Below are 288,358 nucleotides of genomic sequence, written 5' to 3'. Positions count from 1 at the left end.
CTCTTGCACAACTTTCTCCTCATGACACATTTCAGTCCCTAGCAAGTTTATCTGAATGGACCTCCTCTGGAAGCTGTGCTCAGTTTTGCAAGAAGCCAGCCATAGATAGGCCAGGAAAGACTGACTGTGGTAGAAACAGAGATTTTGGGCATCACTTTGGGGTGTATCTATGGAGCTGCTATGTGTGTCAAGCATTGAGAAGACTGCTCCTTGACAGGCTTAGGGTTGCTGAGGAAGTGATGCTTTCAGGTATGGCCCAAAGGCAAAGGACTTATACACATCAAGTTTCACAGCTGTGTTCTCAGGACAATGTAGATGCAGGTTAGAAATACTGTTGGTGAATTAGCTTTTTCATCACACTGCTACATAATATCTTAGATTCTCTTAAATTTGCGTACTGACTAGGATTTGGGAGGAGAGCCATGGGACACTTGTGGAATAAACTGTGATTGATGGGGATGCTTTAACCATCTGAAGACAAATAAGCAGTGTGAAAGCAGTGTATGTCAGTACCCTGCTAACAGATGTAGGTACTATTTTAATGCTGGCCTTCATGTAGCTGCATGGTATAAATTCTGCTCCTTTTTTCTTTCATGTGTGTAGATCAGTCAAGCACTTACCAGGTTAAAGAAGCAAAATCAGGGTTTATAGAGAGGGCAACCACACTGACAAACATTATATTCACCTGCCCAGTAAAACACAAAGAACAAACTGGGAGATTGGGAGGTAATTCTATGAGTCTTCTGTCTGTAAGAAATACTCAGTGTTTTTCAGAATTTCAAATTCAAGACAGAGTCAATCTGGCAACAATGAGTAAGTGCCATTAGGAGGCTTCTCACCATCTCATGATGGTTTTGTGATACCTACTTTAACCAGAAAAAGTTAAGAGGAACAGATGTGTTAAAAGTGTCCGAAGTGTACGCTTGGAAAGCATAGCCTGAAGTCAAGCAGGAGGTCCTTTTTCCCCATTTTCCCTTTCTTCTGTAAATTTTCTGTTTCTGCTGAAATTAAGTCCTTTGTGTGCTTGTGTGTCCGAGGGCTCCTGTCCAACCCTAACTTTGTAGGAACGAGGTGAAAAGGATAAATTTAGGGCCAAAACGTTTTCCTGCCAACCTCTGATAAAGCATTCCAGCCATCTATTCCAGTTTCCTTCTAATTTTACTTCTATTTCTCTTTTACTAGTTTCTTTCTTTCATCTTTTGTTTCTACATTTGTCTCCACTTTCAGTTACTTTTTACTCTTCAATCTCCAGATGTCAGCTTTTCTCCCTGTACATGGATTATTCCTCCTCTATAGCTGTAGCCTTTAAAAATACAGTTTTCACTAGTCACAGCTTTTATGGTCATATTTTCTAAACCCCTGAGTCTCTGAAGGTCATACATGCAGTTCAGGCTTTCTAATGAGATTAAGTTAGTTTCTTTAATATTTCATCAATGAAGGTGTGTCTGCAAAATTACTCAGTGGTTAATCTGGACATGCTCTTTGGTGAGTTTACACAGCTCATGTTGTCTCCATAGAAGTTAAATATGTTAAAATTTCTGATTTCACTGTAATGCTGCTGATTTTGAAGGTAAGTTTTTGCTGGTGCAAGTACACAATATTTTTCCGATGCCATAAAAACTTAGACTGTTATCCATCAGATCATTATAAATTCAGTTTGGCTCCTATGTTAGGTGGTCAACTACAAAATTATGATTCTTAAAGCCTCTTTTTGGCTGCAGGATCGTTAAGATCTGTGAGCCCATTTGCTTTCCACATTTAGCTTCTGCAGAAAATAAAAATTCCTATTTTCTGCTATCTTTGTATCTCTCAGCATAGTCCATACAGTGCAGAGTGTTCCTCTGCAATGTGCTCTTCTGAGGGTCAAATCCCTAAATAGACAAAGATATACCTAACAGAGCAAGCTATGTACTGGCCACTGATGCTCCTCATTTATAATACTTTTAAAGATGCACTGAGTCAGAAATAGGGGAATGATGATCCTTTAGCCCCAGAGATCAAGACTGAATATCCAGGTTACGTATTCAAATCTTGGATCTATTTTCCAGATGGGAAACTAACTGGATAAAGTAGCTACTGGGTTTGGAACTGAACCGAGATCTTCCTCCTGAGGAGCCTTGGGGACAGTGCTAAAGAACTGTGCTCTCTCCCATTGTCCCTTGATCTTCACCTTACTTCTTCCCCCTTTTACTAAATAACAGGTAGTCCAAAACTGATCAGCGACATGAGGAAAAACTAAGAATATCAAAGAACTGTCATAATGTGTTTGAAACCTCTGTGAGTTCATAAAGGTGAATATTACGGTGTCTTCATTCCTCAACATGTATAGGCCTAGCTGCCATACCATGCAATTGTCTGGATTTTCAACTTGTATTAATCATCACTATTCTGTTGAAAATGCTGAAGTTGTGATAAATTTTCTCCAGCTGATAATTTGCATGAATGGGTGAGTTGTATTAATGCTTTTAAAAACAATAATTAAGACATCTGTGTCAAAAAAAAAGTCATCATTCACTTTTAATGGAGTGATGAGGGTGTCTTCTAAATATACAGCTTCAAATGCCAAACATTAAACCGGGACGTTAAAGTATTATCAAGGTCCCCAAAAATTAAACTGGATAAGAATGGCTTGTTTTGTTTGGAGTTTTTTGTTACCATAATTTTATTTTTTTTTTCCATGCTCTGCAGCGAGGCAAAGCATCTTAGTACCCAGTATTGGAGACAATAAAGCAGGTATTGCTGAATATGAGGTTTATTTTAATCTCAAAGTATCTGTTATTTCTGTCCCTCAGTTTGCTGTTTGTGTACTATAAAGATATTTCACAGAATTTCAAGGGGATTTATTGTGATTTCTCCTAAAATATTAGGTAGCCAACTAAATTATTTATTCTTTTATGTAAACTAAACTTGATCCTCCTGCCTGACTTCTGAGTAAATTCACTCAGTCTTTTTCAATTTGCTAATTGTAAGACAAAGACAGAGGATATCCAAAGATACACTGGTCATTCGAGCTGTATAGCTGACTTCTGCACAGATAACTGAAGATGCGGGTTTTTGTTCAAAATTCTGCTTCTGAAAGAAATAAGGCCTGGCTCCTAGAAATCAATTTGTATTCTTTTTGTTGTTGTTTTCCCTGCTTTTTCTTTTAATATTCAGAGCAATGTCTGCATGCAGGACTGAGCGATGCAGTATATAGAATTCTGCTTGTAAAATTCCTTACATTTTCTTTTCTATCTCTGAATATGTCTCCAAACACTTTTCCTTGCATTACCAAGTTGTTTCAGGGAGTCTTGCTATTTTAGGTCCTTTCCCTTCAGTGATCTTCCTGTCTTTTCTGCTCTTATTTGGGTGTTCTCAGCTGTTTCTGACGTTGTACTTCCTTGAGGTTTGAAATAAACTTGAACCCAAGCATTTTTCCTCTGCCAGCGATATCCCTTTCTTGGGAAGCATTTACAGTGTGTGCAGCACAGCCTGTGTTTAGACATCACTCCTCTGCTGTTACTTAGCTAGTGTTTCAGAAAAAGTCTGCTTTCCATTGCTTGAGCCTGTTGTTCCGATTATGTATGGCTGTGGTAACACTGAAGTAATACATGCAGACCTGGCCTTGTATTTTGTGTTGCACTGGCAGCTCAAGCTGTCGCTGTTCTCTAACTTCCCTTTCCTCCATACACTTACCTACCATTTCAGACAGTAGGACTGTATGCAGCCATGTAGTAATTACTTTGCTGTGTGCAAACCTTTCATGGAATGTGTCCTGCTAGGCCTCCAGTCTTTCTTTTGATCTTTCCTCTAGGTTAGCAGCAGTTACATCTGTTTCTTCTCTTATCCCAGATGTGCTTTTGTGATGGACCTATTGGAAGCTTTATCCTAATTGTCTCTGCCAGCTATGATGATACATGGTCTAACAGATAACATCTTTTTCTGTATGTTGGCAACATTTTCTAAATAAATCACAAGAAATTTAATGAACTGCATACTCAGCTAGCTCTGGTCTTTGTTACTTTTTGAAAGATATTCTGTACTGTTGGTTTCCTCTTGGGGAAATACAGCTAAACAATCAAAACACAGACATTTAACAGTAAAAATACAGATTTTCTGACCAAAAGAGATGTATTAAATGTCCCCAAATTCTGGTGTCACTACATGAAATAGTAACATCCTGACATGTCTACTAGCCTGAAGTATTTGAATGATAAAATTTTCTGTTCAGTACCCTTTGTAAGAACCTCCAGACTGGAAAACATCCATTTAATGTAGGGTTTTGTCATAATGGCATATTAATGCTTCTAGGTGCCTCTTTGCCCCTGCTTTTATTTCTAAACTTTCTGTTGATGTTTTGTTTTAATGAGTATTTTGTCACTTGTCTGCCTGAACTGCACCTGGTAGGAAGGCTATCTTTGCTGCTAGTTCTCCACAGAGAAAAGTCAATTTCCCAATACCTTTCAATGTACATCAGCCCCTGTGGCATTTTTTATAATCTGTTATTTAAGATTGCTGGATCATGTCATGGTCGCTTTGCCAGTTTCTGTCGTACGTCAGTGAGTGACTGGTAACTGAGCTCTTGTTAACTGAGTTCAGCCGATAAAATCTGAGCCTGCTCCTGTGTTCTTGCTCATACATGTACTTGAATTACCACCCCTTCTCCAAATTTTCACACTAAACTAGAAGTGATGGGCAGGATGTTCAGAAGATGCACAGGAATCAACTTTCTAATCCTCTTCAGCCTGCTACATTTCAGCTTTATTCCTTTGTAAAGTAGGAGTAACAATTTCTGTACTCCTGGGACATTTGCTTGTTAACTTGCTGAGATCCGCACATTGTTACATCAAGGCCAGGGTATTTTTTAAGTTTCTTTTACTAGATAGGAGATTTTCCCTTGAGGCATTCTAACATCATTGACTGAAATTTAGTGCAGTCACTTTTCCCCCCACCATATTACCCACTGATACAAATGATGAGTGATTACAAAAAGGAGAGGAAAAGTTGTGGGAAGGAGAGTAGGTTCCTACTGAAATAGGCAGGGTGGCAATAAGAATTTGCCAAATTAAAAAGTTGTTGTAATATTTCTGGAACAAACCACACAATGAAGTCATCTGATATCTGATTGCCTTTACTTGATGTTAGTGTACTGCCCTAAATAAACTGTTGGGACTTTTCCCAGAATCATGTCTCAAACATTTGGCTCATTAGACATAAAAAGGCTCTGGAGTCTTTCCCTGCATTTTTGGCTCATTTACTCTTTTTGCCTTCAGTGCAACACAGAGTAAGACCTTTTTGCAGGCCATTAATATTTTGAAAGAGAACCATGTAGAAAAGCTATCAAAATGTTTGCATTTTCACCACAGTACATTGGTGGAGTTTTTTTTAATGTTGTTTTTATTTTAACCAAAAATGTGTATAATTGTAATTACTGGAGTTTTAATACTAAAAACGTTGAAGTTCAGTTGCACAGATATTCAGTTTCTCATTGCTTTCCTTAATTAGTCACAAGGTCTTTGGGAATTCTCAGAATTTTCATTAAAATCTGTGGGTTTTGGCTAATAGCTTTGGAGTATTTACTCTGGCGCAGGAAAATCTTCATTGTGATAATTGTTGCCATCATCAAGAGAGCTACGCAGATATCTTTTATGTTTCTTACATGTCTCATTTGACTTCAGAAACTATTTTATGGAGGAGTAGGTTCAGGCTGGTAGTTCATATATGCATATATATATTTTCTACCACTTTATCCTCTCCTTGTACATAAGGGATCCCATTGCAGTGATTTTGTTGTGCCAAAACAAAGCTTTAGACACTGTGGTGTAAAGAGATCAAGTTGCTCAGCTCAGGGTGTGGGAATATGGAAGGATTATGCTCTTAATTGCCTCTCATTCTGACCTAGTACTGTTTTTCTTTTTGTCAAATCATTTACATTAGCTTTTCAGCAGAGATATTATTTTTCATACCATGAGGAAGCTGGAATTTTCCCTTTTCCATTTCAACTGCAATACTAGAAATAACTCATAAATTTACTTGTTTCAAGTTAGAACCTTGGTTGAAATTTGAAAAAACAGGTTTCCAAGTTCTGTGAATGCAGATAGCGTGTAGAATATGTGACATAGTTAAGAGGGGAGTTCAGAGACTATCAAGGCTTACTTAATGTCATCTCTTAAATAAGAGACAATCTAAGTGAGCCTTGACAGACTCTAAACTAGACAGATTCTAAAGCTAAGGCATGAAATAGTTTTTAATACCCAGTAACTATGAATGTTAAGCAAGCAACGGATTTCTCTTTTGTAATTTTTTAAAAAAAAATTTGTGTAAGTTAAATGACAATGATCAGTATGCTGTAATCACAGAAACATCATCATGTGGTTCACATAGTTGGAAAAAATAATGCAGAAAAAAACCCAAATAAATTCCTGCATTACACAAAATGAGGTTGCAGTTTCCTTCTGTTACTCATATTAGTTGCTGAATTTCCTCCATAAATAAAGTCTCTAACAGTTATTATTGTTTTGAAGTCTTTTATTCCAATATTTGATATTTAAAATTCCAGGTGGTCTCATTCTTTTTCAAAAATCTAACATGTTTTTTAACTAATTGAGGTTATTCTAATACTCAACTTCCTAATGTAAGTATTCATAAATTCAAGATTTCATAACAGTCCTTCATATTTCTTTAAAATCAGGTGTTTTCATGGAAGTTAGTAGGAGCTTTTTCCTAAAATATTTTAGGAAAGTCAGTATGAAAGATACACAAACAAACTTAAATATGTAAATTTTTTTTTTCTGAAATAATTTCTGAAAATATTTCTAGGTATTTGTCATATTGTATCTATATAAAATTCTTTCAGAAAGTTGCACACAGGCATATACAATACACAAAGAAAAGAAAAAAGATTAATTCAAGTAGTACATAAATGTCCCAATCTTGTACCGTAGTGGTACGTAGTGGTCAGGAGGAGCTGTTTCTGTCACCTGCTACTGTGGTACATGAGCTTGCTCAATGCCTCTAAGGGGGTTGATCAGCACCTTTCTATATTAGACCCCCTAAATTTAATTCTGGACTAATAACCTTTTGCTTAATTGAACAGTTGCTTACTTAATTTTTCAGTTATGACCAAAGGGGCTTATCAGACTATTTGTGGCACTGGCAGTGGTTTCAGGGTTGCTGGTTTTATAAGAGAAATAAAATAAATAAATGAATAAACAAGCAAACAAAATAAAACTGTTATTTTCTTATCTTGATGCACAGACTCCATGCCATGCTCATTGTAAGCACATAAAAAAATTGGTGTTCTGAAGAACTTGGGGGCAGCAGTAGGAAATGAAGCTTCTTAAAATCTTGTTTGTTTCGCTGGCAGAGATTAACTTAGTGCCCAAATACCTATTCCAGTCATTTACAATTTTGTGAGAATTTTGCAGAACCATCTGTGTTGCTATATGGTCTTACTCTAAGTGATTGGAGTGTGGGCTTCTGATTTCCATAGAGGTGTACCCACAGAATTCTCAAGGGACATTAGCACCCACTGTGCTGCCTTATGTATATTTGTATTTAGTAAACTTCCTGGTCCATACAGATGCCTGGTTTTTTAGAAAAAAAATGACAGGTACCCAGCTTCAGTGGGAATTTCCCTGAATTTAACAGTGCAGCTTTCAGCCTCACAGGTTACAAAGCCACTTCCATGGCTGGTAATCAAACCTCGTGAAACATCATTTGGAAATACAGCTTGTACATTGTAGGGTTCTGAATGCCAGTGCTCAGCTTTCAGAATATTATGACTGTGTGTTGTTTTTGCTGGTTTGTCAGTAATTTCTGACACTTGCATATTCCCAAGAGCATTTTTTCTGGTAGCTTTATTATCTAAATGAGATTATTATTAAAAATTGAACAAACATTGTTTGGCTTCCCTTTGAATAAAAGAACAGCTCTCTTGAGACAGTTATTAAACTTTACTCCAGGCATTGTATTTCAAATATCAGGAAATCTGTCAGTTATGAGAAACAAACAAACAAGGAAAACAACAACAAAAACCCAAGCGAAAGCCCACAAATACTTTTGATTGATTTAGAATGTGCAGGGGCAAATGAAGACACAAAAAAATCTTCTGCCACAGGTTAGATACAGACTGCCTGGGCGTCCAGATTTCCCACCTAGAGTGAGGCTGGACACATCTGTTCATGAACTTACTGTCCTAGATCCTCAACTTCCTTATCATGAGAGGCAGACATTTCATTTTATAAAGAAAGATTTTCCTTGGGTAGCTTATTTATTTACAAAAGACTGTTAACCTACAGGACACCCAGTTCTGCCAGCTGTGTGCCTGAAGCCATATGGGGTTTGTCGTGTCGTGTAGCACCTCTGCCTTACTCTCTTGGATCACATACAGGGCCTGACTTTCTTCTCCTCTTCGAGTCCAAGCCCATGGCATAAGGGAGAAATTAGTTGTCAGTCAGATAGCCATGTTTCTTTTTCTCCTGCATCTGAAGATTGCTCTTGAGTTGTGTTGAGCTGCTGAGATGAATTTAGCTAATAAGGTAAAGGGGAATCATAAACCAAAACCCTAAACTCAGGTGACCTTGCTGACATATACGTGTGTTTAATAAGGTTTCCTATGTAGAGCCTCTCCACTAAATTTTGATTCTGACCTTTCATAATTGAGATTTTACACTGGGACTATGCTTGTTATTTCTTAACCATTCCTGTTTTCAGCCAACTGCTATTCTTCAGGTTACTGAGGTTCATTTTATCCTGTAGAATCTAATTCTATTACTCTGTAACTAAATTTGTGTTGGTCAGTGCTAAAGGACAGTTTGTTTTTCTCTATCCCCTGTTAATCTTTGCATGTTACCCTCCAAAATATTGTCAGTGACCTCAAAAATGCAGTGTAGAATACAATCACTATCATATGCACAGACCATGTGCAATGAATATTAAAAGAATCACAATAAAGATTATATTCTGCCATGAATCTGTGGGGTCTACATATGTAATGCTAGGATAAAAAGTTACTATATCTGCATAAAAATGTTGCTTTAAAATGCAGAACGTGGCCATTTTCCAAAGTGAGCATTGTAATATTTAATATTTGTAATACTGAGTGCACTATTGGAATGCTATTATATGTGATAATATTTTAATATTGGCCATGCTCAAAGACCTGACAATTTGCAATTAGATAACTTATCTGAGTTGCTTCAATATTGTCATCGCTTCCCTACTCTTGCTACAGGGAGAACATGGAATAATTAAAAAAATGCTGTAAAATTGCCTCTGGCATTATTATTCAGTAAGACTATAATTGTTTTGTCATTATAACACACGTTTTGTGACTGAATAACTAAATGACTAAAAGTATAGCTCTTGGTGATTAATTCTGTGGTCCAGATTCATGTAATTTGATGATACCATACAAGACTTTGAGTCTTTCTAGAGTTTGAGTGCAAAGGATCCAGGGTGATGCTGCAGTAGAGAGACATCTAAAATAAGTATTTTGACAGCTTGTCAGTATTTTGACAGCAAGACTACTCCAGGCAGGATAGAACTCAAAATAGTGGGAGGAGACTTAATAAGAAATTGTTCATGTTAAAATTAGTTCAAAAGATGGAAGTTGCTGAAAGAAGGAGAAAAAAGCCCAGAACAACAACAAAATAAGTGCTAGAGGGAGAGGAGAAAGATTAAGAAATCTGAAAACTTGTTTCCAAAATTAGTCATGATAGTAATGCTATATGAGAGACTTAAATAAGCCCTATAAACATCTCTTTAATACAAACAAAATTCTTGCCTTTGCAAGACTGATAGTATTTCATTGATATATGGAAGTATTTTTGTAAGGAATTAAGAATTATTGATTCATGGAGCTAAAGAGAACTGGGAAGATCTAGGCAGAATAAGAATAGGTCTATTCTGACATGGTAACCTAGGAGTTGTCTGTGAGGTCTGGGCTTGCATTTACAGACATACCCGAAGTTCCTGCAACTTTTCAGGCTGCATTTAAAGTGAATTATTTACGCAATATCTACACAGTGCTTTTGTATCACAATAGTGCTTCTAGCACTAACAAAGAGCCTGGCTACAGAGGAGCCCTGACTAAGTTGGTAAGAAAAGCAAGATTCACCCCAATTATCATCAATAGCATCTGCTAAGGTGGCCCTGAGATGCAAGAAAGGGAAGAAAAGGGATTTGCCTATATGCAAAAGTGGGAAAAGTTTTTACCATGTTAAAAGGAAAAATCATAAACCTCCCTGCTGATTGTGTTGAAGGTAAACCAAACATTGGCCATTCCTCATTTAACAGATTGTGTAGACACCCCTTCCTAAATATGAGTGTCCTCTTGCTTCCAGACTGCTAATAGTGAAATATTTCCCAGCTGTTGCATGGGCTCCAGGTTTCAAATGCATGCCTGGCAGAATGTGTAGGTGTGTGTAGCTACATAGATCTGTCACTTTTATGTGGAGGAGGATGAGCCATTGAACTTCAGTGTCTGAGTGTATAAATCCATATCCTAGCTCTCCATCTTGTTCATGCACAAACACAGATGCATGGTGTGTATCATGCAGGCTGAACTACAGAAACCAGTGTTTGCTTCTAAATCAGACTTCCACATGGCAGAACAGTACCACGGAAGTACCACAGAACCTTACAGTAGTATTTTCTACCCTGTTTTAAAACAAGTGTGCTGTTGCATTCTTTTTTTTCTGCTAGGATCAAAGTAGTGCATTAGCCAGAGGCTGAAATACCCCTTGGGAAAAATCTATGGGAAAGGGTTTGGGCACATTTCTTCTCCATATTTTCTTACAGTCATACAAAGTAGGAGAAATTTCCAGTTCTTAATTGACATAGGAATGTATTTGAAAATAAATTTTAGTTGACTCATGACTCAAATTATTGTTGTAAATAATTGGATTGTTTCACATATCTCATCAGCTTTTGTGAATGTGATATGCCAGTTACTAGCTAACACTGAATTATGTGTTATTTTGTGGAGTTGCTTTGTTTGGTTGCCTTTTTTTTTAATAATGGCCAATGGCATGGAATAAGTAAAAAGAACAAAATTTTCCAATTGGGTCCTTTGCCATCATTATTTCATTTTTCCACATTGTCCTTCTTTAGAGAATTTTTAACCTTTCTTTTCATAAAATAAGACAGAAGGGATTGCAGGAATACATTGTGACTCTTGTTTTATTGGAAGCTTGGTAATATCTAAACAAGACTTAGATATTAGATATCAAGTATTATGCTTTAATTTTTTTTAGAAAAAGAACACAAAATTAAGTTTTCCATTAACAAAACTTCCATATTAAAAAGATATTACAGCGTTGCAGCAAATAATTTATTTTGCTTGTCATTAGGAACTTTGTGAAGTTAGTGGTGAAGTCAGTAATCTCAATACCTGCCTTAATAGTCCATAAAAGCTCTAAGATCCCACCATTTAAACAGATAAACCTTACATGAAATAGATCAGACATGAAGCTGAACCCTCTGCAGGTTCCTGGTACACACAGTGGCTGTATTGTGAGAAGTCTGACTCATAAAGGGTGCCTTACATAAAGCATATTATATAAAGTAGCTCTTCACCCAATGGCATTCATTCAGGACTTCAGAAAGTTCTGGAAATCTCCCGAAGTTCGGATGTGTCACTGTGTTTGAGTCTGCCTGTGCATGTAAACATGAGATTTCATAAGCGCATATGCACTGATCAAGCTCCTAGAGCTGTTGAAGAAGCAGTCAGTAAGGAAAGAGGAGCCTGCCTGTTGGAAAATCTGGCAAATACTGGCTTTTGCCAAAAATATCAGTGCAGCTTTAGTATCTGCACAGAGCAAGTAAGAATTTAGCCTGTGCATGAAAGATTTTTTTGTAGTGAGCTGTCTGAAATATGAAACAGAAGTCTTCCTCTGTATGCTAGTACAAAACAGTTAATCATTCTGTATATGATGATTAATAGTTATTAATTTTTTTATTATTTTTTTTTTAATTGCCAATGTGCTGAAATGTGCAATAGGAATTCTATTCCAGCCTGCGAGCACATCTTGTTCAGCTCAGCTTTGCTTTACAGCTCACAGGCTCTCAGCCCATTAATCACAAGGTGACACTCCTAAGTGGTAAACCTGATGATACATATTAATATTTATGGGTTTGCTATAGTGTACTCTTGTGTTTGCTGTACTGGGAAAGAGCAGTTCTGTCTGTCAGTATGAGCTAACACCTCTTTAAAGCTGTAAACTGACAAGCAGCACACTGGCATTTTTTCTAATTATTTTACCAAGCTGATGGCAACTAATCAAACTGAACTGCCTAGTGATTGCGCTAGTTGATCTCAGTACTTCTTTGGGGTTTTAGGAGTTTTCTTTCTCACCATATATAGTGTAAAGAATATAAAATATAGATGTGGAATATAGTGTACTTGTATGCAGATAGGTTTATACAGAACAACTGTAAGGTCAGCCCCAAATGTTCCTGCTTTCAGATACTCTTTTATTTAATCAAAACAGACATTTTCAGTGGAAGATACTGGGTCATTTGGAAATTAGGCCAAAACCCTGTTTATTCAGGAATATGAATAAATATACATATCCAGAGTGTGTGTGTGTGTGTTGTTATTATTTATTATTATTATTAGTAGTAGTAGTAGTAGTAGTAGTAGTAGTATATATTTTCAGTGTCATAGTACTTTTCAATATAATATTTCAGTGTAGTAATACTTTGCTTATAGTTAGATGTCAATCCTGCCAGCATTTTGATGAGAAATCTCTCCAAGTGTGCATGATGTAAACTACTTTGAAATACAGGGTATTTTTCTGTGTTTGGTTTGGGTATCTTTTAAAGAAATTTTACATTTTAGGAAATGACCTGATTATCTATGGTTCTCTGCTATTTCTATGGAAAAATGAACTGTTAGATATTAAAGACTTCTCACATCAAAAGTTACTACACCGTTTGACCTTGAAAAGCAGCAGTTTTTTTCAGTGGTCTGAGGATCTCCCACTCCCCTCATACACACAGATCTTGAGACTCAATCTGTAAGTCACATGGATAGAGTGAGCCACTTGTGTAAAATTTCTACTTTGAGAGTACTGCCTCAGCTCATGTTGGGTGTTCATGAGTTTAGAGATTTTTGGTAACTGTTAAACTTTTCTAAAGCTAGCATTACATAAAGAAATCCCTGTGATCTTTCTTAGCCAATCTGACATGTTGCTTCTCTAGCTGAAAAACTGATCCAGTGTGCTGAAAACAGATTCCAGGCTGTACATTCTGTCAAGGCTACTTTTCTTTAGGCAGGTCTCCCAATTCTTTGTCAAGTTTTAAGAAATCCCCCATATAGTGCAGTAGATAATAATGGATCTACTGATGTTAATTTGTGCAAATGCTAAAAGGTGAATTGGAATAATCTCTATTGCTAACATCTAATCACTGGTGAATTATAGATTTAGAGAAAATCTGCCACCATACCAGAAAGGCCTACTTGAAATTATCTATGTGTGTATATGCATTTATCTATCTATATGTGTACAGTTATAAATAAAATAATATATATTCAAATATGCATGTATACACGGAGAGGTGCGCGCGTTTATATAGCTGCATCTCAGGTCATGTTTTGGCCGTGTTCCGTCACCTTTCTCTCTGAACCATTAATTAGTGATTCAGTCTGTTATATCAAAACCAAAATAATGGATGTTTTTCATTAATCAAAAATACTATAGATTTGACGATGGCGTTCCTTTCTAAGTTGTGTGATCATACACGCTAAGTGTTTGTGGAAAACTGCATCATGTTCCCTTAGGGTGCATACATATATTTATACACAAATCCTTTTTCTGAACCTATTCTTGTGTGTTGACTCAATTATCTCTGGTTAAATGTGGCACTGCATGTCAGTTGTGATATTCAGGAAGAATAAGTTTCTGTGACAGCTATTTTACGTGTCAAGCACACTGCTCAGTTCTATATGAAAAAAAATAAGAAAGTGCTGCAACAGCACCAGCAGGGTGATTGGGTCTTCTTGATGCACTCACTTCTGCCACCTTGGTTTTTATCATAGTGCAGTACACAGAAAGATTAGGCCTGTGCTGTGTATGGTGTTTGCCCTTGATGAATCCAGTCATTTGAGCTTTCACAAAGAGCAAGCCTCTCTGAAACCAGAGTGGATTTGTAAAGTATTTACTAATCTTTAAAACCCAGCATAATAGGCATGCTTAAATAGACACCAGAAACAAACATTTCTCTAAGGAACAACACAATACTTAGTAAGTGTTCACAAGTTTACTATTTGTTGGTGCTGCTGCTGCTTTCAGGGGAACTGAAAATGAGCAATATTTTTTCTTCCAAGATTTGTTGGAGGACTAGAAGAACCCTGTTTATCATTTGTTTCAGGGGTTGTCCTAATTTTATTACAGACCAGTAATAAAATAATTTCTCTTTACTTCCAGTGGAACCCCAAATAAAAAGCCTCTTGACAGGAATACAATGTTTTTAACACTTGTGCTCCAGATGTAAAGGCAGTGGTTATTTCACTCTGTGGCAATAGAGAGTTATGTTGCTTTTCAGCTACACCATAGTGGTGAGTGACCAGCCCATTTCATGGTCCCCCAGTAATGCACAAACCATCTAGCAAACTGATAACAAAGTTCGTGCATTATGTTTGCAGCAAGGTCTCTCCTCTGGAGGCTAGCAGGGACATTGAGGGAGTGGGAACTATCCTAGCTGTGCTGAATTTGCACAGTTGTCCACATGGATGATGCAGTAAATGCCTTGCCCAAGATCAAGCTACACATCAGAGTCAAGTCTGGAAATACCATTGAGGAACACTGGTTCTTTGTCCCATCATTACAAACTGCTACATACAAGTTACATTAATCCATAGAAATGAAAATTAATTCAGCTAATAGTACATTGTGTGAAAAAAGGTAAAATACTGCTGTTCCTTTGATGAGTGGTAAGGAACACGATGTTCTGAATAGAGTGTTCAGTCCAGCAGCAAAAAAACAGCCTTTTAGCAGTATAATTAAACACACTTGATAGAGTGGATACTGTCTTTCTAAAGATATCCCTTTATTTGTAGATTAAAAAATAGTAATTGAGACTATAATGCACCGCCACAAATAGGAGACCAGCAGCCAAATTCCACAGAAAGGCATAGACCACGTTGTCTAAAAGCCCTGGAGAGGGTCAGACATTGACCTACATTCAGGTGTATCTTCTGGAAGAAGCGCAGAGAAGGGCTGGGAAACACTTCTGGAAATCTCGTGTGCCTTTCACCTCACTTTATCGATGTTATTGCCACAGCAGTTCTATTGACAAGGTAATTGTCATTTTGATATGCTTTTTTTGTTAAAGTATTTTAGTTTACTTTTCAGCTTTGAGGTCTAATTGGCCTATGATCAAGACTTCTGGCAAAGCACATCTTGGAAGGGTTGTAGTGCAGAGAGTCACAGGACCAGTTGCAAAAGAGAGCAAATAGGAGGATGCAGGCCAGGAATAGAACATTACATATGCAGGCACCCAGCATATCACTCTTCTTCACTTTTCCCTTCTTTCACTCCTGTGTGTTTTTCTTTTTGACTTTGAGTGTATGCTGCATGTGGCTTTCTGTAAGCTGTAAGCCTCATCCTTAGGAGAGATATGATCACAGCATCTCCTTAGGGTAGGGTAGATTTGGAGAGACAAGAAGGGCTCTTCTTCTTGCAGGTTACATGAGGTCCTGCCTGGAGAGTCAGATTTAAGCAGAGACTGTGATTTTCTTTCTTCTCACTGCTGGCTGAACTCTTTACTGAGATGGGCATTAACTATCTCAGTGAGTAATTTTGGTATATGGCAACGCTTGCACTTAAAAAGTCAGTGTCATCCAAACATGCAGGTTGAACACCACTAACAGTGTTTCTACACAGGGGTGGTTTTGTCTGAGTAGCCCACTCAGGGCTTGCTTTTTTGCAGCAATGGTTCTGCAGTATTAAGGCAAGCCTTAGAAAAATCAAGTGGACCATTGTTCACTACTTCAAACACAGCATGAAGGCCCTCCATCTCCAGGTTCTCCTTTATAGTGTTATGCTACTGTTCTCTGTGTTTTGGTAGTGACATATTTAGGTGTACAAAATGTCTTCATTACTGACAGCCCCAGGAGAGGTAGATACCTGCTTCCGCACTAGACTGTTCTGGTCTGTGTAGTGTGTGAACTGCAGGGGCAGGAGGAGATTATGAAATTACTCCAGGATCACTGTGGCTGCCCTAGAAGATAGAGCACAGCAGTACAGAGTGTCTAAGAGATTTTTTCAAAAGAAAGTGTTTGTGTCTTGATAGGATATGCCTATCTCTTTTTCCTGTTTTTCCAACTACAAAACTAGGCTCAGAATTTGATTTGGCATCCACTGAGCCAGTGTAATACAGCGGCATACAAACCTAGGCAAAGAACAGATCTATCACTTTATCTGACTGATCTCTCTGCTTATGCACAGTGACAAATTCTCACCTCTCCATATAGATCAGCAAGCTCTGTAACCAGTCAGTCACACATAAGTTGTGACAGCACATCACAAGCTTGACGATTTGGAAGCCCAGAGTACAAGGTAAAACATTCCATTTTTTTTTGCATGAAAACAGCAACCTTTTCCATTCCAATACTTTATACCTAACCCCCTTAATTCCCCCAAAGCATTCTTTCTCAAGAAGACATCATACTTCTATATCTCCCAGTAGACAGAAGCCAAACAAGGAAATAATGAAAACAAACCTTTCAAAATATATATTTTCTGTAATGTTTATTTGTTTTTCTGTAACATATTTTTGTTCTCTCAGATCAGGACTGTTTAAAAAATGAATTCTTTCTTACTATATGTACTTTATGATACAAATGTAAAAACCACAATCTTGAGATAAAGATGATAGGTAGTCATGAGAAGAATAGTACAGATATGATACCATCACCTGTCTTTGACATGGAAATGCACAGTTTGGTTAGAAGCTAGTGACATGGATAAGAGATATTTTTAAAGTTGCTTTAGAGGTTACGTTGGTTATCTGTAGAATTTGAATTACTAAAATATTTGGACATGCCAGAAAACCCATCCAAATTAAAGGCAATAGCTCTTATTTAGAGGCAGTTGACCAGAAGCTCTAGAACCAAGGTATTTCAAAGAGCTGTTGAAGAACATACGAATTCTTTATGTTTTGATGTTGAATGAAGCCATTAGTAACCATAGAAATTGGGTTATAGAGTTGAAATATATAGAACTTCAGTTAAAATAAATAAGTGTAAGAAGTAAGTGGATTTTCAAGTATTTTTATTGTTGGCAATAGCTATGGGGCACGAACGAAGTGCACTTATTATCTCTAACATGAGCCTATTGAAAATACTGAAAACCAGTTTTGTCAGTGTTATGGTCTCTTCTGAAAATCTTAGTTAAAATAGATCAGTTGTCAGTTCAAAAACCTGAGAGGAGATGTATAAAAAGACAAATTAATAAATAAGGTTATAAAATTTTAAAAGTTTAACTTCCATGTTAGACTTATTCTGTATTCTGTCATGTGATGTGAATCTAATGGACATCTGCCCATGGCATTGCAGCATGGGACTATAAAATAAAGAGTGTTAATGACATTGCATTTCATATGATAGTTCTCAGACTTTCACTAGTCCCTGTACCTAAATAATGTTCAGATTTTTTTTATGGATCATTATTCAGTCCTAGCCTTAAACTTTTCATTTAAAGTTATATTTAAATGAATAGCATCTTTGGAGCAGCTGAAGGCTGTTGAGCGTGAACTTACAGACCAGACACTAATCTGGACACATCGGTCTTGAGACTGCCCTTGTGAGGGCTTATCTGAAGATTTTTTTTATATTTTTACAGTTTGTATATAATTACCTGGGCTCAGCTAGTTTCTAACAGTGTCACCCACTTTGTGAAAATGCTGTTTCATTGTTGGTGGAGATCACAGGCTCCAAGTTGGACATGAAACAACTCTATCTGCTCAAGAGGCAGTTGCTGCTTTCTGAAGTGCCAGCATGCAGGATTTCAGAAAATGGCACTGTGCTGTAGCAGCCTGTGCAGTGAGTGACTCATAAAAGAGCACATCACAGTCTTGGTCACTGAGAAGCCAGGCAGACCTTTGGCATTAGAAAATTCAGGTTCAAATAGCAACTTTGAAACTGTCCAATGTTGTAATTCTGCAGGGTGTATTGTTCTGGATCCCTGGTTTGTGAGGCCTGAAATGACATTGGTTGTAATGATGGTCTGGGCTATCAGTGAAGCAAGGAGAGCATACACTTGCAATGGTTTACTTTCTTCAAGAGAGGGTAAAGCCTCAAAGATTTCATATTTTTAGTGAACATAATAGATGGAAATGCCTAGTCCATCAACATACTTTGGTATATACCTAATTCTGGACTCTTGATAGAAGTGAAATAAACTTTTTAATTGATATTAGATAGGATATAAACTCAGGAATTATTACTGATCTTTCTGTTATGAGAAAAAATATGCTTTTACAGCACTGTAAATTCTGAAGTGATATGGCCGTGTTCAAAATGTCCATATACCAGGAGTTCCAAGAGGCAGAACATAAGGGTTTACTCTGACGGCAGTCAAATTTAAACTGTAGGGTTTCCAGAATGCAAGCTGTCTATGATTTCTCTTCCCTCCATAACAGTTTTAATACATAACTTTCAATTTTACTTTTTTTTCAGTTGGGGTGGCAAGGCATTGGTCTTTTATAGGACTTGAAGAACCCCAGGGACATTCAATTCAGCCACTAGTGAGGGTAGCAGTTAAAAGTAAATAAGCAAGTTCCTGCATCCAGAGGTGTTACAGGGTTCATGAATATTTATACAATTATCCATCCTGTTCTCCTCCATTCATAAGGATGACCTGCTTTGAAAAGGTGGAGGAATAAAATGAGTCCAAAGTGAAGAAAAAGGTACAGGACTTTGAATATTTCTTCCTACAGCAAAGAAACCATCTTTTGAGGAGAGACCTAGGGATGGACGTTCATTGCATGCCAGTGCCTTCAGAAAACATGGGGCAGCATGGGAGAGAATACAGGGACTCCTAATGACCATGCAGTTTCTTCCTTTCAAAGGTGCCATGATATTTTTGGTGTAGTTTACAGTGGAAGCCATTTTTCATAAACACTTATTTAATTAAATAAGCATAATCTCTTGAGAACTTGCATAGCAGGTTCTCAGGAACTCCATTTTAATCTTAACTACCTATTACTCAGCGTGTTTCCTTGTCCAAGATTATTTTTGCTTTCCCTTCCTACAAGCATGCTATAATGAAGGACTTGAAAAAGCAGTTGTATATTAATACTGTGTAGCTTTGGTTGTTGATACCCACATGCCCTGATCTTGTCCCATTTTGTGGGGTAAAGTAGACACAATTCAGTAAAAGCAACATTCAGAATCATAAAGCTGAGTCAAAAGTACATCTTGTTCTTTTGTATCACAACAGTAAGGTAAACAAAATTGCATTTTAGTCTGCAAGTGTTTCCTTCCAAACGACTGAGGTGATTCCATGTGGTAATTTTTCTTCAAGTTACTCCTTAGTTTCAAAAGCTAAGCATGTATTCCAAGTGTTCCTATCTTCAGGTGTTCATTGGTTAAAACCCCTTCTTTAACTGCTTCACCTTTAACTGTTGAAGGATATTGTAAGGTATTTTAAGTTCCTACATTTCACACTATGGGCTTTTTGATTCACTGGGATTTTTGCAGCTTCTTTTGCTTACCTTTGCAACTTCTGCATCTATTCTTTAGGGAGAGGGAAAATGCTGTCACAGTGCTCTCTCTTGCACTGAAGGCAGCACAAAGACTGAGAAACACAAGAGTTGCTTCAGCACTTCCAAGATTTCTGTAGCAGATGGATTATTTACTGTGTGCTGTGTTTGTGACTCACAGCTACCCAACCAGTGTTCAGGAAAGAAGGGCACCAGTTCTGCCTGGCGTCCAGGCTCAGCTGTGCCAAAGAAAGCAAGGTATGATAACAAATACTAGAGTCTGCAGTAGTGTTCTGGTCAGGAGTAGTTGCTCCAGAATTGTCCAGAAAGTCTCACTTCTCAGGGAGGTGTCTGGGCAAGATCTGAATGTTGAAGAGCCTGAAATTTGGAGGAAGGAGGCAGTGTTCCTGTTGCCAGGGATCTTGTAAGTCATTGTGCAAATCTGTGAGAACATTTATTCTGCAAGGATTTAGTTAAAACTGGTGACTACCTTCTGTAAGAGCAGGTACACAATCAAACAGTCATTGGATATGTGCTAGGCAGAACATAAACTGTTTATAAAAGACTTCTTTTTCCATTCAGTGTGAAATGCCTCTTGTCCTTGATCCCTTGCTAAAGTATCCAGTTCTTCTTAAGCTTTTTCAGGGAACAGAAAGCTTTACATAGGAGAATATCTTCAGTTCCCTTTCATTTGAATAAGTCAATGAATAGTTGGTAATATAAATCCCTAAGTATAAATAAATAAATAAATCAGGTTACTAGTGTGCTTAGAAATACTTTATGGTTTGTATTAGGGGAGGGGAAGTCAAGGTGCTACATTCTTCTTTTTAATTTCATTAATCTCATTTCATTTCATTCCACTGAAATGAGAGATGGAAGTGGATTTGCAAATGGATGCAGCTGAAAGTCTGATTTATATATGTGCTCCTAAAACATGAATTAGGAAATTATCCCAAATTTCTTTTTCTGCATTAAGGAAATTAGTTTATACTGGCATAAGGTACAAGGGAATCAGGTCTTCTGTCTTTATTCTTCTGTAGTCATGCATTTGTTAAATTAAGTTTTGATGACCTTTAATGAGATAGGACCTCTCTTTAGCTCCTTTCTGTCTTGCAGATAAGTAAAAATAATTTGTGAAAAAAGTAACAGGACCACAACTTCAGGAAATCATGTAGAGCTGAAATGCTTTCCAAGATGAAATAATGAAATTCACACAATCATACCCAACCAATGAACTGATCTGTAGAAGCCTTTAAGTGCATTAAATCGTGCCAGGAGCTGGGGTATGCTGATGGAGATAAACTTTCCATCATTCATAGGTAAAAGAAGAGGTCAGCTTAAACCCATATTAAGATAGTGCTGCCTGATAGTGCGCCATTTTTATGTCCAGAAATACTGATAGCTCATTTGTATGCATTACAGGAGGCCATCAGAAAAGTTCCGTGTTCTTTTATCATCTCAGTGATGCTGTGCGTCAGGAAAGCATTGTTCAGTTTGCTGTTAAAGCAGGAGGTCAGACAAGATGACTCCAGAGCTCCCTTTGGGCTTGAACAGTTCTGTGGTTCTGCCAGCTCTGTAACTAAGGCTGAGATTTGTGAAATTCTGGATGCTTTTACATTGCCCTAAAGAATTAGGACTGTACTGTAAGGAAGGAGGATATCAAGCATGTCAGACTCTCTTCTCTGATCCTGCATGACATATCCTGCTTTCCTAAGTGTAGTGCAGTTTAGTTGCTGCCTGCATAACTTACTTTTAAACAATTTGCTGTAATTCAACCAATGAAATATGGCTTCAAAAGATTAAGTCCTTCTGATTGATTGTCATGTATCATGCAGGCACAGGGAAGGAGGCTTGGATGTGATATGGGGAAATGATGTACTATGAAAATGTACTGTGTACTATGTAGGTACAGTGTCATTTGCAGGTGTATGGGTATCTCTTTAAAAATCTTCCTTCTGCACCAGTAAATGCCTGTAATGAAGACAGTGCTTCCAGATATGTATCGCAAGTTCATATATTGTTCTAGCAAGATGAGACAGAGAGTAAGGATTTTGTATATAGTTGTAGTCAAAATCTGCATTCAGCTTCCCAAATCATTTGCCAAAGTCTAGATACTTCTGAAACTGAGAGTGAGTTTAAATGCAGTATAAACACATTTAAAGAAATACTATAATTTTATTTGGGCCTGGAAATACGCTACTTCTATTAACAACCTAAGCCTATTATTATGCTAGATACATAAAATGTGGTCATGCTTGGAGTAAGCATGACCAACTCAAACTACTAAAAATTTGCCATTAACTTCTTAAATGTCACTATTTTAGGAGGTAAGTGAAGACCTCCAAATACCATTTTGGCCATGTGGTAATTTGACAGCGCAGTAATATATCAGTTACCAGCTTCAATCTAGAAATCCTTTATATGAGAAATCATTTTGATATGCAGAATTGTAAAACTAAACATTTCTTCTGAAAATCATATGTATTCTTAAGAACAGTCCATACATTCTCTCCATCAAGCTCACTGATTATGCTTGTAGCATAAAAGACTATATGGGTCAGACTATATTCTGTATAGTGATTTTTGTTTTGTCATGTCCTGTATGCATCTAAACATTTTAATTTTTTTCTGCTGTTGGTCTTCTTGTTCTTGAGTGTTCAGGGTAGTAGTCACAGTTTCACCTAGGTGACGTAATTTTGAATCCTTCCTCTCCAGAAATCTTTAGTAAATGTGAGGACCTGCTGCTACCTGAGATTTAACTTCTTTGAAAATTGCATTCAAATATCTTTAAGAAATAAATGTCAGGCCATTATTCCTTTCACAGAGTCCTTATCTGATTGAAACTTGTAGATAAGTTCCCTTTTTGTTAAAGAATGAATTAAAGCAGATAATTCCAGAAGAAACAGAAAGTAGTGGAAAAACTAACCTGCCTGTTCCAATGATTCAAAGTACTTAAGCAACAAGAGATTGGGTGACATTTTCCCCAGACAGTTTGGGTTAAATGGTGTTAAAAAAACCAAAAAAACTTGTCTGTAGTTGCTCATTATGTTACCATGTTTAAAGAAAAAAAAAAAAAATTCATCTAATGCTCTGAGGAACAGACGTATTGAGAAAAGCTGAAGCTGGGAATATTATGTAGGACTACAACAAAATCAGGTTGAACCTTCCTTTCTTTCCCAGTTCCCCTTTTCCTCATTTCTTTGACTGTTTGATTTCCTGATGTGCTGAAGATAGAACATGGTCTGCCTCCTGTGCAAGTCTGAAATCAGAGCTGGCATGTGGTTTCTTTCAGCCTGTCAAAGAGGCAGTATGCTATATTCTATTCAACAATGATGCTCAATACAGCATATGACTAGCTGTCTTCTTTTTACATACACTGTAATAGAGACCTTTGTCCCTTGTGATTCACCAGGTTTTATTCCACTGTAAAAAGACTCATGCTCAGGAGCTGCTTCAGGAGGAACTTAACTAGTCAAAGGGAGTGCAGAGAGAAGGTAAAACTCTGTTACTAAACAAAACCACCAAACAACAGCAGCAACAAAATACAGTACCCCATACAAACAAACAAAAACCACACAGAAACAGATGAAAATTTATATTTATTTCATCATTACTTCAAAAATACTGAGCAGATGTTTCTTACAAAATTAGAGGTCTGGAGCTAATAACTGGAGACATAACTATGAAAGCCATTGTGACCAAGAAGGCAGTATTTTGTTCAGTAACTGTGCTTTTAATTCTTGAGAATTTTTACTGTTTATAGTACCACAAAACTGAACCAGGGCTTGGACTATTTTTTTATTTTTTTTAAGTAACTGTAAACAAGAGCCAGTAATGCCATGTTAGCTGCTTCTGAATACGGATTTGACGTGGCAGCTTCTCTGTGTCAGAAAGAAAGAAGGAATTAGTATCTATAAGCCTACCAGGAAGACATAAATCAAACCAACAGTGCTGAATACACAGTTTAGGCGCTTAAATATATATATTTAGGCCTGAAAGTCCTGTCAGTTACTGTATTTGTATTGCCAAGATTTAGCTAGACTCCACTGAAATCATGTATTGTATTGCTACTAAGTGTCATCTATCTTCTGCCTATATGTCATTTTAACCTAGATTTCTGAGGAAAGCATTTTGGAAAAATTAAAGCATGGAGTTAACCAATTCTACACTGTATCTCTGAGCCATTAAGCTTCATATAGATTAGTTAGAAAACATTGTGCCAAGGTCTTTATCATTTTCCATGCCAAAATCTCCCTGGAAGCACAGGATAGGTTTCCTGATCTCTGCAGAATGATAAGGCTTAGCTGGCCAGTGGAACATTTTCTCCTCCTTACAGTGCATACGTTGCAAATATAAATGGTTAAGAAGCTGGTGATGTTGCTGTTGATCCATAACATGCACAAGTCAATCAATTGTTCTGCAGATAGCTAAGATAAACATGCAGTCCAGCCAAACTCCAATTTACACTCAAATAGTCTGAATATGGATTTAATTAGGAATATTAATAAATGTTTGTTCACTTGCGCAGTGAAAAGAAGAAGAGCCTTGGGGTGGCTAAAAGCACATTCAGAAAAGGCATAGGGACTAAAACAAACCCATTACTTGTCTAAACACAATGCTCCAATAAGCAGAAAATGCAAATGAATGTGATGAAACAACAATGGATGAAAAGTTTTCTCTTGGTTGTTTATTAGTTATTCTATGGAGATGTGAAAATGCAGGAGAGTGTATTTTGCATATACTTACATGTTTACATGCAAGGCAGAGGTTTTTATATATATATATCTATATATTTATATATATAGATATATATAGATATAAATATAAAGGAAAAATGGTGGGAATGCTGTAGATAGTGGATGAGAGGCTGTGAAAAGAGAAAAAATACAGGATTATTAAAATCAGTGTTGTTTGCTCAATAGCTGTGTTAAAACGTGCTGTTTTATGAATTGGTGAATAACATTTGCACAAGCTTAAAAGAAATAACACATTAGAGTGCAGCTTTTGGGAAATTTTGAAATTCTTACCACATTTTAGGGTTCATTTCTTTGTATAATCATCTGAAGTGAATTTCAGATTATCTCTCTACAGGAATTTATAAAAACATCCAGCTCTCCCCTGCCTATTCATCTTGTTATTTATGTGGGTTTCATGCAAAGATAGGAATTATACTGCGATGATTGTATAAATTTTTCACAGAAAAAAATTAATACAATGCATAACTGTGTTTTATACTGGATATTTTTGTTACTACTGCTGGCTCACATTGACACTAAATGTTTGGGGTTTTCTAAGTTTAGCCTTAAAAATGCATGTCCAAGAGTTTAGGTATTTTATTATAATTTACAAGCTTTAGGGTTAATTTCTTTCACTCAGGAAGCTTAATGTTCATCTTTTTGTGACTAGATAATGTCTCCATCAAGCAGTAGAAATTATTCAGCTGACAGAAAGCACCGCAGAGGAATGAGATGTTTGCATTGCAATATTGAATATAATGTTGCCCAAGAAGGTGGGAGAGGGGAAAAAAAGAGTTGCATGATTTTATTAGGTGTGTCATGTTAAATAAAGCCTTCTAGACAATGTCAGCATAAGTAATAACTTGACCTAAGTTTTGATGGTTTGGTTTTTCCTACAGAAACTGAAACTTCTTATCAGTTTATACTTCTCAGTATAAATCAGTGGTTAAAGACTGAACATCAGCCCACATTCCTGTGTATGTATGTGTGTGTGTGTGTGTACATTAATACAGAAAAAGCCAAGGTATCTACTTTATTCAGATATTTCCTGGTGGCACAGTGATAATGATCAGGGTTAGCTGGCCTGTACATTAAATTAGAGTCTCTGCAAAATTACCCACTGTAATAAGCAGAAAAATACGAATTCGTTTTGAAGTAAGATAAAGCAGGAAAAAAATTAGTAACAAAAAAAGGAGTTCACAAAACTTATAAATATTTAGGGTATTTTTAAACTGAAAGGCTTTTTTTTTCTCCTTCCTTTATTTTTTTTCTTTGAAAGTAGTACTTGGCCTTGAATTTAGCTTTTGCCCACCACCTTGTTTCTAAGAGTCTAAAATGTTTTAAGGAATCTGTGATAATTTTAAATTACTAAAGATTCCTGCAAGTCTATAATTTCAGCTACTTCTGTGGTAATTATGTAATCAAATAGTTGTCATATAATTGGGGTCAAAATGTATAATCCAAGGCCCATGTAAGATTTGCTGAATTTAATTAAAACAGTTAGAAGGTTAGGAATGATACTTTAAAGGAGTGCTTTGATAGAGAATTTAAGCTACACTTGTACATTTCTGTACTTAGCTGTACTGTTAAGCAATTTTAGATTTTATGATTATCAAGAAAAAAAAATCTATGCTGACACCAAAAAGAAGGGCAGGCAAAAATACAATGTAATTTCAAAGCTGCATCTTGATTCTTTTATGGATTGTATAGAACTACTAAATGCAAAAAACTTTTTTTTTTTTTCCCTCCCACAAAATTTTTTCTAGGAGCAAACCTTAGGAAATACCTGGTATTTCAGGTCCCTAGTTTTTACTAAATTAAACCATTTGACAACCTTAAACTTGAAAGTGCTAAACTGCTAAAATAATACACAGTGGAGCATGCACACAATTTTTATATAATGCCTAAATCACTCTTGCTTACAGGAATGCAGAAATTTATATTACTTCCTGGTGTGAGAATAGAAGCTATCCATAGAAACTGTTGCATTTGATAACTGGCTCTGAACTCCTAGCAGATCTATGTACTTTTTTTTTTTTTTTTTTTTATAATGCAAGAACAATTTTTGCAGTTCACAGAATGCAAAAGTTAAAAAGGTGTCTTGTACAACTGCCCTCAAATCCCTAATGGCATGCTTGTTGCATTTATAAAAGTCAGCTATAATGGGTGAGGTTGTCAGATTTGTACCAGACAACGATTCTCCTTCCCACTTCACTCAGATGTGTTTGGTTATCTTGATTTCTCTTTGGGTTATGGTTTAGGTTTTTTCCCCACTCCCCCATTTTGTCCAGGTCATCTAAAATTTCAGCTACCTGTTAAAATATCCTGAAAGCTAGGGAACTGCAGGTTGTTGGTATTTCATGTACAATAGAAACGTATTTTATGCACGAGGACTGAAAGCAGTTTTTTTGGCTGATCTGCTGTAGAAGATACCTGTTTAGGTGTCTGCTAATAAAAGGCTCTCAGAAGTTTCTGAACTAGCAATTGTCATTTTGGCTGTTTAAACTTCTGTAGCTGCACTGCATGTGGGGAATTGGAAAACAATTCATGATGTTTCCGTAGCAAAAACCACTAATGCTTTTGATAAATGTCAATAGGCTCCATTGTCCTCCCATCTCTGCCCCTACAAACATGTTTCAAAATTCAGTCTGCAGTTATTGAATGATACTGAATATGTATGACACGGTGGAATGCAAAATTATATACAACTCAGCACAGAGAGCATTTTTTGAAAAACAAATGAATCAGATAAAAACTGCTTCATTTCTGTGTGTGACTGCAACATTAATTTACATTAATTTTACAGAAATTAAAGTCAATGTGATATCTGGTGATACAGGAAAAAGACAAGATGAATGTATCTATAAACAGAACTATGACTTGTTCTCCCCAGAAGATCCAGTTAGAACATAACAGATTTCTTATTAACATAATAAGTAACCTGTAGCTTCCAATCTTATGCTCATCATTTAAAACAAAACCAAAAAGAGGCAAATTAGAAGTGTTCTGCTGTTTAACGTCCTGGGATTTTTTTAATACAAAATACTACTTCGAGTCATCAAGCAAAACATTTCTAAATCTCCAGTGTTCTGGGATTCACACTGTGGATCCAAACAATGAAATTTATTAGTCTCAGCATTGTGTATTCACAACTGAAAAATTCAGAAAAAAAGGCAAATGTTGCTCCATACATGCAAGCCGTCATACTCTGGACCCTGCAAAGGTGCTCTTCAGTGAGTGTTTGCAGGGAAGGTGAGGTGGTCGTCAGAGACATTTAAAAAATTATTACAGCTGGTATGCTGCAAAAGTGGAACTGTGTTCATAAATAATCTAGCCTACATATACATTGGAACTCACAAGTAACCTAACAAATTACGCAAGATTTTTATTAATACTTTCTATACCACTTTAAAAAAAAATTACAAACAACATTTTTAATCTTGCAATTCTCAAATGTGAAGTCATAGAAGCAAACCTGGCCAGTCTCTCAGCTGGGGCGATTTAGTAGCTCCGTTAAGGTCAGTGTAATATTACATGTACTACAAGTAAATATCTGAGGTGTGGAGTTTTACTTGGCGTGGATTTCGCAGGTCAGGCACAGGTGGGGTACACACAGCTGGGTGGTGGCAGGCCTCACTGCCACCAGCAGGTGTTGGAAGGTACTCCACAAGTAAGGAATGCTTACAAGCAGGACAGTGAACACCTGAGAAGGCCAACACCAGCCCTCACTTGAAGAATGCACATGTAAGAGAATACACAGGTACATAAACACCTCATACCCAATGTTAGCTCATAGATTTGCATTATCCAATTAATATGGTCTTTTTTTCCTAACATACTACAGTCTTTTAATATTACAGTGCAAGCACAACAAGACTTAAAAAAGGGCCTTTTTGAAAATGTTCCTGATGTTTCCTGCCAGTGGTGTGCTTGTCATTTGAGAAGTATTAATTAGTCTCAAACTGATGCTAGAGTGGGGTAGGAAACTCAGCTCTGCAAAAACTACTTAATGTGGATCTAAGTTTGATATCCACAGATCCTGCATAATTTTTTTGCTTTCTTTCTATGGTGTTGTGGGTTATTTAGCCAATATTCAGACACATATAGCCAGTTCTTAATGATTTATTCTGTTATGACCAGATATGTAAATGAGTGTATGGTAATGTTTTATAAGCATTTAAATTACAAGCAAGTCAAGTAACTTCCACTGATGGAACCTGATTGTCACTGGCATGCTTCTGTATCAATATAAAGTGTTTAAGCTACTGTAGTAAACCATGTCAAGTCAACCTCGTTGGACATTTATGAAGCTATTAATTAATAATAGATGATCTCTCTTTCCATGGTTTTAGCCTTCTGCAAGAGTAATTGTGGAAAATAAATTTTAAGTTAGTTTAATTAGTTTCAAGTTGCAGCCAGACAGATTAATAAATTAATAAGATGTACTAGAACGGGCAAATCAATAATCACACTGAGCTGTAGTCTTAGAGCAGCCAAGTCTTTGTTGGCTTGAACACAGGTACTAGTGTTATTACTTGGATGGAGACAGTCTTCCCATTGGATAGATTCAGTGGGTGGTATATGCTTTGTGTTAAAATAGCTGCAAACATCGTGGCAATTTCTGGGTGCTGAAGTATAGGAGAAAGAGCGTCCCACAACTTCGGGTCAGAGAGACTGCAAAACAAAACAAAAGAAACAAAAAACCCCACCAAAACAAAATCATCTTCCACCATGAAAAGTCAACAAGAATCAAAAAATACCTTTGTTGATACTTTGATACAAGTGCCTTTGTATATGGGAAGACATAAACTTTAGACTAAGCTCAACCTTGTTATAACTGGACTTGACCTATTTTCAATTAATTAGACTGTAAATAAAGGAATTATATCCAGATTATTTTTTACATTCTGTTTTGTAAATTTCACATCTAGGATTGTGTAAATACCCATGACACCATACAGCTGATAGTGATTCAGTGGTTCATCATACAGCTGATAGCTTCATCTAGCTGTTGTAATAAATTTGTGAGTAGATTAAAATGGGCATATTCCATTCTACTTGATACCAAGTCTGTGAAAAAATAATTCTGACTGAACCTTACCATTGTACCTTTCTAATTAGAGCCTGATTTCCCTTTAAATTTATTTTTAAGGGTTTGCCCCAGAATTTTCCTTGCTTGTAACATCAGGAGAAAGGCATGGAGTGGATTTTTTTGTTGTCATAGTATTAAGATAGAATGTGTGAATGATCCACACTTTTCTTAAGGCTTATGGTTCATGGTAGTTTATTAGACAATTAACAGAAACATTATAGCCTGAAGAAATCAGAGACGTTTTCTGAAATAACTGTGATGTATTATTAATTAAGTAACTGGATATGCCTGGGCTTGTCTCCAAATTCTGAGAGTGCTCAAGGAAAGAGGGATAGTGTCAGTGTTGGAATTGAAAAGCTGGGACCCACCACAAAAGCATTTTGGTCACTCAGAAAGCTTGGTTTTAAAGCAGGAAATTGGAGCAAATGGAAAACTGTAAACTGCATTTTCTACATATAGTATAATAAGTCTTTTAGTATAAGTCACCTAGTAACTTGTGGGGGTCAGACAGAACCACCAGACAATGATTAGAAACAGTGCTGATAAACACTGAATTGGGAGCCAAAACTGTTTGTCTGAGTGGGCAAATCTAGTTGTAGTACTATTAAGTATATTTATTGAAGTGAAATTAAACCCAAGCAGAGTTTGGTTTCATTATGAGGTTTTAAACCTCAAGTCTGAGGGAGTAAAATAACAAAGGCAAATAAGGCAAATGAACTTTGCTTTATGTTTTTTACAAGGAGAAAATACTTGGATCAGAACAAAAGTCCCGAAGAAAGAGAGAGCTAGGAAAACCTTCTCCTGTGGCAAATGGTGTTTGCTGGAGGGCAAACTAGCCAAATGGACTTCTGCTGTACTTAGTCTTTGCTGCAAGAAGCATTTCAATATTAGTTCAAGGGACCATAACCCTAAGTGGGACAGAACAGCCATTGGATGAGTAGTCTTCATTGCAAGAGGGCAGATTTTGTCTTTTCTTGGAAGAAACAGGACAGACAATTAAATTTTGTTACATTCATAAAGGTGATTTACCCAAGTCCTGAGCTATTCTAAAGCTGATATATCTGACAATTTTCATTAGACTCTCATTACAAATTTCATTTAGACTAAATGAAAGGTATCTAAAGAGACCTTAAATTTAAGCCACAGAGGTTAGCCCGGTTGTTTGAAGCATGGTACTGATTAACACCAAGGCTGCAGGATTGATCCCTGCATGGGTCAGTCACTGAAGAACTGGACTTGATGTTCCCTGTGGATTCCTTCCAGCTCAGATTTCCATAGGGTAGAAAAATAGCTTCCCACCACATCTGAAACAACTTCAGCAATCCTGTGCAGTCAGCAGGCAGTAACTAAAGCCAGGTACCTGGCCAGTCATGATAGAAGTCGTCTTCTTCTATGACTTGTCAGTTCAGTTGGCAGTTTCAAGATTCTCTACATGGGTTTGGGTGTCTGTTCCCCACTTTAGAACAGATACATTTTTATGATGCTTGCCAGATCTAGAGAAATGAGGCCACATGTTTTTATTTGCAGTTTTGGGATTTTTTGAATCTAAGCAGGTATTCCCATAAAACAATGTCATTCCAAGTTCTTTCCACTTTCTCCAAACTTTGCAGTCTGTATACCACAACTTCCAGCTGCGCAGAAAAGTTTGTCATGCTGAGCCAAAGTGGTAGTTACCTGAGAACTGTGTTGTGAACAGTTCACCATATAAACAGTTTCAAGAACATTTTTAATATGAAGTTTCCTATGGCAGTGTCCAAATTGTTGATGTGCAAAGTTTGAAAAATGACCACATGCCTTAGAAGTATGTACTTTGAGAGGCAACCATGTAGAACTTCATACTGCAGTTTGAAAAATTGAAATTTCTTGAAATTTCTGCACTATTTGTTAACTCTAGACATAAGTGTCTTCCATGGTGTTATCTGATCCTTAGACTTGAATGCAAAAATACATCTTCATTGTTTTGTATGATACTTAGACCATAGAGTAAAGTTCATTAACACATTTCTTGAACGTTAATACCATGACCAAAAGATTTCAGGTTGGATATTACTTACTCTTTGTTAAGAGTTGGTGTTTTATTTACTGATGTGACCTAAGGCATTATAGGAATTATCTTAGAAACATTGTTTTCAGTGTTAAGGGAATAATACCATTGTGACTTACTGCACTTCTGACTTTGTCTTGAGTTTTTGTCATGTTGAAATACCAAGGTCTAATTGAGACAATAACTAAAATGTATGTGCAAATACCTGATCTTCTTTATTTATGAAAAAAGCTTTGCTGCAGTAAACATTGAATGCAAAATCTTCTCAGATCAGGAGAGGTATATTAGTAGTCCCATTATGGTGTTTTCATCATCTTCCCCACTTAGGTCAGTCAGTTCAAGGATGGTTCTCATAACATCCGGGTTTTGGATTCAATCCCCATGTGGGCCGTCCACTTAAGAATTGGACTTGGTCCTTGTGGTCCCCTTTGAGCTCAGAATCTTCTGTGATCCTTTCTGGCCCCTTTAGAAAATATAAAGGTTTGCATGCTTAGGAAGAACAGAAGAAAAGAATGTTTATTTTTCCCCCATGGTTCTTTGAAAGCCATTTCTAGTGAAAAAATCTGGGCTGTGTACTATTTTTTATCTGTAAAATGTAACAGAAAGTACTTTCTGCTTATAAACTGTAGTGCCATACTACATAGTTGTAATCCCCCAGTGTAAAGATAATTCAATCATTAGGCGTAAAAATCTTAGAAACATAGAAATCACCAAACCTAAGTAAGGACCAACAGCACACTTTTTTCTGATGGACTTGTTGATCTTAACCCAAGTCATTGCATCCCTGCATTCCCAGTCAGGCAATTGGCAATTAGGTCCTCTGGCCAAATGATGGGGAGAATGGTTCAGAACTTAAAACAGCAAAACTGCACTGTGGAAGTTTGGTTTCCTCTTGGTAATTAGTCATGTCTTATGTAAGTGGTTGGATTTCGGTAGCTTAAAAATGGACATCTTTTTATACTTCATGTAGTTGTTGCTAACTGGAATGACACAAAGTTGCACAATTTAAAAATAGATACTAGACTACTGAGACGTCTGGTCTGTTTCTTTTACATAACGACTAGATTTTTTCACAGAATAGTCTAGACGGTGGCAAGAATGAAATGAGGCAGCAGCCCACACGCAATTTGGGGAGCAAATGCTTAAAACAGGTTTCTGAGTTCTTCTCCCACCCAGAGATTTGGATGTGGAATAGAGAAAAAATTCAGAAGCATCTTGAGTCTATGTGCAGGGTAGGATAGGGACAAAAGATAGCAAGTGATCAATTATGTTATTCTGACCTTGGATAGTAAGAGCACACTTTTGTGGCCTCAAGATGGATCAGAGAGAAAAGGAAACACAGAGAGGGCTGTCAGTATGTCCCCAGAGGGCAGTTCTGGAGAAGTGACAGCAGTTTGTCGTGAAAACCCTGATAGGGAAGGATGTTCTCATAGACACTGAAAAAGGGTTCATAGAATTCGTGAAAAGAGGAGGGAAATGGCCAGCCTGGGTGAAAGCAATCTGTAAGCAGCACAGTATTGCCTCTTATCAAAGCTGAATCATTTCCAGCCCAGCAGGAAAGAAAGAAATTTGGAGTCTGATAGACGAGACAAAGAACTGTCCAACAGACAGGTAATTGTAGTCATTGCCTTTCTGGAAAGGACAGACTGCAGGATCATCAGAATATGTGTTTTAGACAGAAGAAGAAGACTAGCAAGTTCCGGGGAGGGAGGGGGTCCTGCATTTTAAAAAAACCCACACAATAGCATTTCAGTGATGGAAAAAAGAATTGAGCTAACCCCAAAGATTTTGAGTTGAAAGAGAGAAGAGTATGCAGATTGCTCAGGTGTTGATTTGCCTTCTTTTTCTGCAAGATGAAGTAGGTATATATACTATGTTGGACCAGCAGTAAGTATTTTTAGACACACTTATGTAATGCAGCTTTTGAATGGACTGTCTGCTGAATATCAAAATATTCCTCAATACTTCACTGCACTATTCTTATGACCAAAGCTTTTGAAGAAGTAAGGCTGTAACTTCCCAGAAGAAATTCCACACAACTGAAAATTATTCAGTGTGTGACAGCAATGAACGGTGATGTAAGAAAGGAGACTTGCAAAAACCAGTCAGTTACCTTTTCATAGTGGAGACATTTAGGCCATCTCCAGGCTGCACAGACCAGTCCTGGCTTGGAGCTCCACAAAAGCTCAGCTTAAGCGCAAGTTGCACATCTGTGGGGAGATCTGGTTTGCCTCCACCTCTTGACAGAAAGCTCCTGATAACTCCTGAGAATGTATTCTTATGAGAGAAACATTTCCCTGAAATAATTTGGGATTTTTTAAGTTAATTTTAAGTGTTTGATAAGTATCATTAAAAACACAAGTAGAAAATAAACAGGCAGTTATCAGTGGAAAAACTGGATCAATCTAGAATACAGCATTGGGTTTATTTCATCTTAGGGTTTTGGGATTCCATGTAAGACAAAGTGATACGTTGCTGGCAGGGACATACAGTTATGGACTGAATCGAATCATTTTTCTGGGGGAGTTCCTCCAGCATCAGTTTCTCTGCTAACTTTACTGAATATTTCTGTTAATGACTATGGCATGATTATTAGGGATGTACTTACACAGCAAAAGTGAGAAGCTTTATTAATCTGGAAAATGTTTGGGACCTACTTTAGGCAAAACAGACATGGCCATAATAAGAATAAAAATGGTGTGGAATTCTGTAATACAGATTTTATAGTCTGTAATTGAGGATATAATGACTGAATTTCTGTAACACAGGAACTTAGCTGTGGAAAATGACAAAAAGCAGGATCAACATAAAGTGGTAAATTGTCTGATCTCAGTATTTCCACTGTGGGTTTGGGGAGTCTTTTGATTGGTTTTTTCATTTGTTTATTTTGGAGTCTTTTTATTGACTCTTTATTTTGTTTGTTTGGTTTTTTTTTTAGTTCTCAGGTGAGATTCCTGCAGCAAATCAAATAGCTTCACAGGATTGCCTGGTGCCACTAACGCAGGTGTCCCCCAGCTGCAAGAGTACAACTTCCTAGCTCTCTAGTATTTCTGTATTTATGTAACTTTCCTGTAATCTTTGAGATAGACATTTAATGACGCTGTTGCTGACAGAGAAGCCCCAAGCACACACATTGGTGAGGGATTGATTTGTGCCTGCATGTAAAATACTACAAAAATATATGTGATGGAATATCATGAACTCCACTGGTTCATGAATTTCTCCCTACAGAGAGAGAAGAAACTCTGCCTTATTGAGTGATGAAGACTAGGCTGACAAGGGAAGAGTGTGTTTCCTCAGGGCAGTGGTGGGCCAAAGTGGAAAGTCAGCTTGGATGGTCAGTCCCATGAATGATTCTTTACAACTCTGAATAGAACCTTCAGACTTTGAATGTTTTCCTTCCAATTTCATTAAGGGTCAGAATCTAAACAATATTTGTTCTTCAGATGTAGTTTTCTTTCATTTTATTACTAGTAATGGTATTATTGTTTACCAAAAGCCCCGAGATAGAGTATTTGAAACAATTTTTTGCTGCTTGTCTATTTGATTTGGACAAAGAGCCAAAAAAAAACACAAACCGACAAACCAAACCAAACAAACAAATCTAGCCTAAATCTACAGCAAGCTCAGTGCATAAAAAAATCTGTAGTTATCAGTGATGTACTTTGAATCTACCTTTTCCTTCCGTATTTTTGTTCTGTTTATTTGAAACAAGATTTATATGAAAAAAAAAAAAAATCCAGTCATTTTCCTAGCACACTCATTCTTTCAAATCTCTGTTGGTCTACTGGGTTTTGTGTTTTGAAGAGGATAACTGAGATCAGAAGTGGAAGAAGCAGCCAGCAGCAGGCTTTATTAATGTAATTTTAACTAATGAATTTCTCTATTAATCTTACATTTTAGGTGGTAGCTTTGTCACTTTTATGTGTTTCACATAGCAGCTGAAATGCAGAGCCCCTGTGAGTCTGATCTGACAACCTTCACCACAAAGGCAGAGCTTCTGTTTGACAATGGGACTTAATGATCACAGCAAGCAGGATTGAAATTTTAGTGGTGTGCTTCTGTGTGATTATGACAGTGTTGACACTAAATCAAATTCAATTAGCAAGGGCTTGTTAATGAGTTATAATGCTTTGCAAAGCAGAAAGGACAAAGCATTTTGCCGTCTCCAGCCAGCAGACTAGTTATTCCCAATGTTAATGGAGCAATAGCTTAAGGAACCACTGCTGGATTTTTTTCTCTAGATTTATGTTAAAGAACACTTTGCTAATGAATCTCTGAACAAACATGTTGTGTATTACTGGAATGAGGGTGACAGGAGAGAAAATACAAGCATTTTTGTCCTCAAGTGCTCTCAAAGTGGTTTATAAAACCACTTTGCAGCACAGAGAGCAGTGGAAGCTGCAGCAGCAGATGACAGCATGCTGAGCAAAGTATCGTGTTGGGTAGTATGTCCTGTGAGCCCCCAGACCTAGTGGCCCTGTCCCTCGTGCTGAGCTGGTGGGTGTTGCACATCCTAGGAGCGTGCAGTTGGCAGCTGCCCGTGTTCCTGGGCTGGCAATGGATGCATGGCTGCCCATGCAGCAGAGAACTGGGGTAGCCTGAGGGCTGAGGGTGCTGCCGTGGAGCCTTGTGGCCAGGAGCCTTGGCCAAGCTGCAGCACTCATCCTCTGCTAGGACTGGGCTCTGTCCAGTGAGCACTTAAACACAGCAGCTCCCCTTATGAAGCACCCACCAGGGCGAGGTGGAAGGTGTGTGATGTGTGCCTCTGGAAGTTGTGTTCCATTTAGGGGTTGCTTTGTAAACCTCTCTGTCCACGTGAGGTCTTCTGGGGGAAGAGCATGTTAAAATCTACTTCATAATGCATGAATGAGGTGGCCCCCATTTAAATTGCAGAATAAAAATAACAGTAATAATTTTCCCTTTAAGGTAGGCTGACAAGTCCAGCAGTAATTCTCTAGCAAATTATATATGTGTCAACCAAATTGAATTGTTCCCTTATAGTCTTCTACCAAGATATCAATATTAACTTACTGTGATAATTTAATGTTTTAAAATACTTGTATTCCTAGTGGATTTGGCAGCTCTCATTTGTTTTCACAAACACACTTTACATAAATGTGTACGTATAAAATCAGTGTTATATCTTGATATCATAGGACTCCAATTTCAACTGATGATAGCTTTGTAAAACTTGAACAATTTGGACCAATTTTTTTCCCCTAAACTCAAAATTTCCTGATCAGTAAGTGCTCCTGGAAAACTTTAGTAAAGAATTTCACTTACAGAATTGTTTGAGAATAGCTCATCATATTGTCCAACCTGAACTCATGACCAAAACTAAACTGTGTTACTGCTAACCCCAGTAAACAAGCTCTTCAGATTTTCTCTGGTTTGTCCCTGAGCACAGATACACCTGTCATGTTAGGAAGTGTGTGTAACACATTGTTTATGGCAGCTTAGAAGGGGTTCCGAAGTAAAGCTGGAACCAAATCCAGTAACTTACACTTTCAGTCTTCTACGCTGTTTTCTTCTAAGTCAGAGCTGATCAAGGTATTCATGCCCCCATGCTGCAATTCACCACATCCTGACTGGCTCTGTAAGAACTATGCTGTACACCAAGTTGTCCAAACCACAAGACATACTAACATAACTGGGGCAAGAGGGGGAAATGCTCTTTAACCCTTAGCATCAACTTTTGGAGTGAGCTACAGTGCACTAGGGCAGCCATACCCTAAGTGCTGTGTAAGGGTGCCACATTCCTAGAAGGACATCAGACTCCTTGAGCATGTCCAGACAAGAGTGACTGAGACAGTGAAAGACTCCGATGCTCAGACACATGAGGAGGGGCTGAGGTCACTTCTTTTGTTCCCCTTGGAGAAGGATGCTGAGGGGTGACCCCATCAACATGCATGTCTCCTTAGGGCAGGTAAAAGCCATGCACTGGTCTTCTTGCTCTGGGGTCCAGCAACAGGACACAAGGCAAAGGGATGAAACGGAGTCAGGGGAAGTTCAGATGGGACGTGAATGAATGGTTCTTCACTGGGACCATGGTCAGTCACTGGAACAGGGCACCAAGACTGCCAGAGTTCATGGAGCCTCTGAACAACTCTAAGCTGTATGATTAGTTTCATACAGTCCTTCCAGAAGGAGGCTGTTGGACTTGATTGATCCTTACAGGTCCCTCCCAACTTGAGACATTCTGTAAAACACTGTTGGTTTGATAAGAGTTCCGTGATTCACAGACATATCCTTCCCTTATCATGGAGGTCATTGCCCAAGGGCAATGTGTTTTGCACATGTGCTGTAGAGACAACTTCTTCATGGCTAGTAGATGGCTAGTTGCTTGGAATTTTTGGTCAGCAGTTGGTGTTGCCTGCCTGAGATCTGAGAGAGACTCAAAACATTTACTTCTTTTGTTGTAGCTGAGTGTCATTCTTCCCTGGTAGTGAGCTTTTCTGTAGCTTTTGATGATCAGGAAATGTCAAACATCTTAAAATTGACACATATTTTAGGTTTCATCAAAACTGTTTTAATAAACAGCTGACAAATCAGCATCTTAGAAGATAAGCCACCTGACTGAGGAAACTTCTGAAGAAGTTTACTTTGTTTACTTTAATCTTCCTATTCCTCAGCTGCTGCTTTCTTAAATTGGCATATGCTCATCTAATTTACATACTGTAAAAATAAGTATATTCATAATTTTAAATATTAGAACACCAGTAAATATTAAAAAAAAAAAAAAAGAGACTAATGAGAAAATTAAGAATTCTCTTTTTAGAGCAGTATCATGTAGTATGTATAGTAAAAAAGACTCCAGGCCAAACATTGAACAACTAGCAGAAAACAAGCTATTGATTCATTGTTTTTCAATGAACACCACTCACCCTGTGTATTATGTGAGGTAGAGTTCTGTGGAGAACAATAACTGAGTCCTGTAATTCACAGCTGTATCATAATGCATGCACACCAGAGGTGAAAACTGTTTCTGGTATTTCCTCTCTTCAGGTAGCTTGAACCTTCCTTCTTCTTGTGTGCAATGAGTATTTTGTAGCATCAATGATGACACTATCAGACCATGAGATGGTTCAATGTGGTCCAAATGTTAAGTCAGGAACACTTTGAAAATACAGTAGTTTGCTTCATCAGTGAATCAGATGATATTCTGCATTTTCCATTAATGACAACTGCAGAGATTGGATTCCATCTCTGTTTTTTTGTGTTCATGGTTGCCTTTGGGAGAACCACTTCATCAGCCTCTGATCTTGGTTATGGTGGTAAGCCTGAAGTAATTCAATTCAAAACAAAGGAGCTGAATTTCATTTATATGACCACAACAGACCAAACCTGTCTCTGAAAGTGCAGTGTAAGAGCTAGAGGAGATATAAATATTATTTATTGTTTTATCAAAAATGCAATTTTTTACTGTCCTCACACAATTTCTCTAATTGTTTTTAAGTTTTAACATTTATTTATTTCCTATACCTTCTACAAGATGGTGGAACAAATAGCATTGGAGGAGAAGGGAGTATTTTCCTTCCTGTTGTAAGAGTTTTTCAAAGTTAAGATGATCTTTCAAATGTCATCTGTTTCACTGAGAGAATTGTTTGTGGTATGTGGAATTGCTGCACTGAAAACAATTAAATCATAGCATCCTGCTATCCTTGAACACTCTGCATTGGAGCCCAAGTTCTGCATTTTATTTTCATGTAGTGATTACTTCAGACTTGGTGGAAAGGTGCATTGAAACCTGGGATTGTGATCTGCGTACAGTGGAGTTTCATCTGTGGAAGGGCCTGCAACAAGTCCCACAGTATTCCTATAGGAGTAAAATATGTCTAGTTGATAAATAACACTTAAAATGATGTAATCATTCAACTGGCAAAGCATTCCATGTCTTGGCTTTCTGTTTCCAGATCTAGCTAAATCACTGTCCTAATGGAGATAAAAAGCCCAGAGAATAAATTAATTAAATCATTAATTATGGGCCCTTTTTAGCCACTTTGTTTAGAACAGAGCAACAGGTATGTACAAAGTAGATGGTCCTGCAGAAAGTTTCAATTGCAGTAGAAAGACTTTGAGTGAGTCTAAAGCTGTAACAAGGTGAGAGAAGGCAGAAAGAAGGTGCAGCAATTAATGTGATTGCAAGCATACCCATTGTTAAGAGATAGGATAACTTTTATTTATGTATCTACCTCACCTATTTGTAGATGAGATGCCCTCAAAGCAATTAATTTATTAAATTGTTGTGCTCGGTCACTATGTCAGTTCAAAATAAAGTAGGTTCAATGTTTGAATATTTTATTTTGTTTGTATTACCTGAAAGTACCTCAGCTCCTCCTTTGGTAAGCACATTGGAGCCATTTATAGAGCTAAGGGAATTAGAGAGAATTTTTCTCACTGTTAAATCCTCTTACATTGAAGGTTTAAGTTAGTAGTAGTGCTTAACCTGATCTTAGGTAGGCAGAAGTATGAATAACAGTAGCAAAGGAATTTTTATTTTCTTACACAGAGCTGAAGGTGAACTGGGGTTTTGTACCTGTCATCCTTTTTCTGTATCTGCTTTGCTTCTATTTACCTAAAATGCTAATAACAAACAGACACTTATTGTGAAACAAATTAAAAGTAAAAGATTTGTTCACAATGAGGCAGAATTGACAAACTATCTGAGAGAGCGTTGTTTCTTACTTAAGTGAAAGTACTTCTGAAGTTTTCTTTATTATTTATTAATCCCTGAGGAAAATCACTAACTCATATTTGGTCCATATTCCAAAATAGAATTTTAACTTGTTAACTTCACTGTTAAGTATTTTCAGATGTTAATCTGACCTGCTTTTCTGTGGAAGAAAGGTTGCATGTCTAAATAAAGGCTTTGGTATGTGACCACTGCAAGTGGGGAGCTGTGGAGGTATTTAAAATTCATTGGTCAATAGATTTGTTTTATTAGTACTGCGGATGACAGGTGCTTGAGTTTTGCTTTTTTATGGTTGAATCCACACAAGGCTGCAAGTGGGAAGGGGATGCTTCCCACTTCCCACTGAGACTGCGTGCCTGAATTCCAATGTAACATGGTATCTGGGGGGAAGATAGGGCAGGAGACTCTCTCCAGGAAATTGAAATTAAAGCAATCTACTGAGGTGTAGTAAAAATAGGTAGGTAAATTACAACTGGATCATGGTTGTCAGAGGAAAGATGCAACAGCAGATCTCCCAGGCTCTGGTTTGCATAACAATTGGGCTAGGCCTGTGGGGTGGGCCAGATTAGACTTTTCCTCTCAGTTATCAAGCTCTGTCATGTTCTTTAGACATTTCAAATGTTACTCTGTATTCAAAATCTGTACTGGAATGACAAGAGAGATTTTAGGCGCTGCCTGTTCTACAGTTTTCTCATCCACTTGTTTAGTTGACATTGGGAAGACCACTGTGACTCCAGTGCCACTTACAGGTCTATGAAAACCTGATACATCAGATCCCTGGACACATAGCAAAAAAATTGCCAAAAGAGATTGGGAGTGCTCCTAGAACAAGGGATGAATCTAGAGTGTCCTCTCCTTCCTGTACAGGAGATCCCTGTTAGGAAAGAGATGTTTAGATGAACATGATTATCAAATTCATATTTACTGAGCTTTCTGAGTGTTCCTAGCTAGAAAAAAAAAACAAGTTAAGCAGTATCTTGAGGTGCATTAAATTAAAACTAAACCTGAGCTGAGGAAGTCAAATGTGATGAAATGTGGGATGGCAGCTTGACCCCATTTGTCTACTACTGTAGGCATGACTGAGCCCACCCTCTGGTGAGTGTTCAGTGCCATCATGTCTCTGGGAGTTATTAAAATTTATCACCTATTAAATATTAATTGTACAAATACTATGAATCCTCAAAGTTCACTCTGTCTTAGAGAGTGGGTCTGGGTGTATTTTTTCTACACAGTGACAGGAAGCCCTGGATGTTGTGAACTCTTAAAGTTAAATGTGTTGCTCACTGAGTGGTTCTTAAATCTTTTTTTCTTAAGACACTGAAAATGTGGTAAGAACTGTTCCAAAGTCAGCTATATGGATCTCTATGAAATGCAGAGTCTGAATTTTTTTACATTTTTACATTTTTTTTACATTTACAGTTTTTGAATGATACAAGTGAGAAGTACCTTTAACCAATATTTGATAGGTTAAAATATCACCAGGAATCTGTAATATACTACATCATTATCATCCTTTTCCCCTACTGCTTTCTTAAACCTTTTCCTTTTTTGGATAACTTTTTATTTATGTATTTATCTCACCTATTTGTAGATGAGAAGCCATCAAAGCAATTAATTTATTGAATTGTTGTGCTTGGTCACTATGTCAGTTCAAAATAAAGTAGGTTCAATGTTTGAATATTTTATTTTGTTTGTATTACCTGAGAGTACCTCAGTGAATTTCTAAAATAAACAGGTGATGATCTGTTTCACATGTGAAACTGTTGTTCAGAGAGAGAAATGTGTACCTGAGGGTCCATAGATCAGGCAGATAAAGATCCTTTTTGCATCCCACTACCCTTTCATATGAATTAATAGAAACAGGCCTTCTTTTCATTATATTTTAATAAAAACTTCTCAGAACTTGGCCAGTAGACATTAAATGAATATATAAGAGTATACCCAATATGTAAGTTTAAAGAATCAAGCCTGCCACCTAGTTTTATTTTACATATTCATTCTGCATGCAAGGCAGCATAAGTCACAACCATGTGAAGAAATAATCATTGGATTATTGACCAATAATCATGGGCTGCTAGAACTGGATTTGTGGTCACAAGGATATATAGACAAATCACTGTGTATTTACACTTTTATATTTACAAATGTACCCTGTGTAAGGGAGTGGGCGTGTGCAAGTGGAAATCCAGCACTTGTATCGTTGGGAATGGCTTCTGCATCATTGGGGTTCAATGTACAGCTCGTGACTCCTGATAGCAGCTCACCAACAAGAGTATGATTAGTTGTCATGGCTTGTAGGCTTTGTAGTATGATAATCTTTGACAGTACATCTAACTGTTACGAGAAATAAAAATGCATGTGTCCTTGTACAGCTGGCACTCTACCATTTAGTTGAATGACTTCTGCTTTTAACATTTAATTAGCCGTTTATCTGTGATGGGCACAAGATGATTTTTTTTTTTTTTTTTTTTTTAGATATGTGATTTGGCTTTGTTGCAGAAGGAAATAAATAAAAAATCGCCTATGATTGAAAAGCTGAGTCTACAAACGTGTTTTTTTTAATTAGCCATAGGACATAACATCACATTGAAAAAAAATCCAAATTTTATGTTTTAGCTTTTTAAGTACTCATTGGGATGTATTTTTTTACAAAAAATCAGATTATGCCCACAAAGCCAGAGTCTTCCTCCAGCTATGCACTGTGAGCTTTAATGAGGTCTCTGCTCATTGTAGACCTTGGGACAAACTGGTAGAAAAGCAACCATCTAGTGAGGACTGAGGAGACGTAGAAAAGGCTATTCTAGTTGTCACTGCTGTTGCTGAATTTCAGAATTCCAGAGTTTATTTTTCTCACTGCTCAAATGCAAGACATTTTGTTAGCAAATGCTACAGCTATGATTTTTAAAGAAAAAACAAAATTTTTTCCCAGAGATAAGAGGAGAATTCCTCATATAGGACTAGCCACATTTCACCTGCCTGAGCGAAAAATGTCACATTCTACAACTGATACTTAAAATTCTTTTGTTAAAAACTGCACTGACAGTCAAGCCTGCAGTTGCTATCAGGAAAAATGTGAGAGCTAGATATTGAGTGGCTAATTCCATTAACTGGAGGACCGTTTCTTGATCTCTGTGTGTCACCTACATAGGTATTGAGAACTTAATGCCAAGGGCTGGACACAACAAGGTGAGAGAGGGTGTGGGACACATGACATGACTGTAATAAAAGATGTCACCAGGCCTTGAAAAGCTCCTGTTTTAAAGGCACTATCCAGGTGATAGTATACGCTACAAAAAGGATTCATTGGGACACTATGGGTGTTTTGTTTTTACACAGCTAAAAGTGCCAAACAAACTCAGTTTTTTTACTTTAAACTAAGAGCATCTAGGGTGGTAAGTATTATGAGAAAAAGTGCATGCGGAGCTTTACAATGGTGTCTTTAGTGAGCTTTTGCAGAGAAGAGCAAAACTTAAGGAAGTTTTATATATGAACTCTGGCAAGTGTAGCCAATGCTACTAAGGTTTGTTGTGAGCAGATTAAGGGTGGCAGGAGCTACCCAGTAGCAAAGGAAGGCATGCTAAATAGTAGAGTATCTACAGATTGCTTCTTATTATGGCACAGGTTTATGGCTGGAAGGGAGGATAAGGCAGCTCACCGTTAATGTTTAGAAGAAAATTCTCCTCATTGCACCCTCCTGTCATGAAATAGCTAAACAATAGACAATAAAGATGGTTGCATTTTGCTCTCTGAGTGATTCTTATATCCACTGTTGCACAGTCTAAACCAGTCAGTTAAAATTCAGCTATTCCAGCGAAGTTCAGGTCTCTTACATTGGGCTTGGCTTAAAAACAGTGACCTAAATATGGGCCTCTTGTATTTGCAAAATCAGAACTGCTCCTTTGATACCCAGTCTGAAAGCAATAATCAGTTACTGCACTGGGGAAACAAGATTTTGTCACTGGTAAGCAGAATTTCAATGGCACAATGATTAAAACCAGCTTCAGTTTCACGCTGTAGTTACAGAGTAAATATTTACATCCTGTGAAGAAGCAATTATTATTTTCATTGGAAGAAAATATAAGGAAGAAAATGTACTTAAAATATATGGGCATGCTATATTTATATGAAATATGTGGGGATGATATCATTTATCCATGAATGAATATCATAGCTGAGAGCCAAGTTCATAACAGGAAAATACTGTAAGGCAGGTATGCCATGCAGAGAAGAGAAAAAAGAAAATTACTCTCTAAAAAGCCTTGATGTGACTAGGATTTGTGTTTATACTTGACTAGTGCTTAAGGTTGCCTAAAACACTGTAGGGAATGGCATCAATATACTGTCTGAAAGGATCTCATAATGATCACCTTGAATGTGACTACAGCAGCAAGAGAATAGACATTGTCAAAGACTGAACATAAATGAAGGTGGTATTTTGTAATTTAACAGAGAACATTTGATCAGTGCAGTCCTGTAAGGTTATCTAAAACTCTCAAAGTATAAAGCTAGTCAAGAATATATTTTGTTGTCATTATCATTTTATTCGCATTTGCTATATTTCTGTCTGTGGAGTACTTGCACTCGGAAGAAAATTTTCAGATGCATAAGGTTGTTCAGCCATGCTCACTTGTAACATCTGTTTGACTTCCTTCTCCCCTTTGGTTTTGCACTGGGATAAATAAATACCATTTATTAACTGCAATTAGTATTTCCATGTGGTGTGGTCACTGGACTAGATTTTTCTTTGCAACGTATTCTTAAAGATACCTATGCATTTATAATACATTTAAACAATAAAATCAGAGCACAGCTTTGGCTCTGAATATTAAAGCTGAAAGGAAATTAAATGGGTTGGGAAGGGCTTTCCCTTGAAAAGCCATGCAGACTATGACCAATGACTGCATTGTGTCTCAGGTGAATTCACAGAATCACAGAGTGCTTGGGGTTGGAAGGAATCCTAAAGATCACCTAGTTGCAGCCCCTCTCTGCCACAGGCAGGGACATCTTCCACCCGACCAGGAGTCTCAACTCCCCGTCCAGCCTGGCCTCAAACACTTCCAGGGATGGGGCATTCACAACTGGAATGGCAACCTTTTATAGCAGGCACTGGTACTACATAATTTTCATGTCATACATACATGCTATAATGTGATGTTTCAATATCTTTACTGAAATACATATTTTTGTCTGCTTGCTACAGAAATACATCTGCTCTAGCTCTTTGAGAAGCAACTAAGACAGAATTTTATTGTTAAGATAACATCGAATATGAATATCTGCATTTATTCCTAAATAGGATTTTAATAGCAACTTGCAATTTTTGCAAAGATCCCATTTTTCTCAGAACTCTTTTGGTATAAAGAGCATAAAATATATTTGTAGATTATATCAAACTAGATTAAATTGTTTACCAGAGTAAATTGTTTGAGTCTTCTCTTGAATCATTTCTTGATCCTTTCTGTTTAACTCAAAGAAAGTCTCTAGTAGTTAGAACTCATTTCCTTAGGACTGAAATCTCACAGACCATGGGTATTTTGTTTTTTAAATAGTAGGGTCTTTCTAGCTCATTTTTGTGTGGATTATGGGTCATAATTTTTTTAATATTGTTCTTCATCATATTTATCCCCTGCTGTGGATTTTGCAGCATTTCTTCCTCATCTACATGATTATTCTTCAAAACTCTTAAATTTCTTTTCTCAAGAATATTTCTCCATGAAATATCTGTTTTACTCGAAACAAGATTTGATAAAAAAATCACAGAAAGCTAAATTTTTACTTGATCATTCAGATAGCATTTCAAAGCAACTTAAAATAGACTGCTTATGTTAGGAGAAGCATCCACTGTCAATGAAGCTTTGTAAGAGGTTCTTCGAAAAAAATAGTTTGAAAAGACATTTTACATGTTTCCTCTGCTGTTCAGCTGTGTTGAACTTTCTGACTTTTTCAAAGTTTCTGAGCAGAGTGGCTAAACACCACCAGGAGGGCTTTTCTTGCCATTTGTTTAGCTAGAGGGTAAATTAAAATATATATATATATAGTTAATATAATTTATATTTCACTTGAGCCTTAAGACAAAATCAATAAACTGCAGTCCATTTTCAGGTCGTCGTTAGCATGATCTTTTCAGTCTCTCCCTGTACTGTATACAGTGATGATTTTAATTACCATTTTTCCCCTTTTGCTCTTTCAGATCAATCTACTTTCCTTTGGGCCAGGTTCTGCTGATGAATATTTTGGAATCTGTGCAGTTACTATTCTGTATAACTATACTGCAGGATTTTTTGGCTTAGTTTGCTTTGGTTTTTATCATGAAGATAACATTGTTGCTTTTGCTGTTTTTGCAACAAAATGTCAAAGCAAAGCAAAGGAGATTATATTTCAATACCTGATGGAGAACAATAAAACATACCCACTCATGTAGGTTCTACTGAGGAATCTCATTACTATTACTTTTTCCATATTCCCTGCAAATCAAGTGTTGTCACTGGTCACCCCATCTTTGGGAAGATAGTTTATTTGTAAAGTCTGTCTTTAAGTGTGGAGATTGAAATAAGCCATGAAGGACCAGTTAAGTAGATGACTCTGCATGATACTACAGAAAACATTCATGCTAGGTACATTTTATTGTTAGCTATACATGCATATTTCTAAAACCTTGACTTGCCAGCTTTGTGTAACATCAGTCCCTGTCACACAATGCCATCTCAGATAACTGAAGAGCATCTCTGTGGACTTATTCCCTCAGGGTCAGTGTTCTATATTGGTCCAATGCTAGGTTTCCATGGTAAACATTGGGCACATATTCCTTTTGAAAATGCTGTTCATTTACACTCCATCTAAGTACCCTGGTGTTGGGCAGACCACATCAGCACAATATTTTTTTAAATGCTATTAGTATTTCCCTTTGCTCTGTTGTTTTGTCTAAGAAAGCTAAAATATTTGTGCAGTGCTGTTTCTCCTGTTTTTGTCTTGGTCGCTGCTCCCCAACAAACTTGTATCACAGTTCTGCTTTAAAATAAAAAGTAAATTAGCTGGGGTGTAGCTGTTTCTTGGCACTGGATGCATACATTTATCATACAGTATACCATATTGAGTGGTGAATTTGCCTCATCCCCTTACAATATCAATGAACAGTTCTCCTGGTTCTGGCCAGGACAGGATTATGTTTTGCAGTAGCCAGGAGAGGGCATGGCTTGGACATAGAGTTTATGCTGAACCACTTCATAGCATTTCCAGGGGCTGGGGAAAGGGTCTCCCTGGTAGAAGAGACTTCTTCCAGACAAATAAATGTGGCAGAGAGCCATCCTCTATTGTCTATTGTTGGGTAGGGGGATTCGTGTGAAAAGTTACTTTTCTTGTACCCTCTGTCACTGGTACTGTTGCAGCTACTGTTTTCTTATCTCATTGCTCTCTCCAATACATTGCTCTTACCTCAACCCATAGTCCTTAGCTTTTGTGCCTCCAATTCCTTGCTCTGGTGCACTCAGGGTGGAGGGGAGGGGAGAAGAGGAGCAGCATGTGGTTTTGGTGGGTTTAGTACATTGGAGAACACCGTTTCAAAAGCACAAGTTATTGTCCAAATGCACTATGTGTTTATTTCAAAATGCTGGAACAAAAGCATAACTGTTCAGCTACATAGAAATGAAAGATTAACCTATGAATATAATTATTATTTTGTTGCCAGTTTGTGCAAACAGTCCTTAAGCTGTGAGTTATTTCAGTTCATCCTATTATACAGGACTGATAAATTTCAGCAAAGAGAATACATAATTCAAGTAGAAGTACATTATTTTAGTGTGACACCATAACCTTCAAACAAACTTGTTTCACCTTTTTTCATGAGTTGAAAAAAATTACAAAATTACAAAAATTACAGTATGTAAGCTTGATGTTCTGCCTAATAGAGAATTGTACACTTAGGTTGTCCAGACATAAGGTGTATCTGTTGATGCAGAATAAAGGTATATCAGAAGCTGAAATTTTTCATGTGTAATGTTTCTAATTTATGAAAGTTACCTACATTGGACACTAGTTGAATCACCTCTTTAAAGCTGCCTGTCTACGTATGTCAAGGATGATAAACTGCCTACAGATGTGCACATATGGCATTCATCCATTTGTGTGTGCAAGGAACTTTCGATGCTCAGAAACCAGCATTATACCTTGGATCGGTGAATTTTGCATTGGAGTCTCTGCCCAGTGGATGAAAAATGCATACAGTCAGATGATATAAAGCCAGGAGGAGTGGGTGATACACCTGAAGGCTGTGCTGCCATTCAGCAGGACCTCGATAGGTTGGGAAATTGCCTGGGGAGAAATCCAATATGCTTAAACTAGGGCAAGTCAGGATAAACAAGGGCAAGTGCTGCACCTGGGGAGCAGCAACCCCAAGTACCAGTACAGATCAGGGGCTGACCTATTATAGAGCAGCTCATCAGAAAAAGACCAGGGAGTTTTGATGGATGACAAGTTGATGATGAGCCAGCAGTGTGCCTTGCAGCCAGGAGGGTGCAAGATAGTGGTATCTTGGGGTGCACTGGGGAAGAGTGTGGCCAGCAGGTCTAGGGAGGTCTCCTCCCTCAGAGTGTGGCCAGCAGGTCCTCCCCCTCAGCCACATCTGTGTGCCACATAGTGAGGCCACATCTGGACTACTCCACATCTGGAGTCCAGTTCTGGTCTCCTCAGTAGCTAGGGAGACAAGGAGACAAGGAGCTATTGGACAGGGTCCAGTGGAGGGCTACAAAGATGATGAGGGGTCTAGAGCACCTCTCCTATGAGGAGACACTGCAGCAGCTGTTCCTGTTTTGCATAGAGAATTATAAAATGTTGAGGGGTTGGAAAGGACCTTAAAGATAAAGTAGTCCAAATTCCTTCTGCCATGGGCAGCCACACCTCCCACTAGAAGTAGAACTTTAGAAACCAGAGAAGAGAAAACAGTAGTGAGAAACTTACCTTAAACAAAGAGTGTCCAGGCTTGCACATCATTGGTATCTGATTGCCTAATGTCAGCTTCCAGCTATATTGCCTGAAGTGACACTGTATAAACTGTTAGCACCTTTGTATTGCTCAAATGAAGCTTGGGCTTGATGTGTGACTCAGGAGTTTAAACACATCTTGAATCCTTCTCAAGGTAGAGGGACAACGCAATAAAACTGCAAAGATGCGCACTGGTGGACTGACATCAGCCACTAATGATCAAAATGATCATCAATACTTTTCAGCACTGTTACTCAGTGCTGTGGGAGGGATGTATTTTAAGAAACAAAGATACTAACCTGGGATTTACTACTCCTGAACAGTGCGTTTTAAAAAGATTAACTTGCTCCAGAAACAGAAAACACATTTTTTTAAATTGTGGTTGTATAAATTATTTCATAGTTATATCAATATTTACATGGACAATTGATTTACTCAGCAGGCTAAATCTAGAGAAAATTTACCTTCGGTTCACTGCAGATAAAAAAAGAACAGCATAGATATAGGTAACGTATGAAGCTATGTAAACTTTCTACAGTCTTGAGAGGTACCTATTTGTCTTCTGAATTTCCATTTCTCTTTCTTGTAGTAAATTCTTCACTGTAATTTTTTAGTTTGTTTATAATACCATTAATTTGGAGCCTCTGTAATGAAAACTTTGGACTGAAATTCATGTACTCAAATTTTATGGTCACTTTAGTGCAAAAGGAATGTTTAGTTTGAAATGTTTTAAGCCTTTATACTTTTGCTGGATTTGTAAGTTCCATACAAGTGAGAGGGGGTTAACTATGTTCTGCTTATTTTTGTGTTTCAGCAGGTTGATTGTTAAATTTCAAATAGTTATGGCCACTCAGGTAAGGAGTTTGTACTTTCTGTGTCTCCAAAGACTAACCACAAGACAGTGCAGCCAGAAATAAAGGTTTTTTTTCTAGATAAAAATGCTGTTCATGGAATAAAAAAGAATCTGCTGGATTCTCAGGTGCTGTGATTTCATGACATACAATTAGAAGAAATGGAAACAAAAGTCCTCTGGCAATGAAAAAGAGGGAATTTTTAATGCAGGATTTGAGGGCTTTTCTATAGTACCATAAAACCATTCTAACAGGTATATAAAGTACTAAATCTAAATATTACAAACATCCTACAACTAGTCCCCTCTCCTACATTCAATTGGATGGGACACAGCTTGGAACATTATACTATTTCTGACAATTTCCTGTTCATTTATAGTTCACAAATCTGTTGTCTTTCTGAAGTCATCCTCTGGGCTAAAATAAATAGAAATGCCAGTAACAGATCTAAGGAGTTATCTTTCTGGTCAGGACCTGTACTCATATGTACCATAGGTTTGAAGCCACAAATAAGATTTTTCCATTAATCCCACAGAAGGATTTCTCACGGTTCTTGCTACTTGCTGTGCTAAGCTTCCTAGTGAGCCATGGCCAGCAGAGGAGAGATAGAGCTCACACAGAGCTGTAGCACCTGATAAGCTTGCCTGTAAATCATAAAGTTCATAGAAGCCTCTGTTAATGGAGTGCATCTTAAAGAAAAAGCTGAACCTATGGCTTCACGTAGAGATTAATGGCAATGTAATCCAGAAGGATTAAATAGAAAAGTATGCTTGAATAAGATATTTTCTCAGGAGAAAAGTGTATTTTATCCCTAAAATAAAACCTAGCCCGTCCTCAACCAACTACCACCTTTCTACTCTCCAGGGATCTTATCCCTCTTAACTTCATTCTGAATACTCATGTTAGAAAGAGCACAGTCTCTTTAGCTTTCTGACTCCCTGTTTAATGACAACAGTAACAATTTGGACTGCTTTTCTAGTATCTCTGAATGAGCTGGTTCATTGCTAGCCTCAAAATAGCTAAACTTAGCAACATCCTTTTACTAAAAAAAAAAAAAAAAGGACATTCCCTAAATGCTCAAGACTAAAGCATTGTCTGAACTCTGATTGCAGCTTCTTCTCTTTCAGCGTATGGACTGCAGGTAGGAGTGACTCAGGCACATGATTCCTCTGTATCCTCACTGACTGACTTATTAAAGGCACTCTGCACTCAAGGGCAGCCCGTCGTAATAGATTTGGTACTTGCATTTTCTGAACTGTAATTTCCTTACAGAAAATACGAGTAAACTACTGTTCCTGCGCCTGGTGGTTTTGGTCATGTGAAACCTCTCATATCCTGTAAAATTCCCAAGTCCTGGAGTAGAAGAAAGCTTTTTCAGCTCCAGAATTTAGACACTTCAGTTCTGACTGAGATAGAAATCCCATTTTAGACTTTGCTGAGGCATTTTAAGCAGTTAACGAAAGAGATGTGCCTTCAAATCCCTTAGGCAACAAGAAATACTTAGTCTGCCACAGTCATTAACTGATCTGTTGGGCAAAAGAAAGTGTCAGCATCTCCATTTCCTTGCTGATTCTTCATCCGTAAACAGTTTGTCCTTAAGAGAGAATAATTGTTTATGGTTGCAGAACGGGTTTCTTATAGTAAACAAACACATAGTAAACAATAACCCTGGAGTAGAAAAGATCACATTTTGTTCATTTAATTAAAGTCTAGTACTGCTAATAATATGGTTTTGATTATGTAGCAGGGAAAGTAGTCTAAACTGCAAACTCTTTAGATCTCAATACTCTCCTGTCTGTAATAGGTTTGCTATTCTGCAATACAAATGCCTTTATCAGAAGAAACAGGCATGTCTTACATTACATCAACACTTCAGAAACTCTGGACACACTCAGAATTGAAGTGTGATTACATGACAGTTTCATGAGTCAGGATATTTTTCTTGAATATGTCACTAACTACTTGCCAGTACATTGTAACTTCAATGCATGTACCCTGCTAGGAGTGAGAGTGGAGGCCTGTAGGAAAAGATAATTATGCTCATAATAACTGTTCTCAAGTAGTTGTTTCATGAGCTCAGTGTCTGTGATCCTACTGAGAATATATTTAGGTGCATTACTTATGCAAAGGACTTGGATGCTGTGTCTTCACAGATAATCCGAGTTTGCTCAAGTAAATGTACCACTCTGAACCAGGATCATCTGTTTTTCCTACACAGAATGGAGATGTGTATTTGCTGTTGGGTGATTTTTACACCTGGGATGATATAAGATAAAATTTAGTAAGTTCAAATTAGTCAAAGTTAAATGAATAGGTTATAATTCCTAGAATATTATCTCACATGACCATCTTGCTTAGAAAAATTAGCTTGTCTGACACTGAGCTACAGAATCACTTAGGTTTTGAAATACCTCTGAGGTCATTGAGTCCAGCAGCACTTCAAATGATCACCACCTTGTCAAGCGGACCACAGCACTAAGTGCCACATAAAGCCATTTCTTGAACATTCCCAGGGATGGTGACTCCACACACTCCCAGGAGAGTCTGTTCTAATGTTTAACAGCCCTTTGCATAAAGAAATTCCTCCAGATGTCCAGCCTGAGTGCACCTTATCCTCTCCTTATCCACACCTGACTACAATGTCCTGTCAGGTAGGGGCAGACACAAAGCTCCGGCTCCCTGTCTTGCCCCCTCTATAGCTGTCTTCTCTGATGTTGAGTCTGTTAGGTGGCATCCAGGACATAACGTCATAAGGACAAATGGTGCTACAAAAACAGAAGTTGTGGGGAATTAGGAAATTATATCAGTCAAGAACTGTGACACGGGCCATCTAAAACTCCTTTTTTTGTTTCTTTTCAGTGATCTAATTGTATTTCAGCAGAATATTAAATGTATCAGTGAAAATATACAGTGTACTGCATAGTACATACTGTTGCGACTTCAATCTGTCTTTTATGTCTCCTTGTGGGGGTATTTCTCAGAGATAATAGAAATTCTTTCTGCAGAAAAGATAATTTTGAAATTTGCCCAGTGAAGACTTGTTCTCTCATAGCTAGTTAAAGATAATTTGGATTTGACAAAAGGAAGAGAAAATTGTACATAGTTGTATATTAACTGTTAGCTTCATTCACATGTGAGGAAACCCTTTAGTAAAGAGCCTGCTGTTACATGTAATAGCCCTGACTACTTTTTGGGAAAAGAGCATGAGTCACTTGAAGAAAGGAGGTTCATGTTTTCTCCTAGATGTGTTGTTTAAAGACTGAACTGTGTAAAACAGGATTGACATTGTACAATTACTTGCATCTTACACTGTGCTAACTCAACTTTGCTTTTCATTCCTAGGTATTTAAAAGATTGTTTTTTCACATCAGACTTCACTGTCTGCCAATTAAAGCTTTAAATCTATGATGTGGAGAGAGACAGAATGTTTCATCTAGACATATTGAAAATATCTTGTTTGAATTACTTTTCTTACCTTTTTTAATGTTTGTGATTTTTACAGATAAAACAATCATCATGAGATTTTTAATCATGTTTTTTCAGCATTCTTCTATGAAGCAAAACATTTTGGTTTGAATGCCAGATTTGCTTAGTAATGCTTGCTAAGACATTGTGAGGAAAACCTCCAAATACTGCAGAATTTTGTTTATTTTCCTTTGTGGCTCTAACAACTAAAGCTACAATGAGTAAGATGTTAGCAAAAGCTGCACTTATGGCATATATCCCTGTCTTGTTTCCCCCACCCACTACCTTGGTAGGTAGTTCTCAATGGAACCAATATTACAGTTTTGCTCAGATTTCCTGAGTCACATCATCAGAAGTAATTAGCATCCAAGGGAGCATGAGGTAGGGTTGGTTAATAATTGAGTGTAGAACCACTTGAACTGAAAATACTAATGCTATCTGTAGTTATTCAATCTATATTAGTAAGGACTGTCTCTTGTTCAGTAATTTGAGTTAGGGTAATTTTCTTCCTCTGTGTATTTATGGGAAATGGCTGCACTTTTGAGGTGCAGAAAATCATAGGAATTACATTATGCATGACACCGATGCAAAGGGGTAGATGATAACACACTTACTTTCCCCATAAATAGCATTTGTGGGGAGAAGAAAAATGAGTAGAAAGGTGATTATAGGCAGACCTGAGCATACAGTACCGTTAAGACATTTTTAATAGCAATTCCATTTTTGACATCTGTAACATAACTGTACTTCCACTTTTAAGAATGCAGCGGACAGTATTGTAGTATGTAACGTTGGTAAATATGATTTCTCTGCTGTACCATTCATTTAACTTCTTAAAGCAAATGAAGTTTCTCTGTCTCAGAGTGGAAAATCTTTCACAGAGCAGGAAATCTTTCACTTCCAAATAGATATGTCTTGTCTGTATACATACCAGAATAAAAAATTCCAATAAATATTTTTTTTGGTACTTTTTTTCTTTTTTTTAAACTGGATTCTTAGATTTCATCAGCTAATCGACCTCACTAGGAAGTTATATCTTGTATTGTTTCCAAGAACAATTGATATAAACAGTGAAAAGGGATTATATTTCATGGCCTAGGAATCAGAATCCTTTTGCTTTCCACTTTTATGTTTTATGATGACTAACACTGCTAGTCAACTATACTTTATTAGCTTTGGTTATTTTGAGGGCGTTTTTGAATCTAAGAGGTAGATTATAGAAGTTTGTATTTCACTTCTCTAAATTCATTGGCAGCTCCTGGAAGGGGAAGCCAGGAAAGTGTACTAACATAATGAGGCAGTAGTGTGACATCGATAAAAAGTTACAGTAACACTGCTGTTCTCCTAGCGGTCTCTTCTCTTCTTACAGCTTGTTCTCATTTCTTTTAAAGTGTCTGGATGAAAGGCTTCTGACAAGGATGTATTATTTCGCTAGCATGGCAGGAAGCTGTTATTTGTGATTCATTTGATATTACTCCTTTCCTTCATTCCGTAGCTAGTGATAGGCTTTATCAGCTGATGAAACGGAGGCTCTTACTGAGGCGTCTCACCATGTCTTGTGAAAGTGTTCTGATACATTGCTTCTAGTACACATTTGCCTAATTACCTAAATGTCCCTGAACTTCCATGTGGCTCAAACATTTTGCACTTCTTGTTCTGCATCACTTTGGCCACAGAGAAGCCACAGAGCTTTGCCTTGGATGTGGCTGCTAGGTATGGGCTTACAAACAGGTTATTCTTTGCCCTGTGGCAATAACAAAACAAATAAACAAAAAAACACCCAGTTTGTTTTATACAGGTAGGATGACAAAGCTGTGTTCCATTTAACCTTAAAGAAGTTACAGCTGTGCTCATTAAAGTTTTGTCAGAAAAAAATGTCAGGTACTTTGGGCAAAGGGGCAATCACATCGCTGTAAGCAAATGCTTACATTTGGTGTATCTAATGATGGCATAAAAATAGCTCTTTCACTGCTTCCCCTATATTCTAATGTCACTAGTACAGTTCTATGAGTTAGTTGCTGTTGAGAAGGTAATTAGACAAATCTTCAAAATTAAATGCATCCCAAGAAATGTTGCCCAAGTCACCTAAGATACTGTTTTTTCTTCTCCAGCATTTGTGTGTTGACAGTTCACAAACCCAGACCCAACGGCAAATCACTGGACTGCCCATACCCTACATCTAAGCACACAGAGGTTTACTGATCCCACTTTAAGTGTCTTAAGGCACAGGTGACTGAGTACCGAATTCTTAGGATTCTCTATTCTTTGGGTTCTTTTTTTTTTGTTCTGACCCTAATGTATTTCAGTGTGGATGTCTGTCTTTTTTATGTCACTAGTCTGAATAAAGCTGTCATACTGATGGTAGTTTCTCTCCATTTCATGCCTTCCTGGAGGACTTTGAAGGACAAGGCCACAAGCTTGAAGATTCTTTTGAGCACAATAACTAAAATAGCAGCACATTGAGTGGCTCCTGATCACTCACCTGTCTTCTGCCTGCTACAATCATCTTTAGTTAACAATTATTTTTTTCCACTGTTTTTAAATTTGTTAAATTATGCATTTATTATTCACATGCTGAGCTTGGAAACAAGGCTGTGGTAATATTTAGAAAAGTGACTTAAAAGCACTCACTCTTTCTATCAAAAGCACAATATGTGTCTTCAGGAGTGCAGAGGAGAAGTGCTAGCAGAGGTATTACAGCAAAGCTCTGGACTTCTTGTTTTAGAAGGGTTTGATGTTCTTTTGTGTATTATTAATGAGCGTGAGATTCATGATTAGGAACCCAGCAGTGATGCTTTCTTTTTGACTGACCTTATAACATGGCAGGCAGTGTTCTTGTTTGTGAAAACTGCCTGAGTTTTACCTAAGACACAAGAACTCCATTCTCCTCCCAGCTAGATGGAGCACAAATTCATTAGGTTCAGGGTGCCCACTGAAATATTTGTGATGTGTTTGTCATTTCACATCTCCATTTCCAGTGTTTGGGCTTGGCAGACTGAAGGGACATGATATGAGTGCAGTTCGGAAGCAGCATTGCTGCCCATCAAATATCATTTGCTAATGCATATAATGAAGAGGTCCCAGAGAGAATTTATTGTTTCCTTACAGTAAAGTGGAAATACAGAGGTCTCACACTGAATTATGCATACTGATTATCGTCACTGACAGATAAATGTCTCACTTTATTAGGTTTCCAACAAGGCATTTTGGTTACAGCGAGTCTAGAGCTTAAATTTGAGCAGTATGTGGTTACAGCAGTATATAGGAATAAAACCAAGAGGTTTCATACTTTGGTTAAAGTATAAATGAGTAAGGCTTGCATTTAGATACTCTTGAAAAAGCTTCCATTTAATGTAATTTATTTAATTACCTAACTTGTATAAATCCTTCCAGTTTGGCTTTTATTTTCAATGTGTGGTTACTACTCTTCTTGACAGATCAGTAACTATAGAAAAATATTCAGGTTGCTGATCTTTCTGGTTTATAACAAAATATAGAATGCCATTTACCCTTGTTTAAAGAAAATAAAATAAAAACACCACCTTAGATTTATCTCTGCTTCTCTTGTGAGATGTGCTTTGTAAAGCACAGCTTTTTCTAACAGGTCAGACCAAAATGCTTAGGAGACAGTGGTCCTGTTGCTGCAGAAAGCTGAAATTTATCATCAACACACAAAAGAGCTATATAAAAATAATTTCCCTTAACGTTCAAAATTTGGGGGATGTAGTTATTTATCCTGTGCAGGCAAATAAATATACTTCTACATGTCATTCATACGGCAATGTAACCATGGCTTTCATATTCAGACTATCAAGCAGAAATTGTGTAATATACATCAGTGCTTTCAACGTGGAAGGAGCTACCAAAGTATTCCTTCTCAGAAGGTGACTCACAATTTAAAAATTTACTGGCTTCTTAAATCATAGAATAAAAATATCAACAAATTGGGCAACCATTGAAGGTTGGAGCAAAGCATACTGGCTTCTAGGACTAAACTGACCTACAGAAATAATAGTTTCCCAGACAACAGACCATTACAAAAAATTTCCTCCAATATTGTCATCCAGTAGTAAGATACTGACACTCACAATGTGTGACACACAAGGTTTGAAATAATGAAAACAGCAACAATTTTTCTGGAAAGTCAGTGGTTTCCTACAGCAAAAGTTTGGTAGCCTGATTAGGTCATGTGTGAACATCTGGACTGTAGGAGTCTAAAATACCTGATTCACTCCTGAACGTATTTAGCTGTGAATTTCTCTTTATATGTGTCAGGGACACGTGTCATCCTTTTTTAGGGAAGAGAGTTTTTTATCAAGAGTGGTCAGTCTCTTTGGGAGGTAAAACAAAAAGTAAGTGGTGAGACGAAGAGTCAGTCAAAACAAGTCACATAGATCTTGCAAGTTTAAAAGGGGAAGTATAATATAAGACCACCCTATTATTAGCTCACCATTTCCAGTGCAGTTCGAAGATACCATTTAGTACATGTCCATAATTTCTTTTCCGTTTTTCCCATGGATGATACTCTGGTCCCTAGTTCTTAACACTCATTCAGTGTTTTTCAAAGACCTAAAAAGTTCATATCAACAGAGGAAGCCTGTCACCTCAATGTTATAAGGTTGTCCAAAGATACTTATTTTCTGTACATAGAGGTATGTCCTTTCTTATAATTTCTGAAGTCTTTAAACTTAAAATATACTGCACAGTGGACTAATAGACCTTTAGAGCATGCTCTTTTTCTTTCATGGCTTCCCTTTACGCAATCTGCTGGGATCACTTTTCACCAGAAAAAATAGAATAAAAAAGAGCTGACAGAAAATCCTGCTGCCAGTTTCTTGTGTTGATCCTTTTGCTGTGACTGGAGAATATGCCATCCATATTCTATCATAAATAGCAGCTCTGATTAAAGCACCAGCATTCTTCATAAGTTTCTATTGATTTTTCTTTAAACTAGAAAGCAACATCACCATTTTTATATCTTTAGCTTGCAACTGGAATAGAACTTGATTCACATTGTTGAAATGTCCCTAGGGCAGCAGAGACTTAGATTTACAGATCACAAGGATTTCAGGATACAGTAAGTCTTTTCTTTCTGTTCTGTATCTGCAAAGGAGGAAGGCCAGCATCGGAAAGGGCACTTGCAAGGTTGATCAGAGCTTGCATGGCTGAAGGATATACAAAGCAAAAGACAGAGTGAGGTTCATCTGATCACATTTCCCAAGGACAATACCTACTTCCTAAAATAAATGAACAGAAGCACCTTCTTCGTGATTGTATGGAGCCACAATCTAGAAGCTGCTGCTCAGTTTTCTACAGTTCTTGAAGTTAAGACCAGGGGAAATATCATAGGCAGCCTTCAGAAGGAGAATCATACAATTACTTACAGCCTTTTTATAACACTCTATTTTTCAACTATTGTGTGAATATCAGGATAAATGAAAAGAGGAACTGACCCACAATCAGTATAATTAATATCATTTGGCTCAGCTTCACTGACCTTGGCAACCCTGTATCAGTCCATACCAAATGAGGTTCTGAACCTTGCCTGTGCACAGATAAACGTAATTTATTATTTTTTTTTTTCCTTTCTCTCAATCCCCAGACAGCTGGATGATAAAACTACAGCAGAAGAAAAAGAGTTCTGTCTATGGGTGTGGCATGGTAAAGGAATGGTACACCCCAACTTTGTGCTCCCACTGACACTCTGCATGTGCCACCGACTCTCCCCTCTCTCCTGTTGCAGGATGGAGAGGAGACTTGAAGGCACAAAGGATCACAGGCTGAGATAAGAACAATTTAATGGAAACAGCAAGGAGATAAGAAAATGAGCAGTAAGGCAACAATAATAACAACAAGGTGTAAAAGACAGGCAAACAATTCACACATGGTTGCTCAGAATGCACTTTACCCAACCACTTTCAGCCTCAGAACCAGAGTTACAGGACCACTCCCTCTACCCCATTTACCTGACTGGAAGGAACACATTCTCCCAGAAGAGGCTTCCTTACTGCTGCCCTGGCAATGACTTGAAGTGGTATAGAACAACTTCTGGACCCTAGCCATGGCCCAACCTGGCTACTGCAAATAATGAACCCTGTCCTGATATTATTGGGTATTATCCAGCCCTTATCCTGTACCATCAATATCATACCTTGATCCTATACCTTCAAACTATGTACATATATATAGACATACATACACAAGGACAGTTTCCATAGTCAATATCTGTCCCTCCAAGATATCTGTTGAGTTCATTGTGTGGGTTCTGTCTGTCCTAGATGTCTTGCAGGGCAGGAGGGCTGCTGTGCTGTCAGATGGTTGCAGACTGCATCATGAGCTCATGACCAGTGTATCTGGAGCAGTCCAGACTCACTGTCCATGGTAGTTATGGCATTCAGCTACTAATAATACACAAGAAAACATTACAGACTGCTCTCACCTAAAAATCAGATCCCCTTCATGTACACATCGTGTTTCCCCGTCCAGCTGCATTATGCAGCAAGTGCACCAAGGTCATTGAGCAAAAACAGTCCCACAGATGGGTTTGCTTTTGCTTAAAGCAGGACTAATCCAAACTCTGTTCCCTAACACATTTATCAAATGGACCACATAGGGACTTCATCCCTTATCTGATCTGTGAAGGTTTTGATGGGGCAGGGCCTGCTCAACTCAACTGGTGGAGCCTCTAGTGGTAACTAACCCTGTGGCCTTCACTAAATGAAGGTCCCAGTGTGTGAAGGTACCCCCACTCCTTGCTTTCAGTGTGGTTTTTAGCAGTCCATTATATTTTTCAACTTTCCCAGGGCTGGTGTGTGATAAGGAATATGATACACCCATTCAATACTGTGTCTTTTCCTTAAATCTAATCTAAACCTCCTCTGACTTAGCTTCATGCTGTGTCCTTGAGTCCTCTCAAGCCTTTCCTGGCCACAAGAGTGAAGAGATCAGTGCCTGACTCTCCACTTCATTCGCAAGGATTTTGAAGGCAGCAATGAGGTCTCCGTCCAGTCTTCTCCAGGCTGAACAAACCAAGGCACCTCAGCCATTCCTCATGCAGCTTCCCCTCAAGGCCCTTCACCATCCTTGTGCTCTTCTTTGGATGCTTTCTAACAGCTTAATGCCCAAAACTGCACACAATGTTTAGAGTGGGGCTGCCTCAGTGCAGAGCAGAGCAGGATAAGATCAATTTACTGGAAAGAGCAATGCAATATTAATAACAAAGTGTACAACATAGGCAAAGGATTCACATGTGATTGCTTGGAAACAGCATTTCCCAGCTCCATGCTCCAGCTTAGAGCCAGCATTGCCTGGCTGCTCCTTCTGCCACATTTACTCAAACAGAAGTCCCTTCTTCCCAGACAAAATCCCTGTCTTCCTGCCCCCAAAAACTACATGAGGTGGTAGAGGATAACCTCCATGTCCTCCCCATGGCCTCTCTTGTCTATTGAAAAAAATAACAATATAGCCAGAACCAAAACAGGGTGCATCTTGGGTCTGCTCTTAACAAGAGCAAGGTTGCTGGGTGGGAGTGAATTCCACTGTACCTCCATCCTGCTCTGCATATTTATCATCTTTAAAGTGATGTCCAGGTTTTCTTTGCTTTAGCTAAATAATTTTTACTTCAGCTATCAACCAACCAGATTTTATCTGCAAGAATCTGAAGGACTTCCTGAGCTATAGAATTGCACAGGGTGGCTTCAGCAGACCATGTTGTGGAATGTTTGTAGTTTTTACCAAAAAAATGTAATACCCAATCAGTTTTTGAATTTTAATCTATTTGTCTTTCAGGAGAATGCTATTTGTACTTTGATAATCAGTTTCTGTGCAAAAATTTCTATAGTTTATTTTCTTTCCAAATTACTGGGATAAATTGTTTACATTCCTCATTTCCATAGTTCATTCTGTGATTGTGGGTGGTTATAAGATGCTATTAACTGCTCAGCAAATTAGACTGATGAGAGAATTAAGTCATTTAGGAATAAGGCTATATTACAAAGTGTTCAGTGATGTCATATTCCTTCCTTTCTTAATGTGGTAGTTTAAAACACAGCAGGAAAATTAAACCCACTCAAGCTATTCCCTTTTCCCTACCCTCTCCTGACAGTGGAGGAAACCCTAGGGAAGATTTTAAACTGGAGTCACACTTTAGTGAAAAATCACAATAACCACAAAAATATTAATAAAAGAGCATAGAAAAGAGGGAGTGTTTCATACAAAATGGATGTTCATCACTGAACAAACAAAAACACTGCCCAACGTGGTTTTCCCAGGCAAAGGCAAAATTTATGATTGGTCCTGTGCTGGGCCGCATGGGTTTTGGGAAAACAAAGACAATATATTGTCAGGGAGTCACAGCTTACCTTCCCTCTCCCCACACAAAAACCCTGGAAGAACAGGATAAAGACAAAACCAGGTGGGACCTGAGAGGGCTCTGAAGCAGGTCAGGGCACCGTTCTCCTGGGCCTGACCGGGAGCAGGAGTGGAGCACCCAGAAGTCCTGGCTGCAGCGGCTGCAGCTTCGGCCCCTTGCAGTGGGCTGTGCTCCGCTCCACACTGCTGCTGCTCTCCTCCTTTTGTGTGTTTTAGCACCAAAGCAGAAAAGATGCAGCCCAGAGAAATGGGGGAAAGACTGCCAGTGGCAGAGGGGGCTGGCTGTGCCAGGCTGATCCCGAAACTTGCATACCTCTCTTCCCTTTAGCCCAGTGGCAACCCTGCTGCTGCTGGCCCTGGCTCCCTCCTGAAGCAATAGCCCCACCACCATATGGCTGGTACAGAATTAAACCAGAAACTCCACCCTATTTCTCTACAACCCCTTGCCTCAAAAATGCTTACCATATCAAAAAAGAAATCTTTCCTGTTGAACACAATCGGACAATATTTTGTCATGAATGTGCAAATATTTCTATGTTCATTGCAGGAAGGCTGGAACTGGATGACCTCTGAAGATCCCTTCCAACCCAAACTATTCTGGTTCTATGATCTCTTTGTGTTCAAACAGTTAAAAAGAACTCCAGGTGTGTGGTGATGCCTTTTATTGAGATTCAGGCTGTTAAGCCAGCTCATAGGACAGCTTCATGGTCAAAAGGGAGCTTATAAGGCATGGATTTCAGAGCTTGCTGTAACCTGTGCTGTAGATGAGTGGAGTATTCATTTTGTGTTTGTCTGGCTTTTGAAATTATTTTTCAACATAGGGGTTTTTTTTCAGCTGAGAGTCAGTGAGGTACATTTCTAGATATACAAACTGAAGATTATGTTGTATCATTATATTTCTGTAAGAGTTAAAATACTTGCATTTTTTCCTGGATCTCAGGTCTCATTTCAAAAAGTAAATATTGCACAGACTTCTGCATCCAAGTTCTGCCTGCTCTGTGTTAGGATCCAATTTTTATGGGGTGCCTCTGCCTGCATTAAGGTGCAAACAAGACCATACACCAAAATCAATAGTACAGATTTTATTTAATTGTAAATGTGAGGTGGAGACAGAAATATGAATAGGAGGCAGAGGGGGAAGACAAAGACACCATGGCATTCCTCTGGCATCCTGCTTGTTCTTCTTCACAGTGGTTCACTCAGTGCCAGGGGTCCCAAAGGATTCTTCTGGAGGTACCACTCTTTCCCAGGCCCATATCCTCTCTATCCGTGAGGCACAGATGCTGTTCCTGTAACTTAGAATGGCATGTGTGTAAGTAGCTGTTTCCTTTCTCACAGTTTGCCATGGTGGGAGTTTTTCTCTGGATAGGTTACCCAGATTTGCCTCACCAGGCCTAGCATCTTCCTGTTGTTGCCACCTGTACTCTTGCCACAGTCTGCACAGTGGAATTTTTCCAAAGTGCCAATTCCAAACCTTCACCTCCATTTAGGTCTGGTATTAATGCCTCCCTGTTTGCCACCTGTGCTTTTCTTAAGTTCCTGTTGTAGTGGCTTATTTTAGGAGAACTTCCTTCTTTGACAGTGTTTGAGGCAGTTCATTGTGCTCTTGAAGTCCTTACAGCCTAATCCCTGCAGGGGCAGAGCACATCCAGCAGGACATACCATGGGATTTATTAGGCTACTAGTCAATGATAGTTCTTGATTTGAATGCTGGTGTGTCTGGAGTCATTGCTCACTACCAGTTTGATACTAAATCATGCATCAGAAGGATACGCAGTATTTGGCAGCAATCTATTGATTTTTTTCTGACTCATGCAGAACTAATTTGCAGTTACACAAATTACAGAGGGAAAAGAGGGGGAAAAAACCCACTTAAATATTGTTCATTTCTTTTGGCCATTTCTTTGATCCATGTTTTTTATCTGAGAGGAAAGCGGTGTGTCTAATGGGAAACTCTAATATTTTATGAAACAGTTAGACTTAAAGATCTTCTTAGGCAATCAGTACTTCAGCAGAATGAAACACTGTTGCAACAGAAGGAAAATTATACACCAATTATTTACCCAGTCAGGAAAAATTATGCTCCATAACATCAAAGGGCTTCAATTAATGAAATAATAGAGAGTGAACTGCTTTTTAACAAGACAGGAAATGTTTATTCATCAAAATGCCACAGACCAAGAGTTTGAGACTGTGTTTAAGTTTATAAACCCAGAGCAACACATGTATATGACTATATGTGACTGGTTTTAGGAAGAGACAAGAAAAAATAGCTGTGTAATGCTTATGCAAATTTAAATAAGTTGTTTACTCATCCTTATTATACTTCAAATAATGTTTTCTGTATTATCGGGAAAATATTTTTTCAGCCTGACTATTCCCAGCTCATGTGTTTGTTTTCTGTACTTCTCCCAATCTCCAATAATTCTGCTTACTTTCATAAAACTCAGAACTCTCCCATAGCATTTCCTCTTGCATTGGTTTCTCTGAAAATTCCTCAACTGTTTTATCTAAACCAAGCAAGCATTCAAAGCAAAGGTGGCTGAGATGGCAATTTTGAACTTTTTTTTTTCCCAGTAATATGTATGATTAACAGTCTTCTTCATGTATCAGGCTAACTGAATCTTGAAAGTTAAGTGCTCTCTGCTTTGTCTTTGGCATGAATTCCAAGGAAATTAATATGCAGGGGTTGCATGACAGAACTGTTTGAATCTGAATTATCCCTTATTCCAACAGCTTCTTTATGCAAAAGTTTAGGGCATGAGAAAATGGATTAAAAAGTAAAGGTTACCTGGAAGTGAAGTAACAATGGTGCAGGAAAGCTGGAAATATGTAATGGGGAGGTGAGAGGACTTTCTCACAGGAAGTCCACAAATACTCATAAGGGAAAAGTGAATTAGTAGGAGGCAATGCATATAATGTATTAGCTATCTTGTAGGAATGCTCTCTTCTTATGCACTGTTTTGCTTTGTTTTATTTTCAACAGAAATCCTGTGTAAATCTTGTTTTGTGTTCAGCTGCACCACATTTGGTGCATAACAGCCTCTGCATGCCTTTGCAAGGGTAACTTATGAAACAGGATGCAATTCTAGCCATTATGGAAGCCTAAGGGGAAAAATATAGTAGTTCTAGGCTCTGAGCAGCTCTGTTAGAGATTCATACTGAGAGCTTAACCCTAAGTTCCCCTTTTCTGTACAACCTAAGGGCAACTGGGATTCAATTAATATTCCTTTAATGTAATGGATATTCAACAGGGGCAATTCAGACAGGTCTGTCACATGCCATCTAAAAACACTGGAAGCAAATTTAGTTTTTAGCCCTGGCTGAAAGTAGGCAAGATGTAGGTGACATTTCACAACATGGGGATTTTATCTGTAATAATTTGGCATCTTACATCTGCCACTCTAATCCTCCATATCTTATATATATATTTATCCGAAACAAAAACTGATGACAAAGGAAAACTGAGATTTATTCAGAATTTCCAGAGGAAAAAAAAAATTAAAATCACTGGACTGAAATAGGAAATGCATACATTAATAGGGTATCAAAAGAAAATATTGTTTTATTACTTAGCGCCTCCAGCACTCTTCTTCCTTTCTTTAATGAAATGGAACAGTCTGTGCCTTATTACTTCTTCCATTTAATCTTGTTAATGCAGTCTGTTAAGGCTCCGCTTTTGCAACAGCACAGGTGTAACTGTGAATAACTAGGCTAGTAGGAAGACTACTGTTCTGCTCCTGGAAGTCTTATTTACAACAAAATGTGTGATATTCAAACCAAAATAAAACCTGATGCAACTGGTGAGTTGAAATATTTTTATTCTTCACCTCCTTAATATGGGATTTTACAGTGAAAAATAAAGAGGGAGATATTAACCATGTTGTACAAGTCTACCCTTGAGACAACTGTACTTGGAGTTTTACTAAGATTAATTCTTCCTACTATCTTTAAAAGATGGCAGATTAAATTGGTAAGTAGACAGCTGGTAAGTACAACATTTTTTCGAACAGCAACAGATGCAAATCCAAGAATATCTCCAGCTGATTTAAATGCTTTTCAAAAGATGGAGCAAAGATTTAAATAGGAATGTGCAAAAGTGAAAATCCATAGTGATAATTAAAAATATGAAGAAATATGAAGAAGTTTAGAAAGTTTTAAGAAGGCAACATCAAAATGGTTTCTGTGTCATTTCAGGTTGAAATCACTATTATTTGTTTTTCATTGCCTGTGTCTCTCATAATTCTGCCTTGTAGGAGTTATGTTGTGTCTAAAGGTAAGGAATTGCAAGAAAAGTGGTCCAAGAAAGTAGGTTGGAAACTGTTCCTTTGACTGTGAATGCAACCACACAAAGTCCCAGATAATGCAAGTTAGACCCTCATTTTGGTGCAGTGGTATAATCTAACAGTGCAAGTCTTCACTTCCCTTGAAGATTTTGCATGAGGTAGACTTCTGGGTTTGAGTGTTACTGAAAGTATAAGAATTTGTGAACATTCAGATTAATCTAGGCAGGTAAAGAGGGGAGGAGATTAGGGGTGAAAAGATAGTCAGTGTGCTGCTGCTGCAGACCAGTAGCAGAGAGCTGGAGAGGAAGGTGCTGCTACAGACAGAGCTAAGAATAGCCACTACATCCTCCTTCCTCTAGGAGATGAATTAAATTTTAAGTTCATTTCCATCCCACCCCAGCAAGCAGTAACACTTGGCTGGGTGTGAGGAGAGATAAGGTTGTATGTGATCCCACAGCCTGGAAAACAGGTCTTCACAGCATGTTCCTGCAGCATCTCCCTGTGTTGCTCAGCTTTGTAACTGTACAGCAGAGATCTGTGCATATCTAATGAAAAGAATTAACTTTAAAGTCCTGACTACTGTGTGACCATTTCAGCCAGCTTCGACAGGCCAAATTGACTGTAAATATTCATCATGGATTCTGCATTCTTCCTTTGCAGAGTTCATTAGTCCATTTATTCAGAAGGGTAAAGAATGCAGCCATGGATTGTTGTCTTCAGGAAGCAATACATCAGAAATACCTGGGGCGCTCTAAGTAGCTTTCTGAATAAGGAGAAGGAGGGAAAATAATATGACCTGCTAAATGACTGATATATTATTAAGTATTTTAAGTGTAACATCCAAAAATTATGACAAACTGTTTGGCAGAGTAAATATGAAGTGTAATTTTCATTGAAAATAATTTTGCATATGCAATGTATTTTCTATATAGGCTGCTGTTGTGCAGTTTCTGAGTGCACTTTCACTGTTTAAGAGTGTTGCATGGAAAACATGGTCCCCAGTACTCAGTCATCCTGACCAGCTTATATAAACATTAGCTAAAGCTGCTAGAGATTATTTGCAGAACATTGGATCTGATGAGGTCAAGTATAGGATAGCCGGGATTGTATAATATTTGAGATTAGCATAATAATCTCCTTAGGGAAAGTGTGCAGTATCAGCAGAACCATTGCTTGAGTCTTTGAGGGAAGAAGAAACTCTAGAGTAATAATTCAGCATATATTATATCCTTAAATCTTTCCCTATGAATAGGGCAAGTTTCTGAGCTCTTTAGGGGACTCAGGATAAGGCCTTGATCGTTTAGTTAAATAACTGATTTAACTCACATGTAGAGCCCAAATCATTAGTTTGGCAACACGTTTTTGTTGTGCAACAACTTGTGTTACAGTAGTACTATCCTTTGAAGTTACACACATGATTTCCCTGAATTTGACTTACTAGGGAAAAGAGTTCATAGCTTAATACAGAGAAGTCAACACTGAGAGGCAATGAAAATGCTTCTGTACAGATTTACAGAGTGCTAGGTGAGCCATCAGCATTTACTGATCCTTGGATGCTTTCTGACCTCTGTGAGCACAGACTTTAGGGGATCATGTTTTGAGCCACAGCTTCTGACAAGGCACCCGAGTTCAGTCTTTGGGATCTGGACAACGGGCTGTACTTTGTGTTAGTCAGCACTTCCCAACAGATGATACAGGCAGTTCTGCCTCTCTTCTGCTGTCTTCCTTCCCTGTGAACCGTTCCAAAACATCTGAGAAAGCCCTGAACACTTGTGCTTGTTACGCACTTCAGCCACTCTGCTTTGTCCAAATTAAAGAAACAAGCTTCTAGGTAGCGATTTGTGTGCCTTTGTCAGATTCGTAATCTCTTAGGGTTTCACTGAGTGCTGTGCTGACATTCTTGGCAACAAAGCTGTACAGTATTTTTTCTGGAGTCCAGGAAATTGCATCACCACTGCTGTCTTGTAATAACCCAGTGAAAATCTGGGTTTTCTGTTAATTTACAAATTATTTTAATTAACTGAAATAATCAGGTTTGCAGAAAATAAAAAATACTTGTGATCCAAAATATGTCATTATCTCACAACATTATATCACTACTCTTAAAATGGTTACCCTTTTTTTACCTCACAACTGCCTTTGCTTCACAGAGAAACATCCAGCCTTGCAGATCTTACAGCTTTTCTAGTTGACCATCACAATGAAATTCAGCTTGGAGTAGTTATCCTTAACCTGTTTTAAACTTGAAGTCCTTTGCTCCTATCTAAGCTGTGATAAAAAGTTAGACATCCAAAAGCATTTCTTTCAAAAGTAACATATCCCTTCTTTAAAAAAGAATGTATCACATGCTTCAGTAAAAGGTATTAAATCTATCTGAAAATCTCATCTTATCTGTAACTCTGGTCCATCACAAATATAACAACTTTTAGTTTCATAAAATTTTAAATAACAGTGCTAGATCCAGTGTAGTTCCACTTAGGAAAGGAAAGAAACAGTGTTTGAACAAAACATTTCTCTTGCTTCAGTGCTTATTAACACTTTAGGTTGTTATACTGTGCTCATAATAATTTCACCTTCTCTGCTGAATATAAAGGCAAGTAATCTGTGTATATCATTCTTTCCAGACTTGTTCCAAAATTACTGTGCAGCAATAAGATACCAAAAAAAGCAATAATATGAGCAGTTTTAAATGCCTTTAGCTGTAGAGCAGCCATGATCATTTGAACTCATATTCATCTATTTCAAACCATTTGCCAATCTTCGGTAAACATTAATATGGCCATGGAACTCAAGAGGACATCTTCCAAAATATGTATTTACAGTGCAGATATAAGCATATTTCTTCATATGCACAAAGGCTAATATACAGCACATAATTTTAAAACTTTTCATCTCTCTACAGACATTTTCACACTTATTTCTAAGGTTTGATCTTCTGTTTTAATAGACTTTTACTGCCCACAATAAGGATGCACAGAGAAACTGCATAAATACTTGCTATTTAAAAAACTTCAGGTTTTAAAATAGTCTTTTCCAATAGTCTTTAGAATAGGCATGTGATAAAAGGCGGAGTTGATCTATAAGCAGAGCTGCTATACAATTCAGCATGCTTTGTTTTGGTTTGAGTTTTGTTTTGGGGTTTTTTTGTTCATTTTTTTCCCCCACTGGAAAATCATGAAAGAGGAAGGGGGAAAAGAAAACATATTACCAAATAAACTTCCAGGTGGCATTGGTTATAAGCTAAAAGAACTTCAGCTAAGAGTGTGAGACAGTGAAAGAAATCAGACATGACAATTACATGCATTTATTGAAAAAAAATTCTTTTTTTTCACTAATGTACCCTATTACTATTTTCAGCAATGATCTATCAGATTTCTCAATATCTAAATTCTAGGGCTATTGCTTACCTTGATACTCTTGACATGTTTTTGTATATCATGTACAGATGAAATCTAATATATGTGCCCAGTGAAACAGAGAAATACAAGAGCTGCTGCTTCTTGAGATTTGTATATCTGTGCTCATGAGCTGTAGGGGTGGCTTATTTGAGAACCATCAGCTTTGCAGAGAATCTTTGTTGCTGTAACAAATCCAAGCACCAGACCCACAGTCAGAGTTTAACGTGTCTCTGTTCAAAAGTGCTATGATTTTATGAAAACATTACTTTTCTGGGTGAACTGCACCGTATCAGTTTACTCTCATGGCTCATTTGGGGTGTGATTGATAGCTAATGTATCTACAGACATCAGTTAACATTACCTGGAATTAATTAACTTGCTGAGCTATTACTAACTCTGTAGGTCTCACTGCATGAGGTATGACAGAGGCTGTAAACAGAAGTGTCCTCAGCCGTATATTTCCAGATTATTAAATGCAGAGCACCTGAAGCCTTGCTGAGAAGCTAGAGAACATCTATTTCAGTAGCAAAGCGGATGCCAAGATCTTATTGGCAGCTTACCTTACCGTGGAAACTTCTACTGACAGTAACATGCAAGGAAAAAAAGCATTTCCTCCTCAAAGAGGTCAGGATAAAAAAGGCAGAGTTGGCAAGTAGATAAAAATGCTGAATGTACTTAATTTGAAATCAGTTAGGAACAGAAACATGAAAGTGAACTAGGCCAATCTACCAGCAGTTTTCAAGGCAACTAAAGGATGATGGGAATTCTTGAAAGGTGAAGCAACCGGTTTTTTCACTATGAGTTCTCTGATTAGCCTTGATGCTTCCAAGTGCACTCCTTGCTGGATCATTAGAGACAACACTTCCTTTTCAAGGTTTATGCCTGACATGCTTTATTACCATCTTTTGATCGAGAGCTAAAAACTGAAAGCTCAAGTCTTTTTTCCCTCCTTAAACTTTGGTTTAGCTATAGGTCTGTGAGATTATAATCCTGTCTTTCCCAGGTGAAGTTCTCCAGATATTAAACTGATTATGTATAAAAAATGAGCTTTGTTTTTCTCAGTTAGGCATCATATGCATGTGAGTGACAATCCCCCCAAGTGCACATGAGATACATTAAGCTGCCTTGTTGACTCTTACCTTACTTTCCAGAGGAATTCAGACAGTTAACTCTCTCCCGTTCAGATTCATTCCTAATCTCACCCATATAACTACTTTCAAAACCTGATTGTTTTCCTGTCTTTAGGATAATTAATTTTGTGCCCCTGTGTTAATGTGCTATTGGTGGAGAAAAAAAAAAAAAGGCAGCTCAATATACTTCCCATTTTTCTTGGGGCGCATTTGAGCAAATGTCTTGTTTGAAGATGTTTCTAATTACCTATTTGTTAATGTATAAGTGCTCATTTCAAATATGTGAGACAATTTTGGATTTGCTTCTTTGATAGAACTCCACTCTACTTTCTGTTGTCAGGAGAGAATGAATTAGATTCCAGGTGGAATCCCATCATGTGTGGATTATAATTACTAGTCATGTAGAATTAATTAATTTCCATTGTGGCATTACAATTTGTAGACTGTCCCATTAAACTGGAGGCAGTTTCCTGTCCTAAAGAACTTTCAACTTAAGTATAAAATAAGAGCTGAATACTGCAGAGACATTACCCTGTGGTACTGAGTAAAGGCACTACAGCTGGTTTTAGGGAGCAATCACTAAGCAGTATATATCCAAACATTAAAAATGTTTTCTTAGACATCAGGGTAATAGTGGGTTTGCAGGCTTTTTTTGAGTGGTACATCTCAGTGTGCTTACTGAAAAATTGGACAAGAGGGCTCAGGTTGAGGCTCACCTCAAAAGAGGCAGGAGGCATTTTTCTTGCTCATAATGTCAGAGTGAAAATGGGTGAGAAGGCAAGTAGAAAGACTTTCGAAGTGTAGCTAAGTAGTTTTGCTCTAATTCCTTCCTCATGTTTACAGAATTGGGAGAAAGTAAGTTCTGTTCCTGTGCTGATGAATGTTACAATTGTGGCAGCTCCATCATTGTTCATTCAATTTTTGCCTCAATATTTAGGAAGTGGCACTTGGTCAATGCATTTTATTTTTTCAAGGAGTTCTGAAGAAAGCTGCTTATTTTATAATAGCTGTAAATAGAATCAAATATACAGCTCCCTGAACTGTTTGGTGGTTTATTAGGTGGAGTAAGAAAAACAACATAAGATCACAGGTGGACAAATAAAAACAGAATGTGCAAAAACTGTAGTACCCTGTGTCAACTAATAATACCAAGGCTGTGCATTCAGTCCCGTTACAGACCACTCATTTGAGAGTTGAACTTGATTATTCTGGTGGGTCCCTTTCAACTCAGAATATTCTGCAGTCTGTGACCTGTGATTCTATCTGCAAAAGAAACATGGTACACTCAATGTTGATTACAGTATTTCAAGACCCTTCTGGGAAAACAATGTCTTCTTTTTTATCTGGCCTGTACAAGGAAGATTTGTATTAGAGATCCTGAAGTTGTTCTGATGTTTTGTGAAAAAAATGTCTGGGGGACAGTAGAAAAAAACACTTTTCCAAATTTATTCAAATGCTTTCTGTGTCCTAAGGATGTTTCTCTGTGAGTTCTCTTAAGGAGAAATGGTAGCAATTTCCTAGACAAACCTGCATTTACTAATTTACAGAATGGAAATTTTTGAATAAAGGTTTGAATTAGCTGAAGAATCACAAGTCTAAAATATTTATTACGTAGCCATTGAAACCCAAAGCCTTAGCATTTAGGGACTTGATCCACAAATACCATGAATGTAGAGCTTATAATTGAAATTCATGCATGAAAATATTGTTTACTTACAGTAAAAAGTACTGTGCTAAATGCAATCAGTGTCACAGGATCAGTTCTCTCTGTGTTAAAAATGGTATACGCAAGTCACATTAAAGGTACCTTGATATTTTTGTTGTCCTTTTTTTTCTCTGTCTTGTCTTTTCTGCAGATTTCTTTCCATTCTCATTGTAGTTCCTGCCTCTGACATTGGCATATGTCTTTGAAACATAAAACAGCACATGGTCCCAGAGCTGAGACTTTCTCCATCCACATGACTCTCAAGCAGAGACCTGTGAACAGTTACTCAAAGTAGCCTTACAAAAAGCATGTGCCTGGAGGCACATGTTTAAATGTTTTTACTATCCCAGTGGGCATAAGGCATAGGAATTTTTGAGCAGGATCAACCTGGAAAAATTTCCAAAGAACCACAGGTGCTTCTCTGTTAAGGAGTCCCCTCTGTGCAACATGGATTAGGAGCAGTTTTAAAACTGGTTTGCTTGCCTGAGTAATGCCTAAAGTTATGCTAGATCAGAAAGAGTGTGTCAGGAAAATGAGCTCACAGTGGGGACCTAAAGTCTCTTCAGCCATCCATGTAAGTTCCTCTTGCCTGGGTCCCTTGGGATATGCTGTCCCAAGGGAATAGTTAATTGACTTTCCAAAGTAGAGGGCCTGCTAGTGTTCACCCCGTGCAGTTTACCCTGTAAGCCTCTACACCAAATAGGAGTATAAAGGAGTAGGGTATGAAATGCGCCTTTCAGTGAGAAGTGTGGTGGTGGCTCGCTGGGACATGGTTTTGGTTGTTTAACTATGAGGTAGTGGGGAGAAGGAAACTTCTGGCTTCTGCTAAAAGAGACAAATGATGATCCTAAGTAGAAGAAATGGGGCGTAATCCAGGCTATATTATTATATTTTCACAGTATCCACTGTGCAAGCATATTTAGTGCTTACAATTTTGACTGCTTTTTGCAATGTGCAGTCATTTTTAAGCATAGGTTTTTTCCGTTTTTTTTAATCTTTTCAACAGCCCACAAGTTTGAAATAGGATGCTCTTTTTAGGATTAGCATCTGGACAATAATCTCGTTTCCCTGTCTCAATCGATTTTAGAGTTAAATGTGTCTTGTTGAAGTGCTAACGGTTACCTATCCTTGTGCATAGGCTAGCTCTACTAAAAAAATACTTTTCTACTCAAGGATTTGATGGGTGACTTGAGTGGCAGAGTTGCAACTGGAGTTGCTGCTGTTACTACCCTGGGCATGGAGAAACAACATCTGCCAGGAGTACTTTCCAAATGTGATGCTGCTTCCAAGTAAGAGAAGAATAGCAGGGAGGCATGCGTCCTACACAGAAGAACAAATGAAAGGGAGAGAAAATAAGTTTAACATTTCTTCTCAGTTTATTCAAGCAAAATAAAGGCACAGTTCTTCCTTACAGGTCTAAGTATGTGCTCTTACAGCATCATCAAAGGGAACACACAGGATTCAAAATAATTGAGAGAATCAAACAGCTCTGTTAGGAAAAAATAAAAAATATGGACAATAATGAAATGTGTTTTCCTTCTCAGAATCAGACCACCACTATGTTTGTAAAAGGATCTGAAGCACATCCATATTTAAACACTTTCAGATTGTACCTGACTTTCCCAGTACACAGGCACTGGCTACCCAAACTCCATCTGTGGGCCTTGCCTGCCAATGATCCAGTGTTAAAACAAATCATATGAAGAGACAGGAAGATTAAGCAAGCATTTACCAGCCTGTCTCTGGCAGTTGTATTAGTATCTTCATGTCTTGAACGTAATTTGAAGAAAGTGAAAACTTCATCATCTCTACTCTGCTTTAAAAAGGGCATCAAAATACACTACATATTTCTACCTCAGAAAAATGGAAAGTCACAAATATTCAAAGTATGTAAGAAAGGACAATCCAGATTATTGTTTAGGACTCCTAATGGCAGTCATTAGCAATTAAAAAAGGAATATGAGAAAAAACTTACTAATTGTAAGATATTTTAAAATGTTGAAAAGTTTTGGGGGATGTAACAGAAACTACATAATGTGAAGTATTTAAAATTTGCCAAACCAAGGTATTCAGAAACAGACATACAATACAAAATATTTTTATTTTGTTGGGGTTCAACTGGTTATCTGCTCTCTATTTATAAAGGTCTCCTTTTGAGAAAAAAAAAGAAATTAAATACAATTATATACCCAAAATATCTGTCTCATTTTCTTTTTCAGCACAAATTGAAGTGATACCATGCAAAATTTGTGGTGATAAATCCTCTGGAATACACTATGGAGTCATCACATGTGAAGGCTGCAAGGTATGAGATTTTAATACAGCACAGTCATCATCATTTGCATTAGCCTCAGGCACCTGTGTACAATGATATACTCTTACAAGCTTTCAAGCAAGTGGTTCCAAAGGCTGCAAAGCCTGCTGCTGATAAAGATGCTCTTCATGCCCAATTTTCTTAGTTGCATTCCATTTTATCAAATAGTCTTTAGAGCTACCTCCTTGTTTGAAACATGAATTAATTACCTCTGATGCAGTGTAAGTGCTGACACCAACAGAGGCTGGCAACTGTAAGCCACACCTGTTCTACCTTAAATCAGCTTTGAAAGAGGTGGATTTCTTATCTTGTTTCCTATACAACCGGTGTAGCATTACAGTTGGCATGTTACTTCTGGTCAGCCTTTTTTAAGAGCTTACAGGTGTGAATTTGGTCCTTTTTTATCTCCTTCTGCACAATCTGCAGACCAAATTGTAATCTCCAAAAGAAAGAATTCCTCTACATTATAAGCAGTGTAAAAGGGTCCTTTGTCATCTTCTTCATAGGCTTTAGTGCTGGGGCAATTGCTGGGAACTGTAGGTTAAAGAAAAAGGGCAGATGGGGGAGATGTATAGACTTGCTGCTTAGACATATCAACATATTATCTCAGGCATTAGTTCAAATGGCACAAACCAAACCCAAGCAAAGAGAAGAAAGGCTTCAATTTTCAATTTTAAAAATTGTCTGTGATTTTATTTTCTAAGGAATTACATTATTATTCATGACAAATCAGAATCTCATACTGCACGTTGGTATTTCAGTTTTAATTATAAATGGGAAATTGCAAAGATTGCAAAGGAGAGGCGGCATCTCTGATTTCTTGTATGTGGAAATACACAAACTGTCGTGCTTGAAAATGGGTGCCTATTTGAAGAGTGAAATCATAAGTCTGTACCTAATGCTTTACAAAGTATTAGAACAGCTGAAAAATCTGAAAATTTGGATGCACTCATTTGCAAAAGAAGTATTTTAATGCTAGTTTAATTGAGAACCAATATAGTGGTAAAGACCAGGGGGGTTTTCAGGAGCATTAACAATTGTAAGCAGAACAATTTGCAGTGTGTCTTTGTCTTAATGTGGCACTGGACTAGAAATAACCATCTTCTTATGACAACCACATGAAACAGGATTAAACTAATTGATCTGATACTTCCAGAACTGGCACAAAAGCTATGGAAGAAAACTACTTTAAGCAGGAAAAAAACTATCTTCTCTCAGTACTCAGAGCCCACAGACTGTCTAGGGGTATAGTCTTCCCTAGAAGTAATTAGGGTTAATGCTGGCTCTTGTGTGTGCCTCAAGAGGAGATGACACCACTGTGCTCTGTGAGTAGACTGCTTATTGAGATAAAGAGATTCTCTTCCACTTATAACAGTTTTAACCCTGTTGGGTTTGTGCCAGTTTTGCTGTATCAGATCAATTAGTCTAATCTTGTTTTGTGAGCCTGTGTGAAAAAAAGGTGTCGGTTTTTCACATCATTTCCACTGGGAGGCATCTCAGTCTGTCAGAGCTCCCTGTTAAGTTCTGGCAGTGCAGCTCTGCTATCCATTTAAGCATTTCAAGTTTCCCAGCATTTAAATAGCTATTCACTCGGCCTGCACGCTGGTAATTTCTGGCTCTTTTTGTCTCAGTTTTTTGGAAACCTACAATGATTAAGAATGGAGGCCATGCATGGAAGACAGAGGTTAGAATCACTCCACAAGCATGCACACGTTGAGCCAGGCACCAAGCAGCCACAGCATTTCAGGATATGCAATCCAAGATTTACAATGCCAGTGGCAGTGCTACAAACTTCAAGGAATAGAAAATCCTTTAACTCAGTGTGCCTACATTAGCTATGCTGCTGAAAATCCAAATTCTAAGTGCTAAAGGATCGTCCGAAACATTACTGTTGGTTTGTATGCATGCCTGCCTTATGCTGAACATGCATATGCCATGGACCTGCTGGACCCACGGAGTCTGCAGCTCTGACACTATTCTTATGGAAAGAGTGAGAAGACTTAAAGATGAGTTTATATCACATCTATCTCTGCAGCTCCTTCTTCACTAGGAAGCCTTTTATTCTTTCTCGTGCCTGCCCCCAAAACAAAGTACTCTGTACCACTGTTTTATCACAGATTAGAAAGTAGTTCATTCTGTGATTTCCTTTCTCAGACTGGCTGTTGCTGGTGGGTGAAGTGATTTGTTCAAGAAAGACTTGTTGTCCATGTTGGAAGTACTGGGAAATCAGCATTTCACTCTTTAGCTCCTCAGTAATGAAATGCATCTTCCTTCCACATAAATGGAATTATTCTGATGTAGAATAATGTATCCAAATCTATATAAAGATACCATAAAAATAAAATTAATGGATTATCTCTACTTTATAAGACAACACTTAGATTTTATGTGGGAGAATGAGAACATAAAATTCTCCTCCAAAAAATTAATTACCTGCTGTAAATCAATTTTCTTATGTAACCCTTGATACATAATATGGTCCTTTTTTCCTAAGGAGGGTAAAGATGAAACAAATTCCTCTGAGATGAGATCAACCTTAAAGAGAACAAAAAGTACTGCAGGAGAAGGCATTGTCAATGCAAAATGATTGTGCGTGTTTTTTTAACATTACTGAATTAATTTGATCTCTGAAATCCATAGATGCTGCTAAAATCTAAAAACAGAAAACAGAAAACCCTTCACAAGTCAAAACCAAGACTGGCTATAACGTTCACCAGAGGCATCTGCAATTAGCATCCATCTAGTCTTAAATTAAAGGCACCTCTACTATATCTGGGAAGTTTTGCTCAGCTAAGATCAGTTAAGCTTCCACCAGTAGTTTTCAGAGAGTTCCCCCCAAAGGGCACTTATTTTCTTAAAAGTACAAATCGTAAACTTTAATTTCTATTTTGGATAAACTGTAATCACTGATAGAACAAGCTCGAGCCAGTTCCAGTGGGTCTCTATGCTTGACTTTCTGAACTAGCACTGCCGGTGTCCTTGGTGGAAAGCCATGCCTGTCACTGTCATGGACACGCCACACCACCCTCATTCATCTGGCCAGGACCTGAGCAAGAATTTGTGTATAAACTGTAGCAAGTGAATGGAGGCCTGTAGTACTGTTACCATGTGACTTTGTCCATTGCTCAGTATTAGCATCCAGCAGCCTATGCAGAGATACACTAGTTTTTCCTGATAAATGAAATCAGCTGTTGCTTTCTGGCTTCATTCCAGGGTGTTTGAAAGGCATAAGCATTTTGGTGTCACTTCTGGTGACTGGTGTAACTGCAGTAATGGTATTTCTGCTGTTTCACTACTCATAGCCTCCTGCAGTCACCAGGCTATCCATCAGCTTTCCCACCACAACCTGCAGCTTCTTGCATTTAAAGTTGCCAGACTGGTTAGGGACCTTCTCTGTTTTTTTTTTCTCTCTGGACTTGCAGATGCTCTTGACTTTTTTTTCTTATTATTTATTTATTTATATATTTAATATCAATCTATTTCTTTTTGTTTCTCTTCACCCCGTTTTCATTCCTCTTGTCACCTCAGCTGCTTCACGTCACTTCTACCATAACAGTGCCCATTGGTGCCACTCTTGGCACCACCTCATAGCAGCTGGAAGCTCATAAGGACTCCAGTGTATGTACTTCCCCTCTAGCCCTCAGATCTCTAGACAAACAGCCTGTGGAAAATGCCATTGCATTCTCATGGTAGTATCTAAAGGTGTTGCTTTCTCCTTTGTGTATTGGCTTTACTTGATACAGTCATTATATCCTAGTGCTTTTGTGAAGACTGAATTTTAATTACTTCACTCCTGAATCATATGCCTCTCCAGATCAGATCAACATTTGCCAAGTTGAAGTCTTGCTGAACAGCAGACTTCAGCTTCTCATGCTATGTGTACACAGTAACAGTTACCACTCTCTTCATTAAAGGGAGAAATGTCAAAACAAGTACTTTGAAGTCATCTCTTACAAACGCTGACAAGTTTTTCCTCTATTAGGATCAAGTATTAGACAATACAGGGTCATTACTCCAAAATAAAAATGCATTCTGTAATGTTATTTAGGTTTTAACAAAGTAGAATTATATTCTTTACAGAATACACAGAATACCTTATTATAATTAAATGTTCTTTACTACAATACTATCATACCTGCAGAGCTGGAGCATAAGTAGCAGTGCACTAAATGAGAGTTTTCTGCAATTGTTTGCATGCTTCTGTCTGTGTGTGTGTCCACATGCGTGCACACGCACATAAATATGCTTGTGGTAACACTTGGTCTTTCCTGCTCTCTTGCCCCAAGGGATTTTTTCGGAGGAGTCAGCAGAATAATGCATCCTATTCCTGTCCAAGACAGAGAAACTGTTTAATTGACAGAACCAACAGAAATCGTTGCCAACACTGCCGACTGCAGAAATGTCTTGCCCTGGGAATGTCTCGAGATGGTAAGGAGTCAAATTCCTGCTTCACATCTAAGCCCTTTGAAATTTTTCCTCACTGCTGACTTACTTAAACTCCCTGTAGATTTCTGCAAAGAGAGAGAGGAGAAGCTCTGTGCTTTGTAATGCGTACACTGTGAGGCGATCTTTGCCATCCGGTTAACAAAGAAGGCTATTTTCATGGGGAGGGGTGGGGATAAATCACAAAATGGAGACCAGTATTAGTTTAGAACAGAAAGAATACGTTATTCTAATCAAAAGCACAGAGTACTGAAAGGTCACCTCTGGAGAGGTGGGTTTATATTAAACATTACATTAAACATCAGCATTTACCTTAACATTTAATATCGGTGTGTGAAAGCATCCATTTTCCTGAGATCTCTAAAGGTCTGGTAGTAAGGAGGTGCAACCCAACAGAAATTTACACCTTGATAGCGTTGTGTTTCTGATTGTATTATTCAGAGCTCGGCCAAATATAGTGCATTGGAAGAAACCCCATTTCTTTTACTTGCATGCTGCCTCCTGTCCCTGTCTGGGTCTATAGAAGAACTTCTCCTAATTTAGCACTGAAAATGCTAAAACTCTCCACAATCTATGTCATCTCAGGATCCTGTGGTCCTTGTAGAGCTCTGGTCCACCTTCCAGACTGTGGTGTGATCAGCCAAGTTCAGCAGGCTGAGAGCATGCATCACACCAAAACTGCAGACCATGGGAGGGTTGGGCAAGGCTGCCCACAGCAGACGTGCCCTAGGCACCACTCCTTGTGCAGGGAGTTTCCAGCTCAAAAACAGGTTTTATATAATAAGAAAGTATTAGAAGAAAATGTTCTGATTTTTAAAAGCAGTTTATATTAATTTCATTTTTCTGGAAGCAGTTTTCTCTCCTAAAAGGTTTACACAAAATGTGTATTTTGAAATTAAGTTATCAATGGAGAAGTTACTTAAAGAGCTATTTATTTATTTAGACAGTCCACAGGCTATAAACTTGTATAAAATTTGGGCCATAATAGGTCTTCTTCTACCTCAGTGTGTCTTATGTGCCACTGAAATTGCTTACCACTCTCTCCAATCTGGGAGAGGCCTTGCAATCTGGCCTTTAATCCATGAATTCTTTTTGGTCCTAGCATCCAGTTTACTTGACACCTTAGCTCCTTCATGGTGATTAAAGAAGTAACATTTCAGCAATTTAACAGCACATGCTTTCCTCCTGAAAGTAGTATCTTCCAATGATATAAGGTATCACAGGAGCGTTTTAATTTGACTGACAGTGTCATCTTCCCAACCAGTAATTCAGAGACCAGTGCAGAGAGGCAAAATGAGTGATTCTTCCAACAGTATCACTTTGTTTTCTCATAGTTTATGTAAGGGTCTTTATGATTGCTTAGGATTAAGAATATTAAGAGCACTTGCAATTCTACAATTGACTATGTGAATTTTTTTACAGAAAACTTTAGTTTGATTTTTACCTCTCAGCCATGTAATAAATTCATTTTTATCATGAAGAGGCAGGATGCTAATTGACAGCAGCTGGAGAATCCAATTAATGAATATATAATGAGGATAAACAGTGGATATTTGGTTTTATTACTGAGGCCCTAAATTTGAAGAAAGTACATAGTTGCATTATTTAAAATACAGTCACTGTATATTGTTCATAAGGGTATGCAGCATACCATGCACTGATTCCAGGGGCAGGCTGGGCATTACTGAGTTCGTGAGTTTGTGTGAAGTAGCTTGTAGCCTGAGTGTAAGGCTGCAACTAAAATGAGGTTGTCAATAAGAAAAAAACCCTCTTGGTGTAAAAAAAAAAAAAAAAAAAAAGAAAATAAAGCAGATGCCACCTTGTTGTTCTGGCACTGTATTTTCATATTATGCTCTATTTTTTCTGTTCTTTTTCTTGATGGAAGAATTTCATATTTATCCACACACAGGTTCAAACCCTTCTCAAGGGCTAAATGAGAGTCCCTTGCTAATAAATATGATTCTGAATTGATCCAAATTTCAGATGGACTGGAAATACACAGTATAGAAAATACACCGTATTTTAACAGGTAGAGTTAAAGTCCCTACCTGTTCTGATGAACTCTGCTGAATGTATCTCCCATTCATTTTAGAGCACAATCAACAACTACCCCTGCTCTAAGATGCCAAGATCTAGCCCACTAGAAGACCAGAATTTGTACAAAGATAAGGTTGGACGGTGATAATCAGCTGTGATCTACTGTATATACAGGCTGTGGATTTATTCCTAGTTCCCCAGCAATCAGCCTGTCACCTTCGAACATTGCAATCTCGGTGTAATGAGCCCTATTTCTGGGGAAAATGGTTTGCCCTCTTATATTTTCCTCCCTTTCTTAACAGAAGGAGTGCATGGATTTGTGCATGCAGATTATTAAAATGGAGATTGCATAAATCCCTAAGACTTTGCTCAGTGGAAAAGATGACATTCATTTGTGCTGTTTACCTTCAAATTTGTTATTTTCCTCTAGGTTCTAACCTCTAAGATTACTTTTGTTAAAATAGGAAGATAACACCCCATTGATAGGATGTGATAATAATGCTTTAGGGCTTGTTTTCACCCAGAATACTAATCTTGTTACTGTACTGTGTAAAGGTTTGTGTGAAGTTAGTAAATGGATATGAAATTACAGACTGTACGTTTCATACAGCTCTGGGTTGTTGTTCAGTGAACACAGAGTTATAAAAGAATGCATGGTCTTTTTAGCATTCAGAGTTGGAAGTGAATTGCTTGACTGAGGCCCTCCTGTCAAATAGGAGTCATTGTTGTCACCTGGAAAATTCAAGTACGCAGTATTTTTTCTTTTATGAGATGTATGTGATGTAAAGCTTTGCATCCTTTCTCATTTCCACAGAAAAAATATGTTTCCACAGCAAAATTAACCCTGAAAGTTAATATCAAAAGAGTGGTGGGGTTGAGGGGGAATCGAAAAAAAATTAAAGACAACGGTGTGCATTGTGATTTGCTTTTCAGCTGTGAAATTTGGAAGAATGTCCAAAAAGCAGAGGGATAGCTTGTATGCTGAAGTGCAGAAGCACCAGCAGCGACTGCAGGAACAGCGGCAGCAGCAGAGTGGTGAGGCAGAAGCCCTCGCCAGGGTTTACAGCAGCAGCATCAGCAATGGCTTGAACAATCTGAATAACGAAACTGGCAGCACCTACTCAAACGGGCACGTCATCGATCTGCCGAAGTCTGAGGGCTATTATAACGTGGATTCTGCCCAGCCCTCCCCAGACCAGTCGGGGTTAGACATGACTGGAATCAAACAGATAAAGCAGGAACCTATCTATGACCTCACCTCTGTACCAAACTTGTTTACCTATAGCTCTTTCAACAACGGGCAATTAGCTCCAGGGATATCCATGAGTGAAATCGGTAAGGAAAATCCTTATTCCTGTAGTGCAATGTGTATATATAAGCTGTGCTCCAGTACTGTCTTCATTAAAATGTCATGCAGGCATTCCATACACAGGTACACAATAGTTACATGTTCACATGTGTGTGTGTGTGCACACACATGCAGAGAGTAAAGGAAAGAAAATCAGTCTGGAACTAATTGACATAATATTAAGGCAGCTCTGTTCTTACTAAAAATTATGCAGTTCTTTACCCAGCAGTTCCTTTCTGTTTATTAAATAGGAGTATCAAAGCAGGTGATGAATCAATCATAACCAAGTGATAATTAGGAAGGGGCTTGTTTCAAATGAGCTCATTACTGGCAGGGTTAAATGATCTCTTCAGCCAACCATCCATATTCTTGTCAACACCCAGCATCCTCATAGCAGCTAATTCTAGGGTACTTACTATGAAAAAGTACCAGTTCATACCTTGGCTGCACAGATGTCAATGCCAGAGCAAGCTCACTAAATTCATAAAGTGCACAAATGCTGAATGTATTTCTCTGGATATCCCTGATTCTCTGCCTGAAGGCCTTGGAGAGCCTGTCCCATGCATTTGTCTTTGAGAAATGAGAGAGACCTCTCTGTGAGGTGAGACTGTTTGAAACACAATGACAAACAGTGATTTTTGGCTAAGGAGGATTTCTGTTCATCTAGTGCTTGTAGTTGTATTTCACCAAAGCCACTGGAAGTACTGCTTATTTACAAAGAAATAACATGAGCAAAGACTGGCATCCTAATTAGGTACCTGAAGAAGTGAAATATGCTGAATCAGTTGTGGCTGAGAACTTAATCAAAGGGTAACACTTTGTTAATGGAATTTAATTAAAAAGAAAGAAGAAGGAAAAAATGTAATCTTCGAGAGCACTCCTAACAAACTAATTCATTTGAAATAATGAAAAAAACTGGTAGTTCTGGCCTGACTTTGCTGTCTCATGTACATGGATGTACACTGAGATGTAAATGTGTGTGCTCAGACCTGCTGAGGACCCTGGAGATGTGGCCTCCACTCAATTTAGATTGCAGTAGTGGGATATATAGTAGTTACTGTCTGATAAAGAAATGAAGTTGCAGCTAAAATCGATGGGATGTTTTCTGCCCATATGTGCTCATGTGTAGGGGGATCCATAACATATTTTGTGCTTCAGTTGCAAATTATACAGGATAAAGTTAAACTTTTCTGCCACTCTGTTTATTAGGACATGTTTTATTATCATAATTGTCCTAAGCCACTGTCCAGTAAAACTATGCACCCACTGTGTAGGATTAGAGATGAACATTTGATCCAAATTCCCTCTCAGCTGTCATGGCCAAATGAATATTACTCATATTGCGCATGTGTGTGCATACCTCAGTCCTGCAGCAGTGGATCACACTACTGCAGACCAGCTGAGAGGCAGTTTGAGCAGTCCTAAAGAGCTGTTTCCCTGCAGACCCAGCACCAAAGGGAAGTGTTTCCTCAGAGGAGGTGCAGAAGTGGAGGAGTTCTGATAGTCCACGAGTTCGGCTTTGTGCTCAGTTACAGAAATGAGTGCAAAGACAGAATCTAGCCATGGGACTGTATCCTTATTGGCTGGAGAATCCCCCTGAAGCCAATGGGACCTTTTGACTTCAGAGAATCAAAGTTTTATCTTTTTAATTTAAATCAATTTAAGTTTTACATCTTGCAGATTCACTTAGAAATAATGTGCCATTCTTAGTTTTTCACCCATTTTTTTTCTCTCCGAGCTCTAAACCATCCAGCCCTAAATCCACCCCATATTTCCAAGTTTTTCATCCTCTTCTGAAGCACACAAAGCAGGAAAAAGCCCAGAGCAGAGGGAGTGCTGCATAGGAAATGGCCTGTCTCTGAGCTGACAGAAAAATTCAGAGGCTCTGGGATTTGCCTCTCTTCTTTTTGAAATTGAAACTAGGGCTCCTAAATTGCTACGATTTTACACAAGTACTGCCTTCTGTCATTTGTGGCACCTACAGCAGAGGGGTAAGGGTGACAGTGAGAGATAATGTGGTGTAGCAAATCAGATGACACAACTGGAAGAGGTGCACCATAAAATATTTGGATTAGTGCACAGGCAAATGATGTTTTCAGTGTTTAAAAAGAAGTAGAAAATGCCTCTTAATGCTGCAGCGGATTGTTGGACCATCTGTAAAGTTGCAGTCTTGCAATCCTTGGGTGTACCGATTTCATATTGTAGTCTCCTTAAATCTCTCTGCAGAATTGCCTCTCACTCCAGTGACATTTAGGAATAAACTCAGCTTATGCTAAATAGACATTACTGCTTTTAACTGTTAGATGAAATCATATGGAATATATAGAAGATAGAAAAGCTATACTACATTGATCCTTGTGGCTGATAGAAATTTCTTTGTACCAACATGTCTAGTGATCTGGTGAACCACTAAGTATCCCAGATCATGATAGGTCTTTTATGCACTGAATATTTTCTACCAGACAGAAACTTCCAGTCTTAGCTTTCTTCAGGCCCTCGCATTCTTCAAATAAATATATTTCTATAAGCACAACCTCAGCTGCCACTTGACTGAGTGCAACCATCTTATTTTTTTTTTCCTCATGAATGAATGTGTGGGAACTTCTTTCATCCTTGAGTTCCTAGAAGTTACTGTAAGCTCTCCAAGGAGCAGACTTCTTCACAAGCACTGAGAACAAAAGTTGTCTGTGCAATTTCTGCATTAAATGTCAACCAAAATCTAATTCACTTACTCCTTTGGTGTTAATGCTTTGCTTGTTTCAAACTCATTTCTCTCCTGGGGAGGGCATTTTTTATTAAGATATAGTTGACTGTACACTTCCAAGTCTGAATCTCATTTTCTCTTTCTTGTTTTTCTAATCTTTTCAATCCTGTCACATTATGTCTCAGTCTTCATTGATGCTTTGTGACTTCTTTCAGTTTAGAATTGTCTCTTAACATAATTAGCGTGCTATGAACCTTCCCGTTCAGATTATTATGAAAATGTTAAATGCTTGTAAAACAAGTCCTAATAATGGTCCCTGCTGCACCTGACTGAAATACTTGCTGCAATTGCATATATTACATTTAGTATTTATATTTGGCTTACTATCTAACAGTAAGTTTTCTGTAAAATCCAAGTAAAAAGTCTTCCTTTCACTGTCAGTTTGATTCAGTTATAAAAATAATATTTTCTAAGATACTCTATGACATAATTTACATGCTCTTCTTCACATGTTAATTTTCTAGTTCCACCAAAAAGTAATCTAAATGGTTAGAGCTACTTTGATCTTTAACAGTTCTATGCTTTAATTTGAATGTGAAAGTGTTCTTTTTCACGAACATACATTCATCTACAGAAGACTTTGTAGTGGAAATGGAAATTGTTCAACTTAACTGTTTTGAAATGCAAAATTTTTTACACAGCAACTGTTTTGACACATAGTATTAGAATGGAACAGCAAGGAAAATATAGCTTATCTTGTATTGCATGCTTACTGGTATTTATATACTGTGCCAGCAAGTAGGAGCAGGAGAAATACATGCTGACAGATCAAAGTTATACAGGGCTCTGTCACACGTACTTAGTATTATTGTATTTTTCCAAATTAGTTAAGTAGACCAATTATCTGCCCATTATCTGATCTCTGTGAGAAGCAGGATAGGCAATACCTCCTATGAAAGAGAGGGTTAACTATAACAAAAAGCATTTTCAGATACAGTCACAAATTTCTCATGTAGCTGTCAGAATTTACGATGAAGAGAAGTTGTACAAAATCAGGTAGTTCCCCATTAGGCGCACCCCTCATCAATATTCCACTTCCTGTTACCAAAAAAAAAAACTCAAAGCATAAAGACGCCACTCCAAAGCCCATGAATACACATACAGGAGCAGAACCTCAACTTGTCATCAAATGCATTTCCAATCCAGACCCCTTTTCTTTAAAGGGGAGTATTTTTGTCCTAAAGTCAAAGCATCTTGTTGGACACTTGATACAGATTTGAGTGGACAGAGCACAAAGTAGGTGAGGTGCAGTGACCAGATGAGTTAGGCAGGCTCTGTCACTGCCTGTCATGGGTGGCATGATTCAGTATGTTCCACCAGCCAGTGATGCTGCCAGCATGGGAGACAGCCATATCCCAAGGGCTCATGCTGCCAGGGACTTGGCAGCATGATCCTATTTCTCCATGACCACTGTGCCATCTACACATCTGGGAAGGCAGAAATTATGCTGTGGGATCTCAAACCATGGGGTGAAATCTGCTTGCCTTGTCAAAAGCAAAAATTTGGTCATTTGCAGAATGGCTTTCTCCTCACACAGCACATCACCAGAGGTCAGCTGGTAGGTGGGAAATTCTGAAGTGAAAAGGGAGCTCCAGTTCCCGATGGCAGTGCTTGCTCCCAAGTGTGGGTTTAAATTAGGAGTCAGAAAAGGCTTATTTTTAGACTTGGTGAAATTAAAAGACTATCTTGTTTAAATATATGTGCATAATATTATCTGCCACTGACCTGAACACTGCATTTTTATCACTAAATAGGTGGCCCCAGTCTTGGTCTGTAAAAGTTAATGGAGAGGCTTCCCTGCCTTAACTGCAGTTGGGATTGGCAGCCTATGATTTCTTAAGGACAAAATAAAATTACTAGCTAACACTGTTGTGGAGAAAACAGATTGGTTAAGCATTCACTGCAAGTCAAGCTAAAGGGTGCCCAGTAGCTGTGTATATGTGGGTAGTTAGTAAGACCCCTCTAGAGTGTACAGGACATCACACAGTCCAGCCTCTATAATTACAGATGAAAGTGTTGTTTACATATATTTGCATGACATTTCTTCATCAGGCCTGTACGAAAGTACCCAGTGGCTTGGAGAATGGCTTACATTCCTACCAGAATTAAAGAAAGGCGAGCTTAAGTTTGACCTTCCCTTTCCCCAGTCCTTCTAAGCCTGTCTTGCTACATATATCTTAGGGTGGGCAGTAATTCCCTAGGACAGATGCCTGATGTGGATTGGAGGAGGCATCACCTGTCTTATATTGTACAGGCACAGCTCTGTTGACTTGGACACAGACTGAAAGTTCATAGTAAAGGAAAACCCTAATTTTTTTTTAAACTTACTCAGGATAGGTATGTAAAAGAAAAGTCCTCTAGGTGACCACAAATTATATTCTGTGCATTTGTAATTTAGTCATAATTTAGCTGGGTTCATACATTCATCTGAGGACCATAATGAACAAATTTGTATTCTGTAAAGTAACTTGATTTCCACTGCTACAAAATTGTACAAGCAGGAGTTATTTCACTCTCTTCCCTTGAAGGGAGATCATCACCTGTAAATATTCTGAAGCCTGTGCTGAAGATCTGTTTGAATTCCAGTCCCACACCTTTCTTCTTTCAGCAGAAATCTTCTCATTAACTTTAGAAGAATTTAGTTTATTCCTCTATGTCTATACTTGTCACAGATATCCACAAAACTTAATGTTGGATATGCAATATATAAATATATATCAGCATCAGACCGATACCTTAAAAAGTCCACTGTGCTTTGGTTTTGAAAGCACTTCTTGATGTGATAAGCACTTCTCTTTGCAAAAGCACTTCTCCAAAGTGATAAGCAATTCTCATTCCTTAACACCCTTCTCTTTATCTCCAGGGTTTGTTCCCTGTGCCAGATCGAGTGCTAACAGACAGCTTTCTGAACATATATTGGTCAACTAGATGCTATTTAAAGGGACACTCCAAACCACCTTCAGAATGAAGTGAGCTCACTAATTAAAGCCCATACCTAAGGTGACAATAGCATCTGTGTTTATGTTCCCTTTACAAAGCCACCACCCACCCTGCAGTGAAACAGAAATTATGTTTTTGTAGTCCTGAATAATGTTCTTCTTCTTCTTCTTTTTCTAGGCCATGGTTTAATATTCCTTCTACCAACATGACAGTCAGAATTTTACAGGGCTGCTGTCTACACCCTGGCAGCTGTATTTAAGAGAAGCAATGTTGCCATCTAGTGATCATTTAAAATACGCAATGTGAATTTTACACACATGCCGTCAGGGCACTCTATCTTAACATCATTACCTATTTAAAGATGACAATCAGAATACATTTATATTTCAATTCTATTCTCATTTCCGTTCACATGACAACACTTAGCACTTCAGCTTGTTTTACAAATGAGCTAAAAATATGCATAGAATGGTATGAAAAACAACCTTATCTATAGCTTACATTTTTAAGCATCATAATATAGTTCTTTAAAGAGATCAAATTTCTAATCCTTTAAATTTATATAAAGTTAATCCTTTTCTCCAAAGACGAAAACTTTTTCTTCAGTGACCAAACTTGGCAAAATATGTTCATTCTACTGAGAGTTCAAAAAAAGCCGTTAGAAATCAACCATTTGTAGCAGTCAAAATATGTAAAACACCAGATCATACATCCCATACATTACCATATATCATGGCAGTCTTTTCAGGAATAACATTGTGCTGTGAATATTGTCAGATTACAAATCACACAGAAAGATCAATGTAAATCCAATGGTGTGATAAGTACTGAGGCACACTGTTGCTGACAGTTGTAAGAATAGATTTTTGGCTGGTTCCCTGTCACATGCTTTGGAGCAGCAGTGTCAATAGCAGAAGAAATTACTTTCTGCAAGTAATGCTCAAAAAAGAAGACTGGAGCAGGTGCCAGAGTACAGAGGGCCTGGGATGTGTGAAAGAACCAGGGTTGTGACTCACACACAGCCCACAAAGAGGCAAACTGCAGACAAGAATTGAGAGGACAAGGAAGTGATGCTTTAGGAATCACTGTAGTACATGGAAGTGGCATGCTATCTGCCAAAATTGCTGTGGTTTGAAATAGTGGTTACTTGTTGCTTTTGTCCTCATCTGCATAACCCCTCTGTGGATTTAATGTCAACTTTGCCATCAATGTCTGGTGTTTCTGGGCAGTCAGCCCCAACAATTACAAAGTAATTGTACTTTGTGTGAGGTTAACCTGGGGTCCCTGTTAAATTTCTTTGTCATCCTGGATGGCAATGGTTGATCATTCCTTAATCCTAAATCACAAGGAAGGCATCAGAAGTTTGGGGCTACAATTTTTTTCTTTCCCAGTGCACATGCTGCATCCTAAGTTTGCTTTTCCAAGGCTACAGTCCAGTTTTGCACACTGTGTGTTTTCTGTCTGCTGGCTTTCATCACTCACTTCATGCATTTCACTACTTTCCACTTTATTCCTGAGAATAAGGTAATTCTGCTTGTTTTGCATTTTGTGATGCTGTTTCCAGCTTCGTAGGTAATGATGTCTTTCATCAGTACATTCAGCTTTTGATATTTTATTTCACAGAACAGCAGCAATTCCTTTATACAAGAGTGAAAAGATATGAGAAAGAATTCAAGTGAAATGCATGAGAGAGGAACATAGACGTGCACAGTGGAAAAATTCAATGTGACAAGACATAGGGCTCAGAGACAAATGCTGAAACTGATTATCAGAACGCAGATTTTATAGTACCATAATCTTCAAGGAATGAAAGTCACATGTAAATGGGAATAGTTAATACAAGATATTAAGGCATGGAGCCCTGTCTTGTGTTCCTTTTTGACTGCATGGATGGCTTTTCTTTTGATCAGTGAAGATTCTGTCATTGCTTATGATAACCAAGTTATTCCGCTTTCTGACACTGTACACTAAAATCACTTTCATCCAACTCATTTGCCACACTACGGGAAAACAGAACCATTGTAGAATGCTTTGTCATTACTTTTTAACATGTTTCTATAGATAGATTAAAATCTTTATAGAAAGCTAATTTGAAGACTGACAGTGAAACAAGTGCTAATAGATATGTTAACTTCTCCCAGCTTTTTGCAGGCTATGACAGGGCAAACCCTCACAAACACGGTTTAAACCAGTAATATTCTAATTATTCCATATATATTTCTCGGTTTAATAGACAGCAATGTTCACTTCAGGTAACATATACTTAATGGTAAAAAATGAAACCACTTTCTTGTTTCAGAACTGTCTCATTTTAATATAAAGGTCTATCCAACCTATGTTGGAAGAAGCTAAGAAACAGCTCATCTCAATAAATTTGTGGTAATTACGGTGCCTTTAGAGTCCATTTGAACTCTAGCTATTTCCTTGGTTTGTGCTTTTGCTGCCAGTTAAATGATTTCTAATTTTTGCCAAATTGGCTGAGTCCTAGGAGAAGTATTACTAAGTAGAGACCATTAAGCATTTAAAAAAAGTCCTCTAGGATCTAACAGAATTTCTGGGTCCATCTTCCTTAAGATAAGGACTTCATTCCATTGTGTTGTCATTTTCCATTGTATTCTTTTTAATATTAAATTATTAGCATTTTTTAGAAAGACAAAGAAAGCACTGATGTATTTTGAAGGAGAGAGAGGCAGTAGAGAATTCACACACATAACAGTTACTCTCTGTGCACTCTGCTCATGATGTTAAGCACTCAGTAACTTAAACGTAAGGAAAGGTTGTTCCTGAATTAAATTCTAGCACTTTTAGTCTCATATGAATGTTTTTATGTTTCATAATAACTTCCTAGGCCTCATATGGTGTAGTGTTACAAATGTATTAAGCAAATAGGGTTATGAAATCAGCTTGTTTTCTAAAGCGAAATACTTTTTGCACTTTGGTGTTGAGAATGCCAGAGACAGATGAAAAATGGAACAAGCTTTTTGCAACCAGTTTCAGGAAAAAATGTTCCTGTTCTTCTGCCAAAAAAAAAAAAAAAAAAAAAAAAAAAAAAAAAAGGCAGGCTTTTCATCCAGTTCATGTTCATGTAAAAAAATTGAGACCTATTATTCATGATTTGAAGAAACCATTGAGCTATTTTTACTTTATTAGCTGTGTCACTGTCTCTACAACTGTCAAAGAACTTAAGAATAATCTCAATTCAGTGAATTCAGTGATTCAGTTTTCAAAAATTTTCATTTTGTAGTCATAATACCCTTGAATTAGCATACAAAAAAGTGTTGATCCAATGCTATCTTGCCAAGTTTTTAGGTCTTAGAACAGAGATTTTATTTAGAATGCCTGTCTGGAGTTTTGTTATGCATGCTTACAGCAGCCAGCCAAAACTGTGATGTTACTGCAGCATTAATTCAAAGTGGATCCCTGCAAGAGCTCAACTTAGGATATAAGCTGAGATAAGCTCTTAGCTACCCAACTGGATCCTAAGGGTAAGTGGCAAATTAAAGATTCATTATTCATTTTAATTGAAGAAGATTATCAGTGTTTTAGGAGCCATACTTCAAAGTTTTCCAGTTCCCTGTGCAAAAGAAGGGAATGCTGAGAAAATCTAGAGTCTCTCCTGGGAAAAGAGAGACAAATGAAAGAACTAAGGAGCCTGTAGGAAACAAATGCTACTGTGGATAATTTCCACTTAGCAGGCCAAATTCACAGCTGGTGAATGTTGTGTGCACTCTGTGGATTACATCCATCCCCACCAGCATTGTACTTGACCTCAAGTTGGAGATTTTCCTCACTATTGTAGCTGGACATCTCTGGATATTGCAAGGAAGTGCCTGAAAAAGGCAGGACTGATTTATCAGCTGACACTAGACCCCTGTGGGTCAGTGGTATGCTGATTTTGATTGCTATCTAGGTTGCAATGTTCAGTTTTTTTGTACGTACCCATATTTAAGCAATTCCTACTCTACTGATGCAATAAATGTTTGAGCAATTGTAGTCTTTGGAGAGTGCCTTTGTGAGGTAACTCTTGAAATCTAAAATAGGAAAGTACAGGGAGAAGAAAGGGAGGAGGGAAGAGCAAACAAAACTGGGAACAGAAAGGGTCATTCTGCAAGCGGTGAGCTGATGTCGCCCTGAAAACTCAGCTTCTGAGCTTGCTAACATAGTTTTCTAAAGACTTTCCCAGGACAGTAACTGTAAACATAGATATGTGTACATTCTTTCTGTTACACGTCTTGTGATGGGCATCTCTCATGGCCAGTGCAGTGGGAAAGTGTTATCCTGACCATCCAATCCCTGGCTGTGGTCAGAAGCCTATAAATCCTGGAGGGAAAAATAAACTCTCTCTTCTCTTCACCACACCTCGACCTGTGTCCGTGTGATCTATTCATCTTCAGCGGCAACAAGCTGTAGTCCCAAGTTTATGTGCTGCTGCTTTTCTCTTGCAACATATGCTTTTGTCCTGTTTTGTTGATAAAATAGGGCTTTCTGTCTCCCCAGTCCTTCTGTCAGGGCTGTGCAATGACTCTTTAGCTACTCTCCAGCTCCAGTGAAATGATGCAGCAGTCTCAGACACTTGAGTTCCTACAAGTTTTGGAGGAGTGACTACTCAGTAGGCAAAGGAGATAGACAACATTAGGGAAAGGCAGAAGCCACAAGCCAGTCCCACGTTCACCCCCGAAGGCAGTGGCTGATGACCAGTCAGGCAGAGCACACTGGTCCCTTGTTCACACACATGATGCCCTGTTACCCACCCAGACGCTGGGGATGGAAGGTCAGGCGGGGGTGGCAAGTGGTATTTGATGCATTAAAAAATGGATTTTTTATGCAAAAAAATGGGGATCCAAGTTTGTCACACCAACTTTTCTGTATAGCTTCCTTCGCTGGGCACAGTCCTCACAGAATCAAGTCTCTTGGTCCTGTCTTCTGTTTTAGGTAGGCCAGGACAAATGTAAAAACATTTCTTTTCCTGAAACAGCATTGGTATCTCATGGTCCTCTTCAGCTTGTACAGATGTACAATTTTCATCTTCATCTGGACATCTACTACACATTAAATTTTCAAATTTTTTTAACTGCTGCATTGCAAATTCCAATTAAACTATCTACCCATTGGTCTGGCACCTCTCAAGGCCTCACTAGGCCTTGCTGCAGGTAGGGCAGCATGCCCTGTGCTGCGTGGAGCAGGGACCAGCCTGACCTCTCAGGTTGTGCTCTATAGCAGTGCCAACAAACACCATCTGGATTTCCTTGTCCTCTAAGAACATATGAGTCTCTACAGCTAGAATAGCAGGCCATTATAGAAAACCAGTCAGAGACATGCAGAACAGTGATAAAATACAAGTGGACTTCCCATGATGTATTTTGTTTGAGCATTTCTGGTTTTTGAAACCATTGGTTACAATTATTGACAGTGTCCTTGACTGAATATCTTGTTTCTGGTTTATCACTCTGGAAGAAAGTACTTCTTTCCAGATTTGATTTTTTTTTTTTTTTTTAATTAAGCAGAGCATTTGTAGAATAAGTGTCTGCTTTTCAAGAAAAGAATTCAAGGTATAATACTAATACTAAGATACTAATACTAAGAAAATACTATTTTTCTAATAATACAGTACTAAGAAATTCTAAAAAATACTAAGAAAATATTCATTTTCCAATAATCCAATACTATGGAAACCTCAAATTTAGAATCAAGCTGCCTAACGCAAATGCCTCCACATCCTAGTGTATATCAGAGTTTGGATACTGGGAACATTATTTTCTGTGGGCCATGTTTCCCAGACAGAGTCAATCTGCCAGGATATGCTGTGATTTTCATGTATCAAGTGATCAAGATAGGAGATTTAGCCCTAATGTAATAAACCCAGTATGCAGGCAAAAGGGGAGGGGTAAAGCACCTAGTCTACATTTGTGTTTATGTACAGTGGCAGATAGATAAGCTTTACAAATCCTGCAATTTACAGGCTGGTGGTGTACTGTCATCCAGGCTCAGGAATTCTTTCCATTAGAATTACTAATTTTCATTCTATAGTGGGAGCACTTGGTCCTTAGAAAATAAAATATTGCAGACTGAGTCTCACACCCATGTGTCCAGAATCATCTCTTTTCATACAGCAAACCTGTTGTAACTTAACACAGAATGGGAGCTGACAATATTTCATGTAGAAATGCAGTTTACATTGAAGTCACAAGAATAGAGTTATCTTTTGTAGTCCTTGGAGTCCATCCAAACAGGATTTCTAGCTGTGTCCATGAGGTTACCGAGTGGTAAGGGACCCTTGAAATCTATGGCCCAAGATTTTTGAAAGTAAAATCAACCCAAAGTCAAGACTTGATATGAAGTAATTGTTGTCCTCTAGCCTGGAGAAGAGGAGGAATATAGCTATTAGATTATCACCCCTGCAAGGTACCTCCACGGGCTTTAGGATTCTGCATCAAGGCAGTGTCTCTCTTCTTGTTGTGCATAGATTTTCTCTTGCTTTCCCCATTGCCCATTACTTTCTATTCTATTAAAAGAAATAATCTGTTGAACTTGGTCTTCAGTGTATTTCAGAGCTTCCAGGTCTCACTAAAATTCATATATTTTGGGTACAGGACTGTACCTGTGATAGGACAGGTTTACATCAGTTGTCATGGATGTTGTTGCCAGTGGTTTAGGAATGTCATTGTTGGGATTTGCCAAGATGTGTACTGACTCCTTAGCAAAACAATGCTAAAATCTGAAAAGGTAAGGTGGAAAAAAAGAAATGCCGCGGTCTGTGAAACCCTTTGAGAGTGACATTCCTTGCCTGTGTTGGATCTTCTGTTGCTGGATCATCTGAGAAGCCAAGACAGGTGTATACTTCTTTTACTTTTTGCATCATGTCAGCTCTGCCACCCACTCATAGGCTGCATTTGCATAAAGCCCCTTCCAGGCACTCCTGCACGGAATGTAAGCAAGCAGCCTCCTTTGCTGAATGAGCAGTTCCATCTCCTCAGAGACCCAGTGTACCCTTTCCATCACACACTCAGCCTTGCCTAGCCTGCGGCACAAGAGTTTCAAGTCTGTCTTGCACCTGATTCCTTTTTGGATGTCAGCATTCAGAGCTGCTGCTTGCTGCGATTGCCCCAGGCCTTTGCACATCTAAATTGGTTTTAATGTCAGCCCAACATAAGCATAAGTATGTAAGGAAAAGATGCATGGGGTAAAACACAGGCTCCCTAGAAAGCCCTGGAGAGTTTCTCAGCTCTTCATTCCTCAGGTAAATACATAAATGCTAGGAAAAGGAGGGGAGCTGAGGAGCTTTGCAGTAGTGTCAAACTGCTAATCAAATATATTTTGAAGTCAGTGAAATCTAAAGGTCTTGTTTCAGATTGTTGACATCAGGTCACCTTATCTGATTAGAAATCTGTGTATGCAGTAATATGAAATTATCTGAGATGCTTATGGTAAGAGAGATGCTCATTTATCTTCAAGATTTTTATTGTAAAATGCAACAGCTTACCATCAAAGGTTAAGATTGCCATCTAACCTTCCATAAAAGAACAGTGTAGATCACTCTATTAATATCCATTCTTGGTTATCTTTAGGTTGGGTCAGTATCAGGAAGCGTAAAGATAGTGTTGATCTGTAAAAGGATACCTGCACAAATTCAATTAGGCAGGTTTTATTTTTCCTACACAAACCTGCAACTTTTTTATCTTCAGCACCTTTCTACTAAGTCTCAGCTTATTAACTGTGAGAGTAGCACAGGCATCTGTCCTTCAAATAGCTAGCAGTATTTACAGGGAACATATACTTCTACATTATTTTTTTCAGCTTCCCTCCTTGCTGATGTTTTTAAGTTCAGTCAGTATTTGGCTAAAGAAGCAGACTTATTTTGGGACTCCAGGCTCCAAATCTCTACACTCTATGCAAACTGTTGAGGATCTGAACAAGTGAACAATGGTTTACCTTGTTCTATTTCCCATGCTCAGGTTTGGCTAATGCATTGTCAGTGTCCTTTTCCCTTTTTTGACAAATGTATTCTGCGCAATGCTGGTTCAGCTGCAAGTTCTTCAGTTCACTTCTGCGGCTTCAACTTTGTTCCTTTGTTTGGCTTAAGCAAAGTTTTCATGCTGAAGCAATGAGCTTCATTAGACATGTAGGTCCCTAAGTTGAAAAATAGGAAATCATCTGTTTTCTGTAATATGTTATATCACAACATTTCAGCTCCTAAGTTAATTAATTCATGTTGGAAGTTTTTGTGAAATTTTTTTCAATCCACTCAAGCGGCTTTAAGGGCAAAGGTCTGCTTTCAAGTACTCGTCTAAGAATTTTCTCATAGTTTTAGTGGGTTTCCAGGGTAACATTGCATTCTTCCTTTTCTGCTTGCATCCTGCATTCCATGTTGTGAAGTAGTTTCTAAGGCTGCAATTTCAGGACAACTTTAAGGTAGCTTAGTGCTGTGTGGGAGATTTATGTCCTCCATCTCTCCTTCTAAACTCCAGGATACTAGTTCTAGCTTTCACCCCTTGATAAAAGAGGCTCCATGTTCTTGCTCATCAAATTCAATCAGAAAATTATCCAGATTAAAGCTTGAGAAAAAAGAGACCTGTTTTCTCTTCTTTAATAAGTTGTGACAAAGTAATGCAAATGTTCATGGCAAGTTCAAGTAGTCAGTCAATTTCTGAGACACCTGGTAGCTCTGAAACACGCTGACCACTGAGTTCAGCAGATTAGTTCTTTCAGGAGAACTAGAAAGAAATGGGCATTGAGGAAAGAAAGCAAACATCTACACACAGCATGGATGTGGACAGGGAGATACTGCCTTTCAGCAGAGATTGCATCCCAAAGCCTGAAGAGGTACCCTGCTGGGGTGATACCAGCAGTGTTCCTTCTCTTCTCTCTTCTCTCTTCTCCAGGCTAGAAGAGTCTACCAGTTACTGCATAGGTTTGGGGCAGACAAAAGCAATTGGGTAAAAAGAGCCTCAAAGCAAAAATTATTTAAACAAACCAAATCACTTTCAGAATAAAGATTCTGTAGAGTTACACAGAAATCATTGTTATTTTCTTCTGCAGAGACACTGTTTATCGTTTGGCTTTGGATTGAATACTGAAACATTTTTCAATAATCAACTGCAGAATTAAAAACAAATGAGAAAGGTAGCATTGAAAAGAAAAGACTGATTTTCTTAAATGCACATTTTCCAACATCTTCAATGTTTTCAGCACTTTGCTGTTGCTGTTCACTGTTTTCATGCAATCTATTTTTTATTCTCCTTTTCACAGACCGAATTGCACAGAATATCATTAAATCTCATTTGGAGACATGTCAGTATACAATGGAGGAATTACATCAGCTAGCATGGCAGACCCACACATATGAAGAAATAAAGGTTTACCAGAGCAAGGTACAATCCTTTAATATGCTTTTTCTTCTGCTTGAAATTGTTAACAGAGTAGTTTATTTGACAGGAGTACACTGATGAGTTTCCTATAGGGCAAAATACACTTTTCAGTACCTTTGGGGAACTGGTTGCTGAAAGCAAAGCAGTGACACTTCATAAAATAAAGCAGCAGTTTTCCAGCATATTGTGCTGTTTGCTATTGTTAAAGCTTAGGTATGGTCATGGAATCCAGTTTTCTGTGCTTGTTATTACAGATCTTAACCTCATGCACAAACTCAGTTAACTCCAGTTTAATTGTGATTGGATCCTCTGTTGTGAGGAGTTTAAAAACATAAGACAACCTTGTTTCCTTATCATTTTGAAAACATATCTGCTTTTTCTGTGAATAACAAACACCTGTCTCTTACGGGAGCAGAGGATAACGAACCAAAAGTACTCCTTAAATTGAAGCTCTTCAATATTGGGTGGAAAAAATTATCTCATTACACTACGTTTTTGTTCTGCTCCTGTGATTCTCAGGTCAAGTTCAGTCTTTTTTCCACTGGCACCTCTTCAGATGTGGTCCAGTCATCTTTGAAATCTGAGGGGCTGTGCAGTATTAACAGGAACAAAAACACACCCAGCTTGCAGTGAAACCAATAGCATCCATTTTCATTTACACACATGCATGTGCAAGGAATTGCACAGAATGTCATTAAATTATTATCAGGAAGTCAACATTTTAATGTAACCTGTGTTAAGATACTTCAATTATATATTTCAACTTTCAAGCTAGAAAAATACTCTGTTGAATAAATCAATAGCATTGTGCCACTTCTTGCCCAAGAGTGCTGTGGAATACGTGCCTTTTTCATTCCACTATTAGTCTGTCCTGCACAAAAAGCCAACATTAGAATCACATTATAACACTGGGAAGTGCATTCTGCTCCTTTGAAAAGGCAATACCAGAGTTCAGATGAGTGGGGCAGCATCTTGTGAAAGCAGCCTTCTAATGAGAAGTGTTGGGTGCCTAGAGAAAAAGAGATGCTGCTAGCTCTGCCTGGGTATGGGGATGGAGTGTGGGGAGTCCTGCTGTCTGCAAGGCCCCCTGAAGAACTTAATGCACTGTTTACTCACCACTTTGCTCTTGCACGTGTGCTTTCCTGGAAGACGAGAGAAGCTCTGTGGCAGCAGTGTGCCATTCAGATCACCCATGCTATCCAGTACGTGGTGGAGTTTGCAAAGCGCATAACAGGCTTCATGGAGCTCTGCCAGAATGACCAAATTCTCCTTCTTAAGTCAGGTGGGTAAACACCAGAAGCTTGAGACTGAGTCCCTAGAAATGTGCCCTCCTGTCTTTTCCTGATTGCAAATCATTTTGATTTTGAGGGAGCCCTAATTTCTGTCTGTTGCATTAAGTACATTAACCTTGCTGTATTTTTTCACATTAATGATGTTACTGACTTCTGATCCTCTCCCCTCTACAGTCAGTTGTGGTTATTAACTACACACACACACACACACACACACACACACATTCACACACATACACAACCATCGCAAAAACTGCAGCCTCCAACCTGACATGTGGTGGAAGGAGCCTGCAAATTGAGCTGGTCGAATCAGTCATCTGCCACCCTGTAAAATGTCATTAATGAAACCCTGTAAAACTTGTCATTAATGAGACAAAGGCAGGCTCACTGGGACCTGCCTCTGTGGTCATCCTTAATCTTTTTAATGAGACTACAGAAATACTCTACAGCCAATGCACAGGAGGGAAAATTCCTGCTGGTGCCAGTTGTTTTTGGAATAAATGAGAGCAGATTATGGCAGTGTGCTCCAACCATGCTCTCTCTGCATGCCAGGTTTGCATGTGTGTGCATAAGGGCAAGGGGAAAATGCTTTCCTTTCTTATCAAGGGGCTCAGTAATTCCTGTCCTCCGAAAGAATCCTGACAAGATTTATCATGACTGTGCAGTAACACTGCCCAGGAGGACAAAATGGCATGACTAAGTGAACCACAAGAACCACGACTGGTAATTAACTGCATTTACCCTGTCATATCAGTTTCTTGCTCCCTCCATGTGTAAAAGGTAGGATGCTGTGTGAGGCAGCTTGTTAAAACTTAAGTGCTTCTCTTTGGAGAGAGATCTCTTCACTAAGGCTGAAAGCCTGTGTGATTCAGCTATCCATACACAGAAGTCACAGACTGTTCTGGGTTGGAAGGGACCCACAGGGACCACAGCCCAGTTTTTCAGTGACTGCCCCAAACCCACAACCCTGGTGTTATTACCACCATACTCCAACCGACTGAGCTAACCTCAGTGGCAGAACCAGAATCACAGACTGTTCTAAGGTAGAAGGGGTCCAACAAAAATCAAGTCCAGCTCTTAAGTGGCCTGTGGGGGAATCAAATCCGCAACCTTGGCCTTAAGAGAACCATGATTGTGTCCTGGTGAGGGATTGGGCCCTGGTGATGGGCACAGCTGCAAAGGGAAGTGATACAGAGACTCAGGAAACACACAGGCAACCTCCTAGAGAAAGGGAGTTATAGCACAAAAACTATTTGTTTAACCTCATACTAATTTTGAAAATGCTGCGGATACTAGTGCACCCCTAGGAAACTTCATTTGACTGGCAAGGTTAACAGCACAACTGCACCTTCAGGAAAAGATTTATTTCACTCTGCTGGAAAATATTGTTAAGCTATAGCATATAAGAATTTGTCAGGTTTTATTTTCTCTTTTACTGTTAATGCTGACCAGGAGTTTGAAAATGAGGACTTTTCTCTCAAAAGCGTATCTGCAGAATAAACCTCAGATTCTGAGTTCATCCTACAGGAGATCTAGCTTTAGTTAAGAGATGTTAAAATTTTTCCTTCCACTTTTCCAACTGCAGTTGGAAATTTTGCAGTTAGGAGATAAAATGCAAAGATAAGGATTAAAAAGGAAGTGTTTTTTTCTCTATTCAACAACCAGTAAAAAAGAAAAATAGAAACAAACAAAAAGTAAAACCTATTTTAGGTGTGCTCTTGGCAGTTCTTTAGCTTATACTTTCTTTCTAAAAATGATTTGTGATGTTCTCCCTCTCCAGTCAAATTAAGCTGGGATTTTTATATGCCTTGAATGAAGCTGGTTTTTGTTTTTTAAAAAAAAGGTTTAACTATTAAAAAGGAGTTTTAATAAATGCCTATTTTTCAGGATAAAGTATTTCAAACTGAAATTATTTGCCCATTATCTAAATTCAGATCTAGTCCAGGCTGCTAATTCTCTGCAGAGTGAAAAAGTCAATCTGTAGAAAAGTGGTTAAACTGGAGCAGAAATGATCCCATTCTCTACCCAAAGCACACAGAAATATTTTTTCTTGCATTCATAGATGTGTAATGTAGATGTCTTCAAAGAGTGTCTGTCCCTTCTGATGTTTTTAATGGCTGATGGCTTTGTAAATATCTTCTTGAGCTTTCCTGTGCTCTGATGTTTGGCAATAATACCTGGTACCTTTGCTCTTTTTTCTGTCTGCTAGGTTGCTTGGAAGTGGTTTTGGTGAGAATGTGCCGTGCCTTCAACCCACTTAACAATACTGTTCTGTTTGAAGGAAAGTATGGAGGGATGCAAATGTTTAAAGCTTTGGGTATGTTGCTCTTCTTTTTTCCAACCAATTGCATTGAGCCATATAGCAAGAAATTTGTCTTTATGAGAATAGTGACCCACAGTGGAAATCTCCAGTAAATGTTGAATCCTCAAGTCTCCAAATGTCTAGTTTGGAATAGAAAAAGAAAAAAAAAGGTGATTCCATCAGCTTCTAGCAATGATAGCTGTTTTTCTCTAATAAAAAGAGAGAAGCAAGAGGGTTTTTTCAAATAGATTTTTTGCCTTCTGAAGTTTTGATGAACCATGAGTTTATGGCAGGAGCCAAGCTATTTGTCTTTACTGTTCAGTTACAGTTGATGTAAGAAATCCCTCCCACTAATTGTGTCCTGCAGAAGGCAATTTTAGCCCCAGCAGTGAGAAGACTAAATTAATGAACAAATTGCTGAAAATACTGTTTTGCCTAAAACTTTTAAGTAAGCTCATTTAGATTCATGTACTGAAAAAATTATTCTGTTTCTCAACATGATATTGAGTGCTACCTGAAATGTTAATAGTGAAATGTTTGTGTTTTGTGCATCCATCAGACTGATATTATCAGAAATTTATTCAGGACCAAACTCAAAGAGAGATATTACCTTCAAATGTATATATTTATCATAATTTTTTTTCTTAGTGTGTATCATAAACATGCTACTTCTTTATAAGTTTAAAGCCTTTATGAATGTGTATTAATTAATTTATTTTTATCTTTATGATGCTTTTGCAAATTTTCATACACATTTGTACTTAGTAAAATTATGTATAAATGTTATTTAGGGTTGGTCCTTCCTCCTCCTTAAGTTCAATATCTGTTTAGAAACAGATATTACCTCATTGGGAAAGAATATTCTCTGTTAAGATGTCTGTGCAATTTTTGTACTTCACCCTCATTCTTGATAATTTTTTTCACTTCCGTGAACATCTTAGTGCCATTTTTGGGTTACATGAAATTTTAATAGTTAATGAAAAGCAGTTGCTTTATTAGTACAGAAATTTAGGAACAACTTTTTCTTACACCAAAACAATCCCTGCAGTTTGAAGAGCTGATTTCTAACATTGGTTCTCTTTTGTCTGCAGGTTCTGATGATCTGGTAAATGAAGCATTTGACTTTGCAAAGAATTTGTGTTCCTTACAGCTGACTGAGGAGGAGATTGCCTTGTTTTCATCTGCTGTTCTGATATCACCAGGTAACTTTTCATTCCAAACACTGGTTTTTTTTCCCTCTTAGTCCATCTCTTTCTACATACTTAAATAGCTGTTTAAGCTGCATCAAATGTAAGCAATGTATCAAGCAGTGCAAGATTACCTGAATTACCCAAATATACCATCAGGAATTACATGTAGTGGATGTAGATCCAAAGTGCAACAGACATGGGCAGGATTGTGCAGACAAGAAATGCAGGCTGGCCTTCCTCTAGACCATCTGAAGAGAATTATGCTACTCAAGAGGTGCATGTTCCTCCTAGCTTTTTCAGGGACCACAAAACTCTCCACCCTGAGTAGGTTATACAGTCCATAACTATGATGGGCTTTTTTCTTGGGAGTGAGAGCATAAGCAGTGAAAATTGGTATGCCATCCTATCTGAACCTAGTTCCAGTAGTGATTCAAAGTGCAGCATGCTCTTTTTCTTGTATTTATAACTCTACACAGGCAAGCATGCATTTAAGGGATGGCTGGCTGGCCACAAAGAGACTTACGTGATTAAGTTGACTCCGAAAGTGGGTCTAGTATACAAGCTCACAGTTTAGTGTGGGATTTTTAAGTATTCCTCAAGGAATGGAGACACAAAGTTTCATCTAAGGATAACCTCTTATTTAGCCTTACAAAAATAACACACTATGAATTATTTTTCCAACTTTTTCTGCTGAAGACTTCTAGGTCACCTTGTGCTTTTGCACATCTGTGTTGCAGATAATGTTAGTCAGAATTAGAATACCACAGATGGTGTCAACACATTCATTCTCATCATTAACAACACCTACTGAAAGGACTTCTTTTTTTTTCACTTTGAGCAGTTCTTGCCATCATCTGCTCAGAAGTGAAGTAGTTGAGCCAGTGACTCTCCATGGGGTTATGCCAAAATACAACCCTCCAGACACTGATGATTTCCACCTCAAAGGCGTCCCAACTGTGTGCAGTGCCTCTGCATTACCACTCCAGATGTCCTGACTTTCTCTGGGACAGCAGACTTGCAATGTCCTGATTGATCTCTGCCTATCATTTCTCTCCCAGTCTGAAAAGACCAAAACTGGGTGGGTGGCACAGGGTGCTAGCTGCTGGAAAAATTAGATGGAATCAAAATTCTGATTAATTTCTGCAGTTCTGCACTTGTCCCTTTAGTTTGGAAACCAGAGGATATATGCAGTGTCTCCTATTGTATTAGCTAAAAAACAAAAAAAAAATTTAAAAGGAGCAGAAGTGTTTGGTGCACGCTGACTGCTTATTTCTGCGGTCTGTGAGCATGTGTAACTAGTCTTAAGACACAAGAAGGAAATGATGGGCTGCAGCAGCATGTGCAAGAGTGAAAGCAGTCTTTCTTCCATAAAAAAAAAAAAAACTGTATATTTGGATTGTTTAAATAACTCCCATTTTAACTGGGCTGCTACTTTAGAGAGTGGGAAGACAGAAAAAATAGTCCAGAATGAACTGATACTGAAACATGCCATTTATTTTCTTTCTAAAACAGTAACAGTAAACAACAGAGAATGAAATATTTCCTTCCACATTTGATGTTCTGGTTCCTTCACAATAAAGAGTTTAATCATGGGAACAAATTAAAAAAAATAAAAATAAAGCACTGCTTCACAGAAGTCACTGCACCAGTCCTTTCATTGACTAATATAAGCTTAAAAGATTCCATATAGGAAGTACTCATATTCAGGTTTCTTTCCTGCAGAAGTCACCACCTGAAAGGCGATTCTTGCAGCCTTGATCTCAGTGTTTAGGCAGTTTACAGAAACCAGAGCAGTCCACTGGGAGTAAGGGGCCCTGAGAACATCCATGAGTAACATCCATCAGTAGTTTTGCAAAGGCTGCAAAGGCCAGTGTCGCATCCCTTTTCCTTCTAATTCAGCACACAAATCCAGATTTTCCATTTCTTGATGGACATAAGCCACACTGTTTGAAGGTGATTTTCTAGCTTGATTTGTGATTTCAATAGCTGAAATGTTGTAGAAATCCAGTAGAAGCTGCAGAGGCATCTCCACCTACAAAAATACAAAGAATGCACTTGGTAAGACAGGATCATGGCTGCTCCCTTGTGCCAGTCCCTCTCCTGAATGCCATGTTCCTTCTTTCCATCTTCCTTTTGCCAAAACCAAGTCTTGTCTCTTTCTGAGCTGTCTCTCATCTTTCCTACACAATTCTCTAGCCTAGTAGACTGTGTACTCTTCAAAGATGGACAAGTCAAAAACCTAGGAGAAAGAGTACAGTATTGAAACACTGCTTCTTACATCATTTAAAGGTGGTCACTGATCTATAGACCTTTTCCTGCACTTCTGTGAATATAGCTAGTTATCTGTGAAATTCCAGCCAAATTTACAGATGCTATTCAGGTGGCAGAAACCACATTTTGAGATACAAACTTAGCATCTGTTAAAAAGGTTTACCTAGCTCTTGTCATAAATTTAAGAACTCTTGTATAATATATGGCATGTTTCATGACAGGTGAGTGATGAACCTGTCCTTCAACTGCCTCAGTCTGTTTTTAAGCTTATTCTTGTGACAGAAAGGAAAACCCCTAGGGACTGGTCTCTGTGATAAATCTTTTTAGCTCCAGTCTGCCACAATAGGCATTAATTTAGCATGATTCAAAGACCAGGTTTTGCAATAGCATAAAGTTTGGCACCCAGCCTGTGAAGTCTAAACGTTACTGTGTGCTTGTTGTGTAGAAAGTGCATGTGTTCTTAGCTAATTCCATTTCTATGGCCACTGATGGCGCAGGATCCATTGGCTTACCTTCAGGGAACACAGTTCTCTAACATTTACAAAATACTGGGTTTTTTCCTGATCATCTGTTAAGTAGCTGAGGTTTGGTTTTGTTTCTTTTCACAGTACTTGACAATCAACTCTTTTCATGCACCTCTCCCCAGAGACAGTAAGACAAATGGCAGAACTGTGCTACTCCTGTGATGAAATGTTGCTCATTTCCAGCCTCTGTGGCATGTGTGCTCATTGAAGTGGTTAACTTAAATTATTTCTGTGACTTATTTTAGTGATGGGGAAGGGGTGAAAGAAAAGTGAAAGGGTTTTTTCCTGAATCTTTCAATTTGTACATGGAGATTCAAGCTTGTGATAAAAGAGGTTCTCTTATTTCCCATATGAAAGCTAAAATCTGTAGCCAAGAATTGGTCTGGATTGCAGGAATAGAAAAACAGATTCCAGTGTGGTAAAACAGAAGGTTCAGTGGTGCTGCAAGCACAGTGCATTAGTGGGTTTGTATTGTCTTGGGGTCTGCTTCTTTTCTTTCTGTGTGTTTTTCTCTAGAACCTATGACTTTTGAGAATATAGATTGTGAGGACAACCTCCTGCACTTGGTGTTTTCTGGTTTCTCAAAACCATAGAAGCCATATAAGTTTTAAAACTACTGTATAGCTGTTATCCTTCCAGATGATCTTGTATTTTGCATTGTTTAAAAAGAGTACATTTTTAAATAATGAGAAACTTGCACTTTGCAATTCTTTTGAATTATTGAAGAAATTCTCTTGAAGAAAGACATTTCTTTTTATTTAGAATAGCTTTTGTCTCAAAATGTTAGCCTAGTAAATAATGAGATATATTAATGTTTGAATAATTATATTCTCTTATTTTCAAAGAACTGTTTTGATCAGTATGTTTATTATTTATGTATTAAGACACTGACATAAAATGACATGTTTATAACCTAGCCAGTATGGGATTAGAACGCTGATTGTACCAATAGAATAATAAAATGTTGAGCCATGTTTCATTTCTGTTCCCATCTTTATGCCTAGCATCCTGTTCTAGACAACAAGATGCAGAGCCAACACTGTGTTCCTGTATATTTTGTGTGTGTTAAGTAAGTGCTCAGGTGATCCTTTAATGGGTTAAGACACTTTGCCTCTGAAACCATGTCTTTAATTACTGTGCAGTCCTTCCTCGTGAGAATTAGGACTCCTGTGGGTACTTGGCAGTGCAGTTCCCTGTGTGCACCATGAGCATGCCCCAATCTCTGCATTCTTTAGCTTCTCTTTTCCTTTTTCTCAGATCGAGCCTGGTTAATAGAGCCAAGGAAGGTGCAGAAGCTTCAGGAAAAGATTTACTTTGCACTTCAACATGTTATTCAGAAGAACCACCTCGATGAGGAGACATTGACAAAGGTAAGTTCTTTAAACAAAACACCAAGCAGTCCTTAAGCATGACTCTTTCTCTTTCCACAGCCATTTCTGTACATATTGCCACATTAATGTAGGCTAAAAGAAGTGCACTATGTGCTTGCCATGAGTAGAAGATAGGCTTGTTTGACTCTTGTCCCTGTTGCCTCTTACTCCATTTTTTATTCCATATACCAGTAATTTTAATTCATACCCTATAAAGAATGTAACTGCCTTTAAAAAGTGCTCATTGAGGCTGTTCCTTGTTAAATGCATTTTTGGCCTTTGCTAAAACCTTGGGGGCAGCTCTTATAGCAAAAACAATATCAAGTCCTTTGGATGGGTTTTGATGGAGCTTAGATAGAGTATATCTTTCAGTTACTCACCAAGATGCTAACATAGTTCATTTTGGAAAGTGTAATTTGTACAAAATATGCTTCCACCTTCTTCCTTTTTTTTTTTTTTTTGTTTTTTTTTTTGTTTGTTTCAATGTCTTACAGTTAATAGCCAAGATACCAACAATTACTGCACTTTGCAACTTGCACGGAGAGAAACTGCAGGTATTTAAGCAATCTCATCCAGACATAGTGAACACACTGTTTCCTCCATTATACAAGGAGCTTTTCAATCCAGACTCAACCACTGGCTGCAAGTGAAGGGGATAATAGAATTTTCACGTAGTCATGGAATGCATCACTAGTAAGACAAAAAGAAATGTTTTCATGAAGAAATTATTAAAAATGTCACTACTGCAACACTAGGAATGTCCTGCACTTAATAGAATTATTTTTCACCGCTACAGTTTGAAGAATGTAAATATGCAACTCTGAGTGGGGATGTCTTTTTTCTCTTTTGTTTACCTTTTTTTTTTTTTTTTTGAACTGACAATGAATATACAAATATAGGACACTGGGTGTTACCTTTTTTTTTTTTTTAATTTACTTTTATTGGGGGATGTTTTGGGAGACAACTGTTCCTAGAATTTTATTGTAGATAATACATGATAATAGAGCAGTACTTTGCAGTATTACTCTTGCTGTTTATTGTTCAAATATAATTTAAGAAAATTCCACTTATTAGACTGCCTAGTTCTATGTTTTTGATAGTTTAATGCATGTGGAAATTTGTAGCTGCCTTGGAAATTATGGTGCATATATGGAAGACACACACACTCACATATTTATATACATATATATGTATGTATGTATATATGTATGTATGCATTATATGCATACATGCTGTAACTTAAAATCACATGCCTACATTTAAAGGATGCTCAATCCAGCTGTCATATATTTCTTACTCTCCGAGTAATGTATTAGATTTACTTTGCGCAATCAAGATTTGCTTTGCCAGAGTTAAATTGTCAGCTGCCAATGTGTAATGACAGGATCACTTCTGAGATGTGTGTAATGTAGTGCATGTGTGCTGTGTGAAAATCAAACATCAGGAATGTATCAGTGGTGCAAAAGCCTTGTCTGGATGGTTTTAATGAAAAGAGGAATAGGATTGGTTTGGGTTTGTTTTTTTTTTTAATGTATTCTCACTGTTACAGGGATAGAACATCTATAAAAGTGAACATAGTAGGACCTGACCTCAGTAAAGTATCTGAAACATGGAGTAAAAAGGTAGACAATCCCATGTGTACATTTTTTTGATTTCACACATGATTCTATATATATATATATATATATATATATATACATATATATATACTGCTTTGAAAAGTAGCTTCAAGTCTTGGTTTGTTTTTTGCTGAACTCTTTAGAAAGATAGGTAGTAAGCTCAGTGAAAACCATAGCAAGCCTAAAATGTATCTCTGAAAAGGAAAGGAAGGAGGAGGAAAGTCAAAAGTGGGTGAAGTCCATGGTTACAAAGGACAGTATAATTGTCCATGTGTCTGACAGTTGTCATCTAGACGGGACCAATGGTTTCCACTACACTCATACATTTGTGTATGTTTTGAACACATGCATATATGTATGTATATATCTGTATGTATATAACTGTGTATATATATATATGCATATATAGGATTTATTTTAGATGCATTTCAGGACTGGAGCGAAGGATTGGATTGGAGCTTTCTTTTTGTCTGTCTCTGAATTGACTGTACTTTCATTTGCTTGCAAAACCAAAGGCAAACACAGAGGGGAGTGGAAGGCTGCCATGGACTTAATCTTGTGGGTTAATTTCATTTAATCAGCAGTCATTTCTAATGTACCTGCATTCTGCCTGTAGTACAAAACACAGATGTTTTAGCTATGAAAGAGGGATTCGGTTTCTGCTACATCTCTCTTTTCCACCACTTTTACCTACTGTGAACTTTTTCAGACCAGTCTCCTCCTGGGATGCCAGTGGAGGGTATAGAGAGCAGAAATACGAAGCAGGCAGTAAAGAAAGGAAGTGAAGGCAGGATCACAAAGCAGATGTGTTTCTTTATCTCAAACCACTCAGAAGCCAGTGCAATCTGAGGCAAGGCAAGGGGAAGCACAAACGACCTGCCCATTTGCCAGGCTTATGGAGGGGCAGTGTCACAGGGAGCCCACAGGGACACAGGTGGGCCCTAGGGTATGTGAAGAAAATTGGCCTGTTGTAGTGATTACTTAATGCCTTGTGCAGCTCTGCTCTCAAGCTTCTCTCTTCTTCATGAGCAGATAATTCACAAGCTGTTTCAAATATTTTGTGGACCTCTCCCTTGCCTTCCATTAGTCAGCTTGCAAGTTTGCATACGTGTTTTGTGGCAGAATCGAGTCTAGAGAATATCACAATTTGTTTGTTCTGTTTTAGCAATGCCAGAACAGGTACGAGAGTAGTTACAAACTCAGCTAATAAATGTTTCTGTGCAGGTCCATTACAACTTAGAAAAAAAAAAAGGAAAAAAATCTGTCCAGCAAATTCAGTTGTGAGAATTTTGTTGCAAATGTGACATACTTTTCAAAATTGCTTAATCCTATAGAACAGCAGTTACTAAAGTTACCTTTTTTAGTCCAAATTCAGAGCACATTTCTCTAGTGATTACCTTAAAGTGTCTTCAGTTAACATAATAAAGCATTGCTCTTGACGCTTCTTTACACCACTCTAACTGTAAGACTGACATTCCTTTATAAGGTGATTTGCCTGTTTGCAGCCTTTCTTGTATGGCAAATCCAGGAAAAGGATCCCAAATTTCAAGTATGTGTACATCAAAACTTAATGTCTACGTACTATTCGTTTAGATTTATTGGGGAAATAATCAAGTTGTGCTGAACTCTAGAAGTGCTCCGTTTTAATTGCAGGGGATTCATGTTTTCCTTGATTTCCCAACACAAGAACACACATATACTGTTTGAAATATTTTATAAATTCATTTTCAAAAGGAAATATATCAAAAGGATATATTTAGCCAACCCATAGAAATATAGAATAAGTGATAAACACTACTGTTTATAGTGCTGCTTAATAAAGAGCTTTGTCATGTTTATAAATAGTCCTTCACAATTGTGTGTTACATCTTGAAAATGTTGTTTTCTTCTCAAATAAGCTAATCACTCCTTGGGATTTTTGAATTACTTCTCAGGCAAGAGAACTAAATGGAGGTCACCAGTGAAAAAGACATTATCTGCAGGGCCTCTAATCCTTAAAGCACTATTCTGATATCTCTACAATGTCATGACCTTTCCAATCAGTAATGATTATGATCACATGTTAAAGATGTGAAATGAAAGAAAAAAGGTTAAGTGACTTGGAGACCACAAAGTTAGAAATACACAGCGTAGAAATAAAAGTGGATTCTTGGCTTTTGTCCTAAAACTTCTAATACTCTGGCATACAAGATCTTAATTGTCATAGATAGGCAATAACCTCTACCAAGAATTTCAAATATTACCAAACAAGTTTTTGTTACTTTTAGAGCAGGATTTGAGAAAATAGTGTTGTTGTTTATTTGGAAGATGAAAATTAATTTTCAAAAATTATTTATTTATGGAACTGTGCTGTGGTAACTGCAATTAGATTTTATTTAATTTTCTGTCATTTGGGCTTGGCCACATAGATATAGTACCTCTTTTTCCCTTCACTGAGTGTAGAACAACACATAATGATCACATGCCACAGGCTGGATATTTGTGATTAGTTTTGCCAGCTTATACTCAAATTCTTGACACTGGATTTCACATATTCAAGTTATCCATGGACTTTTAGGGATAAAATAGCATGGATTTTTAGTAAATAACTTTACAGTATTAGTACTTCATTGATGTTTGTTTTGTCTTTCAGTAGTCCATGGTAGAACCTGAAGCTTTTCAAGTGTCTAAAACTAGAATTTGTCACATCTTCTTGCTGTAGTAACTGGATATGTTTGTTGATTTTTTTAGTGACAGGCTTTTCAAATGAGACACATTTTTTAATGATTGTTTAACCTGGGACCTGTAACAAAAGGCTATTTTAAGCATATATTTAAAGCGTGTATCGAACCTACTACTAGCATTGCTCTCCAGTAACTCAGCTGTATTATGCTAAATTACCCTTGGCATTGAGGAAGCAGATGTACAGTGTTCATTATACTACCACAAAGACTTCATTTCACTGTAGACATCACTCTTGCCTGCCCTTTTTATAAAGAACTATTTCTAAGATTTGTATTTCCTTCTAATGGAAATTGCTAGAAAAGAAACATGGTGGTAAGAGGCACCTCAGTTGAGGAAACTTGTTTCCAAAAGCAACATGTGGTTTTTGATTGGCTTATGATAGACAGCATTAAGGAATTGATCCTGCAAGTTGTCAGACACTCAGCTCTAAAAGAGTCACTAAAATTTGAGGCATTTCAGCCAAGAAGGTGCTCAACCAATCACAAGATTGGAGGCCCTTGGCATTAAGAGGTCCCTCTTGAGCTTTGTTGAGCAAAAGGCAGATGTTACTCTCATAAATGCTTTTACTTCATGCTCCATGTTGTTCATTTCAGCCCAGTTTCACAAGGGTCAGTTTATTCTGTTGCACCTTGGGCACCAACGCTGTTTCAATACCTCTGCCAGGTTATGGCGCTGAGGTGGAGCAGCTACCACAGCTGCCCGTGAAGGTGAGCTTTGTTACATGATTTTCTTTGTTCAGTTTCACAGTGATGTGTTTCCCTTTGGGATGGCTTGTGGGATTTCTGATGTAACAGCTTCTACACAAAGCTGCTCGTGTGTGCTAGCCTCTTAGCCTCCCCCCACCAGCCTCTACGAGCTTCTCTGAGACTGCAGTCTCACGAATTGGTCAGGCAGCTCAGATAGACAGAGATGTGCAGCTGTTGGCTCCTTTCTCTGTTGGCTTTTCCACCCCTCTGAAGCTGTGCTTTCAAACATCATTTGAAAGATAGTCAGTCTCCCCCACTCCTTCTCCCTCTTGTCTCTGCATTAATTGTGCTCAAGAAGAGCTATGGTCCAGCCTGGAAGGTGGTTCCTATTTTCAGTCATTGTCTTTTGGACATCCCAGGAATACAGCACATAAAATCGAAGTGAACCACAGAAGATTTTTTTTTTTTTTTTCCCAGTACATTATGTCTAAGGATGTATGAAATAGAACCTTGAGACAGAACACCTTGCTTTTCCCTGGCCATAAAATAGCAGTGTATTTACACCTACCTGCCTGTGCCCTAGACAGCACCTTGTGCCTCCACCCTAGAAACTAAATCCTATCTCTGACATCCATTTGGAGCAGTGTGCTGGAGGCCCCATCCTCTTCTTTACTCTCTAAGTTTCACACTTCGTAAATGACAATCACTGCTTGATGCAAATGTTGCACTCTATGCCACTCAGGGATGTTTCATTAGTGGAAATAAGTCTATAAATGTAACAGTGATATTCTGGAAGAGAATGTTAGAGGCTTTGAAGGGCATGGCTTGAGCTGCCCAAGTGAACATGACCCAGACAAGGCTTTCAAGCCAATGATTAGGAGTAACATTGGTATAAACTGAATTCAATGTCAGCATTTCCTCAGCTTGATCTGTCAGACTTTGCCTGTAGTTTCACGGTCAGCAGAGTCCTATTGACCCGTCAGCTCATGATGTTAAGGTCCTTTTGGGAACAAAACGCAAGCAAGCTTTGTGTGAATTACTGAATTTAGACAACTGACAAAGTTTCAAGGTACTCATTTTATGTACCATTAATGTGAGCTCATATTCAGACTTGCTGCAGGCATGTAAGAGAAAAGGTTAAGACATGGAATAAGTGATGGTATGTCAGCAATGACAAGAGCACCGAGCTAGGACATGGAGAAGTAACTGTAAAGAACAAGTAGACATGAGCAAGTGGCTAACAGCTACCATTTTCTCTCAGGGATGCACAAAATCATAGCTAGCCCATGACTCTGTAGCAATACTTCTCCGTGGTATGATTGGTCCCTTTCTCACATCAAGAAAACATTACCCCATTTTATACTGTGCTAGTGAAAAGTTCTCCCATTTCCTGGAGTTTTGAAATGTGTTTATCCGTCTACACTATGGATTTTCTGTCATTACAAGAGCACACACAGAAGGATAAATTGTGGTGGATGATATTGCCAGTCATTAAGTTAATTCCATGTCTTCAACCAAGATGTTTTCCTCAGCTCTGAATATGATCATTGCTCCTGTTATCACAGTGAGTATGTGTGGTTTTTGGCTCCCTCCATCCTCTGAACTCCCTCCACTTAGAAGACAGATGGACACCTTCAGAAGGCAGAGGCCAGCATCCCTATGCGTCAGGATTTTCACCATCGTATTCTTTAACAACTGTCCCATTGCAATTCTTATTTTAATCCTTCAGGTCACAAGGAGCCAAGCAACTGAAGTTCTCGTTAGTGTGAACATTAAAAAGTTCAGAGGTCTTATGGTCAGAGGACCTTGCCTCTCCTTTTCCTTTTACTCCTTGCTCCTAGTGAATGAGGCCTGGAGTGGTAAATGACTCATCTTCGTTCTTTCTCAAAGTTGATTTGTACTTGCAACCTGCAAGGGAGGCTCCAGATGATAGAAAGCAAGCTCCTTCCTCCTCTTCCTTCATGCTGTCACTTTGCTGTGTTGTCCCTGCATGCATTGTCCCTGCATGTGTTGTCTCCCTGCATGTGTTGTCCCTGCATGACTGTGTGACAATGAGCCCAACACTTATATAAAAGTTATCATCCCAGAAGTTGTTTGCAGCTCTAAAAGCCTTTGTGTGTGCAGTCTGCAGACAAGAGTCATTGTAAAAAAAGAAGAGGCCTAAAACTTCCACAGTGGTAGCTCACAGATCAGTAACTCTCCTAAAAAGGCAGGCTGAATGTCCAGTAGTGGCCGTGTCTGTGTCCTCCAAATGACCCTTGCATACATTTCTGTTGAGAGGATAAGGCAATGAATAAAATACTCTGGGAAAGAAGTGTTTCCTGGGTGTTACTGCAGGCAGCAAGGATAATACTGCTCACAGTGAGTTCAGTAATATGATGTACTACATTTGGATAATTTCATCGTCCTCACAGTTCAAGCACAGCACATAAGGAAAGTGAAAGAGAACAGCATTGGATATAGCAGCAATAAGTAAATTGTAAGTGTTTCTTTGTAACTGTACTTGCAGAAATTGTTTGCTTTGCACGTGGTCTTCTGTACAATAACATAAAGAAAAAAATTCAACTAATGTAGATATCACAGTGATTTTTTGATTTGTTGAATATAGCTGCTAATTTATGAATGAAGATACTGCTGTTGAGAAAAATTTTTGTGCTTCAAGAAAATGCTAAGGTCCTTCTTTATGACTATATATTGACAGCAGTAAAGTATGTTCAATATAAGACTGTCTGGAGAGAATTTTTAAAAATGGCTCCTAGTTTTCAATATTAGGAACACATTGGCCCCTTATTTGGGCAACAGGAATGCAAATGCATTGAAACACAAGCAGGAGCAGATGGTTAACCACCAAGAACAGGAAAGAACAGGCTTTACCTTGACAACTGTTTCAGATAAAACCAGCTTATTAAAAAAAAAAAAAAAAAAAAAAAAAGAAAAGCACTTATACTTGTCTTGATTAGACACGCAGCTTAATAAGTCAAAGTAACTACATTAGGCTGTTGACTTTGGGGATTCAGATTCAGATGCACTACATTTGTGGTTTTTTTAATGTGTCACTTCAATGTCAGAATCAGGCAAAAAAAGGTGTTTTGTTGTTAGTTAAAAAAAACCTAATAATCATTTAACCCTACGGAGTGTGGACCACACATTCTTGTGCAGTATATGGGGATTTATTCGTGCACTTATTTTTAAAAAGCCACTGAGTAGCATAGCCAGTGAACTAGCCATGATAGTCTTTGCCTCTTGTGTGACTGCCATGTGACCTCTAGTACACTTTGGGGAGAGGCTCTGTGATTGTACTTGTGGCAACAAATAAAGCACAACTGAACTCTAAGCTGTCACCAACACTCAGCTAAATCGAATACATTGAGTATTTTGAGATTTATGCTAATCGCTATGAGATAATTCCCATGTTAAACTAATTACTTCAGTTGTAATGAATGGACAATATAAAGAATATAGGAATCATAATAGCAACAAAATCCCTTCTTTTACAGCTGCACTCTCTGCCTCATTTGATTAACACTAAAGAAGTCACTTAAAAACTAAACAAACAAAACAAGAAGAAAGAAACCTGAGTATGTATTGTAGAAATGTAGAAGACAAATAAAATATTTTTTCATATGTAATTACTTTTAATATATGCTTGTGGAAGGTCCAATATGTATGCTGTCTCTGTAATTTTTGCTGTAAATAACTTGGGACAGTGAATACACTGATTTTTTCTATGTCTCTGTTTAAACATAAGACTTTGTAATGGGTTGTTTTTTTTTTTTAAAAGAGGAAAAACATCAAAGAGCAAATTATGTACTTGCTTCCTGTAAGTGTAATGTACTCTTCAGTTTTTATGGAAACTGATTGTAATAGATAAAAGCCTTTTGACCAGCCGTTGATATTTAGTGTATGCTTCTGTTCATAATTGGGAAAAAAATGTGGGATTGTCAGTGAAACGTGATCCCAGCAAGTCTGTACAGTGAGTACAATAATAATTCCTGTGGACTGCATTTAACTGATTTGAAGAAAAGTTGTTCAAGCAAATAATGCTTTCTTATAGCATATGGCTTTTATGAATCCTTCTGACATGACTTATATTAATAGAAACATTTCTCTCTTTCCAATGAGCAAAATATTTTTGTATGCCTTTAATTTCGTATTCTGATTTGAGGTCAGGTCACTCATTAGCTGTAATCTGAAGCCATAACTGATCTTCACCAAATGCACATTTTAAAGATCATAATGGAACAAAGAAATTATGTCCAGTTTATCAACAGCTGCAATGTAATACAGGCAGGAGCATAAATAATGGGCAAAGTATTTAGATGCTTTTCTGGCATCCAAATGTGACTTTAATGGCTAGTATTTTGTGATTACCAATTTATAAAAAATAAAAACATAATTAAGATAGATATTTAGATTTAAATGAAGCTTTCTAATATTTTTGAAATATCCCTGAAAATGCTTTTAGGATTATGAGAAGAAATGATTTTTCATATACTTCCCACTTTCAAATATCTAATGTTTTTATCCTATTTCCAGTTCATTTTGTTAGAATGAAATGAGAAGTTAAGACCCAGGATCCAAGCCCTGAGCTATTTGGTGCTTGGCTGTAGTTATATTGTTGTAAATCAATTTAATTTGAATTTTAGGGGTGTGTTGTTTTTTATTTGGTAAGCATGTTTACCACTGTTGGTAACACACAAGAGTTGCATTGCCTGTCAAGAAGTATGATAATAAAAAATCTAATAAAATAATGAGTAGCACTCAAAAATTAATCACTCTCAAAAGACAAATAAAAGTTCCTTTCTAAAATCAAATGCCTCATAGAGTCAACAGTGGTTTCGGGGGGGGGGGGGGGGTTGTGAGATTTTTTTTTTTGTTTGGTTTGTTGGGTTTTTTTAATAAGCTTAATTGTGTAATAACTGTGATGTATCTTAAATGGCTTGTAGATGCAAAAAGCAGAACTGCAAATGAATCATGACGTACTGGGTAAAAATCTGGCTCCATTGAAACCAGCAGCAAACCCTTCACTGATTTCAACAGTGCCAGGAGTTCATCCAGCATTTTTACATCTGCAATTCTCTTCTGATCTTTCTCCCTTGTTTAATATAATTGACCTTATTTATGTGTATGTGAGTAAAAAGACAGCCTGATTCATTTAGAAAGTGACCATTGGGGGTTTTTTATCATGAATCTTGTAGGACCAGCATACTTGTCAAATGAAAAGGTTCTATATTACTTTAGAATGTAATAGATCTTTGTCTTATTTTATGACCTGTAAATTATTAGTTAAACACTGTTAGCATTTCATAAAAATGCACACATGATTTTTGAATGTTTTCTGTAAATGACAATCAATGTTGATGAAGTTCCTTTCTTTAATGCAAAATTAAAAAAAAAACAAACCTATAAGAAAATAAATTCTGTTGTGGGTTTTGGTTTGGGCTTTTTTTTTTTTTTCTCTGTCCCTTTAAATTACCTGTATCTGTCAGGAAAAGGTACAGTGTGTGCATTTTCAAAAGCGAAAATAATCCTTACATCATGTGTTCTTACACACAGCAGGGGAATTTTAACTAGATCAACTTTGAGATCTTTTTCCAGCCATAACCATTCTGAGATTCTGTGGTCAGGTGCCTGTACTTGATTTCAAGGGTTTTCATAACCAATAGAATTAGGTATATAACATATTGCAACATCAACTGATAGTAACAGTGGCTTTACTTTGCATTTTAAGTTACAGCTGTGACTTGTGAATATGGAAATTTTTATATTTACTAATTTATTTCTCTGTTTATTTGGGGGAAAGCTTCAGCTAGTAAGAAATCAAAACAACATAGAAACAATTTTGTGACAGCAAAATTACACAGTAGTGTAACAGAAGGTTGCATTATTTAAAAGATACTACTGTATTTAAAATGGTAAATAAGTCAAATATGTTTTAAATCTGTGTATATCTAGCTGTCACAGCTGTATGTAGTACCTTTTAATAATACTAATTTTAAAATTTTAGGACCCTAAATTTAAAGTTGAGGTAAATTTAAAAACAGCAATATCAAAAGGCCTCATTTTGCAAACTATTAAGCACATGTTTTTTAATGTACTGACCTCAGCAGGCTTAATGCAGTGCTTACACTTACAGCCAGCTATGTTTAAATGTTTTTCACATCTGTGGGATAAAAATTACTGCGATTATAAAGGTAACAGTGCAGAAATTATGGTGGAAAATACAGTTGCTACTCCGGGCTGGAAGGCAGTCAGCATTCCCGACCTCCCAGACACAACACAATCTATGGGGTCTAAATGGAGGGCAGAGGGGGGACACCACGGCCTGGCTCTGTCAAAACCCTCAAGAAGAGGGAGCTCAGTGTCCTTTCCAGCTGATAACCCTCCCAGCAGCTTAAAAGCAAGAGAGAGAAAGGGCCATGTCCTGCTCTTGAATCAGCAGCTGTGGGGAGAATCGCTGACACAGGTGCCCCTCCCGAGGTTATCCCAGGTGCCATCCTGAGACCTCGGCCCTCGGGTACCTCCAGCTGAGCAAGTGTTTGCCAGCCAGCCATGGACAAAGATGTGGAGATGCAGGAGGGGGAACGGCCCTGGACCCCTCCCTGCCCCACTGAACTGCCCAGTGAAGGGTCCTCACAAGAGGATGCTTCCAGACTGGTCAGGCACAAGGGCCGGGGATTTCCTGGGGCACTGGCAGATAATCACACACCGAGGGTTCAGTAAATCTCCCCTTTCCACGTGGCAGCATCACAATGCAGGGAAGTGATTTTTGGTTATGGGATGCTGCAAGCGCAGCTTAGCTTGATTAGATTTTCAAGTCCCAGATATTTAAGGCTCATTTAGAGGTTTCACATAAATTTGGAAAAAATTCAGACAAGTGTAATGGGAGGTTCATATATAAACATTTATATTTCAGATATGATGAAGCTGAAGAGTTTACTAGCTGTATTAAATAAATGGAGTGCTGCACTTACACATATTATTTTGAGACTCAGTTATATAAAAGTCTTACAGGGCATAACTTATTACACTATAGTGCTGGTTAAATATCGTTTAATATTTCAGTGTGAGCAGGTCCACAACAGATCTCCTCCTACAAGAATGAACTATTGGATACATTTTTGACATTGCAGGTTCTTGAAGGTAGATGGATGCATATAAGCTTTCTAGAAAGACTATCATGAAATGCATTACACAAAACAGCATTAAATAATTATAGTTCTCAGTTTCAGAAAAATTACATACTTACAGGTGTTCAATTAGTTACAAACCCATGCAAATACAGCTTCCTGGAACATAATGTATCATAGATGTATTAAATCATAACTTACCATGCACTTTAGGCGACATCTTTACAAAAGAAACTGTCTCATGAAGTGTGATCAACATCCTAAAAACAGTCCAGCACTTATGTTCAGTAAATCAAAATCTGCCTAAACAATTTTTCTGCCTCTCTTCCTTCTTAGTACTTCGCTCTTCATCTCACTTCCCATCCTCCTACCCAGCACATCTTGAAGAAGTCCTTTGGATTGCAGATTACTTTGGAAGAACAAACTCTGACTTATTCTGGTGCAGGTGTAGCTGTAATGTTGGTGTTAAGGGTCATGCTTCTGTTTCTGAAAAACGTGTTTACCTTCCTATGCATGCAGAAATTTAATTATGGTTTTAATGGTCTGCATGTATGAGAGAAATTAAATTTATAGAAGACATAAGGGCTGCAGTTAGTCCTGATGAAGGGACTGATCCCAGAAGGCTTCTATTCCAATTATAGTGGACAGTCTAATAAAAAATACTTTTATTATTAAAATAATATTTACCTCCCCCTACATATGTGCATTAAAAGTGTGCTATGATCTTGGCAAGTACTTCACCTGTGCCTTCTACATGTAGGGGCTCAATTCAGTTGGCCAGAGAGGTGCACTGGTCCTGTTTGCATTGCCCTTGGGTTCCTTGCATGACCTTTTCCTGCTGCTCCTCATAGCTTTCTCCACTACATGGACATTTGGAATAACCTATGGCAACTCCAGTGTTGCTGTGTGCTAGTGTTCCGTAACAAGTTTAGGTGCACAACATCCATATTTAATATGAATGCCTGGAATTTTGGGTGTATGAAAGTACACAGATTGAACACTATCAGTGATTCAGAAATAATTGCTGTGATTTGACTTCAAAATCCTCACAACAGTAACTGCATTATGGAGCTTAAGAGAGCACTTCCATGGTCAGTAGATTCAGTCTAGTTCTAGTAAAGTGTCATGTAATATGTTTTCACTTCCACTAATTAATCAATAGCAGATTTGAGCAGATGCTGAATTAGTCTGGAGTTTCCTCAGACTAATAAAAGGAGCTTAATCAGAGTGGTTTAAAAATTGCATTCTCCATCCTGGTGGTTTTGTTGTACTTTGCCATTCAAAAATGTGTTCAGTTATAAAGAGAGCATCACTAAAATTGCAGTTGTACTTGGTCAGCTTTGTGTGCTTCCTCTAAATGACTCAGTGACTGACACAGGCAAGACTTAGTGTATCCCTTGCTACTTTGTGACAGCATGTCATACACGTAACATTATAAAGTTTTAGCAAATACATGCTGGTATTCCTCTCTCACCGATAAAAATTTACTGTTGACTTAGAAATTACATCACTCATTTACTGGGCTTATAATTTCCTCCCCTCTCCCAGTTTTTCTTGCAGCAATGCTTTTAGGAGCACTGTTCCATCAAATATACGGTCATCAAATGACATCCTGGAAAGTCAGTGGTATTAGCTCGTGTGTGCTTTTTAAACTAACACCATTTGAAAAGAAATCGCTACCTCCTCTGTGAAAACAAAGGTGTGTGTGCTTAAATAACTCTCTGAGTGTAGCTACCCATGCACCTTCGTCAAGTGGAGAACATTTTAGCAGGCAAAACTTGTACAAAAAAAGGCTGCCTTAAGGAATGTATATTCTATGTCCAAAAACTAAATCAAAATACCTTTCTATAGATAATTGAGAGGCCATCTAGGAAATGACAACACCACCAAGCTTAAACACTATATTTTAGAGATACTGACTCTGATCATGGATTACTCATTTCTAGGCAAACAGATAAATTTGACATCTGTATATATATTTAGCTATTTCTTGTCAACTTTGAGGAATAAGCACTGATTTCCTCTTTATTTTAATATTTTCAGATGTTATCACATAAACACCTCTTGTCTTGGCACTTACTACCTCTTTCTCTTGCTTCCATTTGGTTTATTAATGAAATCCACTCTTCTCTCTGAGGACAGTGATTCTTCCAGTGTCTCAGAGTGACTTGTTCTGTGCAGGTTAGTCAGAGTTGTAACAATCTTTAAATCAATAAGGTAAAATTCAGCAGTCCTATCATTTCACTGAAACAATATGCTGAGAAGCTGTGGCTGTTCACAAATCAGGATTTGAAGTCCTCACTCCTAACCTTCAATTCTGCATACTAAAGGATATCCAGCTGTTCTAAAACATGCACCACTGGCACCTTCTCCAAACGCTAGCAAAGAAGAGGTATCATGCCTTTTGCACAGTAGTGAACTAAATCAATAGATTTAAAAACCTTTGTGTGAAATAGGAAGTCTAAACTTCTTCATTTTCTTTTAATTTGACAACATTCAGTGAGTGCAAAAGAAATGTGCTCTGGACTTTTAGAGGTGTTGAACCTTAAGACCTCTAAGCAAGAGATTATCTGCCAAAAAGCTCCTGAGAGCATTTGTGACTGAAGCTAGTAAAAGTGTATACAGTCAAAAGATTAAAAAAAATGCCATGAGTATTGGATCTTGTATTCAAAATTCTGTGGCCACAGTTTTCCTCTCAGCAATAGTACCTTGGAAAGCAAAAGAAAATTATATAAATATGATGTGTTATTACATTAAATTTAAATGGGAACAGTATGTCTTTTATGGAAGGAATCAGCACACATCACAGAAGACAAAAGAAGTGTTGTTTAAACTTCTTCAGTCATTTGATGACTGTATACAACTCATTGTTTTCCACTCAGTGTTAACCAAAATGTGCCCATTGAGTTCCTGCTCCACAGCACAGACAGTAACTGTGATTCTGTTTTCAATTTATGTAGTTGAACCACTTGAACTAATGCCTGGTCTCTGTTAGCTGAGCTTGGGGCATTAAAAGCTTTTGCCATTATCTTTTAAGGCTGTTTCCCAAGAGATTCTGTTTCCAGTACTGTGTTGAACTGGGATCTCTGAGCTGCTGTTCCTTTCAGTATGAAGCAGCATTTCTACATAGAAGGTTGCTCTCAACTCACAGGAAAAATGTGTATTTCATCCTGTGTCCAGCAAAGCAGTGGAGACGGGCATGCTTCACGTTGAACGGATTCATTCTATTCCATGACAAATTGTGGTTTTCCAGTATTCACAGGTAGCCTGAAGGTATTCATCCCTGCTAATGGGTCATAATTGACTCAAATTTGCTGATGCAAGAGGCAGTTGTAACATCTTTGAAGATGCCATAAACCATCAAATGTTCCTGAAGTGTCCCATGACCCAAAGTATTAACACCATCTAGTGTAAAACTCCTTTCCCCACAGGAGGTACCGGGACCTTTTCACCTGACTGTGAACAAATGTAAGCCTGGTGGACTCTGTGTTCCTGGGGCTTCTCCCAGCCCCGATGGGTCAAGACTGACACCATCGTGATCCACAGAGTGACGACTTACTCTGTCACTCTGCTTCTCACCTGCTGCCCTCTCTTTTTTTCTCTATGTCTCCCTCTCTCACCTCACATTAGTGCTAAATACAAATGCTATTGACTTCGGTATATGGTTTCATTTGCACTTTCATTCGGGCAGAGACTTCTCTCTAAAAATTTTAATATCTGGATCTTAACCTATGTCCAGTCTGACAGATAAAACAAGGCCCTCATCATCTCTTACACCACACTGAAATTTTCAAGGAAAGACCAGCTTTTAGGTTGCACTTTGTCAAGAGCAGCCCCTCCTAGAGTGTATAATGTCCTTACAGATGCACCAATGAGCCAATAAGAAGTAGTTGTCCTGAAAACCAGGGCATAATAACTGGTTCCTGTGGGTCCAAATAATGGCCTCTTCAGACCACAACATCTGTGGAGGAAGCTGATACCTCTGTTAAAAGCTTTCCATCTGATAATGGCCAAGTCATGATAAAGACTCTGAAACTGCTATTCTGCTTCATATTCATCACATTTCCTAGATTCTTTCCAAGTCAGAGAGTCAGAAGCAGGTAACATGAGAGGGCACTGGAAAACAGCTAGGAAATAAGGTAGGCAACATAGTGTCTGGAAAGCTGAGGACTCTAATTTGTCCTCCCAGTTATGGGATGGACAGTTTCACTGACCAACTCTAATTTCTTTGCCTTTCACTGCTAGAAAAAGAAAACTGTCCTCTCACTGCACCTCATTAGAGAGGAACAATTGCCTTCAAATTTAATGTAGTCCAAGTCTCCCTGGAGAAAGGAGGGAGTAGGGGCTCTAGGCTGATGTTACTGGGGGGAAGGGTGTGAAATCCCAGCCTTTTTTTAGGCATAAGTTTACAATTAATAAAGAAATAAATGTGTCTGGGTGACTACCACCTTCAAAAGCCTTGTGAGAAAATAGGTTGCATTCATAGTGGTATCAATCATGCTCAATCTATTTCCCCTCTCACTGCAAATCAGTGCAGTTTTCAGCTAACAAGAATAGGTGACCTACTTGAGCAGACAAACCCAGACAGGAGAGGCACTTAGCATGGCATTACCATCATTACATCCCAAGGTTAAAGGCAATGAAACTCCAGGAGCAGCAAAGTCAAATCAGTTCAATTGTATGATTGTTCATACTCATGAAGTGGTGAGCTGGCAGGGGATCCAGCATAAAACTTAGGACTTTCCAGAGGAGCTCCTTTAAGGTAATTCATTGCCCTCTACAGTAGTTTAAATCAGAAGGGCTAGAATGGCCACAGTAAATGTGACTCCTGACATTTCTAAAGAGCAATATTAGTGATAGCCAGCTGCTAGGCCAGATGTCAAAGATGCATTAAGAGCACTTGATTTTAATCTAACTCATTCCCAAGAAACAGAATGGATTTGGCTTTGAGCAATGTGATAAAAGATAGATTGTAATTAATGAAGCAGAACAACTTAACCACATAAGTTGACTTCCACTTCCTTCTCTCCAGTATTTCCACTGTCCAAAAGCAGTTCTTTTGCTTACCAGCCTTACAAGGGACATGTAAATTGTTAATTATCAATCTGTGAGCCATTAAAGAAGTTGCTTTTGCTTTCTCAGCTTGAAAACCAAGGGGGAAGGATAATAGGTTTGGTAAACAGAGCTGTTCAGATAATGGAGAAATTCAAAGGAAAGCTATCAGAGTCAGCATGGGAGCTCAGTGCCATAATACTTTTACTAACCTGACTTCAACAGATAGGTGGGAATTTAGGACTGAGATAAACAAAAATTAGTCTCTTTCCTGGGATGTTCCAATTCAGCATGGCCTAGAACAACAAAAGATGGAAGTATATTTTTCCTTTTGCCCAATCATTTGAACAGAGGGCACAGTGCTGGAAATAACTAGTTAGTGTCTGAATTTTTGGACTTCTAGGTCCATTGCCTAGACACTAGGTAATGAAGTAGAGCACATGGAACTGAAAAGTCAAGATAGAAAAATAAATAGAATATCTATTAAGAAATTAAGAAATCTAATAAATGACATATTTATAACAAGAAGTGATCATCTAGAGTTCTCTCCTCATTACATGGATTCAAAGAGCATCACGTGAAAGAAACTCTTTTGCATAAGCTTTAGCTTGGAAAATCAGAGAGACTGACAATATTTAGGACAGGCTTCATGCAGCTCCATAAAGCCATTTTGCAATCTGTAGGGAAGTTCTGATCTTCCAAGGAGAGGAAAGGGGTGTAATAATTCTGAACATCAAGAATTACTGAGAGGCAGTTGCTAAGCTGTGACAGTCAAAGGCCCTGGAGGGTACTACCAAAATCAGGAAGGTTGTCAAAATCTCAGTTCTTCTGGGACCCAAGGCTGGATTGAAACTGTAGGCATGTTCTCACATGGCATCTAAATTTGCCTTAACTATTGTGTCTGAATCCTCAGATTCAGCCATGCTCTAGTAGCACATTCTGAAAAAGAAAATAGATTTTTCACACCTACGAGCTGCTCTTTAAAGGGGATTTATTTTGTGTATTATACATCACAAATTGTTTATTATTTTCTGCATTATGCATCCTGGTTTACAGCAAATTTGGAAGGAAAACTCTGAATGAGGTCCTTCTAGAAAGCAAAATTCAAGAGACCCCCTCCCCTTACTGGTTTGGGAAAATATTTTCCCGGAGAAAAGTGAAAAAAAACCTGTTTATTTAACAAGCAAAGTATTCACAAGCATAAAAAATGAATAATATTAAACAATAAAACCTCTCGCTGTTTGAAGAGATGGCAAATCCAGAAAGTCCTTGTCGTGGGGTGTAGCTCAGCTTGCTCAGTCTCTTATCAGTCCCTCCAGTGCTGGAATATGCCACATCCCAGCCCCTGGTGGGCCACAAGTGTGAGCTCCTAGGGTTTGTCTGGGTTCCCAGTCCAGAGCAGGGCTGATCTGTTCAAAGAAAAAGAAAAGCCACAGTCTGGGGATCTTCTCTACCTCAGCTGGCTAAAAACAAACTAACAGCAAAGGAGAGCTCTGTCCCGCTGTCTGTCCGTGCTGCAGACAGCACAGCCCAGGAGCAGAAGGCAGAGGAGTGAGTGCTGTTTCTGAAAACAAACTGTGGCTTCTTCCTTCCCCCCTTTGCTCTTGGAACCATCTTAAATGTGCAGAACTTAACATCCAGTATAAACAGAACAGAAAATTGGGGATACAAGCATCATAAAGTCACCCCAGGACACTAGCCAAGCTATAAACTTCAGCTCCTCCAAAAAAAACACACCTCTCTAGGCCCATTTGAAGACTGCTGCAGTAATCTGAATATACAAATACTTGATTCCTTAAGCCATTACAGAAATTTTGTCACCACATCATAAGACTTACTTTAGCATGTCCCTGAATTAAATAGCAGACTTACAGTATAAGAAGGGTTTGGGTTCAGGTGGAGTTAGCTGTTCTTCCTAATGTTGCACAGCCAGAAATAAAAGATGTTCACCCTTTCTTCTTCCCATTCACTTTCTTAATATTTCCTTTTTTTATTTTTTGGTCTTTTCCTCAATTAGATAGTAAACATCTAAACATCTATAAGGACTTTTAGGGTTGTCCTGGTTTTGAGGTTTGGGAACAGGTGGTATTTTGGGGGGTTTTGTTTGGTTTTTTTATTAACACATATACTTCTTAAAAGTACTGATTTTACGGTGTCTTAATGGGAAATCTGGCACCAGCTCAGTCTATCATTTCTTCTTCTTCTTCGTGGACCCTGCATGATGTCATTGGATGTTACTTCTGTGCCCTTGATCTACATTTTCTGAGGAGAAGAGAGTCAGGATCTCTTTGTAAACTCTTATTTCCCTTTCCACAGTTTCTCCTTCCACAAGCCCTTGGGCCACAGACTTTCTTGCTATGCATAGACAGGTAGGTGGATTAATCTGTGAAGAAGGGCTTTGTACTAAAATACAGCAAAACAGAGGTGCCAAATTTTACTATTATTTATTTCCTTTTGCAAATTATTACAAATTGTAACCACTTCTGTAGATATAGTGCAAATTGTAATTGCCTTTGTGGACAGTATAATTAAAATTGTCCATGAAGCAAGGCTATCACAAGATGTAAGTGTGCATACAAAAGATGTATCACAAGATATGACTGCTCTTGCAAAATGTATAAACAAGATAACACAGGAAGAGGATGAAATACCATAAAGGAATACCAAGTCTAAAGTGGCATCAGAAGACCACCCCAGACTGTCTCCCTGATGGACCCTTGGAGGTCTTCTGCAATGCTGTGGCAAGATGAGGCAGAGATGTGGTAAATGAGCTCCAAAATTGTGCAAAGCCATTTGGGGAAGTAATTCAGCTGCAGCACTATAAAGGACTGCTTGCTAAAGAATTGGGGTGCCTCTGGCTGCTGCTGCTTTTGATTTATTATTCCTTATTTATAAATATATTTATTATTCCTTATTATCCCTTAAAATTTCCTTATTAAACCTTTAAAATTTTGGGAAGTGGGCTTCATTTCTCACAATGTCCAACCTCACAGATTTGGAAACCAAGTGTAACTTGCTTGGTGAGCAAACTGCTGTGTAAGCTATGTGCCTGATCCTGAAAAAACAGAACAAAAAGGCGTAGCACTCAAGTGAACAGAGGTCAAATGAAGAGGTTAAGTTTTGCCAGCTGCTATTTATTAATATTAATACCACTATAATTTTCTGGTTGAAAATGTGGTTTTCTACCCTCTGTATTTTTTCAATGTAGAGATGGCTGTTTAGCTTGTCTACCTTTCCAGAACAGACATACCAGCAGAAGACAATCTAATCACTGTGTCCTACTATAGATGTCTGAGTGCCTTCCTCAGTGTTGAAATGCAACCTGTGATGAAGAGTACATCAGATTTTTAATATTTTTCAACAGCAAAGGGAGGGCACTATTCATTACTACAGCTTTACATGTAGAAAGAGCTCAGTTCGATCCTTCAGTGTTATTTACAACAATTTTAGAGTAGGAAGGATGACAAGAAAAGAAAGGAGGAATGAGATGTGGCAAACAAGCATGTGGGAGGTTCATTAAATGATTGAAGTATGGGAACTCCACTGTTTATTGCTGGGGTGTTTGTTTAATTAATTAAAGCAGGGTTCCTGGAGAGTGAAGGTTACACTCATGCTCTGGAAGGAAGTGTGTGTGCTACACATTTAAGATTTAAGGGGTCTGTAGTGGTTTAAAACCCATCTAGGAGATTAAACTGCACTCAAGCTGTTCCCTTTCCCCTGCCCCTTCTGATGAAGGAGGAACACTAGGAGACGTTATAAATTGGAATGACAATTTACTGAAAATCACAATACCCACAGAAAAAAAAAAAAACCAACTCAGCAGTATACAAAAGAGAGAGGGTGTTTTATCCTCAAAAGCACATTCACCACCAAACTTTGACCCCCATCTCCCCATTAAATAATTAATTAATTAATTAATTGATAAAAACCCCCAAACCAGCAAATAACTAAGACAAAGCTGTCCCCTTGGGAGCTTAGATTATCTGTGCAATGCTGCCAACTGTGCACAGCTGTGTTCAGCAGTGCCCACTCAGCTGCTTCTGCTCCAGCTAGGTTTTTGGGCTGTGGCTCTCTGGCTGTGGTGGCTCTCTCCCAGTGCTGAGGGCAGTCCGAGTTCTCCTCACAGGACTCTGCATTTTGGAGCAGCAGTGCCCGGGGCTCTCCAGGGCTGGCACAGGACATTCCCACTGCAGCTCTCCAGGAGCAGCCATGTGGTTCTGACCCTGCTCCCACACTCTCCAGAGTGAGCCAGGAAAAATGGCAAACTTTCAGTTTTCAGGCCCCATCTTTGTCTTGCCAAAACCACACCGCCAGCAATGAGGTGGGTGGTATTGAACAGACAGTGCTAGAAGATTCTCCCCCTTTTTCCTGTAGCCTGGACAGGGTTTGACAAAAAGAAGGTCATGTAGGCAAACCTACCAGGAGTAAAGATTCTATTTGAGATACACCATTCCATAAAGGACAGGGAGAATGTTTGATATTTGCCAAAGTAAAGCATTCATTCATGTGCTGTTTAGTATCTTGATGAAACTTGGAACACTGAATAGAGGAATTTTCTTTTCTATAGTACATGATTCTCTGTTTTACAAGAGCCAATTCTGCCACTGCCCCTGAGAGAGAGTTTAGGTTTTGGCCAAGAAAACTGTAACAATCTTATTGCAATGGGAGTTATAGAACTTCTGGCAGATATTGACAGGAAGATAGCAATCTCAGTGAAACAGCTGGAAGAAATTTCAAGGGAGGGCTCAAGAGAGACGGAGGAAATAATGCTGCCTGCTCCTGTTGAGACCTGGCCACAAAGAATACCAAATTTATTAACTACAAATACATGTTACAGAAACCAGAGATGAAGAGGAAGCCAACAATTACTGAAACCATTCCTATGCAACAAAAAGATAGTAAGACTGAAGAGGTGGACTAATGGTCATGAGAGGTGAGAAATCAGTAAGCAATAAAAGATAGAACACTAATTAATTAACAGAACCTGTAAGCTAGTGAACACCAATTCCTTTGTTAGCTAAAATGTATAAATAGTTAAATGTTTTGATAACTAATGCATGTGTTTTGTGGAATGGTTCCCAAGTACCCCATCTTTCGTTTTTCTGATGTCAACTTTCCAACCTAACAAGCTGGTGAGAGAGTTTATTTTGTCGGTTTTGGTGACAAGATTCATGCTGTCATGGTCTAAACCAGCAATGATCCCCACAGAATCACTCACTCTTTCCTCCACCAGTGGAACGAGGGAGAGAGCCAGAAGATTAAGTCAGAAAACTCGTGGCTTGAAATAGAGACAGTTTAATAGGGAAAGCACACACCACACATTTAAGCAAAGCAAAGCAAGGAATTCATTTGCTACTTCCCATAGGCAGGCAGGTCACGTTCAGGAAAGCAGGGCTCCATCACAGGTAACAGTGACTTGGGAAGACAAATGTCATAGCTCCAAACATTCCTGCCTTCTTCTTTTTCCCCCTCCACCTGGCATACTGAGTGTGTCCAGTGGTTTGGAACATCCCTATGGCCAACAGGGCCATGGGTCTCAGCTGTGTCTCATCCCAGCTTCCCATGCACCTCACTAGCCTGTATGACAAGGAGCAGAAAAAGCTCTGCGTAAGCCCTGCTTAGCAATGACAAAAACATCTCCATATTATCAACACTGTGTTCAGCACATATCCAAAACAAAACCCTATACTAGCCACTCTGAAGACATTTGAGCTAAATAGGGACAAAATCAGCAGATATGCCCAGCAGGAATGCTCTTTTTCCACTTTCTTCTTAAATGCAACATAAGAAATAATACTACATCAATTTACTAGTCAGAGGTTCTCTCAGTTTAAGTGCTCTCCGTGTTTCATTGGCCCAAAGTAAGCTACTGTCCTCAGTTTGACACACCATAGACCTTTGCAGAAAACCACTCTCCTTTTTTGTTGCTCAGAGGGTGTTTGAATTCAGCTGTAGCCTCAGTTTCCCTCATGTCCGTAAGTCTCAGGCCCAACTACATGGCCTCAGCTCACATCACTGGAGAAGTACGTAAGTTGGGATCTTAGAGTTGTTAGGAAATGTGTCAAAAATAAAGTGAAATTAGAGATAGACAACAATCATAATTGGGTAGGAGTGTGCTCCAGTTAATGAAGGATAACAAATTAGGATAAGCAGATGATGTGTCAGCTATTTGACAGACACAGACAAGATGGAAAAGGATGAACAGGAGCATAGCTAAGTGAGACAGAAGCAAGGTCCTGCCCATGGGATGGATGGACTTAACTCCATGCAGCTGTACAGGCTGGAGGCCAGCTGGATTAGGGGCAGCTTTGTAGGAAATTACCTGATGTTTTAAGTGAAAAAAAGGATCTATGATTCTACTTTTTAGTCAAAAACCAAGAATAGTCCTGAGTGTCATTTGCTCTACAAGGACCATCTGAGGTAAATGAGAAATGTAATTGGTAGTACAAAAGTCACTGAAGGTCAGCTCATTCCCACTGCCTGACCAGGGGTCATCTCAGGTCAGACTCAGAGACAATAATCTATACAAGAAGTCATGTAAAGTCAATCAGAATCCCTATTTTTTGCCTAGCATCTAAAGTCTAGTCAATCCAGTGAATTTCACTGGGGTAGTCTGAGGTCCACCCAATTATCAATTCAATTTGAAAATGTCCCACATATTTTCTCCAGTGTCATCTGAGGTTAATTTGATATACAAAGAGTTGGGAAGGGGAGAATTTGAAATTAACAAAGTCCTTGTGTGGTGTATAGGAGGCAATTGAAGTGCACCTGAGATCCAGTCAGATCACTGGATGCAATTTCAGGCTTTTGCAACCTGAGGCCAATTGACATCAACATGAGATCCACTTACCTATTTGGAGGTGTTATGATCCAATTAGTGAGAGATGGCTTTGCTCAAATTAAGGTGCAAACTAGACCAAATGTTCTTTTAACAACACTGACTTTATTTTGTAAAATTAAATTAATAGGGGAAAGAATGAAAGGGAGAGAGAGGGAGGAAGAGAGACGGTGAAAGCAGAATATAGTTGCCACCTGTGGATCCAGAAGTGCCCCATTGGACCATCTTCACTTTCAGCTCTTCAGTGGTGGAGCAGAAAACCCAGTTTGTTCTTCTGTTGGAACATTCTGTGCAGGAAGGGATGCTGGGGATACAAGCTCTGCCAAGAATTCTCAAATCTTTTCACTATTTATACACTTTAGCAAACAAAGGAATTAATCCATATTGGCTACCATCTACACAGTTCTCATATTAAATAGTATTCCATCTTCTGTTGATTAAATTATTCTCTTGCTTCCTATGCTAATTAGTCCACATGCTCAGTTTTCTCTTCTTCTTTCTCTTCTTTTGAGTCAGTGGATTTCTTGATGTTCTGTGAGCTGGTGGCTGCAGATCCCCCTGCCTTTTATCCAGCTGGAGCTGGTTCAGCAGCTGCCAAGTTGGTTTTATTAGTTTATTCTTTATCTTGGGAGTTCTGTTTGTCTTGTGAACTGTTAATTCTGTATTTTTTGTGTCCACTGTCAGCAATACATCCTTCGTCTCAAGCCTTGTTGAGCTCCCCCTAGGACCTATCACCCAGACAACAGTACCACCTTTATCCAGGATCCACAGAGACATATTTGGGGAGCTTTGGTGGTGGTTGCAGATGGCACCTGTCCCATAACCTGTCCAAAATATCATCTTTGTTTGATCAGGTATGAGCTTTCTTTCACACATTCTGTCACTGAGTACATTAACCAGGATGTGCTACTGCCAGTCCTGGAAGTATCACCTTTCTGTCACAAATTCCATCTTTCTGTGGCCTTAACAGTGTTTGAGATAGGTAACTGTAGTCTCTAGCCTCCAAGAGGAGGTCACTCAGACAAATTATCAGCACCATTTCCACCTTAGAGGTCATTTGAGATCAATTTGTAGTACAGTTAGAGGCTCTAAATATCATTTGAGATGAACATGAGACCCAAGTAACTGCTTGGGGTCAGTAGAGGTTAAATGAGGGTCAATTAACTGGCCTACTATGATCACTTCTCAGGAAGGTCATTTGAGATCAACTTGTGGGCTAAATAACTCCTGTAGGGTGATCTGAAGTGAACCTGAGGGGTCAGTTAACCTGTCAAATAGGGCTTATATGGCACCATCATGAGACCCAGGCATATGCAAGGTGCTGTTTGAGGTCAGCTAGGCTCTTGTTTGGAACCTAGGATCATCTGAGGTCAACCTGACATACAGAGACCTTGACAGACTTGACATACACTTGAGCTTCATGGAGCTCCTTGAAGTCACCACTCTTCTCTTTTGGAGGAGGGGCAAATATTTAAAGTCTGTTTGGTATATCCAGTTAAGCAGTCAGGATTCATTTGAGTTCAACCAGGGAGCCTGTTAGGGTTCATCTGAGGTCAGTGTAGCCTTTGCTCAGTGCCCAGAAGTCATTCAAGGTAAACCTCAGATCTTATTTTAATTAAGATTAATTGTTTGGTTTGTCATTTGACATTGACCTTCCCCTTATTTGGTCACAATAGGTCAGTCACAGTCCTTGACTCATGTCTGAGGTCATCTGAGTTCAATTGGAGATGCAACTCTCACTGTAGGGTCATCTAAGGTCAACTCTCACAGTCATGCCACAGGTCAATTCAAGTAAAGATGAGTTTAAATAGCAAATGGGCATCACCATAAGGTCCAATTTGCTTCATTTTTGAGCCCCATGGCTCAAATGTTGACTTCATCTGAGGTCAAGACACTAGAAAATTAGATAAAAGAGGTCACCTTGTGACAATATGATGGCTGGTGATCTGCTTGGGCCATCCAAGGTCAATGCCTGGGGTCAGCTTTACACCCTGTAATTGGCTGGGGTCGCACTGGTCCTCATTTTCATTCAACAAGTTTCTTGGAGTCCTATTCATAACAGATTAACCTGCAGATGTACCATCTGATATCAAGCTTAACTCCAATTAGCTACACCACGTAATCACTGAGTGTCAGTCAGCCTGTACTCCTTTAATGCACAGAAGTCACCTTAATCCAGACCACACTTCCTTACGGTCACTTGAGGCCAGCCTCGTAGCCATTTAGTAGAACAGGAGGATATGTGGTCATTCCTAGCTGACCACCCTGGACCTCCCTTCCTCACCTTGGCCAGTTGCTGGCCTGGCTGTTTCCTGCTCAGACGTTTCCAGAGGACACATTAACACTTGGAATGTCATAGCAAGGGTCATCTGAGGTGCAGCATCTCTTTTTTCCTCATCAGGTGGGACCCCTGTTGAAAGCAGGTCACCCTGAGTACACTGTGTAAATGTGTTTTAGTACACGTTACTGCCTCGTACTGCAGGCACAGAAACAAGATGACATTGGCAGGATCTCTGTTGGACAAGAGTTCAGTCAGGAAACACAGCAGGAGAAGGGCTCAGAAGACAGACTGCTCTCCATGCCTCCTCCTCCCCTTCCTCATGTGTCTCTCTCCTTTCATCTCCTCCTCCCTTCTGCCAGCCATGCATAAGCTGGGCTGCCTGCAAAGTGTCAAACCTAAATTGTATTATTTTCAATGGCAACCTGAGAAAGGGAAAGTTTTAGCCATTTACCTAAATCTTTGACACCAAGAACACAGCGAGACTTTAGGCAACAAAGTTACTTCTTTCCTGCAGAACTTTTCTCCAATTTTTCTTCTTGAACCTTAAGCACTTTATCACGACTGAATATTAACATCTAAATGTACAAATTTAATTTAAATTAAATTTAAAACACTGGTTTGTTTTCTGTTCCACCAACAGAACCAATGCTGTGGAGGTAAATGGAAAGAGCAGTACCACTGTTTGACACTCTTCAATAATAAAGAGCAAAATAGTTTTTGCCTAGTTTTAGTTTGAAATTTTTCCTCCCCAGGAGAAGTTACTATCAACTGGGAGATCAAACTGTCTCCCAGGATAAGTCAGGATATGACAAAGACAGTAAAGAAAAGCTAAAAAGTAGAACAGATCTTGCAAATGATCTAGCAATAAGGCAAGCTCTGGCTACTCTGGTGTGAGTACAGTTGATGAGAAGGCCCAGGTCAGTCCAGACAGGTTTTTCTTTATCTCTGGCAACAATTTTTCAGCAAAAAGTGACTGGCATCAGCATCGTAGGTAGGGAAAATAGATATGAAAGGTAGCAGATTTGATAATTGAGTGCTATTCATTTATGTCAGCTCCTTGTTTTCACTCATGGCTATACAGGCTTTTCACATCAGACAGCTAAAATTATAGTAAAAAATAAGACTGTCATATTAAAGCAATGATTTTTTTTCTAAATCTGCAGCAGTGATTGGATTTACCATGTTTTCTAAGAATTGAGTAGACATCTCTATTAAAAAAAATAAATCCAGAGTTTATTGAAAAACTAATAAGTGAATTAAAATATCTACTATCTTCTTCTGTACAAATTAAATTTTGGCTTATGAGACAGGTGTAGAAGGATTCCTGCTGTAAGTACATTGACTACGAGAATAGAAACTAATGCTACTACAGAGCTAAAACAAAAGAGGAGCTGGGAACCACATGATAAATATAAAATAGATGTTTATTACTTAGAGATTAAAAATAAAGATAACTGCATTATTCTCTGTATGTTACTTTCACTATTTCCCTTAGTGCTCAGAAACCTTATTTCATTTTACACCTGTCAAGAACAGAAACATTGTGAAAGTGTTCTTTTATTCTTTTGAAAAAATATGAAATAGACTGACAAAACTACAACAAATACAAATCCATTTCTAGAAAATACATGTGTAATATCCCTTTTGATTTTATTGCACTAACAATAAATGAATAACCCCAAATACACCATAACTGTGAATAAAAGAAAAAAGAAAAAGCTTTCCTGAGTATGAGGTTTTCAATTTCTGAGCATTTTTCCTATGTTCAAGCTACATCTCCAATGCAGCAGATGCCAAAAAAACATTTTGCTGTGGATAATCCCAACTGAATTCCTAAGTAAGCTTCTTTCAAGCTCTTATTAAAAAGTGAGCTTATAAATACTCTGGTGGATTTTTTTGTTTTGTTAAATTCTTTCAAAACTTTACTGCCTGACTTATTTTAACAAAGTAAACAGGGCTTTTTTTTTTTTCCTGAACCCACCAGAATTGTAAAAGAAATCCCTGTATGTGCTTTTCAGCATAAGCAAATATTGAAGCTAATAATCAGAAATCCCTACGGTTTGGTTGGACACACATGATTTCCTCTTCCACTCTAGTTGTCAAGCAGTCGGAGAAGGAACCTGACTTCCACATCTTCCATTTCATATGAACCCCAGTTTTAGTGTGAGTGGAGCTTACTGCTGACCCCATTAAAGGTTGTTGGGGTATTTTTTTCGTGTGTTCAGTAGGCATGTGCTTCAATCCAAAGTCAGTATTTAGAAATCAAAAGACAATTTAAAGAATGTACAGAATTTGTAGTAAGAAAGATACCAAGATCTCAAAGAAATATATTTTTTAAATTATTTTCAATATAATTTATTACTGAACTGTGAAAAAGGAGAGAGGGAAGGTCTTTAATCAAATACTTAAATTTACAGTTTAGTGAAATGTGAATCAGCACTCCCAAAAATTCAAAAAGAAAGGTGAGGCATAATTTATCAGCCAGCACAATTACTGGATTTCTTCAGCTTAATGTCTCCATGCATGGAAAAATTAGTGCAAGAATAAAAATATACAGTGGAAAAATTTGAAATACCTATTTTTCTTGTTTCATCCACTTAATATTTCACACTGAACAAAATTAAATAAACTACATTTTAACAGATCTTAGTATCTTGCAAGGATCCCCATTTTCATACTGCAATATAGTATTTACCTTGACAGATACTTTCAAGAAGGAATTAAGTTAATCTACACTGAGCTAGCTCTACATCATAAGAATTCTCACAAGAATTTCTGTGAATGTAGGAGGCACCCACTCCTGCAGGCAACAGGAGCATTGTCAAGAAGAGGTCATTTGAAGAATGATTTGTGCCTCCCTTCAAAACTTGCAAGGAAAGGAAAAGTGCTCAGACCCAGCCTGGTCTAGAGTTTATTTTTTGTGCATAATATATGTGTTCTGAATTTATGGCAACATTTGAGGAAAACAACAGTATCAGGGCAGAAATTGCACTGTCTTTGACTTTAAAGTCATATTTATGTGTCATTTAACTTAACTGAATTTAAAGGTGTACAAATAGTTAGAGATCCCTGAGAGAAAGAGCTTTCTTTAAATCATATTTGTATTCATGTAAGCACATATCTCCTTAAGGTCAAATTTTAAAATGATAACTACAGGAACCAGAATTACTGCCTTACAGGCATATGGACCAAAATTCACCCTCAGTCTGCAGTGGTGCAATCAAACTACCTCTTTCACAGACAAGCTAAGTTTTCTGGCATATTGACTTCCTTCCAAAAATAAAGAGCCAAAGGAAACTGTGAACTTTGCAAAATGAGAAGTGTAATCTGGTGAGGAAAAATGGGGGGGGGGGGGGGAGGGCAGATGTCTATAAAATCATGTTAAAAAGAAGAAAACCCGGTAGGAACCTCTTCTGGATGTTCTCAGAAACTGGAGGCATCTCAGATGAACATTATGTAGATGATTACTTCAATGACTGTTTACAGTGCTGATTACTTCAACATCATAATCATAATCAATATAAAAACTGGGAACATGTAACTACCAAATCCTGTGTATATGTAGACACTAAATATACCAAATAAATCACAAATAATAATAAAAATCCCCCTTAAACCTTAAAGTTTACTGTCAGCTGTAGTGGAAATATGATTTTTTTTTTTTTATTCAAGTATAAAATTTCCTAATGACTGACATTTGAACATCAGATTTTTTACTTAACATCAAAGTTGCTTTAATGGTGTGACCTGTATTGGAACACCAGTTGTGTTAGAAATACTTCTGCTGAAAAATTTTTTTTAGCCTTTACTCAATAAAAATCATATTGCACAGATTGATTTGTCTGTTTTCTGAACTTCAATTGTGATCAGAGGACATCAACAGAAACAAATGTGGATGCTGCCTAATATAATTGCACCACTGTTAGGCAACAGTCCTACATTCACCCTGACACTGGCAAGTCAAACACCAAAAGGAACAAACTATTCTTTGTGATTTCTAACACCTTTTTTCCAAGTGCAATTTTAAAACATTCAGAAGCTAAAATATTATAAAGACAGGCAAGTCCTAAAAACCAAATGACATTCTAGATGTTTATATTAAAGACCACAGAAAATTCAACTTCATGAACTCAAAATGAGGAAAATTGATGCTTGTGAGTCCAATAATCTGCCACTTCATTGTGCAACTTTTTCTTGGTATGTGAAAAGAACTGAAGACAAAGTTCCCACAATTTTTTTCAGTCTGTTATGACTACTTTTTAAACCAAAAATTCATTACTCATCTATTCTTGGTTTGTGTCTGCATCAAAATCAATAATAAAGAGAAAGTAGTATCTCTGCAATTTCCTGGAGAGCCTTTTATGTTCAAGAAAAGTGAGCACAGGGCTGAGTGGGCTCTCACTGAAAGCTAATTATTTGCATGTGTATACATTCATTTATTTACTAAAGAGCAGAAGGAGAAACAAAAATTATTACCACTTGGAAATAAACTTGTCACAGTTATTTTCTTAAGAAAGTGCAATCTGGAACTATGATCCACATTATAACAAAAAAGGCACTGATGGGACAGTTCATCCAGGTAAGGCATGACCTGCTCCTGGAATTCACTAATCTGTACAAGAAAGGCCAGCACAAGATCATGGAAAGGGAGTAAATAAAGCTGATTTTTTTTCATTCCTTGTCTATAGAGTTTAGCCAGCATTGCTGCACTCAGTCACCTTCATTCTGTGACTTTGGCCAAAGTCTTGGCAGTGATAAGGGACTTCAAACATAAGTTTGAAGCATGCAAACACATGGGCTCTCTGCTTCACAGCTGCGTGTCGTACTCAGAAGGCTCATCTGCATCATCAGCTTCTTTGGTGCTTGTTTCCATTTCTATTCCAAAGGCTGGACCGGCAATTTCCAACGTGTAGTTGCTTCTTCTCAAATCTGTGGCAAGAAAATAAATTCAATAATGCAGCCAAGTAAATGTTTGAAAAGCACAAACATCTCTAGCAGTGTTCAACCCAATACCTGATGGCTGTTTGTTTGATGTTTCCAGGAGGAAGAAAATCTGGAGCAAGGCAAATAAGAACCAGGGGGTTGAGAGCCCTGGGGACCTCAGTAATGTTAGCCCATGTGAATGAACCTTCCCTGACTGTATTCCTTCAACTGATTTTCCCCTCTATTATAATCTCCAGCTGCCACAGACAAAAATAATCAAACCAATAACACTGCAGTTTCTGTTTCAGAATCAAACAGCAATTATTACACCATGTAGGCAATGAAGGGAAGGAGCTTTCTCTACAGAAAAAAGTCAGTGGCTGCAAAGTTATCCAGAAAGCAATCTGTTTTGGCTTTCAGTCTTTAAAATCTGCCACACATCAAACAGAAGCACATTCTACCAAATATAAGGTGAACAGCAGGCAACTCAACTAAGCATAAGTAGGGGCTGCAGCAGGGCCAGAAGAAAACTCCAGTGGTGTTTTCCCCAGCTAATGCATTGCAAATTTTCTATTGTTACTCTTTCTTATTCTAAAAGTTATTGCAGATGTTATCTGTAGTGATAACCCTGGAAAAATGGGCTCCCATTTAGCAAAAAAAGGGAAACAATTCAATGAGAAGAAGCTTTCATGCTGAATGCCAACATCAGGTTGATGAGCTCCCACTCTCACACAGATGTTAGGCAAAAGAGCAGTATTCTCATATCTCCCTTTGCACATGAGGACTGTGCCTACCAGAGTCTTTCACCTCAATAGAATTTCAGGTCTTGTCTTTATAGCACATCAAGGCCTTCACTTTGTTGCACTTGAAAAGCTAGGCATAGATTAAAAATTAATCTTTACTTTGCATACCGGGAAGTTTCAGCTTTCTGCAGCAAGAATTACAACGATGCTTTGCAATGAAATTTCTTATTGCATCTTCTCCGAGATTTGCTGGTCCAAATACCATCTTTCCAGACCTAAAAGAAATATTATTTAAAAATTAATGAATCTAAAATGAAGCAATTACAGGGGAGAGAGATGGTGCCATTTTTCATTTTTTTGAGTCAGCTAGTCCTTTTCATCAAGACAATCAGAGATTTATACACAAGTTTCTTAGATATGACACAAGAAAACTGTCAGTTCCAGTATTCTGAGAGTATTATGAAATATTAGCCCACATATATCCCACACTACTTTCCTTTTTCTCTAAAGGCGGACAGGACAGCCTCATCAGTCCCTAATAAACTGCTCAAAGGAAATGTGGGCACAGTCACTTGCCATAATCTGTGATTATGCTGCAGCCACCACTCATTCTTCACCAAGCAAGAAATTTGGTTCCAGTGCTGATGGTGGGCATGTAAGAGCAAAACAGAGCTAACAAGGACTTTTTTTCTCTTCAATTAAAACCAAAAGGGCAAAGTCTAGCAGAACCCTAGTCACAAAACAAATGCAGCATAGAAAAATGAAAAAAAAAAAAAAAAATTTAAACCCCAAAACCCACAGTATGCTGCTGACAAGCAAGATTTTAAAATTTATTGTCTTCATCCTGTGCTCATTTCCAAGTGTCTTTTCTCTGACCAATTCACCAATGCTACTAGGGGATCCATTTGTGCAAGTGTATTGTGTATTCTGAAAGAAAGTGCCACAATTAGAAATCACCTATATCCACACAAGTATTAGAAGTACAACAGATTCTTAAGGTAGTCTGAAAGCTCAGTGTTCATTAATTTTAGTATAGCTGCACCTTTACTCTCAAGAATTTGATAGTCTAGACACTACGGAACACAGCACACAAGAAACACTTCCAAAGAATTTTTTTAAATGCTAGTATTTTATTTTAATGATATGCAGAGTAGAAAAAACACATTTTAAAATCTGAAATAAATTACAGCTCTGAGAACCTATGGAAAAATATTTTAATTCTCTCAAATCTATCTGTAATTTACACTAACAAAACTATATTCTCTCTAAGGAAGGCAGTGTTCAAACATGAAGCTCTTCCCTTTCACACAAGACAACAGCAATGATTAGCCAGAACTACTATACAAAATTTAATATCTCTCTTATTTCTTGCAGACCCTGGAGATTATGTCTCTTGGATCCTGTGAAGGATTCATCTAATCATCTTTTAATGAAAATAAATTAATCAAACAAGGAAAGAAGTGAATTATCAATCAAAGGCCATATATGCAATATAAATAATATGAGGCAATATAGCCATTTCTATCCTTTGCTGGAATCTGATGAAATGCCATAGAATTAAAATGTACCTAAGTATTTGCTTGAGCAGGTATAGGAAATTAGGAAGACTTTGCTAGTTTCAAGGCCTCACAGCCACTCTTATACTTCCTCTTATCTAACCATTACTCTGTGCAAGGTGAAGTAAGTAAGACAGAATGATATTTTCTCATGCTGTTTTGAGATAAAAAGATATCCTCTCTGTAATATATGTGAAGTAACCTTTCCTCTCTACCCAGTACTGGCAATGGTTCAAGAGGAATACTGCATTTAAATTTGAAAAACTCTTTCAAGGAATCTGGGGATAAATTTGAAATTATCATCAACCTAAAAACCATAACATGTAAAGACTGGGGAGTAGTTTAACATGAAAAAAAAGATTGAAGGAGAAGATTATTGAACTTTTTTTCTCTGTGTTGTCAGTAGGCAGCACCAGAAAGAAACATTTCAATGAAAAGAAATTTTAAAAATTAAAATAGAAAAGGAAAAATCTTTCAAGAAGCAATAATATCAAACTATGGGAAACAGATGCTCTGTGAATGTATCAGTTCTTTTCAGTCTGAAACTCAAAACACTCTTTTACTCAACTCTGAATCTGGACCTGATATCCCTGAAAACTTTGCCCACATTAACTTTGTTGTGGCCTTGCCAAGGTTCCAAAAAGCACCCAGAGTGTTCCTTTTGAGGCAATTCTTCTCAATGTTTGGGCAGGACAGGAGTCTGCAAGGACTGTGTTAAAACGCTGCTGCTGTGCCTCAATTACATCTGTTTTAAAGGAAATCTTCCTGTGAATGTCATACCTGTACCATTTCATCACTTCATACATTCTGTGCAGTGTAGGTGGCCAGACCTCACACTGACTGGCCCAGGATCTGTCACAGCATTGGGCATACTTTCCAAACAGATCTATTATATTTGTCTTGATCTGGACGTGAAACCAAGACATAAAGCACTATCACAGACCTGGAGATCACACTTTGCCTTTGCAAAGTCCTTTCCAAAACACAGTGTGAGATTCATGAAATAAAATACTTACATGACACATGACAGGATAATGACATGAGCCAATAAATTGACAGAGTTAGAAAAGCAAAACATAAATAATTTAACTGTAAGTAAAGCCAAAATTTCAATCAGCTCCATCAATCAGGTGCCATCTATTTTATCCTAGGTTTCCAAGAGAACATGAGCTCAGAGTATCTTTTGGTTTTGATCTTATCTAAGTATCTTACCTACAAAAGAAAACTTAAAACATATCTTGCCTCTGTCAGAAATGTTTCTCCTGCGAGCAAATGAAGGTTAGAGCAAAGACAGTGCTTTTACATTGCAATTCTTATTACTCTTTTAGAAAATGTTTCTTAGAATTTGGTATCTGCTTACAGAAAACAACACAGTTTCACTGCCTTATTCCTTTAGAACTCTGGATCAAACAATATAGTTTCACTAGCTGCAGTTCTGAAGATTTTCCTGAATATAAAAAAACCAAGCTGGGTTTGATTAATTAATCAACACTTGCTCTCTAACTAGGACTAACTATTTTGCAGATGATAAGCAAAAAAAGTTCTGAAAATAAGATCTGTATGACCAAATTTTATTTATCAATTAAACAAAATTATTTAACAGCAAAAACAATAGAGAAGGACACTAATAAAAATAAACTTCATGGTAATAATGCAGATAAATATTATCCTTATTTTAAAGAGGATAAGCTGACTTGCCTTGTGAACTTTAGTCAGTGCCTCTCTGTTGTTTACAGCAATAACTGTTACTGTTCATGTGACTGCTGATATTAAAAATCTCCTTGAATAGTAGAAAATCAGAATTTCATAGATCTGTAGTAATACCTTAAAAGTATTTGCTGAGATCTAGAGAACAGCAACACGACTGACTTCTCTGCATCTCTAACTTGAGCTGTTTCTGTCATGAGCCCATGGCCTACTTAGGGCAAAGACTTTGTTATTGAGAGGTGCTCAGCATATCTTTGCTCTCATATCTTTTGTGTTTCCAAAATAAATATTATATGTACAATACACCTACAGTTATAATTAAGCATTAAGGCAGTCATTTACTACTTATCTTTTTGAAATATTAATTATGGTCCCAGAACTAAGAACTTGCTTGCAAAATTAACTTGGATTTCCAAGTTGTAGGCAAGTCATCTGATATTTCTATAGTTAATTGCCCTTTTTATTACATTAGACTATTTACATTTGCCTCTTCCTACCTTCCAAACATGAGAATCAAATGGCATGAGCTGAGCAAGGGGCAGTCAAGATGAAGACCACATAGGGGAGGAGCAGGGATGTCAGGGTAGATCTGGGGAGGTGTGTGGGGTTAGGAAGAGTAGGAGAGCTGTAAGAGAGCAGCCATCAACACCAGTGCTTCTGCTCTTACTACAGGAAATACCATTGAGGAGCAAGGTCACAGAAGGGGAGAGCAGCCATGGTTCTGATTCTGAGATTTGATTCACAAGGGCAGACTGCTATTTCTGTGTGTCTAGTCTGTCCGGGTTTTGTAAGTTTCCACCCATGATCTACCATCTTCATATCATGACTCTGAAGTCATGCTGCATGCTAAAATGCAACACAAACTTATTGGAGAGGTTAAAGAGGCAGGGGCCATTTCTTCATCCTCTTAAGCCATTGTGGCCCCACATACTCCATGACAAGGTCGGGGGAAGCTGGACTGCCACATCCATATCCTTTGTAGAAGTGTGAAGAGATTGCTCCCAGCACAGCAGTGCAGACTCTCCCACCTTTCATACACCTCTTGCCACATGTTGTGAGCTGGGGCACTTCAGAGTCCTCCCAAGCCCAGAAGAAGATGCAGTCTCTCCATTGGCATCATACTGTCATTTAACCCAAACACCATGTGGCACAAAAGCATTAAAACCTCCCCCACAAAGTACAGAAAACCATCCTGAGTATACAGACTGTTGGCAGAAGGTCTGAAAGGAATGATAATTTCAACAGAAAGAAACCTACTTTTTGTCTTCAGGTTTAATCACAGATGGATCTGTAAGGTTTTCCCCAACACCTACAACAAATAAACATTGTGTGTGTTACAAAGGAAGGTAGTCATGATTTCATAATCTGGCCCTTAACAAAGATGTAATTAATCATTTTCTTGGTACCTCATAAAATTTCATAGTTAAAGTGGTCATGAGCTAGTATGAAAATACTATGAGTATAAAAATTCGTAAAGTATATGGCAATATAGTTCTCATTACAGTTCTGACTTCAGATGCTTTGAGGTTAATTTATATGTAGACAGAAATTGCATGCAAATGCAGTGAATATTATATTGAAGCTCAACTAACTAAAATGTGACCAATCAAAATATTGTTATTTTACTTGGAGTAAGGGTACTAATCAGATATAGATCTTACCAATATCAACAGATCTTCTTTCAGACAGACATTCTCTTCAAGATAACAAACACAAGAAGCCACAACTATGCTTCTATGTGCAAATACTTGCAAATTTTTGCAAATATTTGGATTGTTTATCCCTGTCTGTGTTTGGGTGGCCAAGGAAGAATATTGAAGGTATAATTACATTATGATACGTGAATGCTGATACCTATGTTGCAGTATTGTTGAAGCACACTACCTTTATGAAAACCATTTTTTTTTATATCCGACAAAATTGCTGTGTTTTCACAGTAATGAAAAATCTGTGGTCATATGACCATGTGATATGCTATTATTTTTATTTCAACATGGTAAATTTATGTTCTGCAACAAAAATAAAGATTCTGGAGACAACATAATGTGACTGAAATACCCCTAGACTGCAATGTAAGCCATTTCAATTTATGTATATTAGGCTATATATATATATATATATATATATATACACACACATAAACACACTTATGTGGATGTGGGGATGACCCTGGTATTACAAAGCAAATTGTCATCTAGATTCATCCTAGTAGAACTCCAAGGAGAGCAGCCCTTGCACTTTTCATCAGTTCCAGATCAGACAATTAAACACAAAGCCAAAACTAGAGCTGATCTCACTTTGTTTAAGATGAAAACTGAGATTTACATAAATGTTTATATTCTTCATTTTTGAGCCAACACAGTTGCTCTGGAACTATGAGAGTTATGTAATAAACCTGAGAAAATTTCATACAAATTCTGATAAGCTATGGCAAAGATACACTTATTATTTCTGCTTTTTTTTTTTATTTTTTTTTTTTTTAAATGTACAGCTAAAGCCAATCAAGGCAAGGATGGAATTATAGGCTTATTTTGCATAATAAGTATGTCTCTTTGTAACTTACAGCCTCTGGATGCTGTAAAATATAAATATGTTAAGTCTCTGGCTACCCATAGACTTTCCCCTTGATAGAAAAGTGATAGTGTTTATACTATTTGATGGGTGATGTTCATCTGAACATTGTCAACTGTTTTATCTCCTCAAAATATGCCATCTTCCCACTTACATATGTACAGTAAAATGATCACATGCTCTTTGAAGGAGTCTCTAGGCTTTGTGAATAACGTTCAGGCTTACAGCTTATTTAAATTGCATACAGATTTATTAACATGAACAATAAAAAAATGCAGCTAGTTCATACATTTCTGAAAGATTTACATATATATTAAGTGTGCATATATACATGAGTACATTTGAATCTCTGTATTATTTATATATCTTATGAAAAATAAAAATACCTTAACTGTGAAGTGGCTTTTTTGGAGCTGGATGAAATGTTCCTGCAGTTTATCTAACTGCTCTTTTGGTCTTTCAGCCTGGAGGCATTTGAAGCATATTATTTTCCCATTACACCTACATTAACCTAGATTGTTTCTGCGGATTCTCATTTATCGGCATCACACAACAGATATCCAGAGGTTTTTTGAGCTTTGCATTTTCTCATCTAAGTGAGAATTTTTCCCATTCCTCAGTACTAAATTCTCTTTTGAGGTGATTACTTTCCATCTGGTTTCAAATAGCAATCCTGTGCTAGCAGTCACCTTGCAAATCCAGGACAAGGAGTTCCCCACGGGTGTAGACATAGGTCCAGTGAGAGAAGGCCAGCATCAGCTCTTCCAGCAAACTGATGGGAGTAATCTCATCTCCATTGTTGTTGTTGTACTTCCGAAATTCACCAGTCATGTACTTCTCGATGGTCAGCCACTGGTTTGCAGAATGGCAGTAGATGAGGAAAACTTCCAGGAACCTGTAGATATAAATACTGTCTGTCAGCAGCTGGCAAGGTGATAAGTGTCCTCACAGTAGGCAGCCGGCAAGATGCAGAGTAAGAATACCAAAAAGAAGGACGTGTCTTCTTTGGCTGGAGCATTTTCAACAGCAGTAGGTACCAAACAGTAGAGAGAACAAAGGCTTTCTTGGTCTAACAACTCTCAAAAAAAGCACCTGATCAGAAAATGTACTATATGAACAAAAAACATAATCTGATTTACCCTAGTCCACTGCAAATGAGCTACATCGAATTTAGTTGATTATATAAAAGGCAATTCTTGATGAAATCTAAGGAACAGAATGTTTATTTTGCCACTACATGTAGTTATAAAGACATAAAGACAAACTTCAAAGCTGCCTACCTTTCTTCTGAAAAGTTCATTATCTATCCTTAGACATTATCATTACCACTGCATTATCATTGCAACACACAATAGAAAAGGAGGCTGAAAAGAGGAAACCTCTTTCACCTAGTACTTAAAGACATTGAATTTACCTTGGAGTATAGGGAATAGTATGAGGCTTCACTTGGTTGAAGGTATAGATTAACTTCTGGGCAACCCTTTGCTGTTGAATCTCCTGAAAAAAAGATAATGTTATAAAAACCACTTCATTTTCATGAAGAAAGGTGTCATGAATCTGTCAAAAAACTAAACAAACACACACCCACCTACCCTGATAATCTGTTTTTTACAAATGGGAGCTACATCTTCCTCAAAACCTTTTTTTCTTTCCAAAAGATAACATCAAAACATATGCCAACCTTGTTGAAGACATTAACAAGTAAGCAGTCTGACATCAGGCTAGGCCATTAAGTACTCCTTCACTCACCCGCAGACAGAGATGTAATACTGTGCCATGGTGAAAGATCTTTTGCCAAGTTTGAACCACCTCTGGCAGGAAAGACTTCACAATAAATACTTGTCCCAACTTTAATGCATCACTCTCAGACCAAGTACAAATGACCTTCATGGCCCTCCGCAGACCCCCATCCATCTCCTCCCGTGACAGGACTTGGATCATTGCAGTTGTGCCACACTGGGACCAGGAAGACATGCTTTTATCAAGATTCATAGGTGAACTTTCCTCTAGCTGATAGACTGTCACTTCCTCTCCAGCTTAAATAAAAAGAAGTTTTGTTAGCAAAAGTAAATTGCAGGAACAGGAGAGAATAGCATTTTCATTTGGTGTCCTCTTTTATAACATACCTCTTTACACACCTGTCTAAGCCACACTTTTTTAAGAAGAGAGCCTTTTTCTCATACCTGTTCATCTGTCTGAAAACTTCCCCAGCCTAAACTTACACCATTTAGCATATTCATTCATCTACTATGATAATAGGTGGTCCAAAGAGCTTGTATTAAACAATGATAAATGGAAGAACTTCTGGATTCTTCCACCCAAAGAAAGCTCACTGATACTCTAGTCTATAGCAGTCATTTAAAAGAATATATTTTTAAAGGGTCACCATTTTTAGCTCCACTGTATGAACTGTAAATATCCTGTGTGTAATTCTCTCTCTTTATGTACTTATGTGGAAGGGGAATTTTTAGTAATACTTAAGTTAATCATAATCTGTGGAACACTCCCTGTATTTTTCTTTTAACTTTGTGTTTCACAAAGTAAACCCCAAAAAACAGCAAACACCCAAATGAACCTGCAGGAGCAGAACACCTGAATTAAAATCTTAGTCTAGAAACAGTTAAAATAATAGTTTAAAATAATATTAAAAATAAATCTAAGGAAAAAGTCATGACAACAAGGCAAACAGTTTGTAATAGATAATTAGTACTAAAGATTAAAGGGATTTAATTTTGTAGATGATACAATATTGGCTGTAGTCGCGAGTGCCATCTTTTGCCACAGACAGAGAGAGAGCTGAGCTGTTTCAAAGGTATTCACTTGGCCATGATGTGATGAGCCAGTGAAATTAGATTGAAAAGGATGTTTCCAGGAGAACAAGCTAAAGCAAATTATCAGGAAGCTTACAGTTTGGGTATTTAAAACTAATATTTTGATTTCTTTCTAGAAATTCCAATGGTATTTGCAATGATGAAATGTTTAAGATGTTCTGCTACTGCTAGTAACATCTTTTCTGCAAGCAGAACCTAGTGAGTTTTAACTCAGTTACACTCTGTTTCCCCCTGGAGAGTTGTAGCAACATTCCTCTCTCACAGCAGAATCAACAACACTTTTCTGTTGCCACCACTTGAAAACTAACAGCAGAGTGGACTCATTTTTTTAAATCTGACTTTCCTTCCTACAATTCACATTATTTGTAACATTAATTAATAAGAAACAGGTTTTTGCTGGTGTGATGAGTGTAACTAAATTGCCAAATAGCAAAGACTGTCATAAGCAATCACAAACTGGATTCAGACTAGTAGATTTCCTCCACACTCTAGAGCTTGCCTTTCACCAATTAGCACAAATGCAGATGCTGTTGAATCCAGCAATATAAGCACATTTTAATTTAAAATAAAGCAACTGGAAAAGTCAGTACCTTACGTAAAAGATAGAAACTTGAATAAAGATAGTGTAACTAGACACATTTTTTAATCTTACATTAAATCTTCATTTTATTATCTTTTGACAGTTTAATACCTAGAAAGATATCTCCTAGGAGCGTCAAAGATTAGAATGCTCAATACAGCTATGGCTATATTAATTATCTACAGCAATAAAGTCACAAGAAATCCTATGATGCTGCAAGTATCAGCAATTAGTTGCTGTGAGACAAAATATTCTACCCATTGAGAAGGCAGCACCTAGATATCAAAAGTCTAGAGGCAGAGCTTCTGCTGCAGTAAGCAAATACTACACTCTTTTCAGAATTCTTCCCAAAAAATTTATGGATTATGCTCTATAACTTCAGTTACAGCAAAGATTTTTTTTTTCTTGGCACTAAAGGCACGTAAAGTTTTTTTGTGACAGATCAAAGAATTGTGCTCTTTAAATCACTACCTGATTTTCTTCTTGATGGCATATCCTATACATAGATTTACATGTGTGTCTGTGTGTGTGAAAGAGAAACAGAAACAATTAAGTTATCAAGATTAAGGGAAAACTTCTGACTGTCTTCAGCTATCCTAAGGATGGGTACATAAAGGATGGAATTAGACTCATCTCTGAGGCTGACAGTGATCACATGAGTACTAAGAGTTACAAACTTAGTTTCAAGGGAAACCCCAGTGTATGCAGGGAAAAACATCAGATTCATGAGTAGGCCCATCAAACACTGGAAGAGGTAGTGCAATGAAAACGAGGAGTCTCCATTTATAGACCTAATCAAAATGCAATTCTACAGTTCCTCAGCAACCTGAACTGAGTTGGCCGTGGAAAGAGTTGGACAAGGTGACCGTCAAAAGTTGCTAAAGTACTGCATAACTACAATTCTATCTTGTTTGTCTCTTTCAGAAAATAAGAACTGTTGAAATAAATCCAAGGAAATTTCTCAAGCACAGTTTTTAAAAGATAATGCATGAAGTATTTATAAAGCAAAACATATCAGCAAGAAGCTGGTACTTACCAAAGAGTTGGACTGGTGTAAATGGTATGGTCTGAGCAAGTCTCATTAAGTTGTTTCTTTCAACAGCTGCAAGGAACACAGATTTCACTGCTAGACTGAATAAACAAGCTGGCTAAGTTTCAAAAACACTGCACTTTTCTGTAGTGTACAAAGCCAAGGAGGAGGCAGCAGTGTGATCCTGTGTCACACCTGATCGCCATTTGTTTTACCCAGACACTAACTCTCCTTTGCACACTGTTGTGTATCAGGAATTGCATTCCCCAGTTTGGTGTTCCCACTGAAACATGTCAAACCACGTACTTTGCCCACTCCTCCTCCCCGTCCTTCCCCCTCCTGGGGCTGGAGAGGGGGACCGGATCATGGGTTAAGATAAGAACAGTTTTCTGGAAACAGCAACCAGACAAGGAAATGAACAGTAACAACAAACTGATGACAAGGGGCACAAAAAATGAATAATTCACACAGAAAACCCCTGACAATTGACAAGACCACACTAACTCGATCCAGAAGGGACCCCTCCTCCCCAGAAGAGATTCCCTTCTCCCCAAGCCTTGGTGATGACCTGATACCTGTACATACCTGTACATGGTATGTACAGGTATCGCTGCGTACCCTCTTGAGCAGGAGGGTACCTGCTCCCAATAGCTGAGACTGGTCCAAACTGGTAAGTCATGGAAAACTTCCTCTTTAGCTTGCTTGATGAGATACTAAGCAAGTTCACAGACGGTACAAAATTGTAAGGAGCTGTTGAGTCCCTCAAAGACAAGGAGGTCTTTCCACAGCCAAGGTACAGGCCAGTAGGGAGGAAAAAAAGCTGATCTTCATATCACTGGAGTTTGGTAGTCAGCATTCCCACATACTTGACAGGAGTCACCTCTGAGAGTTTCTGTTCTCTTCTCAATCTCTTTGTCAATGCTCACATCCTGGGACAGGGATCCCAGTTGCTTGGTTGCACTACCATATAGTTCCATATCACGGGCTGTGATATCCCAACATCAGAGGTCCCAGGCCAGCAGGGACTCTCCTGACTGGTGCCTGAAAATTTCCCATGAACTTTGCAGCTCACCTAGGGGGGTGATTTTCTCTGGTCCTGCTTCCCATTCTGAGGGCCCTGCTTCCTCCTCAGTATGCAAACTGGTCTGAGCTTGAATTTCTTCTGTATAGGAACAACTGGTACCAGCACTGTTCCTGTGGTTCAGCTGCCTGTTGCTCTGCTTTCCTCCTCTTCCCCCTGAGGGTGCTGTCTAGTAAGTACTGTGAGCAGTGTCTGAGAAATTTGCAGAATTTCCCTCCTCTCTGGAACTGCCACAGCATTTTTTCTTTCAAATATTCTGCCACTTTAACAGGTAGTTGTTCAGGGATGAACTTCCAAGCCATTGGAGCAGAATAATCCTTCAAAATCTGGCCCATTTTCTCCCACATTACAGGTCAGTCATGACTATCCACCCTCAGGATAGATCTCTGAAAGACCCTCCTAAGAATCCCTATTTCTAATCAGGACGTAAGACTGCACTGAAGAGACCTAGCAACGTAGATCCAGAAGGATGTAGCAACTAAAGCATGCTTTCCTTAATATCCAAAGGGAATTCAAAATCCTCCATAGCTGGTGTAACAGGCCTCAAGGAGGAAAAAGGAATGAAAAGCTGGGGAAAATAGTCCTCTGTTCTGCTCACAGGCTGGGTGCAATTATTACAGAAACACAGAATTATAGAATATGCTGAGGAACACATCAAGAAGCAGATCCATAAGGGTCATCAAGTCCAACTCCTGGCCCTGTGCCTGAGAGTCACACTGTGTGCCTAAGAGTGGTGCCCAAAATCTTTGTGAACTTGATCAGGCTTAGTGCTATGCTTCCCTAAACTGCTTCCCTGGGGAGCCTGTTCCAGTGCCCAAACACTCCTCAGGTGAAAAAATACTTTTCCTGAGATCCAACCCAAAGCAGAATAACTAACCTCTGATTCAGCTTCATGCCATTTCCTCGAATCCTGTCTCTGGTCACAAGAGTGAGTAGAGATCAGTACCTGTACCTCTGCTTCCCCTTGAGAGGACGTTGAAGACTGCAGTGACTTCTCAGTCAGGAGACTTCTCCATGCTGAACAGACTAAGCGACCTTTTACTCCAGACCTCATGGTCCTCTTTGGGATGCTCTGTAATAGTTTTATGTCTGTTTTATGTTGTGGTGCCCAAACTGCACACAGTACTCAAGGCGAGACCACACCAGTGCAGAGCAGAGCAGGACAATCATGTCCCTTGACCAGCTGGAAATGACTGATACAGCCCACATTAATGGGTTAACCCATGGTTAGTGGTGTCCCAAAGGCAGTGACTGAGGTAAGGGTAGAAGACCAATACTGAACACACATTACAAATGACTCTCACTGCCCTTGAGGTTATCATTTTGTAAGCTGATATCACACAGTTCAGCAACAAAGCAATCCTGATCCCTCTCCCTACTCTAAAAAGGAGCACCTCAGTGGGCTCATAGTGCCTATACTGAAACATACAGTGTTAGGTTACAACATTGTGGTATACCTAATACAACAAACACTTGCTTCCCACCCACTCTTACCAGATCAGTTGTTATCTCAGCTCTTCCCTTTTCCATCACCAGAAAATCATGTGAACTGGTACAGAATAACCTCCAGATTCCAGCCATGTCCCCTCCTGCCTAGAACCAGGATGCCAACCCATCACATCTCACCCTTTCATGAATTCCCTCCTTCCAAAGAAACAGACTCTCTGGGAAAGCCCTTTTCACCCTGTCTAGAAGGAGTTCTGCTATCTCACATCCTCCTCCTTTCACAACAGGCTGCTTCTGCATCTTGCTCCTGCCAACTCCAGGGCAGCAACACTTACACTCACACTGTGATGATGAGATGCCTTGACCCCAAATGCCCTCTTTGCCTGTCTTGTCAGGGTTAGAAGCACCTGGAGATTTAAAAAGGTATGCCAGGAAAATCCAAGCTTCCACTGCACAGAGTACTGCTTCTTCATTCAAGCTTCTTGCCAAAAAACATCAGTAACATTATTATATCTCACCTAACCTGCAGCTTATTTCTCAGGCAAACACCTTCAAAACTCCAGAGAGTAAACCAAATATTTATGTATTTGTCTCCACAATGACTGAGTTATCAGGAAGTGAGAAGAGAGCTGTAAAGTAAGGCACTCCTACAATAAGGAGGCAAGCTGGACGCTACAGTTCTGTCTAATTTCCCTATTCAATGGATGAAGACAAAACCATCATCCAAAACAGAGAGTGAACCAAAGCAGAGAGTCAACCACAGCAGAGCTGTGTTTTTCTGCAGAGTAACAAAAAAGCCATGGTAACAAACTCTGGAGCTTATGGAACTTAAGGATTTTGGACATCATCTGTCCTTCTTTTAAGATAACTTCTTTGAGCAAAATTTAATAGAAGATTATTGAGTCTAGAAGGGCAGAGCAAATTACACCCATGACACATCCACCCCATGAACTGGGGTCCTCATTTGAGAAGATCTGCACTTCATACTTCAGTTCAAGGTGGTTTACATATACCCAATTCAACAGGAGTTGGTTACTATGACTGAAGAGTGCTGGAGCATGGACTGAGAAACAAGATCTTCTTCCGGTGCTACACTAAGAGCACACTGGTCATGAAATCAGTGCATAGCAGAAGGTAGGATACGAACACAGGAGCAGCTGAAATCTATGCCATCTCTCAGACCCTGCCAGCAGTCACTCTAGAACTTTGAGAAGCCATGTGACATGGACTTGCAGCAGCTGCCAAACTTGGGACAAGGACCGAGTTCTTTTGGGTATGCAGAGGCAGGATTATATCTGCTTGCTCAAATTAATGGCAAGATCAACACAAAAGTGTTAATGGTACAGAATTCTAGTGCAGGATTTTTGGGCCTAGTTGGCTAAATTCTGTCCTAATCTCCCTGAGGAATGGAAACCTACATTGAAAACCTCTGAAGACATTTGTCCACTCATAAGGGAAACCACTTCTGCCTGTGCTAAAAAGTCCAACGTCATCTCAAACAGCATGCCTGACAAGCAACAAATCAATAACTGCAAGAATACCACCATGCCAGAGAAATTACATCTGTCCAGCTGATTGCAAGCCGGGAGGTGTTATCCCCAGTGAAAACTGTGTAGATTTTGAATTTAAGAAGGTTGCTAATAGTTCTGGTTTATTCCAGCCCTGCCTGAAACAGGCCAGGTCCTGTGGGCAACGGTGACATCTACTGGCAATTTCTGCTCTGTTCTACTCCTCGAAAAGCTGACATCCAGGCCTTGTGGGAAAATCTGTGCACACCCAGCTCAAGGAAAGGCAGGACTGCAGGCAATTAGCATTCAAAGGATTTATTCCCTTCCAGATTTTCAGGAGTTCATGGATATACAAACACAGATTAAGTAGTACAGGACAATTAACTGAAAAAAAGAATTCCAGAAAGTACAAAGGAGGGTTTGGGAGGTGTGAGGGGACTGACTGCTATAAACAAACAAATGCCTCTTCTGCCCCCCCAGGAATCTGACCTGTATTCATGATTTCCACTGATATTTTGAAAGTGATTATCTAAATTTTGCTCTGGATTTGCCATAAATACCCAGAATGAAGCAATTATCAACAGAAAAAAAAAAATCAATAATTCTTTCACTGAAGTGTTAGACATGAATTAACACAGAACCTTCTTAGCAGTCGGCACTTGTGCAAATCCTCAAAATGAAAATCACAGTGGATGACAAAGGGAAAACTAATGTTTCTAAAATTCCTTAAAATTTCTTAAATTCCTCAGCTGTCATTCTTCTGCCTCCTGCTTACCTGAGTAGTGAAGATGCAAGTCTTGAGATGTTTTCAAGCTGGAGAAGATATCTGAAATAATGTTTAAAGGATCGTTGTATTAATTATTATAACAGACACAAGTGCATGATTTTTTAATTCCTTCCATCCCAGAGTTTGTCACAAAACAGGTTAATCAGAATTGCTGGCTCAGCATTCTAAGGAGGAGAATTACTTAGGGGCTTCAACTACGTTATCATATATTGTATATTGGCAGATTTCAGTCTTCAGTGTTATATAGCCAGACGACTTATTTATTAAAGGAAATGGTGGGGAAAATGAGATATTAGCCTCAAGGACAAGTTAAGCCAGCTAGACCCCTGGGTTTTCAGAAGCACTTTCCTATCCACCACGCTTCATGGACTCCCAAAGACATGAGTTTTCCAACTCCACCCTCAGCCATTAAGCATTCCATTAACTGTACTATTGCACCAAAGTTATAGTAATACTGTCCCATTAACCCACAGCATCCAAAGTGCTGTTAAAATATAAGCAGACAACATTTTTGGTAGTTACATATTTAACAGGCTCAGACCAAATTTGGTCCAAAAATTTTTGCTTTATAAAAAAGTATTTTTAATACAACCAAGAATGATTAATTAGATTAAATAATTTTGTTCTCCTGAAAAACCACCCTTCAAAATGGCAGTTTTCAGTATATATATACTCTATTACTATTAATTTTCAAAAAATGACATAATCTAAACAATGTTCACCGAAATTTTTGAACTTTACACTTTTCTTCTTGGTGTACTCTATTTGCTTTTACTCCCTTACCTATAGATAAAGATCTTACATGAAAACATCTGTGGATATTGGGGGAAGGGTCAGCATTTTTCATTCCCTTTAGAGAATCAAAGTCCCTTATGATTTTTTTCCTGCTGGACCCAGCATTTTGTATGTCACAAAAAACAGAACATGAAAAGGAGCCTATTGAGAATGGGAAAACTGGATTATAATCAAAACAATGATGTCCTCTGGAGAGAAGCCTTACAACTCTGCTTGCAGCAGAATGCTTCAGCACCGCAGTGTTTTGTGCACAGATGGGCTTGCAGAGACCAGCACTTAAAGGGGAGATAAGACTAGGAGCAACACATTCCTGCACCTCAGCTAATCTCAAAAAGAGATAGGTGCCTAGCTGCTCAGCCTATTACAGCTAAGAGTCATGCCAGGAAAACTGAGAGATTGAATAAAACACAGCAAATACCAGTGAAGTTTACTAACACTATGCTTTTGAGGAACAAAGTGATTCCTCACTAAAACCTTGAATTTCTTCACTGGACATTTCATAATAAGTTCAGTCCTCCACAGATTTCAGAATTTAAGGTAAACAACACAAATGGAGATATTACACATTTGCAATTTGAAAAATCAAGCATACATTAAAAATCTTATATCTATCTTCAGACATACTCCCTGGTTTAACCCAGGAGATCACTTGGACTGTCAGGGATCAAAGCAGCAGCATCTTGAAGAGTTTCTTCGTGCTGAAAGGACAGCATTACTGGGCAGACTAGAGTAAAAATAAATCCCTTTCTTTTAAGATTATGCAGTTGTTATGAGAAAAACATGTTTGTCATAAAAAATCCTTCACTGTAAAATACAAATTTGTTACTAACACATGAAACAATATCTGTGCTATAATCCCCAACTACAGTAAATTAACTTCTTTTTGGATTTTGTACTTCAGATCTGTCAGCATGATAATTGCAGATGGGAATTAAAATGAGTGACAAGCAATGGAAAACTTACTGTCAGTTTCCTCTGGAGTTCTCAATCTGTTTAAAAGCAAATATTTGATATTTTAATCCAACATTTCTGTAATTAAGCTAACAATGGTACACATGGATCACATGTAAAGAGATGTGACTCAGCAATCATAAAGCAAAATAACCTTTAGTGCAATTTTGTTCAACATAACCATCAGCAAACTATCTTCAGGTACTGATGAACTGACACATTTTTCTACAAGTTTTTTTTCTCTACTTTATGTTTAACTACTTGTGAGTCTGTGCTGTTATTCACATCTTTTATGCTGCAATAACAGTATCAGTTACAGAGCTTTCAATCACATACACAGCTCTTCATTTTTTAGTCAACACTGAGATGTATTAACAGTTACTTGTGTCATTACCACTACTTTCACAAAAACATGCATTTTAAATTGGGGATTCTTTGGATTAATGAGTCTGGTTGCAAAAAGACTATTACATTAAAGTAGTCTTTGTAACAGAGCACAGAAGATACAATTCACCTCACAGACCAGAGATGCCCCACTGAAGACAACAGATTAAGTGACAGATTCAGGCCACTCAACAGCCCCAAATCCTGCTGGTAAGTGTGCAGTTTGCCCACTGCCTACAAATGATAGAGTGTAAAAAAAAGAAAAAACACCCTAAAAAAATCCCAAACCCACAACAGCTGAACACCCAAACCACCCTCCTGAAACACACACGGTATGAATAAAACTCCCAAAAACACAGTAACTTTTTTCCTCCTCTCCCCATGGTGAAATCACATGGGATCTGACAGCTTTCTAATATTTCCTACTTATTACCAGTGCAGTGCTGCAAACAAACAAACAAACAAACAAACAAACAAACAAACAGAAAGAGATCTAGAAGAAATCAATGAAGGATGGAAAGAAAAGGAAAACTACCATAAAGACAGCACTGCATGTAGCAAGAACACTACTAATTTTATGATAATGATTAATCAATATGGGAAAAAAAAAATTAAAAACCTCGCAAGAAAATGGAAACCACTTGTGAAACCAGTATACTTCCACTAAATGTAATCAAAGCTTAATAACTTCTGAAAAGTTATTAATATAATAATTATATATCTACTATTAATATAATAGTTGTATATCTTCTGCGTGAAGAAAACTGAGTTAAATATTTAATAAATGTACAAAAGAGATGAATCAGTGAATGAGAGAAGTTTTCAGGAGATACTAGCATTGTAATTATTAAGAAAATAATACATGCAATTGCACAGCAAAAGCAAGTACAACTTTTCATGCTGACTAGATTGGAAAAATGGCTAATTAAAGATGCTATGGTCATAGAACCAGGGAATCACCACAGAATCATAGAATTATTAAGGTTGGAAAAGACCTTTTAAATTATCAAATCCAACTGTGATCTTAGTGACTGAATTAGAAAATTCAGTTATTGTTAGAATTAGAAAGCGTATCTATTCCACCTAAAATCATACACTGAGTTTAAATGAATCTCCTCTATCTCCATTACTAAGATTTCCTTGAATGAAACTTAGACAAACTGAATGGACTTAACTCTCCATTTCTCAGGAATTTGTCATCCTAAATATATTGCAGAACTGAAATGGAAAGCTGCAGACACTACAGACATCTCTTTCTGAAAACCTGTGATGATTATTTTAACATAATAATAATACATACGAGGAGTTCCTGTTCAGATTGCTTTTCTTGGTGTTTCCAAATATGCTATTACTGAAATCCTAGAAAAAGAGAGACACTTTTACTGGTAAAATACGCACATCTTTATCATATACACATTGCACAGCTCCAGAAGTTACAATCTTGAGAATAGTTATTAATATGATTATTAACATGAATAATGACCCTGACAGACAGGTGAATCACAGCACTGCCATACCTACACTAGAATGGAACTAATTTGCTCACATTGCTGTTTTCCATGATGTCTCCAGACATTTGAATTAAATACTCAGGTCACCACGTATATCTCGATATACTCACAAAACTTGTTAAAGGTCTTCTAATAATCACAGTATTAGAGAACTTTCTTTATGTTGGAAAATTCCAACATAAAGGTAGGTATAACCTTTACTGTTGTTGAAAATAAATTCAGTCAGAAGCCATGGAACAGAAAAATGTAAAAAACTGAGCAGCTTTCCAGGGATATTTAGACCACATATTTTCCAAGTCTTATAGTTAAAGAAAATCTCAAATAATCTTTTAAACTTCAAGACATATTAGGGAAAGAATGGGCCAGCCAGGTCCTCCTAATGTGGTAGTAAGAAGCTTAATCTTTCTTCCGAATAGTAGTCTGACCAATTTCAGTCCTCTAAACACACACACACACACACACACACACACACACACACACACACACAAAATGTCAAGGACAACTAAGTTTAAAGATGAGTCAATTAAAACTCAGCTTTTAATCTAATCTGCATCTTAAATGAATTTTATTTTTTTTTTATTTCTCTCATACTTTGAACTTGTAGTTTGCTTTGAAGACAAAAAAAGTCTTTACCAAAAGCTTCCTACACACCCCCTTGCTTTGCTCCCTGCTACCTATCAAGAGGGATTTCTGAATCCCTAGTATGCCATGAGTGAGGAACTTCACTTTTGGAAAGATACATGTCTTTAAAATATATCATCCTCCAAGGGGAACAGTTGGATGTAACTTTGTTACATCTCAGTGATAAATATAAATAATAAATTTCATAGTCCAGAGAGAGGCATAACAATTTAGTGGATACAGGAGAGTGTACCTTGGAAAAATAAATTTGAAGTTGGTGTTTCAGAAACGACTGGTTTCAGCATAAATCAAATAGTGCTATTAATCAGCAGAATGAGTTTTTTTACAACTTAAAAATTATCACGCTTGAGTTTTAGCCAAATATATCTTAAAAAAGGCTTTGAAGCACCAGATTACTTGGTTACCTCACACAGTTTTCCTGACTTTATTTTGCCTGGCTGATCCTGTGATTCAGATTTCAAAAATTTATTAATTTAGAGTCCAGGTTTCGGTTTTACAGAATACAAAATCAGTAATTTTTTTTCTATTTCTCTCTCTCATCATTTTTTAACATAAAACCTCACAATTTTTTTAATTAAAACATTAAAGCTCTTGTCCCGGTATTTGGGATTCAAGTTCTCCAGCACTCAGAACATCATAACTGAAATTGCATGGTCCATTTTTATTCCTTAAAAAAAAAAAAAAAAAAAAAAAAAGAAAAGAAAAATGGTAACATTTTCAGTGAAAAATAAGCTAGTCTTTGAAAGATCTCCTATAAGTAAAATCAACTTATTCCCTTAAAGGAAGGGTGCTTTGGTGCTCTTGAAAAGAAAGAGGAAAGGATTCTCTCACATTTTCTTTTCTTAATTTATTCTTTGTTAATTTCCTTTCATATCTCTGAGATACCCCTATAAAATTTAATGAATGTTACATTTTCTTCTCTTAGCTGTTCCATTTCTTCTATTAACTCATAATTTTTGAACAGATAGTAGTAGTTTTCACAATCCAGATTCCTGTTCAAATCTTCAGGAAACATAAATATAAAGAAGCCAATATTAGTTCACACAGGAAGAGGATCTTTAGATTACAGAGCAGCAGATTAATTCTGGTAAATAACAAAATATGATGTTTAAAGGCAATGGCTAAAAATCCATACTTTGCAATTGTTATCAATATTTATCTACCCCTGTGCAAGAAATAACTATATGATGCTATGTAGCTAACTTTCCAAAACTTTCTTTCCCATTCTGCTTACAAGTTTGGGACCATTCACCTGATGAAACATCAACACATGTCGTTTGTGACTAAGTTCATATTCAGAACCACTCTAAGATTCAATAATTTATTGTCCTATTTCAATAATCTTAGTAGAGTGGTAGCAGCTGTTAAATTATTCATTTACTTCCACACATACACTCTGACAGTGGACCACAAAGCTTCACATCTCTCAAAGAGATATGTCATGACAAAGAAACTCTATTGGCAAATCCAGGGATGACTGTAGAGCTACTCTGGATTCATCTCAGGCAAAATTATGGAATAGGATGCGTTATCTTAGGCCTTACCTCTCGAGAATGTCTCAGGTAATCACAAAATGGTATGGTATGCCTACCAACATCTGGATTTTTAATTTTCTGGTGTTTGTAATGGAGACGTTCCAAACCTAGGCAAGAGAGAAGTTGTCAGCTATTTCCAGAGGGTAAATGAGCAGCTCTATCACTATAAACAAAGCAGCTATGCAGTATTCTAAAATAAACACCTAAATACCATATTGTCCCAGTACATGTGTAATGGGTTTAAAAAACAGTGACAGAATTTCATAGGGTTAAGCAGACTACTTCCACTTTTTTCAGCAAACTTTTGAGCACAGCCCTCCTCAGGCTACGTGGTACTGAGTCACAGCACTGTCTGGTACTTCTCCCAGCAGCTCACAGGATAAAACCAGTGAGCCACATCACAGCAAAGCTGAAAGAATAGATGAATAATGCATAGAATTTCTGAGAATTAAAGAGATGGAGAATTACTAAATTAAGAGAAAGAATGTCATTCCTTTTGGCTCCAAAAGAGACAATACAGAATTCATTTCTTCCCTTTGGAGGATGTGTTTCTGAGCAATGAGAAATGAATTATGCAGGCAGAGGATTTGCCAACAAATACAGTGTCACAGCACTGCCCGTGAGGATAAATGTCCTGAAAAATCATGAGTTTGTTTTTTGCAATTAGCCAGGATACCAGTTTAGAAGATGTCACTTTAGAAGACACTTCAGGAGAGGAGACAAAGACATCGTTTTCCTTGCTTCCTACTTATTCCTGGGGATTAGCACTTAAATATCTCCCGTGGAAGACAGGCAGTAGTCCCAAAAAGGTTCACTTGATCTCCCATCCAACCTATGACTCTTTTGCCTCTTCAATGTTGCTTTAAATAACCAAGACAAACAAAGTCTAATTCTATAAAAATTACGCCATGAGGTGAAAATGGTGGATAACACTTTGATTTTTTGAAGTCTATTTACTGCTTCTTTTTAAAAGCTGTTCTGAAATTCACTGTTCGTAACACATAACATACTTAGCTGACTGAAATTAGACACAGTGAGCCAATTCTTGCTGTGTCTCTCTTGCTCATCCCAGGCATTGATCTCTGCAGGCTCTGAGTTCACTTGAGTGTTCTGGGGACAATCATTCACTCTAATCACCTGCCAAGACACAGACAAAACAATACTGAATTTACAGGATGACTAGCATCTCCACAGCTCCTCTGACACCATACAAAGATGTGGCCTTTCAGAGCATCTCTGAAATGTCAATGAATGAATGCACTTCCAACTGAGAGACAGATTTTCCAAGTTTTGCTACAAACTGCTGAAGACCTGTTGCTTTTGTCTAGCAAGTACTACAGATGAAAGGTCTCACACTATCTGCAGGAATTTGAACTTTGCGACCTAATACCCTCAGAGATACTAGATTTCAAAGTTCAAGTCCAAGATCCTTTGCTGACCTGGGTATCTTATGTAAACAAACCAGTCTTCAGTATTCATCTCATTAAACAGAGATAATTCTTTCCAGATAATGAAGACCCTAGAAAGTTCTTTATAGCTCTAGAAATAAATTTATATTTTCGAGCACACGGACACAGTTGCAAAAGTTGCCCCATATATATACAAAATCAGTATACTTTCTGCAACGTGCTAGATGTTTGATGGATTCAGAGAAAAGTCTATGGGACTCCTGCAGGCAGAAAACAACATTGTGAGGTCTAACTTGCTGGAGTAAAGTTGTATACCCCCCGGATACGGCCACTGCTCCAGTCTATCCTAACTCACATGAAGCCTCCACAAGTTCTCCTGACAACTGAAATGCAAGGACTGATTTATGCTTGTGAATCACCACAAAATCAGTATCACCACAAAAAGTCCCTGGATGTCAACAAGTTCAAAACAGAAATCCCACACATCCAAGAAAATGTAAAGTTGAACCAAAGCTAGACACACATAGGAGGTGCTGCAGTTTGTGTGCAGCATTTTAAATGTATACATTTTCAATTAAACCACACTCCAGAACTGCTTTTAAGGAATGAAAAAGACAGATTTGAGATACACAATTCTCTTGCATCTGCACATACCGGCACCTGAAGAGGTTTTTGATTCCTCTTTCCTCTCCCAGACTTTCTGTCTCTGTTTTGGTGTTTTGCTTTTGCTGCCCCACTGTGGTGTAGCTCCCAGGATCCTAAAGATTCTGCAGGAAAGAGTCAAAAAACACCTCTAAAGCAACAGAGTTTCTGTTTACCAAGAAAAATCTGATAGGGCTGAGAATTGGTAGATGTCACAAACAATCTGAGAATCCAAACTTAGTACTCAAGCAGCTCCGTGCAAAGACATGCACCATCACAAGACATAAAACAGCTAATGTTATCCTTTATGTCATACTATGCATAATTAAAACTGGAATCTGATGTATTTTAGCACATGGTAAGCAAACTGGATGGTGGGCAGGGAGGTATTTAAACTGGCTACAGAAATGTAAGCCTTTTCATTCTCCATGCACCCATCTCTGATGCTGCTAATGAATCTCTACGGGATCGTGTAGTATATTTTGGTTCCTGTAACTCTGTCCTTGCATCCCCAGGGCAAGAGACATCCCCAGAGTGAGCACAACCCTTCTGTTGTAGCCACAGACATGGAGATTCCACGAAATGGGGCAGATCAGGGTGGCTGACACATAGGTATGTTGCAGCATGGATACCAAGCACACTTCAGACATTCCCACCAGCCAGACACACACAGACAAAGTGAAAGAGTAACTCTGGACTCTCTCCTACTATCCTCCACTGCATCTAATACCTTCAGGGTGCAAAAGAAACATTTTTGTAATGTCTTAGACTCTTCTGTAAAAGACACTGTACAGGTTTAATGTTTTATAATTACCGCCTATCGCCTTGCAGATTTTCCCTGATCTCTCTTTCTTAGGGGATGGTAAGCTGTTGCTTCTGCAGAAACTCCAGTCCCTCCAGAGAGGGCTGATCCAGAAGGAGATGCTTTGCTTCAGCTTGTTCTGAGAGATGCTGCTGCTGCTGGGACATGACTTGACAGAGCTGTAGGAGAAGGACTTCGAATCACTTAACTGGACATGCCTGGCAGGTATATTCTGGCAATTGTTCTCCCTGTCATAGGAGGAATGTAGGTACAGAGCTTTCTTTGTTGAATCTGAGATGAAAACTCCTTTTTCATCACCTTCAGAGAATCCCCAGTTCACATAGCCACCTTCTGTTTCTTCCCTGTCATTGCAGGGGCATGCTGCACTTCCTTCAATATCCAGCTGTAGCTGGAGATCAAGAGGACAAGCAGCTTCTGCAGCATTAGTCTTTTCTGCTGGCAAATTAGTCACCAAGTCTCCCTGGCTCCACTGATAACCTTCTGTCTCTTTTCCAAGGAAGCTGATACCTGGCAAGTTTTGCTGAACCACAATGCTACTTTGCAGGTTGTCTCTGAATGCTTCATCCTTGTAGTTGGCAGCAGTGTTCAAAAAGGACAAATTTAAGGTGACATCCTCAGAAAAAGACCCTCCCTGATGGTTGGGGGGCACTAGCAAGAACTGCCCATACCTAGGAGTTGACTTGGTCTCAGAGGATACTCCTGAAGTGAGCGTATCTGTTTCTATTTCTACCTTTTGAGAGTTGTCTTCTACCACCTCATTACTCACAGACTTGAAGAGTTTGCACTCTGATGGAGACTGAGTCCTCACCAGGCTCCGTAAGAGGGAGGGTGGCATGCTGTAATAGTGGTATTTCTTGTCACACAAGCCCTCCAGGCTGCTCAAGGTCTTGGAATAGAATGCATTGCTCCAGCTATGGGGCAGCTTCCTACAGGTTTTATGTTTTGTGTCAGCCAATAAGGCTTCTTCCACCTTCAAGGTGTCTACAGCTGAAAGCACTTTCAGGATATCCACTGTCAGGGCAGAGAGGTCTTGCAAATGTCCTAGCTGGCTGTCCAGGGAGAGTAAAGACTCCTTAATATAAAACACCTTCTCATGCACTTCTTTAAGTTGTTGAAACATCTCTTCCACCCTAAGTAGAAAACGAAAACATAACTAAAGTACCAAAACATAGATATTGACATTTGTTTGCAAGATGATAAAAGAAGCCATTAACACATTTCAAAATGTTAGTGCTTCAAACAGGCTTTTTTTCAAATTATGACTTTCATTCCCATTAATATCTGTATTTGACAAAACCCAGCCAAACTGCCAGTGGGTTTCTTAAGGAAACAGCCTTTTTGTTCAAGGAGTACCTATTTTAAAAATTGTTGTTTTCCTGATAATACCCATTCATTGTCATAGAACTGCTAAACCATTGATGGCAGGTTACACTGGCCAGGGCTGCAAATGAGGTATATACTTCCTGTCAACTGGACATAGTGCATTTTACATTTCTTGTGAAAGCAAGAGAAGGATAAGGCTCACACAAACATCCAGGCACTCTTTAATCCCGCATTTTTTCAAATACTGGAGACTGCTGAGACATGGGTCTTCCCAAGAACATATTTGGCCTCCAGAAGCAGATTCTATGCATCTTATGCATAATTATGCATTATGATTATCTTCAGGTAAAATTCAACTGCCCGAAAAACCAAAGCCTTTTCTATTATCCTCAAATCCCCAGTGAAAAGTTCAGGAACTTCTTGGCCTGGAATTACATCATTTTAAACAGATCATTGTCTTCGTATTTCCTGAAGATACTCTCTGATACTTTATCACTAAGACAATGATAAGCGAGGCAATATGCAGCAGTCATTTATTTCCTTTGTCACAGAGTAACTAAAATATGTAGTATTAAGCCACCGCTGAATAAAAATCAAGGATCAATGTTCCAGAATATTTTATTCATCTAAATTAATTACTTGCATTGATGTCATGCGATGTTGTGAAGAGTGTTTCATTTGCACTCAGAAAAAAATTCCTTTCCAGACCTATATTTATCTAGTAAATGAAACCTTCTTGAAGTAATCAATTCTGCAGTTTCTGAACAAAGCTACTTATTTAATTTCTTTTAGAGGGGATGTTTATTTTGCTTATGTTTAATTTTAACATGCAGAAAATAAGATTATGCTTTCTCTAGGCAAAACAAATTTGTTAGATTAAACCAGTGTTGGCATTCAGTAAGACTTTTTATAGTGTTCATTTTTTTTTAACTCTTCCCATTAAACTTAATGGCATGTTTGCCATTGATTTCAATATAAAACTAAATCAGGCCAATACCAATTGTTTTGAAACCTGTTGGCAGTTGTGTATTGACATTGTGTAAACCAAGACATTATATTGCAAATAATGTTACAATGGTTTTCTGGTTGTTTTTGCAAACAACAATTATACTCAATCACAATCAATACTCTCACAGTGTACCTACACTACTAAGCTTTTAGATAAAATTAGGTATTTTATGCTGCTCTCTGGCTTGCTTTTGTAGTGCTACCTGATCTACACAAGTGGAACTGAGCAACACCTCACTGTACCCCTTAAACCATGTACACACTGCATGCATCTGGGGATGCAATTCTGTCAGCAAAGTTTCTCAAACAGATATGACATAGGTTTCAGACAGATGCAGACACATTTCCACCAAATTAACAAGGCTTATGCATGTTCTCAGTGGCCATAACCAGCTTCAAAAACATTGACTTATCAAGTCTTTTTATATAACAAATTCATACAAGGAACATAAATATGCATCAAAACACACCTTTCTGTGGTCAAACGGATCCTTTCACTGCCACTGGAACTCAGATTTTCATTTTTTTCATGAAAATATTCTTCTACACACTGCTCTTCAAAGTCATGGAGCTTCTTTAGCTCCTCATCACTCAGGTAAAGCTCTGAACAAAGGAGGTAGGAATCAGTATGAAGCATGCTAATAATTGCAATAATTTATAAGTATGCATGAGGAAAAAAAAAGAAGACAGTCAAAAAACTTGTTTACACTTCCTCCCTTGACAAGAATAAATCAGGCCTAACTGTATGAATGTGGGCTTGAGTATAAAGACACAAATACATGAAAATGTGAGGTTTTGTCTTTCCTTACATAAGGAACACAACCACATAGACAAAAAAATCCACTACACTCCCCTTTAAAGCCTCAAAAATACATATCTGAATAGCTGCTCACAAAGATGCATTTTTTCACAATTTTTTTCCTTTATTTTGTTATACATGGGTCACTCACAAGACTTAGATATGAATATGTAAACCTTACAAAAATTTTACTCCAGTTAGCCCCAGGCATCCATTTAGACTACCTGTTGTAGTCACCTACAACAATTACAATCCATTCTGGTGCTCAAAGCTGCAAAGATTTATTTTTGGGGTTTTTTTTGGTTTTTATTTATTTTCTCCCACCTAATTGGTCAATATGTTCATATGTATAAAACATTCAAATATCCTTAATAAATATTCCTATGCATAAAACATTAAGATCTTGCACCCCAAGATTATTGGGGGGGAAAAAAGCATTCAGAAGTTTAAAACTCCATTACTTGGGCTGCGCACAGCACTATTGTTCAAGCACACCAAGACTTCTGAGAGAACAGCTCCATTACAAGGCAGTACAAAGAAATGCATAGGGTGGAAAGCTGCTTGTCTGGTTCAAACTCCACATTTTCCAAGCTCCTGTTTCCTGTCCTTTTTTATGAGGACCAAAGTTCTCACTGTACTTGCTAGAGAGGTGCCTGTTCCAAGGAACAAGGTAGTGTTTGCCACAAGGATGCAGTACCCAGCTGCAACACACAGCTCAGCAGTGAAGGCCCCCACAGCGTTCTGGGGCTCCCCCTCTCACTGCAAAGACCTGATCACCTTCCAGGCACTTTTGTCTCCTGTTTGATCTGTCTCCCTTCCTCCGAAATTTTACTCTGTGTCTTGGTATTGATTTTCCACAGGGTGGCCCTGGGTCCTCGTGAAAACCATTTATAACAACACCAAAACTAAAGTGAGAGAAAGCTATCAAGCATAAGTATATAGAAAAGATGCCCAGAAGTGCCTAAACAGCAAAAAATTATCCTTCTGAGAGAAATGTAAGGAAGGCATGAGCCCTCTTCTGTGCAAGGATTTTTAGATGTGCTAAGCAAGGTTTCAGTTTTCCTTCAGTTCTTCACAAGATCCCCTCTGTGCTATGCACTGCCTTATGCTGTCCTTGCACATAAATCAAGCAATGGGACTTGAAAGGCAGGCTGGTGTATCCAGTCATGATGGGGGAGCTGAACCAGCAAGCAGCAGTACAGCAGTTCAGCATTGATTGGGTAAGCCTGGTTTTGAGCTCTGTAACTCTGTGAGCCTGAGAGATATCTTCAGGTACTCATGTTCAGCAGAGAAAATTCTAAGTGAAACATGACCCAGGCATAGTCTGCTCACCTCTATTATAAGGGTTCAGGGGTGTACAGTGCATCAAAAAGGATGAGGCTGTGTAATACTGTATACCAATGCTTCCCAGTGTATTTTTAGATATGGTTAGTCATCCCTTCCCTGTTTCCCTGCACCCACTACTGATTATCCATTTCCATCCCAGCATCTTGAGGGCCCTATCCCACAACAGCTCAGGCTACACCTGGCAGAGACAGTGACAGTGGGACAGGGAATTGCATCACCTTGAGGAGGCATTAGGAGAGATCTGGCACGAGGAAGACCAGGCTGAGAAAAGTGAAGAAGGTAAGGTGCAGTGATAAGCCAGGAGGTGGGAAGCCCCAGTGCTTTCTCTCTGCATCTGCCATCACTGGATCTCCTCCACCCTTGGGCTCTGCAGCTACTTTCCCCTGGTAATGATGAAGGAATTATTGGTCTTTTCATGACAAACTTACAGAACTTTTTACCCTTGGCACTGTTTAATTTCTTTTAAAAGAAAAAAATATTTAGTTCCTACAGAATAAGTTGCTGTCACTTCATTCCAGCTCAGAGTTGTGAGGTGTCTTGACTGATGCACAGTATGTAGCACAGCAACAATCAAATATAAAGCAAAGCATTCCCCCTTTTGGTTTTGTTTTCTTGTTTGTTTTTTTCTTGGAACTCAACTCCACAGAGACAGGAGTGATGATGAACTATTTCTTTTGGTTCCCAGCTTACTTAGTCCGACATCGCCTTCCTCTTGGTCCAACTCATTTGGGGGCTGGTGGTGGAAGATGCATTTTATCAGGAGCCCAATGTGACTCAGGAGGATGAATGGTGGAGGCAGCCACGGCTTCTCATGGTAGGTCATGATGTAGCGGTAACGGTTGTACTTCCAGAGCTTGTTCGATATGGATTTCAGATCAAAATAAACATTACTGAGGAGAGAGACACAGAGGGAGAGGGGAAGGAGGGTAAAACACTCATGTGAGGAATACTCCCAATACAGCACAAGACCTAATCTGACACTGGTCCCATTCCTTCAGTGAGGAAAATCAGCTTAGCAACTCTCATTCAACAAAGCAGCAGCATGTGCCTGCAGCTAGTGCACTGAGAGCGAGATCTTCAAAGCTGCTTAGAAGATTTGGAGATCCAATTCCCATTCACATTAATGGGATCTCAGAAAAAGTTGCCACTGACGTGGCTTTGAAATCCCAGCCATGCTATTTAAATTTTAACATATACCCTAACTGAGAGTTCAGTGCTGATTGATTGCCTCTTTGGACTGGATTAAAAGTAGATGCCAGGCTAAGGGAAGACTGTAACAAAATAGTTCTTTGCACTCCCCCTAAAAATATATTTGCTGCAGCTACATGAACCATTCTTTTGCAGAATGCTCACTGGAGCTGTGAAATTATTAAACATGGCTGCACTGAACAATTTTCTGTATCTACAATGATAGACCCAAGCAGAGGAAAGAAATGTGGTTTCTAGCACTGTCATTTCAGGTGCACTGTCGTTCTACACATCCAGCATATAATCACAAAAACATCAGTTTTCCTTCTGAGAGCGTAATTAAATTTATTTCGCATACTCACCTGTTTCTGGTCCTACTTCTGGAACAATCAAATCACTATGCAGGAGATTTGCCATATCATCATTACTAAAGGTTTAATTCCATAAATAATTAAAATAACAATTTCTCACATGTAAAATAATACATAGTATATAAAATAATAGATCTATTCCTTGACACAATTTCAAGAAAGGGATTTCTTATTGGAAGTGGAAATAGAATGTGTTTTGATAGTTCAGGTTTTTTGTATATTAATGACTTCTTTTATTAATTTTAATTTTTTTTACCTACAGCTGACTTTTTCTTCCCAGAAATGTTAGAACTACAGGAAAAAATAAATAACTGTTTTGGTTTGCCTGCTCTTTACTAATATTTTACTGAACTTTATTCACTACCAGGGATGCATGTTAAAGCATGAATTAGAATTACTATAAGGACACAGATAAATTACTATAGGATTATTATGAATTACTATAGGATTACTATGAACTACTATAGAATTACTATAAAGACTCTACTGTGGCAGCACACATCAAAAGGCAAATTGTTGGAAACACCACAGTTAGATTTCAGTCTAGAACATATGAGGTTGCATTAAGTAAGAATTTTCAAAGTATTTCCTACAAGAAAAGCATACTCCTACAGTCATTACCCTCTTTGCTTGAAGACCTTCCACTTATCTGCCAGTTTAAAACTTGGCCTACCCTATGATAAATGTTATACAGGCTCTTATCACAACAAATACAACTTTTAGGAAGGAAAATTTGCTTCAGAGATTAATTAATGTTGGGTTTTTTGCCAACTGCAATTGTCTGCTCTCAGAGAGTCAGATCCTTTTTAAGTGGCAAAAGGGTTTAGCAGTCTTCTCATTATCCCTTTCCTTGCACCTTCTTGCTAGCACCACTCTTTCTTTTATTTGACTTACCCCCATGGCAGGGGGGCATTTTTGGTGAAACCACCACCCTTGCTGGGGCATTTTTGGTGAAAAGCTTTTAAGAATGCTGGCAGCAGTATGCCAAGGTACCTACTTAAAGAATGCAATGAGCAAGTTGACCATGATGATGTACTGCACAAAGAGGTAGACAGCTTGCAGGAATGGTGTGAGAAAGGAGCCAGGAGGACAGTCTTCACTGGTTTCACAAACTGGAAATGAAGCAAATACAGAACGTGTAAACCAGAGCAGAGCACAAAAATGGCCTCTGCTTCTCATTTGTCCCAGCAAGAAACAGAATAGTCCTCACTAATTTCACAGATACACATCACTGAATTTCCAAATTAGAGGTCAGCCTCCACCTAAAGGAGAACTGAGGCTTCTTCATGGTACTACCATCCTAGTTACCATCATTCAGAAGATGCAGACACCACTTCATACATATAAGTTCTTATCCCAGTCCTTCCATTTTTTGTTAAGGGGGAATATGATACAGCTGAGATGTATTTGTGAGATGACTTTTACCCAGGAAAGCTGAAATCCATGTCTTTGATCCTTAAGGCAGGAGCATCACAGACTCCAGTGTGAAATGGATACAGTTCAAAGGCTGCTTTATCAGTTCTGCAGTATAGAGCTTCACCCACAACTTAAAAGCACATTAACTCACATGCAAAAGGATATAAGGCTATGAACATTGGTGACGTAAAGCAACAAGTGGTGGAAATTAGGGGATCCCCTTTGATGTTTTTAAATTGTCAAAATAAATACTTTCCAATCTTTTTCATTTCTAATGAAATTTAACTCTTTTGAGGAAACTTTGAAACATAAAACAGCAACATGAAATTCAGGACATATTCTGCAGTATAAAGAGTCACTAGAGAAACCATAGCTTTATTTGGGAAGCGTCAAATTTCTTAAGGTTTAGAATTATTAAGTGATTAAATGGATTAAACTGGGAAACAGTTAACAGTATGCTTTCATTAAAAGAATTTTGATTAATATAACCAAAATACATGTGACTGTTCCAGCAGTAATAATGGATGCAACATGGTAGATTATTTTAATGAATCAGGTCTATGCTGAACTATGTATCTTAAATATATACATTTTTATTTGCATACCTACTTTTCTATTTTAGGGACTGTTTTGCTTATACCTTCAGTCAGTAGTATGAGAGTGCCTTACATCTGTAATGCTTAAATACCTTTAGAGTCCCTGGTTCCTCTCTCTTACTGAAACAAGGTCAAAGCCAAAATCAAGAAACACAATTTTTCCTGTTTAGTTGGTTGGTTCTATTTCTCCTACATGCACATGGTTTATCTGCTTAAGAATGGTGACAGGTAACTTATTTCTCCCTTTCTTTTCACCTTTATTCTTTCCTCCTTAAAGGCATATATATAGTGTTTTCTCCAAGAGATCAGCTTTAGATTCACTTAATCAGAAATTTGTTTCACTGGTGGATCCCCTGACCAGGAAGTAGCTCAGTATTAGTGCTTTGCCCTGATATTTGCAGTATATTTAATTTGAAAGGATTTTGAGGATTTGGAGGATTTTGAGTTTAATCTTTATTTTTAACAAAGAAACTCATATTTTCAACTTCATTCATGCACTATTACTCATTATGGACATACATACACAGGAATCAAAACTGTTTAAGAAAGAACAGGCTCAATAGGTAGTCAAAACTCAAGAGACCAAAGTAGACATGTTTCTGCACACATTGAATTTAAGCTGTTGAGCTATATTCTGAAAATTACCTACCATCTATTTCTCCAGCATAGACCTCACCAAACATCATCCAGTAGGGCTGAAATACAATATCTCGTGCCAGTGTCCAAGAAGGAGGCTCTTCTGGTGAAAGAATTGCCTTTCGTGACACCCCAAAACTCAGCAGGACTATGGCCATCATGATGACAATATAGAACATATTTCCTGTCTGGCAGACATGTTCATGTAAAAGAATTAGTTGTGTTAATTATATGTAAAAGAGACATTCATTTCAGGGAAGAGTATCAATTGCTGTTTTTATAAATCAGAATATAAAATCAGGGGTAATACTCTAATATGCTGAAGGAAATAAAAGTAGCTTATTTCTAAGACCTGGGCTACCTGAGCAATTTATAGATGTTAAAATCATCCCAGACTAAAAAAGCCACTTGCCTCCCATTGTCCTCTTAGATCTTAAGGAAGATATAAAAAATGTGGAGACCTTACAATGGTGATTTTGCTCAGTGGTCCTTCTTTCAAACTGTGAGCAAGGAACAGCAGTAAAAGTTATTTTGTCTCCTAAACAATTACCATGAAAGACAGAATATAAAAGTATTAAGAAGAGAATATAAAAGTATTAAGAAGAGAGTTCTCAGTAACCGAGGCAAATTACAGTAGGAATCTTCACATGTCCCCCAAGACTAGACAGTAGTTCAGCAGCAGTTCTTACAGCAAAAGACAAACTTTGATTTCACAGAAATTTTGCCAGATAAACTGGGATGTAACTATATGAAACAAAAAGTAAAATAATAATGAAACAGTTTCCAAGAGTTAGGGGAATAACTTGTGAGCCCATCTCCAAGAGGCATTGACTTTTCTTTTTCCTGTTACCAAGCTAGATTAGCAAACTAACTCAAATGCAGTCCTTCTTTAAGGACTGAAGTAAAAACGGGTTTTGTCAATTACTTTATGTAATTAATAAATTAAAGAAAAATGTCATCTGATTATGGTCAACTCACAAACAGGAAAAAAAAAATAATGGTATTTTCAAATAATATATTCACTGTGAATTATTAGATGATTTCTCCTTTTCTGTCACTTCTGAGCTTTACATATTCCTGAAGGTAGATGCCTTAACTACAGAAATATTGCTCCAAAGTACAGCACTTACCATTTTCCCTATCATTGTCAGGTATGGGCCAGCATGCTGATTCACAGCAAAAAGATCAAGGAGCCGAGTATACCAAAATATAATATCCAAGCAGTAAAGGAGCCTGCCTGCAGTTTGAACAGGGGGCTTGGACCAGCGCAAACCGAAACCAATCATAAACAGGATGATAGCTACAGAATCAGTAAAATTCCAGTATTCATAAATCCACACCTTCACCTTCTGGCAGAATTTTGCAGGTTCTGAGATAAATACCTGGGTAGAATGGGGGGGGGTGGAAAAACACAATCCCATTAAAAATCACATATGCATTATTTAACCTTTTCTGTCTTAATTGTTTAATGATATTTGGGAATGTACAATTTCCACCCCTTCTACTTTTTTTCCTTTTGTCCTAGACCCATTTACTGCATATTGCCATTCACCATCAACTGAGGTTTTTAATTAATCTATTAGTGTCATATTGCTTAAGTATGCCACATCAAATGGGATAGCTCTTCCTGAAGGAAAAATGGATCCAGAGCCTGAATCCATTCACTAAAGGGCACATACCTCAGCAGAAGAGAGCAGCCAGTAAAGGATTGTTATGCACACATATTAGAAATTAACAAGCATTTTCTAGAGGGATGGTCATGACCTGCAACAGCCTTTTCATTAACCCCTAAGTCATGGAAAGTACCAGCCTAACCTTGCCACTGGGAACATAACTAATGTTTTTATTTCAGACCCAAAATATAAAGGAATATCCTTGTATTCTGCCAAGGACACGTTAAAAAAAAAAAAAAAAAAGGAGTCCTGGCAACTAGCAAGGTAAAGAATGAAATGTTCACTCCTTGAACTGTAAGGTGCCCTAAAGGGATTTTAAGCTTCATTGAGCAAGCATGTAAAGTGGAATCGTTGGGAGGAACGTTTGCACATTGCCACAAGTGAGGCCAATTATGCAGTGCTATGTGAGATCACACTGATAAGTACCAAGCAAAGGAGAGACTTTGAAACCTGATCTTGATAGAATTTATGTATATGAACACATTAATGTAAACAAGTGATCTAGACTAACTCACATGACTAGTTGCAGGGCCTAAGGTTTTAACAATTATTTGATACAATCTAGAGAAACAGTCGTTTGCAGCTATATATAACAAGGCCCGCAGCAACTGCATGGCTAAAACAGAGAGTCCTACAAAGTCTTTGCCAGCAGACCAGAACTACAACATGGATAAAGATAATCAAGTAAAGCTGTCAACTTCAAACTGTGCAACCAATGGTGCTAGAAAGAAGTGCTGTTGTTTCTGCTGTGCCACCATCAAGATGGTGCAAGAGCACAACAGTGATTTTAAAAGTGCTTGCTATTTTACATTTAACATTTTTCTCAGTTAGGAAATCCTGATGTAGGTATTTTCAGTCCTGTCTTATGTGGACACAGAACTAGCAAGTCCACCCAAGCTTTGTTATATTCCCTATATTTTTACTGTCCCTTGAAATCCTTCACCTCCCTCATACTGATATCACAGTCTTCTGAGTGATCCATATTTGCAGCATCCTTTGCTCAGAACTGTGGCTGGCTTTTTGTGGCTAACTTTATTGTTCTGAAAGTACAGTATTTCAAAAGTCATACAAAAGACAATTCACATTACTATTAAGTAAACTTTGTGCTGATTCTACAGTGAAGGCATGTCAGAGCAGATATAGTAATTGAGGGAAAACATAGCTGCATTTATCTCCAAACTCAGGTTTAGAGTGAAAGTTGTGTTTGGAAGCTTGGGTCTAATCAACTGCAAATAATTGCAATCATTTTGATTGGGATATCATTTTTTTTTGTGCCCAGTAAATCAAGCATTAAAAGCTGATTGAGATTTTAAAGTGCATTTATCCCAGATTTTTCTACACAAAATATCTATTAATTCATAAGAAGTTCTCACTCAGATTAAGTATCAAAGACAAATTTTATCACTAGAAGTCTAAAGGTCCAGTCAAAAAAATTAAGGGCCAGATGCCTACATGAAGGTTCCAAATCTCAGTTCAGCAGTCACCCCACATTACCTACCAGCTCTATGCAGTAGAGAATTAAGGCCAAAATTTAAGATTCATTTTCAAGGCCCAAGAGCTGGTCTTCTAATAAAAGACTTCTAGAAAATAAATTCCCTGTATAATTCTCTATAAAAATAATGCAGGATTTAGCACTCTTCAGAGAGGCAATCCCTGATTTGTAATAAAGATGAGAACTGTGAATGGGAAAACTTACCTCCCTGACTTTTTCAATAGCAGTAGTGAAAATATAAATTATGACAAGCCACTCTTGCACGCTTGGTCTTGGTTCCATCTTCACCAACACAGTGTAAGTAAAGAGCATGAGGAATGCCAAGTACGACATCTGCAAAACACATGGTGTGTGTGATCCATACACACAGAAACCTCTAACAAATGTCTGCAAACCTAACAGCTGACTGGCCTCTCCATAGGCACTCAAACACAGCCACATTTTTGAGCCCAGAATCTTTATTCCAGTTCTCCAAACTTTTGTTTTGTTTTGCTTTGTTTTTATGGGAATGTCCTTAAACCATCGGAAATTGGTACTTTAGTGATGAAAAAATAGGTAAGAGAAGAAGACAAATGATTGTAGCATGTGTTCATCCCTATAAAAGAGACAGACTATTTTATCTTGGATGTTGAACTAGATGGTCTCCAGAGGTCCCTTCCAACACTAACTATCCTGTGACTCTATTCTGTGATCTGCACACCATTCCTTCAATGCAAGGTCAGTCTTATGCTTTTATCCCAGCCTTCTCCTGGGACAAGTAACATTTCTCAAAGTTATATAAGTCACTGCTGGTTAATCAGTGCCTTCAAATACACAAGAACTATATCAGGTGGAATACACATATTTTAGATGTAAAACAGCATAATATAAATTTATCTGACATAATAGATTACAACCTATAAACCACTTTAACACACTTAATTAAAAGAAAAAAAGTTTATGTGTATGGTGATCTGACCTAATGAACAGCCTGATCTTAAACATCCTGAACTCTAATGACACAGGGTTACTAAAACAGATTCATTAAATGCACATTTCCTATAGCAAATGATCTATTACAGATAAATGTTCACTTTTCCAGAAACAGTTCTTAAAGAAAGGAGCATGAATATCAGTGAAGTACTAAACGTACAGAAAGCCACCTTCAAATCTATCTCAACCTTTGCAGCTGACCACTGTAAAAACCTGTGCTTGAGTTTTACTTTAGTTCCTTATAACTGCTTTTCTGGAGTTTTGAGTTTGGGTTTGGTTTTTTTTATTTTAGTTCAGTGGCATGATTTTAGCAGACAATCTTTACACTTAGTTGTCAGAGAAACATTAAAATAGCTTCCCATCTACACCCACCACAAAGTGACTGCAAGTCCATGCTAGAAAAGGTAAAATCAGGATTAAGTGGCATTTGAAGGATCAAAGGAGGAGTTTGTCAATCCAAGTTCTCGAATGATAACTAACCGTGTGAAACCAGAACTTGACAATTGGTGCATTGTAGAACTCATAGATTTTTCTAGTTCCAGGCAGGCTTCCTTGTCCACCATCCGCTTGGCTTTCATCAGACTTCTGAACAGCCTTTTCCACATCATAACCCTTCTTTAAAAGAAAACAGCATTTTTAAAGTAAGAAACTATCATCTGTAACTGCAAAGGTAGTTTTGTTTCACCAGAAAGACAGACACAGATGCCTAAACTTTTTTCTGAATACACCAACCATTACTGGTGCATTCAGAAAATATACCAGTAGTCTGTATATACAGTATATCCTGTAGCTTGGTTTTGTCTGGTTACAACCATCTCATTTGCAATAATCAGCATGCACTGAGTGAAGGATGCTCTATATGGCACAGCTACGCTCTCTGTACATGTTTTCAATAGTATTTTGTATAAGAATATTTAAGGAAAATCAGTAGCCTGGACTTTTGCTAAGGACTAATAGACAAAATCAAGAGTTCACATTAAGCAGAATGTGTGTTAGCACATTGCTTAGCTGCCTCAGTTGGGGCTGCTCCCTTCCTGCACTAGCAATGTGTGTGAGGTTGGGAGGGACTTTCTCTTTTTGGTCAGTACAGAAGTAACATCCAGGACAGATGAAGTAACTTGTACCAAGTTCACTTAAATCCGTATCCAAACTAGGGACCTAACACATACTTCTGGAGAGAATTGGCCTCCAGTTCTCCAACTGGCCTTCATTCCACCTGATGAGCATCTTCTCACTCCTCAGAACTGCACTGTGGTAGACAAACAGACTCTGGCACACAAATGACTGATCCCACAGACTAACCAAAGTATCTTTAGAGCTGATTGGGCTTTGCTCCCCATGATACCATAACTGGTGGCAGTCTTGAGACTGAGGCACATGAGACATTTCTGCCTTGCTTTTAAACTCCAGCATCAGGATGGTGGGAGGCAGGAGAATACTCATAATGACCTAAAAGAGAGGCAGAAGATTAATTAAGCAGTGATAGCACAAACCTAAGATCCCAGCCATGCCTGGTGCCAGCACAAACCCAGTGCAATTCCACTGGCTGGGGAAGGAGTCACTGGTGCTGGGAATCTGTATCACAGTGTGGCAGCCTCTGAACATTTGAGCTGCTCTTGGCTGATTTGTGGCTTTGAAGAGTGGTATTGTATCTGGGGATGCTTTCAATACTGCCCCATGCGTCTGAAAAGCATCCCTCCCACCAGCAGCACTGCCAGGGAACAGGCAACGTGGGGAAGCAAGAGCAGGTGAAGAAGGACTGAGAAGTGCTGAGAATGGGAAGAGCAACAAAAAAAATCCTTCCTTCTAATGTCATCCTACACATGCTTTTGCAAAGAAATAAAACAGAAGCAAGTATTGTTTTCCCTCCTTACCTTGCTTTTGTTTCCTAGATGTTCACATTCCAACCTATGCTTAAGCACAGCAGTGTGAAGCTGCATTAGCCATGCTTATAACCAGAAAGCCACAATATATTAAGAATCTAAAGAGCACCTAGATGCTCAGAAAAAAGCAGACCACTGCTACCTTAAACCAGGAGTTCTTCCGCATCTTCAGGCGTCCCATCCACATGTCGGTCAGCAGCATCTGTGTGCACGTGTGGGACACAAAAGGCCTCAGCCCCACAGACACTGCCAGCTTTAAGCAAGTGGAGTTGCTCCAGTTTTTCAGTTCATAGGTCAGCAACTTCATGGCCATCTGCTCGTTTTGTTTGAATGCTTTGTCCAGCACATCTAAGGCAAGCTGCCCAAATTCCCTTAAGCAGAAAGGAATTAACAGTCAATATAACAGGGATCAGTACAAACTCTGAGTCAGTGCTGAAAAGAGGTTGCTGTGAATACTCTGGTAACTAAAGTTCAGCTATAAATTTCAGTAAGCATGCCTTCCCCCATTTTTCTCATTGCTTCATCAATATACCTAGTGATAAACAATTTGAAGTGTAAACTATTTAGTCTTAACCACAATGTTTAGGGCCATCCTGTTTTGTCAGTTTTTATTTTTGTTGCTAATCTCAGTGATCAAAATGGACCCTACAAAGCTCTTTGTATTTCAGCACCACTGTGAGCAAGCATTGCAGCCAGTTGCAAAAGTCTGCTCTTTTGGACTAACTTTAAAACACCTCTGCAGAGAAAATTCTTAAAGGAAGGTACATACTCTCCTTCAAATTATGATTTGGAGCTGCACACAAAAGAGCAAAGTACATTTTATTGCGTCTGAATCCTAAGCACGAAATCTACAAAGCAGAAAATATATTACTAACAAGAAAAGGTACCAGAAAGCACTAAGTGGAAATTACAAACTCAAAGAAAATTCTTGGTCTACTTCCCTTTTCATTCAATCAGGTTCTTCACTTTCCACTTAGTCTTGCACAGAGCAGGTTTTAAGCACTGATTTTGGTTTGCTCATAACTATGTGTTACAGATTTGAACAGTGCAACAGCTATGTGCCATATGGCTTTTTAACAAATTGAACTGGAATAGAAGCTGCAAGGGACATTTCAGCCTTTCACTTGACCATTTAGCAGATAATGAACTATACATTACTCACCTGCATTTCCAAATATGCATCTAGGTAATATGCAGTTAGCTTTCCTTTAACTCTCTAACACACTGCACACCAGTACACAGATCCATTATATAGTATCAATAATGAGTATCTGAAAGTACTTTTTTATACTCCATAATCCATGGCATCACTAACTTTACTAACTCTTAGCAGATTAGGGCAGTATCTAACCATTCCCAGCACCAAAGAATTTTAACTGAAATGAAGGGAGAACTCATACTTTGAATACTTCTTGAGTTCTTCTGAAGTGTCATCCACCATGTTGCTCTGTTTAGCTTCATGTGCCATTGCTCTGTAGAGTTTACAAGCAACAACAGCTTTGACCATGGCTTCCTCTCCATGCTGCCAGAAGAACATAGCCATCTTCTGTCTTTTCATTAGTACTGCCCACACCAGGAGGTCATTATAGGGGTAGATGAAGCCAGTTGACTCATAATTCTCTGTGCAGTTTATATCCTCTTTTGATTTCTTTTTGTACTTTGGGAAAGGGCTGGATCTTTCCTATAAATTTGTGAAAAAAAAAAAAAAAAATCCCAGATTCATGAAAATAAAATCGCATGCAAATCTGAATGACAAGTAGCAAACTATGTGATAGCTATATACATTTAAGCATAAACCACAGCTGGGACCATATTCAGATTACCAGTGCTAAGAAGCTGGTAACATTAATGAAGGAAAAATACACCTTACTCTGAATCCATGCCTTTCATAGCCTTTCCATAGTGTTGGGCATCCCCCAAACCCCATGATACTCCATGCTTTACTCTCTTTTTTATATGTGTTATAACTGAAGAAAAAGTAAACACTAGACTGAAATAAATACCTTAGATACATAAAGATTATTTTGTTGTCTGTCCCACTTGTAAACTTGCTATACATTTGTATCTGGGTATTTCTTGGTAAAGGTACAAAAAGTCTTACTGATATAAGTGAGGAAGTCTCAGTGCTATCATGGGTTCATTTTGGCTCTGACTAATTCCAAAACAGCCATTTAAATTAATTTTACTTTATGTTTTGTCAGATAGATAGATAGATAGATAGATAGATAGATAGATAGATAGATAGATAGATATGAATGAATGCCAATCTTTGCTTGTCTGTCATTCTTTCTCTGAATTTACCTCTTCTTAACAGTCTTAGTCTAGCACTTTAATAAGCAAACATGAGAAAACATTAGTAAAATCAGATAACTCCTTTATTCCTTCCAAATTCAGAAGAATTCTCACACATGCTTGATACTCAGAATTTTGGTGATATTACATTTCAGTGAATTAAAGCCTTTAGCAACTAAAGGATGGAAGTTAAAAAACTATCATGGAATCTGAGCTTGATTTGACCAATAATAATAAAATTGCAAGACTCGTATTTCATAAGCAGTGAGCAGTAAAGCATTGTTTCCACTGCAATTTAGTAGAATTATTAAAACTAAGAGCTTGACCAGCATGTCTAAAATTTGTCAATAAAATTATCATCATCCTGATATGTCCTAAACAAAGTCTAGAATAAGTAATTATATTACCTTGTATTTGTAAGGCTGTGCAGTTCTGAAGAACTGAGAATGCAAAGTACTTTCAGTGGATCCCATTCCACTATCCATCTGATTACTCTGATGAAAGGAATGAGATAGGCTTTGAGGCAAGCTGGAGACCACTCTCTGTATCCAAAAGGGAAACCATAAAACATGAAAAGAGAAATGCAAATTAGAAATAAAATTTGCAGGTACTTGCTGACTGCAGTAATGCATATAGAAACTGATGTTATTCAAAAACTAGTGAGTCAAAAATTGCCATAACTACCACTGGAGTTTATACCATCAAGGCAAAAAATGGCCTGTTTCACATCTCAATAAACAAATATATATTTTTCTGAGTATCTGAATTCAAAATAATGATTTTCCATGCATAGCATCCACAAATTGCAACAACCAGGGTTGCAACAAATGGAATCGCCAAGTCTGGAAGCTCTTCTGAGTGCTGACCTTTATAAAATGTGCTGTAAGCCATTTGAAAGACAGAACCCTCTGAACTTTTTGCTAATAATTTCCTATGAAGGATGGCACATCCAGCATCTCTGTAAATTTTGTTCAGTGTTGGCTAAGAGGGAAGAACATTAACAGCTGAATCGCTAATGCTCTTCCCAGCAGTACCTAGTTATATGATTATGTGGTTTCACCTGTCCCTGTTAAGGTCATATTTCATTAGGAGAGAGTGAAAAGTGTTAGAACTGCTTACATCTTTTCTAAGCATTGTGTTAAAAACTGATGGCACAGAAAGCTCTGTCTCTCTGCTTCTATTCATCCCAAGTTACAGGTTTCATTATTTCTTCTCAATTTTCCTGATCATTATGAAGTTCTCTTAGTCAAGGAAATACTACAGGGGGATGAGAGGATTTTGTTGCTCTTTTTTTAACACATCTAACAGTCCAGTTCTACTCCAAAACCTGGGGATCATTCTTATGCAATAAATCTGCTCCTTCAGCAATATTGGGAAAGACTTTCAGATAATTTATTAAGTTTAGGTTGGTTTTAAGTGACTGATTTTGGTAAACCATAGGGAGAATGCTGACATGCCCTAAATCTACTTCAAGGCATGTGGAATTTAGTATTTTTGTGAGGTGGTTCATGCTGCAAAAAGGAAATATGTAACTGCTTCAAAAAAGGGAAGATTATATTGGCACAATCTTGGCATTCCTTATTGATGGATGATAGACAAAACCCAGATACTGGACACAAAGGTAAATTTACTGAACTAACAAATCATTTCACAACCACTTTATTAGGACCTAATTAGTCCTGGGGATTTTTCTCTTTTATTTGCAGTTCTCCACAGTTCTCAAACAGATAAGCACGGCATACATTTAAATGATGCTCTTCAGACTAACCAGGATGAAAACCTGAGCTATTTTCAGGTGTCACATTTTGGCTTTTCTTGGTGACCAGTGTTTTGGAAGAAGCTACCTTGTGTTTTCTGTAGAGATTGTTGTAGAGAATTCGGAAATGCTTCCTTGTGTAGCTGCTCCGATACGCTTCACCAAGGAGGTACTCTATCACCAGTCCAATGTCAATCAGTGATATCTTGTAATCCAAAGAAAGGCTATTCTGAAACACCAAATGTCACAAATGTTACATGATGCTGTTACATGCAACATTCAAAAGAATCACTCAAAAAGTCTGGAAAAATATGCAACTGTCAGGAAACTACGCATTCATTACACATATGGAATTCTTCTAGAAAAGAGAGGAAAATGTGATACCTGCAGTTCATTGTACCCACATTGCATATTCTGTTCACAAGATCAATTGCATCAAACAATGAGAGTAACTGTTCTTCAGGACAAGCACCAGCAGCAGAGGTACGGATAAAAACATTCTCATAACAAGAGAAAACCAGCAAGGTATGATTAAGCATTTTGATTAACTAAAATTGAAGGAGTAGCTGAAGCATGTATTTAAGCTGAAGCAGAGTAATTCCTACAGACTGGAAATATCCTGTTGAGGCTCAAGACTGTCCTGACAACTAGGACAACAGCAGTACATGCACTAGCTCTACCTTCTGAGTATCTTATCTCTTCTGCTTAAAGCACCATTTCCTATCTTACCTCCATTCTCCTTCCAAGACCCAAGGCTTGTGACAAATTCTCTGAAGAACAGATGCAGATTTTTAAAATTATTGTTTAAATTTAAATAATTGTTTAAATTATTATTTATTAAATAATTGTTTAAATTATTATTTATTAAAAACCTTGAGCTGCAACTCGTGGAAGTGAAAAATGGGCCTGTATATAAATGGGAGCAGAGATCCCATGTATTCCTAGCAGTGTATGCCTTTCAGACTGTGAAAAGTCTTTTTCTTCGTGGGACTGAGGGTGACTTTCAATTGACTTCAGTAGCAAGCCTCAGTACAGTCAGCTAAGGCTACTCAGCCCCAGGTCACTGAGAGTTAGGCAAGTATTTTTGACTACCTAAGCCTGTAGATACTTCTCTGCATTAACCCCCATCTTTTACGTCAGCAGAGCAGACAGCTACATATCTTCATTCAAATGCAGCAGCATCCAAGCTGGTCACAGTAACAGAGAAAATATTCTGAAATCCAGGGTCACATCACTGTGCTGACTGTTCCAACTACAGTATTGCTATATTTAATCAGACTGCACACCCATTCACAAAGCACTTATGTGAACTTACAGAAGCTCAGGAAAAGGCTTTTCAGCATTTAGACCTGTTTTCAGATTCCAAATTTAGCTTACACAAAAGCAAAGAAAGTTTTGGAATTGTGGAGACATTTTTCACATTAATTCCATTACTGTATATCAAGTGCCAAAAGCTTCTCTTTAGATCACACACTGGGTTTTTCCAAAGTGTCCTGAGATAGATAAAGACATATATATATATATATATATATATATATATATATATATATATGGGTATTAGGGAAGCAGTCATATAAATCGCTTCAGTGAGGAAGAGTTTTCTCAGCCTGGAAAAGCTCAATATTTCTTTCAAGATTTAGACCTTTCAATATATAGATCTTCCAGATTTATAACTTAAATTAGATCTTGAATATGTTTATCAGTAGGGAAAAACACAGAAAACAGTTTGTTATGGAGACTAGGATACCCTATATCTATCTAAAGAACCATAAAAGGTTTTGACATGAAAGTCACCCACACTACCAAAATGATACCATGAATCCAACAGAACTCTGCAAACAGTCAGATTTACCATTTCATTTTATCTTAGCAATCACACTCTGAAAGGAATTAGCCACTGAGTCTAGATTTGGATCTAGGATTCTCCTGTGCTGAAGTCTAGATCCATAAAGAACAGCTCATCTCTTCCTGGCTCAGCAGTGCTGTGAGGTACAACAGATAACAGAACAGTGAAAAAATTAATGATGTATCTAAATAACAAGGCTGCTACTGAGTCACTAATGGAACCAATGCTCCATGCAGTAGTCATCCACTGCCACCTTCTGTTCTCCTAGGCAATGCAGCACATCCAAATATTACCTCTTGTCACAGTATCTTCTCATTACTGCTCTAACAAGGAAAGACTACTTTAACTTTGGGGAAAAAATATAAAACCTTAAAGCAATGAGCATAACTATTGTACTAATTCACTAAGTGTTTTGTATAATCACTTCAGAATGTCAGTTTAGTAATGTGAGAAAGAGAGTCTGATCTGCATTAATTGCTCAGCTTTGAAATTAGGATACGGAACCCTTAGTAGCCTCAGAAGCAGTAGGTTGGTTGCTTAGGGGGTCAGTGGAATTAAGATGAAACCATTTAGCAGATATATGACTGTAGTAAAGAAGCTGCCACTTCTATTACCAAAATTCCCCTGTATGATCTAATAGCAGCTTGCCAGTGGACACTGAAGTATTAACCTAGCATTTTTGTCCCCAGCCTTTCCTATGTCTATTACCTGTTTCACATCTCGAACTAGATGGTGTAAAAGCAGATTTGATGGTCCTTGTTTCTGTGGTTTGAACAAAAAAGACAGTAAACAAACATGTCACTCTACACTAGAAAATCAATACAGTATAAGAAGGAAGGTTAAAAATCTACAGGATAAACTACTGTTATTCAAACTCTCCCCAGTCCACCAACAAAACTTTTCAAAAAGATTTCAACACCAATCTGCATCACCTCTACCATCTTAAATCTTGACTTATTCCAGAAAGAGACTGATATAACTTTGGTATAAGCAACATATCATTTTCAGCATGGTAAGCATGTATTTCTTATCAGATTAAAATCTGAACATATTTCTCATCAGCTTCCATCTAGCTTTTCAATCTAGTTCATGACAGTGAATCAAAAATAACAACCTGCCACACCATTCCCAAACCCCCACGTTACAATCAGAAATAATCAAACACATTAATTTTGGTTTTAGTTTTTGGGTTTTTGTTTTTTTCAAAAATCCTTCATAAAAACGTGGCCTAATCATCATACCCCTTAAGCAAAACAGTATTCTTTCCAGGCTTTCATATCTAAAGTGGTATCCCAGGGTTTCAAATACTCACCGTATTGTAGAGTTCTTCCAAGCGAGATATGGTAAGAAAACGGTGCATGTTCACTCCATATTCTATCAATAGTTTAACAAAATCCACACGATCCATGACTAAAGCATCCAGCATTGCCTGTTCCAAGGCACCAACCTCCAAATGGACACAGTTGAAGGAAAACATTAGAAAATTACTTTTGGAAATAAATAAAACATTCCTGTAATCTTTCCACCACAATGACTTATCTCTATGTATATTTAAAGTGCAAGTACAAAAGAAAAATATGCTGAAGTAAATTTCTGTGTAAAAACAGAGGGAAACTGTGTAAAAACAGAGGAAAAAGAAAACAGTTTCATAAACCAAACATCTGTAGAGACTTCTACAAATGTAACTTTACAACTGGACTCTGATAATACATTCTCTACTCTCTAATTCACTTCAGAAGATAAAATATGATAATGCAGGGCATGGAGGGAAGCCTTTTTTTTTTTTGACACATGACAAAAGCTATTTCAAAGTACCATAGAGAAGTCTCTATAGAACTGCAAGTTCTTTAAAGCAAACTTTTTTTCAAATATGAGAGACAACGTGTGTTAGAATAAACTTCCTCAAAGGAAGCATGAAGCAGAGATCTACCTACAAGCAGTGTCCAAATGGTGGAAGCACTCCACTCATGGCATTTGAACAGAGCTCAGCAGGGCTTATACATGCAAAATGGCAAAGGAGTGAGACATATGAGGTTCACATAAATCCATATAAAGCTTTTCTATGGAACACATGTGCACAGGAAATGCAGTGGGTTGAGCAGAATGAGGAGACTGGAGGAACACTAATGGGGCAGATGCTAGTGCTAATACTTGAAAATAGTACATTCCTTGTCTATATTAAGTTTTGACAGAAATTATGTTAAAAAATTACCAATAAATGTTATAAAAAGAAAACTTTTGCACTGATCCTGAATTACTGGATTTTCTCACAGAAATATCTGGGAGTGACTGGCCACTTTTGCATTAAATTTCTTCTAACAGTCTTTGAGCTGGCAGTGTGTCTGAAGAGGTCAGCAGCCATTTGGTATCTGTTAGAATGGTATTCCTTGGTATTTGAGGTAGAGCTGACATTTAAACAGAAACACAGCCACAGCTGGTTATAACCTTTACCTTCTAAACTTCTAAGACTAGAGTTCTAAAAATAAATGGCCACGATACGTGCAAAATTGTAAGTTTCCTTGAAGCACCTAAATAGACAGAAATATTATGAGAGTCCACAAGCAATCACCTCAAAACTGCTCCTTTAAATATGTAACCCAAAATTTGAACACACAACTGCAGTAACACTGCAGGAGCCATAGCCCCTGACAATTGGAGGTCTGGCAATGCCTGACAGTCAGAGGATTGCTTCACTTTAATTAAGAAAGCAACTAAGCTAAAGGTAAGCTTTAAAACCATCCTTGTACATTTTCTTCCTTTTTTTTTTTCTTTTTAGTGCACAAAAAAGCTAGTTTGGTTTTTTCCCTGCTTAGAAAAGAAAAATACTTAGAAGTGCATGTTATCCTAATTTTTGCTTGGAAAAGCATCAAGAGATGTGAGGCTTGTTTTTTATGTGATTTTTAAGTCTTACTTGAAGGGGAGAACACAGTTATTATTTGACAACAGCTTTTCTTTCAAAATAGTTCTGAACATTGTACTGAAATAGATATGAACAGATACACTAATCTTTTTTTTCAAACATATCAGAAGCAGAGCAGTGGGAGTAGGGGGACTGCCAGTGGCTCTGTAAGGACAAAGGATGACCAGATATAAAAGAAACACTTAAGGCTATTGTACACATAGCAAACTAATTTGTTGCCTTACTGCTTACTACAGAACAGGCTGGGAAAGCCCTGTATCAAAGTTGTTCTTTATGGCAGAAAAAATCTGAGGAATTGTGTCTAATTTAAGTATCAGTAGAGAATATTATAGAAACCTTCCAGGAAGTGGTAGTGGTAAATTATCAGGACCCTGTGGTATTCCCCTAAGAGTTTCCAGAGAGCTAAATTACAGCTGAAATCAGCACTTTTAACATCAGCATCAGAGATAGTAGACATGAAATATGCAAATTGTTAAAAAAACCCCAAGTTGTCAAAGTATGGCATATCAATACTGTTAGAATTTTATAAGGACAAATAGAACAGAAATACAACATTGACATGAAAAAAAATGCAACAGAATAAGTGGAAGCAAGGTTGTTACTTTGTAGACTGAAACTAGAACTCTCTTAGAATTTCAGCAGTCAGAAAAAAGTTGGGAAAAGATCTTTAGATCATCAAGTCAGTAAGAAAACCTAACACTGACAAGTCCACCACTGAACCCGGTCCCTAAGTACAACATTTATGTCTTGTAAGTAGTTCTATGGTTGATTAGTCAACACATCCCTGAGCAGCCTGTTCCAACTGTTTATAATGATTCTTATGAATAATTTTTTCCCAATATCCAATCTTTAATTCATGGATGTTGAATTGTAGAAATCCCAGGCATAGTCCTCCATATATTCAATCTTATGCACCTCAGAAAATATGGGCTAGTGATTAAAAAAATCAGGTCTGTCTTCATGGCAAACAACCAGCTATGGTCACTCAGATACATATACAACTGCCTGTTTTTCAAAATTTACATTTTAAAGAAGAAAACACCCTTGGGACTTAAAAAAAAGCAACTCCATAATTCTTGGCAGGAAATTAAAAAGTACTGCTGGGAAGTGCTTCTTGGACCATGAGATATTATTTCTCAAAGAAAATATTAATTCCTTTAACGAATGGTAAAAATGTGTTGAGGTACATAGAGTTTTATATTTGTCATCTACAAAAATCTTATGCACACAAAAAACTCACTTATGGAGGATTATACTTAAATACTGGATTACCTGTGAAAATGTAAACCCCATAATTTAAATTTAATTAATTGATTTAATTGCAATTGAATGTTCCTTCACACACACGTAGCTAATTCAGGTCTAAATCATGGCTTGCCTTCTGTAAGGACCTAGAGAATGCACTTAGCTGTCCCTAAACACTGTCCTGATAAGAAAAGCCACCACAACAGAACCTGAGTAAAGCACAGATGGCACAGCAGGAAAGAGCTAATTCCAGGCCTAATGGAGGTAAAGGTTTGGTTAGCATCTGGACAAAAATTTCCACTGTGGCAAAATGTGAGAAAGGAAGGAAGTGCTTATCCTCATGCCAACTCAAGTTTTGGGAATGGGATTTCCCTTATGGGAACAGCACATCCTGTGAGTATCTGCGGCTTAAGCTGTATAAAAGTGGTACCTCCAGAAGAACAACTCAGGACCCTCACCTCTGAAGACCAGGGTCAAGAGGAACCAACAGGACACCACAGGAATCCACGTGGTGGTATCCTTTGTTTAACCGCTCTCTTGCACTTTCTGTCTCTCCCCCTTCTCATACCTCACATTTATTGTTAAAAAAAGTCTCTGCTATCAACTTCACATATCATCTCTTTTACACCTTAAGCTGAGCAGAGACATGTCTTATAATTGGATCATAACTCCTTCATTGCAGCTTTTCCTAAGAAACAATGTCTAAAATAATAACATTACTTTTTTGTTTTTAGCCTGGTGATTTACACTGGGATTTCTGTATTTCTGTCTAGAGCTAGGAAAACAGATGCAACACTCCTTGGGGGTTTATGTCTTTGGAGAAAAGAATATTCTAAGCTACAATGAAACACCCCTAACCACCATTGATTGCCAACACAGGCTTGAAAAATACATATCTAGAATTATCACTGAAACTACAGTGAGAGTGACTACTGCTGGAAAAGCTCACAGCAAAACCAAGAGGACCTTTTGCTGTCGTCTCTTCTCCAGAAAAACAAAAGTGATCTGAAGCATTGAATACTTCACTATTTTGAGGATAATCAAAAAATCAAAGCAGATTACTGAAGGCTGAGTTCAATCATCAACCTATTCCTTATTTAAAGCTCAACAAATGCAAATCATGAAAAATTAGTCATTAAAATGAAATGTAAAACACGGTGAGAAAGAACAGGTACCTTCCAGTGTTGTCCATAAACAAGTATGTGTTTCTTGGCAATATCTAGCTGGTTCCAGGCCAATGCCAAATCTAGCTGATCTGAAGCAGACATATTCGTACCTAGGAGGCAGGTAAGGGATCTATCAGTTCTCACACATTTATGTCACTCCCTTACTTTGAAAAGATAAGCCAGTGAGACTGTATGCCAGATAAAAACATATTTTTCAATACCTTTCAAGAGTGCTGTCAGAATTGCCAAATCAATGTCCTGCTCATCTTCTGACTCCGCATCAAATACGGTTATCTGTTAGAATTGCAGAAGTATACTATTTGAGGTGAGGCAGAGAAGCCTGTAGTTATTTCTTCTTTGTATGGGCTGTGGTAGATTAAATCATACACATTTCAAAACAAACAATCGCAAGGGTCCAGACACAATTTTGCTTTGTTTCAGACAGAAAATGCACCATTTTGGTTTTAATGCAATGGCACCCCAGGAAAACTGGAATAAACCCACTGTATGAGTCTACACATCTGTTTCCTTTTGAATAACCTTTAAACCTGAAAAATGTAAAAATGTAACATTTTTGATATTCACTCGCTTTTCAACTAGAAAACAGACACTCAAATAAAATAGAACAAAAAATACAAAATAATGTATTGTGTTATTTCCATTTTAGTAATTATCAGTACAATCATCATTACTTGCCTATATACTGTGACCTCCATCATGTTTGAAAAGTTGTGATAGACTGGCAAAATAACTGGAAAAGGGGAAATGTAACTACCATTTTTAAAAAGGCTAAAAACAGAGACCTGGCAAACTACAGTCCAATCAGCTTCAGCAGAGTCATGGAGCAGATCCTCCTGGAAACTTATGCTAAGGCATGTGGAAAGTAAGAAGGGGATTGGTGACAGCCAATACGGTTTACTCAAGTGCATGGCCAGAAGCTGGAGGGAGGGAGGGGATTTCCAGTTACTAGCGGTGTTTCAGAGACAAGTTCTAGCACAATTCTGTTGTGGGTAGAAGAATGGAAGGAAACCTTTCTAAATTATAAATAAGACTCTACTAGAGAAGAAAAATATAGGAGTTACTTGATCTTCTTGTGAAAACAAAGATATTTGGTCTTTTACTAAAATCAGGAAGGCTCTCATTTCATAAACAATGGCTGAAACCAAAACTCCAGAAGTTAACTAAGCAGGCTCTGTAGAGCTACTCAATATAGAAATTGGCAAAGACACATTTGTGTTGTCTTTTTATCAGATATAACACCTGTGCAAAAGCCAACCCACCAGAGGAAGAGCAAAAAAGGTAACAGGAAATGAAGACTTCCTAAACTCAGCACATGAACCCTACTCACAGACTCTCTGTGTTTCATGCATTCCATCAGAACATGAAATAGATGACTGGACTGTTTCTGTTCCAATCCAAATATGTTCTGAATCATCATTAAGATCTCATTCTTCACCTGAGGGCTCAGATCCCTGGAAATAAGACATACAAGCAATGACAATTATATTTTAGATACTTCTTACCCACCCAAATGATGCTTCAGAAAAGATGAAACATAGGAGAAATTTCTTTTTTCTTTCTACTTTGTTGATTTAATCCTTCTTTCAACACAAAGCAAAGTAATCCTATAACATAAATTATTAATCACAAACACATTTGTTCTGAAATACATATTTACTATTGAAAATACAAAACATGGGTAATTTAACAATTTTTCGGAGTTTAAGGATTTTCCATCAGAGCAAAAATCCTTTATAGATTAAATAGAGCTAAAAATCACTGGGCATGATTTTTCATTCTTTCAATAAAGAAGGAAAGATAGGCATAAAATGAAATTCCTTACTATTAGCTCATTAGGCTTCATATCTCTCCCATATTTTTCTCTTTTTTGTCTTTCTGTTAACCTTTCCATTCATATTTTCCTTTTTTTTAATGGGAGGATTTTTTTTAAATATCATAAATATAGGGGAAAAAGCAAGTGAAGAAAAGCGAAGAAAAAAGTCCTCAAACTACATACTAGGGGCAAGTACCACATATCCAAAAGTATAATCAGAAAAGACAATAAGTAAACAATTATTAAATAGTTCATTTTCTTAAATGGCAATGAACCCAGGGCACCTCTTTAGAATTCATTTTTTTAACCTAAAAAGCTCTTTGACTTTGAAAAACTTTCACATATACTATTAACTGGCTATACAAACATATATTTTTATGTCCAGTTTGGATGCTAAATTTTCACCAGGGTAGGTTCAATAGAGCCTGCAGCCGAGACTCGACTGGTGGTGACATAGATACCTTAACAAGGATGACTGATCTGGACTACCACCAAGTAACCCAAAGCCAAAAATGAGGAAACTTAGTCTTCTCTCTATTGCAACCTGAGGCTTCTACAGCAGTGAACCCCTGCTCTAGTCTCAGAAGTTTTGCACAATCCAAATCCAAGCTCACATACAGAATATTGATAACGGGAGACATGGCTGAGCTGAAACAATAGCAAATACTCTTTGTCATGGTCATCCATGAGTGTCACTCACCAAAGATGAGAAATTTCATAACTCAGAGTAGCTACATGCAGTTTTCCCTCTTCAAAAAAGCCATAATAAATTTGGCAGAATAATTATTTCAGCAGTAGTTTGAGGCAGGAAAGATAGAAGCTCCGCTCTCCCATCAGAGAAGTTAAAGCCAGCAAAAGACCAGAGAGGCATCATTACTAGAAACATTAGAAATTGTCTCAGCAATTATGAGAGAGGGGTTTGCAGGTGCCTGCCAGCATGGCAGAGCAAGTAGGAGGAGCATTATGCCACTACTCACCCCGAATCACCCGTGTGTTTGTGGGTAAATGCCAGGATATCCGCAGCTCTGCCAGTGCCCTCATAGACCACCACCGGGACAGCCGGGCTGGCCCTGACATACTCCCACACCATCAGGATCACACTGGGGCCTCCCTCCAGCACCAGCCCCACTATGGGTACACCTTGGCCCATTCCTGTTGCAAAACACACCTAGCCAGTTATAAACACATCTCAGTCACACACACAAAAGTCAAAACATATGAGAAATAAATACTTATACATGGTTGTGCTGCTATTGCATTGATTGACATTTGGGGAAGAAGTAAGTGAGATGGTTCAATGGAGAGGAAATCATGCCTTTACCATCTGTAATTTGACTTATATCTTTTAAGAATTTTAGAAAACTTCTTCAAAAGGTCCATGAAAAACTACCGAAAAAAGCATCAAGAAGAAAAAACGTCCTTCTAAATATCCCTCTTTCCTTTATAATAGTTGTCACATGCAAGAGCATTTGAAACATGTTCAATATCCACATATTTACCAACACACACAGAAAAGCAATCAGGAATTTCTTCAGAGACTCTTACAGCAGCAGGGCACATTTTTAAAAAAAAACAGAAATTAATTTCAAGTACAATGCTATAGAAATAAAAGTGAAAGCCTGACTTGCAAAAGCTCATAGTAAGAAAATATAAGAGTCCAAGTAAGAAGCTCTGTACAAGAACATGCTAAAAATTGGGTTGGTTTCTAAGTTTGTCAATTCAATATTGTGAGCAGATAAAAGAAGCAACATCAACATCATAATACTAATGTCTTTTTAACATACCTCAAGATTTGAATGACTAGGTAAGAGTGAACTTCCACAAACAATTTGTACAATCTAGTGCATAAAAGGAAATAATTGTCTATGTAAAAATATTTATTTAGTTATTTCTTTACTATAACTCATTTACTCTGTAAATAAATGGTGGAAGTTATGCAGTCTGTCAAACATCGGCTAAAGGTTTTACTTTTGCAACTACTTTGTTGATGTACTTGAGGAGGTCACAGGCTTGCAACAGAGTGATGAGGGCAAAAGTAGTTAACATGGTAAAAATTGATTCCATTGAATGTAACAATCTTTCTATCTCACAAAATGATGGGGAAGTCTTTAGTGGTGAAATAGCTACCACATAAAACTGTGAAGTGAGCAAATGCTCAGTATTTACTAAATAGAGTCATTTAGATGCCTCTGCAACAGACAAACCCATATGCAAGTTCATCCAAATGCATAATGCTTTATAAAACTACTGTCTTTTTCATTTTCCTAAGTTTTAGAATTCAAGACATGTGCAATTAATTAACAAATTAACATTTGACTTCAGTGACAGCTATGGCAAATCAAGACGTACAATATGTAACATGAAATGTCAAGTACCTCCCATCTTTTTAGAACAGGTTTTTCTGTCACAAAGCTAACCACAGCAATACTCACTCGTGTGTATTTTTTGAAGTGATATGTACTTCTCCAAATTCCTCCTGAGCATCATTTCATTCCCATACTTGCCTACTGTTCCATCATCTGCCATTAGAAAATGAGAATGCATGCTGTTGAGCGTACTCAGCTTGCTGAGTGGGTTACCAAGAGTCTGGTACAGGCAAACTACCTGAGAAAACCAAAATAAAAATGTCCTCAAAGAAACCAACAAAATTCGACCATTTATGTTCCCTCACTTGTGTGGATTTCTTCATCACAGTGTGGCTGTTCAAAATTCTCAATCATGCTTTTTGAGCTACTCAAACATTTGATTCTTAGCATTTTATTCTTAACAGCAACAAGCCCATAATTACTACCTCAGAAAACACTTCTGATTAGGTTTGCAATCCTTAGAGTCAGTGCCTGACATTCTTTGCAACAGCTAGAACACCATGGCATAGTTTCCCTGGATTGTATTCCCATTAAAAATATGTGACCTCACATTTATGAGGAATGATTGCACCTTACTACTTAAGTGCTTTTAGACACTTGAGTAGATTATGCCCTCATATAAAGTCTTAGTTTGTGACTATAAAATAGACTCTGAATAAAATAATACACCTATTAATTGCTTATTTGTGTACACTACTAACCTGACTGTTCATTCTGAATCTTAATATAGAAAAACACAATTTACAACCACAAGAGAGTTGCTTACATAATTACAAAATTTTAAAAATTAATGGCAATTTCCTGTAAGAAGTATTTTAAAGCTATTCTTTTATACACAAAACAAAATACAGTGCTTCAACCTGCCACAAAATTCTGTTGCTGAGGAAAACCTAAGCTTCTATTACAGTGAAAAAAATATCAAACTAGTGAAGTAAATCTAGAACAAAATCAAGTATGCAAGAAAACTCTAACATCCCATGGACATGAAGGCTTTTATTATTAAAATGCATTCAACTCACATCTTTTCCAACGAGATCACTTTGATTCTCAATGATACCCCATGGAGGAATGCCAATAGCACAGATCTTTCTCAGGTGTGGTGAGGCACGGCCTTTCAGCGCATCCCCCACATGCCTGCACACTCCTAAACAGATAATCAAATGATATTTTTTCTTCTATATTCAGAGACCTGCTACAGGACACCGAGAAAGGTTTTGCACCGCTGAATTTATACTGTAGTTATGTTTCTATCAAAACCAAAACATCATGCCCAATGTTGTATACTTGATATACACTTCACAGCTCAGGTGTAATGTACCACTGCTTCAAATTCAGCACATATTTCTAATTAGCAATACTCTTACATGTTGCTAATGGTGCTTTTCACATCCATAAAACTTCATTAGATATATAAATGCAACACAGGACAGTTCTCCCGTAAGATCACCAGATTGAATAATAGCTAAAGAAGTAAAACTTTCAGTTCCACAGTTTACTGACCTCTCTTGAGTTTTTGAGGATCGTCTAAATGGACTTCCAGCTACTAATAGTTCAATTAATGGATTATCCTGACTAAAAACTTTATCAATTATAAAACAAAATTTAAATTGGGCTTTGAAAATTGTTTCAAGAATACTAATCATAGTCCACAGAACCTAAATATTTTAATGAAGCAGATAAATTTACTGCAAATAAGTTCTGGCTATATGCAATGTTTCTTATTACATGCAGAACACTCTTCTCTTTAATTAAAATATTCAGAATGCCTGTCAACAGTAAACAAACATGATCCCACTCTTTGAATTATGCACTGCTCTTTATACAGAAACAGCTTCATTTTGTACAAATATATCACCAATTTTCAAACAATTTCACTCTATTTCACCTAAATGTACATGCTGTTATGCGAGGAAAAAACAACACCAAAAGGAAAAGTGACGCAAAGAAAAATAATTACACTACCGCTGTTGATGCCTTCTGTAATTATCCATGCTCCTGTAGACTCAGCTGCCATCACCAGCCCTTTGCTGAAAACCTGCTTGACTTTTGAGGGGAGCTTGAAATTTTTAATGCCTCCATGAACAGAAATCACTAGCTTCGGCAATTCCATCTGCCATTCTTTAACCATCAGGTGCAACAGCTGATCCAAATTGCTATCATAAGAAAGTCTAATATACTGGAAAGGAAAATAATGGATGAAATAAACACCTTTCAAATACTTCAGGAGAAGAAACTGCAACACATTACAAAGGTCTAAGCATTAACATCCTGCAGAACTTGTAAAGGATTAGAGCTGTTATACTACCCTAACATGGTAGCACAAAAATCATGTGAGCAATACAGACAGCATATCCCTAATCACAGTGAAGTTCAACATAAAAATTCAACACACATTTTAATCTGGTTTACTTTTAGATTCCCCTGCCCTCTTAAGACAAGAAATTTGACATGCATCCAATCCAATTTTTGCCATTCCTTGTCTTTCTTTTCTTATGGTGAAATTACAAAAATAAGTCAGACATATAAACACAGCACTTATTACCTTGGCATGGTAAGTGTGGTCTCCATCTTGAAAATTGATTGTACCAAAAGCATCTGTTGGACTCATCTTTGTGTGTTTTTGCACACACCATTCTCCACCATCACTCTGTGAACCAGCCTGATAAGCAGGCCAGCTGTATTCTATTCCTGGGTGTTCTCCAATCAGCCGTCCACAGCAACACCTCATGTGAAAAATACAGAAATTATTTTATATCAAACTCGCATTCAGATTTAGGACCTACATGTGAAGAGCCCAAATAACTTCCTGCAAAGAAAAATACTGCAGTTGTCTCACATGGAATGCAGTAAAAACTGTGTGGGGAAGAAAAAAAAAAAGCAACAATAGCAAAATAACATTGAATTACATCTTAATTATGTTTAGTTGGGCATAAATTTGTTCTTTACCTGAGGAGCACTAATATCAGTTTTGGGGGTTGGACTACAGTCTTCAAAGGTCCCTTCTGATCCAAACCATGCTGTGATTCTGTGTGATTCTGTAACAATTTGAGAGTCCCCGACAGAAGTTCTGACCTGAGCAATGCAGCTCAGCTTTTCTGGTCTTTTAATTTCCAATTCAGAGCAAAGTTGTAGGACACTGAGGTTTGCTATGAGTATTACCACCTGTTATTCTAAGTACCAAAGAAGAATCTAGGAGTTAGCCTCAACAATCAGGAGGATAATTTCAGGGTGACCTTTATATTAACCCTTGGAAGCCAGCAAAGTGCATATACAAAACACATGGATTGAAGTGCAGTACTGAGGGAGATTGTCATGGTTTGGGTAAGCTCCTCAGCTTAATGCTCCCACTGAGACTCTCCAAACCACACACCGCTCATTCACTCACCCCTTTCTCTTCCCTTCTCCATGCAGCACACTGGAAGGAAGAATTGGAGGCACAAAAGGTAAAGATCACAGAATGAGATAAGAACAATTTACTGGAAACACCAGCAAGATAAGAGAAGGAACAGTAACAGCAACAATACCAATAAGAGATGGCACAAGAAATTAACATTTCACACAGAAACCCCTCAACAACAGACAATACCTGATCACTCTATGCCAACCCAGAAGGGACCTTTTCAGCACATGGTATGACTCTTGGGAATAGTCCTGTCAGGGCCGGGAGCTGGACTCAATGCTCACTGTGGATCCCTTCCAACTCAGCATATTCTGTGATTCTCCCTGGAAGAGATTCCCTTTCCCTCACTCCCAGCAGTGATCTGAGGTGGTAGAGAATAACCCCTACGTCCTAGCCATTCCCCTCCTGGATACTGCAAAAAATAACCCTGTCCTGGCTGGAATGAGGACATTTTTCACCCCTTATTCTATTTCATCTACCTCGTGAAAAATCATACACCTTCCAATTATATACATACATAGATACATACAAACAGATATACACACACACACACACAGGTTTAGGTACCATAGTCAATGGCTGTCCCTCCAAGATATCTGTCGAGTTCACTGAGCCCATGGCTGCGGGTTCTGTCTGTCCTAGATGTCTTCCAGGGCAGGAGGGCTGGTGTGCTGTCAGGCATCACAAGCTCATGACCAGTGTATCTGGAGCAGCCCAGACTCACTGTCCATGGTAGGTATGGCACACAGTGCCGGTATCATTCCAAACAACAGCACACACACAGTTCAACACTATAGACTGTTCTCACTCAAAAACCAAATCCCCTTCCAGGTACACATCATGTTTCCCTCATCACAGTCCCTCTGTGTTATCTACTGAGTGTACCCAGGTCATTGAACAAAAACATTCCCATGGGTGGGCTTGCCTTTGCTTGAGACAGGACTAATCCAAGCTGACTTCCCAAACATATTCGTCATACGCACCAAGGGGACTTTATCCTTTTCTCCCCTTCTACACTACAAGGCTTTGATTGGGCAGGGCAAGCTCAATTTGTAGAGTCTCTGGTATTAGCCAACCAGAGGACCTTCCTAAACGCAGATCCCAATGTTCGAAGGTCCAACCATCCATTGATTTCAGAGTGGTTTTAGCAGTCCTTTGTATCATTCAACTTTCCCAGATGCTGGTGCATGACAGGGAACATGGTACCCACTCAACACTGTGATCTCTGGACCAGGGGTCTATGGAATCCATCTGCCAGGCCTCTCCAAATTTATATATTTTAACTGTCCTCGCCCATACCACAGAGGCTTTACCTACTTGGTCTGCTGGATCACAATGCATGTTTCACAGTTAGGGATCACTTGGGAAATAAAGTCCATGATGAAGTCCACCCCTCACTCATGAGTGCATCTGTACTGCTGCATCTCTTCCCGGATAACCTGAGGTGTCATGGGTCCAATGAGCCAGAAATAATTCACCCTTATGCTGCCAGTGCAGGTCCACCTGAGACAGTTTAATCTTGGCAGCCCAACCCACCTGTGCACTGTTGTGATGTTCTTCAGCAGCCCCACTCCTGGTGTGTGTGGATTTGTGTGTATATATGACATGCTTTTACAGCCAGTTTCTCTACATATGTCTTTCCACAGCTGAGCAGCCCAGATGGGTTTATCTTTTCACTGCCTATTTATCTTTTTCCACCACTCAAGCCACCCCTACAGAGCATGTGCTACCATTCATGAGTCAATATAGAAGCAGAGTGCTGGCCATTGCTCTTGTTCAGTGATATCTAAAGCCACCTGAATATCTTTCAGCTCTGCAACCTGACTTGATACATCTTGTCCCTCAATAGCTTCTGCAGCTTTACACTGAATCACACACAGAATGACCAGGTTGGAAGAGACCTCCAAGATCATCAAGTCCAACCCATGCCCTAACACCTCAACTAAACCATGGCATCAAGTGCCACATCCAGTCTTTGTTTAAACACATACAGGGATGGTGACTGCACCATCTTACCAGGCAGAAAATTCCAGTACTTCATCACCCCGTCTGTAAAAAACTTTTTCCTAATATCCAACCTATATTTCCCTTGGCACAGTTTAAGGCTGTGTCCTCTGGTTCTGTCAGCTGTTGCCTGGAGAAAGAGACCAACCCCCACCTGACCACAACCTCCTTTCAGGGAGTTGTAGAGAGTGATGAGGTCACCTCTGAGTCTCCTTTTCTCCAGGCTAAACAACCCCAGCTCCCTCAGCCGTTCCTCACAGGGTTTGTGTTCCCAGCCCCTCACCAGCCTCGTTGCCTCCTATGGATGCACTCAAGTGTCTCAATGTCCTTCCCAAACTGAGGGGCCCAGAACTGGACACAGAACTCCAGGTGTGGCTTCACCAGTGCCGAGTACAGGGGAAGAATGACCTCCCTGCTCCTGCTGGCCACACTGCTCCTGACACAGGCCAGGGGCCATTGGCCTTCTTGGCCACCAGGGCACAGGGCTGGCTCATGTCCAGCTGCTGTCCCCAGCACCCCCAGGTCACTTTCTGCCTGGGCACTGTCCAGCCACACCATCCCCCAGCCTGTGGCACTGCAGGGGTTGTTGTGGCCAAAATGCAGGACTTGGCACTTGGACCTATTAAACTTCATCCCACTGGACTCTGCCCATCCATCCAACCATTCCAGGTCTTTCCACAGAGCCCTCCTCCCTTCCAACAGATCGACACACGCTCCCAGCTTAGCAACATCTGCAAATTTACTAGTGAAAAACTCAATGCCCTCATCCATGTCATCAATAAAAATACTGAACAGAGCCCCAGCACAGACCCCTGAGGGACACCACTGGTGACTGCCCCCAGCTGGATGCAGCCCCATTCACTCCCTGGGCCCGGCCATCCAGCCAGTTCCTAACCCAGCACAGAGCACTCCTGTCCAAGCCATGGGCTGCAGCTTTTCCAGGAGTGTGCTGTGGGAGACAGTGTCAAAGGCCACTGTCATCAAAGTTCCAGTCATCTGGAACCTCACCAGTGAGCCAGGACTGCTGGTAAATGATGGAAAGCAGCTTCACAAGCTCATCTGGCACCTCCCTCATCACCTTGGGGTGAATCCCATCTGGTCCCATAGATTTATGAACATCCAAGCAGCTCAGCAGGTCTCTGACTGCCTCCTCCTGGATAACAGGGGACCATTCTGCTCCCTGACAACCCAGCAGGACAGCTGTCCTGAGGACAAGCCATCTTCCCACTAAAGACTGAGGCAAAGAAGGTGTTAAGCACTTCTGCCTTCTCCTCATCTGCAGTTACTAAATTCCTTCCCACATCCAATAGAGAACAAAGGCTGGTCTTACCCTTCCTTTTACCATTAACGTATTTGTAAAAACAGTTTTTCTTATCCTTTACAAAACTTGCCAAATTAAGGTTGAACTGAGCTTTGGCCTCTCTAATTTTTTTCCTACATGCCCTAGCAACCCTCTTAAATAATTCTTGAGAAACCTGACACTCCTTTCAAAGATGCTACATCCTCTTTTTATTCCTAAATTCCTTCGTTGCCCATCAGGTCAGATTTTGCCTCATCAGCTCATCCCTCAGCACTCAGGGACAGTCTCTTCCTGTGCCCTCAAGATCTCTGTTTTGAAGCATGCCCACCTTTCTTGGACTCCTTTGTTTTTGAGGGCTGCTTCCTAAGGAACTCTCTGAATAAATCTCCTAAATAGGCCAAAGTCTGCCCTCCAGAAGTCCAAAGTAAAAAGTCTTATTTTTGTTCCTCCTGATTTCACCAAATATCAAGAATTCTATATATAATTTCATGATCACTGTGCCCCAAGCAGCCTCCAACCACCACATCTCCCACCAGCCCATCTCTATTTGCAAACAACAGATCTAAAATAATCCCTCCCCTGCTGGGCTCACCCACCAGCTGTGACAAAAAGTCATCCTCCACACACTCTGAGAACTTCCTGGACTGCTTCTTTTCTGCTGTGTTAAGTTCCCAGCAGACGTCTGGCAGGTTGAAGTCACTTACAAGGACAAGGGCTGGTGATCTTGAAACATTCTCCAGCTGACTATAGAATAAGTTGCTCACCTCTTCTTCCTGGTTGGGTGGATGATAACAGACTCCCGGTAGGATGTCAGCCTTGTTGGCCTTCCCCCTAATTCTTACCCACAGGCATTCAACTCTGTTGTCATTAGTTTCAATACCCATGGCATCAAAAACCTCCCTAATATAAAGGGCCACCCTTTCTATTATTTCTCCACCTCTTCTCCCTTCCCTGTCTCTTCTCAAGAGCTTGTAGCCATTCAGTGCATTGCTCCAGCTATTTGAGTCATCCCACCACGTTTCTGTGATGGTGACTACATCATAGCTCTGCTGCTGTACCATGGCCTCCAGCTCTTCTTGTTTGTTACCCATGCTGCTTGCATTGGTGTACATGCACCTCAGCTGTGCTGCTGATTTTACCCCTAACTCAGGTTTGCCACCCTTGGGCCTGCTTCCAGATAGCCCAGCTGCATCCCCTTCCCCCTTCTACCCTCTCAATGAGTTCCGCCAGTTCATGAGTTAAAATCCTTCTGCTCTTAACACAGAGATGGGGTCCATCCAGTTCCAGCAGACTACATGCTGAAAATGTTGCCCCATGGTCAAAGAACCCAAAATCCTGCTGATGACACCAGCCCTTGAGGCACTTTTTGATAATGTAGGCTCTCCTATTCCATTAATGGTTTTTCTCCACCACCAAAGGGACTGAGGAAAAGACTACCTGTGCTCCTGCCCTATCAACCACTTGACCCAGTGCCTCTGGTTCAGCTGCAGTGGAGTGACTGCAGCGTCTCTTGCTTTGCTTTCCTTGTCCTCCCCCTGAGGGCACTTTCTAGTATTGAGAAGTGTTTGATAAAGAGCAACCAGAGCCCAGCACGTTGTATAACTTCTCATCTCTCTGGAACTGCCACAGCATTTCTCCATGATATATTTTATCATTTTAACAGGGTCCTGTAGTTGTGCAGGGATGAACTTCCAAATCACTGGATGAATCTTCCAAATACTGGCCCACGTCCCTCCACATTGCATGCCACTCACGACTGTCCACCCTTGCGGCAGAACTCCAAATAACCTTCCCCAGAAATCTCTTTCTTGACTCTAGCTGTGGCGTGGACCATACTGGGGGACCTGGCAGACTTAGCAGCAAGAACACGGTTTCCTCAATATCTAAAAGTAATCCAAAATTCTCCAAAGCTGTTGTAACAGGCCTGTAGGAGGAAAAGGGGATGAAAACCTGGAGAAAATCATCTTTCCGTGTCTTGTTATGATTTCTAATGGAGTCCCAAAGGTAGCACCCAAGATAAGGTTAGGAGAGCAACACTGAATACGGATCACAAATTACCTCCATTGCCCTCAATGCTATGATGCCATAAGCTGATATCACACAATAAAGTAACAAAGCAATCCTGATTCTTCCCCGTACTTAGAGAAATATCATTTTAAGGAGCACATGTGGTAGCATACATGGTGCTGGTACCACAGCCACATGAACAGACCTAGTAACATTTTGAGCAGTGCCTCCATACCTTCAGCAACAAATACTGAGAGCAAAGTTGTTTCCAACCAGCTCTGCCCTGATCAGCTGTTATCTCAGCTCTTCTTGCCACACATTAGGTGCCAAAACAGACTGTCATGTTTTAGGAATGGTATTCCATGGTTTGGGAAGGACGTTGAGACTCTTGACCATGTCCAGAGGAGGCAACAAGAGTGGTGAGGGGCGAGGGGCTTGAACACAAACCCTGTGAGGAACGGCTGAGGGAGCTGGGGTTGTTTAGCCTGGAGAAAAGGAGACTCAGAGGTGACCTCATCACTCTCTACAACTCCCTGAAAGGAGGTTGTGGTCAGGTGGGGGTTGGTCTCTTTCTCCAGGCAACAGCTGACAGAACCAGAGGACACAGCCTTAAACTGTGCCAAGGGAAATATAGGTTGGATATTAGGAAAAAGTTTTTTACAGACGGGGTGATGAAGTACTGGAATTTTCTGCCTGGTAAGATGGTGCAGTCACCATCCCTGTATGTGTTTAAACAAAGACTGGATGTGGCACTTGATGCCATGGTTTAGTTGAGATGTTTGGGTTGGGTGGGACTCAATGATCTTGAAGGTCTCTTCCAAACCTGTGATTCTGCAATTCTGTGATTCCCCAGTTTGGTGTTCCCACTGAAACATGTAAAAACCACGTACTTTTCCCACTCCTCCTCCTCCTGTCCTTCCCCCTCCTGGGGCTGGAGAGGGGGACTGGAGGCACAAAAGGTAAAAGATCATGGGTTAAGATAAGAACAGTTTGCTGGAAACAGCAACCAGATAAGGAAATGAACAGTAACAACAAACTGATGACAAGGGGCACAAAAAATGAATGATTCACACAGAAAGCCCCTGACAATTGACAAGACCACACTAACTCGATCCAGAAGGGACCCCTCCTCCCCAGAAGAGATTCCCTTCCCCCCAAGCCTTGACTATGACCTGACTCAGAGAAAAACCCTCTGGGTCCTAGTCAGGCCCGTGGTTGGCTTCTGCAAACGATTAACCCTGTCCTAGCCAGAAACAGGACAGAAAGATACCAGAAACTCAGTTGGCATTAAAGGTTTGCATCTGGAATAATAACCCAGATTCCAAATTCAATCACTATTCTCACACAGGCTTCAACAGGCCTCAGTGTCTTCAACAGGATTAACTTCAGTGTAATTTATAGTGACAGCTGACAGTCCAGTTCTCCTTTAGACATTTCAGAAGTTAATATACCCTAGGAAATGGAGATAAATTCTTCTCTTTCCTCTTTTAAGAAACTAAACATCCTTCAAAAACCCAAACGCAACGACTGCCTTAGGCCTCAACTGTACTATTTGTCCATTTAGGGGCAGGTTAGATGTAAACATCTGCAAGACTCTGGAGATGTGCATTCTAAAGGAGAGTTTTCAGTGCAGATGAGTGAGAACTAACTGGTGACAAAGAAACAGGTTTTTAAAAAACCAAGCAACCAACTAACCAAAACCAAAACCCAAAACAACCTGAAGGAGACAAAGAAGGTGAGCTGCACTAACTAAGGCACTTCTTGATACCCAGAAGATACCATGAAATTAGATCTGCACTCCATTTTTCAAGCCAGGCAAATTATTTGGTTGATTCAATGGTCTGCAAAAGCAAATGGTAGAAGGAAGCCTCCTACGCTCTGGGAGATGGAGCTGAAGGTGGAGTGGCACCAACAGGCTGAGTTGATATTTGAGTCAGAATAGCACAGGAGCCCTCATTTCACACATGTCAGGCTGCATCCCAGGGTGCTGAGGGAGGTGGTGATGCCCTTGTACAGCCAGATTCCAAGGTTGTGAAGATCAAGGTGTCCCCAGTGACTGGAGAAAGGCAAATGTCATGCATCAAAACAGGCAAAAGCCACCCTGGGGAACAACAGGCCACCATCCAGCTATAGGTCTGAGGTAAAATCAAGGAGTGAGACCTCCTGGAGCCCACATCTGGACACATGAAGGAAGAGAAAGTGACAGGAAACAGTAAGCAAGGATTTACCCGGGATCAGTCCTGCCTGACCCACCTCGCAGCCTTATGCAATATAATTGTGGGGATGAGAGGAGACCACCTACCTTTGCTCTAGGCAGGCTTCTGTAGCTGGGCTGTGACATTACAGAGGGAGGGATGACAGACTGATTGGTGAGGACATGGCTGGGTGGTGGGCCAGTCCCAAGAAGGGTTCCTCAGGTCTGTACAGGGCCACTCCTGTTCAGCCTGTCCACCTGCAACCTGGAAAAGGGGATGGAGGGGATGCACAGCCCTAGGGATGGGGCAGCTCTGGGACACAGGTGTCAGTAGGCTAAGCCAGGGTCATCCATGTGCCTGGGCAGCAATGAGGTGCCTGTGAGGGGACAGCAGGGTCCATCCCCTCTGCTTGATGCTTCTCAGCCCCTGTCTGGGTACCACTTCCAGCTTCAGTCCACAACTCAGGAGAGACACCAGCAGGGTGGACAGACTTTAGGGGCAGAGTGATTATTCTGGTGACTCATGGTGGGATTGGAGCCCTCGGTCTCTGAGTAGAGGCTGTTGGACAGGGGATGGTTCGCTGGGATGAGAAATGGCTTCAGGGGCTCCAACAACACACCTGGCACTGATAGGATAGGATAGGATACTGATAGGATAGGATACTGAAGATGTAGATAGGCTCTTCAGTCATGTATGGCAGGAGGGTGAGAGGCAGCAGCACAGCTGAAACATGGGAGTCTGAGGCTGGAAATAAGAAGAAGCCTTTTTTCCAGGAGGACAACCTAGTGGTGGAGTCAGCACCTGGGGAGGGTGGGTCATCTCCATCCTTGGGGGTTTCACACAACTGAGTGAAGCATCCCCATCTGACCCCCCTGGCATACTGGAGACCATGTCCCTGACAGCCTGAGCTGCTCTGTGATCCTATGGATATGGATTGATACAAAACATCTTTGCAATGACTTTGCCTTTTTGCCTCAAATGCTCTCCAAGCTACCAGAGAATGTCAGGACATCATCAGTAACATAAAAGCAGGCTACTAGAAAAGTCACACTTGGAGCAACAAGGGAAAACCCAAAGGGTTGACACTGACATAAAAGTAACTGCAGGAGTCAGACTACAATATCTAGTGCCCTAACAGGCAACAGTTTAGAAGCTGTGTCTAAAAGGTATGCCTTAAAGGCAATATATATAGACAAGTTGCAAGAATATCTCAGACGTATAAGGATGTAGGAAGTTGACACCTCACTTCTGAATACTCATGTGGTGAGTCCATTCTAACTGCTGTCTGGGATGTGTTTGTAAGTACTGCATAGAAAAGTAGACTCATTTCAGCTCACCAGGGGAGTGTGGACAAAGGTGCTGGTAAGTTATCCAAATTTGATTAGCAACTTCTAAATGGAATAATTCTACTTAGAATTAGCAAATTAGTTGCATAACTCATTCACAAACTGTTTCCATTCACAAACTGCTTGCAAACTTTGGAAGTTCTCTACAAAAGAAATCATTAAGAGATTTTATTTGTCTACAATATTAGGTCGAATTATAGTAGGCAAAAAGTATATCCACATGATTCTTTGACTGTTGTGGAAAACTAGAGAACTCAGAAGGCCCAAACCCTGTTTCATTGCTGATCTAGTAAATACAATATAACCAGTCATAAGAATCATATGGAAATTATTTGTCCTTGTTAGAAACAGAAAAATTCTCATAGAAGAAAGCTCTCTGTGCACGTTGAGATACTCAAGAAGACAAGTAGAGTTAACATTTGGAAAATACACTTAAGGGCTGACTGAAATATACATTAGATACCCACACACATTCTGCAAACATAGACCAACAAACTCGATTCATGTTAATCTAAACAGCATGAAAGTGGTCAGCAAAAACTGAAAGAAAAGACTACAAGATAAAAGACATACAAAGATACAGGATGTCTTGACAGAGAAAGGTGAAAGAAAAATCCATCCAATGGAATGCACATTTCCTGTTTCTCTTCCTCTGTCTCCTGGTGTTGTATTCACATTTATGCAGTTAAACTGTGTTTGACCAGGAGGCTGATTTGGTGAAAGCTGCTCTTGGTTTGGTTTTCCACTTCTGTGGGTTAATTTTTGTCCTACTGGTCTTCCCAGACTGATTAACAACATGCTCACTCTGAGCATGATTAACAACTTCCCAGACTGATTAACAACATGCTCACTCTGAGGGGAGAGAGGAGAAGGAGCACAGAACTGCTGTAGTCTGGATTGAGATGAAGTTGAAGTACTATATTTTGAAGGACAGTGTAACTTGAGTTGCAATGCCCAGGTGAGTATCTGAAGGTTAGCAGGCATTAAAACATCTCCTGCATTTCTTCTCTTGGAAGACCTGCAAAAATCTCTTAATATTTACTCTTCTGCTCTAAAGTAAGACATATGCAAGACTACTCTCTTAGAAGGAGCTCACACTTTCTGAAAAGAAACATACATCAGTTGCCTTACAAGTCTGCGTATCAGCCCTTTACAGTGATTTGATTTTGAGAGTAACTGATTTACTCTTTGTAAAACATAATTCTTGTAAATCTTAGAAGCAAAACAAAACGTGAAGCATAATGAAAAGGCAGATAATCATGTTAACACAGATTATGGGACTACTTGACACCAGCTTGCTAGTCATCAGTTATTGCCTCAGTCTTTAACACAAAACAAATGAAAGCTGAACTTTTGTTCCAATAACTGATAATGTATTATCATAAATACACTGTACCAAAATGTAATACTATCTGAATGACAAATATTGGATCAAAAACAACTAATTAATACAGGTCAAAAAAATACAATTTTCTTGAAAAAAATGCAATTCAAAAGCACCAAAGTGATGAAATTATTGTTGTTTGTCTTCCCAAAAGCTGAGACTCAGAATTCTCACTGCAGAGAAGGTGAAAAATCTTAAAAAAAACCCTGTTATCACGGATGCTTCTTTTACCCTTTTTCTTCTCCCTTCATTTTCTTTTTCATTCCAAAATTCTCACTGTTTTCTATTGCTATAGACTCACTATTCTTCATATAATCTGGGATATAGCTGGAATTTACTCTTATTTAAAAACACATTTCTGCCTTTTATTCCTCAAGAGGAGATTAAAACAAAATCATACACACAAGGTATTTGGGTAGAATTTTCTATTGCAAATAAATTAAAAGTTATCACACAATTTATTCTACTTATATATATGCTAAGCATTCTCCAGCACAACCCTAGAAAAGCTGCTTTCAGCTTAAATAAGAAGGATATTTCTCTTGTTATTGCTTCCTTGACTAGGATTGCCTATTACTAGGTCACTATAAAATTAGTACATATATATTTATGCACTCTTACCTGATTAAATTCTGGCACACCTGGCATCCTGCAGGACATCTGTGGTAAAAGGTGGGTAATTAACATATGCTTGTGTAAAATAAGACAACTTTAATGCTATTCTCACAATATCAATTCAACAGTGAAAGAATTCTCATCAACAAAACAAGGCTGCCATCTCCACCACTAACCCCTGGAAAAAGTATTGGATAACCTCAGTGATTTGTTTGGTATTTCATAACTCAGACTCTATGTCAGATCTGCATTTCGTAGATGAATTGTCTATCTTGCATATGCTACACTATCCATGTGATCAAAATTACAAGTTTACATTCTCAGAATCTGATCTCTTCACATTTGTCCAGGCCACACCATCCACTAGATATGTAATACAGAATGCCAAGTCAAGTTTGCTTCCTCAGGTCCTAAAGCACAGGTTGAGGATTTGATCTCTTTCTTACTCTTTTCACACTCTACACCAGTATGATCAGAAATTCCTGTATCAGAAGACTGTGATTAGCAGCAGTAATTATTCTGAGGAAGGGGGAAATGGTGCAGCAGTAACTCTATGTAGCTCAGTCTCTTAATTGGATACCATACTTGTTTTTGTTAACAGTCTGAGAGCAACAAATCTAAGAAGCATAGTAAGGTTAACTGCTGCCAATTTCTAATTCAAATGAATAGCTTAATTTAAACCAGACGGGATGGGATCCATGAAAACTCAGAGACCAGCAATCACTGACTGAGACATTGAAAAACACCATCCAAACCAAACACAATGCCCATAAAAGGTTTTTGGTTTTTTGTTGTTTTTTTTTTTAAATTGATAGAAAAAAGAGAAATTCCTTGTTTTACCTGTGTGGATCTTTTGAGCTGGGAATAATGTGCACACATTCTCTTTTACTGAAGACCTCTTCGATCCAAGATTTGGGGGGCTAAAAAGACATTTCAAATAAAAATGCATTCCTGAACTTCAGAGCATGATGTCAAAAAATTGCATTGTAATGACAATTTGGCCAGTATATAGATAACTCAGAACTATTCCATCATGTTAGGTGTAAGACTACAGCTCTGAACAGTCATAGCCCTTCACCTCCAAGATTTACAGAATCTCCCAAGATCAATAGTTAAATTTATTGCCACCATGAAAATTTAGATGTTCTGTCAAATACATGTGCAATAGAGCAAGTGGCGAGGATGAATCAAAATTGCTTTTAAAATTGCACTCTCCTGCCAGAATACTAGCAAACTGCAATTTTAATAAAGCTGTGTCAAAAAACAAATAAAAAGGCAAGATTTTCAATTTACCTGAAAGAAATGCTTGAGTCCTTCCATAATTCTTCACAGGGTCAACAACAGATACATTCTGGTTACATTTTGCTGGACTAGGTCCAGAGTGAAATGTAAAAGCAGGGACCTAGACCTAGCACTCAAGGTGCATGGCAGATGGGCTTTCTCCTCTGCCTCCTGGTATGCTGTGTCAGTGATGCCTGTTACAGCTCAGGAAACTGAACAGCCACTATGCCACACAGACTTTTTTTTTTTTTCAAAGAATCTCACTGGAAATCTTTGAACCTTTCTCTTCAGGTATATCAGGATCAAATCCCCTCAAAGGAACAGTAATTGTTGGATGCTAAGCTTTGAAATCTCTGTGACTTCAGTAATTATTCTTAATTTTTAAAGGTAAAACCTTCACTTAGTATGTAAAATTCACCGCAGAATCTTAACATACATTTCTTAATCTAAGGCTTTACTTAGGTCTTTAGACTCATTGTATCATCAGGAAAAGGGTTTTGAAACTTCATACTTTTTTAAAGTCATCCATGACTGCATCAGGGCTGGGCAAGTAAAAATGAAAAGAGAAGACTTCTGAACAGCAGACTTTTCTAGTCTAGCTCTTGATTCCTAGTTTTGTAGAAGGCCTCTGTAGAATGCACATCTCCTTTCACAAAACTCTGACTAATATTCTGAAACTGTCAGAATTTAATTAAATTTCAACAACAAATTAAAATGTTTCCTGTCACTACAGTGAGGTACTCACTCACTCATAAACCTCAGCCATCACTGACACGTATCCTTTTCACTATCACATCCTAAAAGAGACAAAAATACAGCTGCTTTCCTCCTGATTTTCCTCTAAAGGAGTCCTGAGACCTTTGTTTGGGAGTTTTGGCTTCTCTTTTCTCACCAGTCTGAGGATTAGGCTTGCTGCTTGTAATTCCCTGCCACAGAAGAGGCTTTGGAGATTTCTAGACTGATTTAGTCAATGGAGTGGCAAGAGTTTGGCTCTGAAATTTAAGGCACATGAGTAGTTTTTAGAAAATTGCTTTTAATCACTTTTCCAATATCTTTAATGTCTGAGATCCTTGCATAATATGGTATTAAAGGGACACTGTCAGGTCAAAATGTTCAAAAATTAGGGTTTCCAGAAGTAAAGAAAGAGATCAGCATGTAAAATATAGGAAAACACACACACCACCCATTTCTTTCAAATTCCTTCTGTTGAGCAGTGAGAGCAGACAAAACCTAAAAACCCAGCCTAGCACAGAGGTGTTTCAAAATGCAGGAGGGCTATCATCAAGGAGAGCAACTGTGCCACCACCTCACTGGGGTGGCTAGTGCGCAGAGCTTGGCTCACCAGCCCCCAGGGACAAAGGGACAGCCCTGTGATCCTCTGCTGTGCTGCTCCCCTCGCTGACATCACCACCCATTCATCCAGCAGAAACGTGTGAATGCCTCAATTTTTGCTTCTGCTTTCTTCTGCCTGAGCCCACACACGCCTCCACCATTACCCCTGCGAAGGCTTGCCCAAGTCAAAGCCTGTAGAAAAACACTGCTAAGTAGGGAGCTAATGTACACTCTTCCTGCCCTGAAATTAGCTTTACTAAACCAAGAGCTGCAAGAAACATTCAGCTCCTTCAAGACCAGACAGTAAGCACTGTCCACTGGTCAAGTACCAAATTCAGGATAGCTAGGCTAGACTGTCAATACAAAACAACAATCTTTTATTACCCTTATATGTACTTATGTCCTCTTTAGGGTGAAAGGCATAGATACACATATTTTCTAATTAAACCCCATGCTGCTCTGGACACTGCTCAATTCCCTGCAAAAGAAAATTAAAAGGCACACATCTTCATGGCAGAATAATTTCATCCATTATTGGAACACAATCAGTTTTTGGACAAAAACAACAGCAATTGTTTTTAATGACACATTGGAACTGAGACAGGTGCAGGTAATTAGAAATCACACAATGACTAGCCAGTTTACATAACAGGTTAGTTCATTTAGGCAAATGTACAAAAAGTACAGTTGTGCTGGAAACTATGCAGAACAATCAAGTTGTAAGTAGCTTACTGAAACTGCAACAAAATTGTACTGATAACAGAGAAACACAGTGGCTTAGCCAACACGGTACTTGAAGAGCTGAAAAGTTCTGTCAAGAACCATACCTCAGCTCTGCATATACTCTGTGTTTAGTGAAACCAGTACACAATGTCATTTTCCAAGAACTGGGGTTTCCTAAAGGATCTTAACTACTGGGGCCTGTATTTCTGAATTGTTGAACAGGTTTGTCAAATTTTTAGCAAAAAAAAAAAATAAAAGTTGTGCATCATATACAACTTTTATATAACCTTTTTCTACCCTCAAATTATTAGGTAAAAGCAAGCACTTTATAAAAATGCAATGGATGATGATCAGGCTGATAGAATTGCCTCAGTACTCAAGCATACAGTACCTGTAAAGAGCCTTACTGATGATGTCAATAATCAGAAACACCTGAAAGATCCAAACTGACTTTTAGTGCCTGTGAAGGAAAGTGGTACTGCTTTCAGGTGTCTGTGAGAAGTCAGCATGGTGCAGTCTGTGACCAGATGTATTTGATGTATTCAAATACATCAGAGGAGAGAAAAAACTTTCCCTTATTGCAGGCAGTGCAAGAATCCACTGCAAGCAGAGTGTGCTAAAGTATCTTAAACCCTTTCAAAATTAACTTCACATATAGCAAGTCACTTGCAGTAACATTAGATGCCTGAAATGCAGCCAGAGTTCCTGTAAGCTACTACTCAAGACTATTTCACAAGAGTTTAAGCACACTGGTATGTCTTGAACCCTTCCTTACCCCTGGAAACCCTACATGGCTTCATTACCAACTGGTTATTGCCAGCATTAAAGAGATTTCCAACTTAACAGGCTGTCTCACATAAGCTTTTTGGAGCAGGAACTTTGTGGTTCAGCATCCAGTCCACACATGCTTATGGTATGAAGTAATGTAACAACTGATTGCTAAACAAAGAACACCACTCTGGGTCCACATAGAGTAGAAGAACATTGCAAAACTCCAGGGCCACATGCAGTAAAATATAAACTCATGAGAGGTTTTCAATGACCTCTCAGGTCTTCTAGAGTTTCCTTGTGTTCAAGCCACCCTGTCATAGGACAAGCACTTGGCTCTGTAAGACAGACATGCTGTGGTTCCTCTGATCTCCATCACTACAATACATCAATGAATCTGTAACTGGCAGCTTTTGCTTTTCCAGTCTTTCTTACCTACTTCTTTGCCCTAGTGTTCAGGATTCTGCACATCTGTGGAAACACATAGTTATAAGCAACTGAATTCACCAGAAAAATTTCATCACTAAAATTCACTAAGATTTGAAAAATACTGTGCAAATAAATTTTGTTTGAGTGCTTCCACTGTTCACCTGTCCAGACTACAGATTCAGTAGCACTGAGATGTTTTTATATTTTCTCACTTTGAAGACAGTATATAATTTCAGGTCACAGTAGAATTTCTGTGATTATTTCCTTGTAACCAATTCAAACTCATCCACTGGAAACATATTCTTAGGTGCTCACAAATACAGCACAAGCACTAACAGCAGTCACCTGTGCTTGCAGGGTAAATGCAGGCCCAAATCAGGACAGGATTACAGAACTTCTTATAACTCATCAGTCATTCTGAAGAGAGATTTTAGGGTTTTTTTTCCTCAGGAAAAAAAAGTATCATGTTGACTTTTCAAAAATACATAAATTCAATCTTCATTCAACAGAGTGCTATAGCATTTTCTTTCACAGTTAATCAACTGGACTTAAAAGCTAAGTAGGTATGCTTAAGTGATTTTCTGGATTAGGGTCTTGCATCAAAGGCTCATAAAACTGTTTCCACTATTTCGAACCCAAGTTTATCCAAAAAAACAAAAACCCTTTGACTTTAATGGGCTTTCCTGTGTGATGCTTCTGACCCAGAGTAGACCACAGAACACAACAACATGTATAACATGTAACAACATGTATACCAAACAACAACAAAATGCAGGAAATACTAAAACCAAAACCCTTCTTGTGAATAAACCTCCAGCTTAACTCCTGGGCCACATAGAACTGTGAACTGATGGAAATCTTAGCTTAGTCTGGAATATTAGACCTTTAATTAGTTTATTACTTTCTACTTTTTAAGTTTATTAACTAATCAAGTAAGCCCTTAACATGCAATGTTTTAGAAAAACACTTTAAAAAGCACTGCTACAAGAACACACACAGCTCAGAATGCAAGTGTTTGTGGAGGAAATCCTGGTTTGCAGATGGAGGGGCTGAACAGACCTGCCCCTCTGCAGAGCCCAAGCAAAACCTCACCTTAACACTGCTGCCAGCTTCCCAGGATTTTGCCAAAAAAAAAAAAAAAAAGGTAAACAAAAGAAATCTCAAATCACAATTTACATTCCTTAGCTCTATGCTTGAAACAGGTCTCAAAAACATTCCTAGAAGTCTTGTAGTGGCAGGAGATACCTGTGAATTGCTTAAAAACAGGTTTCCCCAACTGCAAATGCAAAAGGTCTCTGTAACATGGCACCTAATTCAGCCTTGCACCTAAAGCAGGCCACTCCAAAACCCACTGTTCTAGAAGAGTGGTGATTGTTGACAAAGTTTGGATCTGACTGCTTCATAACCGTGGCCCATACACAAAGTAAAAAATGTGCTTATGGATGATGGCAGTCACCTTGCTAAAAGGTGACATTTGGTTTACCTTGGCAATGTACACAATATAAGACTGTATATCATCTCTTATAAAACCAGTTCAGTGAGCAGCATAAAATATGGATTATTGAACAAGCTAGTCATACATAAAGATACAGAAATACATCTTCTAAAGTTTGTAATTGATGGAAAACAATACAAATTGCAGAGTAAATTATAGGAGGTGCCTAAAACATGCAGCAAATAAGAGCAGGCACCAGTAATAGAGGAAGAAATGGCAAATTAATGCAAACCATATTTTAAAATTATTATAATTTTTAAATATAACCATGCCTTATTTTACTGTGTATCTTTTGGAGACAAAATTTTCACAGTTTTTTTAATGGACACTCCTACTTACTAACTCCTATTTATTTACTGTCTTACTAACAATATTTTAGAAGTCAGTCCCAAAGATAGTCAAGCATTTGGAGTTTTTTTAACTGATTAATACAATAAAATCAGAAAATGATAGATTTTCAAAGCAAGTTACATATCCCATACGAAATGATCTTGTTGTAATTTAAAAGTGAAAAAACAGGAAGCCATAAGAAAATTATGTTTCAAATGTGTAAATCAGAGGGTCAATACAATGCTTCAAGGCTCGTTCAGATCTCCACTTTGAAAACCAGTCATAGGAAAGCAGTTCTTATTACTTGTTAAGCACTTGATCTCAGGAAAGAGCTAATCAACTAGCTTTTTTTTAAAATCAGGTCTCACCTGCCTAGCACTGAGCAATCAGAGAGGTCAACCATCCATTGCTGTGACAAATGCTCCTTCATCAAAAGTTTCAAAAACACAGAGCACAAAGGTGTTCCTAGTTTAAACCCGGAGGAGGAAGAGAAAAAAAAACTCTTACAGTGAATATCAGAGATTTCTTTTGCTTATTTTATGTTTTCCCAACATAGGGCTTCATGTTGACTAGATGTTATGGGGTGACTTTACCTTCAAGATAGTTTTGAGAGCTAAGGAAATTGAAGCTGCTGGTGGCTGATGGCAGTCTTTTCTCCTGACCAATTTTCGGTCATTTCTAAGAACTGACAGCAGTTTTGACCATTAGAAAGTTAAGTCAACCTGTGAACACCTTCTTAAGATGTAAAGTCAGAGCACTCTTGTTCTCATTGTTTCCTGGCTGTGAAAGGTAACAGAGCTCCAGCTGGCCTCCCGTTCCCTGCCCAGGTCATGCGGCCCAGGCGGGGACTGGGCTGGGCCCAGCGGCTCCCAGCCGGGAGATGGGGCCTGCGGGGCTTGCCCTGGGCTCTGGCCGGGCCAGGCCGGTCCCTGGCTCGGCTGCAGTTTTTGCTGTGACTGAATTCACCAGAAACTGCCGAGTAAAGAAAGGAAAAAAAGCCTTGACCTGCGGCAGGCTGAGACAGTGACCACACTCTCCAGAGCAGCCATGAAGAATCTTCCATCGCAGACAGCTCCAGCTGCTGCTCCGGCAGAGATCACAGAACCATCTACAAAGCCTGGGCAAGATTTTAACCTTCTCATTACCCAGATGAGACTTGCAGATTAGTCCTTTTATACAGAGAGAGAAAAAGAGAGTAATCAATATGTAAAGAGGCTTTATAAACTATCAGAGACAGTAAAGAAAAGAAGCCTCAGAAAAGGTAGAGAATAAGGAGATGCTTTATAAGCTGAAATATTTTTCTGTAAAGCTATGGAGATGGACAATAGTGTCCTGAAAAAACTCCTTTAATTCATGACAGAGTATATAGGGAGGAATGGAGTGTTCAAAGTTTGGATTTTGAGCAAAAAGTAGAGTAGTTGTCATACAATGAAGTGCTGGAACAGAGTGAAGCGAAAATTTGAAGCCTTGGCGGGCAATGAGAAAACTGTTTTCTAGTGGAGCTCACAGAGACAGATGAAGAAGACTTTTGCCTTTGAATAACTCATCCTTAAAATGACATCCCTAGACTCATGGCCCATACACACCTCAGAGTGATGTGAAATGGGAGGAGTGAACTGATGACAAGAGTTCTGGGCAGCTGGCATCAGAAAAAAAGAAAGCTGTAACAGAAATAGCTTTCTTGTAGAAAACTCCATAGATTAGCAGAGGAAAACTTCTGTTTCTCTACAAAGACTGACGAAAAGACTCTAGCAGGAATTGGGACTGTTTTAAACACCAAAGTTCCAAAGTTTTTGTCTCTATGTTGTCATGTGAACAAAGGAATGGTGGGTAGTGGGGGATAAAAAGGGTTTTCTGGAAGTTTATTCTGGTGTTCTTATTCTTGTAGTTTGTTAATAAACTTTCTTTATTCCTTTTTAAGTTTTAAGCCTGTTTTGCTCTTGCTCTAATCCATATCTCACAGCAGGAAATAAGTAATTTTTTAGTTACTGCTTTAAAACCACAACACTAGAGTTGACTCTCTAAAGGTCAGATGTGTCTAAAGTATCTGATGTGAAAAGCAAATGCAGGTTGCAGAACTGAGCTGGAGGAAGCAAGAAGGGCCCCAGGAAGTCACACGTTGTTAACAACCTGCTCTAGAGGAAGATAGGCTGGAATGGTGACCATGAAGGTCTCTTCCAACCCAAATATTCTCTGCTTCCATGTTTCCATGATGTGAGCATGTGACTGGTCACAGTTATTTATATCAAATTTCTTCTTTTTGCTCCATTGCTTGTCTCACATAGTAGCAGAATCTTCTTGGGCTTGACAGCTGCATACAGTGGCCCTTGGACACATTACAGGTCACAGAACTGAAACTGCATATTCCAAAGAAAGAGCAAACACATCTTGGGTGATTTCTAAGGAGGCTGAAGGTATGGTCAGTCCCACTTCTGCATTTCTCATCTGGACATATCTTACCTCTCTCCTCGGCTCTGCCCTCCACGCCACCTTCAAAAAAAAAAAGCCTTCCTTTTCCATGATGGCTCACAGTTAAATATGAGTCACATCATCAACCCATCAAACAATGTAGCTCCAGAAACGAGCTGGAGGAAGAGACAGCCATGGCCCCTGGGGACTGCAGGGACATCCTTGTGTCCCTTTGCCCCAGAGACCATCTGGACATGCCCTTGAGCTCTCCACCAGGCACCTTCAGCCTCATGTCAAAGACATATTCCACCATACCAGGTTTATCCCTTTGTTTATTCCCTGATTGTTGCAACAGTAGCCAAAGTTACTCCCAAAGGCTTGTGTTTCCCCAGGGCCAGGCAGAAAGGAGCAGCTGTGATTGCAGTTTAAGCCAGGCTGAACAGAATGACTCGGCAGCCATCAGCACTGCCCTCCTGGCACAAAGCTGGGCTGAGACAGCTCCAGGCTCCCAGCAGGTGGGCTGTATTCTAAGGCACGCTCTCCTGTCCATTCTACCCTGATGACAACTCCTCTCCCTCGAGTGGCAGCCCCACATGCCACCCAGCCTTCTGGCAGCATGCCCTGCTCACCAGAACACCTGCATGTGTGTTCAGATGTTCCCGTGAGCTGCACAGGTGATGAGAGAAGGACCAGAGCAGGGGCAGGGAGGGAGCTGTAAGGAGAACAGACAGGATGAGCTCACTCTGAGGGCTGAGGGTGGCACTGCCACACAACCTTTATGAAACACTGGCTGGCCAGCAGGCAGAGAGGTAGATGTAAGCACTTGGGATGTACTAGTAGAAGCTTTGCTATGCTTCTTTGGGGGTTAAATTGCACCAATACAAGGTAATAAAACGCACTGGTTTATAGAACTGATAGGACTTGGACTGATCAAACCTGGGATCATCCCACCCAGCCAGGCCAGTAAAAAATTTATTTCTACAGCTTAACCTCAACAATCCAGCTTAAGATGATGCTACAGTCACAACAGGCTACCAACCCTTGAGAGATACCACCGAGTCCCAGTCACCCATGTGCATCCTCTAGCACTACACGTTCACTAGGAAAAGACTTCCATAGTGAAAACATTAATTTTCTCACATCACAGGGCTGACAGCAAGGTGCAGCCACGGTGCTTACCAAGCTCCAGAGCACTATACCTGAAACCACTGAAGACTGGGAGGCAAGCATCCGCCCCGCACTGTTCCTCCGCTGACCCTTCCATTACTGAAAGTTAATACTGAAGAGGTTTGACCTCCATTCTCAACTCTAAGACTAAATAATTACAAAAAACCAAAAGCACCAATTTTATTAGCAACCAAAGGATTTGTGATTTGGAAACTTAGACAACAATATGTCAAATCACCAGTGGCTTTTAAAACCTCTCTTTCTTTCTTTCTTTTCTTTCTTTCTTTCTTTCTTTCTTTCTTTCTTTCTTTCTTTCTTTCTTTCTTTCCTTCCTTCCTTCCTTCCTTCCTTCTTTCTTTCTTTCTTTCTTTCTTTCTTTCTTTCTTTCTTTCTTTCTTTCTTTCTTTCTTTCTTTCTTTCTTTCTTTCTTTCTTTCTTTCTTTCTTTCTTTCTTTCTTTCTTTCTTTCTTTCTTTCTTTCTTTCTTCCTTCCTTCCTTCCTTCCTTCCTTCCTTCCTTCCTTCCTTCCTTCCTTCCTTCCTTCCTTCCTTCCTTCCTTCCTTCCTTTCTTTCTTTCTTTTCTTTCTTTCTTTCTTTCTCTTCTTTCTTTCTTTCTTTCTTTCTTTCTTTCTTTCTTTCTTTCTTTCTTTCTTTCTTTCTTTCTTTCTTTCTTTCTTTCTTTCTTTCTTTCTTTCTTTCTTCCTTCCTTCCTTCCTTCCTTCCTTCCTTCCTTCCTTCCTTCCTTCCTTCCTTCCTTCCTTCCTTCCTTCCTTCCTTTCTTTCTTTCTTTCTTTCTTTCTTTCTTTCTTTCTTTCTTTCTTTCTTTCTTTCCTTCCTTCTTTCTTTCCTTCTTTCTTTCTTTCTCACTTATCAAAGCATATCATGACACCACCTAGCTTCTGTTGTGGCAAAGAGAACACTAAGAAACTACAGAAACTGTTTTTAGATGCCTCATTCTGTTCCTATATGATGGACAGAAGGTACTGTACAACATAGAACGTCGTGTACCAGCAGCTGCACTACGGCAGAGATGCAAAGGAATGGCAGCCCTAAGGAAAGGACGAAGACAAGTGCTACATGCTACCTGCCTTTTTTGAGATTTAAACTGCTGTGGCCCCTGAAAGGGGCCTCTATTCTTTCAGCTGGGAGGTGAAAGTATGACCACCTCAAAAACAAGGGAAAGTGTTAGAGATGAGAATGTACAGCAAAGGAATTGGTATTCAAGTCATACAGAGTGGATCACAAGGTTTTACCTAGAATGTATGTTACACAGTAGTAAGTTTATATATTACAAGAATCAAGGAAGGTTTACATAGCATTTGATAGAGTCAATCTGAAAGGAACACAGAGGGAAGATCAAAACTTGCTAAACTGTGACCTCAGCTTCTTCTTGTGCTATGTAGCATCCAAGGAGTCTCAAACTCATTAGTGCAATTCTCAAAAAATTGGACTACCCTGCTTGAACCTAACACCTCCCTGGAGAGCACAGAAAAACCTATAGATCAGCCTGCTGGAGAACACACCTGCAGGGATACCCCTTTTCACTTAACATAGTGCTACTAAGTAAAAAATAAACTTAAGATAATTTGAACCACAAAAAGGAGGAAAATATTAATGTAGGAAAATAGGTATGAAGTAATGCAATAATTTAAACAGATTTTTCCTTCTGGAATAGTTTCCTTTAGCTTCCAGAGACCAGATTAGAGCCACACTGTCAGACATTGTAGGTGGGATGCAGCAGTCCAGCATGGTCTGTGCCATCTTATTTATAACAGCAGTCACATTCAGCATAGTGCTGACAGCAACCTGAAGGGACTGACCTTCCATTCTTAGTGCTGAGCTTCCCCATGACATGCTATCCTGTACTGCAATCCCGCTTTAAAGACAACCCAGCACAATTCTGGCTTCATGTCCACTAAAACCTGTTTTCTATTATTCAGGACACCTCCCAGTGTGGTTATGCAGAGGCAAACAAGAACTCCTGGGGAGAATGGAGGAGTGACACCCTGCAGTTCCCAGGCCCACAAAGACAATCAACACGTACACAAAGTTGTGCTGGCCCCAGAGGGACCTATGGTCTTAGGTGCCAACATCAATTTTGAAAACTGAAACCCAGGTATATAAATAATTTACCAACAGCCCAGACTGGAGTACTGCCTGCACTGCACAATCATGTGTATTCCTGGACAGTCATGTTTATTGAAATCACATTTTCCTTTATGAACAGTAGACATTTCAAACTCACCTACCTCCTGCTCTTTTAAAGCTACTATATGGCATTTTGCCTTTCAGTGGGGGGGTCACACTGGAAAGCAATAGCAAGTAACAATTATCTGCTCCCTGTTCCTATAATATAAAAACAACAACAACAACAACAAAAAAAAAAAAAAAAAAGAAAAAAAAAAAAGTGACCATGAAGCTTAAAGAGAAATGTCTTTTTCTGGCATAGTTCTGGATGATTTTTATGTTTTCTTCCTGATTCTGGTTACTACTAGAAACAACATACTTCAGCACTTTCACTACTGGGTGGTCACTGTGCCCTGACCTTGTAACAGTCATGAAATCTTCATTTTTTTCTTATCAATCCACAAAACAATTAAGGAAACTGGTTCAAACACAACAACTTACTTGCTGCTTCTTGTAGTTTTTAATACTACTAGATAAGCCTGCTAGGACTTTAAATAAGGTTGTTATGGTATAAGATAAACTTACCAAAAATCTGTAAATTGATTTCACAACTTCAGAGCATGCTTCAGAGAGAAAGAAAACTATGATGATATTTCCTTAAACTCATTTTAGGCTCATATCAGTATAGACTGATTCTTGTAGGTAACACTACAATTCCCCTGGCAGGTCCAAAAGACATGAATCTCTAAAAATTGGTTACTCCAGTGTTTTGGTAACAGAATTTTGTGGTTCACAACTCAAAACATTAGCTCATTTTTTTTCTTAGTTTACAAGCAGATATTGTGTATTTTGAAAACTATGTTCATAAAGAGACATAAAAAAATATTCCACTGTAAGCATGTTTCTTTTATCAGCAAGTATAACAGAAAATATACAGAAGATACATTGCTACAGCAATCTATGTGAAATATCATCCAGGTTCATAATGTTATGTGTAGTAGCAGAGCTCTCTTTTTAAACCCCAAACATCTGAATCACAAACATTCCATCTTTAAATTTGAAGAAAAAAACAAACAGAAAAAAAAAAAAAACCTCCAAAACCACAAACAAGCAAACGAACTAAAGCATTCGGTCAGCATCATAGTGGAAAGAAGCGATAATTTACTACATTCGGAGGCGCTTTTCTGGCATGTTACACCTAACCTCGTGGCTATTTGGAATAGCACTGCTTCAAAACAGCCGTGCTATGTGCTGCCCGTAGAGTGGGCAGTCTTTTTTTTGCTAATGCCTTTCACGGCTACTAGAATACAAGCAGATCCGTGTGTTTGTATGAAACCACTTAAGTCCCCGTCTGCAGAAAGAGGCCGAGCTAAACCGCACCGGCCCCAGAACACCAAATTCCCCGTAAAACAGCCCCCAGAAGTCATGGGGTTTCCCTTTGTCGTCAGCAAACACTGATCTGGTCCCCCGGAGCCGCCTGGACTTTCAGACGGAGCCTGGTGCCATTTGCGGACTGGCTCGGACGCCCCTCGCTGGACACAGACGAGCGCTCTGTCCTGGCCGCTCGCCACCGCTGGGCTCGGACACTGCGCCTCCGGGGCGGCGGGAGCTCCGAGGGACACGGAGGGACACGGAGGGACACGGCACCGCCCTTGATGGGGACAGCGGCGTCACCCCTCCTGCTGGGGACAGCGGGGTCACCGCCCGTGCTGGGGACAGCGGTGTCACCCCGCGCTCACCTGCGGGTCGGCGCGCTCGCGGTGCGGGGGCTGCCAGCCGTGTCCCCAGCGGTGCCCGCGGCACACGGAGCCCAGCGGCGACAGCAGCAGGTCCCGCCACGCCGCCATGCCCCGGGCCCGCGATCCTTGTCCCGCGGGGCGGGCGCGGCTCCGTCCTTTACCCTGACTCCTCGGTGAGCAGGTGCTGTCTGCCCCCAGCCCTGCCAGGTGCACGCTGCCACCAGCGCCACGCTCCCCTACGGCAGGCGGGCGAGCAGCCGCTCCGCCCCGGGAGGCCCGACGGCCGGGCCGAGCAGATCTCCGCTCACACGCTTCCCCTCCCGGGCCCGGCTGCGCTCTTCTTCCGCCCTGACAAATTCTTTCTCACGTCCGGACACCGGACCACCGGTATCCCGAACTCAGCATAAGCTTTTTGACTCTGGTTTGCCTGCATCTCAGTCCCCATGCCAACGCCTCAGTCATTTTTCAAGGGGCTGTAAAAGTAAATTAATGGTATAAGTTACGATAAAAGTAACAAGGTGTCCAAGAGGAAATTAGCAATTATCTTGAATTATGAAATATGAAGACTCGAATCACAGATAATCAAGACGTTATTGAAGGCAAAAGGTAAAAATGGAACAGCAGCAGCATTACAGTTCATGACTATGAACACAACCAATGAGTAAGAAAACAGTATGTGACCAGAGTACTAATTAAAATCTTCATGAAGTGATGAAATTTGGATATAAACCGAATTTTTTTAACACTTAGATTCTTGATCTTCTTAGTCATCCTCACATACCTTATGTATCACTTTTTCCACACTGACAAAACTTAAAAAAGGAACCTCAACCCCCCCACAGCAGTTACCACTATCCCCTGCAGTGTAAAGCCCTTGAATGTCCCAGGGACCACAGCCATCAAACCAAACAAAGTCCCTGCAATAATTAGACCTGCTTGTACCTAGGGTAAACTAATAAAATGGGCATAGAGCATTCTTCTTTGTCCAGAATTTGTTTCCAATCTTTGTTTTCTTCAACTTCTTCTTCTCTAACCTTAATTTTCAGTCAATCTCAGTTTCCTCTTATCTCAAACTTACCCTCTTCCTATAATAAATCCCAGGCTCCAGTTCTTTGGTTTCTCAGCTCTGCTCTCTCATCCCATTCTTGTCTCCTGTTTCTTTTATTTTGTTGGTTTCTGGACACTGTATTGACTTTGAGCTCCAATGTCCATCTGGTTCTGCATGTTATCTATATTCCTTATCTCTTTCTAGATGTTTCTCCTATTTTCTGTTCTCCCAATTTCTAATTTTCCTGCTCAGCCTAGTCTTATCTTTCTCTGTTGTGCTCAGCTCTCCCTCGTCCTCAGGAGAAGCTTGCTTTCAGACCATGCTGTTCCATTGCAGGAGCCTGAGCAGAGATTCTGTGAGCACCAGGGAGAATATAGTTCATACACACAGTCTCAGCAGCACCCCAAAAAACAGAGTCTGCTTTGTCCTTGGACATGCCTCAAGGACCTTTGAAATACTGGCTGTCAAACTTAGCAGTGGTTTCACATAAACTATTATTTCAATCTCAGAGACAATAATAAAACTGTTTCCAGCCCCCTACCAAACATGGTTTTCTGCTTCTGGTATTTCTTTTATTTTGTCTTTAGATTTTTATATTGCATTTCCCACAAAATAGGCCTTAAGAAAGTATTACAGCTTCTAATAACAGGATGGACTTCTAGAAATTTTAGCAGATGTTGAACATCATGTTCATTTTTTACCTAGTTACACTATTATTTTTTTTAAGGTATTACATTATTGTCAATTAAATTTTCTCAGTCAAGTCATCCTGAGTCAGCATAAAGCCTCTGTCTAAATTTGCTAGTATTATCAATGTTTATAAATGAAGAAAGTAAGTTTTTTAATAGGATGTATTAGTAACTGATACTGTTGTGTTGTGTTACCTGATATGAATCTGAACTCCATAAGGAATTTGAAACACAAGTATCCCAGCACATGCAGGTGCATTTGACTTACTGGGTCACAGCTACATGTACATATTCCACTGACTGCAAGCATTTTCTTAATTCCAAGTTTCTGCCATTTCTTTCTAAATTGTGAACAGTTCTTCAGACGTAAGAAACTCTCAGTCTTCCCTGAAATCAGGTCTTGCTGTTTCTCACCTAGTACAAAGACCTAAAAATCTACTGTGAAAAGCCATATAAACCAACTAATGCTGCAAATTCCCACACCCAATTCCTCAGCACTTCACTGATATGAAAACACATGTGGTATCTTTTATAACAGCCACTTTAGTAGTTCAAAGTCCACATAACTCTCATGTACTCTCCTGTTTTCTCTAGGAATCAGAACTGCTGAGATGTCTCCTCCTTATCAATCTTAATTCTAGAGAGTTACCTTAAGACCAGTGCTATCTTGCTTGTCCATCTTTAAGCCTCTTTTTTGTTAGTCCTTTATTTCCAGTGTCTAAGCTGTCACTTCAAAAGCACAGCAGACAGCTCAGTTCTTGGGCGGTCATTAGGAACAGCGCATCACATCTCCTGCTTTTCATCTCCTAAGTAAGTTAAATGTATACTTGTCAAAGTATGACTGCATTAATTCATGAATCACCTGGCATTGTTTTCAAAGTCCAAGTGTACCAAACAGCAGTCTCAAAGGAGGATATTAATAGAAACACATACCAAAGAGCTATGGGTTTGTTCCTGTTGTTTCCATAGGCAGCCTGCAAAGGCATCAACATCCAGATACCCACTCTGTTTCCTAAGATCTGTTACATCATACCTCATATCCAGAAAACTGCACTGAAATGTTTTTGGGGTTTTTTCCACCCATCATGTTTAATCAGGCAGAATCTACTAGATGTTCATAGTCTTTGGAATGAAAAAGCCCAAACTTATTTGCATCTCATGCACTAATCTGTTTTAGAGGAAACTCCCAGTTTCGTTGTTTCATCATGTCCAAGCACACTGAAGATACCAAGTTTCATAAGACTACATACACACCTTTACCTTTGCCTTAGTGCCCTAGCAGACCTTCAAGAACTGATGATGCAGCAAAGAGAGGAGGGAGGAATAAAACTGGTAGACTGCTTCTAGATTTTTCTCCATTCATATCACCATCAGCAAATCAGCCTTCCTTCAGGCTTATTTATCTAACAAAACTAAAGAAGTAGCAGACCAAAGACCAAAAGCTGGCAGCAGATATATTGAACACGCTCATCAGATGACAATTGTTTCAGCCTCTGCTTTATCATGCTGTGGAAAGGCATTGTGGCAGGTTGTTGTTCATTATAGCACAAAATAGAAATATTGTTTTACCATGAAGATTCTGAACTACAATGGAACAGAATTTTCTGCTTGGTCTTTCCCTTCTACACACAATGTGTGAAGGCAGCCTCCTGGAGTGAGTTTAAATCATGCTTTATTGTTTATTTCACAGTATGTATATATACAATGATTGTTCCAGGACTGATCATAGTAATTCTTCCCTCCTGCTTCCCAATGCACACTGTAATTAGAAACTGATCTGCCAACAAAGAAGAACATTACTTCCCTCATCACAAATAGAATTATATTTTTATTAAAAGATGACAGAACCGAGACAGGCATATAAATGTCAATCATCTACTTGTTCAAATGAAAAATGTTCTTCATTTATCATGCAAACAAGCAGAGGCAAGAAGGCAGAGAATTTTGACTATTGAATTACACGCCGACAGGATATCTTCTTTTTTAGGCATGTCACCCATGCAACAAGTAGTTATTGATATCTAAGCATGGCTCAAAATCCTTCAAGACAGTCCTAATGTTGCATTAGAATGTATGAAGAATTATTTTAAGCCAATCAGACAGTATGCAGAACTTATTCTATGAGAAAAATTGTTCTTATAACTTCAGAGTTTCTAAGTTGGCAGGAATATATAGTGGGGTGTTTTCCCAGCTTGATGGTCACAATCACAAATAACTAACCATAATTCTCCTGGAATGCATTCTGAAATATCCTTAGTCCTGGTATAAACCCAAAGAACAAAATCTGATAGAATGGTTTAATCTTGTTACAGCCACAAATAGTTTCTGTGCTGGTGGTCCTATGGAAACCATCATACTGTTTCCTACAGAAGCACATCCCAGTCCAGAATGGAGAAACAACCCTTGACATGGTGTCTCTAGTCTTTGTTAGTAAATTTTCTTAAAAAAGAATTAGCAGGAAAATTAGTGGAGGCATTCAAAGAGGACTTTGTGTAGGAGTGTGCTTGGCAGCTTTTTTTTAAGGTGTAGTAACCTCCATCTCATGTGGATAAATGCCTTATAGAGAGAAGCACAATGTACTTTCACAGGGCAACAATTATAGATCCAGTCAATCATTTAGATTGGGAAAGGCCTCTAAGATCAACCAACGATTAACCTTGCAGTGCCAAGTCCACCACTAAACAATGTCATTAAGTGCTACATCTACACATCTTTTAAAAACCTCCAGGGATGGTGACTCTATCACTTCCCTGAGCAGCCTGTCCTACTGCTTGGCAACACTTCCAGTGAAGAAATTTACCCTAATATCCAATCTAAGCCTCCCTAGCACAACTTGAGGCTATTTTCTCTTGTCCTCTTTTGTTGCTTGGGACAAAACCTCAACATCTGCCTCACTAAGACCTCCTTTCAGGTAATGAAGACAAATACAAAGAAGATCCAGGATCAAAGGATAATATTGTCGTTTCTAACTCAACATTCAATGACTCCTCAGATGGTATGTGTAGCTAAACAGTATCACATTTAAAACTTTCCAGGTTTCTGGGGTGCCTTTATTGACCAATAACACAATTCCTACTTTTAAGAATAAGCAGTCTTGAAGGTTTTGTAGAATAGTTCTCAGGGAACATTGCCTCTCCTCTGTTTGCTCTCTCATTCCCTCAGACTGGCCAACAGATTTTTCAAAATTACCACCTTTCAGAGTACTCCTAAAAGGTAAGAATTCTGTCTGACTCAGCTTCCTGGACTGTGTCAAATGACAGGCACATGGATTCTCCAGTGATATTTCCTCTAGACATTACCCCAGAGCTCTCAAATCCTTGTTTTGAAACAATTTTCAAAATCTGTATTTTGCTTTCCCACCTTGTTTTGTCATACTAGGCACAGGCTAGAGTTGGTGCGGGGCTGATACTCCTCAACAACTTTATTGGTGACAAGGACAGTGGGAGCAAGAGCACCCTCAGCATGTTTGCCAATGACTCCAAGCTAAGTGGTGCAAACATGCTGAAGGGAAGGGATGCCATCCAGAGGGACTTTGACAGGCTTGAGAGGCGAGCCAACGCAAACCTCGTAAAGTTCAACAATCCGAAGTGCAAGGTCCTACACCTGGCCCAGGTGTACCCAGACACACCCACAGGTGGGGCAGAGAAGTAATGGAGAGCAGCCCCGTGGAGAAAGATTTGGGGGTGATGGTTGGCGAGAAACTTAACATGGGCCAGCAGTGTGCACTTGCAGCCCAGAAAGCCAAAAGAATTCCAGGCTACATCCAAAGGAGTGTGGCCAGCAGACTAAAGCAGGTGATTCTGCCCCTCTCCTCTGCTCTGTGAGACCCACCTGGAGTCACCTACCCTGCGTACAGCTCTGGTGTGCCCAGCATAAGGACACAAAACTGTCGGAGCAAGTCCAGAGGAGGACCATGAGTTGGTGAGAGGACTGGAACACATCCACTACAAAGACAGGCTGAGAAAGTTGTGACTGTGCAACCTGGAGAAGAGACCTCTTAGCAGCCTTCCAGTACCTGAAGGGAAGATGGAGATGTCCCGACCCTGGCAGTGTTCTAGGCCAGGCTGGGTAAGGCCTTGGGCAACCTGGTCTAGTGGGAGGTGCCCCTTTCCATGGTAGCAGGGATTGGGACTAGATTTTAAATCCCATCAAAATTATTTTAAGGCCTTGAACATTCTATGTTTTTATGGTATCTTTCTCACAGGAACTATACAGAAGTTAGAATTGTGAAGATGGAGGTTTGTGTTTGCACTCATATTCAAAGATATGCCAAAGCAAATGCTTTGAGCTTTAGAGGAGACAAACAAAAATCTTCGTGCTTAAACCTGAAAAATGAGCCTTATTCACATGACTGATCTCTTTAATTTGAACTGAAAATGATTTACCTAAAAGTCAACTATTCACAAAAAAAAGTTTTAAAAATTTAAAATTACCTAAAACTCAAATACCTGAAAATCAAGGGTTAAACAATTATGAATGTACATGGAGCATCATGCTTCACTAAGGAAGCAGGAAGTCTGTCCTTTAGTGACCTATGGCTGGAGGCAAGAGGAAAACCTGAATTCACTAGGATGTCTCTGAAGCACACTGAGCACACCCATTCTCAGAGTGGAACACAAGACTTTAAGCAATGCCAGATTATACAGTTCAAGAAGATGGGCAGTTTCATGGTGAATAATACTGTCTATTGTCTGTGTCAGTCTTCCAAAGACCAGACACATCCATGTTAATGTGACATGTGTGTTTAACAAGTGCTGACTGCTCTGCAGGCAAGGAACACTTGACTGGTTGCTTTTACAGGCTACCCTAGCAATTGTGGGGTCTGGGCATGGGTTCCTCATCAGGCACATCCCGATGGCCAAGCCATGGCAGAGGAGCCAGGGAATCATCTGGATTCACCCTATAAGCTGTACCTGGCCTGCAGGACATGGCTTTGGGTACCCCCTGTTGAAAGCAGCAGGCAGTTACCAGCAGATGCTGGTGTCAGCTGGCAGAGCACTGTTAGAATAACCAATGCTTTAAATAGTGTTCTGACTACTAAACTAAACTACTACTACTATACTAAATAATATAAATATACCATAACACGAACAGTCAAACTGATTATTAACCTGGCTGTTCATTGCTGCTGCTCTAATTTCACCTTTAGGTACCTAGATTTCTAAAAGGAAAGCACAGTAAATTTAACTTTACTTCTATTCAAGAAATCAAGAAGTTTATTCTTCCCTTGCACCAATCACCCATTTCTAAAACATTCTTCTAACACAGTATCTTAGTCTTTACATAATTTCTATACCTATTTCTATTGATTTGCTATAAATCAATATATATATATATTCTATATATATATAATGTGTTTGCTAATTGCTATAGCATGTTTTTAAATTAGTTTTTATTATCACAGGAATCAGCATAAGCAATATTTTAAGTAGGATTCTCTTAAATTCCTTCCCCATAGGAAAACATCTTAAGTATTTTTCCTTTCTGAAGAAAAACTGACTAGCTTAGGAGAGGAAATTAATTTAGTTTCATGCTTGGGAAAATCACATCAAAGTAGTGTGACTGATTTTTATTTTCATATTGTATTTCACAATTATACTTCAGAATTATGAGTTAAATTTCTGCAATTAAAATCTGTATTTACACATTACACATTTGGAAATACAAAGGTTTGTCTGAAGTAGATTTTCCTCTTTTCAATCACAGGTTTCTCTAATTTCATAAAGGTAAAAGAAGAAAAAATATTATAGCATACACAGATGCAACCTTTTGTGATTGATTTTTTTTAAAAACTGTAGTTTCCAACTGATGATCATGAAACCAAAATATTTTGGTGGCTTACTTTATGCCAAAGCCATTCTTACATAATAATTATGTAATCAGAATCAAAATAAGGTGGGGTAATTTTTTTGTTTTGTTTTTGGTTGGGGTTTTTTATTTTTGGTTGGTTGGGTTTGGCTTTTTTGTTTTTTTTTTTAATTCCAGGAATTAAAAGAAAATGAAAGCAATTTTCATACCCTGCAGTTGAAGCATCAAAAGAAAATATCCAGCATGTAGTATCAGGCTTCAGAGAGGTATTTGACACTTTGCATAGATCCAATATAATTATTGTGTTTCAATTTAGATAGAAGAGCATCTGTGTACTATTCAAATGAAGGATGTTACAAAATTCACCTGTGCAAGAGAACAATGAATGGCTCATTTCCATTCATAGCTCTGCATGAAAGGCTTTTCTCTAGCTTAAAATTCACATTTGATAGTACAATGCTATTTTTGTTTAATTTTCTCAATCTCATACTTGGTAAATCACTTAATTAGTCATATTCCAATCCAAGTATGGACTGCAAGCATTCATATAAAAAAGTGGGAAAAAAAATGTAATGCTTAGCTAGTCCATAGCCTTTCTTTCAAAAGTTCATCATTGTAAAATAAGACAAAAGCAGGAAAACAATCATCCACCATAATACTTTTAAAAAGGAAGTAAACATACAAACAAAAATTTACCTTGCCTCCATCCTGCTTTCACATTTTTTCCCCCTGGGAATAGTGACATATCACTAATAGAAAAACTATTTTTTCTTTAATAGGGGAAAAAGTTATTATCTGTATGGCTTTAACAGAAGAAAGAACAATGACTTTTTTAAGTCCTTAGAAGTGACTAAGAGGTCATGAATACAAAAATACTTCACCAAGAATATTAAAAACATAGACTACTATCAACTACAACTATTACTTGCAAACGCAATAGTAATTTAAATACACTGTTAAAATATACTATACATCACCATCAAATTCTCTAATATAAAAAGCATGAAATAGGAATTTTAATCAGGAAATAGGAAAACAAGTATCTCCCTTCTCCAATTTTCTTCATACATTGCAAATAGTTCCTTATATAGAAACATTGAAATACCTCTTCATGAGTTAGTTTCTTATGAATTAGCACTTACCTTTTTCTTCCTCATATTATCATTAGACACTTTACGTAGCCTTCAGCCACCAACTGAGGTTTCCATCCAACACACAATCTGATAAAGCCTGTTCCCCAGTTCTAACTAAAGGAAACAGTGATACAAAGCAGTAACAACAAAATCCCATGTATTAAATTGATAATTGGGTTTGGTCAGCTGCTTTTTGGTTTGTTTTTTCTTTGGGGGATGAGATTTGGAGAGAATTAAATCAAAACTCCTTGACACAAGGTTTTCACTCTGCTGAAAACCTCGTGTCACCTTATGATCAGGAACTTGTGAGTTGATCTGCCCTTATTTATGTATCACAGTGAGGAAATGATTAGCATTCATGATGTCACTGCTTGAATTTTCAGTAGCAACCTGGAATAAAAGCATACCCGAAACATTTTCCAGATTCATGGTAACTTACTGTGAATGTGTATTGCCACCTAGAGTGGCAAAGTTATAACTGTAGGCATGAAAGTAACTAAGCCAGCTCAGGCGTATCAGTTATTATGAAATGCTTCTTTTGAGCACAAGTTTTCTGCAGAAAACAGCGAGTCTGCGTAGTCTAACCTCTCTTACCAGAGTTGTGGTCAGATGCTTTCACAAAAGATTACATGAATTTCCCCAAATGAATCTACTGTTCTGGTTAGAACACACTGGCAGATGCTGGGTAGTAATTATCTTTGGTGTCATCCAGTAACACATACATTTGCATACTTTCTATCCTCTTCATGAAGGACCCTATATATTTTCCAAATACCTACATACAAGCATGCTTTGTTAACATCCACTAAATTCCTGGCAAACAGGAAAAAAATCAACCAGTAACAGTCAAGTCACTAGGAAACCTACTACATTTAGTTGATATCCATATTCAAATACTGCAATGTTGCTGTGCTGAAGATGGAGCTAGTGCCGAAAATACCGTCATTGATCTGCTGGCCAACTATACATGCAGTCACAGACTCAGTTACTTCATGACTACCTACCTTTTATCTTCTGCTTTTCTTCCCTTTCCTTCTACCACACTCTATTTACCCAACACACATTCACTTGTGCAGCCTGTTTTTCAAAGTAGTTCTTCATTTTCCTGATCTGGACTGAGCTTTAATCTCCTCTCAGAGGCTTATCTAACTTGGCAACCATAAACATAAGGTCTTCAATAGATACAAATCAGACAACATAAAACAAGCCATTAGAATAATGCAAAAAAATTTCTAAAAGTTGGTTATGCTACTTGGCTGCTTAAATCTGCTCTGAAACATATTTGACTTATTTTATACCCGTACCTTTACTGTGCAACTTGCTGATGCAGCACCTGATCAGCCTGGGTGCTGTCTAGATGTGGTTACCCCTTACAAGTTCTTAAGCTTGTGACACTGTTTCTTCCTTTTAGAGAAAAATATTTTAGAGAACACCAAACACCCAGTTAACTACAGAAAATATAAACTATTTCTTTCTTCTGAAATTTAAAACTGTACCAAATTAAAATTGTCGGTCAGTATGCAGCTACCAAATTGTCTCAAGATGTGTGATGGCATTTCTTTATCTCACAAGAACATTTTCTTCTTACAGAAGAAAATTTAATTTGCATATGCAAATTAAAACATCTTAAGCTTACATACAGTTTATATGCAGCTTTTGAATGAAAGGTCTCTTAAAAAAAGGAGTCAAAAGTCAAGATGAGCAATTTGGTAGTTCAGTGTCACATGGCATCTGGAGACACCAGACACTAAGAAATGCAATTTTTTATCATACCTTTTCTAAGCTCTAACACAAAATTTATGTAATCTATCATCTCTCCCCTTTACTGGCCCAACGTTTTCTATAACCCAGACTATCAAGAGTAATTTCAAGTAGTTTTCCAAGGCTTTTAAATTTACCTCTATTTGCAAAGAGATGAATGGAAAAAATGAATCAGCTTAGGAAATGCTCTAAAAGTAGCCATAACATTCCAGCCTGTAACAGAGTCCACAACTGGAACAAACTAAGAGGAAAGTGCTTGCCTACAGCACAATTGCAAATGAAGTAAAGATATGGCTTATAGCACACTGCAAGCTTAATATGTTGTAAAGGACTTACTTATCTTGTTATGGGGTAGATCAAACACTTTTCAAAGACAGTAATAAAACATCTTGTGTCCCATGAATAAAGTGGAATGACAGATTTTAATAGTAAAATGCAGGCTATTGCAAGGACGTATCTACTGTGAGGGAAGCAGATTTTAAATGAGCACAGTATGTTGCCAAGAGACTAGCTAATAATGCAAAATACTAGATCCTGAGAACACTGGATGGTGTGAAATATTCTAAAACTCGCAAATATAGGAACACATGGATTATCTAGAGTTAAAACCCCCCTAGATCATATAACCAATCCAAACACTTCAACAAATTAATAGATTTTTTTTCACTGATTTATTTTAGTTATAGTAAACATGAAATAGCAGTTTCAATAGCTTTCTTGCCAGAAAAGGAGTTTGTTTTTTAAAAAAATTTTGAAGTATCTCCTAAGACAAGTCAGTGTATTTGGACTTAAACAAAATGTTAAAACTGTCTGAGAAAAATACTTATTTTCCAAATTATCCAGCTAATCTGGCAGAAGGTATCCAGAAAGGCACTGTGAACTGCTTAAGTCACTAAACCACCTCTCCTTTCTTCAGAGATGCTCAGAGATCTTAACAAGCTAATGCAGCACAAGTACCAGAAAAAGTTTCTAAGTGTTTACCAAGAAAGCTGACAAGCTCACTATTTTAAGCAAAAAGACCTAATAAGCCAACAGACACAGAAGCAGGAATCTTATGAAATAAAGTCAAGAACTTCACATAGTTATAGGGCCAAAGTTTTCACACACACACACAGGCAAAACTTTATTGTCCTTTAGCAAACACATCATTAGAAAAAAATAAAATTCAAAAGTCGCTTTCTTCCATAGTGATTACAGAAAAAATACAATGTTTTCTATCCTTAAAGACAAATCATATTTGCAAAATGTAAGTCTTCCCATACAACTTCAGTCTATTTTTAAAGACAGTACTAATTGTACTTCAGCTTGTAAATAAATTGCAAATCACAAACATTAAATTCATGTTTCACAGCAAAAAAACACTATTTGAACAAACTTCTGCAAAAACTTTCTTCAAGATTCACAGTCTCTGCAAAAACTACACCTCATTCAGTAAAGTTTGAAAGAGTGTGTGTGGTCATTTTATATTGCACTAACTCTTCTTGACACATCTGCCCCAATCTGCCATTCAGATGTTATCAACTGGTTCAGAGCAACATCACAAAGACTAAGAATAGCACTTACTTTAGAATGAACCAAAAACATAAAAAACTCGATGCCCACTGCTGTGTGTAATGTGAAAAAGGGAAGGTGAAAAAACTTTTTCACAATGAGAATGTGAAACCTTTCAGAACAGCAACAGCTTTCAGCAGAATGTAGCCCTCCACTTCCCTTCCCCTTCTCTGCCACACCTGGTTTTTGGTTTGCATAAAAAAGGGAATGTTTTGTCCAGTTCAGATGGACTCTTATTTTTTGGTTTAGCTATTACACAGAAAAAAAACATACACAGTTTGTGTGCTTTATGATAAACTCACATGTTAAATATTTCACTTTCAGGTACCACACATTTTTTTGCCCAGGACAGACAAAATGATTTTGTATTTCCTTTCAACATGTAACATATCCCCATTTGTTTTAACTGCATCCCAATATTCTAGTTTTCGGTACTCTTCTTTTAGTCTGCCTCCATATTTTCAAGTATTCTTGTTAGACACTGTAGGCTCCTCCTTACTGCACACCTTCAGACAGCTTTACTGTTGAGTACGCAATACTGTTTATTCCATCCACTAAGGCAACTCAGATTTGCTTTTAAAGACTGCCAAAACAGTTTCTCCAAGATGGCATAAGCATGCTTATTATTTACTCAAGGAACACAACCTGAACCTCAATGGAAACAAGTTTCCTGGGAACAGATGCACAGCTATGAAACAACTGATCAGGTTTCCATTTCGGTCTCTGTGGTATCAGTCCTTTCACCAGTTTTAGCGCCCAATGGAGTCTCTTCATCTAGGTTCTGAATATCAGACAAATCAATAGCAGGCAGTGGTGCTCTCCAGTACAGGAATGAATTATATTGACAGAATTCTTCTTGCTTTGAAAAGAGACAAATAAAAAGTTAACAAAACATTAGCATGTATACTAGCAGCAGCAGATTATAAAAAGAACCTTTTTATACGAGAAACTGAAACTAGGAAGAGTTGCTCAACTATTACATATTAACAATTAATTTTATGATTCTTAACTAGATCATGATTTATTTCTGCCTCTACTCTTGCAAAGAATTATGTAACAGCTTCCATAATTCCAGAAATTTCTTGAACTTACGACTTTTGCATTGAAAAAACCCACACTGTGACTAAGTCAACTTAGCTCTTGAAAATATTAATTAACTGTCTGTTGGTTTTGCAATAGAATAAAAAACAGTAGTGAGTATCATCTCTACATCTTCTCAAGTAGTGAAAAAAATATGTTTTCCTTACTTCCCAAAAAAGTACATAAAATCACCATACTCCTCACTTAAATAATACATTTTTCTATTTGTAACCACACAGACCTCACCTGAACTACAATCTGTTGTACTAAGCAACACCTACACAACCTCCTGCACAATTTAAAACCTATAATAATTAAGACAGGATGAAAGGTGTAGATATTTCATAGCAGTAAGATGGCTCCTTGCCTGTAGAATACTATTAATGTGAATTTCCTCATTGGGAAAGTCTGTCTCCAGAAAATTTTGAAGAACAAAAGCTCCCATTACTTGAGACCAAAACCAATTAAATGACACCGTGACACGGGAACAAAAGGCTTGATTATACCAAAACTGGAAGAAAGCCAAACCAAAAATAGTTGCCCGTTCCTGTAAATTGGAAGTTTTGTATTGCACAGCATTAACAATAATTGACAAGTGTGGAAGGGATGATTTTCCAGTCTGTATTTCAACCTCGGCAGCATCACTCACACTGTGCAAAGCAGGTGGCTAACAAATTCTCTGAAAAAAGTATCAGGCAGTGCAGTTTCAGAAACTGTCAACAACTTTTAAAAACCCTTGCTTGCATAATTTGAATTCCCCTGACATTTCAGTAAGTTTTTGCTTGCACTGAGAGCTGAATACTTAAAATCAGAAACCTGACACTTTGTATGCATGAAGTGAATAACAGCACCCTCATTTCAAAATTATTAGAGTCTAAGAGTTCATAAACACATACTAAATTTTGGACTAAGACTACATTCATAATTAATCTCAAGAGCTTTTAGGTTTACAGATAAGCAATATTTAAGCGTAAAAATGAAAAAAACATCAAATACAAGAGACAGGCACAAACGCTAATCATTCGTATCTAGAAGGCAAAATAAAATACCAAATAATCACCTTCAACTAAGTAAGTTTCCACAGAGGTTTTGAGCAGAAATTCTGTCAAGGTAGGCAACATGTAGCAAGCTCAGAGACACAAAAGCTCAGTTTCTATAGACTAAGTTGCATAATATTTAAGGAGTTAGTTTTCCAACTCCAGTTGCAGAAGTGTACTTGGAAATAAAATTAAAATAATCTTTCTTCTCTAGACAACTGTAATCTAACGCTTTAAGCGTTAACACTGTGAAATTAATGGTGTCCTTATCATACTTATCAATGTAATGAAATACACAAGCCATAAACAGCAAAGAACAATATCAATCTAGGGATTGTATTTTGTATTTAAAATATACAAGTAGGACACACAAAAACTGGAAGAAATATCTCTAGCCTGAGGTGTTAACCAAGCTTTACTTTAAAACTAAAACATTTTTATACAATACTGTACTGAGAGAAACAACCTGTTAAAAATACACTCCTAGAAAAGTATTTTATATAGAGAACTAATCTTTACTGTGTGGAAATTCAAGGGGCTTGTGGTCTTCCAATCACTGCTAAAGTTTACCAATTATGCCCAGTAACACCAAGGGCAAGTAAAAGTTCAGTACTATATCTGTGATGGGAGTCAAACTGTTCTGCAGAGGTTTGTTCAATTTGTTTAATTTCTATGCTTATGAATACACATGTTCTCTCTTCAAAAATTTAAGAGATGCTTGCATTTAAAATATATGTATAATATTCATAGGATGTAGAATTTTTCCTGAATTTCTTCCTGCCTTAATTTTATCATCCATCATCACTAAAACCCACTAACAAATCAATCAACAAAAAAAATACAAAATGCAGAGCCCAAAAAGGAAAAGCTGCTTTCTTTTTACAAATCGTAAGTGGGTGTTGTACTATGAAAGGCATCAAATTCTCCAAATTAGTCTACAACTGCAATTCAAAGGCCATGTAACCTCATCAGACTTTCTGCTACTTCTGTACCATTGAATCTAATAGTTTGGTCTTCCAATATCCAGGTGGGAGTAAAAGTCACTTTAACATGCACCAAACTTCTATGTTTGAAAGATGTGAAATTTGATCACGATTTTTTTTTTTTTTTTTGGTTACATGGGGTTTTGTGCTGTTTTAATTAAAATTTCCTTTTTATGTATCAATTTTTTTTTTTCTGAGCTATTGTGTAAAATGCAGTCAAGGCCAGGAAGAAAAACGTATATTGTTCAAAGTTAACCAGAAAAGTCTTTTCAGTATAGTCTAATAATTATGACACTGATGCCTTTCCCCAGGCCACTGCCTCCACTAAATCTTTTGGTTAAAAGACAACTCTGGCATTACTATTAAATGTCAAACCGTGAAGTTTAGGAAGCTGACGCTGTAGTGAGCCTAACCCTCACACAACAGAGGCGACACCAGAATAACCTCTGCATGCTTCCATCGCACTGCTGGACGGGATGAAGCTGAGCATAACCTCAGGTAAGGTGGATAGCCTGTTTCACATCCACTTCATGGCCCGCAGCGGGGGAGGGACTGGTAGAGCTGGATGATACTTCTTTTGCCTCGAGGACGACAAAAATAAAAGGAGCTTTAAGAGGCCAGCGGCCAGAAGGCGCGGAAGGGGCTGGGCGGCACAGAGCGCTGCGCCACGCCCGGCGAAGGCCCGCCAGCACCCCCGGCGGACATCCGCGTCCGACAGACACGCTTCGGCCGCTACCGGCGCCGCCCCTCCCTTCCCTTCCCACGGACCAGCGCCCCGGGCCCGCTCCCGCTCAGTTACCTCGGCGCCGGCGGCGGCTCGCTCTTTGGCCCGGCCGCCCGCGCGTCCCTCCGCCGCTGGCGAGTCCTGGGGCCCCACGGTCCCGCCACGCCGCCGCCGCCCGCCGCCCGCGTCCCCCGGCTGCGCACGGGGGGCGCCGGGCCCGAGCCGCTTTCCCGGCGGCGCCTCCGCCTCCTCCAGCGGGCGCTTGGGCGCGGCCGGGCCCGCGCAGCCCGGCTCGCCCCGGGGGCGCCGCTCGCCCGCGCGGGACAGCGCCGGCTCGCGCAGCAGCCGCTTCACGGGCACGTGACACATCAGCGGCTCCGCGCGCCGCTTGGCCATGAGGGGCCGCACGCCGGCGGCTCCGCGGGGCTTGTGTGCCCCGCCGGCGCATGCGCGGCGGGAGCGCGCTGCAGCGCGCATGAACGCCACGCTCGGCGGCGCCGAAGGGGGCGGGGCCGCCTGCCGCACTGCCTGACGGGAGGAAACGGCGGGAAGACGAGCCCTCAGCCGCCCATTAAGGGAGGAGCCAAACAAACACGCGAGACGTCAACTCTTACGGCAAGCTTTAATATCTAAAAAATCCAGTCCATTACACACACTGAAAACTGTGGGAAGTGCTCACGGAGACGTGAAACTTCCCACTCTTACCATCTTTGCAACCAGTTTCAGAATATAATACAGTAAAAAAAATACGGGACGTTTTACATTTATCAAACTCTATATAAAGAACTTTTACATTTAAGATTATGCAACATTTTATCTTACACCTGTTTCCATTTACAGTTTAATAGTGACCTAAAATAAACAGTCGCAGCTGACAAACACCTTGGGCATTTCCCCCTGCATATAAAACTAAATAAAACAATGATTAAATTCTGTAATACACAATTATCCCTTTGCCTTACAGTACAAGTGGTGAATTCTAAGAACTCCTAACTGGGACTGCACGTAAAACACTACTAACAGCTCATTTCACAAGCTTATTTTGCTTCCAGCTCTTAATGTGACTGCTGCAATTTAGAAGCAGAACGCTCTGGGGAAAAAAACCAGCATTTTCTAGATCAGAAATAAAAGCACATCACTTTATTTATTACACCATATGCAAGAACATTTTTAGAGAAAATAAAAAAATGGCACCTGTGACAACACCTGTGACCTGTGGCACCTGTGGCAAGGAATAAAACCAACAGAACATAGGATATTGACACTCAAACATAAATAAAGAGCTACATTGCTTATTTTTGAAAAACAGAACAACACATTTCAAGTTACAAACTGCATGGGGCAGTAACTGGGTAGTATTAGAGAGAGATGCTACTTGGCATCAGCTTAATTTTCACCTAACCTCTGTGTTATTTCAAGAAGCTTGAAAATCAAGTAAATTACTAATCATATTCTACCTAAGAGAAGAAAAGCGAATTGAAAGTAAAGAATCATAAATTTCCTCAAAAATTAAATGGTACAATATGGAAATTAAAGCATGTGGTTTTGTTTTTTTCTTTCAGCCACACAAGAACTTTTCTGTTTAAATAATTTTTTGAATAGCAGTGTTTCATTTTTACACACATCTCCCTTGGAACAGGGTAGAACTTCAGTTCGTGCACTTTTAGAAATAAAGGAGTTCAAAGAACAGTAGTTTAATCCAAACTTAAACACTTCTGTGTAGACCAAAAGTCTCTGTTCTCAATCAGGATTCTGAGCAGAAAGGGGCACAATACTGAAACATATACAAGCATGTGCTCTCTTACATGGTGTTGAAAATAAAAAAAGTTTGTTTTCCCTCCTTGCAGATTTTCAGTTTAGGAATAAAGGCACAAATTTCTGGCCTTGATTAGAAAAATCGAAAAGCCAGTAACAGCTCTATTAAAGAGACGTGCTTAGGACATGACCATGAAAGACAGTACATAAAATAATCAGAAACAAACAAGCTACTGACCAGTGTCCTTACAGCCAAATATGAAAACAAAATTCAGCCCTCATCATAATGGTTTTATATTTTAAACATATTTTTGAAAATGTGTCCAAATGGCACTTAAGTTAATCAATATAGTATGGAAACAAAATATTTAACGTGACACCTTATCTCACACTAGTGGCTGCTAATTAAGGTTTCTCTCATGTACTTTGAAGTGACAGGAGATTGTATGTGACATGACAGCCTCTTGTATAGTATCATGACCTGTTGATTAAATATTCACCTAAGCCACATCCGTTAGGAAAAAAAACCACATTAGTAGGAGGAATCAAGAAGTCACAAGAGTAAAGTGTCCGAAGTAACAATGAAATTGTCTACCATTTGGCCTGCATATCCTGGCTCAGCTTAGTAATTAGTTTATAGCACATATTTACATGTAACTTCACTGTTCCGACAGGTATTTTTATGTTGTACTACCTACACATGGCATGGATAACTCAGCTATGTTTATCAACTTTAAAAGTTCTGGCTTAAACAGTAAGAAGATGACTCAAAATCAGTGGATTTCAAGAAGGCAAAGCATCTAACACATTTCAGTTCCAACATTAAGATCAATCAAGAGCAGTGTTTTCCTGAACTGAGGTTTACATACTGCTTCTCTGTGATATTCTGCTTTTTCTTCACTCAGTATCCCACTTTCCTGTAGTATCTCAAATTGTCTATAGGTTCTGGTTTTTGATTAAATCTTTAGCAGTGGTACAGCCAAATATCAGAACTTGAATAATATCCTTTTTGACTTCAGTTCCACAGAAAATGCTCTAACAGTTCTGATGACGATTTTATCCTTCAAGAATAATGTTATCACTTCCCAACCATTTCAGACTACATAATTTAAGTGTACATTTACAAATACTTCTCTAAAAGTGACACAGCTAGTACGGTAAGCACCTCCATGCACTCCTACTATCATCAAGTAGCAAAAAAAAGCACTATAAATCTATGAAAAATGAGGCAGCATTAGCAGAGAATTAACCTAGTTATGGCAAACATTAAATTTTATTCTCAAGAAAACACTTTTGCTTTTACATCTAATGCATTCCAAAGCACAAAGACAATGCATGTGAACGTCTGATCTTTCACAAGTTTATTATGAATATGCATGGCATAGTATATGTCTGAATAGCAATAGAGATATTAAGAAAATAGACACTATCTATATCCTCTTAGGAACAAGAAGGCACCACTGATTTGAGGTTGTGTCCATACATCACCACATTATTTTATTCTCATTTCTATCTTTCAAGCCAACCTTATTTTCCCATTAACCTATTCAGACCACTACTTTTCTGGTTTTCTCACCACAAACAACACGCATTCATAGTAGTATTTCATCATGGAGAGCTCATTCACAGTGTAAGTTGACAGCACAGATTCTTTCTCCACCTGAAAACAAAGCAGCAGTTCTCAAGACAGCTTTGTACAGGAACTATACAAGAAAATGCTATACATTTATTAGATTATGAGGCTCATCTATACACTTCTTATAAAATTGGAAAAGTAGGTAACTTTTAAGATACATAATACTCTGAGAAGTCATTAAGATATGCTGTTATATTGAATGAAATTTAGGGTGATTTATTCAAAGCAGTTTGTCTGATTCATAACAATACCGCTTACTGGAAACAACAGCATCTTCTTACCTCTATATGGAATCCATACTGCAGGATAACATTTTTTATATCCTCGTAGCTTAATTCTATGGAAAGTTCATTCCCCAGGTTTTCAAAATGGTAAAGGAGAGGACCTAAAGTACAAAGATACAACAGAAATGGCTATCAAAAAGACTAAGTATGTGTTAAAAATCAAAAGCACTGACAATGAAACAAACACTTATATCCAGATTCACATACTCAAAAATATGGAAGGTTCCCTGCCCCAGGGCAGAAGGATTGGAACTAGATCGTATTTAAGATCCCTTCCAATCCAAGCCATTCTATAAATACTGACAAAAGAACATATTGATGTTACTTGAATATGATTCTTATAATTAATTTCAGAATCAATGCAAAATGCAAACTAATTACTTTAGTTCTTATCCAACAATTTGCAACACTTCCTACCAGATTTTGTTTTCTGTGTCTTAAAATTTCTTCAGTCAATCATCACTGTTGTCTGTACAGCTCAGAATATAAAAGTCTGCCTAGGAGCTCTGCTAGCACTCGGACTGGCTAGGACTGGGAGAGTAACCAATTGACCAGTGACTGACCAATTTTTACTAAGCGTGTTCAATGCCTGTGTCTTGTCTAACATTTCTTTACCATGGAAGAGTCCAACCAAATCTTATTCCCAAAACTTCTGCTTCATAACAGAGTACCAATCAGACATTGGAAAAAAAACCAAGAAAGCAAGGATGTATTTTGAATTTCTATTTTCTTAGCAAAATAGCAAAAAACAACACAGAATACTACATTTGTCGAAAAAACCAAACGTTTGATGCATGAATGCAAAAACCTGCTACTGGCAAGATTTACTCGCCTATTTAAAAATCACAGTGTTGACTTGATTGTAACTAGTGAACACCTGAACATATTTTGAACATGTCTGAGATCATTCCCAAACCCTCTATTTTTCTAGCTGTACAGCTTACTGCATAGACACAGTTATTCACACACACTTTTCAAATATACCATCAAAAATAAGTCAAAAAGAGCATCTGGTCACACTTGCCTACATTTATCCATATTCCTCCAGGCTTTAGTATTTTCCATATAGTATCAATATAATCAATAACATTATGTGCTGTATCTATGAAAAAGCAAGTTGCTACACAGTCCCACGTATCTGCACGAAAAGAGCAAAGTATACAGAGATTAGTTTCAATGCTTCTTAACCCTGCAGAAGTTCATAATTTAATCCTGGTATTTGTTGATACCCTCAGAATCACCTTCAACTAACAGCAGCTGCAGGCTCATAATTTCATTTGCAAGCAAAGTAAATAAAGCATTTTGATTTACATTAAAAACTGTTAACTTTGGGCTCATCTGACCTGTCTTCCTGTGTGTGTGTGTGTGTATATATATATATATATATATATATACACACACTAAAATTTTATATATACTTACTTGTTCATTTAGCGAAACTGCTCATACATGATATAAAATTATATATATTATGTACTGTAAAATGTAAAAATTGTAACACATTTTATATAAATGAACGCCCAAGTGTGCTGTTACTCACCTGTCCTATGAATTTCATTATGACAACTGTTAATAATACAATAGCAAAAATCCCCAGTCATTTTAGGCCTCCCTAGTAAGTATCTAGAACAATACAAGTCTGCACAATTAAGTGCAATTTCACAAGTTATGTAGCTTTGAAACATTTTACTCAGTATATGAATATCTCCCCAGCTGTTTTTAACTAGTCAGTTCAACAAGCAGGAATTTTTGAAGTCTACCTTTTAAAGAATGAGTCTCCCTGTTTTTCTCTAAACAAGTATTCTTGAAATAGCAAAAGTTTTATGTTCTGTAAATAAAAAGCTTTAGAAGTCTTAATTTATGCCAGTCTTGGATATTCTACCATTAAAGACAGACTCTTCAGAAAACTAAGCAGCTGTGGGGAAGGCTCCTGCAAGACCTATTATACAATGAAGTGTTCACATTTCTATAACTAGGAAGAAAAGAAAAGCTGATTTGGAGTAAGAAGTAGACCTATTGATACAGCTGGAGAAATATCCTGAGTAAGACAATCTTGCTACAGCTATTTCTTTATACTTAATACTGGTAGATACACTTCTATTCTCTTCATAATCTATCTGTCCCAAATACTCTGAAACTATGTGAAATCACATGGATAGCCTAGAAGTTTGCATTTACTCACTGCACTCAGAATAAATTTCCTGAAAATCCCCTGCTGTCATAGAGAAGTTTGAACCAGAAGGAAGACTGTGAGGATCAACATCTGGGAAATAAATTGGTCGTATCTGATCAGCAGATCTTCTGTTATTGCTAAATTGATGAATCCAGGGATAAAGCTTACATGAATTAATTTGAGAGCATCTGCAAAATATGAAAACCAGCGAAATTTTTTTCAACTAATTGCTTATCTATAATCTAGAAATATAAGACTCAAAGTTCTTGTAACAGCTCCACAAATTGATCTAGTTCACACCACTTTGGACCGCACATAATAATGAACTGATCAAAAAACTATTTTTCATCTGATACAAAATCACTACCACAATGTAACTGCCTTTCTTGGTTTTAGAATTTTCTCTTATGACTTCTTATAATTTTCTCCAACTTACTTCTCTGCTGAGGAGAAAACACATATGTTTATTTTGTAAGACTAAGGAAATTTATGATTTGCTATATTCCATAAAGCTGAGATTTGCTGTATCATCTCTCTTCCTATTTAAATAAAAAAAAAACAAAATCCAAGAACAGCCAACAAACAAACAAGAACTAGTACCATTAGTTCCATGATTTTTTTGGAAATGTTTATCATTCTAGACTTTTCTGAACCATAATCATAGGAGGTTTTAAAGCACAACTAAACAAATGCATTTTTCAGATGCTAACTGAAAAGACGCTTTAAAAATATAAATAAGCACCATTTTGCAAAGCACAATAACGGTCAGCTTAAGTTTGTAATACCTGAATCTTTGCAATCATGCTAAATAAAGATGTCTTTGTAAAACAGGATTTCTGAATTCTCATGACTGGCTAAACCAACTAATATTTTAAAAACTGACAAAACACATCATTTAAGTATAACCAGAAGCTATTCCCACCATCCTCTAAAATTGGTTTGTAACTAAAAAATGAAAAAACATTTTCTTTCAAAGACAACAGAGAACGTATCTGTCCCATAAAATACGGATCATCAAGCGTTTCATAAACTGCAAGCAATCTACTACATTACAGAAAGTGCACTCTTTTGGCTGGTGATTAGAATATATTTGTGATAAAGTGTTTTAAATAATATTTTTTACCTTCTCCATGTCTTATGTCTATTTCATTTTATCAGTTAAAAACTAAAATTTGAGCAGCAGTATACAGCATTAAACAACTTTCTTCATATATAAATATCAGACATATGCAGTTGGTTAAAAAAAAATCAAACTCAAAACCAAACAAAAAAGCCCCCTAACCACTACAACAGCCATTAATAAAGAAAGATTAAAAAGGAGTTCATGTTCACATCCACTTTGAAACAGTTCCAATTTAATAGAAAATAACAATCTCTTTTCATACAAGCTTGAAAACTTCTAGCTTCAACAATTTCTACTTCAAAGCCAAGTTGGTCAGTCCCTGGCAATTCCATTCTTACAACAAAAGATACATTCTTTTACTCTTGAAAAAATATACCTTCTATTATAAAAATCTAACATATTTAAGTGTGACACATTTCTTTATTTTCCATAGGGGTTGGGTATTCACTGTTCAACATTTAGCTGAAAAGACAGTTTTGGAAAAAATGGGTAGGTCAAATCTCACTTCTCACCACTGGTATACAGATAAAAATGTAATTTAACTGTTTTCATCCTAAGGCATTCATAGACATGCAACAAACACAATCAGTAGTCTCCTCCAAGTGTCAAGATTTATCTAAAATTATATTCTTTCCAGAAAGTAAAGAAGAAAAACACATCATATAAGAATCTTATGCATACAAGGGCAAGCAGAATTTCCCATACAAGGACTGAGGCAGCCTTGGAGCCACTTAACTTATGGCTTAACTAGTCTAGGGTCACTCTATTCTCAAATTAGAGTTTCCTCAAAAGACTAACAAACCCTAAATAATTTCATCTATTTACAGTGACCACAGTTACACTGTGACACACACTCTACATACCATACCATGCAACTTTATCCACTGTAACAAGTTAAAGTTCATTATTTCAGACATATGGAAGGTTTTTTTAAAATGTGTGAAAATCAGCAAATACCACTTTGCACACAGAAATATTAAGCCAATGTACCACATCTAGGAGCCTACAGTAGCAACACTTGACATTCAAAACAGTACTCTATCTTCCTAAATATAAACCACTGTCAGAGAAACAAGGTAAAGCTGTAAGCTTTAAAACAGTGAGCACGTATGAGCAAAATCCTCATGCATTTATCAACTAAAAACAAGTATAAATTAAATTGAAACTATAGTTAAAAACTAACCACCAAATTATTTTTCCTGATCACCGTTCTTTAAGTATTATCATTATTATTATAATATATATAATATAATAAAATAATATATTATATATTATATAATAATAATAATAATTATCTTTAGCTTACATTGATCATTGATGGTTTTTCCAGTTTCAGAAAAGCAAATGTGCATTTCAGAAGGCTAACCATGAACAGCCACTTAAGACAAAACTGAAAGAATCTTCAACTCCCTAAAACCTTCATAACAGACACATCAAGCCCACAATTACATCTGGCAGAAAAGAATGCTTCGACTTCAACTAAATTGACTGGTGCTCAGTCTTGACAGCAGTATTCCATGCTAACAACGTAACTGATAACTCATCCAGCAAAGACGAAAATTACAGCTGTTGCATAACACTCAATTTTGCTATCCAAAAAATCTCATACTCTTAGCAAGTTTAGCACCTTTTTGCTAAATATCCTACATAAACAGGAAACACTACATGAGCATTAGATGCTAAAATTACTACCATTATTAAAGCATGAATCTTTAGGATAATTTCACATATAGATGAAAACTCTTTATTTAACGAAGCATGTCATCAGAGAGTAGGGGTGAAGATAACTAACCTCTGTGACAGCTGACCAGTTCTCCAAGAGATGAGAAATTAATGCTTCTATGCTGCTTTGAATTTCCAAAGCATTGGAGGAATATGGTTTCCTTTTAGTAGCTACAAGGCATCAGTCAGATCAATTGTAAAACATAATTCCACCACCAAATGAGTCACTTGAGAATAATGCAGGAAAAAAGGAATAAGTGAAACTCCAGTAAACATCTATTATCATCACATGGAGCACTGCTGCCATATGCAAATATGCAGCAGGCATCATGCAATGCTTTCCCCTTGTTGGTTTTGAACAGCAAGTTGTATGAGATGCAAGAGCATTAGACAGCACTGTGGACAATCAGTGTATTAGACAGTCTCCAAAACAGTATGGCAATACAGGAAAAAAAAAGCAACAGCTTAGGTACTTTCAGCAAAGGTGTATCACTTCAGACTGATGAATGAACCATCAAATTCTGCCTCTGTGAACTTGGCACAAACTGCTCCCCCCAAAAAAAACACCCTCCAGACCTCTTTCAATACTTGTCACCTTCCGCCTTCCCACTCATTTTCTTAAAAGAGCTGCATGTGCTGCCTTTTTTCTTCTCTAACAAGGTCATTTTGAAAACATTAATTTCAATGCAAGTGGCAGAATACCAAATACAGAAATGTAATTTTAAGTAAAACCAGCAACATGGTATTTACTACATTTAAATTTATTATCTGAGCATAATAGTGTAATTATTAACTCTTAGCTTCTTGCTCAGCATGCTTTAATGATTGTTTTTCTTGTCAAAAACAGTGCATAAAATTTTAGAATGGAATGTTATACTTTTTTTTTTAAACAGGTCCTCTGTTAATAATCACCACTACTAAATACCATGGATGTATTTACTAGTCCATATTCAGTAATAGCAAGATTGGTGTCCATTTTAGAGAAACAGATGTGAAACGAATCATAAAACCTAATAAAAATTTTGCAGAAAATCTGTTGTACAATTTAGCAATTCTAAATTTCACAACTTGAAAGCCATGTTTCCTGTAATTTTAATGACTAAGATACAATACTTCCTTCCCCATTTATCTGTAAGACTTTTTTTCCTTAAAGCATTCTAAAAAGTATGTATGCCTTGTAGTACAACTGATAAATCTATTCTTGTGAGATGTATATATTCAGAATTCTCTCATTTATAAGTTTGCCTCACTAGGTTTTATTCAGCAAGTAAAACATAAGCTATATACCTGTTGAGTACAAAGTTAGAAGAAAAGAGCATAAAGAGGCTCCATTCATTTCCTTGGCAAGCATAACCGAGCATAGCTATTTCCCACGCCAATCTACCTAGCCCAGCACCAGGTACCAGGATATTAACTTTGGAGAAATCCCTGCAACAGAACAAAAATAATAGTTAAGTCTTTATCTGATACCCCTTAACACAACTTAGAGGTCCAGCCAAACATTTTTCCCATTATATACTTAAGATACGGTATTATGTTTCCTGTATGACTTCACTTTTAAATGGAAACTGAGCCTGTTCTGATCAGATTGGTTAATCATACAGTCAAAATAATTCACAGAAATTACTCAAAAGAACATATACAACCCTCATTCAGAATACAGAGCATAATTGCTATACACAATTTGTTTTCCTTCGAAGTTCTACAGTTATCCAGCCAAAAATTTGTGAAGTGAATAGAAGATTATCATATAGCACAATGTGGTTTTTTTTAACCCCCACTGATAATCAGAAAGCATTCTAGACATATTTTTTATTATCTTACAAGGAAAAAAACCACAAGTATTTCAACACGAGAAATGAAAACATAAAATCCCCACAATCTGATGAACAATTCACAATGTAAAAACCTTAAAGTAGTGACTGTTTCAGCAATGGGGGGTTCTTCATCTGCTGCTCACTGGTTTCCCCAAAGTACTCTAAGTGACATATCTCCTAGATCAAAGTACACTGCAGCTCTCTAACCATTTCCCCATAACAAGGCATCAAGTTGAAGACAATCAAAAAACATCCAGCAGTTTTCATTGAAATACTGAGAAAATCTCGCCCAAGTGCAGCAACTAACGAATAGAAGGAAGAATCTCAGAATTTGCTCCTCTTTGAGGCAAAAAAGGCAGTATACATACATATCCTAACCATCGCACTTCCACCACAACGCAAACCGTCACTCATGAAAGAGAAACCACTCCCATGCCAAACTGAAGATACTCAACCTAAAAAGAATTTTTCAGTTTCAAGTCATAAACAAGACCTCAAGAGCTCACAATTTCATACAACAAAGTATGAATATTCATACACCTCCCCACATTGTTTTGCATAGCACCTTCAGAGACAAAAAACACATCTACCAATTTATATGCAAGTACATGAAAGAAGCCACAATCAGCAGTACCAAAGGATAAAAGGCACCAAAACACAAAGCCTTTGACTACTTAAAAACTCAAAATGCCAAAAAGGGTTCAAAAGAGTAAGGAGGCTGCACAAGCATGAAGATGTTTAAAGGAGTTACATAAATCCTAAAAACTGTACATTTCTGAATGCTATTGCCCAAAATGAAAAGGAACCTAAAGGCCACACAATCTAACAAAGCAGTTTTAACAGTGCCTTTTGAATTTTGATTTAATCATCTAGTTAGTGAAAACTCTGAAAGAGAGTATTATTCCATTCACTTCCATTCCATTATATGCCCAGGCTCTTTTCCTGACTTAAGGAGAAGCTGGAAATCAAGACTTTGTTACTATTAAGTGCACTCTTGTGAAGCAATAGTTCTCACTACCTGCCTTCTACTGCGGAAACCAGAAGAAAGCTGGCACAAAGTTCTACTGAAAAAAAAAATACTTCAGGAGAAAACTACATGCTCAATACGAAATTTTTGAAAATAGCCACCAGGAGAAAGAAGAAAATGTGCCTTCTGGTAGAAGCAAGAAAAGCTTCTATCTTACAGATTTTCCTATTCATAATGGTACACTGTCATTCCAAATAGATTTTATAACCTCATCTATTTCTCCATGTCCTTACAATTTCACTTTATTTATGAAACCCTTTGACTAGCTCTACACAGATTTTAGCACCTCCCAGTGGACGGTTTTGTAATAAATGGAATGATAAACCATAAACCACTTTCAGGATTACAACACATTGATTAGAAGAAAAACCTTTTCTTAAAGCATCCTGGTAGCTAACAGATATGGAAGTATTATTCACATTTTGAAATCTGCATCTTTACGCACTCTGAAACAAGACAAAACCTCTAACAGTCAAATGAATTGATTTTAAATTGCCTGTAGTTGTCTTGCATCTTTTCATTCACAATATACAGTTTTTGTATTTCTAAACTAATTTTACCAATTCTCTCTTAGAAAATGGTTTTCTATTCTCCTTTTCTGTGCAGACTTAACTACACTTTTGTTTGCACCTTTATTAAGGGATTAAAGTCTGAAAATTTGTTAGCAGTTTAATTTCTACTCTTCATTATCAGTTGCTGGAGAATGCTCCTGGCCAGCAAATTCATCTCAGCAACCAAGCACAGCTAATAAAATACAACAGAATCAAATCTCAGTCCACTAACACTAACCTCCCAAAAGCGTATTTTTGAATTTATAGTCCAAGTAATTATTTATGTGGCAAATTTACTGCATAACAAGTAGTGACTGTTGAGTATCCCCTAATTAGAAAAAAAATGTCTAACACACTTTTTCAAGATTTAGAAAGGAACTGTTTGTGACAAACTGTTAATGAGTTACATTGAATTTTGAATCCTTATAATAGCTAAAAATTTTTAATTGCAAAGAAACTGCTGTTTTAATGGCAGTGGTCCTCTAATAGGCTGCCAAAACAGCTTTTCTCTGGTGGTTATGTGATAATAGCAACTACAAAGTTAACTAAAAAAAAATATAATCAACAACTGTAGTAACATCATAAATCAAAGTGATCCACAAGGAAAACTCGCCTTGAACCAGCCAGCAATGACAGGATTTCTATAACACACATCTAGCAGTGGTCAGGAGCATAAATGAGTACCCAACAAGTATCCATTGAATACCTGTGGGCCAAGAGGGAAGTAGCATCAGCCTATTAATCTGACAGGTGTGGGGAAAGGTGCTGGTCGAGCAGCAGAGAAGAGGGCTGCACGGTACAATTCAGCTCAACAACTGAAACTGCAAGTCTCTTAAAATGGAGAAATATCAGAAACAAATCTGTCATGCCCTTTTTACACCGCATGTTTCAGTGTGATGTATTTTCAGCTTTTAGAAGACTGTTGATATTAACTAAGATTTTAACTTCTTTTAAAGTTTTTTTTAAAAGGGGGAAATTAAATATGATAAAAATGGAGGCTTACTTCATGTCTACTGTGTTGTAATAAGAAGTAATGGTGTTGAAGGAGTAAATATGCTTAGCAAAAGAAAAAATTAGTGTCTAATCAAACACAAACCTCATTTTCATAAACTAAACACTACAGTTTGATTTATCAAATGAAGTAACAAACACCTATCTCACACTGAGATGGATTTCTGATCAGTGGAAATATCACCATAGGGGCACAGTGTAAACACTTTCCTAGTGTTTACAAGGTCTGTAAATTTAGATTGTAAACAAATCAAATTCTTAGTACCCCACACTTTGTTATTTTACTTCAATCATACTGTTAGTAATTTGTTTTTAAAGACAAATGCTAAACAGCACAATCATTTGAAAAGCAATTCTTCTCTGAACTTGGCAGGTGAGTTTTATATATTCTCATTTAAAGACCTGAAAAGCACTCAGTGATGAAATAACACTGCCAATATATTTCCTCTTAAATTCAGAGTTCAAAGCAAAGTTTAGGCTAAGTACAAAGACCTGCAAGGACAGATGTATTTCATATAAAGCGTAATAAAATTCAAATAAAGCATAAATTTCAACTCCATTATAAATGTGACTGAGCACACTCAAATAGTATAGTCAAACAGTATAGTCAAGTAGTATAGTTTTCATACAGGAAAAATAAAGCTGTTTTTCATATTAAAAGGAAACTAAGCTCTGGTAATTTCTTTTGGGCTGTTCTGTCAGCACCTTGGAAAATACATTTGATTGCTGGACAGCACGACACAGATGAATTTCAAGCTATAGTTCATTTTAGAGGGCTAGTTTATGAGAAAACTGGAAAAATACCTAAGTATATTGGTTTTGGCCATGGAATGATAAATAACAAGAAAGTTAATTATTTACTAGATTTCTTTTGGACAAGAAGCTGATGATCTTTACATTGTTTCACCTAAGCAGGAAGAGCAACACTAGAAGGGAAAAGAAACCAAGATGACTGAAAAAAAGGGGAATAAAAAAAAACTGAGTATGCTTATTTAGACTTTCAATTTGATACTTCCCCATAAAAAGGCTTAAGGAGATAATAAATAAATAAATAAAAACACTGATAAAGAAATAAAAATGTATCTACATTTTACTGTTTTCTCCTACAGCAAGTAGGTTCGTTCTAATCCAAGAAATCCAAGACATTTAAATATTAGAGCTCCTGCAAGCTGAAACACAAATTGCAGTATTAATAATGCAAGGAATCCATCAGTTCCTCAGGAAAACCCAATCTCACAGGATTTACTTAAAACTGCTTTGTTGACTCTGCTAACAGATTCTGTGTTAAGGTGCTAAGCAGAAAGAGGCAGGAACAGCTTTTTGCCACTTGATTTATTTTTAGATGACAGCCTAATCAGAAGACTAGACTGAAACACATGATAACACATGGTAAGTAGCATCTATTAAATAACTATTCTGATTTACAGCTGCTTTCAACCATTGCTTGTACTACTTTCCAAAGAGCAAGCATATATAACACTTCTCTGCTTTTCCTGCTGTTTACATACCAACTGAACCCATAGGTGTCAATCTTGCAAACAGCAATGCTATAAGGTGCGCATGCACAGAGTGAAACATACTTGAGCAGTTTCAAAAATTTAAACTCCATTTTCACATGATTCCAATACATGGAATTAATAATGTCAACAAACTATGTTAACTAGAAACTGAATTTACCATTCTACTGAGTTTTACAAATTTGATGAGCACTGAAATTTTTTTACAAAGTAAAAGGCATCTGGCACTGACAGTTTCAAATTTAAAATATGTATCACTTTCAACACAAAAATACATTTAGAAAAAGTTGTTCTCACCACCCAGGGCAGTTTTTCTGTAGCACTTTCATTTCATTTTCAAACTCTACAGCAATGCAAAGCTGAGGTTCACCTACAGGCTGTTTTCTTTCACATGGTAGAGTCCATAGTCAGTCCTCGCCCACTGTAAATGACAGAGTAACTCACCATGTCAGTTCAGGCCCTGTCAATCCCTTCAAACTGAAACAACTTCTCCTCCCCAAAATCACTGAAGAATATGCTGAGCTAGAACAGACCTGTCAGGGTAAGAGTCTAGCTCCTGGCCCTATGTAGGACACTCCAAGAGTCACACCATGTGCCTAAATATCTTGTCCAGAAATCAGACAGGCTTGGTGCTGTGATCATCTCCCTGAAGAGCCTTTTCCAGTGCTCAACCATCCTCTTGGTGAAGAATTTTTTTCTGGTACCTAACCTAAACCTCCCCTGATTCAGCTGCATGCCATTCCCTGGTCCTGTCATTGGAGAGTGAAGAGTTTGTATCAAATTTCTATCAAACACCCAGACTGACCAGCTAGTAAACCCAGCTAGGGAAGTTACTTCTCGCACAAGGGTGAAGTGGCACTGCCAATTAAGCTCGATAGTACGTGACTCTGCTTCTTAACTAAACAGATAAGTACACCTAAGCAGTACAGCCTTTGGTCTCTGGGAAAAATGAGTGATCTCACACAGTAGCTAACAATATGTAAGCAGAGAAAAGGTTCTACTTAAATGCTATAGCACCACCACAATGATAATTTAAGTTATACACATTCTAGAAATTAAAAAATGCTGTTTGACCAACTCAAACTTGTGGCAGAGATGTTTGATCTGTACAGCAATGTACTGAGATTACAGCAGAGACAAAGTAAAACTCAAATTGTACTTCAGAGCCACCACAATAGGAACCAATGTTCTGCCACAATAGTTTTGTCTGACAACTACCACAAGAATTCCCTGTAAAGAAGCACAAAGCTCTCAACTTCAGATTTACCCCATCTGTTACCACATCTGTTGCCTCCCAATATCAGCTGAAGGTTTTGAAATAGAGTTCATGGATGACAAATGTAAAAGTCAAGATTTTTCAAGCCCCAGTCATGAATCTCTTTAGATCTGACATAAACTACCTCTTCCATAACCAAAACCCATTAGCAGCTAGCATACAAGAGAAAAAGTTGAATTGCTACTTTGGAGCAATTGCAAAACTAACTGTGAGTTCTCCCATAGATCTACATATCAGAGGTATACATGCAGTATTTAATCCATTTCTTATCTTACATAGGGCACTATAAGCACTAGAAAAATTGCAGAAAGTTCACTTGCAGATAAAACAGTTTTAAAGGTGTATGTATCTTTAGGTAAGTCAGTTCAAGACAAAATATAAACCATCTACACTCCACATTCTTCCACTACACTCTTTACTAGTGAAGTTAAACAATGGCTAGTGGAAGAGACTCTAAAATGCACTTTAAGATGATGGGGTTGATTAATTAGTAAGAAACAATAAACATGGAATTCTTATGGCACTATAACATTCTAAGACTTTAAAAGTATGCCTCTACCTAAACTACCTAAAACCCCTGCATCAATGGCTAGTTTGGCACTGTAAATAAGACAATATTTACAAAATGACCCTCACATGTGCAACTAAGCTTTTCTAGGAATTGTCTTAGAACAGCTGTCTGAAACCAAGGTTATATTTTACTATTTCAGAATAAATTCTTAGTGCAATTAAGTTCAACTGCACTAGAGGTTAAGTCTGCCTCCTTCCTCCCACAATGAAGAGCAAAAGCCTTACTTCCTGCTGTCATGGAGTCCTTCCTTTCACCTGCAGCAGACACACTGAGAATCTGCTTACCTGCAAACCTTACCTCACTCAGCACAACTGAGCTCACTTTCTGAAGTCTCTTACTTGAAAGATTTACATATATTTTAACCCCCAGTGGCAGAACAACAAAAAAAACTTATTACTGGTTTACCTGGTATTACTTTGTGAAGCTTATGAATACACTCTTTTCCAATATCTTGTATTAGAAATAAAAACTTTCTTGATTGAAAAATAAATTCCACTGAGTTCATAAAAAATTCTCTACTTTTGAAACAACGCTTTTCATTACTCCATAAACTCTATTTTAGATTTGTGCAACACTGTAAGTCCATATAAATATAAGTTTTAAGACACTATACCATCTTTCTTTTGGAAAGTTCTTTATAATTTCACTAATAATTGGCTGGTAGCAGGAATCCCTCTCAGATTTTCCCTCTTCACTCCAGTCTCTCACAAATTGTTTCAATGTGGACTTTAATTTATCCATGTCAAATGTTGAAGCTGGTGTAATCTTCCCGCTTCCCTGAATAAAGTGGAGAGAGAAAAAAAAAAAAAGTTAATGGAAAACATACCAAGTATCTGGAGTCTTGTGGGGGAGGGAAAAGGAGGAGAAGCAAATTATGAAGAGGAAAAAAAAGCCATGCTACAAGAACTGGTGGGAGTATCAGCTGACAAAGCACTTCCCTTTCACTCCTGGGACCCAGGCTTAAATCCACCTCAATATCCTAAACAAACTGAGTTTGCTGGCCTCTCTTTGGCGTTCAAAAGTTCACTTTCCACATCAAAAAAACGATACACAGCAAAGCACAACTGGTAGTCCTTATTCATGAAAGGATCAGGGCTTACCCAGTGCAAAGGCTGAACTGCTTACCCTGAAAAATGGATCCCTTTAGATACTGGTAAGGCAAAACTGAGAAGCTTACACTACAGCTGCCCATTATTGTATCTTGTCTGTATCCAAGAAGGACTTCAGTTCCCATCTCTCTCAGTCCTTTAAGTCTTGTTGTCATTTTTTTGATAGAAAGTAGGTCAAGCAGTAAAAAAGTGTTTACAAATAACAACATTAAAAATACTTACAATCAAGAATTGCAACCAATTGACAATGTTGTAACATATAAGAACCTACAGTAAGACACACAGTATTATTTATATTCTATATAGTTAACAGAAAAAAAAAATTAAAATGTAACCAGGGTAAAGCTAAACTCTGGAGTGAAAACAATGATTTGCCAGATTCAAAGTTAGTTTTTCACAAGGATTCACCAGATTCACAGTTAGTTTTCGTAAGTGTAACTAACAGAACTAACAACAAACAGCTTCATTAAGCATCAGCTCTGCAAAACGTGAAAGACAAGAGTGAGAAAAGTGTGGGCAAGCAGGAAACGATAAAACAAGGAAGGCAAAAGAAAAGAAAGTTGGAGATTTGAGGCATTAAAAACAAATGTCGAAAATCCCAAAGCATATAGAATTTAATTTTGGAGCAAGAAGAAAGTCCATTTTTAACATACATCTTCTCCATATTCCTTATTTTCAAACATATGAACACAGTCATTCACAATGGTTTGTAGTATTTCTTGATTATGATCAATGCACTTCCGAATCTTGTCAAGGTGAGGAAGAAATTGAGGAAGAAGACTCTGTTGGTTAGCTGGGAGAGACTTAAACTGCCTCTCTGTTCTGTTCACTCGTTCATGCATATTCGTTCTAAAAAGCAAAAGTTTTAAATATTTAGAAGCAATATACACACAGGTAAATAATTCACTCTAAGCTGTTCCAATGACAATTATTTTGTTTTATACAAAGAAAGTGACCGGACTTTGTAGTTCCTTACCAGAAAACAAGTTTTCTAGAACTTTTTAAGCAGTATTTTTTTTTTAACCTCTAGTTCTACATTACCACTCTATGCTAACACATTCCAGTTTAAGAGGACTTTTCTCTCCTCCTTTCCGTTTCATCATCAGCCACTCATTTCCAGAGCAGGTGATCACTACCTTGACACACGGATCTATGAAATTTAACAATCAACCATCTCCCAGGTTTGTTTCACAAATCCAATTTAAATTGAATTAATCTGAATGCAATGGTAAGCTTCAGTTACAGAAACAACAAGATGTGGTGTGGGAATTAGGATCCTCAAAATCTATTGCTTTCAGGAGAACTGTAAAAGTCTCAGCTGGACTACACCAGAGTTCTGGCAGCCACATGAAGACACTAAGCTACCTTTTTTCAACAGCATATTCTCCATAAGTACTGTGAACATGATCATGTGACTGATTCAAGCTAAAAATAATTTTCCACTCCTCCAGGATAAAAGTTTCATAAAAATGGTGAATCTTCCTAGATTTTGCTAGATTTGATTGCTGTCTAAACTGACAGAAGTATAATTGCTATATAAAAGCACAGTCATGATGACTCTAGAGAGAGACTTCAGTAAGAGATACTGACCCTTTTGACCACCAAATAATTTCAGCTGTTCAGAAATTTCCTAAGCCTTGTGTCAATACACAGCAGCACGAAACTGAAAAAACTAGCCATTATGAGACAGCTGCAACTGCTGGCATTTTAGTTACAACTTCATTCTGGAAATTTGAACAGGTAATATCTCATTCATGTGTTACTGAGAAGGGCTTGTTCACTGCAACAGCTACGCTGGTTTAAAATTACATTCAAGGACAAGAAAATAAACATGAGAAAACATAAACTGATGCTTTACAGAAAGAACAACAGCTTAGCTCAACATCTTCCTGGAAAGGTTTATCTGCAAAAAACCTTTGAACCTAATTCTTCACCCTTTTATGCCAAATTACAACCATCTACCAGAACAAGTAATTCACTGAAATCAGAAAAACTACAAATAATTAAGTTATCTCTGTTTATGTCTAGAAGACAAGAACAAGACCTGGACTCATCTGAAAGTGTGTCACTGTCTTAATCATAGAGATGTTTCCAAGTTAACTGAAAATATCTGTATAAGCAAAAAAAATTCCATTTATTAAGTTCCGAGATATGCAATTTCACCTAAATTTTGAATTATTTCTTTGAGAAAATTGAGATCATTTCAGTGAATTTCTGTACGGGAAATTTGAGTCACATCCTTTTCTTTTTACTGAAACAAACATTCAAAAGCAACCCAAAGCTACAGCTCAACAGAAGTCTGAGAAAGATATTCCCTGCTTCTAAGGCCTGAGGTTACGATTTTATCACTAACATAAATAAATTACAAGTCGGAACTGCAGTAGTAGCAACTGGTATTAGACACTGTTAACTAACTAGGTCTTTGCTATGTCCAACTGAATTAGAGAATTTACATTGGAAGAGACATTGAAGACTCATTCAGACCAACCTCCTGCTCAAACACTTGTCCTGGAAGACAAATAAAACTTACACGGAAGAACTTCAAACAGAAGAAAGCATATAAATATCACCCACTCCTACCAAGAACCTCACTACCATGTACATATTATGCTTGTGCTACGTTGACAAAAAAAGGGTCTAGCACTTAGGGATGAGCCACGTGATGGAGCTTCATTAACTGAAGTACAAACCTGCCTTCCAAACCTAGAAACAGGAAACGGTTTACCAAAATACTGATGAGGACGGGACTCTTCCAGCCAGGCTCATTACCTTGCAATGCGAGTAACTTGCTTCCTCGTCTACTAAACGGGTTCAGTCCTAACACCAGATGTCCACACCACCGCTGGCTCATTCCCATGGAGCCAGCAAATCCTCTTCTCATCCAACAGAGGTAATAAAAAACGTCACCACTATAGTTTTTACCTCTTCTACAAAATAAAATGTCTTTCAAGAATTTCCACCCATAATCGAAACACCATTTTGTATTTCTTTGCCAGCAGGAGACACTATTGTTTTGAAGGCTTTACAGTGTCTTAGGAGCATTCTATCTCCTAAGAGACCTCAAGATACTCTTTTCAGGCTTGATGCTTCCTTTTACTCTCCCTAACTAGAAGGCAACAAGGCGCCTTTGCGCGTTTCCCGAAAGGAAAGGGGTGCAGAAGCCCCTTCCCGACCCGGGGCTCTGCGCGGTGCTGCAGACCGGGAGGCGCCGCACGCAGGGAGCCCGGCTCCGGCGCCGCTGCGAGCCCTGCGGCGGCCGCCTGGCGAGCGGAGGGACCCCCGCAGGGCCCCACGCCCAGGGGACAGGCCTTAATTACCCGTAATATCGGAAAGCGTTGATGATCCTCCGAAAGTGCTCCCGCTCCAGACGTTCCTCCTCCTCCACCGCCCTGGCCGACGCCGTCGTCAGCGCCCTGGGTTCTAGAGGCTGCCGCCTCCGCCGCTCGTCGCTCAGCGGTGCCGCCCGCTCCGCCTCGGCCTCCGCTCCCATGCCGCTCGCGCTCTCTCCCGGCCACGGCAGCTGCTCCCGCTCCTCCTCGCGGCCTCGCCGCAGCCCCCTGCGCATCACCTTGGCGGGCGGCTCCCTCTCGCCCTGGGAACGAGGCCTTGGCAGCGGCGCTTTCCGGGACACGGCGCACGTGGCCGACATACCCCGCGCCCTCCTGCGCCCGCGGGCACCGCCGGCGCGCACGCGCACCGCCACCCTTCCGGCCCCGCGCAGCAGGGTATCGCGAGAGGGGGCGGGGCCGGGGCCAGGCACGCGCTCCCGGCAGACGGGGACCCGCGCTCCCGGGCCGGTGGCACAGGGATGGGGACCCGCGCTCCCGAGCCGGTGGCACAGGGATGGGGACCCGCGCTCCCGAGCCGGTGGCACAGGGATGGGGACCCGCGCTCCCGAGCCGGTGGCACAGGGATGGGGAGCAGAGCGCTCCCGGGCCGGTGGCACAGGGATGGGGAGCAGAGCGCTCCCGAGCCGGTGGCGCAGGGATGGGGAGCAGAGCCTGGCACAGCGCTCCCGAGCGGGCTGGTGTCGCAGGGGACACTGCCCGTGGCGTGGTGCCTGTCCCCGCTGTGTGAAGTGGCACGGCGGGGTTCCCCGATGAAGACCCCAAGCGTACCGAGGGAGGATGCCCAGCCGCCGGGCCCCTCGGGGGTACCCATGCACAGGAAGGACCGGCTCGGCTCTCAAACCCCGACTTTCCGCCCGGCTGCCGGCTCCAGGCTGGAGTCAGGTACACGTCCAGCCCCGCTGGCAGGCAGCCAGGGCAGCGAGGTCACTGAGCTGATAAGAGGCACTACTACACAGTCTGCGACAAACCGAAGATGGGTGATGTTTCCTGGGAGGGTGGGCAAGGACCAGCTATGGGGAGGGAAAAGCAAGGTGTCTTAACCATACATGAGTCACTAAATACTAGATTTCCCCCCACAACAACAGACTTTGGCCTGGATGATAGGCATGTCCTCCTACACCTGACAAAACTTGTTTGACCAGGTGCAGGCACCACATCATGCAGCAAGCCACACCTTACATCTTTCCACTGTGCTTTGAGAAGAGGTGGCTGATACAAGCCTGATACCTCGTTTGTAAGGGCCTGTCCCCTCAGTCTTAAAAACTAAGAGCACTACCATACCTCCTGTTTGTCTAAAGACAGGGGCAGTAATTTAGTAATCCAAGTAATGCAACAGGAATAGGAAAGGTTTTTGGCGTTGCACTATATTAGGAACAGCAAAAGTACAACACAGACTCTTAGCTTGGTTGCACAAGTGAGCAAGTTTTATTCTTCTATATCTTCTTTTATAGACAGTTCCGAGAAGGTCCAAAAGGTAAACCTCTCATTGGTCATCCAACAAACACACCACCATCACTGGACAGTTAGGAACACCACCCCTTGACCGTTTCTTTCAAGAAAACAACAAGGTGACAACACCTGCAGAGGTTGTTTTCCTTCTCCAAGAACTGTTTGGATTCCTCCTTATGATTTCTCAGGCCAGACTGAGAAAGTTGTATCACTTAGTTTCACACAAGCTCAAGCTAATGCCTGAAGCCTAAAAATATTTTATTTGACCATTATCAGTTCCCACATTTTGGCACATTAACTTCTCTGTGGAAGTAGGAGCATCAGCTTCCTAAAATAAACACTTTCACTTTACTCTTACACTGCTCCTGCTCTCTTGTAACTACAGTAACTGACCAGGCAGAGAATGAACGCTGTTCAGTGGCAATGACAGAGAGAAACCAAAGACATACCCAGTTTGATGAACAGAAGAGTCTGATTTACAGTGATTTACATACCAAGTGGGTATGTAAATTAGGAAATGCCTTGTGTGTGATAAAACTAACATCTGAATCAATGATACATAAGTCTAGAAAGAAATTCAGCATTTAGACTTTGAGCAATAGAGTGGGAACCATAAGCTCTGAGAGATAAAAGGTTTGTTCCTACTACATCTGTGTTTATAACTTGTCATGTTGTGTTATTTTAACATCAGAAAATAACTTTCTAAATATTAAACTAGTAATATACTTTTATTTCTGTCTTTATACAAAAGCCATTAGCTTTTATAGGACACCACCACCTCTATCACTCTACATTTCTGAATATATGCAAGACACTTAGCAAAGCTTTCCTTCAGCTGTGACAGCCCAAAATTGCTGCCAGTAGATGACACCACTTCCAGAAAGTTACCTATTCTTTGCTAAAGAACCACAGGCTTCTGTCATGCAGCTCTCCCCAACCACTTCACAGCTAGTACAGCCCTGTCAATCAAAAGGCATTCACCAGAGCAAACTAGAAAAAAAAGAGATTTTTTTTCTGTCAAGGGCTGTACCACCTTCAAACCAAAAGCATTCTGCCAACATGCCACATTACAGGCCAGCTCTATAAGCTTTTATAATGGCACCTGAAATGCTTTATCTACCAAACAGACTCAGAAGAGTTCATTATCTTTTATGGCTGAGTTTTTGCAGCAACTGACAAGAGCTCATAATCTGGGCACATCAGGTGAGCCTGGTCAGTTTCTACAGTCCATCCATGATAAAGCACTGCTTGCATTTTTTTTTTTTTACTACTTCTTATGGGTGAAGTGTCAATGAATCTTCTGCATCCCTTTTGAACTTGCTGGTCCTGTCATCCACCTTTGGCATTACATCTCAGAAGGTCAGTGTCTGCTGCATAAAGTATCATCTCTATCTATGTGAAGTATCACCTTAATATAAATTGGTCCATCTATTTCAAATGAAGAAGTGCCCCCCAGACTAGTATTTGTAAAATTTAGTGAATACCAGTTCTGCATCCACTTGACTCACAGCTTTCAAGATGTTGTAAACCATGGCCCATTTTCCCCTTGGTCTTCTCTCCCCAGTGGGTGGTCCCACCATTTTCAGTCTCTCCTTGCAAAGCAGCTTCTCCATTCCCTTGACATTTGGTTTCTCCTCTTTTAACTCCACTATGGCCTCCCTCTAAATGTAGAAACCAGAACTGCCCAGCTCTGAAAACATAGGTCCACTGGTCTTACAAAGAAGCCATGTAAGATCACCCATTTTGTTTGCCAAAAAACAAAACAAAACAAAACAAAACAAAAATTGATGCAGCTCCAAACTGTGGCATGGTTACGGAAGAACTGTGAAAAATCTATGCCCTGAGCTCTTACTACAAGTTGCTGAAGGACAAGTTCAGTTCATGTATATTCTAATAATGATTTACACCACAAATGCATAGATCTGTACTGGAGCTCATTTACCATTTTTTCCCTATAGGAGGATCAGATAAAACTGAGCTCCTTGCCACAGCACCAATGTTGGACTAGTTGAATAAAGCCAGGTGATACCATTGTTCATTCCATTCTCTCTACTGAATCACCCCACAGAGCAGGTGGAAGACTGTCCCCGTGGGAGGGACCCCACCTTGGAGCAGCAGAAGACTGTGAAGAGGAAGGAGCAACACGAGCCCCACCCACTTGTGCAGCTGGGAGACAGGAGGTAGAGAATTCAGGTGGGAAGTCAAGCCCACGAAGAAGGGAGGGGTGAAGGGAAAGGTGTTCTATGATTTGTTCTTTATTCTCATTATTTCTGATTTTATCGGCAGTAAATAAAAATAATTTCCCCAAACCATGTCTGTTTTGACTGTATGTAAGTAACTGCTGAGTGATCTTCCCATCCTTATCTTGACACATGAGTCAAGATGCAAATCCATTGCATTTTTTTCCCCTCTCCCGTTGAGGAGGGGGAAGTAATAGAGCAGTTTTGGCGGCTAGCCAAGATCAGCCCACCACAACCATTCCATGCATTAGTTAATCTCTTGCAACTGTACCCTTTCTAAAAGGAAACAAAAACAAAAATATAGTTTAAAGTCAGACAGACCATCACAGCATATGAACAAATGCGAGATGAAGTATTTTTAGTGCAAAATAATAATACAAAATTATATTTGGAAGTACTTTGTTTTAAACACAGCTAAACACAGCTGTAATCCAATAATATCTTTTTCTTTTACATAGATTTAGGACTTTTACAATAAAGTAATACATTTCAATTACTGACCAGTTCAGCTGTCACATATCAAGTAATATAATCCACCCTTTACTTTCCATGCCTGTAGATTTATTTTTATTCTAGCTAATAAAAATGTAACATATTGTCTAGAAAATATAAGAGTTAATACATCAGCGACAAAATATGATCCCATTTCCTAATTTGTGTAGATACATATACACAAATTCTATAACAAAGCTTTCACATTTGTTTAGCATTCCTGTTTTCTGAACATTTCATTCAAAACATTTCAGTTTCATTGCACTTTCAAAATTAGTTATGAATATTGATAACAATTATTTCTTCTTTCTTTCCTCCACCCTGAAGCATGGATTTATTGTCTAGCTATCTGTGCCATCCCAGTCAATCTCTGCAGAATATATGTACTATATCTTGTTAATGATATCCATCTCCATTCTCTATATCTTATTTCCCCATCTTTTTCCAACAATCCGAGATCTCTTCAGGTTTGTTTCCATTTTCTTAACATCTATTTCCAACTGCTCTAAACAATACACAACACAAAAATTACTGTGCAAACACCAGAGAGCATTTATCAAGTCTAAATAAGTTTAGCTGTGATGTATTCAATCAGTTACTAAATAAGCAGCATAATGACTTACATAAAGTTACACAGCTAGTTCCTCTAAGCATGTTTATCATAAAAACACCTGAAAATATTAGAGACAATCACTGTCATTCTTATATGATCATTTCAAATTGCAATCATCCATGTTCAGATATGCTTATTAACCCAACAGAAGTGCATCTTTATGGTTTAGTTTTGTGCACAAAAATCTTCATATTCTTTAAAATGTTAACATTCAATCAGATTTAAAGCTCAGCCAAAGCAGGACTGATTAAAGGAATTTTAAAGAACGCACTGCTCATACTCCTAAATGGAGTCTCTGTCTCCATACCTAAGAGAGAGCTAGTAATTACTTACAAAAACTCTTGTATTATATGAAGTAGCATTATGGTCATACACACAGCATTTGCTCAGTTGGTTGGCTGGCCAGGTATGACAGTCTTGGTGTTTTCAATTCATATCAAATTGAATCCAGGCTTTCTACATTATCATGCTGTCACCTGCTAATCTAAAATAAATACAAAGTACATATCTAACCTGTAGTGTTTGCAAGTGACATTGGTGTATATTAGAAAGTAATTCCACCAACACTTTTCATTGATATTTTATCCCATATTCCTCCTCTTCCCTGTTTTTTATTATTATTTTATCATTAAGGAACAGTAGATTCAACTATGATCTTAAAACATCCCATTTCAAGGAACTCAGTTCTAACTGAAGTTGACTCAGAGTAATGAGCAAACATGGTATTGTAGCACACAAAGAAATATAGACCTACATAACTCTTGTAGTATTTTCAGATAAAAATATTAACTTCTTGTAAACATGGAATGGGATACACAGATTCAATTTCCAGTAACATTACTTACTTTCTTCCCTCAGCTTGTTTAATTCCTGTATTATATCACTATACACATAGGATAAAAGCTCCTCTTGAGATTTTGTTCCATCTAAATAATCTGAGGAAGAAAAAAGAAGTGTTGATGAGTTCTATACCAGCTATCTGTAATGGCAACTGGCAAAGTTTTCAGTATTCCTATAGATGCCACCAGAAGAAAAGAAAAAAATAAAAACCAAGAACAGCACTTCCCCCTTTCCCCTTGTTTTACCTGTTAAAAAACCCAATATAATGGAAAAGTATTCTAGTTAATAATTAATTTACTTTTTTTGTGATATAAAAGTCTCCATAAGCGTAATGGTTATTATGTGAGGACAGTGGAGCCATGGAATAATTTGGCAAAAAGGTTTCTGTGCAGTAGATGATTTCAGGTTCCTCAGTTTCACCCTTTGAGTAAGTTCTGGAAAAGCACTGCAGCTCTTATTTTTACTGCACAGCAAGAAGCAGTGTGCTAATGATGAAGCAGCCATCCAACTTCCCTTCCTTTCCCTCTAGTCCGCACTCCAGAAGCAGGTAGTACAAGAGCTATGTAAGTGAGAACATCACACAAATGTGTGGCGCTGCCCCAACAGCTTACCCAGCTTTGACACTTGTCATGCACAAATGGTGGCTGTAGTGAGACAGTCAGCACCTAGAAAGTATCTTCAGCTTATTACAAGATCTAACCAGGATTTCAGTTTTTTTCTGAAGAACTCTGCCAGTGCATCAGCTATCGTCTCAGAATATTTAGACATATGTGTGTTATCTTAACAAGCTATCTTGTTAAGCGGACTTAATTAGTGATCAGAAGATTTCTGTTTTTTGACTTCCTAATTTTCATTATTAAGTAACAAAACCAAAAGCCCTATAGGCTTGACATATAAACCAACAGAAACATCAAAACCTACTAGAGTGCTACAAAAACATTTGAAGAAAATCTTGCCCCCATTTAAAAAAATCCCACAATTCAAAAAAACCGGCACAAGTGCCATACTTAAGCATTTTATAAGTTTAAAATTAAGGATAACATACCAACTTGCATAGTTGCATTCTCTTCCAATTCATTTTTATATTTCAAATACATAGGCCACACATGTCCATCGAAGTACCCTGGTGTATCTGCTGGCTGATAGACTCTGGTGCTACACAAAAATACATATGTGTTCCCATATAAGTTTTATATTTTCCTTTGGTGTCAGCTGGTTAAACAATAGCTTTTATCCAAAATAAAAAAAGAAAAGTATTTTTGTTGGAGCCAAGAAGGCCCCTTTGTTTTAATTCAATCTGTGATATGAACTTCTGCTGTCTTTTGCTGTCTTACTTATTTCTGCCAATCGAACTACATTTAAGATAAGGTAAAAGTTTGGGGTTTTTAAAACTTTTTTTTGTAAAATTATTACAGATAAATTAGAGTGTATTGACACTATTACCAAAAGAAGCTACTTTTTCACTTTTTATTAGGTATACAGATTTCTCAAGCTTTAAATGACAGTTGTTTAGCCTAGACTATTATTCCATTCTAGACACTAAAGTCTTAGGTGAGTCTAGTAAGAAACCAAGAAAGTGGTATCAACCAAAGCCAGTTGGGATCTTCACTCAGCCAGCCGATTCTGATTTTGTGCACATATATTATTCCAAGCACACAGAATTGCTCCAAATCTAGAGGCAAGCCAGACACTGGTTCTATAATATAGTTTAGATCCACCATAAAATTAATGAACAGTCTACACAAAACCATACACTAAACCCACACATGAACATCATTACTCTAAAAATAGTCATCAATTAACTACATTTAACCAAGAATAAGACTGCTTAGTATTTTTTTTTAGACATTTCTCATTTTAAGCATGGTTTTACTCGTATTTGTAATCACTAACTAAATAATTCATCAGGACAAGAAATTATCTTTTTAGTGTTTGTAAAGCACTAAATACTTTAATAATCACATGATCTAAAATAAAAACCCAACCAACCAAACCTCAGACTAACAGGATATATGATCTTAAAAGCTTACAATTTGCAAGCACTGAAGAAAAGCTAGCTCAAAAGGAACACTTCAGGGGGTGCAGTGACTCTTCTTAAACAGTAAGTCAAAAATCTTACCTCCTTCTCCTTTTGCACTCTTCATAAGGAAGGGTCAAAAAATATCTTCTATTCCACAGTTTATTAAGTGGCCTAAGACAACAACAACATTTAGTTCCCTCTTCCATTTTACAGTAGCTTTTAATTTACCAGGTTACATATTACTGCTTACTCATAATTGTAAAGGAGAAAGCCTTCAACAATCAAAATATAAACATTCTTCAGATTGTCACATGTATCCTGTGTCTCTTCTGCCACCAAACCTGAGCTTGCTGGGCTTTTCATCCAACTGTGAATACTTGCCACCATTTCATCCATATAGAGGGCATCAAGTACTAGATGAAAACAAAGTTAAACATCCCTTAACAAGAATAAACAAACAAAGAATAAAAAGGGAAAAACAGAACCCTTAAATACCCCTACACTAATCAGCAAGAATCAAATAATCCACACACAAATTTAAATGAAGGGGAACAAAATTACCCCAAAAATTATATCCGTAGCTCTGTTTACTACTGATTTCCCAAAACCAAAGCTTGCACCAGGATTAGGGTATTCCTGTTGAGTGTAGTCTCTCCGAAATTTATGACATCTAATATTGTCTGAATGGAATTCATAGCTTTTCACTTCATGACAGAAACTTCATGGACTGCTCTCTGTTTTTACAAAACTTGTAAAAATTTACTAACCCTGAGACCTCAACCCTTCTGTCAATTTCAGAAGTGGGAGTGGACGCTCAACATTTTTTGCTTTGGGTTTTTATAAGGTTCATTAGGTGGGCATAGAGAGATTTAAAGGAGCATGGTATACAAAAACAAAACAGCATAATGTAACACCTGTTTTTGTATGCAGACACACAAGAATATATTGAGGAAGTACCAAGAGCTAGAAATAAGGCAGCATTCGGATACTGTAACAGCAAACATATTTCTAAAGAGCTTTTAAGAGCAGCATTAAACCTGGATATTTGAATAAGAATATCCATTTCATCCCTCCAGTTTCACATTCCATTTACATGAAGGCTAGAAGTCTAGCCAAACACTGCATAGCTATTAATCACCAGTTTTAAGGCACAACTGAAGGGTCTGACCAATATTCTCAGTGATTCCTTTTGTGATCATAAAGTATCAACAGAGATTAGCTACTAAACAAGCAACTGTCTACAAGTACATATGACCTGACACAAAACACTGGCCAAAAGTGGATCTGGGTCTAGAAATCTCGAAGAATAAATTGAGCCAGCATTAATAATGAACTTAAAAATATATGTTCTTTATGTGAGATCTGACATGAAATAAAGGTGTCAGGACAGATCCAAGTTTTGACTGACTTAGAAAACCTAATAGTGATATCCCATGAGTTCACTAGCAAAGATGGAGAAAAAAAGAGCCATTACCAAGCAATGAGATTAAGCTTATGCCAGTACTGCAAGCCAAGACTTTTAAGGGAACAGCACCGTATGCTAGTAAACCAGACACAAGTGAAGAAACAAAGACAAATATTCAAAAAAGAAAATGAAAAGTCAAGCACTAGCTTGAGCTATTTACTAGTTAAGCAAGTCTTCTTAAATATCTCGGCGAGCTGAATGAAACTAAGAGAAGGATTGCTCTGAAACAACCACTTGTTTACTGCCTTGCTTGGAAGGGAGAGATCAAGGGGATGGGGTGGAAGAAGTGTTGAAGCTCAGCACAACAATTTCAGTACAATGTTCAAAAGCAGTGCATCAGAGTTACTGACCATCATACAGCTTAAATCCACGTTCATCTGTTTCTACTTCAGACTCTGGCTGAAGGGGAAAAAAAACGTAATTTTTTCAAAGTCGTTTTTATGACCATGCTGAGATATATATACTCTGGTTATAAATGTAAGGGTTGTACACTTTTGTATCCAATTAGTTAAATTTATCGTCAACATTAAACTAATGTAAACAACTGTTAAAATATCCTACACAAACTTTAATCTTGAACAACAAACACTCTATATCATATTACTTAAGTTCATTAGAGCTCTACTTGAGAAATAAGAGCTCCTTCACCCTCTGTAACAAACATCCCCAACACCAACACATAAACTGTTTTTCTGCTTTGACTTGGGAGACAAAGAACTATTTATTGTTGTAGCGTAGGCTTAAGAAAGTATCATTAAACTCATTAGCACAAAGGATCTTGAAAAATGCATCCATTATACACCCATGTCTTATTTTATGAGAGTGGCAAAGAAGACTGGAAATTTATTTTGGCTGAGTATGCTCAGTAGTTTGGTCACTTAAATTTCAATTACCCCAGCACTCATTTTATGATTCTTATGCAAGTTACTTTAAGTTACTTTAACATTACTTTAAGCAGCACCAATTTTAAAAGTTCATCAATAGGAGAACTGAAAAAATAATTGAAATCTGCTCAAACCTACTTTTACCTACCAGGTTTTTCCATAAAAACTGTTACCTTAAAGAAGTCATCTTGAGAGATTATACCACAGTTGGGAAGCATGTTCTTAAGTTTTTCTGCTAGTGTAGTTTTCCCTCCATTTGTTACACTGTTAGAAAACATTGTAGTAAGTTCACCAGGGCAAAAACTACTCTTTTAAACATATGTACAACCTTACACATACATTTCTATATAATTATACACAAAGAAACAATACAACTTCCCCCAAATTTTAATCACATTAAATACTCTCTACCTCTAGAAATTTTCTACCATGTTCCAACAGTTTTCAACAATCAGTACAGTAAATCAAGCAGTGCAAAAAAGAAACCTGCACCTGAGGTCTCCAACAAACACAGAACAATTTCTTAAGAGTTATATGCTATAAAACCATACAATTATATGTCGCATTTGTAATCCAGTTTCAAAAAAATACATATTCAGAAACAGAAATTGTATCACATCATTCTGAGAAGACTAGTCTTAATATGTAGAGGAAATTTAATTTTTTATAACTTACCCCCCAAGGCCAATAACCAATACTTTCATACTTTGTTTTCTCCTCAGTTCTTCCTTTTTACTGTCAAAAACAATAGCCAGTGAAAAATCTTATTTCAGGAACAAGAAAGCAACTATGGTATTAAGAAAGACCAATTATACAGCTTATTTATTTTCTCTCCTGTTGTCTACAATTTTTCTTTTTGCAAAGGTACAGTCAGAATCTCAGCTGCTCTAAAGCTAACAAAAAACCTGCAGTATATATGCCCCATCAAAAATCCCAATGTACTTTACTTTTGACAGCATTTTAAAAATTTGAAAGGAACTCCATGGGACTTAGTTCTAACAATATTAATATAATACAAGTTCCTAAAGAAAAGCACAATCACTAGCTCAAGCATTAGCAATATAAAAAAGACTAGGTAAACAGAAGCTGTTGTGGCAAAACAAACAAAATCATTAAGAAAGAAACAATTGGCATGCTGAGGAGAAAGATGTTCTAAAATTTCACGAAGATTTGTAACAAAGACTGTGTTCAAAAACTCTTTTATGAACCTGGTTTCATCAATGCAATATTCACTGTGTAATTCACCACTGCCTTTCTGAGGGTATTAACAGCACAGACCATACAAATTCTCCTCCTCTGCTCCACCAGATTAATCTGGAAGCATTAAAACTACTGTAAGGGCAGTTTAAGCCATCCTAGCTAATTTAGCATTGAGAAGGACTAGGTAGCAATTGATTTTCCCCTGAAAAGATCAAAGAGTAAACTCTAAAGGTTAATTTGACCACCATATCCCTGTTGCTACCACCATATCCCACCAGCTCTGAGGCTCTGACTGCCTGAACAGTTTCAGTAGTCAGAGCTGCCAGGAGACACAATTCTGCCTTATCCCAGCTCTTTCCCCAGAACTTTCTTCTGGAATGGGTGCTTGCAGAGTACATAGTGAACTATCCTGGGAAAACACTGCAGCTGAAAAACAGTTCTGTGAAGACAGAGGGGTAGCAATGTTTATTTTCAGTTTCACACATCAATTTATAACTATTTAACCACACGCAAACACCCTTTTTTCATCTGCTCTGTCCTCCTAGGTCACATTTAAACCTATGTCACCTAAGACCTGAAAGGACCGAGCAGGTAAAATTCTCCCTGCCTCGAACAAACAAGTATCTGTACCATACTAGTAAAAGGACTGGTACAGGGCATCAGTATGAAAAAATCCACACTGTTTCTGTGAAAGTAAACTTTAGATACATGAGGAACCTGCAATAATAACATCCTCTTGCATTTGGTGTAAGGACTAGAAGTTCCACTGTTTCACATGTCTGCGATACGATCTTCACATGCTTTTTAATATACGGTTATGTTTAAAAAAGCACAGCAAAAGACCTATTGACTAGTCCAAGCCATCACCCTTATTGCTTTGCAGAGGTGCAGCTTATCTACAGTAGTTGGCACTTGCGAGTTTTTTAAGTTAGTACACATTGGTTTTCTAAGGATATTTTAATATTCAGATTCAGTGATGCATTGAATGCTTATAGTACTGGCTATCAGTGCAAAGAGAGAAGACAGATAATTTGGTCTTAAGAAGTGATGATTATTCAGGCTACTTAAAAATAAGATAAAAAAGCTCTTTTCTAAAAGTTTCGTGTCGCAGAGGATTACCCTTTGTCCCACAAAGGATGTTATGCAACAAATCGGACAAACACGTTCACCTTTGGACTTTCATTTATGTCATTGTCAACATGCAAATTAATCCCAGTCTATGGCAAAAAACACCATCATAAAAAACCACACCAACTCTTCTGTCGCCCTGACGAATGCGTAAAATAAATCCCAAAAGGAAATTTGTCACAAAAGCTGCAACAAAGAAGTCCTAAACTACTCTACCTTGGGTCAGTTTGGCTCTTTAAACAGAGCACAAACCCATGACAACGCTCGCACATCACTGCTGTCACCCCATTTTTAAGGGCATACCGCGGCAAAGCTCCCACGCACGGGGACAGCCGGACCCGGACCGGGACCGTCTCTCACGGGAACGGGCCCACACAGCGGGGCTAGCGGAGGTTCCCGGCCTCGCTTCCACTAGTTGCAGCTCCAACACTTCAGCGCCTCCGGAGCTCGCACTTCACTCGGAGCACGCCGCGGGGGTGCCAGGAGCACATCCTTCCGCCAGCAAGGCTCCGAAGCGCCCGCCTCCTCCGTCCCGTGACGGCGCTGTCCGGGGCGCGCCCACCTCCGAGCAGGGCGGCGGCACCGCGCACACGACACTCCGGCCCACTTCTCAGGAGAAGCCCCCTCACAGCCGCCGGGGTCACCCCGCCTCCCTCGGGCCGCCCGGCCCCGGCCCGGCCCCGCCGCCTGGGCGGCTCCTCCGGGCGGGGAGGGCGCGGAGCGGGAAGCGGTGGGGCCTGGAGCAGCGGCGCGCGCGCTGATTGGCGGCGTGCTGCCTGGGGCCGGGGGGGAAGGGCCCCGCCGGGGACCCGCCCTTCGTCCCGGCTGCCGCCGCTGCCGCCGCCGCCGAGCCGTGCCCGGGGCTGCCGGGTGAGCACCCCGCCTCTCACTGCCGGCCCGCGCCCGGACAGCCGACCGCCGTCGCGCCGCTCCTGCCGTCCGTGCTTAGGTGCGGTCCAGCCATGTCCAAGCCGCCACCTAAACCGGCGAAGCCAGGTGAGGGAAGGGCAGAGCGGCCTGGCCCGTGTTCCCCGTCCGGGGCGTGACGCAGCCCGCTGCCTGCTGACATGTGAATGGCTTGGGTTTCGGGTCTGCGCTCTCAGGCACAGCCCGGGCGAGGGTGGGAGTGGGGCACAGCCGCCCTTCCGGACCGCACGCTTGCTGTCGCCGAGGAGGGCTGCCCCTCCCGCGGCTGGAAAGCACCGGGGGCTGCCCTCGGGCATCGTGTCTGGGCCGGCTGTAGCTCGGGAGGAGGTTCGCGAGTGCCCCCAAGTCGGAGCCATCGGCCGGGGACAGGCTCCCCGTGTCCTCTGGCCCCGGCCTTCCTCGACTGCAGCGCGGAGCCGCCGTGCCCGGCGGTGGCACTTGGCGTCGTGGGGTGCCCGGCTGGGAGCTGTTTGCGTAGCCTGAAATGCACAGGAAACCTTTTTACCCTTTTGAGAAACAGCGCCGAGCTACTCTGAGATTTGCCTCGTGGTTGCACGGATTTGTCAATATATTAAGGCATAGGACCAGTTTTACAGTATAGTGGCGTGCAATATTCTTCATCTTCAGAGATGGAATCCGCTGTTTTCCCTTGTTGGTCTCCTAACAGCCAGACTCTAAATGTGCTCTTTGAAATAAAGGTGTCAATGTGCACATCGCCTTTTCTAGTGCATTTAGTCATCGATGTGTAGGGTTTTGTTCCTTCGGGTTTTTTCCGGAAAAAAATTACTGGTAAAGCTGGTTTTCTAAAAAAATTAATAGCAACCATAGCTTTTTCTAAAATATATTGAAAAGCCATTGGAAGTGGCACAGTTTTAAATCTTAGAATGGAAATGGCGTTTTTCAGGTAAATATACATTCTTCAGTCAAAAATTTAACCATTAGCTTTAAAGGTTTGGTTTTTTTAAGTAAGGAATTGATCTGGAGAATATAATGGCTATTTATCATGGTTTTGTCTCATCTGTCAGTGTAAAAGCTTAAATTCTTACTTAGAAATTAAAAATCCTCTGTGACTTTCATTAAATAGGTAAGACTAGTTGATGTCACCCAAAACAGGATTATCTGTTCCCTAAGTACATCCAAATTTCAATTTCTTTTTGCACTGTGAATACTATCTGAAATGCCAATGTAAAAAAAAAAAAAAAAAGATAATTTAATGCTTAGCCAAATTGAGTATTTTGACTCAAGTGAGTTGAGTATGACGACTTATAAAACAAGTTTTCAATTTGAAGTCAAGTAAGTGCAGAAACAGTTTAGACCATTTAAACCGTCAGTCTCATCCTGCCTGCAGGAGCAAAATCTGCTAAAGCTCTCTGGCTGCAATTTCATCCTCAGAAGAATTTGCTCTGCCCTGTAGTTTGTTAAGCTTTTTTGAAACCAGCTTACTTTAAATGAAGAAGACAATAATAAAAGCATTGCGGTTGTGGACCCTTACAGAAAACAATCAGTACTGAGGAAATCTGCAGGCTTCTGAAAGGATGTGGTGTTTCACAGCTGAATATGTGTGAAAAATGGGATTTTCCAATTAAGTTGATAACTCGTTTTTCTGTTTTTCAAGAAGATGAGTTAAATTTAACCTAAGATTCTTAAGGAGTTAAAGGCTCTAGCCCTGCCTAACTTACAGGAGCTCTCAGACTGACTCAGACATGTTCTGTCTAATACTGGGTGTCCCTCCCTAGTTTGGTGGGGTGCAGTTTGTGGTGTGCTTGATCTGATAAAATGCGGACTGTCGACAAGAGGACAGGCTCCCTACCTCCACCATCACTTTCCATTCCATTTAGTTACGTGACAACATGGTGGTGCTCTAACTTTTTTATGTAAGGTTATTTTTATGTCTATGTACGGTTATTTTTATATCTGATGAACTTGCTGAGCTGGTTTACCAGCATGAGTGCTTGACACAGCAAAAGGAAATCTATAGAAGGAAGACAAAGAAAATAAGATTGTCTTACTAGTCACTTTCAGAGCTGATTAAGGGTAATAAGATTAATTTTTCCAAATCCCTAATGTTTGAGGAGAGAATATTTTATGGTGTCTGTTGTGTAAGATTTTTTCAAAGTAATTTTCTGAGAGGGATTGCCTTCTAGCGTACTTCAAAATCTCTCTGTATTTTGAAATTCAAAATATCTCTGTATATTCAAAATATCTCGTGTATTGCATGTCTGACTTCCGTGTGTTAATACAGAATACAGATAATATACCTTTGATACTGTAATCAAATTTCTTAGGGTTATGGATAGATGCTATTTAAAGATATAAGTATAGGAACTGTATGTGGTTCTACAGCAGTGGAAGGCTGTCTCTTTTGGTGGCATTTTGACTATATTTGCTAGAATGTCTTTGTGCCTTTGGTCAAGCTGTGTTGATTCTTCTTCACTGATCATTATTAGATATCAAGTCTATAAACTCTGTCAGGACACAGAAAACCTGATTGCATTGCTGATGGATTGCTACAGTTCAGGACAGGCAGAAGAGAAACAAACCAGGAGACGTTGGTTGCTGTTGTCCTTTCCTTTGTGTTTGGGAAATAAGAAATGCAAATTGGACAGAGAAGGAAGGAAATATTTTGATGGTGGTGAAGTGAAAATATATAACAAAATAAATATACTTTTTAAAACAGTGAGTGTTCACTGCTCACTTTGGGTATTTTGGATATTACAGTTGCACAGTGCTTTAAAAATGTGGGGAAGAGAGGAGATGTAAAAGGAGGAAAACCAACTAACTGTGGCACTGTCATTTTTTTCAGTACACGAGAGCATTTTTTATGACATTGCTTTTCTGTAAATCCTGTTGCATGCACAACACGTAAGGATTTCAGTTACAGAGGGATGGTTTTGACATCAACACGTGTTAGACAACTGTGTGAACACTTGAGCTCATCTTTTGGGTCTGTAGTCAGTCCTTGTGTAAGGAGACAAGATTGTTTATAGAGGCTCTAAAGGTGTTTCAACTTAAAGGGTTTTGAGGCCTTTTTTTTAAGAAGTGCTTTGCTCTTCTTGTGTGACTGTTACTGTCTTCTAGCTGTAGTTTTTATTTAGACTCACTATTGAAAATAAAAGGGAATGGAGTGGATGTTGAAAACAGCAGAAATAGACTTTTCTGACAGCACTGTGCAAGAGTAGGTTTTCCCCTCCATCTTTTTAGAAATCTGTTGATGTCTCAAACTACAGTACTTTTTGCAGGGTTCATATGATGTTGGCTATTAATCCTGTTTACAAAAGTTACTTATTAAGTCCTTTAGATTTGACAAGCTTTAGTGGCTTCTGCTTAGTTGTCTGCTACTTAAGCAGTGTCTTCTGGAAGAGTGACTGTCTAGTGATGTCCTTTTCATTAGAGCCTTTTATAGTGTGCAGCAAAAGCTTTTGGGGAGATGAAGGGGGTGTATCGATATTTTTTAAAAAACCTTACTTTCATGTTCACAGTAAGGTTTGCTGATCCTGGCCTAGAGTTGGCACAACATTTATGACATCTCTATGTTATGGAGAAAGACCAGCCTTTGTTCCAAGGAAATTAGAGTTTTAAATTACTCCAACTGAGAGGGAGGGAGGAGAAACATAAGGATTTAGCATAAAGGGTTGCTATCTCAAAGCAGTTTGACTTTCTCCCACTAGTAGCCATCAGAGTTAAAAAGCAGGATTCTGGACATAAATACTTAGTTTGAATCACAAGCAAGTTCACCTCAATTCTAAGATGAAGTAGGAACTGTGACAGCATTCACAGGAGCAGAACACTCACAGTGAGTCACATGCCTAAGACCTTGGTAGTAGGTTTAAATTTGACATAAATGGTGGTGGTTTGAGTTTCTTCTGTACTCAAGGAAAGGTTTCTGTTAGCTAGGAAGATGTGAGCATGTGAATGTGGGGAGTTACACTGCAGCCATCAGGTCTGAGGGGCGAAAAACGTCAGAGAAACAACAGTTCCCAGTCTGCTCTCAATGTGAATCATAAACTTTCATTTCTGACCTCAAACTGTCTTACTGCTGCAAGTTGCTGGGACCTCCAGCAAACTTCCTGCAAGTGAAGGCATGCTGGTATTCATAAAAACAAAAATCGATAAGGAACAGAAGATTTCAGCATCAGGCTATGACAGTGACATTGTGTTCACTTTCATCTTCTGTGAGAGTATTTTTACTTCTGATTTTCTGTAGTGAAATGACGTTTGTTCCTTCCATTCCAGATACTGATTAGTGTAGTACATGATTTTTCCTGGATACCCCAGTTTGTCATCTAAGCTGGTACCAGTCTATTCTTTGCATTCATTTTAATACGTTCCTAAACAAATTCTTAGGCTCACTTGCTTGTTTCTTTAATGCACTTCCCCCCCCCCCTCCCCCAACATGTATTCTCTGTGTTCACTTCCCCTTTCTAATAAGCACTACTTGAAGATGGTTCTCTAAACCCTGGGGACTCCACCTTTTTCTGTCTCAGTTGTGGCAATCCTTAGATGCTGTGTTGAACTCTGCTGTGTCTGTGAGCAAATGGTACTCCTGTAAAAAGTATTTCCAGTACTTTTGTACCTGTTTGGAGGCCTGTGTGCAAAGCACCTTTTTTTCCAATTCCAAATGCTACAGGCTTGGAGCAGAGAGGCTAGAAATCTTCCCAGAGAAAAGGGACCTGGGAGTGCTGGTTGACAGCTGGCTGGACATGAGCCAGTCCATGTAGCCAAGAAGGCCACTGGCATCCTGGCCTGCATGAAAAGTAGTGTGGGCAGTACTGGACAAGTAGTGTGGACAGTATCTGTCCCCCTGTATAGGGTGCTGGTCAGGCTGCACCTCAAGTCTTGTGTCCAGTTCTGGGCCCCTCACTACACAAAAGACATTGAGCTGCTAGAGAGAGTCCAGAGAAGGGCAGTGGAGCTATTGAAGGATCTAGAGGGTAGGTGGTACGAGGAGTGGCTGAGGGAGCTGGAGGAGTTTAGCCTCTAGGAAGGGAGGCTGGGGGAGACCTTATTGCTTTGTACAGCTGTCTGAACGGAGGTTGTAGCAAGGTGGGTGCTGGTTTCTTGTCCCAAGTGACAAGTGATAGGACAAGAGAGAATGGCATCAAGTTGTGCCGTGGGATTTCAGGTTGGATATTAAGGAAAATTTCTTCACTGAAATTGTGTTTCAGGTATTGGAACAGGCTTTGCGTATTTTCTCCTTTTGGGCCCTTTTTACAGATATGGTTTCAAATTAGTTGTTTTCAGTCAAGTTGGTGCTAGAGTAACTGATTCTGAACTGATTCTGAGCTGTTCCTGTGCAGCATTATGGCAGTAAGGAGAAAGGTAGCTAATAAGAGCCCAGGATTAGCATGAACCGTTGAAGAGGTTGATAGACTTGTGGTTTTTTAATTAACTGTAGATTACCATATTCAATTCTGATTTTCTACAGCACAGAGGTTATCCCTCTGTGTACTGTAAGGCATGAACATTGTTTTGTGACGTGCAGTGAGTTGGTTCATCTTGAGTTAGTTATTCTAATGGTAATTAGATAAGGTAATGGTAGTTAGGTGAGTTATTTTTATGGTAGTCTTGAGCTACTCAGTCTTAATATAGGTAATGAAAAGATGCTGCACCAGGATCAATATCTGATTAGTAGCATCTTGTTTGATTTGAGTGAGATTTGATTATGGCTCTCTATAGGAGATGCTAACAAAAGACTCAGATCAGTCCAGTGGGGCCAAGCCTTGGTAGCTCCTGTGAACATTGACTTACTGCCATCATTATTTTGTTAAAAATACATCTGTTTTGAACCAAGGACTCTGTTGGGGTGTTTCTGTTTTTTTTTTTATTTGAGGATGTAACATTAATTGAAAGCTAATGAAATTTCAGTATCTCCCCTTCGGTGCTGAAATTCCAGCTTAACACAAATTACCTAAGTAATGCCATGCAGGTATAGGTCGGGGGTTTTTTGTTTTTTCTTTTTTAGCTTTTCATTAGGAGGCTTGAAAGCAAATAACAGTGGAGAATGTTTAGGTGGTAGAGGGTATTTTAATGCTAGTGTCTGTGGCGGTTGAGAGAAGCTAGAGTGGAAGAACAGAAAGAAAGTGGGGAAAAAAAGTCACTGTGAGAGAAACAGTAACTCCTTGTTGCTGTGCTCCTTACTTAGCACTTCTTTGGAAGCAATCTTCTGTTAATGATACTGCAGTTGATTTAAAATAAACCTCAAAGTTGTAAGAAGAAAACAAAAATCTCACAGTCGTTTTAGAAGATGGCATTTCAGTTTTGTGAGGTCTTTTTAGTACTTGGCATTATGAAGCACAGCATGTATCTCTCTTCAGTACCTATCAGAAGCTGTGTTTTTAAGCTGCTGTTACTGTTTAGTTTCTCCATTTTATTGCTGTTATGCATGGGGAAAAGATCATCTTAGAATTCTGAGTTGTGTGTTTCACTTCCTCAGAAAAGCTGGAGAAGTTTATAGGTAAGTCATTGAAAATAAATTAAAAGGTGTAGGGTCAGCCCAACCTGACATTTCTTGTATGTTGCTAGTTACACAGAAAAGTTAGTTTGAGTCCTTTACCATGGTGCATTGCTGCAGGAGGGTTTGTAAAGTTGTGACTTGAGAGATTTGTATCTATTTAGTATGTTTTTATTTGTCAAACAGTTGTTTTGCAGGTGTTTAATGCAAATTCCATAAGAAGGGAGAAGACATGAAAATTGGTGCATGACAGTTGCAGTGTCCATAGTTGTTATGTGCAGTTCTGTCTTGTGTTCTTGTGTCTTCTGTGTGAGAAAGCCAAGGAGAAGGGTCAGTACGCCTGTCTTCCATCCTGTTGTGTCATCTCTTGTTCTTTCTTCTTTTATTTTTTTTTCTTCCTTTATTTTTTGTTATTATTGCTTAGCTTCTTGTAACTGCAGTTCACGTTTCGTGCTGGAGCTCTTTGCTCCAGAATGCATTACTGTGTGCTGTCCTTGTTCATCATCTCTGTACTGATAGTAAACATCACTCAGTTTTCATTCCTTTTAGCAGTTACCACAGCTGCAAGTATTTTGTTTCTGGGGCAAAGGTTTGAGAAGTGTTGCACCTTTTATGTCTAGGAAATGGCTGCTGTGTGAAAGAGAGAACCAACCAATAAAGCCAAATTGAATATCTGTTATTAAAAATCAGGAACTGGGAAGAACAATTACATATTGGAAAAAAAAGTATGTACAGTATCTACATGCACTTGGCAATGTGATTACACAGATTCATTTTATGTTTGTTGTTTTATATACACTTAGTAACAAAAAAGCCTGAGAATAGACAACTACAGAAATGTTTTCATTAGTAGTTATGCCTTGGCAACTATGCCTTGGCATTTCTGTTGCTAGGGAATATCCAGAGACATATTGGAAATATAATTTAAGAGCTACCCCAATGGGCAGCAATTGCTGCAAAATGGCAATTGGGTACCATCCTCCTTTCTCAAGGTGGTCAGCATGTTCACCTCCAAAATGTAATTTCTAAATCCCTTAAGAACTTTCTAAAATGATCACTTTTGTGGGTAGGAATTTAGGTACTGGGATAATAAAGACTAGATCTAGCAGAAAAAAAAAATACAAAAAGAATTCTAGAGATGATGGTTCTTAATTAAAAATGTAAAGGCTTATTCTTGAGACCTACTCTGTCTTTACTCACTTAGCTCCATGTTGTTTAATAAACAACAAAAGATCTTGCGTGTGTACACTTTATTTTACAGTATAGCCTTTGGTAGTAAGTTCATCAGTTTCTCTGAGAACACAAAATAGCCTGGACCTAGTGTGACCTAAGTAGCACATTCTCCTGGTGGATCAAATACTACTTCAGTCACTAGTTAATCTTTATAAACACCTATAGTGTAAGAACCTGTGTGTAACCTACACTTGCAAGCTTAGAACATTTAAAAGTAAACAAACCTACATGCTTAAGACTTCAGATACCTAAAAGTAAACAATACAGAACAGTCTGCATAATATAATCCTCCAGTAAGTCCAGTGGACTCCAGTATTTTGGCTATTTAAACTATGTAACATACATGTTACTTCTGTATTTGTACTTTCTGTTCATGCTCTAGAAATGTACTGTTTGAATTTTAAAAAATGTTTGTAGGGAAGCTTCTCTTGCAGTTTATGCAATTTAATTTGAACCTCTCTGCATTAAGGTTGATTTTTTCTTGGCTTGAATGCTGACATTCTCTTCCAAAGTGCCCTATTAGAACATCTGTTAGCCACTTACTGGAATTGCAAACCCTGTGCCTTATTTTAAACATCTGACTAGAACAGGACATCAGCTGTACATTAAATAGGACTTTGTCACCGTTGATCATTTTTCTTTATGATTTCTGTGTTACTGCATTATTTTCCTAATAATGACTGCAAGTAAGTGTAAGAATATGTTGGTGAAATTTGCCATTGGTTCGTTTCTTTCTTCTTTCCTTAATTCTTTGTCATTTGACAGATTTGATGTTAGTAATAAAAGTACGTACAGCAATGTATGAGTGTGTGAGGGTACACATGATTAAAATTACCTTTTTCCTCAGAATCAGTGACAACACCTCTGTTGCCCAGTGAGCTGTAATGACCATGTTAAGTGTGCAGAAGAGGTTACTTACATGTAACTAATCAGGTGGCCAGTTTCCTTCATAACCCATGTTGCTGGGTTTTTTAACTCAGGCTGCTGAGTCTTTTCATCGTGATTTTCTCTGATAGAGGCATAGCACAAATTCATTCAGCAACCACCATTAAGGTTGAAGGAAAGGAATGTATTTGGATTTAAGGGCTGCATTTAAAGGCATGATTCTGGTACTGATTTTTTTTTAATTGTTTGTTTGGGTTTTTTTTTAGGTCAGGTTAAAGTATTCAGAGCCCTGTATACATTTGAGCCCAGAACCGTAAGTACATCTATACTTCAGAGGTTTAAGAATCTTACTTTTAACCTTGGCTATAATATTTCCTCAGTTCTGCTGTTACTGGCATATTAGACTCATTGTACTAAATTTTTAATAAACTGTTGATAGATAGTTATTCTTAATGTGAATAAAACTGTCTGGTTAATCATCAGGTTTTTTTAAGAACAGCTCTGTTTAAAAGTAGCATGCTTTCTTCTGTAGTATCAGTTACCTACAATCAAGGATCAGAAATCTTAAATAATTTGTTTTTTCTTCCAAAGACAACAATGATAGTTGGAATCTAAGAGATCTGGAGAGCTGGGACCAACCAAAAAGAGAATGAAGTTAACAAGCATAAGATACGTTTCACTGCTTCCTTTGTACAGTGCTTTGTTGGAAAGGCCACAGTCTTCCTGTGTTGTTAGGAAAGTTACTGATCCAGAAAGTTATCTGTAATAAAGTCAAACTATGGACTGTCTAGCTGTTGTCTAGGTGATAGAGAATTTGAGTTGTCATTCTTTTGAATGAAGAGGTGAATGTATTCTGACTTATACAGGCATTTGTTTTTCCTACATACACACATTCAGATATATTTGTTTACTCTTTTTTTCTTTTATTTTTTTTAAAGCCAGATGAACTGTACTTTGAAGAAGGAGATATCATTTACATCTCTGACATGGTGAGTCCAAGACATCCCACACGGACTGAATACTTCTGAGATGCAATATAACCCATCTAAAATATTTTCCGTTTTCTCTGCAGAGTGATACAAATTGGTGGAAAGGAACTTGCAAAGGGAGAACTGGACTTATTCCAAGTAACTATGGTAAAGTCTAGAATATTTTTATTTCCTAAGATCATTCACAATCAAAGAAAATCACTAAATCAAAATAGGTCTTTTGAAAAGCAGATCACAGTATTTGTACTTAACAGTACTCCACCATGTATTTCAGAATACATCCATGTGCAGTATCAATTACCACTGTACATCAGCAGTGGACAAGCTGTCATGTGGTTTTATAAACCAGGGACAGCTTGAGTTTGCTGAGTGTTCGTGTTTCTGGTTATGCACTTAACAGATACTGAGGTACTCTCAGTTTTGAAGGGAAGAACACTTGTATCTAAAGGATGGAATTTTGTTTGCCTGTTGTTTTGTAGTGAATATATTCTGCCATAGAAAACATCGGTTTCTTAGGGTTTGTACCACGTTAAATATCCCATACATGTTTGGTCTGAACAGAAACTGCTTTTTCAGATTGAACTAAAATCACTTTTAAAAGCTGTGAGTACAGACAACACAATTCCAAGTCCTGCCAGGAACTGTAGGCAGAGTAGCAGTGTCTCATGACAGATTGCATTGCAGCTGCCAAAATGACTTAGGTTGGTTCATGTTGTCCCTTCTTCAGGTAGAGAGATTATAGTAGCCATGCTCTGTTTCCTTGTGCTGTAGTTACTAGAAGTACATTAATAGAAATCTATAGTGTAGTCATTGAGGCTGCATCAAATTTCACTTTAGTTTGTGACTTCTCAACTGACTCTACTCCTGCTGTCTGCCAGAGATCAGGGGTCATGCACTGTTAATATGCAAGAAGACTAGTTTATATGTGCTGCATAATGATCAAAAAATTCCAAAAATAATCCAAATTTCTTTTGAATATTGAAGTGTGGTATATTTAAAATAAACCCAACAATCTGTTAATTCATGTTCCCATTGAGATTATTTGTAAAGCTTTAATTTTAGACCGGAGTGCAAGAGGTGGTGTCTGTCCATTTTTGCACATTTGCAAAAATTCCGTGTATAAGCAGAACAGAAGCTTTTGTAGACCTTTAGAAAAAAGAGTACTAGTAGCACATCTTCTGATTTAGACCAGTTGTACAATGTGATGCTATTTGAAGTTTTTCTCTGAATTAGTTTCCCATACACTGGAAATTAAAGTGCCTCTCATTAGTCTGTAACTCACAGATCTCTTTTCATTTTAGAATCAAATATGTTTTGTTTCCACACAGGTATCAAATACATGTTTCAAAAGTAGTTAGAATTTACTCTTTTGTTTCAGTGGCTGAGCAAGCAGAGTCTATTGATAATCCACTGCATGAAGCTGCCAAACGAGGTATGTTTGGTGTTTTAGTTGTGTGATGCTGAAGAATGATTTGCTTTTTTTCCACTGTAGTAGTAAGAGTAAGAATGATAATAGTAATAAGTAATAATAACAATAAAAATAAATTAATAATAATAATTAGTAATATTTAGAATGAAAATGTTCTTCCTGTATTGGTTGTCTTGTTTCTTGAGAAAGTTATTTGGGAAGTTTTAGAGCTTTGAAAAGGTGAGATACTGCCTGGTAGAATTGCCACTCTGTCTATACACAGAAAAAGTATGGTACCATCCATTTAATTACATAGGGTCTTCTGGCAATGGAAGAAAAGGTATTTGGTATGAATTAGTATGATTTTGTTATGAGTTGATATGACTGGTTGTTCAGTGAATTATAAATATTGCTGCTAATCGCTTCCTTTCTTCATAAGTTCATGGGAGGACTGACACCATTTAGAAAGTACTATTTACTTGTAATGGTTCTTTCAACTTTTCAAAGGAAAAAAGATAATCAAAACTGATTTTGTCTTTCAGGCAACCTGAGCTGGTTGAGAGAGTGTTTGGATAATAGAGTTGGTGTCAATGGTTTAGACAAAGCTGGAAACACAGCTCTGTATTGGGCATGCCATGGAGGCCATAAAGGTATCAGAGCATTAATTTGAAATTATTGTTCTCTGGTTTTCTTGTTATGCTTGTTAGGCTGATTGATAAAATTGCAGTGCTAAATAATAAAGCCAGGGTTTTTTCAACATAATTCTATTATTTTAAAATAAAAATCAGGCTAGGAGGGAGGTTCAGCTCCATCATGTACTGTGTGTTTTGTTGTTGCTGTTGAAGCAGGCATGCTTATTAGTGTAATGTAGAGGCAGAGTGGAAGAAGGACAGATCAAAAAGAACTGTGACAGTATTTGGGGTATTTCATGCAGAAGCTTTTTTTTTGTGACTAGTTGTTGTTTGTCTAATGCAGACTGACTAACAGATTTTCATTAGCTGATTTGATTGGTCTTTGATTGGATCTTAACTACAGTGAATGCAAAAACAGCATAATTTCTTTCAACTAAGTTCTTCTCTTATCTTCTCTCCCTGTTTTCTGCAGATGTAGTAGATGTCCTGCTTACCCAGGCAAACCTCGAGTTAAACCAACAGGTAGGTTGAACTAATAGACCCTTAAAGTAGAGGTGTGATGTTACTCATCCTTAGTAGAAGCTGAAACGTTTTTTGCTGCATTTTAATCCTGTTGCTTTTCCCTCTAACTCCACAGAACAAATTGGGAGACACAGCTTTGCATGCTGCTGCATGGAAAGGTTATGCAGATATTGTAGAAATGCTGCTGGAAAAGGGTAAAGATCTTTACTAAGGTTTCAACAATCTGTGTGCAGACTAGATTCCTGGATGTTTTTTAACTTGTATTTCTTAACTGTTTCCATAAAACAGGTACAGTTGTTAGCCATCTCACCTGCCTGACTTGCAGGAAAAATCTTGCAGTAAAGTCTGGCAGCTATTTGAAAAGTAGACATCTAACCTGCTCAAGATAATTTAATCCCACTTTACAGACAAAATTAGGCACTTAAACCCCAGAACAGCAATGACATCTACTTCTTAATAAGGAAGGGCAGCCAGCAAGTTCCCTAATCAACTGTGGCTTATGCAAGAGTGTCCATAGCTTTTGATCTGCTTCAGAGCAGTCAGTAGTTCAGATTCCCCTGTCCATTACTGTTCTACCCACATTAGTGAAATTCATATCATAATGACATTGGTTGAGAAGTAACTGGGATTGTGATTCATGATGAAAATTTCCTTAATGAAGGGGCAAGAACAGACCTGAAAAACAACGAGAAGAAACTGGCTTTAGATATGGCAACGAACGCAGCTTGTGCTTCCTTGCTTAAGAAGAAGCAGAGTGCAGGTATTTATGATTTTCGTTTTCTGATAGTTTTACTTCTGGAGAATTAATGTTTTAATCAAATACCCATGTACTGATAGCCATAAAAACCATTTGGGAGGTACATGGGCTAAGAATTGTGTTTGGAAGGGCTTGCTTGAGAGGGTTAGTTTAGAGCAATGATATGAACATGGTTTATCATATGCTGTGCTGCTGACTCCACATAAAATGCCACCTTGTGTCAGCAAGAGGCAAAAGAGTTCAGAAGGTGTGAAAATAGTAAGGGAAAAGATGAAAATGGAGGAGACGCCCTTCAGACAGAATGAAAGCAAGGATGTGGAAACTATTTTAAAAGTCTTTACTTTTAAAAGGGATAAGATATAAAACAATGTGCTGTCTTTCTCCATATGCTTGTCCTTTCCTCCAAACTTAAGCCAAGCAAGCACCAACATATGAGCCTCCTTTTCGTACTGCTAATTTTTTTTTGTTTTCTTTTAATCTATGTGTCTCTGAGGGACTGTCTAGAGAGAAAAAGAAAGAATGGTTTCAAGTGTTAATCAAAATAGTCTTGCTGCCTCCCACTGTGTTCATCTCTCCTAATAGCATAGTGTCCACGTCCAAAAGAGTTAAAGAGGCTATTTCAAAAAGCTGAACAAAGACTGAATTGTGTAACTGAATTAGTGTTGTGTAACTACTATTTCCTATAGCATTCAGGAGGTTGAAGGCAGGGTGGAAACTCTAAGTGAAACAAGAAATTACTTAAAAACACAGGCAGGGTTACAGTCAGTTTTGGTGGAATATTCTGTACAGCAATTGCATCATCACAGGACTAGTGAGGACTGAGGGAATGCTAACCTAGCCTAGAGGTTATGGCAACTAAATGGAGGAATAGCTAACTGCAGCTTGAGAAAGCCAGGAAGAGCAGTTGCAGCAAAAATGCTGTCCTGCTCTTTGGTAGAGGTAAAATCAGAATTTCTCAGAAAGCAGGCAGGTTATTTCTCCCAGTCCTGGTTCATAAGAGAGCAGCTGTAAAAAAGGGCAGAAGTCCTTCTGTATGTGTATGTGTCTCTATGTGTGTGCGTGTGCGTGTACATACATACATGTATACATACATAGAGAGACACACACAGACACACACTGTATATAGAAATACATATATACACTTATATATAATTTTATAAATATATGCATAGTATTTCTTTTTATATACGTATATAAAATATCATTATTTCCTAAAGTTACTTGGTCCCTGTTAGAAACATTTTTATCATCTTTGCATGTCAATTGAGATATCTGGTACATGTGTTTTCTCTGTGCTAATGTCCCAGTAATTACACTAGGGTTTTATTTCCTGATACTAAGTAACTTATCTACATAACTAATCTACTTCCTCACTACATTTAAATTAATTTTGTTTCAATGACTTACTGATTTTTTGTCCATAATCACCTCATCTATCAGCAGTCTCTGATAATTTCACACCCTGGTTTTTTTGCTTGCCTTGATGTAACAGCTGATAGTCAACTGCAGTTTCAGTATTAGCATCCTTGTTACTTTTTTTTGTCTCAACTTGGCCTTTTATAATATCTCTGATACCACTGATCTGCATACTTTTCTTGCATTTTGTATTTTCTAGGTTATTTTCACTGGTTTAAATTTTCTGTCTCTCGAGCCTGCATTTAAGTATTTCCAATCTCTGGAAGTGAAACACTGTTATTTTTCAGAGATTCAGTTCTATGTTAGTAGTCTTCACTCCCTCATTCCTTGTTATATAAGGTTTCTATCATAGCCCGTCTCTATAACTGTTTTATTGGAGGAAGCTTACTTTGTCTCCACTTCCGTGTTAAGGTTTATGCTTTATGTGAACAGACAGATACTCAAATGTCAATTGCTGAAGTACGTTGTAAAAATTAAAATTATTAAAATCACAATATAGAAATTGTGTTAATTGTGCTGCTAAACAAGGAAGCAGAAGAAATGTACAGAAGAAATGTAATTTGTCCTTTCTTGAGGTATGGCCCTTTGTGCACAGGGCTCTGTAATATCTTTTCTTCCTATTTTCCCTTTGTTGCTTGTCCTAAAAAAGAGAAACGTGATTTTTTTCACTTAGATTTCTTTCCCAAAATGGTTGAGCAGGTTCATCTTAAACTTACCCATTTTTCTTCTTCCAGAAATCTGGGATAACATGGTTATCACTTCTGTGAATTAGTCTTGTTACTTCTGTGCCTGGTATTTTTTGTACTCTTTTTTAATTTTGTTTCTTTCCAGGTACAGTCCGAACATTGAGTAATGCAGAGGAATACCTTGATGATGAAGACTCCGATTAGCTTTCTTAACTCCGTATGAAAACCTATAACTTGCATTGTCTGTGTTGTTTTCAAAACATATCTTCACAACTGTAAAAATATCTCACTTAGAGTATCGCAGTATAGCCTATAAATGAGAGGACAAAATCATGCTTTGCAAAGGAATAATCTTCGTACAGCCAGAAGATGTCACATTTTGAATCAGAGTTCCTTTTTGGAATTATCACAAAGAAAGTGTGGCACACCTTTATCACTGAGTGGGCAGAGGATTGTCTTCTAAGCTCACAGGTTTCATCTCAGGCCTTCCCAACAAGTGCCTTGTATCTCTGGAATACTGAAAGGTCCTTGTGGGACAGCAGGACACCACTGCTGGCATTTCCCCAAATCTCCCTGGGTATGTGTTCCTTCATGCAGCTAATACTGACAGTCAGTACTGGCAGGCATAAATGGAGATGCTACTGTAGAGAAGGACCATTGTTTGCCCTGATGGCAGACGGCATTACCAGGTTTGATTTTTAATTTTGGTAAAACTTTTTCGTTTCCTTCCTGTATCCCTCTAAGTGAGATGCAAAATGACCTGAGACAATCTGCCTCAGGAATGCTTTGTCTTCTCTATTGCTGTGGGACCAATCCCTGAAATGTTAACACAGGTGAAATGCTTGCTTAAGTCAGGTTTGCTTTAGAAATTCACTTGGACTTTGTGGCTTGATTATTTTGTTTTTTGAAGTGTATTATGCTGAAATTATTTGTAGCAAAAGGAAGACAGAATAGTTTTCTTTTTATCCTGCCTAAAAAATTTTAATACTGATCTCCTGCTTTTATTTTTTGCAAGTGCTCTTATGTCTTTTCCTAAATTACCTCAAAATTTATGTGTGTTTGAAGTAACGAGGGAAGATGTGCATCAAATATACCACAGGTTACCTTTAGAAGAGATAACCTGAAGCTGAATAAGCATTTTTAACATGTATTGCTGCTTTCTGTGAATTAAAGGAAAATGGAAAATAAATTCAGCCACTTTCAAGCTCCCCTGCAGAGTTAAATAATAGCGCTTCCTTCAGATTGCTCAAGTAGCTGTAGGCGAGTATTGCACGTTACTGAGAGATACTTTCTTATTGTGATAAGTAAATGTTACAAGTATTTGATACAATCTCATTTTCAGGTTTTTTGGCGCTAACTTCTCTAATAGTGACTTCTAGCAAATTCATTCTAACACATCAGTCTGTGATACTAAAACAAAACCAAAGAAAAGAGAAAAAAATAGGGGAGAAAAAAGCTCTTGTGAAAGACTGGGGATAAATGAAAAGCTCTTACAGAAGTCTGGGGATAAATGAAAATCACACTAAGTATTTAAGAGATTTTAAAAAGTCTAGAGCACTCCTAATTTCCCGTTTTACAAAATACATTGAGCCAGATTTTTATTTTTATCATCCTGGAAAGAACCAGATGCCAGTAAAGCTTGTTAGACTCTTATCAAAGAAGGCAGTGTTTGATTGACCAGAGCTGCATAAGATGGGGACATTGCACAACCAGTCATCTGCAGATGTAGTTCTAGACAGTTTAAATGTTAGAACTATAGAACAAACGTTTTAGCCCTGGGGTTAAATGAACAGTGATGTTATTTTGTGTGAAGATCCTAGAGGGAAAGAAATAAAAACCAAAGCCAGCAATTTTTTTCTTTCTAGATTTCATTAGAACAGTTGTTGGACATAATTCATAACATTTAAGACTGTTCTGCTTCTCATTTAATCAGCCAGCTCTTTTACTAGCTCAGCCTTTTATTGTAGTTAAGCTACATTATGCTGCATACTGCTGATTAAAATTACACAGTTTCAAAATGCAAGCTTTAAAGTCCTGTAATGAGAGGTGAGAAGGTTCAGGTATCTGTTACATGCGTCTTTTTCCTGCATAAACAAAGCTCACAAGCTTAAAATTCTTCAGTGACACAGGACATGGAGAGAATGCCTCAAGTCACTGTTTTTTTCTCTTGACCTTTGGAGGCAAAGTCTGTATTCATAAGTAGTTCTTAATGTAATGTCTTCTGCTGCCACGGGTTCAGCAGCCTACAAGGAAGGTGTTATGCTCACGTCTATGTAATTAACAGCTGCCAGAAGACCCTGTGTTCTTCTGCAGACAGAATGTGCTGCACAGGAATGGTGACAGAAGTACAAGTTGAGCCCAAGGATCGCATCCAAAGTTCTTGTCAGAGTGTCCTGAAGGAAGCACATCTACATCACAAGACACCTAGGGAGTGCTGTCATTTGTTTCCAGGACAAAAATTACTGCTTTTGTTTTTTTCCCACAACTTTGTTTTTCTTTCTGAAACTGTCTATTCATCTTGTGAAATACAAATCACTGTGAAAGCTTTCTGGCAATAAATTACTTTTTGTCTAACTCCAGGAGTTAAAGTTTTGATTTAAAAAACCAAAACAACACAACAGAAAAAACAAACAAAAAACTAACCAAAAACCACAACAAACAAAAAAACCCATAACAAATGTCTTACAGGTAGAAGAAATTACAGCTGGGGTAAGCTGATAAAACATATTACTAGTTATGCAAACCTACATGCTCCCCCTACTTTTCTTCAATGTTTGTACCACTACAGACTTACTTAAATTTAAGACATTTTCCAAAGGCAGGT

The 288,358-nt window shown here is 38.4% G+C and overlaps 6 protein-coding genes across 8 annotated transcripts in view; 2 read left to right on the top strand and 4 right to left on the bottom strand.

The window, feature by feature from the left end:
- Window positions 1-108,266, top strand: part of RORB (RAR related orphan receptor B) — a 128,224-nt gene extending 19,958 nt beyond the window's left edge. Inside the window, exons 1-10 of one of the 2 annotated variants that reach the window (XM_058825939.1) lie at window positions 65,682-65,721; window positions 74,657-74,742; window positions 79,038-79,179; window positions 82,165-82,566; window positions 97,530-97,651; window positions 98,798-98,930; window positions 101,150-101,257; window positions 102,334-102,444; window positions 106,485-106,597; window positions 107,092-107,247. In XM_058825939.1, coding sequence (XP_058681922.1) covers window positions 65,682-65,721; window positions 74,657-74,742; window positions 79,038-79,179; window positions 82,165-82,566; window positions 97,530-97,651; window positions 98,798-98,930; window positions 101,150-101,257; window positions 102,334-102,444; window positions 106,485-106,597; window positions 107,092-107,247 — 1,413 coding nt within the window. Of the gene's footprint in view, window positions 1-65,681; window positions 65,722-74,656; window positions 74,743-79,037; window positions 79,180-82,164; window positions 82,567-97,529; window positions 97,652-98,797; window positions 98,931-101,149; window positions 101,258-102,333; window positions 102,445-106,484; window positions 106,598-107,091 lie in introns of those variants that run through there. The other variant, XM_058825940.1, reaches the window with a different exon arrangement.
- A 28,032-nt stretch (window positions 108,267-136,298) lies between these two features.
- TRPM6 (transient receptor potential cation channel subfamily M member 6) lies at window positions 136,299-229,751 on the bottom strand. The gene is made up of 39 exons (XM_058827188.1): window positions 229,249-229,751; window positions 222,948-223,104; window positions 220,562-221,034; window positions 207,603-207,682; window positions 195,054-195,234; window positions 194,474-194,687; window positions 193,531-193,655; window positions 192,578-192,749; window positions 191,123-191,297; window positions 189,660-189,783; window positions 188,533-188,605; window positions 188,321-188,421; window positions 184,293-184,427; window positions 183,689-183,742; window positions 181,202-181,363; window positions 178,487-178,767; window positions 177,229-177,457; window positions 176,506-176,652; window positions 175,684-175,818; window positions 174,436-174,564; window positions 172,193-172,448; window positions 171,080-171,250; window positions 169,416-169,530; window positions 167,550-167,749; window positions 165,184-165,316; window positions 162,374-163,512; window positions 161,572-161,684; window positions 160,519-160,645; window positions 159,518-159,615; window positions 157,121-157,179; window positions 155,449-155,474; window positions 153,679-153,729; window positions 148,875-148,940; window positions 146,177-146,463; window positions 145,842-145,924; window positions 145,117-145,322; window positions 143,114-143,165; window positions 138,762-138,868; window positions 136,299-137,856 (listed from the first exon to the last, which is right to left on the bottom strand). The coding sequence occupies exons 3-39, from the start codon at window positions 220,667-220,669 to the stop codon at window positions 137,735-137,737; spliced, it is 6,036 nt and encodes a 2,011-aa protein (XP_058683171.1). The 5' UTR covers window positions 220,670-221,034; window positions 222,948-223,104; window positions 229,249-229,751; the 3' UTR covers window positions 136,299-137,734.
- A 1,907-nt stretch (window positions 229,752-231,658) lies between these two features.
- On the bottom strand, window positions 231,659-236,867 carry CZH9orf40 (chromosome Z C9orf40 homolog). The gene is made up of 2 exons (XM_058828086.1): window positions 236,451-236,867; window positions 231,659-233,410 (listed from the first exon to the last, which is right to left on the bottom strand). The coding sequence occupies exons 1-2, from the start codon at window positions 236,850-236,852 to the stop codon at window positions 233,255-233,257; spliced, it is 558 nt and encodes a 185-aa protein (XP_058684069.1). The 5' UTR covers window positions 236,853-236,867; the 3' UTR covers window positions 231,659-233,254.
- A 2,569-nt stretch (window positions 236,868-239,436) lies between these two features.
- On the bottom strand, window positions 239,437-257,646 carry CARNMT1 (carnosine N-methyltransferase 1). Its single transcript, XM_058828081.1, has 8 exons — window positions 257,265-257,646; window positions 254,601-254,796; window positions 253,452-253,615; window positions 246,356-246,496; window positions 242,233-242,411; window positions 241,075-241,188; window positions 240,048-240,151; window positions 239,437-239,790 (listed from the first exon to the last, which is right to left on the bottom strand). Exons 1-8 carry the CDS (start codon window positions 257,594-257,596, stop codon window positions 239,686-239,688), a joined length of 1,335 nt encoding a protein of 444 aa, XP_058684064.1. The 5' UTR covers window positions 257,597-257,646; the 3' UTR covers window positions 239,437-239,685.
- A 3,681-nt stretch (window positions 257,647-261,327) lies between these two features.
- Window positions 261,328-270,295, bottom strand: NMRK1 (nicotinamide riboside kinase 1). Of its 2 annotated transcripts, none has more exons than XM_058828082.1 (9): window positions 269,845-270,295; window positions 267,976-268,035; window positions 267,474-267,564; window positions 266,767-266,815; window positions 265,202-265,364; window positions 265,051-265,122; window positions 263,977-264,086; window positions 262,937-263,026; window positions 261,328-262,575 (listed from the first exon to the last, which is right to left on the bottom strand). In XM_058828082.1, the coding sequence occupies exons 1-9, from the start codon at window positions 269,898-269,900 to the stop codon at window positions 262,571-262,573; spliced, it is 696 nt and encodes a 231-aa protein (XP_058684065.1). In that variant the 5' UTR covers window positions 269,901-270,295; the 3' UTR covers window positions 261,328-262,570. The 2 variants fall into 2 exon arrangements, with proteins under 2 accessions (XP_058684065.1, XP_058684066.1); XM_058828083.1 differs by having other exon boundaries at window positions 269,932-270,293.
- A 134-nt stretch (window positions 270,296-270,429) lies between these two features.
- Window positions 270,430-288,128, top strand: OSTF1 (osteoclast stimulating factor 1). Its single transcript, XM_058828084.1, has 10 exons — window positions 270,430-270,624; window positions 279,391-279,437; window positions 280,063-280,113; window positions 280,197-280,260; window positions 281,492-281,545; window positions 282,064-282,171; window positions 282,626-282,675; window positions 282,791-282,869; window positions 283,337-283,435; window positions 285,680-288,128. Exons 1-10 carry the CDS (start codon window positions 270,591-270,593, stop codon window positions 285,736-285,738), a joined length of 645 nt encoding a protein of 214 aa, XP_058684067.1. The 5' UTR covers window positions 270,430-270,590; the 3' UTR covers window positions 285,739-288,128.
- The last annotated feature ends 230 nt before the right edge of the window (window positions 288,129-288,358 follow it).

The sequence above is a fragment of the Poecile atricapillus genome, chromosome Z (assembly GCF_030490865.1).
Source record: "Poecile atricapillus isolate bPoeAtr1 chromosome Z, bPoeAtr1.hap1, whole genome shotgun sequence".
In the NCBI taxonomy this organism is placed as follows: domain Eukaryota; kingdom Metazoa; phylum Chordata; class Aves; order Passeriformes; family Paridae; genus Poecile; species Poecile atricapillus.
The sequence above is the reverse complement of the archived record's forward strand: the minus strand, read 5'-3'. Positions and strand labels throughout refer to the sequence as shown.

Coding starts and splice junctions, on each gene's coding strand:
- TRPM6 (XM_058827188.1), bottom strand. CDS start 220,669: ATGGCGGCGTGGCGGGACCTGCTGCTGTCGCCGCTGGGCTCCGTGTGC. Junction 178,768..181,201: donor TAGCTTCTTCCAAAACACTG/GTCACCAAGAAA, acceptor ACAAATTTATAG/GAAAGATCCAGCCCTTTCCC. Junction 159,616..160,518: donor GTCTAATTTCAGTCAGCTAA/GTATGTTATGTG, acceptor TCTCTTGCCTAG/GTTTGGAACGTCTCCATTAC.
- CZH9orf40 (XM_058828086.1), bottom strand. CDS start 236,852: ATGCGCGCTGCAGCGCGCTCCCGCCGCGCATGCGCCGGCGGGGCACAC. Junction 233,411..236,450: donor GAGCCGCCGCCGGCGCCGAG/GTAACTGAGCGG, acceptor CTCTTTTCAAAG/CAAGAAGAATTCTGTCAATA.
- CARNMT1 (XM_058828081.1), bottom strand. CDS start 257,596: ATGTCGGCCACGTGCGCCGTGTCCCGGAAAGCGCCGCTGCCAAGGCCT. Junction 246,497..253,451: donor AACTTTCCAAAAGAAAGATG/GTATAGTGTCTT, acceptor GTTCTGTTGCAG/GGATTTCTCCAAAGTTAATA. Junction 240,152..241,074: donor AGGAATATGGATAAATGTAG/GCAAGTGTGACC, acceptor TTTGTACTTTAG/GTCCTCTCCTTTACCATTTT.
- NMRK1 (XM_058828082.1), bottom strand. CDS start 269,900: ATGTGCGAGCGTTGTCATGGGTTTGTGCTCTGTTTAAAGAGCCAAACT. Junction 266,816..267,473: donor CTCAAGATGACTTCTTTAAG/GTAACAGTTTTT, acceptor TTTCCCCTTCAG/CCAGAGTCTGAAGTAGAAAC. Junction 263,027..263,976: donor GAATGCAACTATGCAAGTTG/GTATGTTATCCT, acceptor TTTCTTCCTCAG/ATTATTTAGATGGAACAAAA.
- OSTF1 (XM_058828084.1), top strand. CDS start 270,591: ATGTCCAAGCCGCCACCTAAACCGGCGAAGCCAG. Junction 280,261..281,491: donor ACTTATTCCAAGTAACTATG/GTAAAGTCTAGA, acceptor CTTTTGTTTCAG/TGGCTGAGCAAGCAGAGTCT. Junction 281,546..282,063: donor GCATGAAGCTGCCAAACGAG/GTATGTTTGGTG, acceptor TTTGTCTTTCAG/GCAACCTGAGCTGGTTGAGA.